Source organism: Macrotis lagotis, chromosome 5 (genome assembly GCF_037893015.1).
Source record: "Macrotis lagotis isolate mMagLag1 chromosome 5, bilby.v1.9.chrom.fasta, whole genome shotgun sequence".
Taxonomy (NCBI): domain Eukaryota; kingdom Metazoa; phylum Chordata; class Mammalia; order Peramelemorphia; family Peramelidae; genus Macrotis; species Macrotis lagotis.
In genome coordinates this window covers 37,509,932-37,787,253 of record NC_133662.1, presented here as the reverse complement: position 1 = coordinate 37,787,253, position 277,322 = coordinate 37,509,932, and the positions used below count along the sequence as shown (strand labels likewise).

The following is a 277,322-nucleotide window of genomic DNA, read 5'->3' as shown; positions in this document are numbered from 1 at the left end:
AAATTGTTTTCCATTTTACAATATTTCTTTTTTATCTTGGTTACAGTGGTTTTGTATGTGAAAAAGATTTTTAATTTAATGTAATCAAAATCATCTAAGTTGCTTTTAGTGATGTTCTCCATCTCTTATTTAGTCATAAACTGCTTTCCTTTCCAAAGATCTGACAGGTAAACTACTCCTTAATCTTCTAGTTTGCTTATAATATTGTTTTTTAAGTCTAAATCCTGCATCCATTTTGATCTTATCTTGGTATATGGTGTGAGATGTTGGTCTAATATAAGTTTCTACCATACTAACTTCCAAATTTCCCAGCAGTTTTAATCAAAGAGACAGTTTTATCCCAATAGCTGGACTCTTTGGGTTTATCAAACAGCAGATTACTATAATCATTTCCTGCTATTACCCCTAGGCTATTCCACTAGTCCATCACTCTATTTCTTAGCCAACACCAGATAGTTTTGATGACTGATGCTTAATAATGTAATTTTAGATCTAGTAGGGCTAAGCCACCTTCTTTTACAATTTTTATCACTCAATCCCTGGAAATTCATGACATTTTCTCTCTCTATATGAATTTACTTACAACTCTTTCCAACTCATTAAAGTAATTTTTTGGAATTTTGATTGGTAGGGTACTAAATAGATAGTTTAGTTTTGGTAGAATTGCCATTTTTATTATATTAGCTCAGCCTATCCACGATCAGTTGATGTTTTCCAAGGTATTTAAATCTAATTTTATTTATGTGAGAAGTGTTTTGTAATTGTTTCCAAAAAGTTTCTGAGTCTGCCTTGACAAATAGACTCCCAGATATTTTATATTGTCTGAAGTTACTTTGAGTGGGATTTATCTTTCTACCTCTTCCTGCTGTATCTTGCTAGTCATATATAGAAAAGTTGAGGATTTATGATGATTTATTATTTATTTTATAACCTGCAACTCTGCTAAAGTTGCTAATTGTTTCCAGTAGTTTTTTGTATGATTTCTTGGGATTCTCTAGTTATACCATCATGTCATCTGCAGAGAGTGAGAGTTTTGTCTTTTCCTTGCCAATTCTAATTCCTTCAATTTCTTTTTCTTCTTGTATTGCTGAAGCTAACATTTCTGATATAATATTGAATAGTAGTGGTGGTAACAGGCATCCTTGTTTCACCCCTGATTTTATTGGGAATGTCTTGAGTCTCTCCCTATTGCATATAATGCTTGTTGATGTTTTCAGATAGATACTGCTTATTATTCTAAGGAACAGTCCATTAATTCTTGTACTCTCTATGGGTGCTGTATTTTGTCAAAATCTTTTTCAGCATCTATTAACACAATCAAATCATTTCTGATAGCATTGTTGTTGCTATAATTGATTAGGCTAACACTTTTCCTAATATTGAACCAACCCTGCATTCCTGGGATAAACCCTCCTTGGTCATAATATATTATCCTTAGTGATAACTTGTTGTAATCGTTTTTATAAGATGTTATTTAAGATTTTTGCATCTGTATTCATCAGGGAGATAGGTCTATAATTTTCTTTCTCTGTTTTAAATCTTCCTGGTTTAGGTATCAACACCATATTGGTGTCATAGAAAGAGTTAGGCAGAGTTCTATCTTCACCTATTTTTCCAAAGAATTTATATAGAATTGGAACCAATTGATCCTTAAATATTTGGATTCTTGTGAATCCATCAGGCCCTCGAGATTTTTTCTTAGGGAGTTCAAAGATGGCTTGTTGAATTTCTTTTTCTGAGATAGGGTTGTTTAGGTATTTAAATCTCCTCTTCATTTAACCTAGACACCTTATATTTTTGTAAATATTCATCCATTTCACTTAGAATGTCAAATTTATTGTCATATAGTTGGGCAAAATAATTCCAAATTATTACTTTAATTTCTTCCTCATTGATAGTGAATTCACGTTTTTCATTTATAATAATAACAATTTGGTTTACTTCTTTATTTTTTTAAATTAAATTGACCAGAGTTTTATCAATTTTTTGTTTTTGTTTCATAAAACCAGCTCTTGGTTTTATTTGATAATTTAATAGGTTTTTTTGCTTTTGCTTTTATTAATCTCTCCTTTAATTTTTAGAATTTCTAATTTGGTATTTAATTGGGGGGTTTTAATTTATTCTCTCTAATTTTTAGTTGCATATTTAGTTCATTGATTTCCTCTTCCTCTAATTTATTCATGAAAGTATTTAAAGATAATACATCAACTGACAGCTGCCTTGAGCAAATCCCATAGGTTTTGGTATGTTGTTTCATTGTTGTCATTATCTAGGATAAAATAATTAATACTGTATAATTTGCTGATTGATTCACTCATTCTTTAAAATGAAGTTAATTCAGTTTCCAATTAGTTTTGGTTCTATATCTCCATGGACAAATATTTCATATGATTTTATTGCATTTTGCCCTGAGAAAATATATTCACTATTTCTGCCTTTCTGCAATTGATTATTAGGTTTTTATGCCATAATACATGGTTAGTTTTGGTGTAAGTGCCATATATTGTAGAAAAAAAAAATTTCCTTTCTATACTCATTCAATTTCCTCCATAAGTCTATCATATCTAGGTTTTCTAACAATTTACTTTCTTAACACCTTTCTTGTTTATTTTATGATTAGATTTAACTAAATCTGAAAGAGGGTTGCTGTCCATGTCTTCCTCTAGTTCTTTCAGCTTCTCTAAAAATTTGGATGCTAATACATTGGATGTATACATATTCAGTATTGAAATCACTTTATTGACTATGGTATCTTTTAGGAGGATATAGTTTCCTTCCTTATCTCTTTTAACACTATCTATTTTTGCAGTTACTTTGTCTGAGATAAGTATTGCTACCCCTGCTTTTTTCACTTCAGCTGAAGCAAAATATATTTTGCTCCAACCTTTTACCTTTACTCTATATGTATCTCTCTGCTTCAAATTAGTTTCTTGTAAGCATATTGTAGGATTCTGGTTTTTAATCCAGTATACTATTCACTTATGTTTTAAGGGAGAGTTCATCCCATTCACATACAAAGTTATAATTACTAACTTTTTATTGCACTCCTTGCTGTCTTCCCTTTCTGTGTATTATTCCCTCCCCCCATCCATATTCTCCAGCATTTTGTTTCTGAAATACCACCATTTTCAGTGTGTTTTCCCTCCTATATCTACCCCTCCCCTTTCTTTCCCCTTTTCCTCCCCTCCTTGTCTCCATTCCCCCTCCCCCTTTCCCCTTTTAATATTTTAAAGGTTAGATATTTTTAAGGTAAATGAGTGTGTATGTAAGTTAACTTTAAACCAAGTGAGTCTTTCTCCCAAGTAGGGTTCTATACAGTTTCATCCCACTGGATAGCAGTCTCATGGATAATTCATGAGTGTCCACCACTTCTGGCTAGGTATAGTCTCTCTGTTAGAGCTGCAATTCTCAAGAGTTATGACAGTCTTATTCCCATGCTGGGATATAGCCAGTTTCATATTATTGGATAGCAGTTTTTGTTTTCTTTAACTCCCCCCCTTTTTTGCCTTTTCATGTATCTCTTGAACCTCCTGTTTGATGTCAAAATTTTCTATTTAGCTCTGGTATTTTCATCAGGAATTATTGGAATTCTTCCATTTTGTTAAATGTTCATCGTTTCCCCTGAAAGACAAGGCTCAGCTTTGCCAGATAGTGGATTCTTGGCTGCATTCCAAGCTCCCCTGCTCTTTGGCATACCTTGTTCCAGGTCCTTTGATCTCTTAATATTGATGCAGCCAGGTCCTGTGTAATCCTTCCTGTGACTCCTTGGTTTTTAAAGTGTTTCTTTCTGCCTGCTTTCAAGATTTTCTCTTTTATCTGGAATTTGGCCACAAAATTCCTTGGTGTTTTCATTTTAGGATCTTTTTCTAGGGAGGATCTATGTATTCTTTCAGTAACTATTTTGCCCTCTGTTTCCATGATATCAGGACAATTTTCCCTCACTAAATCCTGTAATATTAAGCCCAGGCTTTTTTTTCTCTTCGATGTTTTTAGGAGTACCAATAACTCTCAGGTTGTCCCTCCTCTCAAGGTCAGTGGTTTTGTTGATGAAATATTTTACATTTTTTCCTATTTTTTTCTATTTTTTGGTTTAGTTTAACAGGTTCTTGCTATCTCATGAACTCATTAGTTTCCACAGACTCCATTCTTTTTTTTTAGAAAAGAATTTTCTTCATTTACCTTTCGCTACTCCTTTTACAATTAGTCAATTCTGTTTTTGTAAGAGTTTTCCATTTGGTCTGTTGAGGTTTTGAGAGAATTGTTTTCTTGTGCAAGGTGTTAATTTTCTCTCCCAAGTTTTCCAATTGATTTTTAAACTCTTTTCTTATTTCTTCAAGGAAGTCTTTCTGTGTTGGGGAGCAGGTCATATTCTCTTCAGAAGTTCTAGATCTCTCTGAGTTAGTGTCTTTTTCTTCCAAGAATTGTTCTATGGACCTTGCTTTGCACTAGCTTTTCTTCATTCTCCTAAGGCCTTATGATGGGGAGGGGCTGGTTCACAGAATTTTGATGTTGGGATCCCTAGAGACTTTACTCACTGAGTGTATAATATCCCCATCTGGCCAGTAGGTGTTGCTCATTGCTTTCTCTGGAGTATCTGTGACCTTGATTGAGGCCCCCTCCCTTGGCTTGTAGGGAGTGATTGAAGTTGTTAAATACTTTTGTCTTTGATCAATGGTGTGCTATATCCTGGGGTTAGGTGATCACTCTCCCTATTGTCAGCTGAAGTGGTTCTGCTGCTCACACACCTGCATCTGGGTCAGAAGTAGTCTGTAATTGTGTTTGTTCTGGGAAGAGGCTTCAAATGAAATGGAAGTGTGTACTCTGAGTTCCTCCTGACCAGAGGAGCCAAGAGATTGATATCTGCAGCTTTCTCACACCGGAACTCTCCATCCAGCCCTTTTGGTAAGCTCCAGATTATCAGTGCCACCACCAATGCCTCTGCTCCCTAGTTGACCCAAGACCCCGTGGACCACTAGGCTCTAGCCCCTCTGCTGATCAAGCCAGTTCTGTTCTCAGGTCCTCAGTCTCCCAGGCTCATTCCCCATGCTAATCAGGCTAATCTGAGGCTAATACAGGCTCCCAAACTCTCACTGATCCTGTGCTCCTGGTAGAGTCTGCCCTCTGCCCTGGACTCACCCATGATTTCAGAAAACAAATCTTGAGGTAGATGTTCTTCTGCTGGATTTTCTTTCTGCGTTTTGTTGAACAGATTTCTGATAAAAGGTTTGTTTCATATTATTTATGAGGGAAGTTCAGGAGATTTTACAACTGTAACTGTCTTCCCTCTGCCATCTTGGCCAGAAGTTTCTGTCCTTTTTTAATTGAATGTACACATTTTCTCATTCATCTTTCCACATTATCTCAAACCCAAAATACATTTTCTATAACACCGGGGTAACGGTTGTTCCCATAATAGTTAATTTGACATTAATATCTTACATGGATGCAATATGAGAGTACAGATAATGGTTGGATCTCCTAATAGAACCTGAAAATAAATTTTACATTTTCTGAATGGTCAGGAAATGAGCTCAGTTCTAAACTCTGTTGAGTATTTTGATATTTTCTTGTGTAAAAAGATCAATTTTCAATAATTCAAATACCAAAAATTATACATAACATTAAATTGGCCAGACCCTAATTCAATTACCCTTTGATATATAGAACTTACTCAGATTATCTCAGGTTTATCATTATAAGCATCAATGAGCATTGTATAGTACTAGGAGGAAAATTCAGGTAATACAAGTTCAAAAAGTGAGACAACATCGTAAAAATCCAATTAATTATTCTTGCTTGAGTTGCAATTCCCCAGGTGATTTTTCTTCTTAATCTAATTTAAAAGAAAGAAACCATTGGATATTTTGACATTTTCAAAATAAATGCAAGCTAATTATGATAAATAGTTGCATAAGGAATAAATGTTCTAAATATTGATTGCCTGGACTTCTAGCCAAGATGGTGAAGAGAAGCCAGGCACTGTTTTAAGATCTCATGGTTTTCCCTCAGAACTGAAATGAATCAAGCCTTTTTAATATATTTTGGATTGACAGAACCCATAGAAGAACAGAAAGGAGATCTTCTAGCAAGCTCTATCATGGGGAAGCATTGGTGTGCCCTGGTTATTTAGCAGAGATCCAGGGCAGGGCCAGTAGGATGAGGCCAGGGGACTGACCAGAGATTCACAGTAGAAGTTTTTGTTGTAGGCACAACCTCTGGATGAGGAGGGCTCCAGTGCAACTGCCCAGACAACTAGTTTATCGGCTCAGTTTATCTGAAAGATCTGGGCCTCAAGTCCCTGTATTTCCAGTCAGAGCTCTCATGTTTCCATTGGAGTCTCCATTATCCTGTAGAAGTGTCTGACTTTCTCCAGCAAAGACACAGAAAGAGTGTCAGGTGTTCACATCTAGCCCCAATATACAAGTATGGGCAACAGATCTTCCCTTGATTATAGGGAAAGTCTCTGAAATTTCTAGCCCAGATTGCATAAGGAGAGAACAGATTCAGACCCAGGTCTAGGGCAGGACACACTGACATCTCCAAGACAGATAATCCAGAGGAAGTGAAGGCCCACTGAGAAACCCCCAAGAGTTCCTAATTCTAGTAGGTAAGGCCACAAGAGATCTCAACCCTTGTAAAACTGTGAATCGGGCCCTCCCCCAACTCAGGGTCCTAGGGAAATCTAATATCCCCAAATGAAAAAGGTAATAGGAAAGCAGAGTCTATATTGTTTTGGAGACAAGGATACTAGCTCAGAATAGGAGAGAAAGGCTGAAGTTTCAGAGAAGAATATGAATTGTTCTACAGCCCAGAAAGATTTCTTAAAACAGAGTAGAGAGGATTTTAAAAATCAAATGGAAAAAATGCTAGAAGAAATGCAAGATAAAATTAACACAATGCAAGAGAAAATTAACATCAAACAACAAAAATGACAGGAGAAAATAAATCCTTTAAAAATACAATAAGACAAATGCAAAAAGAAAATGATTCCCTTAAAAGCATAACTGGGCAAATAGACAGGCATAAAAACTCCTTCAAAAGTAGAATTGACCATGATTATCTCAACAGAAGCTGAAAAAAACTTTGAAGAAAATACAGCACCCAATCCTACTAAAAACACTAGAGAGCATAGGAATAAATGGATTGTTCCTTAGAATGATAAGCAGTAGCTATCTGAAACCATCAACAATCATTATATGCAATGGGGATAAGCTAGAGGCATTCCCAATGAGATCGGGGTGAAACAAGGATGCCTGTTATCACCACTACTATTCAATATTGTATTAGAAATGTTAGCTTCAGCAATAAGAGAAGAAAAAGAAATTGAAGGAATTAGACTTGGAAAGGAAGAAGCAAAACTCTCACTCTTTGCAGATGACATGATGGTCTACCTAGAGAATCCAAAAAAATCATCTAAAAACTACTAGAAATAATTAGTAACTTTAGCAAAGTCAAAGGATATAAAATAAAACTACATAAATTCTCAGCATTTCTATATGTTACTAGCAAGGTACAGCAGCAAGAACTAGAAAGAAAAATTCCATTTAAAGATACTTCAGACAATATAAAATACTTGAGTCTACCTGCCTTGGCAGATTCAGAAACTCTATGAAAACTACTACAAAATACTTCTCTCTCTCTCTCTCTCTCTCTCTCTCTCTCTCTCTCTCTCTCTCTCTCTCACACACACACACACACACACACACACACACACACACAAACAGACAAACAAATCAGATTTAAGTAATTGGGGAAATATCAACTGCTCTTGGAAAAATTGAGGTAGTATAATAAAAATGACATTTCTACCTAAATTAAATTACTTATTTAGTCTCTTACCAATGAAGTTACCAAAAAATTCCTTTAATGAGGAAAAAAATTGCAACTAAATTCATATGGAGAAACAAAAAGTCAAGAATATCCAGGGATTTCATGAAAAAATGAAGGTGATTTAGCCTTACCAGATCTGAAATTATATTAATAAGGATCACTTGTGAAAACTGTCTTGTATTGGCTAAGAAATAAAGTGGTGGAGCAGTGGAATACATTAGATACAAAAAAGACAGCAGGAAAGGATTAAAGTTATCTGCTATTTGATAAACCCAAAGAGTCCAGCTTCTGAGATAAGAACTCTCTTGTTGATAAAAACAAAATTTTGGGGGGCAACTAGGTTGCACAGTGGATAGAGTACTGGCCTTGGAGTCAGGAGTACCTGAGTTCAAATGCAGCCGCAGACACTAATTACCTAGCTGTGTGGCCTTTGGCAAGCCACTTAACCCCATTTGCCTTGTAAAAAAACTAAAAAAAAATTGTTGGGAAAATTGGAAGTTACTATTGCAGAAACTTGGATTAAACCAACATCTCACACCCTATACCAAGATAAGATCAAAATGGGTGTGGGATTTAGACATAAAAGACAATATTATAAGCAAATTAAGAAATCAAGGAGTAGTTTACCTGTCAGATTTTTGGAAAGAGAAGCAGTTTATGATCCAGGAAGAGTTGGCGAACATCATTAAAAACAAATTAGATAATTTTGATTACATTAAATTAGAAAGCTTTTGAAAAAACAAAACCAGTGTAACTAAGATCAAAAGAACTGTATTAAATTAGAAAGCAATTTTTACAACTAGTATTTCTGACAAAGTACTCATTTCTAAAATATATAGAGAACTGAATCAAATTTGACAAATGATCAAAAGATTTGCAAAGGCAATTTACAGATGATGTAATCAAAGCTATCCATAGTCATATGAAAAATTGCTCTAAATGCAAATTAAAGCATTTATAAGTACCATCTCACACCTATCAGATTGGTCAATATGACCAGAAAGGACAATGTTCAATATTGGAAGGGATATGGGAAATCTGGGACATTAATACATTGTTAGTGGAGCTGTGAACTCATTCAACCTTTCTGGAGAGCAATCTGGAATTATGCCCAATGGTCAATAAAAGCGTGATACCCTTTGATTGAGCAATACCACTCCTGGGTCTATACCCTGAAGAGATCATGATAAGGGGTAAAAATATCACTTGTTAAAAAATATTCATTGCCACCCTGTTTGTGGTAGCCAAGAATTGGAAATCAAGTGAATGTCTATCAATTGGGGGATGACTGAACAAATTGTGGTATATGTATGTTATGGAACACTATTGTTCTATTAGAAGCCAGGAGGGATGGGATTTCAGGGAAGCCTGGAAAGACTTTCATGAACTGATGATGAGCATTATAAACTGAACCAGAAGAACATTGTTCACTGTAACAGCAACATGGGGTTGATGATCAACCTTAATAAACTTGCTCATTCCTTCAATGCAATAATCAGGAACAATTTTAGAGAACCTGGTTAGGATTTATACTAGAAATGTTAGGTTGGTTCAATATTAGGAAAACTATCAGCATAATTTACTATATTAATAATAAACCTAGCAAAAATCATATGACTTTCTTAATAGATGCTGAAAAAGTTTTTGACAAAATACAACACCCATTCCTACTAAAAACAATAGAAAACATGGGAATATATGGATTGTTCCTTAAAATGATAAGCAGTATCTATCTGAAACCACTAATAAGTATTATATATTATTGTGAGAAGGTAGCATTCCCAATAAAATCAGGGGTGGGTGGGAAGGATGCCCATTATCACCACTATTTTTCAATATTGTGTAAGAAATGTTAGCCTTAGTCATAAAAGGAACAAAAGTAATTGAAAAAAAATAGAACTGGTAATGAAGAAACAAAGCTCCAACTTTTTCTGATGATATAATGGTATACACTTTTTCTGATGATATGATGGTATACTTAAAGAATCCTAGAAAATCATCTAAAAAACTACTGAAAACATTTAGCAACTTTGGCAAAGTTGTAAGGATATAAAACAATTCACATAAATCCTCAGTATTTCTACATATTATTAACAAGTTAGAGCAGCAAGAGATAGAAAAAGAATACCATTTTAAATAACTTCAGACAACATAAAAGACTTGTGAGTCTACCTGCCAAGACAGACTCAGAAATTCTATTAAAACATCTATAAAACACTTTTCACACAAATAAAATGAGATCTAAATAAACTGGAAAATATCAATTGCTCATGACAATTCTACCTTATTTAAATTACTTATTTAAAGCCATACCAATCATAGTTACAAAAAAGTTCTTTAGTGAGTTAGAAAAAATAATAAATAAATTTATAGAGAGGGACAAAAGGTCAAGAATATCAAGGGAACTAATGGAAAAATTCAAAGGAAGGTGGCATAGCCATATAAGATCTAAAAATATATGGTAAAGCATCAGTTATCAAAACTATCTGGTACTGGCTAAGAAACAGAGTGGTAGATGAATGAAATAGATTATGTGAAAAAAAAACACAGCAGTAAATAACAATTGAATCTACTGTTTGATAAATCCAAAGATTTCTGCTTCTGGTATAAGAGCTCACTCTTCAAATAAATACAGTTGGGAAAACTGGAAGATATATTGCAGAACTAGGAATAGACCACCACACACCATAAACCAAAATAAGGGGGAAAGGTGTCCAGGAGTTAGACATAAAAGATAATGTCATAATCCAATTAGGAGAACAAGGAATAGTTTCAGATTAATAGAAAGGGGAGCAATTGATGAACAAAGTAGAGGCATAAATGATATAATTAAAATTCCTGAGAGAACTCTAATTCTGTCAGGTAAAACAAAAATAAATGGATAAGGAAAAGGGAACAAAATAAATTATAAGTTCTTTATTGATAGGAGCTGTTACAAATAGCATCTAAAATGCCTTTATGTGAAATACATCAGTTAAACTGAGCTTTGAAGAAAAATATGAATGCATTCATTTTATGAATATTTTTGTGTTTTTCCAACTACATACAATGATAGTTTTAATGAATTTTTAGCAAGGTTTTGAGTTTTAGAATTCAAATCCCTCCCTTCCTTCCCCCCACACCTCCACAGGAAAAAAATCTATATTTGTAACCATGTACTAAACATAGATGGAAATAGAACATGTTGTAAGAGAAGAATCAGATCCAAAAAGAAGAAAGAAAACATTAGAGATAACAATTTTGTCTTATATATTAGACAACTTTTAAAAACTGAAGATAATAAGCTTTGGTCTTCATTCAAACTCCACAGTTCCTTCCCTGGATATAGATGATGTTTTTCATCACAAGTCCCATAAAATTAACTTTAATTATTGTACTGCTGAAATGAACAAGTTCATCATGGTTGATCATTGTGCCATGTTGTTGTTAATGTATATAATGTTCTTCTAGTTCTGGTCATTTCACTCAATATCAATTCATGCAATTTTCTCAGGGCTGTTCTGAAATCCCATCCCTCATGATTTCTTATAGAATAGTAACGTTTGATTATATGCATATTCCACAATATATTTACTCATTTCCAGTTGATGGGCATCCCCTCAATTTCTAATTCTTTTTCAAAAGTCTTTTACCAAAGAGGACTTCTATGAATATTTCTGTACAGGTGTGATTTTTACCATTTTTCATGATCTCTTCAGTATATAGATTCAATAGTGTTATTTCAGGATCAAAGGATTTGCAAATTTTTATTTCTCTTTGGACATAATTCCAAATTGCTCTCTAGGAAAATTGGATAAGTTCACAATTCCACCAATTCATTAGTGTCCCAAATTTCCCACATGCCCACCAAGTTTGATCATTTTGTCAAACCTGAGAAGCCTGAGGTGGTACCTCAGAGGTGCTATAATATGCATTTCCCTAATCAATGTGATTTAGAGCAATTTTTCATATGACTATAGATAGTTTTGATTCATTTGTTCAAGAATTACCTTAACACATCCTTTTGTTTTTGCAAAACAAAAAGTGAAATACTTTGTATTTTAATTTAGTCAAAATTATCCAATTTATTTTTTTTGTGGTCTCCATCTCATTTTTGATCATAAACTGTTCTCCTTTCCATAGATCCAACAGGAAAATTATTCCAAGTTATCCTAATTGGCTTATAATATCATCTTTTATTTCTAAACCCAAGTGGGAATATATCTTTTTCCACTCTTTGGGTCAAATCTATTGAATAAGAATTTACTCAGAGTTCATACCCTCCTTTTTTTTCCTTCTAATATAGTAGAGCTTTGTGCTTCTTCACCTAATGTTTTTTATCTGAAGATGTACTATCATTCATGTACTATCAATCAAGTACCTTCAATCAATGTACCATCAATCAAACCTTGATTAATTGATTGCTTACTTGCTTGTAAAGCTCAAAGTACTGTCAAAATCCAATCATATATTGATTGATTGATTGATTGATTGTCTGATTGTTTGAAAAGCAGCATGGCTTCATAGTCACTAAGTGCCTTCCCCCTCTTCTTTCTCTTTAGAAATGCACTTCTGGAGAGGCATGAATCACACCAAATTATAACTATTTTGTACCTTATTCCCTTTTCAAATACCTTCCAAGGACATATAATCTTCATGAGTCTAAGTTTTCAAAGATAAATCATTTCATGAAACATTTTTGCACCCCAAACATACACTCTCCTTTATTACACCATCCTTTAGTTCCCCAACCAATGAGCTTAAATACTTGTTAACTGAAATATGAATTAAGTCCAATCCATCTAAGTAGGTTCTTGCCCTCTACCCCTAAAGTTACTTTGTTTTTAGGTTTTTGCAAGGCAAACAAGGTGAAGTGGCTTGCCCAAGGCCACACAGCTAGGTAATTATTAAGTGGCTGAGGCTGCATTTGAATTCAGGTACTCCTGATTTCAGGGCTGGTGCTCTATCCATTGTGCCACCTAGCCACCCCTTTAAAGTCAATTCTGATTTATAGAGTCATAAAGTGTTCTAAATACTGGGAAACTCAGAGGGTCTCTCTTTTAAGAAATTTATAATTGATTGTAAGGTATAGGAGACACTAACTAGTTCAGTATTGCAGGGCAAAGGATGTCCTCATTAGAGAAACTGCCAAGCTTAGTGAACAAAGCAGAATTAAAGTATATCAGAGGAAACTGAGACACATAAGTTTGGAGTAAACAGTTCTGCTTTTCATCTGGCTTTTTATCTCAAAAATAGTGATGTCTTCCTGGTCTTCTTCAACGGAAAGTCAAGAACCAACCATGTCCATACATATCCAAATCCTATCTCTTCAATTATATTCAACCCTTTATTTATCCTAAGAGAAATAGAGTTCTCAAGAGTTACAATTGTTACGGCTGCTAAGTGGCGCAGTGGAAAGAGCACCGGCCCTAGAGTCAGGAATACCTGACCAGCCTCAGCCACTTAATAATTACCTAACTGTGTGACCTTGGGCAAGTCACTTAACCCCATTTGCCTTGCAAAAACATAAAAATAAATAAATAAATGAAATTTTTTAAAAAAGAGTTACAAGTGTTATATTTTCCCTTGTAGGGTTAAGTACAATTTTATGGTCTTGACTAACATTTGCTTTATTTTGCTTTTTTTCTTCTCTTTTTTTCATTTATCTGTTTATACATCTCTTGAGTCTTGTATTTAGACTTTGAATTCTCTATTCAATTCTGATCTTTCTATTAGGGAATTTGGAAGCCCTCTATTTTGCTGAACATCCATATTTTCTCCTAACAGAATATGCTGAATTTTGCAGGGTAGTAAATTCTTGATTGTCATCCAAGATCCTCTGTTGCAACCCCTGGACCATCAGGGGATCCATTCAGCTCAAGAGGGAAAAGAAAACACTATACACCTGGTGAGGAATACCAGCAGGACAATTAGCAGAGCCATTTATTGAAAGCATCGAACAGTTGTTATAGAAGAAAACTACAAAATTGGGACACAGGATAAAAACAATGATGTAACTTTGTTATGGGAAGGAATTAACCCAGCAGGATGTGCCCCAGGTCAAGAAGTCAGAAGCAGGGTTTATTGAATAGTGAGGCCAAGAATGATGCAGTTGTGTTATCAAATCAGAGTTCTGTGGAAGCTTTCAGCTCAAGGGTCAACAGAGCTCAGGTGTTTTTTGGCCTGTAACTGGCCTCTTGACCTCGAACTCACTTGAGTGGCCTCTACACTTCCCTCTTTTCTGTTTACACAACAAGCTCTCAATTGCCCAACCTGATGCTCAACCTGGGTAACACAATCCTGAACTCTATTAATAGCATATATAGTGGCTTTGGTTACAGGAAAAAAAATACTTTGAAAAAACTTGGTAAACAGCAAAAGAGAAGCATAAAGAAAATTAATATAAGACATAATTGTATAATACTCTGCATCCAATGGCCAGAAATGCTGGGATGATGAAACCACTCAATTATCTTATTTGCTGTCTTTTCAGTAATCAAGTCTCACTGGAAGACTTCTTGGATGTTGTTAGCCAACTTATACAAATCATCAATACCAAAAGATAGTTTTTAAAATGAGAGATAAGCAACAAATGACAATATCATAATTAAAGCTTAAAACAGAGTTAATACCATGTAACCATGTACCAATTACACATGAGGAATACAACCAATCACAAAATTTGTTGTTCAAATAATGTAATTGTAATTTCCCTCTTTTTCTCAGTAATGATGATAAATTCCTCTATATGGGGTGTGATAATATTTAAGTCAGAAAAATTATACCTAACTTCTCAGCATCTCTTCTTTGATATTTCCAATAGTAACTTTGTTATGTACCAAATAAACTTTCAGCTTCCCCTATCAAAATAACTTCAGCCATACTTTTCTTTACATGGTATAGTTGTTACTCATGGAGGATTTTGCACATAAGTCCAATATTCAGTTCCTTTAGCAGTTCCCAAATTGGCTTTCCTTTTGCATGGTCTGTTCTTACTTTTCCTTTTTTGTTTTCCTTTTTGATTTCTTAAATGTAAATAGTTCATTTTCTGTATTACTTGATTCATCTGTTCTTCACAGTCTGATGTTTCCTTCTAACATCCAGACAGTTTCTCCATCTGTGGACAAATCAAAAGCAAACCCTCAAGCCCAGGTTAGTAATTGATCAAGTCCTTTCCAATGTCCATCTTTTGTATCTTTTCACATTACTCTATGAGTACTCTTAGGGATGTTTATTATGTTATCTACAATAATTCATAACTGAAAAGTTTTTCAGCCAAGGTTTTATTCTTATCATCCAAAGTCAAATAATTAATGAATACAAAGCTTTATTTAGGCATAGTCTGGTATCTGCTTCTCCACATTCCCTCTTTTCAGTTTATGTGGGAACATATTTAATGACCTATTTTTCTTCTCAACTATAGGCTTGATTTGTGGGATTATAAGGAATGCCTGTAATATATTTTATATTGTATAGATAGAGTTGTTTAAATTCCATAGAAGTATATCTAGGGCCATTATCTGTTTTTATAGGTTTTGGTATCTCTGCAAAACAGTGTAACAGATGATCAATCACACCTAGAGTAGCCTCTGAATTTTGTGCTTTTGCCATTGTATATGAACTAAATGTATCTTCAGTAACAAATAGATTTCATTTTAATAAAAGGTGCATAATGAGTTACATCCATCTGCCATAATTCATTAGGAGTCTGGCCTCTAGGATACTTAAAATAATTTACAGGGGTAGGTAAATATCCCTTTGTGGACAGGATTTTACTATATTCCTAGCTTATCATTTCTGCCTTCAGAACATATGCCAATCTTTAACTTCTTTTTAATCTTGTAACTACCAGTTCAGTTCAGTCCCTTATGATCTCTCCCTTGGAAAGAGTCTTGGAAATGATCTCTCTTCTCCAATAAATACTTCAGATAGCTATCAATGATCTGAGTATGTCCCTTCTCTACACAACGAGTTGAATAATCTATCATCTTTAAGATCAAATGCAAGACCAATTTGGCATTTTGGGTCATCCACAGCCTCACCCTATCCTACCTCTCCAGAATTATTATATTATATTCATTGTCACAAGTTTTTGATCCAGTCAGATTGAGTTTCTTAGAATTCATAATGCAACATTTCATATCTTCTCTTTAGATCTTTGAATAATGTTTTCTCACTTAAATATTGATAGACCTCTGAAGAAAATTGCATGAGGATAGGTACATAGCACCTACACAAAAATTGACCATATAATAGAGTATAAAAACCTCATAATGAAATGCAGAAAGACAGAAATGTTGAATGCATCCCTTTTAGACTTTTATGCAACAAAAATTACATGTAGTAAAGGGTCAAGGAAAGATAAACCAATAATTAATTGGAAGGTAAAAAACTTAGTTTTTAAAGAATTAGTGGATCAACTATCAAATAATAGAAGCAAAGTCATGTATAATAACATGGAATATTATTCTATATGAAAACAAAATGGTCAGAGACTAGAGATGTGTGGAATTAAGTATAGAATCTGATGATTTGTGAAGGAAGAACAATGGAAACATTATATACATATACAACAACATTGTTCATTGATCAACCTTGATGGATGCTCCTCTCAGCAGTTCAGAGATCTAAGATAAACTTATTAGACTGGCTATGAATAATGCTATCCCCTTCCAGAGGAAGAAAAACAAAACAAAACAAAAAAAGACCTTCAGAATCTGAATGAACATGCACTCACTTTTTACAAATTTCTCATGTGTATTTCTTTCCTATCTCATTGTTTTCTTTCTTTTCCCTTAATCCTAATTCCTCAGACCAAAAATGACTAATCTGTAAACATGTTTGCCAAAAATGTATTAAACTTTATGTAACTTAAATTACATTATGACATTATGGAACTTAAAAATATGCATTTGTGTGTGAATATATGTTGAAAAACTTTCATATCATGTAATTGGGAAAATAAAATGTCAATAGAAAAAAGACATGGCATCAAAATAAAAATAATTCTAATATGACTCATTTATTTTGGATCCAGCTTTTATCAAGCATCTATGATATGCAAGACCTTATGATGTCTGAGAACAAAAATTTTATAATTTAATTGGGTTCCAGAGGATGCTGAAGATTTTGGAAAAGCATGCCAAAAATTTGATTGATTCATAAAAAAGTAAGGCCACTCAGTGTTCCCAAATTGGAATTAAATAAAAATATTGAAATAGCTTCCCCAAGTGTTATTTCTCTTTGCTTTTATTTTTAATTGATTAGCTAATAGTTTTATAACAAATAAAATATTCAAATCCAAGTTAAATTGGTATTAAAGCAATTGTTAAAATTAAACACTATTTCTTATATAACTGAGTATAGCAATCCTGTTATAGATGAATAAAATGCTTTCACTTGCAATTTGATATGATTAATAGAAACTCTACACTTTCAACATAAATTGTTTCTTTGTGCAGGCTATAATGATCATAGCATTTTGTTATGAGGATATTTTATTGCTGAAGTATAAAAACGAATCTTCAAGACATTTTTTGCATTATTTGCATTAAAAGTATCCATAAATCCCAACTGATAAATGGTCAAAGGATATGTTCAGACAGTTTTCAAATGAAGAAATTAAGGCTATATATATATATAATCATATGAAAAAATGATCCATAACATTATTGATAAGAACTTCAAATTAAAACAACAATGAGTTATCATCTCTCACCTATCAGATTGGCCAAGATAAGAAAAAAGGGAAAATGATCAGTGTTGAAGAAGTTGTGGGAGGATTGGGACATTGATGCATTACTGTTGGAGTTGTGAATGGACCCAAACTTTCTGGAGAGTAATATGAAGCTATGCCCTGTTCAAACCCTTTGACCCAGCAATGCCAATTCTAGGTCTATATCTAGAAGACATCATAAAAAACGGATAAGTCCTACATGTTCCAAAATATTCATAACAGCTCTCTTTGTAGACAAAGAATTGGAAATTGAGTGGATGCCCATCAATTGGGGAATGCTTAAATAAGTTAGGGTGCATGAACACTATGGAATGCTATTGTTCTATAAGAAACCATAAATGGTTGGACTCCAGAGAAGCATGGAATGAGTTAACAGGATCTGATGCTAAGGAAAGGAAGTATAACCAAGAGAACAATGTCCACATCAACAACAACATTGTGAGATGATCAACCTTGATGGAAACAGCACCTCTCAGCAATTCAGAGAGCTAAGACAACTGTATTAGTCTGGCTATGGACTATGTTATCTCCATCCAGTGGAAGAAAAAACAAAACAAAGCAGAACACACACACAAAATACCCAAATCTGAACACCTTATAAAAAATTATATCTTTATATATCTTTCCTTTAGTCCTAATTCTTCATACCCAAAATAATCTGTAAACATGTTCATCAAAAATATATATGTACAATACTAGCTTGATTATTCACCACTGAGGGGAGGAGGGTGGGAAGGGAGGGTAGAAGGAAATTTTGTAACAAAAATATACACAGATGAAAATAAATTTTGAAAATTTCCATAATCATAATATTCTTATGTTGTTAAAAAAGCAACCAGTTCTTTATCCTTATTGTACAGAGAAGGAAACTAAAGTTTAAAGGATAGAGAGTAGAAAGAAAACTTCCAGTTTATCAAGTCCTCCAGGCTCATTATCTTTCAATTAAGAAGAAAATGAGTGAGAGAGGTTACAAGACTCATCCAATATCATACAGTTAGTAAGCTGAATTAAAATTGAAAGTCAAGTCCCTTGATCACACATCCAACATGTGATGCAACAAGCCTAGCCAAGGCTAAAAGGCTAAGTGAGTGGCATGAAGTCCATTCAAAGATAACAAAATGTAGAAAGTGTTTTATTCTATCCCCTCTGTGCTAACTATCCAATCCTTCCCTCTCTCATAGCTCTTAAAGAACAAATTATTTCTAAATACATTGATTCTATATTGTTACTTCTGGTAGATAGATATTAACTAATGATTGACACGAATGATGCTTTAAATTATCTTGTGATGAAGTGATAGAGAACGTCAGGGCATTTTTTTTGTCTTCATGAAAAAATGGTTTTCCATAGATATTTATAATCCAATCTCCTATGATATTTCACTCTAACCAATATATATTCTGAAGCAAATTAATTTAATTAAACACCATCTGATGATATTGATAGGCCCCCAGCTACATTCATGTATCTGCCCTTATCAGAAGCCAAACATGTTTTCAGGACATGATTTGAAGTATTTATTTCTTATTTTTTGAATTGTCATCAGACAGAGAACAATGTCATTTCCTAGAGAGATATGTGGGAGAGAGAAGGGGGATAGGTGGTCAGAACTAGGCAGAGGAAGATGTGAATTTTGACATTTTTACCAGGTAAATATCATGACTCATAATCCTTTCTTTGCATGAGCTTTCAATCTCTTAGAGTCTAAAACCAAGTCTTTTCATCTCTTAGTTTTATCCCTAATTTTGCTAAGAATAAATAAATAAATGAATGAACAGATGAATGAATGAATGAAGAGTATTCATTTGTCATTAGTTCTTTAAGTATAGAGCTATTTTCAATTCTGATATAATTTTGAAAAATTAACATATAGAAAGTAAGAAAATTCATAAGAGACACTGTTGTAGAAGTAAATGTTTTCCTTTCGGTTCTTGAGATTGATATGGTACTTGGATATGATACTTTGTGAAAGAAGAAACTGTTTCAGAACACATATGCTTTTCATATGATCATTGATATGACAGTGGAAAAGAGAATTAAAGGTTGTGTGGTTACATTAAAATTTCATTTTATGCATGGGGAACCTGAGGCATAGAATTGAACTGAGTTGCACACATTCAAATAAATAATGATGGGAGAGACAGGATTCAAATCAAAGTTATTCTATTCAAAGTCCAATACTCTTTCTCTTGAATGATTAAGTATATTCCAGATAACCTCTCATCTCTGAAAGAAAATTGTATTTCCCCTTAGATACAGATTAGCAACTTTTTTTTTGCAATTTTCTAATTCATCTATTATATACCATTGTATAGTGTAGTAATGTAAGTTTGTCTCACAGCTCCCTTCTAGACCATAAAATCCAAAGCAGTAGCAAATCTTGTCACACAAACTTTATATCACTCCCATTATCTATTCACAAGAGGCAAATAGTAAATATTAATTTTCATAAAATAAATTTATGCAGGTCCGTTCATAACACTTACCTAGTTCATGTTGAATAGGGAGTATATTGCCCTGATGAATCACCTTGATAAAAAATCCTTGAGTGATAAAGAGTACTTTCTTTCCCTCTTTTCAAAATAGTGTTAATATTAGGTTCTAAATTCTATTCTTCCCTCCCACCCCTCCACCCTTTCTGAGAAGATGAGCTATCTGACATAGTTTATGCATATGTAATCCTATAATAGCTTTCCATGTTAATAATTTTATACAAGAGGATTAGAATAAAAAATGAAAGTGAAAAATAGCATGCTTTAGACTGCATTCAGATCACATTAGTTCTTTTTCTGTAGGCAAATATTATGCTTCATTATTAGTCCTTTGGAATTTTTTGAATCATTGTATTGCTGGGAATAGCTAAGTAAATTCCAGTTGCCATTATGCAATATTGCTGTTACTGCATGCAATGTCCTACTTCTTTCACTTTCCATCAGTTCATGTAATTCTTTCTTATTTTTTATGAACTAATCCTTGCCTGCCACTTCTTATAGCACAATAATATTTCACCACAATCATATTCCACAGGTCATTTAGTCATTCCTCAATTGATGGCTATTCTCTCAGTTTCAATTTTTTCTCTACAAAAGGAACTACTAAAATATTTTGTACAAATAAGTACTCCTACCTTTTTCTGATGTCTTTGGGGTAAAGAACTTGCAATGGTATTAATGAATCAAAGATGTGCACAGTTTTATAGCCCTTTGGGAAGAGTTTCAAATTGCTCTCCAAAACATTTGGATCAGTTCAGAACTCCACCAAGAGTACATTTTTGTCCCAATTTCCCACATCACCTTCAACATTGTCTTCTTTTTTTGTCATTTTAGACTCTAATACATGTGAGGTAGCACCTCAGAGCTCTTTAATTAGCATTTTTCTAATCAATTGATTTTTAGATCATTTTTCCATATGACTATAGATAGTTTTTATTTCTTTATCTGAAAACTGTCTACTCATATAGTTTGGTCATTTATCAATTGTGGAATGAATTTCATTTCCATTAATTTGACTCAGTTTCCTATATATTTGAGAAATGAGGCCTTTATCAGAGATACTTGTTACAAAAATTTTCCCCTTCTGCTTTCTTTTCACTTTTGGTTGCATTGGTTTGTTTGTGTGAAAAAAAATATAATCAAAGAATCTATTTTCATTTTGTATTGATCTCCATAATTTTCTTTGGTTCTAAATATTTTTTTTATTCACTGATTTGGCAAATAACCTATTCTATGCTTTCCTAATTTGTTTATGCTATCATTCCTTATAAGTTATGCATTCATTTTAAACTTATATTGGTATACATTGCAGGATGTTGGTCTGTGCCCAGTTTCTGCCATATTTATATCCTATTATAAGCATAATATCATAATCTGACACCTACAATAACCCTTTTGCTTTTTTGTGGGGGAGGCATGAGACCAGACTTGTGATTTTATTGGTGTAGGTACCTCCCAGAGAGGAACTCTCCTCTACAGATGCTGATAATAGATGCTCTGTAATTTGTAGTCTTGGGGAGATACCTGAATCACTTAGAAATTAAATTACTTTCTTAGCAGTTCATAGACAATAATGTGAAAGGTAGAACTTTGAATCCAGGGATTTTTTATTCTTAGGTCAATAAAAATCAACTATTCTATTTTTTTCTTATAAAGGCTTAAATTAATCAATATCAGCAGTGTATTTTGCATGAAGGAAGTAACAATCATTAGCATCGATAATTATGATGTGACTAATTTTTGCTTCTTCAAATCATTTTATTTCTAAGAATGAAAGCTTACTGATTAATTCAAGATGCTCAGGAGAAAAAACATTGAGTAGCAATAAAATATTTCATAGCATTGAAGATTTGAAAAATTTCATTGTTTTTTAAATGGTAAAATTTCTACAATCCTTTCAGTGCTGAATTTCTGAGCTTTGTAATTTGCACCTGAAGGAACTTACAGAAGCTAATATCTGAATGATTAATCATTTAAAGATCTTCAAAGCTTAAGTATTGTTGCCTAAAATGTAATGAAGTTTCATTTAATACCATAGTGACAGATTTTGGTCTTTCCCTTGTATGGAACTGAACATGGTGCTCTCTATGAATATCTCTGCAAGCAGGCATTAACCTTTTCTAAATCAAATAATGTTATCTGATTTATATAGAGAGGTTTGTGTGGATATTATATATGCATATTTCTATATGAGATATACTTATGATATATACATAAGAAATTATATATGTGTGTGTATGTATATAAAATATAAAACCAAGCTAAATGATGAAAAATAGAGATTACAACAAATGATTGCATCAACGATAAGAATGACATCTGCACCTTAAATATATCAAATAATTGCCATTTCTTCTTGGCAACTTCACTGGCACTTGAGATGTGAAATGAAAAATCACCAAGATCAATGAGAAATAAGATCTCTTTATGTATTCAGCTGCCAAAGAAATAATTTCCTCAGGAAAAAGACTAATAATATTGAATAATTACAGTGAGATCAAGAAACTAGTGAATACAATTAGAGTGAGTAAAACCAGGGAATATCTGTGGTATATCTGATTATTTCTTGTAATTTCAAGATTGTTATGACCTTGATGATTCTAATCACATCCCTGTAATACATTCCAAAGAGCAGAATATCTCTTGAAAAAGTACATTTCCCATAAAGTTTTAAAAAATGTATCTGTCTCATAAGGAAGAAAAAGTGATGATGTCCTAATTGGTTTTCATGTTAATGAGAAGGGGGTGGGGCTCACTGAAGCTCTTATTATATGCTGTTGTTAATTTTTACCAAGCTCTTTTTTTTTGTCATACTGTAGAGGAAGAACTGAATGATAAAGGACATTAGGTCTAGATATTTGCCTCAGGTGAGGAAAAGTGAATTGTAGAGAAATAATATTATTTGCCAAAGCTTACAGATGAAGATAATGAAACAACCAAGATTTGAACCTGGATCCTCTGACTTCAAATTCCAGTGCTATTTGTATCATGCCAGATGTTATAGGAGAGCTAAAACTTTATGCTTTGAAATTTGCATAAAATTTGAACATCTCAAAAGTAATCAATGGTTCATGCAAATTATGACAGGTATGTCAGTCAGGAAATTAAACATTTATTAAGCTCAGATGCTATGTTAAAAGTAGAGGATAAAGGCAAAAATAAAGCCACTTTCCTCAATATATTACTATTAATCTATTTCATTTATCCATATAGTACTACTATATTACTTTTGCTTTTAAAATAAGTGCTGAGGAAAACAGAAAAGTCCCTGAATTCCCTTGGTTTTTAGACTGTTTATTTAAAAAAAGCTCCCCCCCCCTGAAAATTTGTAAATAAGGATATCATAGCACCTGACATGATTATTCATTATTAGTATAATTGATCTTTCTCTAAACAAAAACACATGGGCTTTTCTGACACAGATTTTTAACTAGAATGGACCTTTGAATTTGGCTAGTCTAATAGTCATTATACAGATGAAGAAACAGAATCAGATTAAGTGACTTGATAGAAAGTGACAGAAATGGATCTGGATTGACTTCTTCTAACTGCAAATGCAGCAGTTTTCACTGCATTTGTTCTCCATGGACTTATAATATAAAAAAAATCAACCTGAGATATATCAATACTTATATAGTCCAGTACTTGATTCTAATGGTGATTCTAGAGAAGGATTTTGGCAAGTTCATGGTAGTTACATTCCATGAAATCAATCTTAAATACATTTGAGTGTGTTCTAACCATCCCTCATTCCTCTTGAAATCCTATTGTAGAAAGTCCATTATCTGAAACAAGATAGTCAGCTCATTAAAGATAAAAAAACTGGGTTGATGCAGCCAACTCTCAGTTTTGTCTAAGCAAAGTAAACATTTTTCAATTTCTTATGATCTTTTTGTTAAGTCAAATTTGGTTCAGGTCTCTAGACCTCTTAGTTTCTTTTATCCTAAACTAAATCCTTGCATGTCTCCTTATTTCATAACTCTGCTCTTGGCTCTCTGGACTTCACCATTCCTCATTATCCTTTTCAATATGGAAGATCTTTCTTCCCCTGTGGTTTTCTCCTCCTATTAGAGTTTATTCTAGAACCTACATTTTAAGGAAGTACCTTGCTAACCATGTTCACTTCACTTCTTCCTCAGCTCTTCCCCTGTTACTCCAGACTTCTCCAACATATCTCCATTTATCTTTTCTCCTCTACTTGCTGACTCCCTTTTATTTGTCATCTCCCCATTCAAAGAAAGCTCCTCCAAGTTAAGGACTTTCTTCTTTTTGCTATTTGTTTTATATTATCATTGCTTAACATAGTGTCTGACACATATTACGTATTCAATAAACGATTTTTGGCTAGAATTAATGTAAAAAAATTTTCAGTGATGTACTCACTTTATTGATTTTCTGCCACAAATACTTACCTAAAACCCAAGAACTTATTATAGGTCACCCAACTTTCACTCCTGATCGTATTCTGAGGATATGACTAAGATTAAATTGTCCATTGACCCATCTAAATCTCCCTTTAGTTTATTTATATTTTCTGTAGCTAAAACTAGACTTATATATCATTGCTACCTTTTCTGAAAAGTAATTTATACAGTTACTTCTTCTCATTTATCTTAATTGAACTTAAAAGTAGAACATCATATTCTCATTAATTAAAACAGAAGTCTCAGAACTGAAAGGAACCAGAGAAGCAACATATAGTGAGAAGAATGAAGAATTTGACTTTAGAAGCCTGGTCTAAATCCCACATCTACAACTCTCTGTCTGTATAACCTTGAACGAATGACTTAACATCTCTAGCCTTTTGTTTCCACAGTTATAAAAGGAAGGATTTGGAACAGATGACCCCACAACACACAGTTCTAAATCTATAGTGTTGGACACTTTTGCTTTGCATATAAAGAAGCTCAGAAATGCCCTGTCTAAGGCTAATATTTAGTGAAGTTGGAAATGTATTCCAGATCTCATTCTATCTGGTCCACCATGCTCATTTAGAAGCATTTGTAATAAGCAACTTTCATAATGTGGATATATGATGATTACAATTAGAAATATTATTTGCATAATTTTTTGAGTTTTTATAATTTAATTTTCATATTTTAAGATAAGAAATCAGAATTTCAGTGTTTTAGTTGAATACTAAATTGATATTTCATAGCTTATTGGTGACTTAGTATTTAACTTCTCCTCAATAGTTGCTTTTTAGGTAAGAAAGACTTTTTATATCTGAGTTCTGTCCAGAAATCAGAAACCACCCTGAAACATGTGAAAGAAAGTTGATTTTTTAACTGAGTAAAAGTAATTAGTAAGAGAATATATTTCTAACTATTTGAGAAATGATGAAGTTCTTAATTGAGCTCTCTGAACTCTTGCAGAGCAATAAGGAATTAATGACACTTTCACCATTACCTTTTTTGTTGATATTTTATTTTATTTTTCCAGTTACAGCTTGTGAAAGTTTTATCCACTTGAATTTATCCACTTGAATATTTATAAGTTGCACAATTTTCTTCTACCTCACTTTCTGCCCTACTACCCAAGGGCTAGTGAACATTGCACATGCACATTTGTGTTTAACATGAATACATATTAGGCATAGAGTATATGAGGAATTAGGACTAATGGAAAAGAAGAAATCATGGAAGAAGGAAAAACATAAAAGAACTATTTTAAAAAGTGAACATAGTGTTCACTCAGATTCTGTGGGGTTTTTGATGCTGTTTTTTTTTTATTTGGATACGATGGCACTGTCCATAACAGGTCTCCCAAGGTTGTTCTATATCTCTGAACTGCTGAGAGGTGTTTCATTAATAATAATTGATCAACTCTTAAAGTTGTTAATGTATGCAATGATCTCTTGTTTCAACTCCCTTCACTCAGTATCAGTTCATATAATTCTTACCATATTTCTATAAACTCAGACCTTTCATGGTTTCTTTTAGAACAATATTGCCCATAAAATTAAAATATCATAACTTGTTTGGTCATTCCCTAATAGATGGGTATTTCCTTAATTTCCAATTCTTTTCCACTACAAAAAGAGCTGCCATAAATATATTTGAACATTGGGACTTTTCACATTTTTTATGATTAGTATAGATATTGCTGGATCAACAGGTATGATCAGTTTTATTGCTGGTTGAGTGCAGATCCACATTGCTCTCCAGAATGGTTGGATCAGTTCACAACTCTACCAACAGTGCATTAATGTTCCAGTTCTCCCACAACCTCTTCAACATTGATCATTTTGCTTTTTTGTCATTTTAACCAATCCTATAACTGTGAGGTGGTACCCCATGGTTGTTTTAATTTGCATTTCTCTAATCAGTAATGAATTGGAGCATTTTTTTCATATAATTATAAATAGCTTTAATTCCATCATTTGAAAATATTCATGTCCTTTGACCATTTATCAATTGGGCAATGTCATGTTATCTTATAAATTTGATTCCATTCTCTATATAGTTTATAAAAATGACATTTATCAGAATCCTTACTGTGAAAATCAATTTCCAACAGTCCATTTTCCTTCTAATTTTGATACCAATGGTTTTGTTCATGCAAATCTAATTTGTTTAGGGATAAATTTACCCAAGTATTTTATGGTGTTTACAGTTATTCTATCTCCTGGCCTAGGGCTCTGTTGCTCCTAAATAGAAATGCTGATGGTTTATGTAGGTTTGCTTTATATCCAGCTACTTTACTGAAGTTCTTAATAGTTTCAAGTGGTTTTTTAGGTGATTTTCTAGTATACCGCCATATCATCTACAAATTTTGCAAGTTATGCTTCCTCATTTCCAATTCTAATTCCTTCAATCTATTTTTCTTATCTTATCGTTAAAGCTAATTTCTAATGTTATAATCAATAGTAATGGTGATAAAGGGCATCCTTGTTTCACCTCTGATCTTATTGTAAATGTTCATAGTTTATTCCCATTACATTTAATATTTATTGATGTTTTAGATAGATGTCACCTATTATTTTAAGGAAAACTACATTTACTCCAGTACTCTCTAGTGTTTTTAATAGGAATGGATGTTACATTGAGATAATCATATGGTTTCTGTTGCTTTGTTATTGATATGCCCAGTTATGTTGTGGTTTCCTAATACTGAACCATCCTTGCCTACCTGATCATAGTTATTATCCTAGTAATAACTTTCATTCCCTTGGCTAAAATTTTATTCAAGATTTTTACATCAATGTTTACCACAGAGATTGGTCAAAAATTTTATTTGCTTTGACTTGTCCTCATTTAAGATCAGCACCTTATTAATGTCATTAAAAGAATTTGGCAGAATTCTTTTTTCTCCAATTTTTAAAAATAGTTTATATGGAATTGGAATTAATTATTTGGTTGAATTCATTTGTAAATCCATTTGAACCTGGAGACTTTTTCTTAGGATGTTTATAAATGATTTCTTCAATTACTTTTTCTAAAATGGAGTTAAGTATTTTATTTACTCTTTTTTGGTAATGTGGGTAGTTAGCACTTTTGTAAATATTCATCCATTTCACTCAAGTTGTCAAATTTACTAGTAAACAATTTGGGAAAAATCACTCTGAATAATCCCTTTAAATATCCTCCGCATTGGTGGTAAGTTCCCTCTCTTCATTTTTGCTTCTGGTAATTTGATTTTCTTATTTCTTTTTTTTTATCAGACTAACCAAAGGTTTTTCTAACTTTTTGGCTTTTTCATAACAACTTTTAATTTTATTTATGAGATCAATGGTTTTCTTACTTTTATTTTATTCATTTCTCCTTTGATTTTTCAGAATTTCTAATTTGGTATTTAATTGGAGATCTTTAATTTGTTCTTTTTTGAGTTTTTTTTTAAATTATCTACCCTATTCTTTCTCTATTTTCTTCATATAAGCTTTTAGAGTTATAAAATTTCCCCTAAAAATTGCTTTGGCAGTATCCTATAAATTTTGGTATAATGTCTCATTATCATTTCTTGGAAGTAATGGCTGATTATTTCTAGGATTTGTTGTTTGAACCACTTACATTATTTAAAATTAAGTTATTTAGTTTTCAAATCATTTTGGTTTTTCTTTATATGACCCTTTTTTACATATAATTTTATTGCATCATGATTTGCAAAGCATGCATATATTATTTTTGCCTTTATGTATTTTTTTGTTTTACTCTTTATTTTTTTTATCCATATGCACATGTATATTTTTAAACTCCAAAATTTTCTTCCATTTTCACTTCCCACCCAACTCCCTGCAGTGATGAACAGGCAGATTAACATTGTACACACATATTTTGATAAACATGTTTACAGATTATTCATTTTTGGTATAAGGAATTAGGATTAAGGGAAAGAGATACATAAGAGATAATTTTTATAAAGTGTTGATCAAATTTTGAATGGTTGATTTTTTTTTTGTTTTGCTTGGTTTTGTTTTTCTTCCTTTGAATGGGAATAACATTGTCCATAGCCAATCTAATATAGTTGTCCTAGCTCTCTGAATTGAGAGGAGCTGCTTCCAACAGGGTTGACCATCCCACAATGTAGTTACTATGTATATTGTTCTCTTGATTCTACTCCCTTCACTTGGTACCAGAACCTTAATGTCCTTCCATGCATCTCTAGAATCTGACACTTTTTGGTTTCTTATAGAACAATGATATTCCTTAGTATTCCTGTTTAGCCATTCTTCATTTGATGGGCATCCCCTCAATTTCCAATTCTTTGCCATTACAAAAAAAGAGCTGTTAAGAATATTTTGGAACATGTGGAATTTTTCCCATTTTTTAAATAATTTCTTTTGGATATATGCCTGACATTAGAATTGCTGGATCAAAGGGAATAAATATTTTTATTGCCTTTTAGGCAAAATTCCATATTGCTCCCCAGGAGGGTTGGATCCATTCACAATTCCACCAACAATACATCAATGCTGCAATCCTCCCACATGCTCTCCAATATTGATCATTTTCCCTTTTTATCATCTTGCCCAATCTGACAGATATAAGGTGATATCTCCTTGCTTTAATCTGCATTTTTCTAACAAATAATAATTTGGAAAATGTTTCATTTGATTAAATATAGCTTGAATTTCTTCATTTGAAACTCATCTGTTCATATCCTTTGACCATCTATCAATTGGGAAATGACTTGAAACCTTATAAAATTTGATGCAATTTTCTATATATTTTGATCTGAAATCCTAGCTATGAAAATTGTTTCTCAACTTTCTGCTTTCCTTACAATTTTGGCAGCATTAATTTTATTAGTGCAAAACCTTTTTAATTTCATTTAGCCAAAATCATTCATTTTGCACTTTATAATGTGTTCTAATTCTTGTGTGGTCATAAATTTATCCCCCTTTCAATAGATATGATACTTTTGTGGTCTATTAATTTATCTTATGGTATTGCCCTTTATGTATACATCCTGTGCCCATTTTGACTTTATTTTGGTATAGGGTATAAGATGTGAGTCTATGCCTAGTTTGTGCTATACTATTTTCCAATAATTTTTGACAAATAGTGAGTTCTTATCCCCAAAACTGATGTCTTTGGATTTGTCAACAGTAGATTGTTGTAGTCATTTTCTGTGGGTTTCTTTTAAACCTATACGAATCCATTGCTCCATTTCTCTATTTTTTAACCAGTACCAGGAAGTTTTGATGATTGTCACTTTATAGTATAGTTTTAGATCTGGGAGAGCTAGGCCACATTCCTTTACATTTTTTAATCAATTCCCTTGCTATTCTTGACTTTTTGGGGCTCAGGTGAATTTTGTTACTATTTTTTTTCTACCTCAGGAGAGTAGTTACTTGGTAGTTTGATTTGTATGGCACTGAATAAGTAATTTAATTTGGGTAGAATTGTCTCTGTATATTTTTGCAAGAGCTGTTTTGACTTCTTGGTCTAGTATATTAGGGTAGTTTTCCATCATAATTTCCTGAAAGATACTGTCTACATTCTTTTTTCTTGATCTAGGCTCTCTGGTAGCCAATTTATTTGTAATTATCAGTTCTGAATCTATTTTTCCAGGTTGTTTGTTTTTCTCAAAAGGTAATTTATGTTTTCTTCAATTTTTTTTGAGCCTTTTACTTGATGGAATCTTGATGTCTCTTAGATTCATTAGTTTCTATTTGTACAATTCTAATTTTTAAGGTCTTATTTTCTTCAGTTATCATTTGTTCTTTCTTTGATGTTTGGCTAATTTTTCTTTTCAATGAGTTGTTTTCCTTTTCCAATTGGCTAATTCTACTTTTTGCTAAGTTACATACTCTTTCCAGTGAGTTACATTCTTTTTCCAATTGGTTATTTTTATTTTAAAGGTGTTGATTTCTTTAGTCATTTTTTATAATTTTCCTACATAGCTCTCATTTCTTTTTTTCCCATTTTTCTTCTTCCTCTCTTCTTTGTTTTTAAAAATATTTTTTAAGCTTTTCTATGAGGTTTCAGACCTGAGTCCAATTCATAAACTTCTTTGAGACTTCTCATGTGGATGATTTGTCACTGTTTCCTTTTTCTAAGATGACATTTTTACCATCTCTACCTGAATAGTAGCTTTCTATGCTTAGCATTCTTTTTTTTTTTTTTTTGCTCATTTTGATTGTTAAGCTCTTCTCCCAGGGTATAGGGAATATAGTCCCTAGCTTTTTGTCCTAAGGCTGTGGTATGATCCCTGACTTATCACTTGCCAAGATGTTACCTATGCAGCCCAGGCATTGCCAATGCAGAGGTTTGTTTCCTTCTTTAAATCCAGGCTTTACCTATGCAGTGGTTTGTTCACAACTTAATCTTGTCTGTTGCCCCATTATTTCCAGGATTCAGACTTTGTCTGGGGATGGGATCTTCCTTGTGTCCTGCTATCTAGCTGCCAGTTCCTGAGTTCCTGTCTATCTTTTGGCATCTGGGTTGTCCTGTGGTTAGAAGTCTCCCTCTGGTTTTCCCACTCTCCCATCCATCTGTACTTTGCTACCCCTTTTCTCCTGAGACAGACCTTCACTGAAGATCCTCCATGATGATTACAGTTGAAAACATTTTATGGTGCAATCTGTACCTTTAATATGTGTGTAGAGACTGCTTTTAACATTGTGTAAGAAAAAGCCCTGGGACCATCCTAACTTCATTCCATCTTCCTCTTTTAACATTATCTTTAGAACTAGTATCAAGGGGCGGCTAGGTGGCATAGTGGATAAAGCACCAGCCTTGGAGTAAGGAGTACCTGGGTTCAAATCTGGTCTCAGACATTTAATAGTTACCTAGCTGTGTGGCCTTGGGCAAGCCACTTAACCCCATTTGCCTTGCAAAAAACTAAAAAGAAAGAACTAGTATCAAAGTGATGAATGGTACCCTTTAGAATTTGAGAGAGAAATGAAGATTTCTCTCTTACCCCATTCAATTTTCTTTTGCTTGACACTAACAAATAATTCTTTCCTCTGTTTTGGTCAGTTTTTATGAGAAACAGGGCAGCTAGCTGGCACAGTGGGTAGAGCACCAGCTCTGGAGTCAGGAGGACCTGATACTTGATATTTGCCTAACTGTGTGACCTTGGACAAGTCACTTAACCCTATTGCCTTCAATAAATAAAATTAAAAAAAAAACTTTTATGAGAAACACTCTTAGGTGAGTAGCATTTGGGGCCTTTTCCTCTGATATGCTTAGATGTAATTAATGAAGGCTTATTTTCATACATATATGTGGATAGATACACATCTATATGTATATATATATATATATATATATATATATATATATATATATATAATTTTAAAGGTTGAATCTTCCCTCAAAAAATAAAATAAAAGAAATTCCCTGAGCTCCAATATTCACTCACCTTTATTAACACTACCATTAAACTGAGTCAATGTCCAACCAAAGTGAAGAAAAGGGTGAGGAAACAAAGCACATTATAATCTTTCCCTAAAGACTTGTAGTAGTCTGTTCCCTAAAGGATATACAGAATAAATGAATAAATTGTATTAGAAAATAGCATATTCTTTGGGATGATACATTCATGTATTTTACTCTGAGATTTGACTCAAGTGCTGAATCTACCAATCATTCAATGTGTCTTAAGCTAAGGTATAAAAAGATTCTCCCTCTTCAAATGAAATGAAACAAATTATTTGCCATTTTATTCAACATTATACACATTCCAAGGAATTGATGAGAATTAGACAAATGATGGAGGTGTTGATAATAACTCAACAGTTATTTATAATAATCCATCTGCTGCAAAATACTCAAATAGTTACATTAATTTTTTCTTCCAAAATAAATGTTATAAAATAAGTGTCTAGTTTAAGTATTATTAAACCCATTTTAAAATAAGACAATGGAGATTGTAAATGCCCACAATAGTCAATTAGCATTAAGCTCCTTTTCTGTATTAGGCAGTGTGCTAAGTAGGGCTACAAAAAAAAAAAGCAAAAGAAAATATTTGATCTCAAAAGAAAGGCCTGGTTTTGAAAAACAAAAACCAAAACAACCAAACAAACAAACAAACAAAAATCTCCTCCCCAGATTAGTTTCAGAAACTACTTGGAAGAACTGGATTAGAAGGAAACCCTCTGGGAAAGAATCATGATGTGAACTGGGTGAGGAAAGTAACTTGGCAGGCTGTTCACTTCAGAGGTGGACCCAAAACTATCAGGGAATTAATGAGGAAAGTCACTGAATATCTCCACTCCCTCCTCCATCCCTCTTTACACAAACTAAATCTTAGATGCTTCACTGATTCTTTGAACATCTTTGGCTGCCACTACCTAGTGTTTTATGCCTATTACTTATTCTCCCCACCACCACCACCACCACCACAATTCTATCAGAACAGACTTTCTTTTTTGCTCTAAATGACCTAGGAACCCATGCCTCAAAGTAGTTGAAGAATCAATAAACCACAGTAAGTAACACAGAGATAGAGACTGTTTCTCACAGCCTCTTCACAGCATATAACCCACATAGGACTTGAGAAATATTGACCAGTGATTATGATAGCAAGAAGTATGTTTCCTGTCAAATAATCCACCATACTCCCACCCTGCTATAACCAACAGAGGGAAACTATCAAAATTGACAGAGGTATTTTCAGACTATCTTAATTAGAACCTGGAATCAGATTTAGCTTGTCTCTACTCCCATGCATCCTACTGTTCCACACCCTGTGATTCAGAATTACCCTTAGCCTAGGCAGAAATTCTCTTCCGACAGTTTTCTTCCCTACCAAACTCAACCACAGGATTCACCTCTGCTTTCTCTCTTCAAAGAGCCTTTTAGACCTAGTGTTAACTAGCTTCCCTACATCCCAGATATCATCTTCTCACATTTCTTATATCTCCTAGTGTTTCTCCTGAAATTTCTTGACACTCACTTAAAGACTGGCAGCAACTTTCCTTGATGTCTTCAAGCCAGCAGGATATAATACTTTATACCCTCTCTCTGCCATTACCACCCAACAACCAGCTCTTGACCTTTAAAGTTTGCTATATCTGCTCATATCTTTTGTACTATTATTTAAGGTTGTATTAGTGACTCTCTTTCCTGTCAATTTACTCACTGCCTCACATTCTTCTGAAACCAATCATACTCCCACTGAAACATTAACTTTAAACTTATTTAAACTTTTAAGCTCAATCTGTGTCTTCAAACCATCTCCCCACACACAGGAGTTGTCAAACCTTACAGTCACCCAAACCTCAAAAAGTGAATTTTCAGGTTCTAGCAAAGTACCATTTTAGGTCAAATGACTTCATATAAACTGAAAATAAGATAATTAGGATTGAATCAGAATTCTTTAGTATTTAAATCTTAATATGGCATAAGAAAATGGGTTAGTTCTTTAGAATCATTTTTATGAAGGACTTCTAGAGAGTCAACATGGCAAAGCAGACAAAATTAGTCTCAGAGTCAGGAACACCTAGGTTTAAGGTTTGTCACTAGTATGTACTGACTTTAGAATTATTGACAAGCTAATCTCTCAGTGAACCAGTAAATTCTAAGATTACAAGTTGCAGAATAAGTTTTGATCTGCATTGATGGAAGGAGTTTTCAATATCAATGAAGTTTTAAGTCTGGTCTGAAAAAAAAACACAGGAGAGAGAGATCTATTAGCATCACAATGTTGAATTTTGTATTTATTTTCCAGCAAATAATCAGACTTAAAATTAGAAGAATAGGTTTTACAGAATGTGGCCCTGTGAAACAAATATTGTTTTTGAGGCCAGAAAGAAGAAGTAACATTGCTACTTTTTCCTTTTATGATCTTGGATACAATATTCTGTCTTTTTGGACCTCAGTTTCCTCAGCTATAAAATTAGACTCCTTAATTATCAGATTACATTCCAATTCAGTGATCTCTACAATGTACTCAAGAACAGTTCCAGTTCTTCAGGAAAATCATGTAAAATCAGTTTATAAAACATTTACTAGTTTTGTTAGTATCTTTTTATACTATCACCCAATATAAAATTATTTTTGAAATCTTAACTATTATCCATCTGAATGTAGGGAAAATTTACCCAAATCTGTCTTGAATATTTTTATGGAACAATGCTGCTTTATGGTGACAGTGTAGATTATATCTTACATCACCAAGAAAAAGTTAAAAATTTAATAGCAAGTTTTTAATTCTCTGGATATTATATAGCTAATTTTACATACTCTTTGTATGGCAACTAGATGGCAGAGTGGGCAAAACTCTAGCCCTGAAATCAGAAGGACCTGAGTTCAAAACTGGCCTCACACACTTAATAATTTTGTGACCTTAGGCAAGTCTCTTAACCTTAGATACTATACATCTAGTGCTATCTCAAATCAGCCTTATTCATATCTGGCCACTGGACCCAGATAAGTAAGTCTGGAGGCAAAAATGAATCTAGTGACATAGTATAACAGTTAACTTACTCAAATCCAATTCACATGGAACTTATGGTATTACCTCTCTGTTGTCATGGTCTTTTTTAAAAAGAAAGGACAAATCTCATCATTATACTCTTTGTGAGGTAGAGACAAATAAATGGTGAAGTAAATAACAGTTTGAGAAGATGTGAGAACAAATACAATTTCTGAAAATGTGGCTTAACATAAAGGAAAGAAGAGTTCTTGATCAGAGATGGAGTGTAACCAATAAAGGTTAGTGAAAAAATATTTTCTTGGTCATGAAAATATCATTAAAAAGCTTTAAAACCAAAGAAGAAGGGATGTGACAGAAAACTAATGTATACATTCCCACTGAGCCAGATTGTTATAAGAATATCTGCAAAAACTCAGAGTAGACAAAAAATGAACAAATGGACTAATTTAAAAAATACTTGATCTCAGATTTCTATATGGAAATGTACAGATCATGGGTAACAAATTAGAAAAACTTATGTGAGATGTGAGGTAACAAAGTTAACCTCAGACTTGTTATTGAGACTTCTGTATATAACTATATACATATAAAACTATAATTTGGATAGCATATAAATAATTCACAAAGAACATAAAGGATAAAAGACTGTGGATCAGCTATGTATGATAAGAAAATATATTCATGAAGAAGAATCTATTTGCCAGAGATAGATGAAGTAAATTTTGGTAAAGATCTATATGTTAGAACTTGTGAACAAGTCTAATAAAATGCAATTAATAGAAATAAATATAAATTCTTACACAAATTAAGTAACTCAAATTTACAAAAATGAGATAGAGGAGGGAGGAAAAGTGAGCAGTTGGTATAAACAGATTTGGAGGATGTGGACATAAATGCAACATTAGTCAACAGAATTATAGAAGAGCTGTGTTACTCAACACTTCATGATATTAGTTAATATATAGTTAATAGATACTTAATATCTGATATATTACCATTCTTTGAATAGAATCTCTTCATTATGGAACTATTAATGTGCTCTCAAAAACAGTGGTTCTCCCAGGAGGGATGGAAATTCAGGGAAGCCTGAAGGGATTTGCATGAACTGATGCTGAGTGAGATGAGTAGATCCAGAAAAACACTGTACACCCCAACAGCAACATGGGGGTGATGATCAACCTTGATGGACTCACTCATTCCATCAGTATAACAATCAGGGACAATTTGGGGCTGTCTGCAATGGAGAATACCATCTGTATCCAGAGAAAGAACTGTGGGATTTGAACAAAGACCAAGGACTATTAACTTTAGAAAAAAAAAAAAGCTGATATCTTATTGTCTGATCTTGTTATCTCTTATAATTTGTTTCTTCCTTAAGGATATGATTCTCTCTCATCACATTCAATTTGAATCAATGTATACCATGGAAACAATGTAAAGACTGGCAAATTGCCTTCTGTGGGTGGGGGGGGAGGGAAGTTAAGATTAGGGGAAAAATTGTAAAACTCAAAATAAAATCTTTAAGTGCACAAAAAAGAACAGTGGTTCTCAAAGGTTTTTTGGAGAGGTTGCTTTTGTCTATGATCATGGTAACTTATTATTTTTTTTCTGTGAGTAACCACAGTTCAATATTTTAGAGTTGAGTCTCATATTTTTGAGTCTCACATGTCATTATAAAAGCAAGTTTCATATCATCTGCCAAACACCAAGCAGAATCTAGCATCAAACTCTTTGAGATCCATTATCTTAGAATAAGTAGAGGTGGAAAAAGACTTAGGGATAAATTGACCTATATTTTCTGAATAAAGAAATTGGTGACCCTGTATGTTATTAATAAAGTAAAGATTGGTCAAAGTAATAAAGCAAGTCAGTGACAGAGTCTGGGCTAAAATTCAATTCTCCTACCCTAATCTAATGCTCTTTCCCCTATGCCATGTCTCTTGCACAACACCTTTCTCAATCTCATATCCTTTAATCCTCTAGTTTAAAATATGCCTTCACAAATCTAATTGAGGAATTTCAGCCCTATTCAAAAATTAAACTGAAAAATGTTAAATGATAAGAATCAAGGACCCAGGTATCAAAGAAATGGACATCTCAATGCTTAACTCCCCTCTCCACTTCAATCTATGTAAGTAGACATTATTATTTGATTACTGATCAGGTTTGTGTCTTCATTTATTGGTTTTTCATTTCAAGATGTCAGTAAATTTATTGCCCAGTGATTATGATGAGTTTATTTTTTTTGTCTACAACTGTTGAAAACTGAAATCACGATCAGAAACAAATTAACACCTATTGAACTTACTTTCAGAAATTCAAGCAGTGAACTGTGAAATGATTGTGATAAAGGAATATTTATTCTTTCTGACTCAAGGCATCATGTTGCTGTTTTCAGGAGAAAAAAATATAATCTTTCCAATTACAGTGGTGCATTTAATTTTAAGTCTTCAAATAAGTTTTAGAGACATTGAAAGAAGAGCAAAGTAGATTTTCTTTTCTAACCCCTCTATCTTTTGACATCACATGACAACTATTTCCTATTATATTTTTATATACAAAATTGTAGTAGTTATTGTTTCCTATGTAGTGATTTTACTACTGATTATGTCACATAATTCTGGGACAGACTAGAAAAGAATATCACCTGTTTCCAAAGGAAATGAATGAAAACTGTCAACTCATAAGAAGAAACAAAATAAAAAGTCTAATTTCACTATTTTCACTGGCACACAGGTTACATGTGTATTGAGAAAAGTATGACCATGGGGAAAAAATGACATAAATATAGGTTAGGATCAGCCCTCCATTTTTTCTAATCCTAAGACTTCCACCACTGAAAAGATGAACTACCATTTCTGAAAATGGATATTCTCATCATTTGAAGCAAATGATGTCAAGAAATATATATCTGTCAGATGGTGAACCATTAAAGTCACCAAAAATAAAGAAGAGGAGACACTTTAAAAGAGTTTTATCTAGCTTATACTACTGCTGTGCTATATTAGTATATTTTATATCACCCAAAGAAATAAACAGCATTGTAGTGCTGAGTTAAAACAGAACAAAACAAAAACAGGTTTGAGTTAATCACAGGTTAGAACACATACATTCCATTGTTAGAGGGAACCTCAAGGTGTGAAATCTAATTTTAATGGATTTACTTAAATACAGGGCTTCATGCAAATTTAATGATATGTTATGGTTCATCTGAACTTGTCAAATGACCCCAAGCAGCGATAATCAACTTTTCAATGTCAGACTCATTCACACCACGAAGAATCCTGAAATAACCATTCTCTCCCCATGACTTTCCCCAGGAATTGGCAGCAATCTGCAGGAAAAAAAAACAGAAAGGGTAGAACAGGTAGATTATTTATGAACTGCTATAATCCTGCATAGATAAACAACAGAGCACTTAAATCTAATTGATTGGCTAGAAAACTTGGCTCTTACAAAACTAAACATTTCTATAGTATGATTTCTATTGTAATTTTCTTCCTTCATAATTTTACTCATTTAGATACAATTATACAAGCAAACTCTGTCTTGTAGTCTCCATTTTAAATAGTGTGAGTCATCTAATAGCAGGTATTTTCTTTTACTCCCCAACATTTAATCAAATTCTTATTTTGCTCAATTTTCATGAGAATTTATGCTTATCACTTGGCCAAGGTCATGTGTACAGTGAATGCACATTTACACACCACTTAGAGAATCCTAAATTAGCCATAATCTTCCCTGGATTTTCCTTAAGTGTTGGGTTCAATAGGGAAAAACCAAAACTTGCTAAATACTAATCCTTTAATCGAACCACCAGATTATTCTGTACTGAATAGAAGAACTTTTGGGAAACTATATTTTCAAAATCTCTAATAAAACTGACACGTTTTTCTCTCAAAGTAAGGTCTAATTCAGATGTTAAAGAGTGTGATATTAGTATGATGTTTCAAGTATGAAATAAACATGCAATTACCTAGAAATCACAGAGTAGCAAAGTTTGTGACAACAATGTAAATTGTGTGATACTTTAAACTTCTAATGAGCCAATAATGTCAGGAAATCCAGATAAATTAAATATCAAAAGTAAACTACCACAGAGCAGAAGACATAAGAAAGTAGAAAGAATTTCACTAGACTAATAACTTCTTAATTTCACATGTATGAAGACTCCTTCAACTAATCTACTAGGAGTATCTCCATTAAAACCTGTCCTTAAACACAAGAAAAGTGAAGATGTTAGTGAAAAAGCAATATTCAGAAAAAAAAATGTTTTGTGGACTGGTTAAAAGGGAAAACATCTTTAATTAAATTACAATTCTGCTATTTTGCAATGGTAAATTATATGAAAATTATCCCATTTGAATTTTTAAAATATTTTTGCAATTATACATAAAATCAATTTTGAACATGTTTGTTCCAAATTATCTTCTTTAATCATAACTTAGTCCCTCATTGAGTAAATAAGCAATTTAATGTAGATTATACATGCAAAACATATTTCCATACTAGACACATTGTGAAAGAAAACATAAATATACCATTAAAAAGTAAGAAAAAAGAATAAAAGGTTTAAAAATAGGTTTCAATATGTGGCAGATTTACCTTGTGAATTCATCTTATTCTGAGAATTTTCTCTTAGTTTATTTATGGTTTGTTCAGTCTCTTTTTCTAAAATAGTGTTATTTAGGTATCCTAATTTATCTTTTTTTAATATTGAAAATTTATTCTATCATAAATTATCAACCATTTCACTTAGATTGTTGGATTTGTTGACATATAATTGGCAAAATAGCTCTAATAACTGCTGAAATTTCAACTTAATGGTGTTTTATTATACTTTTAGTTTTTGATACTGTAATTTTGGTTTATTTAATTCATATTTTTTCATAAAAACCACCTCATAATTTTATTTATTAGTTCAATGGTCTTCTCACTTTTTATTTCATTAATTTCTTCTTGACTTTTTAGGATTTCCAACTTATTGTTTAATTGGGAATATTTAATTTGTTTTCATCTAATATTCTTCATTGCCTACAAATTCACTAATGCACTTTCTCTATTTTTAAATTAGTATTTTTCCTTATTTTAAAAAAAATTACTGAAATTATTTTTCCTTAAAGATTGCTTTGGCTGCATCCCATAAAAATCTCATATATTTTCTTATGGTTGTCATTTTCTTTAGTGAAACTGTAGATTGATTTTATGATTTGTCCCTTGACTCATTAATTTTTTTGGATTAGATTATTTAGCTCTCAATTAGTTTTTAATCCATGTTTTAAGGCCCTTTATTTGAATGTAATTTTTATTGAAATATAATCTGGAAAGAGTAGATTTGCAATTTGTGCCATTACATATTTGTTTGTGAGATTTTGATACAATTAATACACACTCAATGCCGACTAAGAGAAAACACATATTCCTTTCTATTATCATTCATTTTTCCAAATATCTAATTCTTATATTCTATACATTATTATATTTTTAGCTTATTTTTTGATTTAATAATATATACTTCTGAGACCAGGAAAGTTGAAGTCCCTCACTAGCATAATCTACTAATTTTACTTGTTTAATATTTTCTTTAAAGATTCAGATATAATATGCCATTTTATGCATTTATTTTTAATATTGATATGACTTCATTGTCTGTAATCTTTTAGCAAAATGTAGTTTCCCTATGTACCTCTTTTAATTTTAATTTTATTTTGTGACATCATTATTAATACTTCAATCTTCTTTACACTTTAGCTGAATTTAATCAACTCTGTTCCAGCTGGTTACCCCCCCATATATTCTTATACATATGCATATATATATATATATATGTATGTATGTGTGTATGTATACATATAAACATATGCTCCATTGCTTCAATTATTTTTGCTTGTTTTTTAGATTTTTTTAGTAAACAACATTGTTGAATTCTTAGTTTCTAGTCAACTGTTTTTCACTTCTGTTTTGTGAATTTACATTCATATTCATGTCTATAATTATTTTTTGTTTGTTTCTGCAAGGCAATGGGGCTAAGTGACTTGCCCAAATTCACGCAGCTAAGTTAGTATTAAGTGTTCGAGACAAATTTGAACTCAAGTCCTCTTGACTCCAGGGTCAGTGCTCTATCCACTATCCAACCTAGCTGCACCCATTATGATTATTAACTTTGTATTTCCCTTCATCCTACTTTTCCTTACTTTTAATATTTTTCTCCCTCTCTTTTTCAACCATCCCCTCCTCAAAGATGTTATACTTCTAAACATTTCTGCAATCTGTTTTCCCTTCTACTAGGTTCTTCCATTTCTCTTATGTCCTCACCTCTCCTACTTTCCTGCAGGGCAATGAGGATTTCTATTCCCAACAAATGTGTTTGCCATTTCCTTTATGAGCCAATTCCAATGAGAATAAGATTGAAGCATTTGCCAGCACTCCCACATTTCCCCTTAGACTGTAAAAGCTCTTTTAAAGTTTCTTTAGTTGATAAATTTTATGCTATTCTGTCTCTTTCATTTGCCTTCTCTAAGTGCATTTTTCTTTCTCACTCCTAAATTTTATTTATTTTATATAATTATATCATCATATTCAACTTACAACTGTGCTCTCTTTCTATGTATACTCCTTCTAACTGACACAGTAAATGAGAAGAAAATTAAGAATAATGTGTATCATTTTCCCATGCAGAAGTGTAAACATTTTAAACTAATTGAATCCCTTTTGGTTTCTCTTTCCTACTATCTTTTCATGCTTTTCTTAAATGTTATTTATCAAAGTCAAATTTTCTATTCACCTCTGGAAAGAAATGCTTGAAATTCCTCTATTTCATTAAATATATATATATATATATATACATATATATATATATATATATGTATATATATATATATACTTTTTCACCCTTGAATGATTATACTCCATTTTGCTGGATAAGTAATTCTAGGTTATAATTCTTACCCTTCTGCCTTCTACAATATCATATTATGAGTCCCTTAATCTTTTTTTTAATGAAGGTGCTATCTTTTGTTATCTTGCCTGTAATTTTACCAAATTTGACTTGTCTTTTTGTAACTGTCTATACTGTTTTTCATTGCCTTGATCTCTCTGGAATTTGACCACAGTATTTCTGGGAGTTTTCATTTTGGGATCTCTTTCAGGAGGTGATTGGTGAATTCATTTCATGTCTATTTTACATTCTATATCAGTGCAGTTTTCTTGAACAATTTCTTGAAATATAATGCTAAGTTCTTTTCTTTTTTTTATCACAAATCCACTTTTCCACCCTGGAATTGTCATCAGGATTCCCAATTCTACTAATGTTCCTCCTTATCCCAGATTGGGACTTTGAATTGCCTAAGAACAAAGCAATAGAGTCCTGCTCCAAGTGCTTGGAAAAGGTCCCATATAATCTCCTTCTGACTAGTTTTCTTATCCTTTTAACCTCTATGGACTGAGAGTTCTGGAAGCTTCTTGGGGTGTTGCCTATATTAGTCCAAACCACACTTTCACTATAGTGAAACATATCTTTCATGCTCACTTTCTAAATTGGGTTGTGCTAGAAATTTTTTTTCATCTCATCCTTTAATTTTTTGGTTGTATTTCCCCAGAATTCATCTTGAAGCATTAGTTTAATGCTTGGGAGAGGAATTTGTGACAGCTTAGCTAAGTACATGCCATTACTACATCAACTTAGCTCTACCTTCTCCCCTGTTAATTTTTAAAGCACAGTTAGATCATATATATATATATATATATATATATATATATATATATATATATATATATATATATATATATTTTGATAGCTAAAACTACTGGATTTCTTAAATTGGACCTGGGTTTTAGTACCAAGCCCTCTGTTTACAATTGTTATGATCTTGATCAACACATTTATCCTCCCCAGATGTCAATCTTTTTAGCTTACTTGATAGAGGTAGAACTGGATGACCTTTAAAGTCTTTCTCAGCTTTTACATTTTATCATCCTATTCTTATCCTTAAGGAAATAAAGAACCAAAAATTTTGACTAGCAATAAGTGAGATCTAATTGCAATTCATAGGCTTTGTATTAATATGTAATTTGCTCTCTTCTTTACTGAAATCACTTATTTTCAGCATTTCATAATGAATATTTCAGATTTTAAACATATTTTAAAAATTCTTCATCATGAAACTATTATTATTATATATAAGTGCATGTTTGACAAATATATTTTCCTAAATCTAGCCTTAATTATAATACATATATTTTATTTATTTTTAATTAAAATGCATTTCTTTTACTACTTGACCATTCCTCTTTTGGGAAAGGAAGGAAGGAATGAAGGAACAAAAGAACCAAGGAAGAAAACAACTCATGATAAATATGAATAGCCAAAGAAAACAAATTCCCACGCTGACCTTGTTTTTGTATTCAGAAAAAAAATGTCTCATTTGGAGCACTGGTTCCACCACCTCTCTGAAGGGTTCAGTATGAATTCTCTAGAATTTTTGTTGGTTAATTTAGTTAGTTAATTTAGTTAGTTTTCTTTTAAAACTGTCTTTGCTATTTTATTATTGTATAAATTGTGTTCCAAGTTCTGCTCATTTCATTTTTAGCTTTTTTTTTTAGTTTAGTGTATTTTTTTTACTTTTTTGGTGTTTGCAAGGCAGTGGGTTTAAATTACTTGTCCAAGGTCACACAGCTAGGTAATTATTAAGTGTCTGAGAACAGATTCGAACTCAGATCATCTTGACTCCAGGGCCCAGTGCTCTAACCACTGTGCAGCCTAGCTGCTCCTGTTCATTTCATTTTGTATCAATTCATACAAATTTTCTTAGGTTTCCTTGAAAGCATACCTTTTGTCCTTTCAATATTATCCCATTAAATTAATATGGCATGATTTGTTTAACCATTCCAAAAATTATATTCATCCCCTCAAGTTTCATTTCATTTTTCATCATATAAGAGCTATTGCAATATTTTTATACATATATATATTTTTTTCTTATACTTAGTAGAGGTATAAACAGAATAAAGCTCTAATTGGTCTTGCCCTAAGAGGGCAAGATTCCAGATTGTCTAGAAGACAAACTTTGCTTTAATGTGCATTTCTTCAATTTTTAGAGTTTTGGAGAATTTTTCCATGTAATTAATGATAGCTTGGATTTCTTTCTTAGAAAATAATTTATTCAAGTGTCAGAAACTTACTTCCTACACATCAGTCTGATATGCTAAGTGGTTAATGAAGAAAATTTGATGCATCCATTTTTGTCTGTCATGTATCCATTTATATATGGTTTAAAATGTTAGTGCATACCTGATTTCTGTCAGACTCCAATTCAGTACACCCAGAATTTTGTTAAATTGTGGGTTCTTCCCCAAGAAGTAACATTTTCTGTTTTATAAAACATGAAGTTATTGTGTTTATGTATTTCTTCATATTGTTTAAACTGATCAGTCAATTTCTTAATCAATTGCAAATCATTTGCTGGTTAGAAATTTGGAGTACAGTTTGAGATCTGGTAATACTAAATGCTTAACTTGCCTTTTTACCCATTATATCTCTTGAGATAGTTATGATCTAATAATTCCATGAGAATTGTTATTTCATCAAGAACTTTAATTCCAGAACTTTGATAATTTGTCATTGCATAAAATAAGTAAATTAATGTAGGTAATATTATCAACTCATTATATTGTCTTAGATTGCCCCAGAGCAATTAAATTTTCCATTTGGACTTATATGCCTTATTTTTATAAGTATTTTTATAAAAATGTTTTATAAGTTACATTACTCTAGGTGACATTGGGTTTAGAGTGATGGGCCTGACATCAGAAAGATTCATCTTCCTGAGTTCATATCTGGACTCAGACAGTTACTATCTATGTGACCCAGGGCAAGTTACTTAACTGTACTTGGCTTAGTTTCTCATCTGTAAAATGAGCTAGAGAAGGAAATAGAAAACCACTCTAGGGTCTCTGCTAAGAAAACTGCAAAAGAAGTCACAAAGAGTCAGATATGACTGAAATGATTCTAGAAGAACAATAAAGTATGACTTGGTTGCTCAAAAGTTTTAAACAATCTGAAGGTATTTTAAAAAGATTATCTTATTCTAGTATTGCCTACTGGTGTTGATTTTATGCAGAAATGCTGATGATTTATTGAGAATTACTTAATTTTCTGCAGTTTTGCTAAAGTAACTGATAGTTCAGCTCTCTAGACATTTCTAAGCAAAATTTCTGCAGTGATGATTTAGCTTCCTCTGTGTCTTCTCTTAACCAATTAATTTCTTTTTCTTGTCATTGTATAATCAAAATCTGAAAAATTGTATTAAATAATAGTAATAATGGATGTTCTTGTTTTATTCTAGAACTGGGAAATCATGTGGTTTATCCCCATCACATTTAATGCCAGATTTTCATTTTACATTTTATATACATATTTACATACATATATATACTATTTGTAAGTAAAATATCTTAAAGTTACGGATAGTTATCCTTTCAAATGCATTTCTCTGCTTCTGCTGACATCATCATATATTTTGGTTGTTCTCTTTAAGATGAACAGTTGTGTTGATAGCTTTCCTAATCTTGATGTAATATTTCATTCTTCTCTAAATGCAACCTGCTCATACTTTCTGCTATATGTGTGTGATATATTGTCATGATCTCTGCTAAAATTTTTTCAAAGGATTTTTGTGAATATTCATTAGGGATTCTGATCTATGGTTTTTTCTATTTCAGTTCTTTCTAGTATTAAATATATTGTCCCATAGAATATGATAGTACCCCTTTCAACTTCGAATTTTTCAGTCTATGTAATGTTGTATTAATTTTTTTTCAGAAAATTGATAGAATTTATTCATGAATACAAGGATCCAAGGTTTGTGATTGTTGTTGCTGTTGTTTGTACATGTTTATTAGTGGTATAAAATTCCTTCTCAAAATCTTAAAGTCTTATGTTCATGTTCTGTTAACTTGGCCATTTTGAACTTTTGCAAACATTTAATCCATATCATTTAGCTTTCCATTTTTATTGGAATATAATTGGATCAAATAGTTTTTCTTAAATAATTCCTTCTTTTCTGAATTTATGTTTTTCAGTTCTTTTACTGATAATTTGACTTTTATATAAACCGTATTCAACAGATTTCTAAAATCTTTTTTCATTATTATCCTTAAAACAGTTCCTAACTTTTCAATAATTCATTATTTTATAATTATGTTCACCTCTGTTCATTTTTAAGTATTTCTGCATCATTCAGGTTTTTTAATTGTGGTTTTCAAGGTTTTATTTTGCATTGATTACAGTTTGTTGATCTGTACTATCTCAATATTTCCCAAATTTTGAAACACTATCACAATGTTGTCTTTGTCTATAAACCATCAAATGGTTCATTGATCCACAAATTCTACAGCAATAAATTATTTTTTCACTTAATTTGTAATAATTCTTCTATTGATCTTTATTAAAAATAATTGAATTTCATTTTAGTAAATAAAAAATTCTTAATAACTATGCTTCTCTGTATTTCTTTGAGAGATTGCCATGCTCTGACATATTTACAGTTTTTATAAAGATACTATGAAAGGCTGAGAATTTCTATGCCTTTTTAATAATAATCACTTGAGGTCTGTAGAATCAAAGTTTTCTAAAAAACTTATTCAAATCTTCAAAATATTTATTTTTTTCTTATTATCTAGTTGGACCTGAAATGTGACACAAGGAGGAGCATAATATTTATAGTTTTATTGCTTGTCCCTGCAACTCATTTAATCTTTCCTTCTATTATTTAGATAAGTAATCAAAGAAAAAATGTTTAATACTTAAGTGTTCATTATATGTTTCAGGAAAATACAGTTTCCTTTTTAAATCTCTTTTAATCAAAATATATTTTGCTTTTAGATTATTTGAAATAGTGATGGATATCCCTACTTTTTTAAATTTTCAGATGAAGTATAATATATTTTGCCATAGCCTCTTATTCTAATTCTATGTGGGTCTCTAAATTTCTTATAAACAAGATATTGCTGAATTCTATGTTTGAATGTATTTGTTAACCTCTTCCATTTTGTGAGGGACATAATATCATAAATATTAATAATTATTATCCTTAATATGTATTTCCCTCTATTTTATTGTTATATTCTTTTCTTTCTCTGTTTCCCATCTGTTCACTTTATAGAAGAAGTGGTGAATCTGGAATGTATTTAGCACTAGTAACTTAGATTTGATGTAATGTGTTGCTCTCTTTCTTCTTCTTGTTCCTTGACTCAGAATTCAATTTCAGGTTATTAAACTTGTTTCTTTTTTCTTTAACCTTTCTTCACACTCTGATAGAATTTGTTTTCACTATCATAAATTTTACCTTTGATTCACTTTCCCCTTCATTGCCACCTTTTTCTTTTTCTACCTATTTCCTTTTTTAATTTTTTTTTATTTATTTAAGGTAATGGGGCTAAGTGACTTGCCCAAGGTCACACAGGTAGGTAATTATAAAGTGTCTGAGACTGATTTGAACTCAGATCCTACTGAATCCAGGGCCAGTGCTCTATCTACTGTGCCACCAAGTTGCCCCCTATTTCCTTTCAACAAAATATACCCTGAACATTGCTTTCAGAAAGGTATTTATTTTTGAGAAATAGATAAGGTTTTGAAATTTTTTATAGTTTTATTTTAAAAAAAATTAATGAACAGAAATTCAATTGTTTTCTGTTTTACCTCCCATCCAATTGGAAAAAAATAAAAGGAAAGCAAATTCCTTGCTATTAACTATGCATAATCAAGCAAAAATATCCCTTATTAAGCAATGCCAAAGAACTATATGCCTCATTCTATACCCTGATTCCATTACATCTCTTCCAGTAGTAAGATAGCATGCTTTCATAAATTTTCCTCCAGATTCATGGCTGATCTTTTAATTTATCAGAAGTTCTTACAGCTTTCACAGTTGTTTTTCTTAATGGTGCTTCTGTTATCTTATAAATTATTATCCTGATTCTATTCAATTCTCTCCATTTTTTTTATAGAAGTGTTCAAAAGTATCCATTCTATATTCATTTATAGCATAAAATGTTCTTTTAGTTTTTCACTATGCATCAATTTCATGACTTTCTGGAGTCAACTGTGGGGTTCTTTTTAATTTCCCTGAAAAGAATGAATAAGAATGATTACTTACAGTCTCTTTCACTGTTTCATAACTATGATTTTTTATAGAATACAAGAGTGGAGAGCATTGGAAAAGAGAAGTGGAGAAGGAAAACATATATCTATTAAATGTCTGGGAAGGTGCTAAGCACATTATAAATATCTCAATTAAAAATTTCATTTTGACACTTGTAAACTAAAATTGCATTTGGATTCATTTGGATCATTTATTCCATAAAGTTTCTTCTTTAAAAGTCATAGATCAAATAATTATAAGTCAAAATAGAACAGTTTTGACTTTTCAAAAAAAATAGAAGATGATGTTGGATTTGGGGCTAGAATTCTAGTTGGATAGATGTGTTGCATCATAGGAGCAGTTCATTATGACCTAAACCAGTTCAGTTGATACAAAGTGGAGGAAGGGAATATATGTGAATAGGGCACAAAACAAGTGGAAGTTTGTTATAATGTATAGGAAAGCAGAAGGATAAAGCTTCAAACCAGAGATTATGCAGGAAAAAAGTTTTTGAATCAGAGACCTATTAGTCATAGTTCTGTAGTTTATGCAGTAAATTGAATGAAGAACAGAATGATACCCTGCAGATTTTTTTCTCCATTAACAACATCATACTCCTACATACTTGTAACTGGGAGAACATTTCTTGTAAGGTAATTTTCTTTGTATTATACCTCCCAGTAACTTGTATCTTGGCTCAGTAGTGTGGAGGCATCACCATTAATTAAATGAATGTGTTTTTCACATGCACCACTTAAAAACATAGATTTCATGTTGTTGCTACAGGGAATAATCAATGGAGGCATTGTGTGTTGAAAAATTACTGCTATGTGAACACAAAAAGCAGAAATAAAACTTTTTAAGGCTAGTAGACTCTCTATATGAAAAATTGATGAGATGAGAGGAAATAGCAAGAGAAAGATGAAAAAATTATAGCCATATCTATTCAAATGCCAGAATTGCCTTGATCTGCAGGCACTTCTAAGAAACCTGAGTAGGCTATAGCCTATAGTACCAAGTACTCTGGACTGCAGGTTCTGTGCCATTAAAAAAATCAGCAAATTGTACAATGCTCTCTTATCCTTCCAGAAAGTCAGCATTCCCCAAAGTGCTACTGAAAAAAAAATACATAGGATCTTTCAGTGGGTGAATGCATGATACCCTCCTCAGCTCTATTACAGACTCAGAGGTTAATTAGGAAATGTGACTCTATTTCCTTGGGAACATACAGAGGGTGGCATTCATTTGGGAATGAACCCCATGGGCATTTTAAATTTTGATTCATTCTTTTGTATTGACTTTCTATTTCATTTCATTATATACCTTTTGCCTTGTAAAAAAAAATGTGAAAATTACATTAATTGCTATTCATGCTTTTTTTTACAAAAGAATGTTGCTTCTTCCTTAATAGTTAAAATGAGTTCAATTGAGGAAAGCCATCATTATGAGCTACTGGGCATGAGAGATTCTGTGCCAGAGAAAACAACAAATCTATGATCCAGCCTCAGTTGTCTTACAATAAGAACTAGATAGTAAAAGCAAAGCAGTAAATAAATAGAAGCATTTAAATTTCTTTTGTTCTAATAGGAAATTAATTAGAAAGGTTTACATACCCAAAACTTTTCTTTTCTTCCTTGTGCTCCTCTGAGTACCCCCCATCTAGATATAGAATTTTTCAAAATAAAAAAAGAAAAGAAATAATTTATAGACTTTAAAACTTCAATAACAGTTTGTTGTATCCTCTAATAACAATAGTGTTTTCAATTCTTTATTTACATCTTGTGTATTCACCTGACTCTCCTATTCTCTTACAAAGATCTCTTGGCACTGAATCTCAAAAATTATACTTTTTTATTAGAATAAAGTATATGTAAATTCAGATCAGCTCATCAAAGATTCATTTACTAGCTAGATTCCTCAGTAGATAAAGACCCAGAAGTCAGGAAGACCTAATTTCAAATCTAACTCAGATTTAAGTAGCTTTGTGATTCTGGGCAAATCACAACTAATAGTTGCCTAATCCACAAGAATATGTAATGGCAAGTCACTCCAATATCTTGTTTGAGAAGATCCCCATATAAATTTATTTACTATAGTTCCTCATTAAGGAGTTTTATTTTTCTCTTGAAGGATCTGGCTCAGAAATAAGTTTATTTTAAAAATTGAGAATTTGGGGATAACTGAGATAACTTTCCCTTTCTACCATTTTAGATATAGGTACAGAAATGAGCCCCCACAGGAAAGGAATATTCAAGAGCTCTAGGACATCTAAGTATATTTAGTGATTAAAGAACCTTAGAAATGATAACAACCAATTTAGATAGCTAATAGTGTAGATGAGTACAGGTAACATGATGGTATAGAGGGATTTGTCAGTTTCCATATTATTTGGAAATACATATTACCATAGAATCATATATATATGTACATATGTATGTATATGCCTTTATATATGTATTTATGTATATATGTATGTATGTATATGCCTTGGAGTCTATCTGGTTTAGCTGTTTTATTTTATAAATATGTGGAAACTGAGGTTAAGAACTTAAGTGAGTTGTTCATCACTGTCACTGAATCTGTGTACAGTTAGTTCAATTCCAGAACTCCTCATTGTAATACATATAAAGGACAAGTCCATAAAAATGTTGTTTGTATTATTTTCAAAATTAAGAGTGGGATGAGATGTAGAATAAAAATTACTGATAAGAAAGTTAGCCTGAGTTGGAATCATTTCTTTGCCACTTTGGTCACCTGTGTGATCTTGGAGAAGATGAGCACCAAGAAAAGGACTAGACTCAGTGGATTTGTTTCTTCATTTATGAAATGAGTGTATTCAAATATATAGTTTTCAATTTCCTGTCTACCTTTTAATATGTGATCCTAAAAAGTTATATTTTATGTATAAATCCTTTTTCATTAGCACTGTATAAATTTCTAATGATAAACTTTATATTCATGGTACTCCTTACAAAATAGCAGAATATATATGATTCCAAGGTATTGTTTGAGGGTCCACAGCTTTCTTCCTGCCGTTCTGTTTCTAAGATTTGAAATTTTGTTTTTAGACATAATTATATTGGACTAAAGCATTGATTATCACCTGATAAAGATACAATATACCTAGAAATAATATACCACCACATTTTAATTTAATAGGAATTAATTTATTATATCCTTTTTATAAGACAGTTGAGAACAGTATCTGATAAGTCTATGATATAAAATCTTTGCTTAATAGGTCAGGGCCAAGTTGTTTCCTGGATCAGACATGCTTTCCAGAATGACCTTGATCATCAAGTAGCCATTAAGCAAGGATGTTTGAAGTAACTTTTATTTTTGAAAGAGTAAAAGTGACAGATACTTAAAAAAGGATGTAGGAGGCCACTAAGAGCTAAATTATATTTTATACCATATCATATACCACAAATTCAACTAAATGAACTGGCAACCATTTCCTCTTAATATTTATTTTACTGAAAAGATCATTAAACATAAATCTTGGAAGGGCAGCTAGGTGGCACAGTGTATAGAGCACTAGCCTGGAGTCAGGAGTACCTGAATTCAAATCTTGCCTCAAACACTTAAAAATTATCTAGCTGTGTGGGCTTGGGCAAGCAACTTAACCCCATTGCCTTGACAAAAAAAACCCAAACTAACCCCCCCCCATAAATCTTGGGTAAGATGTATATGGGTTTAAAAACAACTTTAGAAGTTGGACAGATAAAGAGCTTTCAATCCCACGGAATCAGATCTGACCAATAGTCTTGAGAAAACCAGGTAAATATTCCAAGACTCTTTGGGAAGATGAGCACTAAAAGAGGACCAGACCAAACCTGTTTAGGATTTATCTGTACAGTGTAGTCATGATGTAATGCCAAATGACTAATCAGTAATTCAATAAAATACTAAATAGGCATTTAAAAATATTAACCTCCTATAATAGTGGTCAACACTATCACCTTTTAATTTTTCTTACTGTTTCTATACACTTGAAAATTCTTTTTTTTGTATTTTTTGCATATGAAATTTACAAATATCCCATATTGATTTATGTCATACACTTTACCATTTCTTTTACTTCCTCATTTGGGGAAGTTCTGGGTGTATGTATGAGTCTAAATTTTAAATAATATGATGGTGGGATACCAATGTCAGTGTTCAAAGACACAAGAGAGGTAAGAAAAAGGAACCTAGATTCAATATCCTTAATGATCAGATTCCCCCAGAACTAAAAAGTCTGGATGATTTGTAAAGACATAAATGAGACAGGTGTCTTAATGGAAATGAAGCAGGCACAGTACACCAACCTCTATGTGCATGTATGTTTGCATAACTATAAAATAAAAAAATATGAAAATACCACATTTGTTATCTTTTAATATACATGTTTATGTTCTAGAAATTGACAGTTAATGTTACTATTATTATTGTCCTTATTGCTCTTCAAATTTAGTGTACATATTTCTAAAGAACATTACTACATTCAAAGTCAAAAATATATTTATTAAACGTGTACTATTGGAAGAAAATTATGCTAAGTTCTGGGCAGGGGGGGTTACTTAGAAAAAATATAAATGGTGGTGAGATGTGGGTTAATTTTTTTTAATGAAGTAGAAAACCAAATTTCCAATACCAGAAATGAAATGCACGAATTCACCATTAATGAAGAGAAAATTAAAACAATTATTAATAGCTATTTTTCAAAATTATAAGCCAATAAATGTAATTATCTAAATGACTTAATTTAGTATTTGCCAAAATATAATTGTCGAGATGAATAGAAGAGGAAATTGGATACTTAAATGAACAACTTAAAACAAGAAATTTAATAAATCATCAATTAAGAAAAGATATCCAGAACTAATTCAAAAATTAGTTCTACCAAATATTTAAAGAACATCTACTTCCAGCACTATAAAAATAATTTGGAAAAATAAGTAAAGGAAAATTCTCACCAAATTCATTTTATTTTTACAATATGGTACTCATATCTAAATCAGAAAGAGTGATAACAGAGAAAGAACACTATATATCAATTTTCCTAATGAATTTTATTTCAAAAATTTAATAAAATATTAGCAAGGAGATTACAGCATTAAAGCACAAAGATCATTTTTGGTGACCTAATGGGATTTACACCAGCAAATGCAGGACTCATATCATACTAGGAAAACTAATATCAATACCAAAATCATAATATAATCTCAACAAATGTAAAAAAAAAGCTATTGACAAAATATAATATATTTCTATTAAAATATTAGAAAGCATAGGAATAAATTAAAAGTTCTTTAAAAAAGTACTATCTTTTTATAACCATTAGCAAGAATTTAACTGTAATGAAGATGTTAGAATTTTTCTCCCTAAGACCAGAGGTAAAGCAAGGAGCTGGAGAAGGAAATGCAAACCAGTCTAGTGTCTTTGCCAAGAAAACACCAAATGTAAGAATGAAGAATTGGAAAGAATTGAAAAATAAATGACAATAATTTCTGGGGAAATTGGAAAACAATTTGGAAGAAATTAAATATAGACAAACATTTATAGACCAAGATGAGGACAAAATGATTGTAGGTACAATCACACAGAAATGACTACTATAGCAATAAGAGAAGGATGAGAATAAGTAATTAGAAATTTAATTAGGGATCAAAACTATGACCCTTTGCAGATGATATGATGGCATATTCAAAGAACCCTAGAACAAAAATGAAACAAATAACAACTTCAGTAATGAACCTACATAAATCATCAATATTTCTATGCATGACCAACAAAGTCTTGTAGGAGGAAATAGAAATAGAAATTACAGTTTGAATAATTCATAGAGTAGAAAATAGAAGGTTTTTCTGCTAAGACAAATAGGAACTATTGAACAAAATTACAAAAAAAAAATTTCACGCAAATAAAATGAATTCAATTGGAAAAATATCAGTTTCTCATGGATAAGCCAAGTTCAGGTAATTAAGATGGCAGTATTACCAAACTTAATATACATATTCAGTGCCATACCTAACAAGCTCCCAAAAAAGATAATCTCTAGAGCTAAGGAACTTTTTAAAAAATCATCTGTAAGAACAAAAGAATAAGAATATCAAGGGAATCAAGTAAAAATATTTTAAAATGCTCTAGCTGTACCAGATCTCAAACTATATTACAAAGCAGTAATCATCAAAACAATCTGTTAAATAACCGGTAGAGAATAAAATGAATCAATCAATTAAGTAGATTAGGTACATAATACAAAATAGTAAATCACCATGATAATCTAATGTTTTATAAACACAAAGATCCAAGCTTCTAGGGTTCTCTATTTGAAGAAAAGAGAAAATAGGTGGTATGGTGGCGAGCCTGGAGTCATCGAAATTCAGCTTCCTACTAACTGAATTTTCCCTGTTTGCCTCACTTTCCTCATCTGAAAAAAAATGTGTTAGAGAAGGAAGTAAAAAATACTCCAAAACCTTTGACAAGAAAACATTAAATGTGGCAATAAAGATTTGGAAATAATCTTTAAAATGACAATAATTGTTAGGAAAATTGGAAAATAATTTGATAGAAAGTGGATATAAGCAAACATCTCACATTATTTATGAAGATGGGGACAAAATGGATGATGATGTAGTCATAATGAGAGATGATATGAGCTAACTGAGGGACATTGGAAGCTTTTGTCTTTCAGATCTATGGATTGGGCAATTATTTATGATATTACAAGATATAAAAAAGATCACAGAAAATAAGACAGATAATTTTGCTTATATTATATTAAAAAACAAACAAAAACAATGCAGTCAGTAATAGAAGGAAAATGGTAAACTGGTGGGGGGAATTTTTAACAAATATTTCTGATAAAGGCAATTTTTTAAATTGAGAATCAAATTTATAAAAATGAGTCATTTACCCATTGACAAATGGTCAAAAGATTTGAATAGGTGGTTTTCAAAAGAAGAAATCCAATCTATCTCTAGTCACATAAAAATGCTCTAAATGGTTATTGATTAGATTAATACAAATTAAAACAAATCTGAGGTGAAACTACGTGAAACTATGTGAAACCTATCAGATTGGCTAATATGACAGAGAATGAAAATGGCAAATGTAGGTGAGATGTAGAAAAATAAGGATATTAATGGAATCTTGGTAGAGCTAATAACTGATCCAACCATTCTGATGAGCATTTTGGAACTGTGCACAAAGGGCTATAAAACTTAGCATTTCTTTTGACAAAGCAACATTTCTACCAGGTCTGTGCCACAAAGAGAAAAGAATAAGGAAGAGAAGCAATATGTACAAAAATATTATATCATGAAAAAGAATTGAAATTTAGGGTATTCCTTCAACTGGGGAATTGCTGAACAAGGTTGTAGCTTATATATATATTTTTTTTAATAATGCCATTGTGCTATAAGAAATGAAGAGTTCAGAGAATGCTGGGAAAATTTATCTGAACTAGTAAATGCAATAAGTTTAACCAGAATAATACTGTCTATGGTGAAAACAATATTTTAAGGATGATCATTTGCAAGTAATAGATATTCTCAGCAGTAGAATTATCCAAGACAATTCCTGTTTTTTGTTGTTTTTTTTTTTTTTTAGGCTTTGCTAGGCAATGGGGATAAGTGGCTTGCCCAAGGCCACACAACACAGCTAGGTCATTACTAAGTGTCTGAGACTGGATTTGAATCCAGGTACTCCTGACTCCAGAGCTGGTACTTTATCCACTGTGCCACCTAGCTGCTCCTATCCAAGATAATTCCAAAGAACTTTTGATGAAAAATTCTATCTATCTCAGAAAAAGAAGTGATGAAATCTGGAAGCCTATTGGAGCATATATTTTTAAAGCATTCTTTATGCTTTTTTTGCATTTTCTTTAGCAATGGATTAATATGGAAATATTTTTCATGACTACGCATATAAAACCTATATCAATTTACATGTCTTCTAAAGGTGGCAGGTGGAGGTGTGGAGGAAGGGAAGGATCCAACAAGGAAATTAAAATTTTTAAATTGTTTAAATGTTGTCTTTCTTTGTTAATTTGAATTCTGGTTCTTTGGTAAACATGATTTTGGGACTTCCTCTGTATCTTGAGTGCTCACTTTAATGCTTAACATATAATAAATATAGACTAAATGTTTTCCAATAATAACTTCATTATTCTCTAAAATCTATCATTTTAATAAGAAGACATTTTGAACTTTTATTTAAAAGCATGGAATGGGGGACCAGGACCAATATGATATAGAAAAGTCAGGGACTAGATTGAACTCTCCTTGTAACTCCTACAAACTTCTGTAAACAATGTCTCATAACAAATTCTGGACTAGCAGAACTCAAAAAAAGAATATTATGAGACAATTCTTAGTCAAAGACAACTTAGAAAGTCATCAAGAAAGGAATGTTGCACAGGGGTAAGATTAAAACACAGTCTTTAAAATTTTTTTTTAAAAAGTCCTTAAAATACACTTTCTAGGGGCGGCTAGGTGGCACAGTGAATAGAACATTGGCCTTGGATTCAGGAGTACCTGGGTTCAAATCCGACCTCAGACACTTAATAATTACCTAGCCGTGTAGCCTTGGGCAAGCCACTTAACCCCATTGCCTTGAAAACAAATCTAAAAAAAAACACTTTCTAGCAAATCCACAATAAGACTTGTATTAAATTGCATCATTGGCAGCACTGATAACTTCTAGACCTCTCAGCTCAGAGGCTAAGAGGATCAGAAAACCAGTCAAAATAACATTGTAGAACTTCTGTTGCATTTCTCTTACATAGATTTAAGTCACAGGCATGGGTCTCAGTCCCAGGACAAATAGAGGCACTAGCATGCCAGAGTTTGCAGCCACAGGAGAACTGGAAACCTGGTCACACTTACAGGACAGAAAAGAGTGGTCAATCACAGACCAGAATAAATTCCAGGAGACTAGTTAATAAAACAATTTTAAATTTGTACCACCTTGGAATAACTGAATACTTACTAGTCTGCAGAATTACCTCTGAAAATAGCTGTACAAAAAAATGAAGTTTGGGAGTGGTCCCTCTACTACTGAAGCAGATTCTCATTTTAGCATAGAGTTAAAAGCCAAGAAACATACTGGAAAACTGAACTATCACGAAAGGAATTATGCTGACTATAGAAAGTTATTAAGGGACAGCCAACTGGTGCAATGGACAGAGCACCAGACCTGAAGTTCCCATCCATTCTCAGACTGTTTGAGTGTAGGCAAGGCATTTTAGCCTGATTGCCTCAAAAACAAAATTTAAAAAAAGGAAAAAATATTATGGTGACAGGAAAGATCAAAACACAAACTTAGAAGCCAAGAGAATCAAAACTGTTATATCCAAATCCTGAAAGAAAAATGTAAGTTGATCTTAGGTCATAGAAGAATTTTAAAACAATTTTAAAAATCAAGTAAGAGATAGAGAAAAAATTGAGAGAAGAAACGAGAGTAATTCAAGGCAATAGTTTGGTAAAGGAGGTAAAAATATACTGAGGAAATAATACTTTAAAAAATAGAAAAGGCCGAGGGGGCAGAGCCAAGATGTCAACAGGAGAGGACCTTCTCTTAGGCAGTATGGATGAAAATTTATAAGTTAAGGACTCTAACAAAATTTTCCAGAGACAGAACCCACAGAGGGATCCAATGAGGCAGTTCTACATCCCAAGATAACCTGGAAAAGAGCAGAAAGGCTAGGCTCCATGGGGTCAGAGGGGTGGCCCACCAGAGTAGAGGAACTTCAGCATCCTGGAGGCAGCCCCAGGGTGCTGGGAGGCATGGCTCACAGCAGGGAGGGCAGTTTCCTGACCTACACCCCGGGGGGAGCACCAAGCACAATTTGGGGAATCAGCAGGGGAACCTCTGCCAGAGGGAGCATGTTAAGCCCAGCCCTCAGGGCACACAGTTAGCAGCTTGGCTGTGGCAGCCCAGATCCATAAACATGAAGCAGGCAGAGCGCATAAGCAGGAGCCCCCAGAGCATGAGTGCTGAGCCTAAGGAGGGGAGTGGAGAGAGACTGCCAAGCTCTGTCCTCTGTCCCTGGAACAGGACTCTGGGTTTCTGACCACATTCAGATCCTGATCCCAGTCCAAGATCCCCGATAGAACAGCAGCCCGCCCCCACCTCAGTCCCATGGCAGAGAGGTGTGCTTGTGGTCATTCATAGACCAGAAGGAAAGACACAGCCTCACACACTCAAAAGCTCAGGAAGCACCCCCAAACAAGAAAAAGTCTGGAGAAATGAATAAGCAGAGAAAAAAGAGGAACACCATTGAGAAATACTTTGCCTATGATCCCAAGAAGAATCAAAACACTCAATCAGAAGATGAGGTAGTACAAGCTCCTGCATCTAAAATCTCCAAGAAAAAAATGGAAATTGGGCTCGGGCTATGACAGAGCTCAAAAAAAGACTTTGAAAATCAAGTGAGGGAGATAGAGGAAAAATTGAAAAAAGAAATGAGAGAGATGCAGGAAAAAACATGAAAAAGAAGTCAGCAGCTTAGTCAAGGACATCTAAAAAAATGCTGAAGAAAAGAACATGCTAAAAACCAGCATAGGTCAAATGGATAAAACAGTTCAAAAACTTATTGAGGAGAAGAGTGCTTTAAAAAACAGAATTGGCCAGATGGAAAAAGAGATAAGAAAGCTCTCTGAGGAAAACAAATTCTTCAGACAAAGAATGGAACTGAGGGAGGTTGCTGATCTTCCAAGAAATCAGGACACAGTACTTCAAAAGCAAAAGAATGAAAAATTAGAAGAAAATGTGAAACATCTCATTGAAAAAACAACTGATATAGAAAACAGACTTAGAAAAAATTATTGGAAAACCTGAAAGTCATGAGCAGGAAAAATAGCCTTGACATCATTTTCAAAGAATTACTACAGGAAAATTGCCCTGATATCCTAGAAGCAGAAGATAAAATAGAAATTGAGAGAATCCACCATTCACCCCAAGAAAGAGATCCCAAAAAATGCAACGCCCAGGAATATTATAGCCAAGTTCTAGAACTCCCAAGTCAAATAGAAAATATTACAAGCAGCCAGAAGGACACAATTCAAATATCAAGGAGCTGCAGGGAGTATCACATAGGACTTAGCAGCAACTACATTAAGGACTTTTAGGACTTGGAATATAATATTCCAGAAGGCAAAAGAGCTTAGAATGCAACCAAGAGTCCACTACCCAGCAAAACTGAATGTCCTCTTCCAGGGAAAAAGATGGACTTTCAATGAACCAGGGGAATTTCAAATGTTCCTGTTAGAATGGCCAGAGCTGAACAGAAGGTTTGATCTTCAAATACAGGACTCAGGTGAAGCATAGAGAGTGGAGGAGAAGGGGAAAATATGAGGGACTTAATGATGAACTACATGTGTTCCTGTATAGAAAAATGATACTGATAATACTCATATGAACCTTTTCATTTAATAGAGCAGCTAGAAGGAGCTTTTATAGATGAAGTACAGGAGAAAGCTAAATTTGAAGATATATTGTCGTATAAAAATGGGCTCAGTAGATAAAAGGGAAATGTAATGGGAGAAAGAAAAAGAAGAGGAGGAATAGGATATTTCATACAATAAGATTTTTCTTTATTATGATGAGATATTGCATTGATATGGAAGGGGGGAAGGCAAGGGGGAATGAGGGAATCTTTGCTCTTATCAGAGGTGACTAGGAGAAGAAACAGCATATGTACTCAATGGGGTATAGACATCTGGAGTAAGAAGGAGAGGAATGGGGATGGGGGAAGGGGGGGATGTGACTGATGGAGGAGAGTATGGACCATGGGGAGAGAGTAGTTAGATATAACACATTTTCTTTTATACTACTTGCAAGGAGCTGGTATTGGATGGCCTGTCTGGGACCATAGGACCAGGTGGATACTGGGCCTAAGGGTTGGTATGTGGGCTTGGAGCTTCTTGGCCTCAGGGCCAGGGATCTGTCTGGGGTGCCACTCAGCTACCCTAGAGCAGAGTCAGAGTGAAAGGAGAGAGAAAATATAGTACATACTAGTAGAGATGTATGAATGGAGGGAGTTGTGATCAGCAATGGCAATGGTGGAAAAATATGGAATTAACTTTTGTGATGGACTTATCATAAAGAATGTGATCCACCTGTGACAGACCTGGTGGTGTTGGAACACAGACTGAAGCACAATTTTATTATGATTATTTTTGAGGGGTTGCAGGGCGAATGGGGCTGGGTGGTCTGCCTGGGGCCACACAGCTGTGTGATTGATGGGTGTCTGAGTTCGGATTTAGACCCAGGTGCTCCTGGCCCAAGGACCAGTTCTCTGTCTGCCCCCCAGCCTCCCCTACTATTATTATTATTGCTATTTTATTTTATGTCTTTTTTTTCTTTGTTTTTTGCAGGGCAATGGGATTGGGGTGGCTTGCATGGAGTCACACAGCTGGGTGATTTTGGGGTGTTTAGGGCCGGATATGGGGTCGGGTGCTCTTGGCTTCAGGGTCAGTGCTCTGTCCACTGCTCCACCTGGCTATACCTACAATTATTATTATTATTTTTCTTTTGTTTTAATTTTAATTTTTTCTCTCCCCTTTACTTTATCACCCATGTAATTCTATATTTTTTGGGGGAGAGGGAGTTTTATGTTTGCTCTTGAACAAGAATATTTTAGTTATGTATTTAAAAAAGCATTTGTACAAAATAAGAACAAACAAATAAACAAACAAACAAACAAATAAATAAATAAGTAAATGGGAAAAAATAGAAAAAGCCAAATGGAAAATCAGCACAAAAAATCCCATGAAGAGAAGAATGCCTTTAAAAGTAGAATTGGATAAATGGGAAAAATAGATATGGGAAATTCTTTGAAAAAAACTTAAAAAGGAAAAAGTAGCAAGATTTTCAAAAAAAGGATAAAGGCTCTCTCAAGAATATGATCCTTAAAAAGTAGAATTCATAAAATGGTAACAAATGACTTTATGAAATATTAAGAAACAATAAAATAAATTCAAAATAATAAAAATATGAAAATTTTGAAATATTTCATGAGAAAAACTAATTGAACTGGAAAATAGATCTAGGCAAGATAACTTAACAATTATTGGACTATTATGATACCAAGATAGTAGAGTGAGACAGGAACTAACTACAATCTTCCCAATTTACCCTCCAGACAAATTGATAAACCACTTTAGAACTGATTTAGGTGGAAGAAAACAACCTTTTAGCTTGGCAGGAAAAGATTTATTTCTTTAGGGTAGGAGGAAGAAATTTCCAAGAGGCAACAATTGACCTACATTAGGGAATGTACATCAAGGTTCAAAATACCAGGGCAATCAACAGGCTAATTCTCACCTTGCTACAAGCAAGCAGTTCTAGAAGGGAGACAATAATGTTTGATGCAGAGAAAGATCCCTCCCATGATACTGCAACAGTGAGGCCTCACCAAATTGTTGCCTCATAATGAATCCTCACCTCTGGGACAGGTCAGCAGTGAAATAGAACCAAAAGAATTAGGCAAGAGCAATATCCCTTCAATAGGATTGGTTAATAGAGAGACCCTTTGTACTTAGCCACTGCTTGTGGAGCAGAACAGCAAGGAAATTCCCCACCAAGGAGAGACACATTTCCACATTCCAGTTCTAGTCAGCAGAGACCAGTGAAATCAAGTAGCAATTCCCTTAGCGTCAGCATAAGAAACTTGAAAAGTATAGGACTAGAGTCCTTCTCTCACAAAAAAATACAAATTCACAAAATGACTGTAGAAAGTTACTATGGTGACAAGTAGAATCAGAGCTTATAAAAAAGGGAATGCAGCATCAAAATGGCCACATATGAAGTCTAAAAAAATGTAATTTGGACTTAGCCTGAAAAGGAATTCCTGAAATGGCTTAAAATGATTTTTAAAATCAAATTAGAGGCACTTTCTCTTCCTTCTTCTGGTGGCGAACCTGACAAGAAATTAAAAATGATTCAGCTCCTGACATATCGGCGTAGGTTGTCCTACAATACAGCTTCTGACAAAACTCGACTGTCACGAACTCCAGGTAACAAGATTGTATACCTTTACACCAAAATTTGGAAAAGCACCAAAATCAGCCTGTGGTGTGTGCCCAGGAAGACTTCGAGGTGTTCGGGCAGTAAGACCTAAAGTTCTTATGAGGCTATCAAAGACAAAAAAGCATGTCAGCAGGGCTTATGGTGGCTCCATGTGTGCTAAATGTGTCTGTGACAGGATCAAGCGTGCTTTCCTGATTGAGGAGCAGAAAATTGTTGTGAAGGTGTTGAAGGCACAAGCACAGAGTCAAAAGAGTAAATAAAAAGGATGGTTTTTGAATAATAAAGAAAATTAAAATGTAAAAAAAATCAAATTAGAGTAATAAAAGAAAAAAGTGGAAAAGAAATGAGAGCAATTCAAGATAATAATGAAAAAAGTTAATAGCATGGAAAAAGATATATAAAAAATTCAACAAAGAAAATAACTCTAAAAATAGAATTAATCAAGTAGAAAGGAAAGTACAAAAGCACACTGAAGAAAAGTGGAATTAAAATGCAACAAAAATTTTTACAAAATAAAAAAAGAAGAAATTGTGAAATTTGTCATAAGAATATCTGCTGATCTGGAAAACAGATCCAGAAGAGATAATTTAAGAATTATTGAAGTACTTGAAAACATGATTAAAAGAAAAATAAGTTTTCACACCAATGTTTAGAAATTATCAGGGGAAATTGTCCTGATATTTTAGAAGCAAGAGGCAAAATAGAAATTAAAAAATTTACCTCAGGTAGACAGAGTCAAAAATAGTGGAGAGAAGCCAGAAGTGGCCTGAGTTGTCCCCAATTTCCCTCAGAAACAATGTTAAATCATACCTCTAAATGGATTCTGGAGTGACAGAATGCACAAAAAAATAGAGTAAAATAATTTTCCAGTTTAAGACAACTTAAACTTTAGGAAAAAAATAACTTTAGGAAAGTTCTGTCCACTTGGATAAAAGGGTAATATAACCAAGCACAGTAGACAAGCAAGTTAACAGGAGGTTCTCAACCATGGTACAGAGCAGCAACCCAGACCCCCTTAAACTTAGTTCAGCAGGCTGGTGCCATAGAAGTTCAGTTGTGAGGCTTCCATCTCCAATGCAGAACACAAATTTTAAGCTCAAGAATGCAGGCACAGAAGGCACTATTAAGTCAGGGACCGTCAACACATAGACAGTACTCCAGAGCCTAAGGCCCCAGAGCCAAAAGTTAATCACCAAACCTTCATGCCTCTGGTGTGGAGCTTAATTTTTTTAAAGTGTATTAAAAAAAGATCTCTGATCATAGAAAGCTACTATAATAGCAAAGAAGATTAAAAACAAAATGAACAGGACACAGTGGCAAAACACCTACATGTGAAGGCTCAAAGGGGAATATGTATTGGTCTCCAGTCCAAAAAGTCCTCCTGGAAGAGCTCAAAAAGGATTTTAAAAATCAAATCAAAGAAATGAATGAAAATTAGGACAAAAGAAATGAGAATTAAGCACCAGAATTGTGGAAGAGTCAATAGTTTGAAAAGGGAAGCATAGAAATTGACTGAAGAAAACAACCTTTTAAAATATAGAATTGATGAAAGTGTGTGTGTGTGTGTGTGTGTGTGTGTGTGTGTGTGTGTGTGTGTGTATGGGGGGGGAGGAATCCTCCGAATCAAACACCTCCTTTAAAAGTAGAATTGACCAAATGGAAAAGGAAGTATAAAAGCAAATTAAAAATAAAAATCCCTTGGACTTCCAGCCAAGATGGTGGAGAGAAGATGGGCACTGTGCTAAGGTCTCTTTATAATATGAGACAAACCTCTTAACAGAAATTCAATCGACAATACCCAGAAAAAAAGAAGCTAGGAGAAGAACATATACCAACAAGGTCTGTCTCCAGGGATGGTGGGTAAGCCAGGGGCAGAGAGCAGAGAGTCAGCAGGGGTGGGGTGAGAGCCACACTAACCTAAAATCAGCCAGTCAGCTGTGGAGTCTTTGAATATGGAACCTAGGGTCCAAGGCCTAGGAGTCTTTGGACGTGGAAGCAGAAGTCCGGGGGTAGTCCCATCAGGACAGGTGGGCAAGTTCCAGCATAGAGAGAGAGAGAGTTGCAGAGTGCATCTAGACATGGACCTGATGAGCTTGGCTGGACTGGAAGACCCTGAACTAAATATTTTCACTGCAATTGGGTCCTCTTCCCAGCACAAACACAGTAACAGGCCCAACCCCCAATGCCCCACCTTCCAGTCTCAGGTGTGGACAGCAGAGCTCCTTCAGTTGAACAGGAAGGTTAATATTCTCACCCAAGGTCTTTCCCACATTGTTCAAGGATAAAAATATTCAGGAGTGCCACCCACCCCCTCCAGACCTAGGGAGAGAGCCTCAAATCAATTTCACAGACACTCCAGAGAAAGCAACTAGTACTCAATACTGGACAGCCCACTTGGAGTTACTAAACCCAAAGAGTAAAACCTCTAAGGATGTCAACACCAAACCTCTGTGAACTAGCCCAACCCCCCAATACAACATCTTTGGAAAATGAAGAAAGTCCAATGGAAATGGAGGTCCATAAAAAGCTACCTAGAAGACAAAGAACCTAACTCAGAGAGATCTAGAACAACCTAGGAGAATGTGATTTGGTCTCCAGTCCCAAAAGACTTCCTTCAAGAAATCAGGAAGGAGTTTAAAAATCAATTGGAAAATTTGGGAAAAGAGACCAAAGAGGAAATTAACACCTTGCAACAAGAAAACAAATCCTTGGAAAATAATATTGGACAAAAGCAAAAAGAAAATAATTCTCTTAAAACCTCCTTTGGACAAATGGAAAACTCCTTTCAAAATAAAACTGACCAGTTAGAAAAGGAGTTGCAAAAGGTAAAGGAAGAAAATTCTTCTCTAAAAAAAGAATGAAGTCAATGGAAACTAATGCCTTTATGAGACAACAAGAATTTGTTAAACAAAACCAAAAAAATAAGAAAATAGAAGAAAATGTAAAATACCTCATCAGCAAAACCACTGACCTCATGAATAGAACCAGGAGAGACAAATTAAGTATCATTGGACTCCCTAAAAATATTGAAGAGAGAAAAAAAGGCTGGAATCAATATTACAGGATTTAGTCATGGAATCAAAGGACAAAATGGTTATTAGAAGAATTCATTGATCTCCACTGAAAAGAGATACCCAAAAAACCAATAAAATTGATAAAGCTCTAAATTCAACAAGCCATTATTGAACTCCCTAAGAAAAAAATCTCTAGGGCCAAATTGATTCACAAGTGAATTGTATCAAACATTTAAGGAACAATTGATTCCAATTGTTATATAAATTCTTTGAAAAAAATAGGTGAAGACCGAACTCTGTCTAATCATTTCTATAACACCAATATGGTGCTGATACCTAATCCAGGAAGAGTTAAAACAGAAAGAAAATTATAGACCTATCTGTCTGATGAATATGGTTGCAAAAATCTTAAGTAAAATCTTAGTAAAATGATTAGAAGTTATCACTATGATAATACACTATGACCAAGTATGATTTATTCCAGGAATGCAGGGTTGGTTCAATATTAGGAAAATTGTTAGTATAAATAATTATATCAATAACAAACCTATCAGAAATCATATCATTATATCAATAGATGCTGAAAAAGCTTTTGAAAAAACACAGCACTCAGTCTGACTAAAAACACTAGATGGTGTAGGAATAAATGGACTGTTCCTTAAAATAATAAACAGTATCTATCTGAGACCATCAACAAGCTTTATATGCAATAGGGGTAGGCTAGAGGCATTCCCAATAAGATTAGAGGTGAAACAAGGATGCCCATTATCACCACTACTATTGAATATAATATTAGTAATATTAGCTTCAGCAGTGAAAGAAGAAAAAGAAATTGAACGAATTAGAACTGGGAAGGAAGAGACAAAACTCTTATTCTTTGCAGATGACATAATGGTATACCTAGAGAATCCCTAAAAGTCATCTAAATAACTATTAGAAATAATTAGCAACTCTAGCAAAGTCGCAGGATATAAAATCAACCATCACAAATCTTCAAGATTTCTGCATATGGGGCGGCTAGGTGGCATAGTGGATAAAGCACCGGCCCTGGAGTCAGGAGTACCTGGGTTCAAATCCAGTCTCAGACACTTAATAATTACCTAGCTGTGTGGCCTTCGGCAAGCCACTTAACCCCATTGCCTTGCAAAAACCTAAAAACAAAACAAAAAAAAAAAAGATTTCTACATATGATTAACAAGATACAGCAGAAAGAGCTAGAAAGAGAAATCCCATTCAAAGTAAATTCAGACAATATAAAATACCTGGGAGTCTACCAGCAAAAGCAGATTCAAAAACTTTATGAAAAAAAATACAAAACACTTCTCACATGAATAAAATCAAATTTAAATAACTGAGCAAATATCAACTGCTCATGGATAGCTAATATAATATAATAAAAATGACCATTCTACCAAAATTAGACTACTTGTTTAGTGCCCTACCAATTAAAATTCCAAAAAAAATACTTTAATGAGTCAGAAAAAAATGTAAGCAAATTTATATGGAGGAATAAGAAGTCAATAATTTCCAGGATTTAATGAAAAAAATGCAAAAAGAAGTTGGCTTAGTCCTACCAGATCTAAAATTATATTATAAACAATCAGTCATCAAAACTGTCTGGTATTGGCTAAGATATAGAGTGGTATATCAGTGGAATAGACTAGATGCAATAGCAGGAAATGATTATAGTAATCTGCTGTTTGATAAACCCAAAGAGTCAGCTATTGGGATAAAAATTTTCTCTTCAATAAAAACTGCTGGGAAAATTGGAAGTTAGTATGGAAGAAATCTGAATTAGACCAACACCTCCCACCCTATGCCAAGGTCAGATCAAAATGGACACAGGATTCAGACATTAAAAAATACCATAATCAAACTAGGAGATCAAGAACTAGTTTACCTATCAGATATATGGAAAGGGAAGCAGTTTCTGTCCAAGGAAGAGATGGAGAGCATCATTAAAAACAAACTAGACAATTTTGGTTACATTAAATTAAAAAGGTTTCGCACAGACAAAGTCACTGTAAACAAGATCAAAAGAAATGTAGCAAATTAGGAAACAATTTTTACAACTAGTATTTGTGACAAAGGACTCATTTTTAATATATATATATATATATATATATATATATATATATATGTAATCCATACCTATCTATCTATCTATCTATCTATCTATCTATATATGAAGAAATGGGTCAATTTTTTTAAAAAAACAAGTCATACTTTGGTGTTGGCCCTGACCATCTGGAGCTTGCCCACAGGGCTGGGGGGAGAGTTCTAGTGCAGGAGCATGGCACCCATCATCCCTAGACTCCTCTGGTACAGAGGAACTCTGAGTCCACACCTTCATTACAGCTGAAGCCTTTACTCAGAACAAATAAAAATAGTATTACTTCTGCCCCAGGCACAGGTATATGAGCAGAAGAACCAACTCAGCTGCCAATAAGGGGAGGGATGACCTCACCTCATGGTAAAGCCCACCACTGATTGAAGACAAAAGTATTTAACTGCTTCAGTCACTCCTTCCAGGCCAAGGGAGAAGGCCTCAACCGAGGTCAGAGTTACTCCAGAGAAAGCAACTGGCCAGCTAGAGAAAATACACTCAGTGAGCTAATCCTCTAACACCCCTTACTGGTGATAGTGAACTCAGTGAGTAAAGCCCCTAGAGATCCCTGCACCAAACATCTATGAACCAGCCCTTCCCCAAGTCAAGGTCTTTGCAAAATGAAGAAAATTCAGTGGAAAGGTGGATCCATAGAAAAATTCTTGGAAGGAAAAGGCCCTAATAGAGACCTAGAACCTCTGAGGAGAATATGATCTGGTCTCCAGCACAGAAAGACTTCCTTGAAGAAATGAGGAAGGAGTTTAAAAATGAATTGGAAAATTTGAGAAAAGGAACCCAAGAGAAGATTAACACCTTGCAGCAAGAAAACAAATCATTGGAAAATACAATTAGACAAATAGAAAATGAGAATAATTGTCTCAGATCTTCAATTGGGCAGATGCAAAACGTAAACAATTCTCTCAAAACCTCAGTTGGTCAAATGGAAAGCTCTTTCAAAAGTATAATTGACCAATTGGAGAAAAAGTTGCAAGATGGAAATGAAGAAAACTCCTTTCTAAAAAAAAAGAATGGAGTCTGTGGAAACTAATGATTTCATGAGACAGCAAGAACCTGTTAAACAAAACCAAAAAAATTGAAAACAAATAGAATAAAATGTAAAATACCTCATCAACAAAAACCACTGACCTCAAGAATAGATCCAGGAAGGGCAACCTGAGAATTATAAGACTTCCTGAAAACATTGAAGAAACAAAAAAGTCTGGATTTAATGTTACAGAATCTAGTGATGGAAAATTCCCTGATATCATGCCAGAGGGCAAAGTATTTATTGAAAGAATACATCGATCCCCTCTGAAATGAAATCCTAAGATGAAAGCACGAAGGAATGTTGTGGCCAAATCAGATAAAAAAAGAAAATCCTGCAAGCAGCCAGAAAGAAACGATTTAAATACAAAGGATCCACAGTAAGGATTAGCAGCACCTGGCTGCATCAACATTAAGTGATCTAAGGACCTGGAACAAGATATTCTGAAGAGCAAGGGAGTTTGGAATGCAGCCAAGAATCCATTATCCTGCAAAGCTGAGCTTTCTTTTTCAGGGGGAAAAATGGACATTAAACAAAATGGAAGAATTCCAAAAATACCTGATGAAAAGACCAGAGCTAAATAGAAAATTTGAACATCAAACAGGAGGTTCAAGAGACACATGAAAAAGTTAAAAAAAAAGAGAGAGAGTAAAGAAGAAAAACTGCTATCCAATAAGATGAAACTGGCTATATCCCAGCATGGGAAAAAGATTCTCATAACTCTTGAGAATTGTAACTCTAACATAGAGAATATACCTAGCCAGAAGTGATGTTCACTCATTACTTATTCATGAGACTGCTATGCAAAGGGATGAAACTGGCTATATGCCTACTTGGGAAAAAGACTTTAATGACACTCAAGAATTGCAACTCTATTAGACAGAATATAATTAATTAGATGTGATGGATACTCAGAATTTTCTATAACTCAGATAGAATGATTTAAAAACACTTCCTCCTTTCAAAGGGGGACAGGAAGGAGAAGGGAGGAGGGAGGGGATTGAATGGGGTAACTTTCATTACATTAAGAAGTACAAAAGACCTGTGGTAATAGAGGGGAAGAAGGGAGGAGATGAGAAAGACCTGAATCTTCCTTTCATCAGACTTGGCTTAAAGTCAACTTAGTCACATACTCAGTTAACTTAAAAAATATCTTACTGTTTAAGTATTAAAAGGGGAAAAGGGGAGGGGGAATGGAGACAGAGAGGGGGAGAAAAAAGGGGAGCTAAAAGAAGGAAAGGAAAGGAAAAGGGAAAAGGGGAAGGGGAAAGAAAGGGGAGGGGCTGGATATAGGAGGGCAAACACATTGAAGGGGTGGTATTCAGAAACAAAATACTGGGGAATACAGATAAAGGGGAGGTAAAAAGGGAAAAATACAAAGAGAGGCAACATAGCAGAGGGCAATAAAGAGTTAGTAATTATAACTTCAAATGTGAATGGGATGAACTCTACCTTAAAACATAAGCAAATAGCAGAGTGGATTAAAAACCATAAGCCTAGAATATGCTGCTTACAGGAAACTCATTTGAAGCAGAGAGATACATATAGATTATAAATAAAAGGTTGGAGCAAAATATATTTTGCTTCAACTGAAGCGAAAAAAGCTGGGGTAGCAATCCTTACCTCAGACAAAGCAACTGCAAAAATAGATAACGTTAAAAGAGGTAAAGAAGGACATGGAGGAAATTGAACAGGGATAGAAAGGAATATACCTTTTTCTCTGTAGTGCATAGCATTTTTACAAAAATTGACCATGTACTAGGGCATAAAAACCTAATGATCAACTGCAGAAAGGGAGAAATATTGAATACATCTTTCTCAGATCACAATGCAATAAAAATCATATGCAATATTGGGCCAGAGAGATATAGACCCAGAACTAATTGGAAACTGAATAACCTCATTTCAAAGAATGAGTGGATCAAACAACAAATGATAGAAAGAATCAATTATTTCATCCTACATAATGAAAATAATGAAACAACACATCAAAACCTATGGGATACACTCAAAGTGGCTTGTTAGGGTATATATTTTATAGTTATATGCTTTCATGAATAAATTAGAGAAATATGAAGTCAATGAATTAAAGAAGGTAGAGAAAGAACAAATTAAAAATCCCCAATTAAATAGTAACTTAGAAATTCCAAAAATTAAAGGAGAATTTAAGAAAATCAAGAAAATTACAAAATTGCAAAAAAAACCTATTGAATTAATCAGTAAAACCAAGAGTTGGTTTTATGAAAAAAAGCCAATAATATTGACAAACCACTGGTCAATTTGATTAAAAAAAAAGAAAGAAGGAAACCAAATTGCTACAATCATAAATGAAAAAAGGTAAACTCACCACCAATGAGGAGGTAATTAAAGTAATAATCTGGAATTATTTTGCCCAACCCTATCCCAATACATTTGACAATCTAAGTGAAACAGATGAATATCTACAAAAATATAAGTTGCCCAGGTTAATTGAAGAGGAAATTAAATATCTAAACAACCCTATCTCAGAAAAAGAAATTCAACAAGCCACCATTGAATTTCCTGAGAAAAAAAAAAACTCCAGGGCCTGAAGGATTCACAAGTGAATTCTACCAAACATTTAAGGAGCATTTGTTTCCAATTCTTTACAAATTCTATGGAAAAATAGGGGAAGGGGGAACTCTGCCTGTTTCTAAGAAACAAATATGGTGCTGATAGCTAAATCAGAAAGAGTTAAAACAGAAAGAAACTTATAGACCTATCTCCCTGATGAATATATTTGTAAAAATCTTTAATAAAAAGTTAGCAAAATGATTACAAGTAATCACTAGGATAATATATTTTGACCAAGTAGGATTAATCCCAGAAATGCAGGGTTGGTTCAATATTAGGAAAACTGTTAGCATAATTAATTATATCAACAACAAACCTATCAGAAATTATATGATCATATCAATAGATGCTGAAAAAGTTTTTTGACAAAACACAGCACCAATCCCTACTAAAAACACTAGAGAGTGTAGGAATAAATGGACTGTTCCTTAGAATAATAAGCAGTATCTATCTTAAGCCATCACTAAGCATTATATTCAATGGGGAGAGGTTAGAGGCATTCCCAATAAGATTGGGGTGAAACAAGGATGCCCATTATCACCACTACTCTTCAATATCATATTAGAAATGTTAGCTTCAACATTTAAAGAAAAAGAAACTGAAGAAATTAGAATTTGAAAAGAAGAGAGAAAACTCTCACTCTTTGCAGATAACATGAGGGTATACTTAGAGAATTCCAAGAAATCATTCAAAAAACTACTGGGAACAATTAGATATTTTACCAAGGTTGCAGGATATAAAACAAACTCTCATAAATCCTCAACTTTTCTACATATGCCTAACAAGATACAACGGGAAGAGCTGAAAAAAGAAATTCCATTCAAAGTAACCTCAGAAAATATAAAATACCTGGGAGTCTATTTGCCAAGCCAGACTTTGAAACTTTTTGAAAACAATTATAAAACACTTCTCACACAAATTAAGTCAGATTTATATAACTGGGAAAACATCAAGTGCTCATGGATAGGCTGAGCTAATATAATAAAAATGAAGATTCTACCAAAACCAAACTTCCCATTTAGTGCCCTACCGATCAAAATTGCAAAACTCACTTTAATAGGTTAGAAAAAAATTGTAAGTAAATTAATATTGAGAAATAAAAGGTCAAGAATTTCTAAGGATTTAATGAAAAAAAAGTACAAAAGAAGGTGACTTAGCCCTACCTAATCTAAAAATTATATTATAAAGCATAAGTCATCAAAACTGTCTGGTACTGGCTAAGAAACAGAGTGGTGGTTCAGTGGAATAGACTGGGTGCAATAGCAGGAAACAATTTTAGTAATCTGCTTTTTGATAAACCCAAAGAGTCCAGCCATTGAGATAAAAACTCACTCTTTGATAAAAAACTTCTGGGAAAATTGAAAGTTAGGATGGAAGAAACTTAGATTAGACCAAAACCTCATACCCTATACCAACATATGATTCAGATTGATACAGGATTTACACATAAAAATCAATACAATAAGCAAACTAGAAGATCAAGGACTAGTTTACCCGTCAGATTTATGGAAAGGGAAGCAGTTTCTGACTAAGGAAGAGATGGAGAACAACCCTAAAAGAAATTAGATGATTTCAATTACAGTAAATTAAAAAATCTTTTGCACAGACAAAACCACTGGAAACAAGATTAAAAGAAATTCAGTAAACTGGGAAATAATTTTTACACCTAGTATTTCTGATAAAGGACTCATTGCTAAAATATACAAAGAACTGAGTCAAATTTTTTAAAAAGCCATTCCCCAATTGACAACTGTCCAAAGGATATGCAAAGGCAATTTTCAGATGAGGAGATCAAAGAAATCCATAGTCATATGAAAATTTCTGTAAATCATTACTTATTAGAGAAATGCAAATTAAAGCTTCTCTGAGGTAAAACCTCACACATCTCAGACTGGCCAATATGACCAAAAAAGGATAATGATCATTGTTGGAAGGATTGTGGGAAATCTATTTCATTGTTGATGGAGCTGTGAACTCATCCAACATTTCTGGAGAGAAATTTGGAACTATGCCCAAATGGCAACAAAAATGTCCATGCCCTTTGATCCAGTAATACCACTACTGGGTCTATACCCTGAAGAGATGATGAAAAAGGGTAAAACCATCACTTGTTCAAAAATATTAATAGCAGCCCTGTTTGTGTTGGCACAGGATTGGAAATCAGGTAAATGACCTTCAATTGGGAAATGACTTAGCAAAATGTGGTATGTGTATGTCATGGAACACTATTGTTCTATTAGAAACCAGAAGGGCTTGGAATTCAGGGAAGCCTGGAGGGATTTGCATGATCTGATGCTGAGTGAGATTAGCAGAACCAGAAAAGCACATCTGCAACATGCAGATGATGATCATTCCATCAGTGCAACAATCAGGTACAATTTGGAGCTCTCTGCAATGGAGAATATCATCTGTATCCAGAGAAAAACCTGTGGAGTTTGAACTGTGCCTTTAATTTAGAAATAAAAAAACTGATATCTTATTGTCTGATCTTACTATCTCTAATACTTTATGTTTCTTCTCTCTCATCACATTCATTTTGGATCAATGTATACCATGGAATCAATGTAAAGACTGACAAATTGCCTTCTGTGGGGGGGGGGTAGGGAAGTAAGATCATAGAAAAAATTGTAAAACTCAAAATAAAAAACATCCTTATAAAAAAAGCCATACTCCAATTGACAAATGGTCAAGGGATATGCTAAGGCAATTTACAGATGAGGAAATCAAAACAATCCATGTCATATGAAAAATTGCTCTAAATCACTACTTATTAGAGAAATTCAAATTAAAGCATCTCTCAGGTACCACCTCACACCTCTTAGACTGGCCAATATGACCAGAATGGACAATGATCAATGTCAGAATGGATGTGGGAAATATGGGACACTAATGCATTGTTGGTGGAGCTGTGAACTCATCCAACCTTTCTGGAAAGGAATTTGGAATTATGCCCAAAGAGTAACAAAAATGTGCATACCCTTTGATCTAGCAATACCACTACTAGTTCTATACCCTGAAAAGATTATGAAAAGGGATAAAAACATCATTTGTACAAGAATGTTTATAAACTGCTCTGTTTGTGGTGGCAAAGAATTGGACATTTAGTGAATGTCCTCCATTTGAGGAATGGCTTAATAAACTGTGGTATAAGTATGTCATGAAACATGACTGTTCTATTAGGAACCAGGAGGGATGGAAATTCAGGGAAGCCTGGAAGTATTTGCATGAACTGAGTGAAATTAGCAGTACCAGAAAAACATTGTATTCCCTAACAACCACATGGGGATGATGATCAACCTTAATGGACTTGCTTATTCCAACAGTGCACCAACCAGGGACAATTTTGGGCTATCTGCAATGGAGAATACCATCTGTATCCAGAGAAAGAGTTGTGGAGTTTGAACAAAGACCAAAGACTATAACCTTCAATTTAGAGGGAAAAAAAGTTATCTTATTATGTAATTTTGCTATCTCTTAAACTTTATTTTTTTTCCTTCAGGATATGATTTCTCTCTCATCACATTCAACTTAGATCAATGTATACCATGTAAACAATTTAAAGATTAACAGACTGCCTTCTGTGGGGGGTGGGGGGAGGTCAGCAAGATTAGGTTGGGAAATTGTAAATCTCAAAATAAATAAAACCTTTCTTAAACAAAAAGAAGGAAAGAAATAAAATAATAGCTAGATTCTTATTTTTTTTTTGTTCATTATTTTCAGATAGTCCAATTTTTTTTTTAAATTATCTCTCCTGGACCTGTTTTCCAGGTCAATTGTTTTTCAATGAAATTTTTCACATTTTCTTCTAGCTTTTTCATTCTTCTGCTTTTTTTAATCAATTCTTGATTTCTCTCAATCATCAGTTTTCCTTTGCTCTAGTCTTTATTTTGAGGAATCAATTTCTTCAATGAGCTTTTGTATCTCCTTTTCCATTAGGCTAATTCTTTTTAGGGCAATTTTCTCCTCATTGGCCTTTTGGGTTGCTTTTTCAGTTTGGCCCGGTTGGGTTTTTAAGATACTGTTTTCTTCAGTATTTTTTAGTATCACCTTTGCCAAACTGCTGACTCAGTTTTCATGATTCTCCTTCATTACTTATTTCTCTTCCCAATTTTTTTCCTCTACTACTTAATTTTAAAAATCTTTTTGAACTCCTCCAGGAACTGAAACCAATAGATTTTTCTTTTTCTCTTTTTCCTTTATTATCTTCTTCTGAATGTCTATTTTGATCTTCCCTATTACCATAGCAACTTTCCATGGTTGAATATTTTTCTTCTATTGCTTGCTCATTTCCCCAGCCTATGGCTTGATTTTAACTCATTGTTAAGGTGGGACTCTGTTTCAAGTGTGGAGGATGCACTGTTCCAAGTTTTTTGAGGGTTTTTGCAACTGTTTCCATAGATATTCCCCAGGAAACTTCAAGTTTTCAGTTCTTCCAAGCTTTTATGAAAGTTTAGGACTAACCACAGACACTCATTTCTACTCTAGAACTGTGAGAAGAGTCCCCACTCTATGCTATGGTAGTAAGCTCTGTTGTCTTGCTTTCTTGCTGGTCCTGGGGCCCCAGACTGCAACCCATATTTGAGGATTGACAAAACCAATAGAGTTCTGCCTCAATGATAGCCAAGAGACTCCTGTAATCTCCTTCTGATGCCTTTACTATCCATGAACTGAGATCTCCAGAAATAGCGGCTGTTGCTGATTCAGTAGTTTCTTAGGTCTGATTCTGGCCTGCTGGAGTCTGGCCTATGCACCAGAAAGCCTGCACTGGTTTGTGCTCAGCCAAAGGCAGATATTTCCTGTTGACCTTTCTAGTTATCTTGGGCTGAGAGGTCTGTAAACTACCACCACTGCCACTCCCTGCAGTCTGCTCCTTGATGGCTGGGTGCACTTCTCTCTGATGTAGCTCCTGCTTCTCTGCATGTCCTTTCTAACTCCAATGTAACAAACCCTTTCCACTAATTTTCCAAGTTGACTTGGACTGGAAACCTATTTCACTCAGTCTTTTGGTTGGTTCTTCCACAAAGGGCACAGCTGGATGGTTTAGTGGATAAAGCAAGAGTACCTGAGTTCCAACTCAGCCTCAGACACTTAATAATTGCCTAGTTGTGTGATCTTGGGCAAGTCATTTAATCCCACTGCCATAAATTTAAAAAAAAAATCAGGGAAAAAAGAAAGTAAAGTATTTGGAGTGATGGGGGGGGGGGGGAGAACATGGAAGATTACCTGCCTTTATAACACCAACTTGGCTCTGCCCCCTAATGAGAACTGTTTCTTAAGCAGGATCAAACTATATTTGCTTTTTTGAGGAGAAAACCAAATGAAAAGTTGACACTGCAAGTGTGAGAGGGAATCTGTAGGACCTTATAGGCAATCTAGAGATCTTCCTGAATGTCCTAAGATGACCTTGATGACAGGCTCAATTTTTATTGCCTCCTCAGGGAATATGATGTACTGTTAAATTGTCATTTTACCTATTGATAAGATTCTATTAATTCATGATATCTACATTTTCTTTGAGTGAAATAAAGGCTCACTTATCTAAATGGATTTCTATCTTCAGTGCCCTATCAGTGCTTAGACCTTCTTTCCCATATTGGAGAAAACTAAATAAGCCACTTGAAGAATTTCAAGGAACCAGTACAGGAAAGGATAAAAAAAAGAAAGAAATTGATTTTCTTGGCATAACCTCTCTAGGATCAGAAATTATTAATAGTAAGTCCCTGAGGATATTTTCTTCATAATAACCATGTGAGGGAAGTTATATAATTTTTCTTAGTCCTATGAGGAGATTGAGTCCAAAATAGTGGAAGAGCTGGGCTGGAATTCACCACTACAAATCCCCAATTCCTCTATTGAATAACTGGCTCCTTTAGAAATTTAGAGGGTTCCTTGTAAACAAAACAGAAAATTCAGGCAGGCACATTTTTTTTTGCTTTGTGGCAATATACACTGAGGCAATTTGGGTGCTAGCTTTGTAATATAAGAAATTTTAATCTCCATCTTCCAATTTTCTGCTTTTTATATAATTGCTGATGTTTATCAGTGTTTCCCTAGGTGTTTCTTTATGATCAACTAAGTTAATGTTTTTAGTGATGTGTGGGGAGAGATATAATTCTTTGTAAATGTGCCATCCCCTTGGGTTTGGTTGTAGAACTTTTCTTTGCAAGAAAAATATTCTATTTAGTACTATTCTAAGCTTCATTGTTTAATAAGATCAGGTATGTTTTAGGCAATATTAGAATATTAGCATTCAGATGGTTACAAACTTCCATTAAATGACACCAAAACAAATTAATCTAGACAGTCTTCTTTTTTGTGAGAGAGGGAGATGGAACTATAGTAATTTAATTCAGACCCAGATCACCTCTTGACTGAACTCTTACAACAACCTCATAGCTGGTCTCCCTGTCTTCATTTCTTCCTTTCTAATCCATCCCTCACAATCTGTCAGAATAACCTTCATAAATATGTTATTTCCTTACTCAGATTCCATCACTGACACCTTATTGTCCATTAGTTAGGGAAGGTCTAAAGTTAGAAATTAATACAAATTCTTCACTTCATAAATTCCTTGGTCTGTTTCCTCAATCTTCATGCCACCTTGCTTTAAAGCTTTATTTTATATTGTTCATCTTCATATTCTCATTGTTGTAGGTACATTTCATAATTTTAGATATTCTCTGTTTTCCTTGTGAACTCTTCCGCATCTGTGCATGCATGCAGGCAAGGACATGCTACAATCAGTTCAAACTCCTCAATAGACCAATTATTCAATTAGTGAGTTTTTATACCATGGAACTGGGAAATACTATAAACAAAGAATTTATTGTTTTGTTAATTATCTATATGTATGAAAGTATTATATATGATATTAAATTAACTTAAAACTGTCTTGGACAGTTACTTGTTAAAAAATTGATTAACATATTCCTGCATCTATGTATATATTTCCATCCACTTTGATAGGAGCACACTTTTTTCTCATATCTATGTTATATTGTATTTCTCTTTATTCAAGATACAACTTTATTAAACTCAAATTCCCTTGCCTTGTATATGTGCTTATTAAAAAAATCAGCATATTTAAAAGACCAAGAGGTTTCTGAAAATGAATTAGAGGATGGAGCCAATATGGCAGCAGGAGAGCAGTTCCTTTCTTAGGAGCTCTCTCCAAAATATTTCAAAAACCTTAAAATTGTGACTCTAAATTTTTGAGAGACAGAACCCCAGAAAGATCCGGTGAAGCAACTCTCCAGGCCAAGGCAACCTGGAAAATAGTGGGAAGGTCTGTACTGCATGGAGTTGAAGGGGGCAGGTGCCAGAACCAAGGAGCTTCGGTATTCCAGGAAAAGCCCCAAGACACCTGGGTCCCTGGGAGCCCTGGCTCATGGCAGCAGAAGCAAACCTGTCATCCCAAGGAGCACCAAACACAACTTGGAAGGTCAGCAGAGAGACCTCTTACAGGGTGAGCACAAAGCCCAGGTTAGCACGGCCCTATTCAGTGAGGATGCAGCCCTGAGCACAACCTAGATACCAGGGAAGAGAAACATGTGGATCTGCCCAGCAAGGAAACACACAGCAGCTGCTCATTGAACACTCAGCCCATAGAAGGTAAAGGAGTACAGGGAGACTGCCAAGGTCTATCCTCTGTCTCTGGGACAGGTGTCTGGGGTTTTGACCATATTCAGATTGATTATAGTCTGGGGCCCCCATAGAGCAGTAACCCTCCTCACAGCCCCGTGGCACAGGGGTGAGCTTGTGGTTATCCACAAATCAAAGCACATGCCAGGAGAGAAGTCAGAGTCACTGATAATACTTTGAAGGAACTGAGGCCCTTGTGGGCATGTCCTAATAATACTCAGAAGCTCAGGAAATACCCCAAAACCAGAGCACAGACTGGGAAAATGAGTAAACAGAAAAAAAGGAACTTGATCATAGATAATTACTTTGGCCCCAACAGGAACAAAACACACACTCTGAAGATGAGAAAGTCGAAATTTCTGCATCTAAAGACTCCAAGAATTATAAGAAATGGGCTCAGTGTATGACAGAGCTCAAAAAAGATTTTGAGAATCAACTGAGGGAGGTAGATAAAAAATGGAAAGAGAAATGAGAGAGATGCAGGGGAAAACATGAAAAATGAAGTCAGCAGCTTAGTCGAGGAGATCCAAAAAATGCTGAAGAAAATAATGTATTAAAAACTAGTTTAGGTCAAATGGATAAAAATGTTCAAAAACTTAATGAGGAGAAGAATGCTTTAAAAAGTTGAATTGGCCAGCTGGAGAAGGAGATAAGAAAGTTCTCCGAGGAAAACAAATCCTTCAAATGCAGAATGGAACTAAAGGAAGCTGATGAATTTGCAAGAAATCAAGACACAGCAAAAGAATGAAAAACTAGAAGAAAATGTGAAATAGAACATTGCAAAGACAACTGATCTGGAAAATTGCCCTGATATCCTAGAAACCAGGGGTAAAATAGAAATTGATAGAATCCACCAATCTCCTACTGAAAGAGAACCAAAAAAACCAACACCCATGAATATTATAGTCAAGTTTGAGAACTCCCAAGTCAAAGAGAAAATATTAAAGCAGTCAGAGTCAGAAGGACACAATTAAAATTTCATGGAGCTATAGTGAGGATCACACAAGACTTAGCAGCATCCACATTAAGGAATTGTAGGACTTGGAATATAATATTCTGGAAAACAAAAGAGCTTGGAATGCAACCAAGAATCAATTACCCAGCAAAATTGAATATCTTCCAAGGGAAAAGATGGACCTTCAGTGAAACAGGGGAATTTCAAATGTTCCTTTGAAACAGCCAGAGCTGAACAGAAAGTTTGATCTTCAAGTATAGGACACAGGTCAAGCATAGAGAGTGGAAGCGAAGGGTAAATTATGAGGGATTTAATGATGATGACCTGTGTGCATTCCTGCATGGGAAGATGATACTGATAATACTCATATGAACCTTCTCATTTATTAGAAGAAGTAGGAAGAACTTCTATAGATGAGGCACAGGAGAGAGTCAAATTTAAAGGTATAATATATTTTAAAAATGAAATCAATGGGTGCAAAGGAAATGTACTGAGAGTAAGAGGTAGAATAGGCTAAAATATTTCATATAAAAGATTCAGGAAATAGCTTTTGCAATGGTGTGGAAAGTGGGGGGGGGAGGTGAGGGTGCATGAGAGAGCCTTCATTCACATTGGAAATGGCTCAGAGAGAAAACAGCCTACACACTCAATAGGGTATAGAAATCTAGAAGAAAAAGGAGAAAAGGGGGACAGGGAGAGGTGAGGGAGGATGTGGGTGATAGAGGAGAGAGTAGATCATAGGAGTGTATAGTCAGGTATAAAACATTTTGTTTTTTTACTTTTGGCAAGGTGGTGGGATTGGGTGACCTGTCTGGGACCAAGGGACTGGGTGGTTGCTGGGTCTCTGGGTTGGCATATGGACTTGGGACCTCTTGGCTCCAGGGTTGGTGCTCTATCTGCTACACCAATTGGCTGTCCTATAGCATATTTTTGAAGAGGAATACAGTGAAAGGAGAAAGAAAATACAATAGATGGTAGTGAGGAAGAATGGATGGAGGGAATAACAATCTGCAATAGCAACTGTGGAAAAATATGGAAGTAACATCTATGATGGACTTATGATAAAGAATGTGATCCACCCAAGACAGAGCTGATGATATCAGAACACAGCCTGAAGCACATTTTCCCTTCTTTCTCTCACTTTATTTCTTATGAATTGTTATATTTTTGTGGGGGGAGAGGGCATTATGTTTAATCTTACAACAAGAATGTTTTAGTAATGTGTAAATAAATTAAAGAAAAAAACTTAGAGGGAAAAGTTATAACCTACACTAACCCAAATGAGGGCAGAAATGTCATACTTCATCATAGATACCATTGTGCAATTCTGAGGTTATGAATTCTTGTACAACTTGTATTCTACTGTGTGAAACATTCAGCAATTCCAATTTATCAAGATAATCTATAGGTTGTCCTACAATTCTCAGTTATTTCCCTTGACCTTCATTTTTCCTCTTTCTTGATTCTGAGTTTGTATCCAAATTAAAAAAAAAAAACACTATAGCTTATATGGTATATAGGTAACAGATTCATTTCCTATTTCCAAAATTAGATGCCCTGAGATATAGAAGAAATTACTTGATCTTATGGAGCTGATATTTTCCCTATTAGTAGCATGTAGAATTCATGAATTCTTGTTGCTGAGACTCTGGTTGAAAGCAATAAAAATGTCATGATTTAAATGGAAGCAATAAGAACAATATTTTATTTATTCCTAAAATGGGAATACTTTGTGTCTAGCTTAATTGGCTATGGTATTTTTCTTAATTCATCTCATTCCTGAATTCTTCTCTTCCCAAGATTAGATAGATGATAGATAGATAGATAGATAGATAGGTAGATAGATAGAGAGAGATATGAATGCATGGATGATAGATATGCATACATAATTTAATTTATGCAAATATGTATGTTATACACATGTTATATGAAAGTGCAAACTACAAAGGTGTACTCTTTCCTAGTATCATTTATAATGTATATTTAAGTATATATGTTTGTACAGTCCAATATGTACATATATATTATATATATATATATATATATATATATATGATATATCTATGTAGAGATAGAGAGATATCAGAAAGAGAACGCATTTAAGAATCAAAGGATATGGTCAAATTTTTGTTGTGCCACTCACTAACAGTGTGATCCTGGGAAAGTCACTTAATCTTTTATTGATTCATTTTCCTGAACAGTAAAATAAAGAAGTTGGCCTAGACAGCTCTGTACTATGACTTTGTGATACTAATTTATGTGTAAAAAGTTTCATAATCATATAACTGGTTATCATACTGTCCAAGGTATTGTCTCCATATAAGTAGATAACTATTGCAGGGAATATGAAAATCTATCTTGTACATTTATTATTAGCATTATCCTTTCTGCACTATTCCAAGATTATTCACAGAGATTATATAGGATGGAATGGATGGAATGGATGGAATCTTCTCTATTAATATTATTCTTGCCATTTTGGCTAATTGAAAACAAATTATAAGAAAATAATGTGAATTTAGGAGGCCTTTAGAATTTTCTCTTTTCTCTTAAGAAATTGAATCTAATAAGAAATGCAAACCTTTTCCCTTTCCCATTATTTTAAATGATCAATATTTTTTACTTTGCTTATGATAAGAACTCTAAACACAGGATTTTCTTTTATTTAATCTTCAAGTTTTTGTTATATATCAGAAATAAATTCATGTAATGAAAATTCTACAAACATTTAAAATTTAGCCCAAAACTACTTTTTTATCTTAAGGCAATTATTTCATTTTCAGAAACCCACTATTTCAGCTATTTCCTTCAGATTTATGAGTTATCTCTCAATGACTTGTTTATTTAACAGTTCTGATTAGATTTCAAATGTGCTTCATGTTTTTCATGTTTTAAAGATAATTTCCTTGTTATTTGAGTCCATTTTAATGTTGACATTTAAAATCATTCATTCAATTTATTCAAACTATTTATTTATTATATGTTCATTCTTTCATTTAGGACAGAATCTTTCATATGGATACAAAATATTTGGATTAAATTGACAATTTCTGTAACTGAAAAAGATTTTGGACTTCCCTGAAAACCTCTATAATCCTATCTCATCTCTTTAGGGTACTCACAGTGAGGAGATTCCCTCCTGTAAGGCACATAAAGGTCTCTACTGCTACTTCAGCTACCAAGAGCTACAAAAGGTTAAATGAACTTTTGCACACTTTGTATCTCAATATTAGTCCTTGGACCCATGTTTTCCTGACTCCAAATCAAAATTTCTGACTTTTACTCTATAGTCACCTTTCTCTACCTGTGCAATTCATTATTGTGAAAGTAAAATTTCTTCACAGAATTTTTCCTTTATGTAGGAAACACTAAGAAGATCTGAATTTGAAATATCAGCCAAAGTTCAGTTTCTAGTAAAAATATTAAGTGTCTCAAAATTTCTCATGTAAGTCATGAATACAAAACATAAGTCATGAGTACAAAGTATGAACACCGCAAAAGACTGTTCAGTATAGAAAATTATTGCTTTAATACCTCTCCTGTCCATGTTTGATCATGTTGAATTCAAATTTGCATTGATGGTAAGACCATAGTGAAATGGAAAAATTGATGATAACCCTTTCTATCTTAAACTTGATGGAATTCCCTAAAACATATATTTCTTTCTGTGTGGGATTTCATTGTATAAGTGTTGTGTTTACTGTATCATGTGTTGCAATTGGGGGGGGGGGCGGGGAATGGAACTGAAGTCAAAAAAACAGTTTCAAATCATCCCCTTTGTAGTTTACTATCTATTTAACCTTGGACAAATTGCTTAGGCTCTTTTCTCTCTATTTCCTTGCCCATAAAATAAGGAAGTTGAATACAACCTCTTCCAACTCTAAATTCACGATTTTTTGTTTGTAAAGAAGTATCCTACTTTATTCAAGATATGGTTCTTTAATATCAAAATATATTTTGTTCAATGAGTTACCCTATGAGTACAAAGAAGTTTTGTTTTCTGTTTTAATTCTTCAGTGCTACTTTCTCCTAATATCACGATATTTATTTTGATTGGTACAAGAAAAAGGACACTGAGTAAGTGTCACAAAATCTTAGTTCAAACTGTACTCCTGAAATCTACTACCAGTACAATTCACTTACTTTCCTATTTGCTCTATTTTCCCTTCAGTAAAATGAGGGAATCAGAATAAATGGTTCCTGAGTTCACTTCTAATTCAAAAATATTATCTCCAAATACTTTTGGAGGTAGACTTCAAATTAACTAAATTATTATTTTTCAGTTCTTAACATATGCAAAGCAGATAAAATTCACCATTTAAAATAATGAAAAGTAAGAAATGGGGAAAGTGTTAAAATGTCCATTAGATTAAGCAATTTTGGCAAGTGAAGAATTCTTCTTTGATGCAATCATTCATTAACTTATTGTTTGAATTTTTATATTTCAAGCTTTTGTAACATTGAACTTAAAATCAGATAGAACTTGATTTAAAACATGTCTAAGCTACTAGCCAATTAAATAACCTGGGACAAGTAACTTAATTCTCTGACTTTGTTTCCTCATCTATAAAATGACAGTTTGATATCCTCTAAGGTTTTTCTCAACTAGAAATTTATGTCCCTATGAACTGTATACTATTATAAACTACTTTAATGTGTGAAATTGAATTATAAAAGGGAAAAAGCACTTGGATTTGCTTTTCATATTGAATGTAAGTCTACTTGCACTTGGACCAAGAGACCCTGTTTGAATGAATTGATGAGCCTAAATATGATGAGTTTCCTAAAAACTAATGGTCTTTGATTCTTCAAAATTTTTACTTATATTAAAGACCCTCTTGACTCTCTAAAGGAAGTCTCAAACTCTAATAACTTTTAGTCAGAACATGTCTGTCACAGGTTAAGTAAGTAGATTTAATTCAATATATATAAAGTAAAATTTTTAACAAATGAAAAACCTGGAAAGTTTTCTTCTATCTACATGGACAGGAAATTCTGAGGAATAAGAGGGAACAGATAGATACAAGGGAGATTGATATGGAACTCCAGCTATTATTATTAAGGAAATGAAAGCATGATAGGGAAAGAAACAGAAATCACCAAGATGTGACTTATGTCAATAACAAAGAAAAAACTACAAGGATTTTAGAGTTTTGCTTTTAGAGGTGAGATTGAAGATCAAATCTTAGTTCTCCATGCACCTATATTTAACAGATGAATGAAGCAAGGATAAGATAAAGATTATTATGCTTTTGTTGTCTTATGAATGTTTTTCTGGTATGGAAGATTATTATCTTCATTCCAAAAATTTTTTATCATTTTCTATTGAATAGGACAGAATTGCAAATGAAGGAGAGTTCAAAAATTATATTATTATTAATTATAAGATAATTTATTTTATATTTATATTAATTATAAGAGAATTTATATCAAAGGTGAGTAGAAATAGATTCTAAGATAGGGAAAAAGAAGTTAAAGTGTCTTTTTAAAAAACAATTTCAAGTGATCAGGGCTCAAATCAACTAAGTTCTCATAGACTATAAGGTCAGGTATTTGTAGGGGTTTGGTGTCATTATGCCTCAGATCAGAGGGGTGGAAAAAGACATTTAGAAACTTTTTTGTTTATTTGTTTTAGAATGTGAAATGCTATCTTTTGTTTTTAAATGACCTAATTTCTCAATATATTCCTGACTTATCTATATTCAGAGATCCATACTTTGTAGTAGAGGGAAGAAAAATAAGAATAAAAAAGATAGTTCAACAAAACTAACCTATATACCAATTATATTTGACAGAATTGGAAGTTCTATATATCCATGCTTCTGCATCTCTGCAACATGAAGTAGATATAGTATTATATTTCACATTACTTCCTCTGTATTGAAATGTGAAAAAAAATCATTTTTAAAAACTCTGATGATGACAATTACTGTGACTTAGAATGTTCAAGATATGACTGGCTCTCAGTTTATAGGATTTTACAATCAACAAGAAGAGATGACACACATATAAATTTCTACAAAGTAGCATAACTTCTGCCACTATCTTATTCATTCCTGTCTCATATGAAAATATGCCCTTTATTTTAGTGAAATCAAATAAATCATCTACTCACACAAGTATCTTAACTTCTCTTAAAGACTGTTCCTTCTGTTATTCCCACTTTCTCATTATTCTTCATTCTTTCTTTGTGTATTAGCAATTTCTCTATACTTGTATTATACACACCTAAATCTTCACCATCATTAAAAACAAACATTAATTCCTTAATTCCTGATAGCTATCATATAATATTATAAATCTCTTTCCATAATTAAACTTCTTAAGAAGTCTATCTACAATTTGTATATCCATGTCCTTTTCATTCACTCCTTTCTTAACTGTTCTACTATCATGCAACTAAAGCTGCTCTCTGCAAAGTTACCAATGATCTTTTTAATGCTTCATTTAATGATTCTCTCAATTTTCATTTTTCCTAACCTCACTAAAGCCTTAAAAACTTCTTCTTGAAACTATCTGCTCTAGGTTATTGCAAGTTCTCTTAATGTTCTTCTCCTTGCCTGACTACTCCTCAGATTTCTTTGTTAAATCTTTAATTATAGTCCATTCACCCTGGTTGTTCCTTTTGGTTCTGTCTTCAGTCTTTTTCTCTTCTTCCTTTATATTCTTTTACTTGGTTATCTCATCACCTCCTATGGATTCAGTTATCTTTTTTTTTCCTTCAAATCTCTTCTGACCTCCAGTACCATAAATCAAATTGTCTATTTAGCCTACCAAGCTGAATTTTCCATAAATTCTATATATACAAAATTTCCAAATTAGAATCTAATCTTTTTCTTATATCTTTATTTTTCTGTTGAAGACTCTGCCATGTTCCCAGTCAATGAGGTATGCAACCTAGATATTATTCTTAACTCCTTAACTCTTTCACTTCACATTGTTTGTTAAGTGATGCCACAATACCTTTATAACATCTTTCCTACATGCCTCCTCTCCTCTGAAATGACACCACTTTAGTGTTAATACATATCACCTCATGGATGGACTACAGCAGTTACCTTCTGATTTACATGCCCAAAATCTTTCCTCATTTCACTCAGTTGTCAAATTGATCTTCCTAAAGTAGAGGTCTGACACAATAGTCTCCCCATTGAATAAAGTCAAGTGACTCTAATCCCTTTTGAAGCAAATATAAGATCTTCACTTTATCTTTTAATTCCTTTCATGATCTGGCTCTTTCCTACTTTTCTAGAATTTTTGCAATGAAAAACCATTCTTATACTCTGAGCTCCAGTAGCACTTGTCTCCTTGGATTTCCCTAAATACAACACACCCTATCCTGATTCAAGGAATTTTAACTGGCTTTCTCAAATGCATGGAACTCACTCCCTCCTCATCTTCACCTTCTGACTTTCATGATATTACTTTCATGATATCCCACCTTCTACCAAAAAAAAAAAATAATTTCCCAGATCTCTTCTATTTTAATGCCTTTTTTCTGGGATTATCATCTGTAAATAGATTGTTTTTAACATAGTTGTTTTCATGTTACCTCAATTGGACTGTGAGTTCTTTGAAATCTAGGACTGCTTTTTGCCTTCTTTTGTACCCTCAATGCTTATCATAGTGACTGACTCTAAATAGAGTCTTAATCAATTCTTTACTGACTTGTCTGAAATTGATAACATTTATAAATAATATAAATAATATATTTATATCTATTTATTCAATACATCCATTTACTTATTTAATTTATTTATTAATAACATAATAAATATTAATAATAAATAATATAAATTTATAAATCATATAAATAATAATAATACAAATTCTATGAATAATAGAATAATATGTAAATAGAAACTAAGACACATTATAAATCCCTCAGATGGTGGGAGAAGAAAGAAAAAAATTCTTCTATTTGTAATAATCACTGAAAAAAATCTGATCTGACATTTTAACTGAACCTTAAAAATGAATGGAATTTGGAATAAAGATGAGGATTCTTCATCAGATAAAACACTATGAAGAAAGAATGTATATGGCATTCATTCTGAAAATGGAATAGTCTAAGACGACTGGGGTATTGATGTCCATGTTGGCAAATGGGTACTGGTGTTCAAAAGTTTGGTTGAAAGGAAATTTAAAAGTACCTTGAAGACATTTAAATAAATGTATAGATTGACCTAAGAAACAGGAAATCACTGAAGCTTCTTGAGCAGAAAACTAGCATATTCAAAACATTTACTGAAAGGATCTATTTAATTTCCATTCAATTGTGGCTTGGAAGGATAACTGTCCTAAACCAGAGATTTAGTTTGAATTCTATTGGGGACAGGGCTTGTGCCATAGCAACTCTGACAATTTGTAAAATCAAGCAATTATTAGATTATATTTCATTAAAAGCTGGTGATGGTAAAGTTTAAAAGCAGTTTTTTTGAAAAACAGACTAGAAGTTGCTGTTTGATAAAGGAAACCACCCTGTGATCATCTCCAAAATTAGATTTTATGCAACATTTTCCATCTGTTATAGAGAAAATCTGACCTGACCTTTTCTTTACTTTCATTGAGTTGTCAGGTAATTTCTTACATTTTATTATTGCAACAAAGAAAACTGTGCAAATTGCCTTAGCAACATACACCTTGAAACAACTGTAGGTTCATTTAGTCATCAGATCTATCACATATACCACACACAACGGGGAAATAGTCTTTGATCCTGAATTTTTAACTTGAAACCCTATACCATAATTTTTTTCCTTGGTTAAAAAATTATGGAGTTTGAATTGCCTGGACTTGCCATATTTCTTTGAGGCAGGCATCAATATTCAAACTGCATGTGCAAAGTAGAATTTTAGAAGACAGAAGTTTGTTAAGTACTAAGGCAATTTAAATTCTAATATTGCAAATATTAATAATTATAACACATATAATCAAGAACTCTGGAGAGGTAGTTCTTAGTAATTTTAAAGAGTGTAAAAGGGATCCTGAAAGGAAAAACATGCTTTATAATCATATATGTATAATACATAATCCATTATATAGCAATTAATATATAGAAGGAGAATGCAAGAATGGAGTAATACAATAATAATGGTGTCAGAAAAACTGAAGTAGCCATAAAGACGAGCATACATCCTTTCCAAAGAAAGGAAAAACTATGGAGCTTTTCTCAGAAATATGAAATCAGTGAATACAAAAGTTAAAAAAAATCCCTTAGTCTTCTTGTAATCCTCACAGCTCTGAGTACTATATAGTACTAAATAAAAGATTATTATCACATTCTGGGCCACCAGGGCCATTGCTCCAAGTGCTTAATCTTTTCATGGAAATCTTCCAATTAAAGAATGAGTGCTTACTTTAATTTGAATTTACACAATCCCAAAAGGATACAGTCAAGTGGTTTGGCCATTATGGATCAAATAACTAGCTTCATGAAACTAAAATCATGTGATTTGATCCTATGGGAAAAAAAATCATTTTCACATTTGTTAAGGTATTTGCTCATTTTCTCCCATAATTATATTTCTCCTTACAAGGTCATATGGCCCTATCTCCTTTTCTAGGGGCCATGATGCTCATTGTTAATTTAATATAGCTCAATATGATCATTTTAATGAATAACATAATTGGGACACCTTTTTTTAAATAATCAGTATCCAATATAGGAAGAATGATTAAAAATAAAAAGTTACCTGTTCAAAGATTATTGCAGCAGTATCACATTGTAGATCTACTGTCACATGATAGGGGAATATTAGAGGCCTAAGAGAAGAAACAGAGATTTGCTCTCTGGGCCAGGTTTGAGATTTGTACTGGGTTTGGAAAAAGGTAAGGAAATTCTTTCCCTATGGAAAATGGAGAATGGAAGAACACGGTGCCAAAATAGCATTTTGGCAGGTTTCTAGTATCAAAGTCTTCTAGCAGAGTTTGAACTCCATGCCAAGCAGTTCACAATTCATCTTGATATGTATACTAAAAAGGACACTAAGAACCACGAATATTATAATTCAAAAGAACTACAAAGTAGCTTCATGAATATGCTATGCAGTTGTCCATAATGGAGACAGACTAGGAGATTTCCATCTTTGCTCCCCTTGGAATGGAAGTTTTTCTCTTCTGCCCTCATTAATCCCCTTTCTTTCCAATATTGAAGAGGGTAAAAGTAACAATAACCATGTTTTTGTAATTCTTCCTTTATTAATATTGTTTTTAGAGAAATAGTTGGTCTCTTTAGAATTGGTATCTCTTTAATAAATATTGTTTTAGATTTTCACAATATACAGATGATATTTCTATTTACTTGGTTGAATACAGGTGATGAGGAAAGAAAAACAGAAACTTTAGTTGGGATTGAAAATTACTACTCATTTGCAAATAGAAGTTGAACTTGCCACAGAAAGCTGGCTGGAGTTTCAGGATACACATGTTTAATTGAAACAAGAAGCCACTATAGCAAGAGAGAGAATAATCTTCCAGATAGAATTCACCTGAGAAGCAAACTAATAAAACAAATTCATAAGTATATGATAGATAGATAGATGGATAGATAAATAGATAGATAAATATGATAATTGTGTAGTTGGTTGTGAGTATAGCAGGGAATTTCATTTTGGCATTCTGAGTTTGAAATGAAAACCAAGAAAGTCCTTTCTCTGTAAAGGGAAGAGGGATTGAGGTTCTGGGAAGAGGGGGGAAAGAGGGGGAGGAGGAAGTCATAAACATGAAGGAACAGGAGAAAATTCTTCTTCAGTTTAAGCTCAAGGCAATTGATAGTTTAGTAGCCTCATTTTATAGCAAGACCTGATGCAGGGGTATAGAAAGTTTGAAATGTCTTTTTATAAAATAAGACAAATAACAAGTTACAGAGAAAATATTATTAAAAGAATGGAAAATATACTACCTATTAAAAATGAAAGGGGAAAGATGATGATTGATGAGCAGAAAAACTTAACAGAGATGTGAGAATGCTGAAAATGTTACTAGGGTTGTTGATGCATTGAAATGGATCTATTTAAATGTAACTAGCTACAAAATATGTTTAACTAGTTATGGTATAATAGGTAGGAAACCTGATTCAGAGATAGAATAATTTCGATTCAAACATATCCTCATAAAGACATTGACTGTTACCTACCCACTTAGTTTCTCAGTCTCTAACAACCCTGCTACAAGACTCTGATCTGTATTATTAGTGGGAGTTCAATTATCTTAGAATTTTCTCTGCTGATAAAAGTCACCATTCTAGACTATAAATAAAATATGATATTAAATATTGAAAGTTTATGAAATAATAATAATTTAATGTACCACCAAAGCTGATCATGTAACAGTTATAAGATAGAATATGAATATTCTATAACTACAGAAATTATTATAATAAAAATAAGTATTATACTATGCTTAAAAATCTATAGGGAGAAAATAGCATGTCTATCTCTTTATATAATTTTTAATGAGAATTGAAAAAAAATATTTAGTATTCTTAAGAAGTCAAAATCATATTTTACACTAAATCAGATATATTCAAAATAGTTCCAGAAAAATTCAATGTATATGCAGGAACTAGTCAAGGTTGAAGATAAATGAAAAGCTAGTTTCCTGCCAGCGATGGCAAATGTTACAAAAGCATTTATATCAGTCTGATTTGGTACCAAGGGACCAGATGACAAGATTCAATCAGCACTGAAAACAGGAGTAAATGAAATGCAATCTGTCAAATTTCAAGTTGCTGAAATGAGGTCAGCACCCAGGGCATGTTGCAAGGTATTGCTTCAGATGCCATGAAGAGACACATTTGGACCCAAAAGCAGATTTATTGACTATGTGAGCGAATTCCTTGTCCACTGACAGATGACCTTATTTTACTTTAATTTATTTTTAGGTTGTAAAGCTGGAGAAGCAACTGTGTTATGGTTACAAGAACACTGAATTTGTAATCAGACTAGACTGATCAACTGCTTGCTGACTGTGTGACTTTGGGCAAGTCCCTTAAACTCTCTTTGCCTCATCTCTAAAATGTTTAGGCCTAATATTTGCTTTTCCCTTCAGTAAACACTATTAATCTTTTATGGCTTATAAACTCATCTGAATTAATTCAATGTTTAAAAATGGGGACAGAGAGGTGTTGATTCAGACAACCTTTAAGAGGCAGCTAGCTGGCAGAGAAGAGAGAAGGCCAAATCTGGAGTGGAAGCAGATTTGCAGGTGACATAAAGTTGAAAAAAGAACTAAAATGGCATCAGACAATTACTAGCTGTGTGACGTTAGATACATCACATAACCCTGTTTCTCTCAATTTCCTCATCTGTAAAGTGACTTGAAGAAGAAAATGGAAAACACTACAATATCTTTGCCAATAAAAGTCAAAATGGAGTCACAAATAGATAAAACCTAAATAACTGAATATATGCATGATTCCAAATAATCAAATTATTTTTCATTTTTTTAAAATTTTCCATTTTGGAATAAACAACCAGTGGACCAACCATTTGATGATTAATTCTTTGACTATGATACAAAGGGGAAAAAACTTATTTTCAGTCCTTTATAATTTTTTTTCACTGTTGTACTGACAATGGCAAAAAAAAGGAATAGAATCACAAACTGAAGTAAGAATTAATTTTAATGTAACATTATATAAAAAGGTTCTAAATCATTATTGATAAGATAAATGAGAATTAAAATAAATCAGAGGCACCAATCCTCACTTTTCAAATTGGTTAATAAGACAGAAAAGGAGAATGACAAATATCAGAGAGAATATAGAGAAATCAAGGCACTAATGCACTGTTGGTGGAGTTGTGAACTGATTCATCCATATTGGAGAACAATTTGGCAGTATGCTTAAAGGGCAATCAAACCCCCAAAGGGAAGTCAAACTGTGTATACCCTTTGAGCCAGTCACTTGTAGGTCTTTATGCCAAAGAATAAAAGGAAAAAGAAAAAAAATTTCTTTGTATTAAAATATCTATATCTGCTCTTTTAATGGTAACAAATATTTAGAAATTGAAGGGATGCAAATCAATTGGTGAATGACTGCTCAAGTAGTGATATATAATTCTGATGGAATAACATTTTGCTGTAAGAAATGATAAAAGGGCAGTTAAGTGGTGCAGTGGATAGAGCACCAGCCCTGAAGTCAGGAGGACCTGAGTTCAAGTCTGGTCTCCAACACTTAATAATTACCCAGCTGTGTGACCTTGGGCAAGTCACTTAACCCCATTGCCTGACCAAAAAAATGATAAACTGGATGTTTTCCAAAAAAATTAAATAAAACCTAGAAATACTTACTGATGCAAAATTAGTTATGAACTGACACAAAATGAAGTGAGTAGAAGCAGGAGAACAGTGTACACAGTAATAGCAATATTTTATAATGATCACCTGTGAATAAACTAACCATTCTCAGCAATACAATAATGCAAAGCAATTTCTAAGGATTTATAATAAAAAATATTATTCCTCTCCAGAGAAAGAACTGATGGATTCTAAATGAACACTGAAGGTCCCTTTTTTAAATTGTATTTATTCCTATCAGGGATTTTTGGTTTTCTTTCACAACATAACTAATAAGGAAATTTTTTTTTCATGACTGCACATGTATAGTATTTCTCAAATTGCTTGCATTCTCAGTTATAGAATAGCGGAAAGAAGGAAGAGATTTGGAACTCAAAGGTTGTTTTTATGTATTTAATTATTTAGCATTATTTTTTCCCAGTTACATGTTAAGAAACAAATGTTGATATCTGTTTTACATGTTATTGGGCAAAAAATTAGCTAAATAATTAAAAATATTAACTTAGTCATTTATAAATAAATATGAGATCCTTGTTCATGCAGCCCACAAGCTAAGTTAGAGAAACTCTAGCAACCTTGAAATTCATTCAATAAATTAAAAGATATAATAATTGAAAATATAGTTAAATGAAAAGATATTTAGTAGGTTCTTCATAGAGAAAAAATGAAATCTGTGTACAAAAGCAAAAGACATGCTTTCAATAGGTGTTGGACTATATTGTATTATGGTTCTCGTGGTAGACATTTACAAAATATACCTTGCTGTAGAAAATTTAAAATTATGCATTGATTATGGGAGGAGGATAATGTTCATGAATAAGAAAAAAAGACCAATGTGTTACTGATGTTACAGAAGGCTCACAAAAATATACCAAGACTGCTTTATGTGATGAGAGTGTGTAAAGACCTCCTTTAACTGTTTACTACCAGTGAAGACTGAATGATATCACAAAAATGAAATTATATTTTAAGACAAAACTAACTGCTTATTAATGTTTAAATAATTTCTAAATCAATTATTCCTTGGGCTAAATCAGCTACTCATTAGAGAGAAAATCAAAGTTCTTTATAGGAAGGCAAAACAAAAATGAGAATATTTAGTACCTAAACATAAAAAAATAGAAGCAAAAAAACCAGATATCTTGGCAAATTATCTCTATTTTCTAGAAAAAAACTGATTTTATATATATATATATATATATATATATGAAACTACTATAAGGAGACAGAATTTAGGAAGCATCTTGAATCAGTAAATATTGTCTTTTTTTTGGCAATAAGTTGGGTAAGGATATAACATGTCATTATGTTTGCAGATGACATAAAGCTGAAAAAAGAACTTAAATGGCAGCCCTCTCATCCAAATCATCATCTCTGACATTCCAAAATTTATATGTTGATTGTGATCCAGATAACCAGTGCTTAAATAGCCTTGCTTGAAAATCTCCAAAGAGGGAAAACCTAATGCCTCCAGTCTATTCCAGTTTTAGGTGTCTGGAAAATAGATTGATGGAAGGGGAAAAAAAACCTTTGAGTATTAATGGAAATCAGGCTTAATATGAGTCAATGATGTGATGTAGTATCCAAAAAAAGTAAACAAATAAACACTAATTCAATCTTAGACTACCTTAACAAAAGTATATCAGAGACTTTCAGGAGTCCAGATAGCAAAGTAAGTAGGAAATTACCATGGTTCTCTTATTTTCACCTCAAAAAAATCATAAAATAGCACACCCAAAAATATCAAAACAGTTAGAACCAACAAAAAGAAAGGATGAAACAACTCATTTAGCCTAAAAATTCTTAGAAATTCAGTAGGGAAGGTCTGTCTCACTCAGATAAAAGAAGAAAATAATCCAGGACAGGAAGCATACTAGGAAGCCAGAAGCAAACCCCACCTCTGCAAACCAGTGGGAGATCCTGAATCTCAATTCAGTGTTGCAGGCAAATACCAACCGTTCCATGGGCCTCAGCACAGGCAGGGAAATGGATCAATGCCACCTCTGAGAACCTTCACATGCTTCAGCAAATCCACAGGCAAACAGGCAGATGCCAAAGGGACCTCACAAGTGCCTAAGTAAATCAACAGATACCAGTGCCAGACCACTACACATAAACCAACATAACTTGCTAAACAGGCACCCATTAATTTAGAGACCTACCATGTGCTTTTAGTGTAGCCCCAAGAAAATAGGCAGGCACCAACAGAGGAACATTCCACTGGCCTCTACATCCCAGATACCACCCCTGAGATCCCAGCTCTGCACAAGTTAAACTGTCAGATACTACCACCTCTAGTAGCACCACTCATAACCAAACTTTCAACACAGCACCAGGCAGAAATGTTTCCTTTGGGCCTCAGGGCAATATCCATTAATCAGCCACTATCTGCAGCCTGTATCTGTTCCAGGAACAAGTCCCTGAGAAAGTGCTACTCCATCCAGGTAGCAGAATTCAAATTTAAAAGTAAGGAAAAAAAACTGAAAAAGATGAACAAAAAATGACAGAAAAAGGACATGACCATAGAAGGATTTTATGATGACAGAAATGATCAAAACACAAATTCAGAAGAGAGCAACAATGTCAAAGTACTTCTGAGTAAAGCCTCAAAGAAAAATGAGAAGGTCAAAAAGAACTCATGAAAGAGTTAAAAAAGAGAGTTAGAAGAAAAACTGGGGAAAAAATGGGAAATGATGCATGAGAATTAAGAAAAAGAAGAGTCAATAGCTTGGAAAAAAACTACTTAAAAAGTAGAACTGACCAAATGGAAAAGGACATACAAAAATTCAATGAAGAAAATAACTCCTAAAAAAGCACAAATGACCAAATGGAAGATGAACTACAAAAACTAATTGAGCAATAGAACTCAAAAGTTAGAACTGGGCAAGTAGAAGTCAATGATATATGGGACATTAAATAAAACTAAATTTTTAAAAATGAAGAATAAAAAAGAAAATGTAAAACGCCTCTTTGAAAAAGCAACTGACCTTAAAATGATTCAGAATCACTGAACTACCTGAAAGTCATAATCAAAAGTAGGACCTGGTCAGCATTTTTCAAAAAATTATCAAGGAAAGCTTCAATAAGTATAAAATAGGCATTGGAAGAATCCACTGATCACCTAAGAAAAGATGTCCCAAAATAGTCTAAGAAACATTATAGCCAAATTTCAAAACTATCAGGTCAATGAAAAATTTTGTGAGCTGACAAACAGAAACAATTTAAATATCAGGTAGTCATAATCAGGACCTGGCAGCTGCAAAAATGAAAAGTCAGAGATCATGTAACATGATATTCTGGAAGGCAAAAGAGCTAATACTACACCAAGAAAAACATACCTGTTGAAATTAAGCAAAATCCCTCAGAGGAAAAAAAAATGGTCATTTAATAAAATAGAAGGATTTTAAACTTTGATAAAGAGAAGACAAGAATTGAATAAAAAAATATTTCTAATATGATGATCCAGTAGTAGCATAAACAGGGGAAAAGTGAAAAGATAAAGGACTCAGTAGAAAAACTGTTTGAATCCCTTAATAGTAAGAAGATACTTATAATTCTTAAAAATTATATCACTAATAATGTAGTTAAAAGGAATATACATAGAAAGAGGGAAATTAGGTGGCACAGTGGATAGAGCACCAGACCTGAGTTCAAATCCAGCCTCAGACACTTAATAATTTGCCTAGCTGAGTGACCTTGTGCAAGTCACTTAAACCCATTGCCTTGCAAACCTCCACCACCCCCAAAAAAGAAAGTAAAATGTATTTGTGGTAATGATTAAAAAAATCAATTAAGGCATAAGAAAGAGTAGAATACTCTTTATACTCATTATAGCATACAATATACATTATACTGGTTATAGAAGGAAGAGAAAGAGAATGAAATAAGCCATTTCACAGGAAAAGGCACAAAAAACCTATTATATTGGAGGGAAACATGTATGGGAGGGTAGATGATGGGCATTGCATGAATCTTACCCTATTCAGAATTGGTTTAAAGATAGAATAATTCATACAATTAGTTGAATACAAGAATCTATCTAACTTGACAGGAAATTAGGATGGGATGAGATTAAGTTAAAAATGAAGCAACTAACAAGAAGGGGAGGTAAACTGGGGGAGACAGTAGATAAAATACTGGTGAGGAGGGAAAGGGGAGAGAAAGTACAAATAGGAGGAAAAATAGTTAGGAAGAAAATATAATAATAATTGCAACTGTGAATGTAAATGGATAAACTCTTCCATAAAATGGAAGTTTATAGCAGAGTGGATCAAAAAACAGAATTCTACTTCTTGAAGTTTCCTGTTTCTGCCTTCTAGAGCCAAATAGAGAAAGCCAGATTCCTCTTCCACATGACAACTCTTCAACGTCTCAGAGATCTGATACTCTCCTTCCTTCATCTCTCCCAATCTTTAGCACACCAAACATATCCATTTTTCATCAACCAGTCCTCTTATGTCAAGTACTCAATGAATTTCTATAATGTCACACAACCTGGACTTGCAAAACTGATTTTTTGAAATAATGTATTTATCTACATTTAATCCTCTGAATTTCATCCTAGTCATTTTATCCTTTCTTCTATTATTTTATCATCTGCCAATTTAAATAAACCCAAATTTTTGATTTGAGAAAAAAATGGTGCAAAATGATCTGGGACCAAAATTGGCAAGCTGAGCAAGATTTTGTGGCTATCTTCAGATACAAGAGTGACAAGAGTAACAAGAGTAACAAAAGTGTAGACTAAGACACAATGTATCAACCAACTATAAAAGGCAAAATTCAAATTGATGTGATGGAAAACTAGAGATAAAAAAAGAAAATGGATCTAAATCCAGAAGTAGAGCAAAAAGTTGAATAAAATCTTGTTGAATATAACAATAATAATTATTGAGAACAGATTGCATATATATGTATATATATATATATATATATATATATAAATATATAATTTTACTGCATTTTTTATCTATTATTCCATTTGGTGTTTATAAGAACCTGAGCGAGAAGGATTATATGATTCCAATTTTACAGGTAAGGAAATTGGGACTTAATAAATCGTATCCCTTTCCCAGCATCTAAAAGATAGTGTCTGAATTAGAAATTAATGTAAGTTGGAATACTTAGCCACTATGATCCTTTTTAGGCAGCTAGATGGTACAATGGATAGAGCACTGGATGAGAATCAAAAAATCTCATCCTCCTGATGTAACTTCTGATTCGTTTCTTGGGTTCAGTTCTGTTCCACAATTAGTACTCAGACTCGGGAATGCAGGTTTGGAAAATAAATAGAAATTTATTAAAGGAAGTTACAGCATATTAAGAAAGGGACAGAAAAGTTAGAAAGAGTTTTAAGACAACACCGCGTGGACTGCTGATTGAATTGGCCAGGCCAGCTGGCTATATGGTTCGGTAGGAGCCTGGAAGGTCAAATGGGGCTCTGATCTGCTTAAATTCTCTCCCAGAGTTCATGAGAGGGGCTGGTGACCTGGGAATGACCCAAGTCCCTCATTGGAGATTTTGCCTCTTGGGGAGGGGTCTTTTTTGGGTGATCTTCCAGGATTTGTGCTACCTGACTCTCCCATCAAAAAACAATGTAATCCAAATCAGATTGAAGGTCAGGCCCTCAAGTGTAGAAGGACAAGAAAGATTTCCTTTACAATGCAAACAAAAGATTTACAAAGTTTGTCTCCACCTGATCTCATCAATCCCATGCCCAGTATTCTCAGCATCACTGAGTTCAAACACTTATCTTTGTGTCATGGGCAAGTGGATTTACTTTATTTGACTCAGTTCCTCATCTATAAAATGATCTGGGGAAGAAAATAGCAAACCCCTTCAGAATCTTTGCCAAAAGAAGGCCAAAATGGAACCATGAAGAGTCAGAAATGACTGACAATGACTGAAGAATAACAACATGACTCTTTCAAACTTTTACTGGAAAAGATCACGGATATCTCATGAACCAATTATAGATATATTTTCCAGTTTTTCAAGAAAGAAAAACCACAACTATGTTTAAAGTGATTTTGTAATAATTAGTAGTAGTTATTTGAATTTAGCAAGCTCATGAAATGAAATCATGTGTGAAAACCAGTACAAAGTATAACTTTTAAATCTCAACAAGTATTAGTGATTAAACTTTTTGGTCAAGTATTAACTAATCTGTTGTTATCCATTTGTTATTTGCATTTTTTATATTTTCCTTTGTCACAGAATGAGACCAAGTTCATAAGAGATCAGGGAGAAAGTAAATTCATAATTATGTTTTAAGCACATTATTTAAAATTATTAACATGAATTTAACTCATAGGTTTTGAATGTTTCAAAGATAGTAAGATGCAATTTTTAACATTTTTTTGATGTTAATTACTAATTTCTATAAAAATATAGCAGTCTAATCATTAGTAATGACTTAACCTCTAGTGAAGAGAGGGTCCCCTTCCCTTACCAAAGTCAAACTGCTGAATGCACCCTGTTCTCATCTCCCTCAGTTTCCTTGATAAATTATCCCTACTAATCTCTGCCACCTTTAAAACAAAACAAAAGCCTTGCTAGGGTTTTTTTTTTTATGTATTTATTTTCATCAATATGCACATGATAGTTTTAAGTTACAAAATTTCCTTCCACCCTCCCTTCCCACACCCTTCCCCTTAGCAGTGAATAGTCAGGTTAGCCTTGCACATACATATTTTGATAAACATGTTTACAAACAAATTAGCTACTTTTGGTAGGAGGAATTAGGATTAAGGGAAAGAGATACATAAGAGATAAATTTTATAAAGTGTTCAGATTCTGAAGGGTTTTTGGAAAGAAAACCCTTTGTGTTTGTGTGTGTGTGTGTGTGTGTGTGTGTGTGTGTGTGTGTGTGTGTTTTGTTTTGTTTTCCTACCTCTGGATGGAGATAACATAATCCATAGCCTTATTCCATGCTTCTCTAGAGTCAGATAATTTATGGTTTCTTATAGAACAATAGTATTCCATAGTATTCATGTACCATAACTTGTTTAGCCATTCCCCAGTTGATGGGCATCCCCTCAATTTCTGATTCTTTGCTGCTACAAAAAGGGCCTCTATGAATATTTTGGAACATGTAGAATTTTCCTCTTCTTTTATAATTCCTTCTGGCTTTAGGCAGAATTGGAATTTCTAGGTCAATTTTATTTTTCTTGCTCTCCAGAAATGGTGGATCCATTTACAACTCCACCAGCAATGCATCAATGTCCCAATCCTCCCGACCTCTCCAACATTGACCATTTTCCTTTTTTCTCATCTTGGCCATTCTGATAGGTGTGAGATGATGCCTCAGTGTTGTTTTAATTTGCATTTCTCATATCAATAATGATTAGGAATGTTTTTTTCATATGTTTTATAGATACATACATATATATATTAATATATATACTAATTTCTTCATTTGAAAACTGTTCAAATCCTTTGACCATTTATGATTTGGGGAATGACTTTTGATCTTATACTTTTCATGTTCTGTTATTCCTGCCATCTATCAAGAATATCTAATTTCTTATCTTTCTTTCTCAAATTCCTTCAAAAATCTGTCTACATCTATTGCCTTTACTTCTCCTCACTTGCCTCAAAATCCTTTGAAATCTAGATTTCAATCATTCCATTCAGCTGAAACAACTCTCTCTAAGTTAACAATGATATGTCTAATAGTGCTTTCTCAATCTTTATCTTCAATTGTCTCTTTCTAGTATTAAAACTAGAAACTTAAAAGGTGTCTGTTTATCACCCTTTTTCTTGGATACTGAAAACAATTGTGTGTTTTCAGGAATCTTTGGGCTTTTGCCTCTATATATGGCATTCCTCTCAACCTCCCATGATGAACCATTAACCATGACACAATCTCTCACTATACATATACCTCAGGGCTCTTTTTTGTGTTCTTTTCTCTCTGTATTCTCTCACTTGGTGACCTTGTCACCTCCCTTCTATTTAATTGTCCTCTCTTTGCAAAAAAACTCCTTGTTCTATATATCTCCAATCTTCTGAGCTCTATTCTTACATTCCCAATTGCCTTTTAGACATTTTGAACAAAATGTCACCCAAAATAGAATTAATTATCTTTCTCATCCTTCCTCTCCAAAATGCCAAATGTCTTCCAAACTTCCTTATTTCTTTATGACCAAGCAAGAAATAGAGATCATTATAAATTGAAAAATGGAGGATTTTGACTATGATAAATTAAAAAGTTTTGGACCAGTAAAACCAATGAAGTCAATATTAGAAGGAAAACAGAAAGTTGGTTAACAATTTTTCTGATAAAGGTCTCATTTCTAAAATAAGTAGAGAATTAAATCAAATTGATAAGATTATAAATCATTACCTAAATGATAAATGGTCAAAGGATATGAACAGGTGATTTTCAGATGCAGAAAATAAAACTATATATAGTTATATGGAAAATGTTTCAAATAATTATTGATTAGAATAATGAAAATCAAAACAACAATGAGGTACTACCTCACAATTAGATTGGTTAATATGACAAAAAAAGATGACAAAACAGTGTATTAATGACCCAATATTGGAGAGAATATAGAAAAATTGAGATATTAATACACAGTTGGTAGAGTTGTGAACTGATCCAAACATTCTGGAGAGCAATCTGGAACCATACCCTAAAAGCAATAAAACAGATCACACTCTTTGACCCAGCAATACCAATACTAGGCCTATATACAAAAGAAATCATAAAAAGTGAGAAAAGTCCCAAATATTCAAATATATTTATGGAAACTCTTTTTGTAGTGTTAAATAATTGGAAGTTGAGGAAGTCCATTAATTGAGGACTGAACAAGTTATGGTATATGAAAGTTACGGAGTTGTATTGTGCTATAAAAAATCAAGAGTGCTTGAAGTTTAGAGAAGCATGAAAAGGATGGCATGAACTGAAGCTGAGCAAAGGAAGAAACATGAGAATATTGTACATATTAACAACATTATGAGATAATCAACTATGAAGGGTGCAACTCCTCTCAGGACATCAAGGACAACCCTGAGAGACCTGCTGTGGACAATTCCATCCACATCCAGGGGGTGAGAACATAGAATCTGAATGTATACTATGTTCACTTTAAAAAAAAATCTCTTATGATTATCTTTCCTATCTCATGGTTTTCTTTCTTTTCCCTTAATCCTAATTCTCTTGCACAAAATGACTAATATGGAAATATGTTAAATACAAATGTGCATGTACAACTTTTACTAGACAGTTCACTGCCAAAAGGAGTGGGGAGGGAGGGAGAGTGGTAGGAAAATGTATAACTTATAAATTTGAAAATGGAAGAAATTAAAAAAAACTTCCTTATTTCTACAAAATGTATTATGACCTTTCTAACTATTCATCTTTGTAACTTTGATATCATCCTCTACTCTTCATATCCAATTAATTACCTCACATATCCAATCAATTTCTATTCTCTTATCTGCTGTATACACAGTATATATTTCTTGCATACATTTTCTTCTCTCTTTATTTTCATAACTACAATTCTTGTTTGAGCCTTCACAAATTTTCACCTGTACCACCTCAAAAATCCCAAATATCCTCTCTCACTCACATGTTTCTCTGATCCATGTCTTATACAGATGTCAAAATTATTTTCCTAAAGCACAGATATGCCCTTGTCATTTTCCTTCTGTATTCATCTCTATAATCAAGCAAAATCTCTGCAGTTTGCCAATTTGATGCGTTCACAATCTAGCCCCATACAACTTTTGCTGCCTTATTGCACATTGTCCTCTCCCACAAACACCAATCAACAGGCTCTCTTGTACTTCAAGTATGACACTCTATCTCTCATTTCAGTATCTTTACAAAGGATGTCATAGTTGCTCAGAAGACATGCTAATATTGTCTTTTCAGGCATTTCATGATTTAGACATTCTGTGTGTCCATCTTACTAGTCTTCATTTGTGATATTTTTCTCCCATATTTATGCCTTCCCACAGGTTCAGACTTTCTTCTCTATTGAATTCCAAATAAATCAACCAATGGAAAAACATTTTATTTAACACATGTTGTGTGGTAGGCTCTAAACATGATGCTTAGTATATAAAAACAAAAATGAAATATCTTTGGACTAAAATGAACTTTTTCTTCACTTCTATTTCTTATAATCTCTATTTGCTATTTTCTATATGAAACCTTTCCTAAATTTGCCAACTGCTAGTGCTCTCTAAGCCCCACAAGATCTGTATTATGTTTATACATATGTTGGCAAATCTTATTTATCCTGATCGAATGTGATCACCTATCACACATAACTGAGGCTACTTAATTTTTGCCTTTAAAGCTCTAGCACTGAGTACAAGGGCAAGCACATATTAAATACTAAATGAATTTGTTTCAGAAATTGATTTATTGGAACAAAGCAAGAGTTCACTACTTTAGATTTTAGGCATTTGTGAAACTGAATGGGGAAAAAGTTCATCTTTATTCTCTCTATATTTATAGAAAATTTAAAATTCCTTGAGGTTTCCTTGTATTTAAAAATATTATTTTGAAAAGGAATGCTTAGTCTTCTTGCTTTTTTGAATCATTTAAGTCAAGTCTGACATTTCATGACTCCTTTGGGGGTTTTCCTGACAAAGATTGGAATTTTTGCCATTTTCTTCTCCAGATAATTTTATAGATTAGGAAAATAAACTAGACAAAATTAAGAAAGGAAAATAGGAAAGTAAAGAAACAATGATTGAGCTCTTGTTTAGGGAAAGAGAAAAAGTGACAGAAGCTCAAGATGAATTATAGAAAATAAAAAAAAACAATGCAACTAAAATTACAGGAGAAGCAAGTAAATGGGAAAATATTTAGAAACAAGAATTTATTCATTATTATGTGCCAGTCACCCTTTTAAGCACTTTATGGATGTTATAATAGCCTTAAAACAACCCTGGAAGACAGATGCTATTATTTTTCTCATTTTACTGACACAGAGGTTAAATGACATTCTTATGATTACAGAATAGTCAGTGTCTGAAGACAAATTTGAACTTATTTCTTCCTGAATCCTAACCCAAGGCTCTATTTACATCTAGATGTTTTCCTTGCAGAAACTTTCTTCAAAGAATGTTTTATTGACTTCTGGCCAATATGATGGAGAGAAGACACGTACTGTGGTAATGTCTCTTGGTTTCCCCTAAAAAATAACATGAAAGAAACCTCTTAACAAAAATTCAATCAACAAAACCTAAAAAGAGAAGCTAGGAGAAGAACACCTACCAAAAGGTCTATCTCAAGGTACCGTGGGTGAACCAGGACGAGAGAGAGCAGAAAGCCAGCAGGAGGCCAGGTGACGCCAGAGGACCATTCTTAGCCATGGAGGCTTTGGTGAGTGATGGGCTCGAAGACCAATATTTGCTATGGAATCTCTGGTGGAGGTCTAGTAAGACCCAGCCAGATTGGAGGGTGAGTTCCAGCACAGAGTTGCAGAGTTTGGCTAGATATTGACCCCGCAGGGTCACTCATACTTTTATCAGAGCCCTCTTGACAGAAAAAACAGTAACAGGCTCCCCCCATCCATCCCTCAGGCTCAGGTATGGGCAGGAGAGCACCCTCAGATGAAAGGGAGATTAACAACCTCCCTCAGGATTTAGACCATATTGTTCACAGATAATTCAGGCCCTTGCTGCTGCCCCCACCCCATCCAGGGCTGGGGAGAAGGCCTCAAACACTCCAGAGAAAACAATCAGCATCCTCTACTGGCTGGCCCACTTGGAGTTTCTAAACCAAGTGAACAAAGTCTCTAGGGTTTTCAAAAGCAAACCTCTGAGAACCAGTCCCTCCTGCAACACAAGATCCTAGGAAAATGAAGAAAGGCCAGTGAAGGGGGGGGCACTGAGAATTGCTTTCAATGCACAAATCCTAACCCATAGAAATCTATATTATAGAAAATATACTTAGCCAGAAGTGATAGACACTCATAACTTTTTTGTGACTCAGAGTGATTTAAAAACAATACCTACTTGAAAAGGGGGACAGTAAGGAGATGGAAGGATGTATAGCCTGAATGGGGTAAATCTCATTCCATCAAGGGGTACAAAAGATCCATTGTAATAGACAGGAAGAAGGGAGGAAATGAGAACCACCTGAATATTCATCTTATCAGACTTGGCTTAAAGTTAACTTAGACACATTTAATCAAATTAAGAAACTTATCTGAGCTTTTAAGCATTAAAATGGGAAAAGGGGAGGGGGAGGGGAGGGGAGGGGGAGAAAAAGGGGACCTAACAGAAGGAAGGAAAGAAGGGGCAAAGGGAAAGGGGAAAGAAAGGGGAAGGGAGTTGATAAAGGAGGGCAAACACACTGAAGGTTGTGGTATTCAGAAACAAAACACTGGGGTATTCCAGAAAAAAGGAAAAAGGGGGAAAAAACAAGCAGAGGGAAGATAGCATGGAAGGCAATAAAGACTTAGTAATTATGATTTTGAATGTGAATGGGATGAATGCTCTCTTAAAACATAAGCCAATAACAGAGTGGATTAAAAAACAGAATCCTACAATATGCTGCTTACAAGAAACTTATTTGAAGCAGAGTGATACATAAAGAGTAAAGGTAAAAGGTTGGAGCAAAATATATTTGCTTCAGTTGAAGTGAAAAAAAAGCAGGGATAGCAATCCTTATCTCAGACAAAGCAGCTGCAAAAATAGATAGCATTAAAAGAGATAAGAAATGAAACTCTATCTTTCTATAGACAATAAAGTAATTGCAATACTAAATATGTATGCATGCAATGGTATAGCATACAGATTCTTAGAGGAGCAGTTGAAAGAGCTACAGGAAGACAAAGACAGTAAAACTCTACTAGTGGGAGACCTCAACCTCTCTCTCTCATATTTATATAAATTTAACCTTAACATAAACAAGAAGGAAGTTAAGGAGGTAAATAGACTGTTAGAAAAACTAGGTATGATAGACCTATGAAGTAAATTGAATGGGGATAGAAAGGAATACATTTTTTTTTCCTGAAGTACATTGAACTTATGCAAAAATTGACCATTTACAAGCACATAAAAACCTAACGATCAATTGAAGAAAGGCAGAAATAGTGAATATATTTTTCTCAGATAACAATGCAATGAAAAACATATGCAATATTGGGCCAGGGAGATATAGACCCAGAACTAATTGGAAACTAACTACCCTCATTGTAAAGAATGGGTGAATCAAGGAAACAAATAAAAGAAAGAATTAATTATTTCATCATAGATAATGACAATAATGAAACAGCAGCAAACCTATGGGATACACTCAAGGTGCCTGCCAGAGGATATATTATATCTTTAAATGCTTACATGAATAACTAAGAGAAAGAGGAAATTAGTGAACTAAATATGCAACTAAAAAAATTAGAGAAAGAACAAATTAAAAACACCCAACTGAATACCAAATTAGAAATTCTAAATATTAAAGGAGAAATTAATAAAATTGAAAGCAAGAAAACTATTGAACAAATAAAAATAAAACCAAGAGCTGGCTTTATGAAAAAATCAATAACATTGATAAACCTATAGTAAATTTTATTTAAAAAAAGAAAGAAGCCAAGTTGCTAGTATCATAAGTGAAAAAGGTGAACTCACCACCAATGAGGAGGAAATAAAGTAATAATTTGTAATTATTTTGCCCAACTCTATACCAATATATTGGAAAATCTAAGTGAAAAGGATGAATATTTATAAAAATATATGTTGCCCAGGTTAAATGAAGAAGAAATTAAATACATAAACAACCGTATCTCAAAAAAAAAAAAAAAAAAAAGAAATTCAACAAACCATTATTGAACTACCTAAAAAAAAATCTCCAGGGCCATAAGGATTCACAAGAGAATTCTATCAAACATTTAAGGAACAATTGGTTCCAATTCTATATAAAATCTTTGGAAAAATGGATGAAGACGGAAGTCAGGGTAACTCTTTCTATGACACCAATATGGTGCTGATACCTAAAGCAAACAGAGTTAAAACAGAGAAAGAAAATTATAGACGTATCTCCCTTATGAATATAGATGCAAAAATCTTAAATAAAATCTTAGCAAAATGATTACAAGTTATCACTAAGATAATACATTTTGACCAAGTAGGATTTATTCTAGGAATGTAAAGTTGGTTCAATATTAGGAAAAATGTTATTATAATTAACTATATCAATAATAAACCAATTAGAAATCATATGATTCTATTAATAGATGCTGAAAAAGCTTTTGACAAAATACAGCACCCATTCCTACAAAATACCACTAAAGAGTGTATGAATAAATGAATTGCTCCTAAGAATAACAAGCAATAACTTTCTGAAACCATCAACAAAAATTATATGCAAAAAGGATAGGTTTGAGGCATTCCTGAAAAGATAAATGGTGAAAAAAGGATGTCCATTATTGCCACTACTATGCAATATTGTATGCAAAATATTAGCTTTGGTAAGAGAAGAAAAAGAAATTGAAGGAATTAGAATTGGGAAGGAAGAGAGAAAACTCTTACTCTTTGCAGATGACATGATGGTATACATAGAGAATCCCAAAAAATCATCTAAAAAACTACTAGAAATAATACCAACTTTAGCAAATTTGTGGGATATAAAATCATAAATCCTTAAAATTTATATATGATTATCAATATACAGCAGAAAGAGCTAGAAAGAGAAATCCCATTTAAAGTAACCTCAGACAATCTAAAATACCTTGGGAATCTATCTGCCAAGGCAGACTCAAAAACTTTTTGAAAACAATTACAAAACACTTCTCACACAAATAAAATCAGATTTAAATAACTGGGCAAGCATCTAATATAATAAAAATGACAATTCTAATAAAACTAAATTACTTGTTTAATGCCCTACCAATAAAAGTTCCCAAAATTAATTTAATGTGTTAGAAAAAGTTGTAAGTAAATTTATATGGAGAAATAAAAAGTCAGGAATTTCCAGGGATTCAATGAAAAAAGTAAAAAAGAAGTTGACTTAGCCTAACCACATCTAAAATTATATTATAAAGCATCAGTCATCAAAACTGTATGGTATTGACTAAGAAATAGAGAGGTAGAGCAGTGGAATAGACTAGGTGCAATAGCAGGAAATGATTTTAGTAATCTACTGTTTGTTAAACCCAAAGAGTTCAGCTATTAGGATAAAAACTCTCTTCAATAAAATGTTAGGAAAATTGGAAGGTAGTATGGAAGAAACTTAGATTAGACCAACACCTCACACCCTATTCCAAGATAAGATCAAAATGGATGCAGGATTTAGATATAAAAAAGAAATATTATAAACAAAATTGAAGATCAAGAAGTAGTTTGCCTGTCAGATCTATAGAAAGGGAAACAGTTTATGATGAAAGAAGAAATGGAGAACATCATTAAATACAAACTAGATAATTTTGATTACATTAAATTAAAAAGCTTTTGCTCAGAGAAAACCACTGTAACCAAAAACAAAAGAAATGTAATAAATTGGGAAACAATTTTTTACACCTAGTATTTCTGACAAAGGACTCATTTCTAAAATATACAGAGAAATTTTCAATAAAACAAGCCATTCCCCTATTGACAAATGGGCAAAAGATATGCAAATGAGATGAAAATACAGATGAGGAAATCAAAGTGATCCACAGTTATATGAAAAATTGCTCCAAATCATTACTTATTAGAGAAATTCAAATTAAAGCATCTCTGAGATACCACCTCACATCTCTCAGACTGGCCAATATGACCAGAAAGGACAATAATCAGTGTTGGAAAGGATGTGGGAAATCTGGGACACTATTACATTGTTGGTGGAGCTGTGAACTCATCCAACCTTTCTGGACAGCAATTTGGAATTATGCCCTAAGGGCAAGAAAAATGTGCATACCCTTTGATCTAGCAGTACCACTACTGGGTCTATACCCTGAAGAGATTATGAAAAAGTGGGAAAACATCACTTGTTCAAAAATATTCACAGCAGCCCTGTTTGTGGTGGCAAAGCATTGGAAATCAAGTAAATGTCCTTTAATTGGGGAATGGTTTAACAAACTGGGGTATATGTATGTCATGGAACACTATTGTTCCCTTAGAAACAAGTAGGGATAGGAATTCAGGGAATCCTGGAAGGATTTGCATGAACTGATGCTGAGTAAGATGAGCATAAGCAGAAAAACATTGTACACCCTTACAGCAACATAGGGGTGGTGATCAAACTTGATGGACTTTCTCGTTCCATCAGTACAATAACCAGGGATAATTTGGTGCTATTTGCAATGGAAAATACCATCTGTATCCAGAGAAAGAACTGTGGAGTTTGAACAAAGACCAAAGTCTTTCAATTTAGGAAATAAAAATGCTATCTTATTATACAGTTTTGCTATCTCTTGTACTTTATTTTTTTTCCTTAAGGATATGATTTCTCTCTCATCACATTCAACTGAGATCAATGCATACCATGGAAACAATGTAAAGACTAACAGAATGCCTTCTGTGAGGGGTGGGGGGATGGAAACAAGAATGGGGGAAAATTGTAAAACTCAAAATAAAAAAAAAATTTCTTAAAAAGAAAATGAATGTTGAAAAATTATAACTAAAAACCTTGAGTACAAGCAAGTGATATAAGTAGTGACATTACCCAGTTCCCTTAAAGAGTAAAAAGGACCCAAAGGCATACAAACCTTTACTAAAAAGTAAGAATTTTTCAAGGTATTAGCCAGCTTTCTGAATTTTTTCTTTTTCTTCCACTTTTTTCTTTTTCTTTTAACAAAAACATTTTGAAGTATACTTCTCTAAGAAGGGGTAGGAGAATAGCATAGTGAGAAATCTAAGTATTTAAAAAGAAAAAGATATTAATAAACCTCAAATTTTTAAATGATGAGACAAGGAGAAAAGTATGAAATTTATCTTATTAACTAAAGAGAAGTATTAATAGTTTATCAATCCTTAAGAATATAAGAGTACAGGGAGCAGGACCATCCAGTTCTCATTTGCTATACAGCAACAGGAAGTAATTATCCAAAGCTCAATCTGGCATCTTCTCTTCTCTATCCATTCTTTCTCTTGTTTATCTCATTGCAAACATTTTCCAAAGACATGAAAAACTTGTCTAAAAAGTAAGGAGTTTTAATTTCTTTTCTAAACAACAGTTCCAATTGGCTTCTGATCACAGCTACTAGAGTATTTTGCACCTATCTGATCAGATATGATAAAATAGTCATGCAAAAACCTATCACTACAGTGACTCCCTATTGCTTCTAGGATAAAATTCAGACTTCTGTTTCCCCTTAAATGGACTCTCACCTCTTCACTCTTATTTAATATTGCTCCCTTTCATTTACTCTCAACTTCAGTTAAACTGGCCTATTAGCTGTCCTTCAAACATTATATTTCATTGCTTTCTTCTATCCCTCTACACAATTATTCCTGTATGTCTAGAATGCACTTTCTACTCAATCTTACCTCTCAGAATTTTAACTTCCTTCTATAAAAGGCCTTTTATGATCACCCCCTCCCACCTAAATTTTGATGCTATCTCTATCACTATATCAGTTTTTAATCTACTTTCATAGGTACTTGCTAAATCCATTTGATAAAATGGAAATTACTTGAGTGCAGGAGTTGTTTGATTTTAGATCTCTCTTACAAGTACCTATCACAGTGATTTATAGAGTAGGTGCTTAATCATTACATGTTGTATTAAATTGGATTTAATAAAAATTGAAATTCCCATAGCAGGAGCTTAGATTAGAATTAAGAGAAATAATGTTGCTATTAAGACTACAAGACACTGAAAAGTGAACTAATAAAACACTACCCTAGAGATGCATAAAGATTAAGAATCAACAAATTCTTTCCTATAAAAGCCTAAACAGATTTGCATTTTTAAAATAAAATTGCATTAATTTTTATCCCTATATCATCTAAATTTTCTTCCTTGTCTTCTCTCCCTGAACAGAATTGCATTTTTAATGGTGATTTGCATCCTTCCTGGGACATTAATTGCTTATCTACCATTGAGCTTCCATTTCCTCAACTGTAAGTGTAGATAATACTTGTATATCTTCCTCACAATATTCTTGTGAGAATAAAATGAAATAATCAATGTAAAAGTGTTCAGTAAATCACAGAGTGCTATGAGAATGTTAGTTATTGTTACTCTCATTTACCCAAGAGATTTACAAATGGTGGAATAAACCAATTAATTATTTAAATTCAATGATTTCGCAACTCTATAAAAATAATAAAATAGAATCAATGAATACAAGGTGAAAATAATTTCACAGATCAAAAACTACATCTAAGTAGATTAATTCAGACAAAGACCCATTTTTTTCATTTGAACTGGAGCTGTTATTAACTTCCAGATATCCATATAGAACAGAAAGACTGAAAAAGAATTCAGAGATCATTGAGTCCATCTTTCCATTCTATAGTAGAGGAAAATGTGGCTCAAATTTTGTTTTTTAATTTCCCCATGGACACAACTAATAAGGGTCGAGTTGGGAACTGATTTCTAATTCACTGCAATCCAGAAGCATGCAGTAAGTATTTATTATATGTTGAGATCTGTGCAAGCTACAGAATATATATATATACATAAATGTGACAGTTCTTGCTTATATAATTCAGCAAACATCTATTACATAACTTAAATGTACAAAGAGTTTTGCTAGATCCTGGAGATAACGAAATAAAAATGAAAGTTATCCTAACTTCAAGGGGTCAAAATTTCATTTTGCTGTATATCAAACCTCTGTTTGATTGTACCTTTATTTTTTTTGATGAATAATTATCTAAAAATCCTACTGGACATTCATAGCCATTAACAATTTTAATGCCTATTTTATATCCTACTCTCTCCATTCTTTGATCTACTAGCTGTACACCTTGTTATTCCTCTGACAAGGCATTGCATTTCTAGACTGACAACTTTCACTAACTATTCCCCATGCATTGAATTTTCTCACTTTGTATCTTTTCTTGTGGCTTCCCTGGATTTCTTTACACCCACTGGAAATTCTATGTTCTTTGAGAAAACTATTTTGATACTCTTATTACTAATAATTTCTTTCCACTGATTATTTGCAATTTATTATGTGTGTGTGTCTTATTTACACATTGCTGTTTTCATTTTTTACTCCCCAATAGACTGTGAGTTTCTTGAGATCAGAGACAGTCTTTTGTCTTTTTATCTTTTGCATTTAACATAACTGACATAAATTAGGTGCTAAATAATTACTGGTTTACTGATGAACTAGTATATAGTTGACAATTGAACCAGGCCTCTCCAGCTAAAACATGGGGGTCCTGAAGAGAAAACCAAGGTCTTACATCTCTTTTGTGCATCCCATTATACTTCAAACCCTCAAACTCAACTGAGCAACAGCTGGGTCCTTAATACATACATGATGACTAAATAGTGCTTATTTTGCATAATAGGTGATAGCTATCATTAAACAGAGACAGAAGACTTTATCACACTGTTGACACTGGTGTTGTTTTTGTTCTGTCTGACCTCTTCATCTAACATTCTGGCTGAGGATGTATTTAAAAGACTCTCTTCAACACAGATTATTGTATGCTGCCTAATTGAACTACTAAAATGATTTCCCAGAAGTTCTGACTCTACCAAAACATATCAAGTTCCTCTAGAAGCTATCTTCTTTTATCCTAGACCTCTTCCATCTATGCCACTAACCCTGTCTCTAGTGAAATTACATTTTTTTTTCCTTGGGACAATTCCTCCCATCAAACTTTCCTTCTTCCTATAAGAATGAACCAAATTAATATTGAGTAATTATAAGGACTAAACCTGGTGAAGAGATGAAAAAATTCAACTCATTCTTTACAGAGGTGAGAGACTACAGATATAAAACATTACATATGTTATCAGCTTAAATTAAATTGTTAATTGGTTTTGCTGAACCCCCATTTTATTCTTTATTAATAATCATGGCTTTAAAAAGTGATGAGTTGTTGAAGGCAGGGAGTAGGACATATTCTGAAATGAAGATGATATAAGAAAATTATAATAATATACCTAGGAAATTCATTTTAATTCAATCTGTTCCAAATGATGTTATTATGTGCTTACAATGTGCAAGGCATGAAGTTAGGTACTAAGAATATAAATATCAAAAAATAGCATGATTACAAACTTCTGGGATAGAGACAATGAAAGAGTAAAGGAAATATACAACCAAGCACTCCCCACCTTGTTCTCCCAGTATTGTAAAGTAACTCCTCAAATTGAATTCAGGAGTTAGAGAGTCAACTTAGCATGTCAGAGGAGAGATCTGTGTCCATGGGGTAAGGAACAAATCAGAGTTAACATAGCTGAAAAATCAGTGTTGGAATTTGGTTATGGTCACAGAATCAGCAATAATTTCAGTAGCTCTCAAGCCATAAATGGCAAAGATTTCAGGAAGATGGTCAAAATGAGAAAACAGGATGGTGGTGGAGTAGAGGCAGGAATTACTGGAAGCTCTCCCCTACACCACTTCAATTGCTTTGAAATTATAACTCTAACCACATTCTAGAGTGGTGGAACCCACAGAAAGACAAATTTCCAAGACAACTTGGGAGATCCATGGATCTACTGGTTTTGGAAAGAGCTGCAGTGCAGTCTGAGCCATACAGCACCAGAATGAACCAGCTCTAACCATCCAGGAACAACTGCAGGGCACCTGGGTTCCTGGGGGCACTTGGATCATGGAATCAGGGGAAGTTTCCAGATCTCTCAGCCCAGGGATTGCCAAGTACAACCTGGAAGGTCAGTGCAAACATTCTGTTACACTCGAGTGAATACTGAGCCTAGGCCATTGTAGGTCTCAGTGCAGCTCCACCCCAGGGACCTGCAGAGCTACCCAACAGCTGCTTTCAGACAATTCAGCTCATGGCAAGTGGGTTGGAGGGAGAATGTAGAGGTCTCTCCATTATCCCTGGGGCAGGATTCTGTTGCTTTGGCCATAGTCACATCTAGGTCATAGTCTGGGGTCCCATATGACCATAGCAGAACAGGAACTCTCCTCACAGCTCCAGGGCAATGGGGAGTGCTTGTGGTCATCAACAGACCAGAACACAGACCAGGAGAGCAGTCAGAGCCTCTCATAAGATGTTGGAGGAATTAAGGCCCCAGACTCAGGCGGGGGGTCCACAAAACCCTTTAAAAGCTTGGGGAAATGTGTTAAAATAAGATTATAGGCTATAAAAAAGGGTAAACAGCAGAAGCAAATGACTCTGACCATAGACAGTTTCTTTGGCCCCATGGAGGATCAGCATACATACTCAGTAGATGACAAAGTCAAAGCTTCTGTATCCAAAGCCTCCAAGAAAAATAGGAAATGGACTCAGGCTATGGAAGACATCCAAAAAAAGATTTTGAAAATCAATTAAGGGGGATTGAAGAAAAATTTAGAAGAAAAATGAGAGCTATGCAGGAAAATCATTAGAACCAAGTCAGCAGTTTGATGAATGATGTACCAAAAAATACCAGAAAGAATAACATTAAAAACCAGTTCAAGCCAAATGGGAAAAGCAGTCCAAAAGGTCAATGAGAAGAAGAATACCTAAAAAGAGGAACCGGTCAGATGGAAAAGGAGATCCAAAAGCTCTCTGAAGAAAATAACTCTTTCAAATGTAGAATGGAGTTAAGGAAGGCTGAGGACTTTGTGACAAATCAAGAAACAAATAAAACAAACCAAAAGAATTAAAAACTAAAAAAAATGGAATATCTAATTGGAAAAGCAACTGACCTAGAAAATTGATTCAGGAGAGATAATTTTAAAAGTATTGGACTAACTGGAAGTTATAACCCCGAAAAGAGCCTAGGATTCATTTTTTTTTCAAGAAATAACACAGCAAAATTGACCTGATATCATAGAATCAGAAGATAAAATAGAAATTGAGGGAATACTCACAAATGGGGATCACCTTCTAAAATAGACCCCAAAATAAAAACTCCCAAGAATATTATAGTCAAATTCCAGAATTCCCAAGTCAAGGAGAAAATATTACAAGCTGTCTGAAAGAAACAATACAAATATCGTGGAGCTACAGTCAAAATTATTCAGAATTTAGCAGCATTTACTTTAAGGGCTCATATGGCTTGGAATATGATTTTCTGTAAGGTAAAAGAGCTTGGATTACCACCAATAATCAACTACCCAGCAAAACTGAACATTTTCTTTCAGGGGACTTTCAAACTTTCCTATTGAAACAATTAGAGCTGAACAGAAATTTTGATCTTCAAAGTACAGGACTCAGGTGAAGAATAGAGAGAATGGATAGGAAGGGCAGATTATGAAGGACTTAGTGATGTTGAAGTACTTGTATTCCTGCATGGGAAGATGATGCTGATAACTTCCATGAGCCTTCTCATTTATTAGAATAGTTTGAAGGGGCATATATAGAAAAGGCACAGGAAGGAGTTGAATTTGAAGGTATACTATATTGTAAACTCAATAGTAAGAATGAAATTTACTGGGAGAAAGGGAAAGAAGAGGTAGAATAGCTAAGATATTTCACATAAACTAGGCAAAACAAAGTTTTTGTAATAGAGTGGAAGGGAAGAAATTGAGGGGGAATGAGTGAGCCTTCATTCTTATCACCAGTGGCTAATAGAAGAAATGATGTACATACAATAGATTATAGAAATCTACCTTAGCATAGAGGAAAAGGGAGAGGAAATGGATAAGAGAAAGGGGATAGTGGGAGGGGAGAGGAGTTGTATGTGATAGAAGAGAAGGAAGATCATGGGAAAGGGTAGTCAGATACAAGGACTGAAAAGGACCAGGTTAAAAAGAGAATATAATAAATTGGGATGAAGAAGAATAGAATGGAGAGAAAAACAGTTGGCAATAGTAATTGTGGGGAAAATATTGATGCAACTTCTCAGATATACTTATTATGATAAAGAATGTGATCCATCTTAGAGACAGGGCTGGTGGTATCTGAACACAGACTGAAGTACACTTTTGTCTCTCATTTCATTTTCCTTGAGGTTTCTCTATCTTTGTGTGGGAAAGAGGTTATAGTTACTTTTACAACAAAACTATTATAATATTTTTATATTTAAAAATAATTAATTAAAATAAAAAAGAATGAAATAACAGGAGACCCTTGTACAAGGACTGTGCACATTACTGAATTTTGGCAATTCCATTGCCTATATCTATTTCTAGGTTCAAGGATACATAGAATGTTTTGGGGAACTAGAGAACAGGAACTTTCTAAGTAGAAGTATCACATCCAATCCCAAGGTAAAAGATGCCCAAAGAGGCAATATATTTTCTGGTCCCAAGGGAGCAGAGGTCCTGAGAAGGCATAAGACATACAATCCCAAAGAAGAAAGTGCCTAAGGAGCACTGTACCTTGAGAGTTCCAAAGGAAAAGGGTCCTGAGAAGCATGAGTTTGCAATCCCAAGGGAGTGGGACCTGGTTAGCACTATGCATTACAGTTCTTAGAGATCAATGGTCTTTCCTGGGTAAAGAACCCCAGATTGCATCATTTGGTAAGAACCAAAAACATCCAATACCCCACAATTAACTATGAAAAAAGTACCACAAAAAGTCTGAAGCTTGGGAAAATACACTACCTAAATTCCATCCTAGGTCCCAACTTTAACATAAACTTCAAAATCAGTTTTTAAAAAGACTGGAAAATGAACAAAAAGCAACAATATAATACCCAACCATAAAAATCTACTGTGGTGACAGGGAAGATCAATACAATCAAAACCCAAAGTGGAGAAAATATATGAAATGGACAACACAAATACTTAGAAGACTTAAAAGTTATCTAAAAAATTTTAAAAAGAGTAAAAGATATGAAAATGTTAAAGAAATGAGGTGAGGGAAGAAATTTGTGAAAGGATAATTAAAAGTTTGATTCAAAAAAGGTACAAAAATACCGCCCAAAATAATATCTTAAAATTAATTCATCAAATGTTAACAAAATTTCACTTATGAAAATAACTTCTTGAAAAGCTGAAATGACTCATTAGAAAAATGAAGTACAAAATTCTGGAGAGAAAATATTTCTTTAAAATTATAATTGAGCAAACAGAAGTTAAAACTCCATAAGACATCAAAAAAAATAGAACAAAGTTAAAAGATTGAAAATAATATAAAATAAAATATAAAATATCTCATAAAAATAGGACATGGAAAATATAGAGGAGAAATAATTCTGAGATAATTGAACTCATTAGAAGCCATGATCAAAGAAAGAGTATCTTTAATGTAGTACGTAAAGAAATTATAAAAAGAAAGCTGCTTTGGTATTCTAGAATTAGAGGATTAAGAAGGAATTAAAAGAATACATTGATCATCTCTTGAAAAAAGCGTCAAACATGGAGATGATTACATAGTCTCATTTCAGAACTGGGTGGTCAAAAAGAAAATATTTCAAATATCAGAAGTAAAAAAATATAAATAATATTGAACTATAGTCAAGATCATGCAAAATTTAGCATATACTGTCTTAAAGGAATAGAAGACTAGGAATATGATGTTCTGGAAGTCAGGGGAGCTGAGATCACAACCAAGAACAAACTACCAAGAAAAACTTGACATGATATTCAGGTAGTAGGGGAATGAACATTTAGTGAAATAAAAGAATTTCAAAGCATTCCTGATAAAAAGACTAGAGGAGAATAGAAAATTTTGAATATAAGACTAAAAGAAGCACAAAAAGACAAACATGAAAGACAAAAAATAAGGAATTCAAAAAGGTTATTTTTTTTAACATGCCTTGATGGTAAGAACATAACTTCTCAGTTTGAACTAACATTATAATGAGGGTAGTTAGAAAATTACCATATGAGGGGCAGCTAGGTGATTCAGTAGATAGAGCACTGGCTTTGGAACTGGGAGGATCTGAGTTCAAACTTGACCTCAGACGCTTAAATTTGCCTAACTCTGTGACCTTCCACAAGTCACTTAACTCCATTGCCTTGCAAAAAGCCAAAGAAAGAAACAAAGAAAGAAAGTGAAATAAGATGAATTTGATGGGATGGTACCCCCTCAGAAAATAAAGAAGCAAGAAAAAAAAAAAAAGATTGAAGCCAGGAATTTCCTTAAGCTCTCTAGGATTTCCTTAGAAAAACATTAATCGAGGCTCTTAACAGATTCTGGAGCAACAGAACCCACAAAAGAACAGGGTGGAGCATTTTGCAGCAAGGTCTATCTCAGGTGGAATGAAAGTGTGCCCAGAGCAAGAAAATGAAATGCAGTGCATGAGCAGTACGTGCAAAAGACAAGTAAGAGGTTCTCAGTTATAGGAAAGATCTGTTAAAGAGGTCCTGGGAGAACCAGCTCATCAATCTAATGGCACAGCAGGGTAGTATAGAAGGCTCCAAATAGGTGCCCCAGTCCCCCTGTTTCAGCTGGTATGACTGGTCAACCCAGTCCTGTAAGCAAACCACTGTTGTTCTCAATCTGAATGATTCAGTCCAGTGAGCAAGCCTCTAGAGTTCTCAATGTAGAAAGTCTGTGAGCAGGCCCTGTCTCCAGCATGCAAATTTTGGGATGGCACCGAGTAACAAAACTCAGAATGAATAAGAAAAAACAGGAGTATAGAAAGCTACCTCTCAGATAAGGATGGGGAAAACACCATCTCAGAAGAGAAAAGGAGAAAAAGTATTGTATATGAAGCTGCAGAAGAGAATATGAATTGGTCTCCAGTCCCAAAATTCTTCTTGAAAGGGTTCAAAAAGGATTTTTAAAATCAAGTAGAAAAAAAGAAAAAATATTGGAAAAATTTAACATTTTGCCAAAAGTAGCATAGAAATGAATTGAAGAAAATAAACCCTTTAAAAATACAATTGGGAAAATGTAAAAAAGAACATAATTCTATTAAAAATGCAATTAGGCATGAGATGCAAAAGCTAAGTAAAGAAAAATACTTCCTTAAAGTATAGGCTTAATAAGTTGGAGTTCATGACTCTATGAGCCATCAAAAATCAGTGAAGCAAAATTTAAAAAAAAAATAAAAAAGAAGAAAATTTAAATTTCTCACTGGAAAAACTGACTTGGGAAATAGATCCAGTAAAAATAATTTAAGAGTTCTTGGACTACCTTGAAAGCCATAATCAAAAAAAGAGTCTAGACAATATTTTTCAAGGAATCATCAAAGAAAACTGTGCTGATATCCTAGAACCAGAGAGCAAAATAGTCATTAGAAGAATCCACTGATAACTTCCTGAAAGACATCACAAAATTAAAATACCCAGGAATATTGTAGTAAAATTCCAGAATTATCAGGTCAAGGGGAATATTCTACAGAATTCCAGAGGAAAATCACTTCAAATACCAAAGAACCAGATTTAGGCTTACACTGGACTTCAGTAGCATCAACATTAAAGGATCAAAGGACCTGGAATGGAATATTCCAGAAGGCAAAGGAACTTAGATTACAACCAAGAATCAAGTGAGCAGGAAAACTGAATATACTTGATCAGGAGAAAAGTTGAACATTGAACAAAGTAGGTGACTTTCTAATTGTTCTGATGGACAAAACCAGAGTTTAACAGAAAATTTGATCTTTGAACAGGAGACTAGGGGCAGCTAGGTGGGACAGTGGATAGAACACTAGCCCTGGAGTCAGGAGGACCTGAGTTCAATTGCGGCCTCAGACACTTAATAATTACCTATCTGTGTAACCTTGGGCAATTAACCCAATTGTCTTGCAAAAACCAAAATAAAACAAACAGGAGACACAAGAGATATAGTAAAAAGACATTCAGGGAAAACCAAAAAAAATTCAATAAGATTATACTAGTTGTATTTCTACATAGGATGATAATACTCATAATTCTTGACAACTATATCTCTATTAAAGGAAGTATACATTAAAGTATAGACATAATTTGATTTTGATAGGTGATTTTAAAAATTAAGACATTTAAATAATGGATTGTATTGGAACAGGAGGAAGGGAGAGGCAGAATGGAGTAAATTACATCACATAAAGAGGGAAAAAAGGATCTATTATAGTAGAGGGAAACTAGGGAGGGGGTGAAAATTGTTTGAATCTCACTTTCACCAGATTTGCATCAAAGACCAAATAATACAAATACTCAGTTGGGTTTAGAAAAATATCTTACCTTTCAGACATTAGGAGAAAAGTGGGGGAAGGGCAAGAGGGACAGAATAGAGGGGAAAACGGAGAGGAAAAGTAAAATTGGAATGGAGAAGGAAAAGGACATGATCTGATAGAAAGAGGGTAGAATGAGTAAGGCAATATTCAGAAGCAAAACATTGGTGAGGAGGCATAGGAGAAAGGAAAAAAAGTGTACAAATGGAGGGGAAATAGGATGAAGGGTAATAAAGAGTTAGTAATTATAACTGTGAATGTGAATTGGAAGAACTCTCATAAAATGGAAGCAGATAACTAAGTAGATTAAAAAACAGAATCCTGCAATATGTTGTTTACAAGAAACACATTTGAAGAACATAGATACATGCAGAGTAAAGATAAAAGGATGGAGCAGAATATATTATGCTTCTGTTGAAGTGAAAAAAAGCAGGTATATCTCATTAAAAATAATATGGAAATAAACTATATTTCTCTAAAATGTAATAGAGACAATGAAGTAATTGCAATACTAAATGTATATACACCAAGTAGTATAGCATCCAAATTCTTACAGGAAGAGCTAAATGAGTTACAGGGAGATACAGATAGCAAATCTGTGGTGGACTTCAAATTCTCTCTCTTAGAATTAGGATAAATATAACCACAAAATAAACAAAAAGGAAGTTAAGGAAAATAATACAATTTTAGAAAAGTAAGCTATGATAGACCTCTGGAGAAAACTTAAAGGAATACATGGCACCTACAAAAAATTGTCCATATATTAGGTATAAAAACTTCACAATCAAATTCATAAAGGCAGGAATATTTTGCATTCTCTTCAGATCATGATGCAATAAAACATGTAATAAAGGGTCATTGAAAGATAGATTAAAATTAATTGGAAATTAAATAATCTAACTTTTAAAAAATTAGATCAAGCAACAAATCATAGAATTAATTAAAAATGTCATTACAAGCAATGACAGTAATGAGAGGAACATAGCAAAACTTATGATATGAAGTCAAAGTAGTTATTAGGGGAAATTTTATTTCTCTAAATGCTTACAGCAATAAAATAGAGAAAGAAGAAATAAAAGAATTTGTTGGGCAACTAAAAAAGCTAGAAAAAAAGAAGAAATTAAAAATCCCCAATTAATTATCAAAATGGAAACTGAAAAAGCAGTAAAACAAAAATGAAAGAAAATTATTGAAATAATAAAGAAAATTTAGAGTTCATTTTATTAAAAAAGCAATAAAACTGATATACCTTTGGTTAATTTGATTTGAAAAAAAGAAGAAAAATCACATTGCCTCTATCAAAAATGAAAAGGATGAATTCATCACCAATGAGGATAAAATTAAAGGAAGAATTCAAATCTATTTTTCCCAACTATTTGTCAATAAATTTGACAATCTAAATGATATGGATGAATATCTGCAAAAACATAAATTGTCAGGTGAAGGAGCTTCAGCCTTCCAGGAAGAGCACTGGGGCAGCCAACTCCTGGTGGCAGAACAGTTTCCTAACCTGCCACCCCAGGGAGCACCAAGCACAACTTGGAAGATCAGCAGGGAGACTTCTGCCAGAGTTAGGGCAAAGCCCAGGACAGTGTGGCCCTCCTCAGTGTGGTCATGACCCTTAGCTCAGCCCAGATCTCAGGAAATAGAAGCAGGCCTCTGGAGCTGCCCAGCAGGAAACCGCACAGCACCTGCTCCCTGAGTGCTCAGATCACAGAAAGTAAGGGAGTGGAGGGAGACTGTCAAGGTCTATCTTCTGTCCCTGGGACAGGACTCTGTGGCTTTGACCAAATTCAGAACCTGATTGCAGTCTGGGGCCTTCATAGAGCAGGGATCTTCCTCATAGTCCTGGGGCAGACAGGTGAGCTTGGGGTTAATCAACAGATCAGGAGAGCAGTCAGTGCCTCTCATAAGACCTTGAAGGAACTGAGGTCATTGTGGGGGTGTCCCAATAAAACTCAAAAGCTCAGGAAGCACCTCAAAACCAGGCACAGACTGGAGAAATGAGTAAACAGAAAAAAAAGGAACCTGACTATAGACAATTACTTTGGTCCCAGGGAGGATGAAAACACACATTCAGAAGATGAGGAAAGTCCAAGCATTTGCATCAAAAGACTCCAAGAAATATAGAAGTTGAGCTCAGGCTATTTCGGATCTCAAAAAAGATTTTGAAAATCAAGTAACGGAGGTAGAAGAAAACTTGGGAAGAGAAATGAGAGAGATGCAGGAAAAAACATGAAAATGAAGTCAGCAACTTAGTCAAGGAGATTCAAAAAAATGCTGAACAAAATAATATATTAAAAACCAGTTTAGGTTCAAAAAGTTATTGAGGAGAAGAATGCTTTAAAAAGCAGAATTGGCAAGATGGAAAAGGAGATAAAAAAAGCTCTTAGGAAAACAAATCTTTCAAATTTTGTGAGAAATCAAGATTCAATAATTCAACATCAAAAGAATGAAAAATTTGGGGCGGCTAGGTGGTGCAATGGATAGAGCACCAGCCCTGGAGTCAGGAGTACCTGAGTTCAAATCCAGCCTCAGACACTAGATAATTACCTAGTTGTGTGGCCTTGGGCAAGCAACTTAACCCCGTTTGACTTGCAAAAAAAGAATGAAAAATTAGAAGAAAATGAGAAATATTTCATTGAAAAAAAAAACAACAGATCTGGGAAACAAATTCAGGAGAGATGATTTTAAAATTATTGGGCTACCTGAAAGTCATGATCAGGAAAAGACCCTTGACCTTATTTTGAAAAAATTTCTACAGGAAAATAACCCAGATGTCCCAGAAACAGAGGGTAAAATAGAAACTGAGAGAATCCACCAATCTTCTACTAAAAGAGATCCAAAAAATGACCCCCAGGAATAGTACAGCCAAGTTCCAGAACTTCCAATTCAAAGAGAAAATATCACAAGCAACCAGAAAGAAACAATTCAAATATTATGGAACATAAGTCAGGATCACACAGGATTTATCAGCATCCACATTAAGGGCTTGTAAAGCTGGAAATATAATATTCCAGAAGGCAAAAGAGCTTGGAATGCAACCAAGAATCAACTAGCCAGCAAAACTGAACACCCTCTTTCAGGGGAAAAGACGGACTTTCAATTATATGGGGGAATTTCAAATGTTCCTGTCGAAATGACAGACCTGAAAAGAAAGTTTGATCTTTAAGTACAGGACTTAGGTGAAGCATAGAGAGGGTAGACAAGAAGGGTAAATAATGAGGGACTTAATGATGATGAACTGTATATAATCCTGCATGGAAAGATGATACTTATAATACTCATATAAACCTTCTCATTTAATACAACAGCTAGAAGGAGCTTATATAGACAAGGCACAGTAGGGAACTGAATTTGAAGGTATGATATGTTGTAAAAATGGAGTCAATGGGTGAAAAGGAAATGTACTGGGAAAAATAAAAAGAGATGTAGAATAGACTAAGATATTTCATGTAAAGGAGTCAAGAAATAACTTTTGTAATGGTATGGAAGGGGGGAAGGTGAAGGGGAATGAGGGAACCTTCATGCTCTTTGGAAATGACTCAAAGAGGAAATAGTATATACACACTGAATAGGGTATAGAAATCTAGAAGACAAAAGAGAGAAGGGGACAGGGAAGGGGAGGGGGGATGTAGGTAATAGAGGAGAGAGTAGATCATAAGAGAGAATAATCAGATATAAAACATTTTCTTTTTTACTTTTTGCAAAGTGGTGGAATTGGGTGGACTGCTCCAGACCAAGGGGCTGGGTAGTTGCTGGGTCTCTGAGGTGGAACATAGGCTTGAGGACTCTTGCCCCAGAGCTGGAGCTCTGTCTGCTGGGCCACTAGGCTTCCCCATAGCACATTTTTGAAGAGGTACAGAGTGAAAGGAGAGAGGAAAGATAATATATTGTAGTGGAGATGAAGGGATGGAGGGAATTACAATCAGCAATAGCAACTGTGGAAAAATATGGAAGTAACTTCTATGAGGGACTTATGATAAAGAATGTGATCCACTGAGACAGAGCTGATGGTATAAGAACATAGACTGAAACGCAATGTCTTTCTCTTTCTTTCACTTATTTTCTGATGAGATTTTATATTTTCGTGGGGGGAAGGGAATATTATGCTTACTCTGACACCAAGAATATTTTAGTAATGTGTAAATAAATTAAAGAATATATACATATATATATATATATGTATTGTCCAGATTAATAGTAATTAAGTATTTAAATAAGCACAGTTCAGAAAAAGACCTTGAACAAGCCATCAGAGAAATCCTTAAATAAAATCTCTAGTCTGATGGATTTCCAAATGAATTCTACGAAACATTTGAAGAACAATAAATTCCAATTCTATATGAATTATTTGAAAAAATAGGTGGAATTCTATCAAATCAATCTATGACTGCAATATGGTGCTGATTCTTAAATGAGGTAGAGACAAACAGAGAAAGAAAATTGTGGACTATTTTTCCTAATAAATATTGATGCAAAAATTTGAAATATTATCAAATAATTACAGCCAGTGATCACTAGCAAAGTATACTAGGATCAGTTAGGATTTTTAATAAGAATGCTGCTTTGGTTGGTTCAATATTAAGAAAGTATCAGCATAATGACCTTATCAATAATAAAACTACCCAGATGTCTTATGGTTTAATCTGGTTACCTCTGAGAATTTTATTCTCTTTAAGGATATGATTTCTCTTTCATCACACCCAATTTGGATCGAGGTACAGCCTGGAAACAAAGTAAAGGCTGATGGAGTGCTATCTGTGGGGTGGGGGTGGGGGGAGGGAAGCAAGATTGGGGGAAAACTGTAAAACTCAAATAATATCTTTAATAAAATTTTTAAAAAAAGAAAAAAAGAAACTGAGACCTAGAGGGGTGACCCTTGCTCTGGGTCATATTGGGAATAAACGACAGAATTGTACTTTGTCATCTAAATTTTCCTTTCTTAATGACTGCTGCCAAACAAATGCAGCCCCATCTCAAGAGTTTTTACCTCTCCGAACCCCAAGAACCTACCTCCTATCTTGACAGTAAAGTCTTCGGCAACCATAAAAAAAATAATAAAACTAAAAGAAATCTTATGAAAATTTAAATAGATACTGAAAAAGCTTTTGATAAACTGTAAAAGTATTTTCTATTAAAAACACCAGAGAACATAGGAATAAATGGAATTTTCCTTAAAATGATAAGCAGTATTCACCTAAAATGTTAAGCAGTATTCACCTAAAAATGAAAAATATTCATCAGCAAGCATATGTAATGGATATGAGGTAGGAACATTCCTAATAGATTAGGGGTAAAACAAGGATATCACTCATTCAATACTGAATTAGAAATGTTAACTTTAGCAATAAAAGAAGACAAAGAAATTAAAGGAATAGAATTAGGAACAAACATCTCATCCCTTGCAGATGATACACTGGTATATTTAAAGAATACTAGAAAACTGATTTTAAAAACTACTTGGGGGCCACTAGGTGGCACAGTGAATAGAGTACCAGCCCTGGAGACAGGAGTACCTGAGTTCAAATCCGGCCTCAGACACTTAATGATTACCTAGCTGTATGGCCTTGGGCAAGCCACTTAACCCTATTGCCTTGCAAAAACCTAAAAGTAATAATTAAAAACAAACTACTTGAAATGATTAGCAAGTTTAGCAAATTTGTAGAATATAAAATAAGCACACATAAATCACCAGCATTGCTATATATTATCAATAAGGTACAGCAGCAAGAGCTAGAATGATAAATAACATTTCAAGGAGCTGTAGACAATATCAAATATTTGGGAATCACTTTGCCAAGATAAACTCAGAAATTATATGAAAACAATTACCAAATACTTTTCACACAGATAAAATAAGATCTAAATAATTGGCCAAATGTCAATTACTCATGGATAAGTTATAAAATATAATAAAAAATGACAATTGTGCCTAAATTTAATTACTAATTCAATCAATCAAAAATGATTTTATTGACCTAGAATAAAATGTAATAAAATTCAATAGTGGTACAAAAGTTCAAAAATATCAAGGCTTTAATGGAAAAATCACAAAGGAAGGTGGTCTGGTCATACCAGATCTAAAATTATATTATAGGGCAGCAATCATCAAAACTTTCTGATACTGGCTAAGAAATAAAGTGGAACATATTAGATGCAAAAGAAACATCAGTAAATGACTATTTGATAAACCCAAAGACCCCAGTTCTGGGGTAAGAACTCATTCTTTATCAAAAACTGCTAGGAATACTGGAAAATAGTATGGTAGATGTTAGGCACAGGCAACTATCTCACATACTATATAAAGATAAAGTCAAAATGTGTGCAGGATTGGGTCATAAAGGGTAACATAATAAGTCATTTAGAAGTAAAGGAATAGCTTATCTGTCACATCTTTGCAAATGAGATGAATTTATCAAAGAAGAGATACAGAACAATATAAAGTACAAAATGCATAATTTTGATTGCATTAAATTAAAAAGGTTTTTCATAAATAAAATGAATGCAACAAGACTAAAAAGAATGCAATACATTGAGAAACAATTTTACAATTGTTTCTGATAAAGCATTCATTTCTAAATAGAGCACTGAGTCAAATTTATAAGAATGAAAATCATGCCTGAATTGTTGAATGATCTAAGAAATGAACAGGCAATTCTCATATGAAGAAATTAAAGCTATCTATAGTCATATGAAAAAAAATTTCTAAATCATTAATATTAGAGAAATGCGAATAAAAACAACTCTGAGGTAACACCTGACACCTATCAGATTGACCAGTATGACAAAAAAGGGAAAATGATTAATAATGAAGAGGATGTGAAAAAACTTGGACACTAATGAATTTTTGGTGCAATTATGAAGTGATCCAAACCTCTGGAGAGCAATTGGAAACAAATTCCAAAGGAAGATAACACTGTGTACACCTTTTGATCCAGTAATACCACTATTAGTTCTGTATCCCAAAGAAGTGATAAAAAAGACAAAAAATCCATATGTACAAAATATTTATGGCAATTCTATTTTGTAGAGGTAAAGAATTGATAATTGAGGAGACGTCCATCCATTGAGAAATAACTGAACAAATTGTTTTATATATGAATGTGATGGATATTATTCTGTAAGTAATCATGAGTGGTAGGGAAAACTTGCATGAAGTAAGTAACCCCAAAAGAACAATGTACACATTAACAACATTATTGCATGATGATCAATTATCATGGACTTGCTCATCTCAACACTACAATAATCAAAGACAATTCTAAAGGATCTTGATAGAAAATACCATCTATATCCAGAAAAAGAGTGAGTCTGAATGAAGACCAAAGCTTACTATTTTCAATTTTTAATTTGTTTTCCATTTCATTTTTATCCCTCTTTTTCCTTTTTGTTATGATTCTTCTTTGACAATTTTATTAATATAGAAATATGTTTAGCATAAATATGTGTAACCTATATTAAATTGATCTATGTCAGGAGGGAGAAAGGAAAGGAAGGAGAAAAAAATGTGTAACTTACGAGAAAGACTGTTGAAAGTCATCTTTGCATACAGTTGAAACAATTTTTTTTTAAAAAAGAAAGAAGATTGCATAAGAAAAAGCAAATGGAAGAGAAAGAATTGGACAAATTATAAAATATAAAAGAGGCATTAAACAGCTTTTTAATGAATATGGGGGATAGTGGCAAAGTTTAAACATTGCCTTCATGAGAAATGGCTCAAAGATGGAATAATATATAAGCTCAGTTGGATACAGAAATCTGTTTTACTCTATAAGGATATAAAAAGTGAACAGAAAAAAAAGATGGGAATTCATAGAAAGAAGAGTGGACTGAAGGATGAAGCTATTAAAAATTTAACTCTTATGAGTATGAACAGGATGGGGATGAAACAGGGTTAAACAAGAGGAAAAAATAGCATGAAGGGAAATACACAATCAATTTTCATAACTATTAATGTGAATGGGATAAATTCACCCATGAAATAGAAGTGAATAGCAGAGTGTGTTAAAAACCAGGATTCTATAATATGTTGCTTACAAGTAACACATCTGAAGCACAGAAATATACACAGAGTAAAGATAAGGGACTGATAAAAGAATATATTATATTTCAGTTAAAGAAATGGAGAAAATAAAGCAGTGCTAAAAGTCCAGATCTCAGACAAAGGGAAAGCAAAACTAAAATCTAATTAAATGAGTATAAGGAAGAAGCATATCTTCCTGAAAGGTACAATAGACAGCGAAGACATTTTAATACTAAAGATATGTGTACCAAGTGGTATGGCATGTAAATTTTCAAAGGAGAAGTTGAATGGGTTATAGGAAGAAATATACAATGAACTATACCAGTGGAGGAACTTAAATTTTCCTTCTAAGAACTAAATAAATCTAGGGAAAATAAACAAAAATATTAAGATGATTAAAATTCTGGAAAAGTTAGATATTATAAATCTCTGGAGAAAACTGAAGAGTAATAAAAAGGATTCTACTTTTTTCTCCATAGTACATGACATAAACACAAAAATTGCCCATTTATTAACACATAAAAACCCTCAAAACCAAATGGAAAAAACCATAAATATTAATAAGCCAATTAAAAATACCCAACTAATACAAAATTGAAAATCCTGAACAATGAAAGGTGAGATTAATAAAATTAAAAGAAAGAAAACCATTCAACTGAAGAATAAAATTAAAACTTATTTTATTAAAATTGATTAATTATTGATTAAATTGATTTTTAAAAGGATAGGAAACAAAAATATCTGTATCAAAAAAATGAACAGATTGGATTCACCACTAATGAAGAGGATATAAGACCAATAATTACAAATTAATTTGCCCAATAACATGCCAATAAATCTGACATTCTGAATGAAATGAATGTCAATGAAAATATAAATTACCCACAGTTAACAGAAGAAACAGAGTACTTGACTCTGTCTTAGAAAATAAAGAGACTCAGGGTCAGGTGGATTTACAAGAAGAATTCTACAAACAATTTAATTGAAAAAGCAATTAATGTCAATAATCTATAAACTGTTTGGGAAAATAGGTAAAGAAGAAGACCTACTAAATTCCTTTTATGACAGAAATATGGTACTTATACCTAAGAAAGGAAGAGTCAAAACAAAGAAGGAAAATTATAGAACAATTTATCTAATATCTAATTATCTAATATCTAATTATCTAATAAATATTCCAAAATTACTACCAAGAAGATTACAGAAATATATCACAAAAAATCATACACTATGAACAGGTTGGATTTATATATAAATGCAAAACTAGTTCTGACCATATCAATCATAATACCAACAGAATTTTTTGTAATCTCAACAGATCTAGAGAAAGTCTTTGACAAATAAAATGGTAAATTTTGATTAAAAAACACTAACATAGGAGTCAATGTAACTTTCTGAAAATAAAAATAGTATCTATCTAAAATTATCAGTAAATATTATCTGCAACAATTATAAGCACCCCAGTGATCAAGGATGAAGTAAGGGATGCCCTTTTTCATCACTATTATTCAATTTAGTATTATAGGCATTATGTATAATGTTAAGAAGTGAAACTAAATTGCAATAGAAAATGAGAAAACAAAACTATAGCTCTTTGTAAATAATATGATGGCATGCTTACAGAATCCTAGAAAATCAACCAAAAAACCTACTTGAAATATTTAACAACTTTAGCAAAGTTGCAGAATATGAAATAAACCCATATATTATCAGCATTTTTTTAAATGACAAACATAGCCCAGCAGTAAGAAATAGAAAAGTAAATTCCATTTCAAATAACAGTAGAACTATAACAGCAAGATGGGGGTGATGATCAACTTTGATGGATTTGCTCATTCCTTCAAGTGCAACAACCAGGGATAATTTTGGACTATCTGCAATGGAGAATACCATCTGTGTCCAGAGAAAGAATTGTGGAGTTTGAACAAAGACCAAAGACTATTACCTTCAATTTAGGGAAAAAATCTATTATCTTATTATGTAATTTTGCTATCTCTTATACTTATTTGTCTTCCTTAAGGATATGATTTCTCTCATCACATTCAACTGAGATCCATGTATACCATAGAAACAATGTAAAGACGAAAAGAATTCCTTCTGGGGGGTGGTGCAGGGAAGCAAGAATGGGGGAAAATTGTAATACTGAAAATAAATAAAATCTTTCTTACAAAATAACAGTAGAAAATATAAAATACTTGAAAGTCTACCTGCCAAATAAAATTCAGGAACTTTAGGAAAACAATTACAAAACACTTCGCACTATTAATATCAAATTTAAACAAATGGTAAAATAACAATGGCTCATGTCTTGGTGAGTCAATATGATAAAAATAACAATTCTATTTAAATTGATTTGCTCATTCATTGCATACAACTAAAAAATTCTATTTGGTAAAGCTAGAAAAACAAATGGTCACGAATATCTATGGAGTTAATGAAAAAAAAAGGAAAGGTGACCTCACCATACCAGATCTCAAAATATATTATAAAACAGTAATTATCAATATTATCTGGTACTAGCTAAGAAACAAGAGTGCTGGATCAGGGGAAAAAATAAGTGCACAAGAAAACAGTAGGAAATGATTACAGTAATCCAGTTTTTGAAAAACCCAAAGATTTCAACTTCAGTGACAAGAACCCACTTTTTGACATCTGCTAAACACTGGACAACAGTATGGCATAAATTAGGTAGCTCAACATCCTGCATTACATACCAAAAGAACATCAAGGGGCGGCTAGGTGGCACAGTGGATAGAGCACAGGCCCTGGAGTCAGGAGTACCTGAGTTCAAATCTGGCCTCAGGCACATAATAATTACCTAACTTTGTGGCCTTGGGCAGGCCACTTAACCCTATTGTCTTGCAAAAACTAAAAAAACTAACCAAACTAAAAAAACCCCATCAAAATAGGTCAGAGATTTAGACATGAAGCCTCAAGCAAATTAGGAGATCAAGAATTAATGTGCCTGTCAGATCTTTGGAGAAGTGAAAAATTTTTCACTCAATAAAAAATAAAGAACATTACTACATGTAAAATGAATTATTTTGATTAAATAAACTAAACATTTTTTGTAAGATAAATCCAATGAAAACAAGACTAGAAAGAATGCAGAAAGATGGGAAACAATGTTTACAGCAGGTGTATCTTATAAATGTCTCATTTCTCAAACAGATACAAAGCTATATCTAATGTATAAGAAAAGGAATCATTCCTCAATTGATAAATGCTCCAAGGGTATGAACAGGCATTTTTCATATAAAGATATTAAAACTTCCTATAGTTATATGAAAGAAAATTCTATATCATTATTGATTAGAGAAATTAATATAAATTAAAATAACTCAGAGTTACCACCTTTCAAGTATCAGATTGGCTATGTTAGAAAAAAGAAAATAATAAATGTTAAAAAGGATGTAGGAAAATTGGGCACTAATGCACTATTAGTGGAGTTGTTAAATGATCCCCAACCATTTTGGAAAACAATATGGAACTTTGCTCAAAGTTCAGTCAAATTTCCAACTCTTTGAACCAGCAATGCAACTAAATCTGTATTCTAAAAAAAAATCATAAAAAGGGAGAAGGAATTAACATGAAAAGAATATTTATAACACCTACTATTGTGGTGGTAATGAATTGGAAACTGAGGGAATTCTTGTCATTTGGGAAACGGCTGTACAAGATATGGTAAAAGACTGTAAGTGAATATTATTATGCTATAAGAAATTCTATAGTCAGATTTCAGAAGTACTGGGAAAGACTTAGAAGACATGAAATGATGCAAAGTGAAGTGAGTGGAACCAGAAAAACACTGTACACAGTGACAACATTATACAAAGATCAGTTAAGAATTGCCTAGTTCTTGTCAGCAATGGTGGTTGGTTAATTGGCTGGTTGTCCATTCTCAAAGAGGACAAAAATGATATCACTATGTTAGAGTCAAATTCCAGTGGGTCCAACTGTGCCTGATCAAATGAAGATGAGCTCTACCATAGATCAGCCACAAATAGTCCATGTGAACATTGGGTATGGATTCTCTTAAATTTGTGTGTCTAGTGTTGCTGTTGAGCTATTTCAATTCCACTTTGTTCATAGAGCACACTTTTTTTCTGAGGAGGGCACATCATGCTTAGAAGTCCTATGCTAGTGTCTCCACGTCACACAGGCTATTCTAAAGTTCTTAAGAGAGACTTTGAGAATGCCTTGAATTGTTTTTTTCTAACCATCATTTGAGTGTTTGTCTTTTGTGAGATCTCCATAAAATAGCATTTTTAGCAAATGTACATTTAAGCAATATGGTCAGTCCATTGAGGTTTCACTCTCTGCAATAAAGTATGAATGCCTAACAATTTACTTCAAGAAAGGACCCCAGGGTCTATTATCTAATCCAGCAATACAGTGATCCAACTGAATTTCAAAGGATTCATCAAAGAGTCTAAATCTCAATGCCAAGACTACTCCTCTATTTTTATTTCTCTCTTTTTACTAGTGGGAGACACTCCACTCTGTTTTTCAGAGCTAAGATCCAGCAAGCAAACTGTCTAAAAACAATCCTCTGTACCCATCGTCTTGATGAACTATGTTACAGCAGAATTGCTTCAAGTCAGCTTGTTTTTAGACACTATCTGCAGGAACCACATTCTGGTCATAAAGCCCTATTATGAATAGAATTCTTTCACTAGGCAAACTTGCCTCATTGATGCTGTTACCTCTCACTACTATGGCTACACATCACTGCTCAGTTCTTTGTCTAACTACGACTATTAAAAACAGATTTAATCTTGCTTCCTTGGATCTTTTAGGTCTTAGGGGAGATCCCAGCAGACATGCCTCATTTCTCTTGCCCAATGGATTAAAAAAAGACTCTTTGCCTATAACCTCTGTGAACTTTTTTTGTTTTATTTTATTTTATTTTCAAAGTTGACCTTTGGTATAAAGCTTTCCTATAACCTCTGTGGCTTTTTGTCAGAGTTGACAGTTAGTTTTATAATCTCTGTGCCTCTTTGGTTTATTTAATTTTGTTTTACAGAGTTAACAGTAAGTGTACAACCTCTGTGAGCTCTTTGGTATTTTCAGAGTTCAACAGGTGGTGCCTAATCTCTGTGGTATTTTAGTAATTTAGTTTCAGAGTTTGCAAATGGAAAAATAATATCTACATCCAGAGGAAAGACTGATGGGATCTGAATGTAGATTGAAGCATAATAATTTCACTATCTATTTTTTCCTTTTGGTATCTTTCTTTTTTCACAATATGACAAAGAAGAAAAATTTGCTTTACATGATTTCATATATATATATATATATATATATATATATATATATATATATATATATATATATAAAACCTATATCAAACTACTTATCATTTTAGGGAGGGGCAAGGTAAGGGAAATAGGGAGCAAATTTAAAACTTGATTTTCTTAAAGTGAATGTTAAGATTGTTTTTACATGTAATTGGAAAAAATAAAATACTATTAAAAATACTCCCTTCTCTGAGATTACCAGCATTCTGGTGAAGACCCTCAACTCATGATTGAATTACTGTAACTGTCTGCTGATAGATCTGCCTTCTCATGTCCTTCCCAACTCCAATTAAAATTCCATTCAGTCATTAGTGATTTTCCTAAACCATCATTCTGACTATGTCATATCCTTACTCAATTCAGTAACTCCCTATTGTCTCCAAATAGAAAATCCTCTGTTTGACATGGAAAACACTTGATAACCCAGCACTTCTTTCCCAGTTCTACATTTACAGTTTTCTTTTACCTTATCCATGTTCATCTTTGGAACATTCCATGTTCACACTTGCCTCTTTGATGTTCCTTGAACAAGTTATGCTAACTCTTAATTCTGGTAAGTTATTTTGTCTGTAATCTAGCGTAGAATATTTTACATTTTTATTTGTGCTTGTTTTTTCCCTAGCTTCCTTCATGTCTCAACTAGACTCTCATTTTAACTCCTCTTAATTATAATCCTTTTCCTCTGTTAATTATTTCCCTTTCTGTATGTAGCTTATTTATACATTTTTCTTTGCTTTTTGGCTCCTCCATTGATTATGATCTTTTTTAAAGACAGAAACTATCTTTTGCCTCTTTTTTCATCTTTAGAACTTAGCATTGTTTCCAGTACATAATTGGTGCTATGTTATGTTGTTAAGAAAAATGATTTTTGACTGACTGACATTACCTACTGTATGCTAGACATTGTGTTTAGTGCTGAGAATACAAAGAAAAAGCAAAACCTGACCCTGCTCTCAATGGGCAAACTTTTTAAACATGTTGAAGAATCTATATAAATAATTATAATAGTATGATAGATGGAAAAAAATCTTTACAAGAAAAGGAATATAGGAGATATAGGAATCAAACAAAGCTTCCTTGAGAAGTTGCAGTTTACATGACACTAGGAAAACTTTAGGACGTGTGTTGGAGGTTGGAAGGAAGAAAATTTTAGGCATGAGAAAAAGTCATGCAAGCAAATTTTAATGGGAGGAAGAGGGATATATTTAAGAAGAAGCAAGATGGTCAGAATTTTGGATTGGAGCAGGTGTAGAAGAGAGTCATATTTTTAAAGATTGGAAAGAAAGGAATGGGTCAAATTTTTTAAAGTATTAAAGGTAAAGCATAGGAATGATGCCATGTAATCTGAGAGATATATTTTTTATTTTCAATAAGTTTTCTTCAGTGATCTAACATATGTAAATTTTCTAAAATTTTATTTATTTTCTTAATTACTTTCTTATTTATTTTATGGTTAGATTTATCTATCTCTGAGAAGGAAAATTTGAAATCCACCCACTAGCAAAGTTCTAGTATTTCCTGCTATAATCCACTTAATTTTTTCCTTTAAGAATTTGGATACTATGTAATTTGGTGTATATATGTTTAGTATTGATATTACTTTATTGTCTATGGTTCTGTTTAGCAAAACATAGTTTCTTTAATTATCTCTTTTAAATGAGTCTATTTTTTCTTTTATTTTTATGAAATTTTATTGATACCCTTGATTTTTCTTATTATTTGAGGCATAATAGATTCTGCCTAGCCTTTTATATTAACTATATATATGAGTCTCTCTATATCAATTGTGGGGGCAGCTAGGTGACACAGTGGATAGAGTACCGACTCTGGAGTCAGGAGTACCTGAGTTTAAATCCAGCCTCAGACACTTAAAAATTACCTAGTTGTGGGGCCTTGGGTAAGCCACTTAATCCCATTGTCTTGCAAAAAAACAAACAAAAAAAGATCATATTTATGAATTCTGATTTCTAATTCATTGTAATCACCTTTGACTTTCGGGTAAGCCCTTTCCATATGTAATTATATTAGAAGTGTACACTTACTTCGATGCAATTTTTATTTTATTACTTTCTTTTTCTTTATGTCTTTTCACAATTCAAAAGTCTGTTTTGCTCCTGAGCAGTGTCTCCCTTAATCTGCTCTCCCTTTCATAAACTACTTTCTCTTATCCCTTCCCCTCCTATTTCTGTATTGGCAAATTAGATTTATATTTCCAAGTATGTGTGTGTATATACAGTCAGTCCCTAATTCATGCATTTACCTTTTTTTATTTCAAGCATTCATGTGATTTAATTAGTAATTTCATTTTCACTTTCATGATGGCAATTGCAGACATTTTACAACTATGCACAGTAGGGAAAAAAGTGAGATGCATGATATATACAAGTTTTTATGCATCCTTCATAATTTCCAAAATGACACAACAGTTATGAAGGATAGGGGTTAGAGGTGATGTCAAGATCTCACCAGTTTTGGTGTCTTCCAATAGCAGGGAATAAAGTCCCATTAGCCTCTTCCTTGGCTTTTAGAGTGTAACCAAAGTAAAGAGATATACAGAAGTATAATTTACAGTACAATGCTCTCACATTGACATCTGAAACAGTGGAAGTAATATTTGGGTTTTTTAAAAATTTAACTTAAGGCAAATATGTAAATGTTTTGCATAACTAAACATGCTTAATCTGTAACAAACTGGTTGCCTCCTCAAGGAGAGGGAGGGGAGACAGGGAGGTAAAGAATATAAAAAAAAAAGATATTATCTGAAACCAATTATTAAAACTGAAATATTAACACAAAAACTCACAGAATTCTAGGGAAACACTAAAGAGGAACACATTGTGCATATAACTAATTTTATTTTTTGTATTGTATTTTATGGGTTTTTTCAAGGTCACTGTATAAGGCAAAATGAACATTTTCAAAAATGATTTGTTATAAAGAATTTTATATACAAGTATATTTTTAGTAATGTCTAGTGAGATATTATAGTTTTAGTGGATATCAGAACCTAACTCCCTCTTTTTCTTAGGTTCAGTGTATCAAAATTTGCTTTTATGACCCTTAAGTCATTTTGTAAGAATGTTACTACCACCAAGGTTGAGGATTGACTTCACATTTTTGCCTCTCTGAATCAATTTAGATGATAATAGACTCAATTGTTGCTCACCTTCCCATTCCATATACAAAAGTTCATTCTATGTACATTTTTAAAATGGATAATTTTCTCCATCCTTCATCTCCATTTACTCTTCTCCCAATGCATCCTTTTATCCTCATCCTTTCATTTTTAAAAGTACTTCCAACATAATTGACTCATTTTTGTAGTTTTTTTAAAAGTCCTAATAATGATCTTAGAAATTATATGTATCATCTTTCCATATCAGAATGAGGAGTTTAATATTACTGAATACCTTTTGAGTCATACTTTATGAATATCATTTGAATTCTTCTCTTCAATCTTATGTGTGAAAGTCAAATTTTCTATTTTGTCTCTTATCTTTTTATAAGGAATGTTTGAGAGCCCTCTGATTAAATAACAATTTATTTTTCACTGCAGGATTATACTCAAATTCATTGGGTAGGTCAATTTTGGTTGTAACCCTAGTTTCTTTACCATTTGCAATATCATATTTCAAGTCTTCCCCCCCTCTTTTCATTGAATATCTGCTAAATCTTGTGTTATCCTAATTGTGACACCATAGCATTTGTAGAACCTCTTTCTGGTTGCTTGAAGAGTTTTGTCTTCGATCTGGGATTTCTGGAATTTGGCTATAATATTCCTTGGAGCTTTTATTTGGGTATCTTTTTCAGGTTGTGAAAGCTATATTTTTTTCAATTTGTTTTACCCTTTCTTCTAAGATAATGGAAAAGTTTCCATTTATAATTTCTTAAATTTGATATTTATTATCTTTCTTTGATCATGGCTTTCAGTTCAATCATTCTAGAAATAAATTATTTCTCTTTGATCTATTTTTTACAATATTTTTTTCTAATGAGCTATTTTATATTCTCTTCCATTTTCTTTTTTTCTTTTTTTTTTTTGTTTTGGTGAAATAATGGAGTTAACCCAAGTTCACACAGCTAGTACATATCAAGTCTTTGTGGGTTGTTTGGAAAATTTTTCAATCTTTTGACTTGTTTTTATTGTTACTTATTGTTTCATGAACTCATTAGCTTTTATATACCAAATTCTGCTTTTTTGCTAGTATTATTTTTTTCAGTATTTTTATAATTTCCTTTCATGATTTCATTTCCTTTCCTAATTTTTCCTCTGCCATTCTAATTGTGAAAATCATTTTTAGGTATTTCAGGAATTTGGGGATGACTAGATGGTAACAGTGAATCTAGCACCAAATCTGGGTTTGGAAACATGAGATGGAATCTGGTCTCAAAAGTTTACTAGATATTGTACCTAGGCAACTCACCTAACCCTCTTTACCTCAGTCCCCTCATTTGTAAAAATAGTCTGGAGAAGGAAATGACCAACCATTTATATCTCTTTGCCAAAAAAAATCTGAAAGGGGATCACAAATTAGGCCTGACTGAAAAAATTGAATGAAAGGTGAAACAATGACAAGGAATTCTGATGGACTTGTGTCAAATTCAACTTGATTTTTCTTTGTTGTTTTACTTCAAACTGTTTTGACATGATTGTCTTCTTCTGAATTTGTATCTTGTTCTTCATAATTACCATAATAGCTTTTTGTGGGTAATTTTCCTGTAGTATGGTTAAATTTATAGACTATTTCTTGATGTTGAATTGATATCAAAGTTGAACTCTTTTTCTAAAATGGGAGAGTTTGCTGTTTTTGTGAGTTTTTTCATTTTATTTTTTTTTGTAGGGGGAAGGAGCAGAAATCTTCAGTCTTTTTTGCATTTATTTTTTTCAAAGTAAATTCTGGGGATTTGAAAGTTTTCAGTGCTTCCAACATTGTGTGATGTGGGAAGTGGTGAGGTAATTGCTCCCTTGGGATCAGAAGCAATACTGCTTTTCAAGGATGCTACTTAATTGGACAACAAGTAATTCTGATCATCAGAGCTCCTCTCTTCCTGAAACATAAAAAAAATTTGCTCCTTAAGCTCTATGACCTCTCTGACCAAGAACTTTGTTATGGGAATTAATATAGCCAGTGGATTTGCCAAATAGTATCCTGTCCTTTACTCATTGCTAGAACAGGAAAACCCTGGAGTTACTTTCTCATCACTTTTCAGATCCCCTTACTGGTCTCTGATTTAAAAACTTCTAAATCTACTTCTATTGCTCTTGCCACACCATGGAACTGTTAGGTCAATCCCCATCCCAGTTTTCTGCTTCTAATCTATGTTATTTTGGGATGGATAAATGGCTCACTCTTACCTTTTGTTGGTTCTGACACTTCATTATTTGATGTGAGATGTTATTTCAAATTTGTTTGAAGAGGAATGTTGGAATAACTCAGTTGCTTCTTCTCTTCTCCTAATCTTGACTCTATGCCTTATTTACTCTTGGAATCACAGGTCTTTTGTTTCCTCCCCTTTTCCACTTAGACACAATGTACTGAATTCATGAGAGATCTAATTTAGTTATGGAGCAGAAGCACCAAGAATGATCCTATTGCATTATGTTTGTTTATTTTGTTTGTTTTTCTGAGTATTCATTTTACTGTTCCATTCCAATTAAGTGCTTTGATTTATGACCTGATGTATTGGTTAAGAATGGACTGGATTAGAGCTCAAATGATTTCTCCCACACAGTAAATCTAAGTAACATATGATTCACATTGACTCAGATACTCATTATATCTTCAAAAATACAGGAAAGAACAAAACCTCCTTAACTTTAGTCACAACTGAAATACCAAGTGAATATATTCGTAATCACCTTCATTCATGTCCAGTCCTGATGTTTCATTATGACTGGAAAGTAACAATGAGTTCTTTTAATGCTTTGCTTAAGCTTTGATAGGATCTGAGAAACCAGAAAGGGGTAAAATACAAATCCCACAATAGACTTTTACTTAAGGATCTGGCCATTCAATCAATAAACTTTTATCAAGTACTTAATTTATATGATAATTTTTAGTTTATAAAATAGCCTTTCAATTCAAGGAGCTTACTTTCAACTTGATAAATAAAGGATTCAACACAAAAGTTTATTAAATTAAATTATAACATATTTTCAGCATATCTATACCATGGAAATCAACAATAGACATAAATTAGAACTTGGCTTACCTTTTTTTTTATTTCTAGATTTAAGAAAGTGAAAACTTGAAAAAAGTGGGTTAAACTTAACAGATTGTCTTGTGTATATTTCTTTTCAGAAAGGTTGTTGTGCAACATTTATCAGCAATCCCCATCATGCAAATAATGCAAGTTAATTTGAAACAAAGAGTGCACCAAGAGAAGGCTCTGGCTAGAATGTACAGAAATGGTGGGATCTGATCTAAATTTTAATAAAGGGCTCTGAGGAAGATGGATTTTTAAAATATGGATGAAGGTTATGCCAATATAGAAAGGTAAAAGATGCTATGTTGAGTTCATTTGGTTAAACCACAGAGTTTGTGAATGAGAAAAATATAAGACTAGAAAATTTATTGAAGACAGTAGTAAAGGGCCTTTCTTAGCCAAGAAAAAAGTATTTAAAAGCTGTGCTAGTTATAATAGGGAATCACTAAAGATACAGAGGTTAAGTAGGATGAAAACAAGGTGGAGGGGATAAACTAAATTGAAAGAGGCTCATCCCCAGTAGGTTGATCAAAAGTGATTTTTTCCCCCAACTATAGCAAATCATTAAACTAGTAAGTTTTTGAAAAAAAGAGGTTTGAGTCAATGAAAGGAAGCAACCACACCAATGAAATCACATGTCTTTAAATATTGGAGTGTTCTATAAGTCATTCATTTACAGCATGACCTTGTTTATTTTTTTTATATGGTAGATTTGTCCAGACAGTTGTCTTAAGCTTCTTTGTGTATTAAAAGAAAATTGCAAAAGTCTCTAAATTAAAGTGCCTATTTGAGTTGTGTCAGTTTACTATTGGTTTAACATCACTTAAGCTGTCTAGTCAACATTTATTTGTTAGAAAATTAGCAGGAGAAAATTATCTAGTAGCTACTAAAAGTTTAGAAAAAATTTACAAAGCCATTTGAGCCTGTGGGAGACTCATGTCTGCAATCATTACAATTCACTAATATGTTTAGGAGTTTATTTTTTCAATCATTCAAAAAGTATTTCCTTTTTCACAGGACCCCACAGGAGATACTGCCTTAAATAAAGGAACAAATATAATCATAGAAATTATAGTCTGCAAGGCAGAGTAGAAAATGAAAGGATGGGACCAGAAATGAAATCATATTAAACACATTTAGTACTGCTTACTTTTTGGGTGACAGTCTTCCAAACATAAATTCTACAGGCATAAATACATAGAAATAATAAATTAATATATAAATAATAAAAATTATTTTGAGACAATGTGAAACTGGATTCCACGTGCAATGTTATGTAATACCTCAGAAATATATCATCATTAATCATTCAACAAAAGAGAATCATTATTAACTATTCAAGAGTAGAAGAACTTAATCCAACAAGGGATTCTTATATACACACATGCATATCTGCTTTTTTTTGAAGTGTGAAGTGCAATTAAATCATTCAATTGACACATTCCACTTTAACTAGCAAGTTGATACATCCAGTTAAAATACATTTATTAAATCAATCAATTAAAGAAAAACTAATCAATTTAGGAAGAATGAAGACCTTTGGAGGAAATGAAATGATCCTACACAGAAATTTTATTGTGATTGACTGAGAAGATTTGGGTATGCCTTGTAGGGTTTGGATAAAGAGATTAATACAGTTTAAACCCAGAATACTAGTGTTCAGCCAGTCCAGTTATGGAAAGAGTCTCAGTCAGACCTGCAAAAGAAAATCCCTTTTGTAGGGAGGAGTGGAAGACAAAGAGAGAACTTCTGTCTCCTCCTCTGTTAAAGGAACAGAGGATAACTTTGTGATATTTAAAAAGCTGGAAAATGTTGGACTTTCCAAGAAACTCTAAGCAGAAGACTCAATCAAAGGGACAAAAGAACATTGATAACAGGATCTTTGAATTATCCATTTGATGCATATACTGTAAATTTGAGTCCACTTTCTCTTAGATTGTCTACATACTTAGAGAAGAATGAACCAGACCATGGGATATGTAGGGGATACTTACATCAGTTATTTCTACTATAAATTAAGTGCTAATAAAGCTATTTTTTAAAAAGCTTACTAAAATCTATTTAAGTCTGGCTGACTGTATTATATTGATTGAAAATCAATGGAATATACCAATAGGGGTTTCTGAGTGATAATATCAGAAAACTTATTTTCAGCTATTCAGGGATGAATCCTGAGAGGTGAAATATTTGATCACTCTAAGGGTCCTGATTTGCCAGTGCAATTGTGAGTCAGGGAGAGAGAGAGAGAGAGAGAGAGAGAGAGAGAGAGAGAGAGAGAGAGAGAGAGAGAGAGAGAATCCAGAACCTGTGTGACATATGTGTCTGCATCTATGCAAATATAATATATTCATATATATCTGCTTGTGTATAGGAAATTATATATAATTCTTCATTCATATTTTAATTACTTACAAATCACTTTTATTTTTTCAATGCATACTCATCAGGCTGAAAAATCCAGAGAGTGGATTTTGTTTTTTTACAGAATCATACACAAAAAAAGCCAAACTGTGGGAAACTATTAGAAGTGGGACTACTGTCCCTTTGCTCCCTAGGATTTAAATAATAGTGCATGCAATCTTTGGATTCAAAGATCTGAGATAATTTTTAGTAGATAGTTGGAGACAAATATCTTCTTACAGGATTTGGTCTACTTCCCAATTCTCACTTCATTCTTTGAATTAAGAATACACCAAATCTCTGAAAATATAAATGCAATGAGTAGTAAGGTGACAGAGAGCAATAACACAATCAGAGGAGCCTGAGCTATATAGACAAAAGATTGAGTATTTTAATAGTTTAATAGTATTTCAGTACGTACTCAATATTAATTGCTCACCTATTCAGTGAAAGATTAAGTTAAAGCTAAATAGGGCTACTGCACTGACCTTTTTCATAAATGAATATTCTAGGTAGGAGAAATGTTCTCTATTAACCAGAAGGTTACTGTAGTCTCTTAATAAAGGACTATTTTCTATAATATCGGCAGAAAATAACTTATATGAGTTTGGTATGTCCACAAGGATTGTCTCAATGTATGCTCAATAGTGGCATGGATAGATATATCTGAGATCAGGCCAGCCTCTGGGGAGGAAGAGAGCCCATACCCATATTGCCACCAAGATAGGCTGCTATGTTGGGTAAGGCAGACAACTAGGGTCTTTTTTCTCCAATTTCAAGAAGGATATTTAGCTAAAATTAAAATGATCTGTCTTCTTCAAATACTTCTGATCTAAGGGTATGTTTTGAAAAAAAGTTATTTACCTCATACTCTTAAAGGGGAAGGTACTTTTTAGCTTATACCCTACATCTGTAATACCTAACACCAAATGCTGATTATGAAAAAAATAACAAATTGCAAAATTGTGAATGAGTGCATTTGCCCAAACAAAATAAGAAACAGAGAGTGAAATTCTATGAAGCAGAATATACTGGAAAATACATATTTGAGAAGGAAAGAGATTTTCAGTTAGGAGGAGATATCTCAATTGAAAGAAATATGACCTGATTTCTCCAAGGAGATCAATTCTAGCAATCCATCAGGAGACAAGATGAAAAGCAGGATGCAGGATATCTTTATATCTTGAGAAGTCAGTTTCCCCAATATGTTGACTAATCTTGTATTTATGCATCTCTACCCAAGAATCCCTGGAAAGAATTTCTCTCACAAAACTCTGGTGCCAAGCTAATGGATCATTCACTAAGGAATAGTGTCATGCTCTTCATCAACCAGAGGTCAATTCTTCCTTAAAACAAATTATCTCTGGTTTATTGGAAACTTAGATATGCTTATACTAGGGAACTAGCTCAAGAAGAGTGAACACCTAGTGGTGAATCAGATATTTTCTCCCTCAATCATAAATAGCTTTTCTATGATTTTCAGTCAAATCATATTTCAAACTCATATACAGGGACATATGAAGGTGTCAATGCAATATTACTATTCCACTACCCATTTCACTAACAATAAGACTTAGCACTGGTAAATATTAAGCAAATTCACATTTATTTTATGTGCATGCATTTTACATATATTTACATATAAATATATGCAGAAACACATTTGTATACACATATAGGGATATACATGCACGCATAAGTGAATATATTTTAGGTGGGAGCAGGAAAAAATAGTCATATCTTCCCAAGTTAAATATGGTCTTAATTTTCTAGGAACATGCACAACAGTATAGTATATATTAAAGTATAATCCCATTATGAATTGAAAAGCACATTAAATTAATTAAAATAAGATTGAACAGAATCATATTTCTAGAAATAAAAGAAAAAAACATTTAAAGAGATCTGTGAGAAAAAAAAGACATTCAAGTTTTTAATACTTTTTTTATTTTAAAAGAGATAAAAGAAAAGATTGATTAAGAATTTGTTCAAAATTGATATGAAGTGAATGCAATACTAACTGAATGTAGAATGTGCAGAATTTTGAGCAAATATGTCCCATACTTCTCAGAGTCAATAAATAATCATGAACTTTTGAATAAACTGGTTTTGACCTGCTCATATCAATGTAACTAGTAATTTCAATTCTTGGGTGCTTTTTTAATTTGTTTTTTTCTTTTCAGATGGTGTTTTCTTGGGTTACTGAGTCATTATGAATGATAGGACAAAAATGTATACTTGAAAAAGGGGGAAAGAAGAGAACTCTCACCTTAAAAATACAATAACACATAACTGTTTTATTTCATAATTGATGTTACAAATGGCTTTTTTCAATCATAATATGATTGACTTTTTGTAAACTTTAAAAAATTATTATTTTTTAAAAACTTAGATGGACTTGAAAAGGAGACTTCATATTTCATATCTAGGTAGTAAAGTGCGTAAAGCAGCAGACTTGGAGTTAGGAGACTCCGAATTAAAATCCAATCTCACTAACCATGTGACTGGGCAAATCGTTTAACTCTGTTTACTTTAGTTCTTCAGCTGTAAAAAATGAGCTGGAGAAGAAAATGGCAGGCTACTGTAGCATATTTGCCAAGAAATCTCCAAATGGAGTCACAAGGAATTGGACATGACTGCAACAACTCAACAACAAAATATTTCACAGTATTTCATATAGACAAAATTAGCAATTTTTAAGGTATTCTACAAGTCCTAATACTGCCAAAAATTTATATTGGACCTTGGACACAACCTCTCGGATCCTCAATTGTCTAATCTACTGTTTGAAAGGTTTTGACTAGATGAGAGGTAGGACCCAAAAAGTCTGGATTTGAACGAAAGTTTTGATAATTACTAATTGTGTGGCCTTTGATAGTTGACAACCCCTGTGGATTTCAATTTCTTCACTTGTAAAATTGTGGTCTTTATTAATTAACATGGAAAAGTAAGAAAAAAATGCTAAAGAATAGAATTCAAAATTGATACAAAAGAAACATACTTCTACAACTGACACTGAGGAAATTATAGTGAGATTATCAAAGCTGGATCAGCATCAGAAAATTCTAAATTACATAATGTTGATTCCATATGTGACAATGCCTTTCAGCATCTGTATAATTTTTTTCTGATAATTATTGGGAAGGGTAAATGTCAACCATGGAAAGGAAGGATGACCACTCTTCACCTTTGTTTATTCGTGTAAAAAATGATGAAGTAATTTAAAAAACTGCAAAATACTGTTAGAAGATTATGAAGTCTTGGTCAAGAAATTGAAAAACATAGAGTAACAGGTGGTATATGCAGCATTGTTGTGATTAAAAAGCATGGGATACAGCTCTATTTGCCTCAGTTTCCTCAACTGGAAAATAAGAATAATAATAAGGCCTACCTTTCAGTGTAAGTAAAGTATCAAATGAAATAATATTTATAAAGTGTTTAACACATTGCCTGGAACATAGAAGTCACTTTATAAATGCTAGTCCTTTCATATGAATGCAACTATAAGACTCTTAATTACAGAAATAAAATAAGTTCTAAATAATTGCAAAGTTATAATTGTTAGTGATTGATTATGCTGATATAATCAAAATAAAAATACTAAGCTAATTCAGGTATTCAGTACCATATCAAACTATCAAGGAGTTACATTATAACAACAAATTTTGCACAAAATTTACAGGAAAGGTCATACATTCATATAAGGAAAATAGTCTTTTGTTTTGCTTTTTTAAAGTAAGAATAAAAGGGACTTTTGTTAATAAGTCTTAAAGTAAACTGAAAAATCAATCATTATAATTATTGAGAAATGCTTTAAAATATAAAAAGTAACTCATCGAACATATTGGACAAAGATTTCAAAGCAATTAAACATAATAGATTCATAAGTGAATAAGGATACAAGTTACTTGGATGAAAATAGACACTGCTTGGGGAACTGCGAAGTGAAAGACAAAAGGATTAGAACTAGAATGATCTTCAAAAGCCCATTCCACCCTCTTCATTTTGCAGTTGAAGAAACTGAGTGTCCCACAGTGGCAAAATGAATTGTCCAAAGTCACACCAGTAGTAAGCATCATAAGAAAGATTTGAACTCAATTTCCTTAACTCCAGATCCAAAACTTTTTTTTTTGCACTGTGGCACACTTCCTAAAAGGACAGAAATTAGGTTTAAATCAACATCTTATTCCATAAGATGCCATATGTTTGAAATGAATAAGTAAACTAAACTTAAAAGGTTACATTTTGAAAACATTCATAGAGAGTGAAAAAAGGCATCATTCACAATATTGACTAGTGGAAGGTTTTTTTTTTTTTAACTAGAGTAACCAAGAAAATAAAATGAGCATTTCATAAAATTTAAAAAAAAATCATGGACAAAAACATATTTAGAATTATGAGAATTGAGGAAATGATCTCAGCAGCAACAACAAAAATCTGATAGAGATCGGTTTTCCAAGACAGATTAGGAAGTGATACAAATATTAGAGGAATGGGAGTAATTATCAAAGGATAAGTGGCCTAAGGCTATAAATAGGTAATTCTCCAAAGAAGAAACACAAGTTATCAGCTGCCACATGAAAGAATACTCCAAATTGTTAAGAAAAGAAAAATGCATTAAGCCACGACTGTAGCTCTATCTCACTATTTCTGCAAAACATGCCAAAAGCAGAAAATGACAATTGATGGAAGGACGATGGGAGTACAAACCTAGTAATAAACTTTTTTTAAAAAATAGCAATGAACCAAACATTTTGGAAAGAAATTTGGTGCAATACTCAAAAACTCAGCAAAACCAAACTCTTTAACCCAGCATTTTTGCCACGAGGAAACTATACTCAGAAGATGAAAGCCAAGGGAAAAATACTTTCAAATTTATTGTTTTATGATATTTAGAGTCACATTTTCTGAAGTAGTAAAGTATTGTAAAAAATGTGGGTGCCTATAAATTGAGAGATGACTTAGAACTTAGTGAGTGAAAGTAAATTATCAAAAAATTCAGAGAAACGTGGACTAAAATACTATAGGGAATGTCAGTCACAGAGGGAAAGGAAGTTTTCACAAATGAAATTCCAAAGACTCAAAAATAAAATGTTTTGTTGAGGAAGAGAAGGAATAATTAGACCAATACATTGATAAAAATAGAATAGATTGAAAATCACAGAATTCTCTAATCCTATAAGAATCAAATCAAGGATGCTAAAGTTCAGCATATGCATAGATTGTTGAAGAAATCTAAAGTTAATAAAAGGGGGGGTATTTGATAATAGTAAGAATAAGAGGAGGATCATAAAAGACCTCAAACTAGTACTTGAAACTAATGATAACTGATGATAACTGATGATAAAGAGGTCAATCTGTTCAATTCTTATTTTGCTCTAATTTTCTCTGCAAGGAATGATGAGCTTAAAATTCAAAACAGCCTTGGAAGAAGAAGATAAGGCTTTATAGATAAAGAAGTAGAAAGAATCTCATGTATCATGTAATTCAAAGTCCTTATTTCATACATGAGGAAATTGAAACTGAAAAATTCAATTGACTTGGCTAAGATCATATGCATAAATAAAGAATTTAAAAATAGAGTCTCTGATTTTAAATCTAGCACTTTCCCACTGAATCATCCTGAAATGGAAAGTTATCTAAGTAGTAGTCAGAAAGAGGCAACATGTTTTTATTAAGAACAGTTCAACCTAGAATAAGAACATGTGGTTTATTTTCTAGAGTTAATAAACAGGTAGATCAGGGGAATGTGTAGCTAAAATATCCCTAAATTTTAGCAAAATATCTAAAAAGTCTCTAAACATTTAGTATAATGACTAGTCCATTAAGTAAGCATGGAATAAATTCTTGTTGACTTGAGGGAAATATGGAGAGTTGGGCTAGATGGTAATTCAATTAAAGAGATTCAGTGTCTAAGTAGAGTCTAACATCTGACATGTCCAATGCATAATGGGCATTTAAAAAATGTCTGCTGAATTAATCTGAGTTGTATTTAAAATTGGTAGAATATTTGGTCCCAAAACGTGGTCATTAATGATTTGTATCAACTCGGAAGGAGTTCTCCAGTAAAACACTACTAAACAATCTGTGCTTGGTCCTGTGATCTGTAAAAATATGTCAATAATTGGAACTTAGATGGTATTCTTAACACAAATGCAGAAGATGTAATGCTAGATGCTAGTAATGAAGTTTGAAACCCTGGGAAATAGCAAGAGCTTCCAAAAAGAACTTGATAGTCTGGCTCATCAGGCTGAATCTTGTAACTTTTTCATAAGGAAAAAGACAAAGTTTTATTTGGACTGAAAAAACATCAAGCCCATAGTATGAGGTAGAGAAGAAATAGTCAAAAGACAGGTTATCTGAAAAATAAACTAAAATTTGCAATTTTAGCAGACTGCAAACTTATGATGAGTCAGCCTTGTGATATGAAAGATAAAAGTTAATGCAAAATTAGCCTTCATTGAGAGCCAGAGTATTCAGGACTAAGGAAACAATAAGTGACAATCCCACTATGTCCTAATAAGACCGTGTCTGTAGTACAATGCTATCTATATACTACCTTTGACAAGTAATTTCTCTGGATTTCATGCTTCCTTATATATCTAAGATGAAGGTGTTGGACCAGATGATCTATATTATATGATCCTTTGCACCTCTGAATACCATAATCCCATGATCTTAAAGGTTCCTTGCAAGTCTATAACTATAATTCTAAGTAAGAATGCCACATTGAGAAGGCTTCATATGATGAGTATTTTCTTCATGAGCTAATAGGATTTGTTATGACATAATTAAAAGCTACTCCATGTGAGAAATTTAAGCACTTTGACAAGGTACATTGACTTACTTGAGCCCTTGGAATACTTTTTAATTCAACGAAGCATCATCTTTGCAAAATTAGCAGCTACTAAAGAAAAAATAAATTAAACTCCACCACTGAGCTCTAATGCTTCAGTGAACTAAACAGCACTCAAGTGGTCCAATGTAATTCTAAAATAACTCAATTCACTCCAAGGGAGTAGTTTGCCCACTGGAAGAACTGGCCTCATTAAATGCCACTTGGATATACCATGTTAATAAAATTCCACTTTTCTAGGAGTTTACAAATTGTGGGGGGGGAAACAAAAAACAAAAACAACAAACAAAAAAACAACCTGGGTCTGAAAACAGAGCAAAGCATACTATATTCACTTTTTTCATATCTTTTGTTTTTTTTCTTTCTTTCTCATGCTTTTTCCCCTTTAGTTCTAATTCGTCTTTCACATCATGACTAATATGGAAATATGCTAAACCTAATGATACATTTACAACTTTTACCAAATTGTGTATTGTCATAGGCTGCAGGGAGGGGAAAAAGTGTGGTAGAAAAGTGTGACACTCACAAACTTGCAAATGGATGATTGTTGAAACATACCTTATCATGTAATTGAAAAAAAAATAACTATCTCTTGCTATATGTGCAAAAATACAAATTAAACAAAGTTGGTTAAGTTAATTAAATATCAAAATATTGGTATTTCATCATGTCATTTATTTGAACTTAAAAAAATACAGAATAATAGTGGATAGGGAGCCAGCTCAGAGAAGAGCTGTGCTACCTCTGATATATAATTGCCATGTGATCTTGGGACAAATCACTTAAACACTCTGTGTTCCCGGGCAATTATATAAGCTGAAAATAAGTAAAGGAAATTTCCAACTTAATAGTTAAATATAAATGAAATCACATCTGGAAAAAGTTCTATCATTTTCTCCTGATGAAGAAACTTGGTGTCCAGGAGGGCTTAAGACAAATACGGGAACCCCTGAAAGGTTTTTAGGGGACACACGATTTAAGCTGTAGAAGAAAAAGTGGTAGAATAAGAAGTGCCATCTCTGTTCAACTCCACTTAGACCATCTCTTTCACTTCCCTGTTACCACTGAAAAAGTGGACTGACTCCACACACACACACACACACACACACACACACACACACACACACACACACAAAACCACCCTAGGTTTTGATAGTATAGCTTTCTCTTTACCTTGTTCAGTTCTAGTTAATTAAAATATGATCTCCTTAAGTACAGAAACTGTTTTGCTTATTTTTAATTTGGATGACTAGGGTTTTGCATAGTGCCTTTCATATATAATTATATGCTTCATACATTTATCTACATATATATGCATATATACACATAAATAATATAAGCATATACACATACATACATACATACACACACATATATATGATACATCTGTCTATCTAGCATTTATCCCCACATTGAGAATAGAATAATAAGGTAAAAGTAGCAAAGTCAATCCTCTACTAGATTAATGTTATAGTGGTAGGATCAGGAAAGATTACTGTACATTGATTCCATGAAGAAAGAAATAAAATGTCATTTTGTGAGTATGATAATATTGATGTAAAAAATAAAGATCAATGAGGATAAATTCAAAATGCCCATCTCTCCCAGATTACATGTTCACTCTAAAGTGAAAGCTGAATGAAAGGAAGAGACATAATAAATGTGGCTTTGCAGAATCCAGTCTGATTTGCTACAAGAAGCCTTGCCAAATGCCTTGTAAAAAACACTTTAATGATTGAACATAGGGTGGGGTGGGGAGTGATCACAGAATTCTAGGCTAGATAATACTACTGTTTTAAATAGTAACTATCAGAAGAAATATGACTGAATTGTAATAACAAAAAAAAAGATTATTTGCCCCTCTCCTGTGAGGAACCGTTTTTCTTGTTACCGCATTGTTGAAAGTCTACAATTAGTATAATGATGTGATACAATCTGAGGCTGCTGACAGCATTAACAAGGAAAATCTTACTCTCAGTTTTAGTATGTTATTAGTCCTTTCCAATCATTCCCTTGAGTCCTGCCCTTAGAAGGAGTGCATTTCTTTTCAAGCTAGTTATGGGAAAATAATGGGAAGGGGAAAAAGCCAAGGTCCTATATCCCAAATATCACTAAGCTCAACATAATCACTCCCAAACAAAACTGCTCTCTCATTTGCCTTGTAATTTTAATGTCTAAGTTTCACTCTTTCTCTGTTCTTGGGAGTAAGAAAAATATGCCCCAGGAAAAAAAATTCTGTTGAAATATATCAATTGACAAATTTTTCTCTTCTATCTCTCTCCTTCCCCACTATTTCTGTCACATTTGTGCAAGGACTTACCTAGGCTTTAATCACTAAGGCCAATCATTTATCAGAATTAAGATTTTGCAAACAGAAAAGCAAATAAACTCAAGAAATGGAGAGTCTTGGAATGGGTATATATCTTATAAGAAGAGGAGAGAGAAAAAAGTGGAGGAGGGAAGTGAAACTTTACCAGTTTTCATCGCTTCTATCCAAATCATTCTAGTAAACTCAGTCTCTGTCTATTATATGAATCTTATACATAACTTGATCACATAACTCCAGTTATGTGACATTTTCTCTCCACAATCTCCTGAAATATTTTTATCAGACTCCTGGTATAATTAATGTTTGGTTACAGTAGTGAATCTTTTCTGTGCCTATGAATCAGCTTCAGCCTGACACAGTAATACCCATGGATAGCAAACCCATCCTTGGTGATTTTTGAATTTAACTTCTTAGTATGGGAAATGTTAGGTTATCATTTTATCATTCAAAGTCTATCCCAGCATTCCAGAGTTAGGACAAACTACCTGAGAGTTAAGCAAGGGAAATCTGATGGATTTACCCCTTGATCAACAAACTGTCATCTCCAGTGTCTATCTCCTTGGCATTCCCAAGAGGTGGTATAAATGTTTTGCTATTTCCTTTGCTTTTACTTGAACATACATTTCTTCATATTGAATCAATGAATATTAATACATTTTAGGATATGTTTGGTCCTCAGTTTCTCCACATTCCCCAATCTTCTTTGTACTTTGTCCTTAAGAGTAGCACTGAAAAAAGCACCTGTTTTCCAACATCACTCTCCATGCCTATTTCTTATTCTAACCTCACTCATATAAGCCTAATGTTAAACATTACATGTAACAAATTCTCTATATGATCTCTATATGATTTTAAAATAAAGGGAAACTGAAGGATGGATAATGAAATGAAAAACAGCAACAAAATCACCAGATTTAAGTATATTCAGAATGGTTGCATACACAAATGAAAAACAGCATTTGACCTGAATCTTGAAGAAAATAAAGGATTCCATGAGGAAGAGATGAGGGATTTCATAACTGACCTAGAAAATAGTCAGTGCAAAGGCAAAGCCACTGTAAAGGAATTCTCTGTGAGCCTCAGCAAAAAAAAAAGGCTAGTTTGGCTAAAACCCACAATGTGGGAAGAGGAATGATATATAACGAAACTAGATGGGAAAAGTGGATAAAAAATATATTTTTACTTGTATAATTGCACAGTACCTAACACATAGTAGTTGCTTAATAATTACTTATTGAATTTATTTTGAAAATAATAACTCGTCTATAGAATTAACTAGCACTTTGAACTTAAGATGTCTCAAATATTCTACTGGATCTTCATAATAACTCGGTGAAGCAAATGGAATGTGGTTTCTTCAAAGCAGAGCAATTCTCAAACAATTTGTGTTTACCACAAATCAATATTGAAGAAATGTTTCTGGTCATAAATTGAAATTCCATTTTATGGATAAAGAATGTATGGCTGAAAAAAAGCAAAGGATTTACACATGTTTGTACAGGGAAAAGTCAAAGTTAAATACTTTTCTACTCATTCCATGATCACTTTCTAAACACCAAGCTGTTAGATGTTCTTATTCATTTAAATATAAAAGAATTAAGAATTCATTTGGAACATTGTTACCCTATTATTCAAAGGTATATTTTGTGATTTAGTCAAACAGACCACTGATTATGGAAGCAAAAACCTAGAGTTAAAATTATGCCTCCAGTGCTTCACTATCTCTGTGACCTTGAGCAAAACACAACTTCAGTTTCTATTATAAGGGATTGGACTAAATGACCTCTGACATCCCTTCCAAGATCTGTGACTTATTGTTGTCATTTTCCAGGTTCAGTTCCCCATTGTATACAATAAAACCTCAAATTACTTTTTTCAGAAGCTTTGATATTTGACTTACCCAGTGAGTTTGACTGCATGTGTGCGTAGATTTTGGTATTTTTCTGATTCATCTTTTATGTTATTGACATGTCTATAAATCCCTCCTTTGTAATGGAAGAAATCCTCGTGAACTTGCATTATTGCTAAAAGAAAAGTCAACACAAAAATGGCAGAAATATTGTGGTATTTTCCCAGGCAAATCTTTGAATTTTTTCCCCTCAGATTTCAACTTTTAAAGGACTTCATGATTGAACATAGTTTTCTCTTTTTAATTTAAATGGTAGTGCTTTTTCTTATTCTCCTATAACAATTTCATTGGAAAATTTGTAATATTACTTAAGTATATATTATGCTTTTTAAAATCCATCTAATCTAGATTAAAGAAAATGCAATATTACTAGAAATTGAACTACCAGCAATCGAATCCTTCCACATTGGGCAAGCAGTTGCTTTTTTTTCTGTTCTCTTCCACAAGCCTATAAAAGCTCCAATTATGCCTGCAGCAAAAGGTGAACCTCACAAAAGAGGTTAAAGTTATTGTTCTTAATCCTCCAATAAATACAAACCTTTCCTTGGCAAGCCTGAATGAAAAGCAGTAACTTGGAGTAGGGACATGATGCCAAAATTTTATTCTTCAAACATTGGGAAAGAAGCCAATAATAGGAATTTTTTTTTAGAAAAATGCATTTATAATGTATAAAAAAATTGACACTATTTCTTTCTGATATTATAGACTGTTCCAATTGAGGGGTTATAGCACTACAAGAGGAAGGGCCTCCAAATTCCCTATAGAAATCAACATCATTTTAAAATTTCATAAGAATATAGGCAAAGAAAATAGAACAATATAAATTGTTGAATCATAAGTTTGAAATGCATTTCATTCATTCACTTAATAAATATTTATTGAGTTCTTCCTATGAGAAAACCACTGATAATAAAAGCTCACATGTAAATAATGCTTGGAAATTTTCAAAGTACTTATTTAATAAAAACTCAATGAAGTAGGTACTATAAGCACTGTTATCCCCCAGGAGGAAAATTGGCCCCAATGATATGAATTTACTTGCCTAAGTGTGGTACATAAAAACAACAGATAACATTTATGTAGAATTATAAGATTTTCAGAGTGATTTTAAATAGATACACATATACATATACATGTATAATCTCTGAATCCTTACAATAACCTTTAAAGATATGTACATATTAACACACAAAATTGTAAGAATTTACAATATTGTGCCTATAGAATTTTGCTTTTGTCTCTTTGCTATTGCTTTTACCTCTTTTATATTCTTTAGAATGTGAAAGTGACATTGAAAATATTAAAGAGATAAGTGTCAGGAGAAGGTATTCAGTCAAAGTCTGCTGAATGCAAGCATTGCATCTCAGCCGAGTGGATAAATTGTTGAATTTTTGATTCCGAGGGACTTGAGTCTGAATCATGTCATAAACATTTTCTAGCTGTGTGATCTGATCACAGACAAATCGTAACCTACCTCAATTTCCTCATCTGAGAAATGGAGATAATAATAGCAGCTATCATCCAGATTTGTTATAAGAATCCAGCAAGACAAGTTGTGCATAATAGATTTGCAGGTTCATGTATAATCATCTTTTTTTTGTTGCACCATATTATTTAAATGCTTGTTTCATTGCATAAATTAAAAATATAATTTTTAAAATGGAGAGAACGATGGGTTTGCAAAAGAAATAACAAAAAATGGGAAAAGTTCAATATGTTCAAAAATATTTATAGTAGTTCTTTTTGAAGGGGCAAAGAATTCAAAATTGAGGGGTTGTCCATCATTTGGGGAATGGCTGAACAAGTTGTGGTATATGAATGTTATAGAGTGCTATTATTATAAAAGAATACTTCAACAATCAGACTTTAGAGGAGCATGGAAAGAATTACATGAATTGATGCTGAGTGGAGGGAGCAAAACCAAAAGAACATTGTACACATTAACAACATTGTGAGTTGATCGACTGTGATAGATGCAGCATTATCTTAGCAGTTCAGAGATCTAGGACAACCCTAGGAGACCTATTATGGACAACACCATCCACTTCCAAAGGCAAAAAAAAAATCTCTCAGAATCCAAAAGGATACTATGTTCACTCCCTTCCACCACCCCAATCTTTACAAGGCAATGGGTAGTAAGTGACTTGCCCAAGGTCACAGAGATAGATAATTATTAAGTGTCTGAGGTCAAATTTGAACTCAAGTCTTCCTGATTCCAGGGCCAGTGGAAATTTAAAAACATCTCATGCTTTTCCTTCCTATCCCATTTTTTTCCTTAGTTCTAATTTCTCATAAACAAAATGACTAATGTTAAAGACAAAATATTCACCATATAATGGAGGGAGGTGGGAAATGAGGGTGGTAGAAAAATATATAATATCTATGCAAGTGGATGAATGTTGAAAACTTTCCTTACATGTAACTGGAAAAATAAAATAAAAAAATTCACAAAACAAAACAAAACAAAGCAACAACCACAATAAAACCAAAACACTGGATATGAAGTAAGAAAGCCTAAGTTAAAATCCTAACTCTGGTATTTACTACCTGTGTAAACTTAGCCAAGACATTCCAACATTTGGATCTCAGTTTTCTTCTCTATATAATTAGGGCACTGACGATCTCTAAGTCTGTTTTTCTAACTCTAAAACTATTACCCTATGATCATATTGAGACCACAGAATCTGAGATGTGAAAAGGGCCTTGCAGCTCATATATTGAAATCTATACTTGAAGCTGTACTTTAGAGTAGAAGTGTTCCTTCTATACCATGCCAACAAGGGATTATCTAACCTCTCTTTGAGGATCACAAAAACAAGGAAGTCGTTACCTCCCTAGGCAGAACCTTCCACTTTCAGAGAGTTATTTATTAGGAAACTTTTCCTTATATTCAGCCAAGAGCTACCTTTCTATAACGTCCACACATTGCTCCTAATTCTGCTCTCTGAGGCCAAGCACAAAATAATCCTTTTTATATATGACAGCCTAGATCAATCTAGATTTGAAAGAAAGAGCAGAGGGGAAAATAGTACTGGTTATATAATCATCCCTGAAATTGTGTTACTTCAGCAATGTCAGAAACATTCCATTTTAGATATCCCTCTCTTCCACATCTTTTTTCCCCCTTGATAATGTGCATCTAGTGTCAAAGGAAGACAATTCTCCTTTATCTTCTTTAACCACATACACATAAGATTGTAAGAATTTGCAGTACTTTAATGCCTATAGAATTTTGTTTTTGTCTCCTTTATATTATTCCTACTTCTTTTAAATTCTATAGATGTGAAAAAAGGTGATGCTTGGAAATACTGAAAAATGTAGAAGAATGCATGTCATATTATTTATTCAGAATTATCTTGCTTTTCATATCCTCTGCTTCCACTAAAGGGGGAAAATTGACTGTACATTGGCCCAAGCAATAACAAACAGACAATCAGATTGCATCTCCAGCAGACTGAGTCAACCAGCACTTGAACCATTTATAAAAATGTGCAGATATTTCCAAAAGCTTTTCCGTTCTATAGAAATAGTCGATCCTTCAGCACTTATGACTCATCTCCTTTTGTAAACATCATGAATGGTACATGTGCTCCTATTTGTCTAAAGAACTATCATCTAGAGGAGGGGTTTTTAACTAGGGGTCCTTGAATTTATCATTGCTTTAATTTTTATAACTATTTTTGATATAATTGATTTCCTTTGCAATTCTAAAATTTAAAGCAAAAAAATTATTTTGGAAGATCCATAAGGCTACTCTCACAGACAAAAAGTCATGCCTCCAAGAACAAACAAATAAAAAACCTGGTTAAAAACTCTGTCCTAAAGAAAGATGACAGGCATCCCAATACAATTAATTTAAAGGAGTTTACCATCTCCAATTTTCTATACCACATAGAAGACAGCCTTTTGCAAAAACATTGAGTCATAGACAAAGATTTCTACAAATAAAGTTTGCTTATGGACATGAATTTAATTCAAAAGACTATAAAGTTTTTTGAACTGGTTCAAGTTACCAAGTAAAGATTAGAACAGGACACTTTGGTTAATGTCCAAATTTTATTGCTATATGACTATAGGCAAGTCAATTAACATGTATGAGATAGTTTTCCCTGTTATAAAATGAATCTATTATTTTAAACTTTTTTTAAAAAAAATTCATTACTTAGTGGCAGCTGGGTGATGCAGTAGATAGAGCACCAGCCCTGGAGTCAGTAGGACCTGAGTTCAAATCCAGCCTCAGACACTTAATGATTACCTAGCTGTGTGACCTTGGGCAAGTCACTTAACCTTATTGCCTTGCAAAAAAAACAACTCCCCCCTCAAATTTATTACTTGTAGAACTTCATCTTGCCTTTTTCCAACTTTTTTAAAATATATGTGTAATTCCAATAGATTTTGTGAAATATTCTGACAATCTAGGACACTCAGGGATTACAATTTGCATGAAATTGTCCATTTAAAACATGTAATGCTTAGAAAGAAACAACATAAAATAATGGAGAGAGCCTCAGCCTTGAAGACAGGGGTACTTATCATCAAAACTTGTTTCTGACATATACTGCTTACATAACCTTGGGAAAGCTGCTTACTGTTCCAAGCAACTCTATGAGATGAGATGTTGTAGAAATGTAATTGTGCATTGATAGGTTGAGTTACCACTAGAAACTTCCCTGTACCAGGAAACCCACAGGAAAAAAACAGTTAATAATGAGAAAATGTGAGGTTCTGCCACCTCCTTAAAAAAAAAAAAACTTAACCATAGCCTATCCTTTAGTATTTTTCAAGCTCTCTCCCTATATTTTGCCTCCTTTTCACAATAGTATTCTAGAAAACTAATATTTAATGTACTTGATTTCTCTAACTCTTCAGTCCTTTGCAGTCTGACTTTGGACCTCACTGAGACACTGAAATTTCTTTCTCCCAAATTACAAACTACTTCTTTTTTAATATTCCATTTATTTAATTTTAATTTATGGAATAAAACAAGCATTTCTACAACATGTTATAATTTTAAAACAGAGTATACTTGAAACTATGTATGTTCAACTTGCTATTCTTTTTAAATATGTAATAGTTATCATTTCCTTTCTTCTTCCATTCCCTCCTTCCATAGAGATGACTATAATTAGACACAAATGCTTTTAATTATCAACTCTATGCAGATGACTCTCAGATCCAGGCTCCGTGGCTTCTCTTTGCACTCTAGATATCTCTATCTTCTAGGCATTTCAAGCATAATGTCATCCATGCCTAGAATGTCCTTCTTCTTTATCTCTGCCTTCCATCAATGGTTTATTTATTCTCTGTGATATCAAATGTTATGGAAAGAATAATTTGATATCATTTATTTTATCATTAAAATACTTTTTCTAATGATGAACATGGGTCCTCTAGTAAATCATTCTTCTAGAGAATTGGAGTGAGACTCAGAAATTTGAGAATAGATGTTAAAATAATTATTAACCAATCAAACAACAAGCATTCATTTTCTTATACATTCCAGGTAATACCCTATCCCTGGAAACACAAATACAGAGAACAAAAATATTCTTACTGCCTATGAGTTATATTTGCTATGAGTATACTTTGTTCAATACCTTTGGTGAATTTCTGTTATGTCAAAATTTACCTAGAAATGGAAATTGAGAGAAAGTTCAAAAAAGGAATTATCTATCAAAGAGCTCAGAACTTAAAATGGAAAACAAAAAAACTATCAAAGACTTCTTTTTTGGAAGTTAAATAAAAACATTAGAAAAAAAGCAGGTGGGGGGGGGAATAAAGAAGTTCAAATGCTGGAGGAACTCCAGAAAAGAAAATTGAGGAGCCAGTCTATGGCAATAGTCAGAGGAGGCAACCTTAAAAGCATAATAATTGCTGATAAACTTTTTCAAATAGACACAACCTTTGTTATTGCACTGTATACAATTCATACAAATATTACTTCTATATCTTGTAGAACCCCACCGCACATTTAAAAATGGAGATTTTTTTACTGCATAAAAATCTTAACTTGACAAACATGCTTTTACAAATAAGGAATAATAAGTCATTTTATTCTTTGTTTTCATTACTAACCTTGTACTGGCCCATTCTGCATGATTTCTTTCATTATTTCTGTTTCCTGGAAGGAAACAAGAATTTAAAAATCAACATCATTACCACTGAGAACTATTTGCTACAGAAATTCTGTTAGGTCTTGTTTCACACAGTAAATCAGATAGAGGTTGATTTTGTTTGCTAGCAGTTTATAATTGAACATGCTGTGAAAATTAGATTGGCGGAATCTTAGAGTTGGAAAGGTAGGAGTCCAATTCTTAGATAAGTTAAAATCTTCTAATGAAATACCATGTAAAGCATTTTACAAATTTTAAAAGTATTATGTAACATCAATCATTGCTACTAATATCATACCTAGACATGACCATTTATTTTTGTTTGAAGATTTTCAGAAAGGCAATATTCATAATCTCCCAAAGCAATCTACTTTTCTCTAGGATAGCACTAATTGTTAAGTTTTGCCTTACATCAAGATTTTATTTGTGTCTGGAGATTCATTAAATCCAAGGAGTTGAGCTTTAAAACTTAGAGGAATATTAGAAATAATTTAGTCCTAGTAACTCCCCATTTTCCAGGTGAAGAAACAGAGATGCAAGTGGACTTATCTAAAGAATTATAGAGGGGAAGCTAGGTGGTGCAGCAGATAGAACACGGACCCTGGAGTCAGAATGACCTGTGTTCAAAGCCAGCATCAGACACTTTAACTAGCTGTGAGACCTTGGACAAGTCCCTTAACCCCAATGCCTTGTAAAAAAGCAAAACAAAAAAAAAGATTTATAGAGATAGAGACAGGATCTGAGCTCAAATGAATTCAAATCCAGGTCTTTGTCCATAATACTAGTCAACTTTATTCATTATCCCTTGCTTTGTCACCTTGAACCAAGTTGAATATATACAAACAATTTCTCTATCATAGTAGATCCCTTCTAGATATTCAAAGACATCATGTGTCATTTGAAGATATATTCCCTAAGTCTTCTTTTCTCCAACTCTAAAATCCATATTGCAACAATAGGTTCATATTTGGCATAACTCAAGACTTCTCACATCTTGGTTGCCATTTGTTGAACTTTCTCTAATCTTTCAATATACTTCCTAAATGTGAAGATCAAAGATCTACATAATACTTTAAATGGAATCAGAACAAAGCACAGCAAAACAAGACTCAACTATCACTATTCTGTGCCTTAGTATATTATTCCTCTCTCAATTTAGTCAAATGGAACCTTAACTTCATTTATTCATTCAATTCATTCAACAATCACATTTTTTTAAGATTTGAGGTTCCAGTATACCAGATATTTCAGATGTTTTCCTCATAAGAACAATCAAACCATATCTTCTCATTTATTAATAACTTGTGAATCTTATTTTATAAAGATGTCAAATATAAAATTACCATTTAGAATTTTATTACATAATTTTATTCATTAATTCATTTCACTTTTAACATTGCTATTCTATTTTTATTTCCAAATTTTCTCTGTTCCTCCCATTCACTGAGAAGCAACCAATATAATACCAATTACACATGTGAAATCAAGAAAATCATATTTCTATATTAGCCATGCTCAAAAAACCCAAGAAAAATAGAATTAAAAAAAATGCTTCAGTCTGCACACAGAATTCATCAGTTCGTTCTGTGGAGACAGATAGCATTTTTCTTCATTGGTCCTTTGGAATTGTCTTAAATTCTTGTTTTAATCATAGCTAAGTCTTTCCCAGTTGGTGATCTTTACAATATTGCTGATACTGTCCACTTACTTCCCTTGAAATCAGTTCAATATAAATCTTTCCCAAGTATTTATGAAACCATCATTCTTGTCATTTCTTATCAATATTTCCCCTTGTAATCTATATGCCAAAATTTATTCAGTCATTCCTTATTTGATATACTTCACCTCAAAATCCAATAACTGCTATAAAATTTTTTTGTACAATTGACTTCCTTTTGCCTTTGATCTCTTTAGAATACAGACAGTAAAGGTATTTATGGGTAAAAGGATATGCAGAGTTTTATAACCCTTTGGGTATAGTTGCAAATTGTTTCCCAAAATGATTGAAGCCATTCACAAGTTCATCAGTAGCATATCAGTGTACTTATTTATCCACATCTCTCAATTTTTTAAAATTTTCTTTTTCTGTCATATTAACCAATTAGGTATGACATAGTACCTTTGTTTTCATATGCAATTCTCTAATCAATAATAATTTAAAGCATGTTTTTCATGTGGCAATTCATAGCTGTGATTTCTTCCCCTGAAAAGTGCCCATTCATATTTTTGACTATTCATCCCCTGAGGAATGGCTTTACTTTTATGAATTTGGCACACTTCCCTAATATTTAAGCAATGGAGACTTAATGAAGGAAAAAAAGTTATTCCCCCCCCCCCCATTTTCTTGCTTTCCTTCTAGTTTTGGCTTGTGAAAAATCTTTGTTTTAATTTCATGTAATTAATATTCATTTTACTCCAGTTGATTCTCTCTGTCTCTTCTTTGTACATGGACTACAATTTATAGATTTGGCAGATAAATTTTCCTGTACTTCCCTAATTTACTTATAATACCTACCTTTATGTCTAAATTATTTACCCATCTTCATCTTATTTTGAGATGTGCTGTAATATATTGTGTTTTGCATAGTTTCTGCTAAAAATAAGACTGTTTTCTAATTTTCCCAAGTATTTTCAAATGGTGAATTCTTGTCTAAAATTCTTAAATCTTTTCTTTCACAAACACTAAATTTCAATTGTCATTGACTACTCTGTATCATGTACCTAGACTTATCTGCAGATCCATCACTCTTGCCCACAACCATGACTGAATTGCCTTTTGTCACAATTTTTTAATTGATTTCTTAAATATGCCTGATCTTTTATTCTTTAGATGAATTTTATTTTCATCCTAGTTAAATAAAATAATTTTTTGGTAATTTGGTATGGGACTGAAAAATTAAATTAGCTTAATTAGCATTGTCATTTTATTAATCTACTCAGCCCACCCATGAGCAATTACTTTTTCCCCAATTGTTTAGATCTCGGATTTTTTGTGAAAAGTGTTTTGTAATTGTGTTCCTATGGTTCCGGATTTTTCTTGACATGTAGATTCCTAAGTATTTTATATTATCTACAGTTAATTAAGTGGAACTCTTCTTTCTAGTTCTTGATACTGGAATTTGTTGGAAATATATAAAATACAGATGGTTTATTTAGTTTTATATTATATCCTGCAACTTTAATAAATTGTTAGTTTATTCATACAGGTTATTGATTGATTCCTAAGGTTCTCTAAGCATACTATCATATTGACTTCAAGGAATTATAGCTTTGTTACCTCACTGCTTATTTGTACTCCTTTAATTTCTTTTTCTTGTCTTATTACTATAGTTAGCATTTCTACTACAATATCAAATAATAGTGGTAATGATGGACATCCTTGCTTCAATTCTCATATTATGGAGAAGGTTTTTGATTTATTCCCATTACAGATAATGTTTGCTCTTGGGTTTAGACAGATAATACTTATCAGTTTAAGAAAGGTCATATTTATTTCCATGTTTTCTAAAAGTGTTTTTTTATTGGAATGAGTATTATATTTTGTCAAAAACTATTTTTTGCAGTTATTGATACAATCATATAATTTTGTCATATCATGTATAGACAAAATTAAAATATACAAAATAACTCCTAATAATTGCTTTCATTTCATCTTCATTGGTGGGCATTGGTTCATTTAATATTTGATACTGATAATTTGGTTTTCTTTCTTTTTCAAATCTAATTAATTAATTAATTAATTAGAAATTAAAAACAGCTCCTAGTCTTATTTATTAATTCAAAGTTAATTTCCTTACAATTTTTTAGGTTTTTTAATAAGACAATGGGGTTAAGTGGCTTGCCCAAGGCTACACAGCTAGGTAATTATTAAGTGTCTGAGGCTGGATTTGAACTCAGGTACTCCTGATTCCAGGTCCAGTGCTCTATCCACTGCACCACCTGGCTGCCTCTCCTTTCAATTTTTTAAAATCTTTCTTTAGATTGCAAAATTCTCTTTTGATATTTAATTAATGATTATTAATATACTCTTTCTCTAGCACTTTTAGTATCATGCTCAATTCATTGATCTACTTTTTCTCTCTATTGATTTATTTATACAAGAATAAAATATTTTTGCTATGTGTTACATTAGCTTTCAATCATTACATTATTTATTACATTAGCTATATATATTTTAGTATGTCATCTCATTGTAAATATCTTCATTGAAATAGTTGTTTCTATAAATTATTCTTTAACTCACTCATTCTTTAGAATAAGATTATAGTTTCCCATTAATTTTCAAATCAGTTCCTCATGATCTTTCATCAAATGCAATTTTTTTTGTATTGTCATCCGAAGATGGTAAATTTGATATTTCTGCTTTTGTGATTTTGTTTGTGAGGTTTTTATGCCCTAATAAAGGGCATAGATTTTGGGGCAGAATTTGGAAAGATATCACATATAACTCAGACAAAGATATATTCCTTTCTATTACCATTCAGTTTTCTACAGAATTTTATTGTATGTAACTTTTCTAAAATTCTATTCACCTCCTTAATTTCTTTCTTATTTATTTTATGGTTAGTAGTTCTAGGCAGGAAAATGAAGACTTCTCACTACTGTAGTTTTATTATTTCTTCCTGTAATTCCTTTAAGAAGTTAGATGCTATAACATATGTTGCATTTATTAATTAACTACTATACTAATATCAATATTACTTCATTAAATTATTTAAAAGAATAATTACATCATGATGCTTGCTCTTCATTTTCAAAGAAGACCATGACATCGGGAGGTGATGCCATGAGAATCACATGAATTCAGTTTGAATGTTGGGGGGCATTGTGCTGTCACCAGTCTCACTTTCTCCTCCAGGGCCATCTGGGTCCAGTGACCAGATAGGAATCAGGACAATTGGAGATGGCCCAGGATATGAGGTAATCAGGGTTAAGTGATTTGCCCATGGTCATATTGCTAATAGGAGTTGAGTGTCTGAGGCTAGATTAGAATTCTTGTCCTCTTTCCACTGCATCACCTGGCTGCTCCTATAAGTAATGATCATAAACTGAGATTAGTAGTCCAGTTTTTGATAAAACCAAAAATCAGAATATCTGAGAAAAAAAGAACAAAAAAATGGATTTAAATTTAGCTCATCAACTGAAACAATATATAATATATTGCATATATTAGGCACATAATAATGTGTTACATGATTTATTATTGACATTACCTCATTGTTTAATGATGTTTTTTAGCAAGATGAAATTTTCTTGCTTCTCTCTTGCTTCTTTCCTTAGATCTGTTTTTGTTTTTTGTCTGAGATCATGATTGGTACCTTTCCTTATATACTTCAGTTGAAGCATGATTGAATCTCATCTAGACACATTGTGTGTGTGTTTGTGTGTGTGTGTGTGTGTGTGTATTTTCCAATCTTTGAATCAATTATAATGAGACTGAGGTTCAAGCATTCTCCACTGACCCCTAAGTTTTACTCTATCCTGCAAACTCTTCCTTTCCTGTACATTTTATGTAAAATAATTTTGCCCATTTTTCTTACCCTTCACTCTTGTCCCAGTGCATGCCTATTTTTAATTAATCAATGTTTTTTAGATTCTTTCAGCAGAAGGGATTCATTCTCATGCCTTCTGTATGTGTAGGAACCTTCTTACAGTCCTAATATTAATAAAATTCTTAGGAATAAGTCATTTTCTCAATTAGGAATAAAAATAGTTTAACCTTCTTGAAGTTATTGTGTTTTATCTTTCATTTTTACCTTTTTATTACTTCTCTTGTCTTGTATTTGAACTTCTAATTTTCTATTCCTCTCTAATCTTTTAGTCATGAATATTTGAAATTCCTCTAAATGTTCATTTCTTCTATAAGGATCATACTTAGTTTTTCTTCATAGGTTATCCTTGCTTGTAATCTGAGCTCCTTTGACTTCTGGAATATCATTCCAATTTCCTTTGCTCCTTTAATATAGTAACTATTAAGTCTTGAGTGGTCCTTATTATAGTTCAACAATATTTGCATGTTTCCCTGTCACTGAAGCATTTTTTCTTTGACTTGGAATGCTGGAATTTGACTATAATATTCCTCAGAGTTTTTATTTTGGTATCTCTTTCAGGTTGTGATCAGTGAATTCTTTTGATTTCTATTTTCTGCTATGGTTCTAGATATCAAACCAGTTTTCCTTTGTAATTTTTGAAAAATGTTGCCTATGTTCTTTCTTTGATTCTGGATTTTTAAACAGTTGAATAATTTTTGAATTTTCTCTCCTTGATCTATTTTTTTCTAAGTCAGCTTTTTTTTAACAAATGATGAGCTATTTAAGCTTCTTCATTTTTTTATTTTAAACTGCTTTATTTCTTCTTATTATTATATTTCCCCCATACATAAGATGCACCCTTTTTCAAAAAATTTGGGGTCTAAAAACTGGGGTCATCTTTCCTTGCATTTTCCACTTTTTTGTGCTTATTTTTGCACTCACCATTATGGCATATGTTGATTTTTATGGCATGATTTTTAAATAATTATGAGATTTAAAAAATGGATTGTACTTGAATGGGAGGAAGGGGGAAGCAGAATGGGATAAATTATATCACATTAAGAGGTACAAAGCACCTATTAAAGTACAGAGAAAGAAGGGAGAGTGTGAGGATTATTTGAATTTTATTTTCATTTGATTTGGCTCAAAGAAGGGAAAGGGGGGTAGGGAAGGAAGGACTGATAGGAAGAAGGAAATGAGGAGAAGGAAAATTTAAAATGGGAAAAGGGAAATAGAAAAGAAAGGGGAGAATGAAGGGGGCAGCTTGAGGAAAGCAATGTGCAGAAGCAAAATACTGGTGAGCCAGGATAAGGTGAAAAGAGAAAGAATAGTAGAATTGGAGTAGATATAGGATGGAGGTTAATAAAGAGATAGAAATTATTACTTTGCATCTGAATGAGATGAACATTCCCACAAAAAGAAAGCAAGCAGCAGAGCAGGTTAAAAACAAGAATCCTGAAATATGTTGTTCAAAAGAAACACATGAAGCAGAAAAATAAACAGAGTAAGGGTAAAAGACTGAAGCCGAATAAAATCATGTTTCACCTCAAGTGAAAAAAACAGGGGCAGCAATACTTCTCTCAGACAAAGCAAAAACAAAAACAGATCTTATTTAAAGGAATCATAGATCTCCTTAAAGGTATCATAAATATCGAATATTAAATACATATGCAAGTGTTATTAGTATCCAAAACCTTACAAGAGAACTCAAATGAGTTACAAGAAGACATAGATAACAAAACTATACTGATTGGGAAACTCAAACCCCTTCTCTAGAATTAGATAAATCTAAACACAAAATAAACAAGAAGTTAGTTAAGAAGGTGAAAATAATTGTAGAAAAGTTAGATATGATAGAACTCTGGAGAAAATTGAATGGGGATAGAAAGGAACATATCTTTCTTTTTCCAACAGTACATGACACCTATGCAAAAACCTACCATGCATTAGGGCATGAAAATTTCACATTTAAATGCAGAAAGGCAGAAATATTAAATGTATCATTTTCAGGTCATAATGCAAAACGTGTCACTTGAAGTAAAGGACCACAGAATGATAGTCTAAAAATTAATTGAAAATGAAATAACCTGATTTTAAGGAATGAACAGATCAAACAACAAATCATAGAAATAATTAATAATTACATCCAAAACAATGACTATAATAAGACAATATACCAAAACTTGTGGAATGTACTCAAAGCAGTTATTAAAGGAAATTTTATTACTCTCAATTTTCCATGAATAAAAAGAGGAGATTGATAAACTGACATGCATCTAAAAAGGATCGAAGAAAAAATTATTTTATTAATAAGTTAAGAGGTAAAAATAATTAAATAACAAATCAGAAATTGTGAAAATCAATGAAAAGGTTAGTAAAATCAAAAGTAAAGAAATTATTGAACTAATAAATGAAGCAGCTTTAGTTTTATGAAAAACATAATTAAATAGATAAGCCTTTGATTAATTTGATTTTTTTTAAATTTAAAAGATAAAAGGAAAATGAATTACAAGTATCAACACTGAAAAGGGTGAATTCACCACCAATGATGAGGAATTAAAGTAATAATTCAGAGTTATTTTGTCCAACTGTATGCCAATAAATCTGACAACCTAAGTTAAATGGATGAATATTCATAAAAGTATTAAACTACACAGATAAACAGAAGAGGAAATCAGACTTAAAAACTCCATTTCAGAAAAAGAAATTGAACAAATCATCAAGGAACTCCTTCAGAAAAAATCTCCAGGGTCAGGTGGATTCACAAGCGAATTGCACCAAATATTAAAGTACAATTAATTTCAATTCTACATAAACTATTTGCAAAAAAAAAAAGGTGGAGTTATATCAAATTCTTTCTATGCTATAAATATGTAGCTGATAGTTAAATCAGAATGAGTCAAAACAGAGAAAGAAAATTATAACTCAATTTTCCCTAATGAATAATAATGGGAAAAAATGCTTTTTTTAAATTTAGCAAAACAGTTACTAGAAGTTTTCACCAGGATAATAATTATGATCAGGTAGGATTTATACCAGGAAAACTATAAGCATAATTGACCATATCAATAACAAAACTAACAGAAATCATGTGATTATTTAAATACTGAAAAAGCTTTTGACAAAATACAGCACCCATTCCTACTAAAAACTGTAGAGAGTACAGGGGAAAAATGGAGTTTTCCTTAAAATGTTAAGCAGTACCTCTCTAAAACTATCAGCATGCATTAAATGTAATTAGGCTAAGCTAGAAGAATTCTCAATAAGATCAAGGGTGAAATAAGGATGTCCATTATCACCACTATTATTCAATATTGTATTAGAAGTGTTAGTTTTAGCTATAAGAGTAGAAAAAGAAATTGAAATAATTAGAATAGACAATGAGAAATCAAAACTCTCACTCTTTGCATATGATATGATGGTATACTTATAAAATCCTAGAAAATCAACTAAAATACTACTTGAAACAATTAGCAACTTTAGCAAAGTTGCAGGATATAAAATAAACCCACATATATCTTCAGGATTTTTCTATAATACTAACAAAGAACGACAGTGAGAGATAGAGAAATTCCTGTTAAGGTAACTGCAGGCAACGTAAAATACAGAACGTCTACCTGACAATACAAACCAGAAACTAGGAAAACAATTACACAATACTTAGCAAAAAAATTAAACTCAGATCTAAATAATATGATAAATATCAATTGTTCATGGTTAGGTTGAGCTAATATAATAAAAATGACAATTATGACTAAATTAAATTACTTATTCAATCCCATAGCAATCAACCCCCCAACATTATTTTATTGAGCAAAAAATTTTTGAAATAGTAAGAAAATTCATATGGAATAATGAAAGATAAAGGATAGCAAAGGAATTAATGAAAAAACTTTAAAGAAAGGTGGTCTAACTGAACCAGATATAAAATTATACTTTAAAGCAGCAGTCATCAAAACAATTTGTAACTGGCTAATAAATGGATTAGTGGATCTGTCGAATAGATAAAACACAAAAGAAATAGTAGCAAATAACTACAATAATCTACTGTTTATTTGATAACTCAAAGACTCCAGTTTCTGAGATAAAGAACTCTTTAACAAAAACTGTTGGGAAAGCTGAAATGTAGTATGATAGAAACTATGCATAGATCAGCATCTCACACCCTATGCCAAGATAATGCTTATCCTTCATTTTTGAAGATCACACCATCAAGGTGGAGATGTCATGACAAGCAAATTAATTAGATTTGAGTGAAGGGATGCTGTGATAAGTCACTAGCTTCACTTTCTCCTTCAGAGCCATATGGGTCTAGTGATCAGATATGAATCAAGATGACTGGAGATAGCTCTAGATGTGAGGAAATCAGGATTAAGTGACTTACCCAAAGTCACACAGCTAGTAAGTGCCAAGTATCTGAGGCTGGATTTGACCCCCTGAACTCCTTACTCCAAGGCCAGTGCTCTTTCTGCCTTGCTACCTAGCTGCCCTCTATACCAAGATAAGGCTGAAATGGCTTCAGGGTTTAGAAATTGAAAGTGATATCATAAACCAGTTAAAGAATTAGGAATAGTTTATCTTTAAGATCTATGAAAAGGGGAAGAAGTTTGTGACCAGAAAAAATATAAAGAACTTTATAAATTGCATAATGAATAAATTAAATTAAAATTAATAAACCAATACAACCAAGATTACAATGAATACAGTAAACTGGGAAACATTTACAGCTAAAGTTTATGATGATTCATTTCTAAAATATATATAGAGGACTGAGTCAAACTTATAACAATACAAGTCATTATTCAATTGATCAAAGGATATGAAAAGGCATTGCTCAGATGAAGAATTTATAGTTTTCTATAGTCATATGAAAAAAGCCTCTTAAATCATTATTTTTTTAGAGAAATGAAAATTAAAACAACTGTGAGGTACCACCTCACACCTATCAGATTGACTCATATGCCAGAATGAGAAAATGATCAATATTGGAGGGGATATGGGAAAACTGGAACACTAATGCATTGCTATTGGAGTTGTGAACTGATACAAACTTTCTGGAGAGTAATTTGGAACTTCACCCAAAGGGCAATAAAACTATGTATACCTTTAATCTAGCAATATTGCTACTAAGTCTGTATCTCAAAAAGACCATAAGAAAGGGTGAAAAATTCACAAAAACAAAACTATTTATAGCATTTCTTTTTTCAGTGGCAAAGAATTGGAAATTGAAGGAATGCCCATCTATCGGGAAATGCTTAACAAATTTTGGTATATAAAAAGATAGAAAACTATTCTTCTATAAGAAATTAAGAAAAATCTAGAAAGACTTCTTCAAACTAATGTTGAGTGAAGTGAGAAGAGCCAGAACATTGTAACATTAAGAACAATATTGTACATATCATGGAAACAAATGTAAAGATAAAAAGACCTGTTCTGTTGGGGGGAGGAGGAAGGGAAAAGAAGGAAGGGGGAATAATTGGAAAATTCAAATCTTTTCAAAAAATGATTGATAGGAACAAGTATTGTTTATAATTGGAAAACAAATAAAATAATTATATTAAGAAAGAACAATATTGCATAGTGATCAAATACAATGGATGCATTCTTCTCAGCAGTACAATAATCAAAGATAATTCTAAAGGACTTGTGCTGGAAAATACCATCTACAATCAGAGAATGAACTATGGAATCTGAATGCTCACTAAAACATACTATTTTCTTTTTTTTTTTGTAAGGCAAATGGGGTTAAGTGGCTTGCCCAAGGCCACACAGCTAGGTAATTATTAAGTGTCTGAGACCGGATTTGAACCCAGGTACTGCTGACTCCAGGACCGGTGCCACCTAGCCGCCCTAAAACATACTATTTTCAATTTTTAAATTTCATTTTATGCTTTATCTTTTGTTCCATTCATGATTTTTCCCGTTTTATTCTGATTCTTCTTTCATGATTGATTAATATGGAAATATATTTAACAGCTTTACATGTATAACTAATATTGGATTTCTCTCTCTGTCTAGGGGAGGTTTGATCAAAGGGAGGGAGAGAGAAAATGTGGACCTCAAAACCATACAAAAAATAATAATTATTGAATGCTATCTTTACATGCAGATGGAAAAATAATTAAATAAACCTATTGTTTATAAATCTTGCAGCATCGAAGTTGCTATCCATTCTCTTTATTTTTTTTAAATTTTATTTATTTAAGGCAGTGGGGTTAAGTGACTTGCCCAAGATCACACAAATAGGCACTTATTAAGTGTCTGAGGCCGGATTTGAACTCAGATACTCCTGACTCCAGGGCTAGCTGCCCCAATCCATTCTCTTTTAAATACTACTAACAGTAGTTGGTTCATTGAGAACATTTGTCCATTCTATAATTTCTTAAGATATAGTTCAATTAGGCCCAATTATCTTAACTCATGATGGATTGGTTGGTATTTCTTATCTCATCATAACATTCTTTTAATTCCCAATTAATCACTTAATTTTTCATCTTTTCTAGGTTAAAATTTATGCCCCAGGCAAAGAAAATATGAAAAAATAATAATTTACTCCTTTTAATTTTTTCTGTAATTCATCATCAACCCATAATCCCCTAAAATAAAAAGGATATAATAATCCTATTACTTCATTCTTAACCTCAATATACATATATATATATATATATACATATATATATGTACATATATATGTATATAATGTATGTGTGTATCCATGCCACTATGTGCCAGGTACTAAATTATTCATTGGGGATACAAACAAGAAAAAAAGATAACTATCCCTTGCCACCAAGATGTTTGCAATCTCATGGGGAAAGACAACAAAAATGAAACTAAGCTGGAATTCAAATCATTTTGATTCCTAATTCTGCTCTAAGTCAGGCTTTTTTATTTTCTGTCTAATTGATATTTTGTTTTATTTTTCCAATTACATATTATGGAAGTTTTTTAACATTCATCCACTTGCATATTTATAAGTTACACATTTTGCTATTTCCCTCCCTTCCCATCCCCCTCCACTTGGTGTAAGCCATGATCTAGGCTTTTTGTCTTCTTCCTAAATTCAACATCTATTTCTTCTTTCTTTCTAGGTGATCCATTGGTTCCTTTTCTGCCTTTCCCAGTTTTCATTCAAATTCTGAACACTTTGATTTGTTCTTTTGGTTTCTGAATTTCCGCACAAAAGCATATCTCCTTAATATGAACTTATTACTGCAACTACCACCTTTTCACTTTTTAACTGTTTCCATTTGAATAAGATATCTTTCCAGAAATGGTCTATTTATGAGTTTCATTCCCTCATGCCTCAGTGATACCTATGACATCAAATTCGCTTGTTTGGAAAAAGACCCTTAGTAAATACCTTTCAAACACCTTTTTATTCTTTTCTAGGAGGGAGAAATAAAATGTCCATGTAGACAAAATCATGCACACCCATCTATTTTAACATTCATCTTTACACACATTTTCAATGATTTCATTATCTCACGGGTGAGAGTATTCTAATAAGGACCTAGGTGACCTAGAGACTAGAAGACTGGACTTCAAATCAAGAAAATTTGAATTTCAATCCTGCCTTTGATATTTTTTAACCAATTCATATTACCATCCTCATTCTTGCTAGTCATCTGTAAAATGAGAATAATAATTATACCTAGAACACAAGATTCTTCATAGTTAAAATACTTTGCAAACCTGAAAAGGAATTTGCAAATGTGAATTAAAATTACTGTTCTTTAAGTACAAATCATTGTCAAGAACTCTACAATGTAATTTTCTCATAGATGAAACAGTAGACCAGTGAAACAGTAGAACAATTCAACTGTTCTTCTTTCTCATTGCATGACCAATTCAATTATATGTATATATTTTACCCTTTATATTATATATATATATATATATATATTTATACATATAATTTTACCCTTTACACTCTTTCATTCCTTCTGAAGTCTAATTCATTGTTTGTAGACTATGTATGCTTGCCATATATCTTTTCCTTGATCTTGAAGTCACTTGTAATACTCCTTTTTTGTGTGATTTCATTGTGTTCCATGATTCATTGTCACACAGCATCACTCAAGGTTATATCTCTGGAGGGGAATGTTTTATAATCATAACAAATGTGTGGGAAATATCTTATTTGATGAAAGTCTTGAAAGTTTCAATCAATTCTAAAGGGCCAAATGTTCTCTTTTATTTTTTAAATTAACAATATTATAGTGGGCTCTTTCAGTCAGCACCTTTATGGCTCACTCAATTGTATGTTTGTGAAACTGTGCTCTGCTATCTCAAATATTCATCAATGGCAACCTTAATGCATGCAAAGATTAATCCTTTAAAATTTTTAAAGACTAGATATTCAGAGGTACAGCATGGATAAGAGAATAAATGTTTCTTGCTCAGAAGCTGCTTATAAAATTCATGAGAAGAATTTTCTGATTAAAAAGATCTAGTAAATAGATAAAAAATACTAAATGGGCCACAGTACTTCAGTGATAGTAGCATTATGTGCTCAGAGTAGCATTATATGCTCAGAGTACTAAGAATCATAATTTTTACACTGTCTACAAACATCAGTCTTACAGTTAAGACTTTAAGGTTTCATCCTTTATTCAATGATGAACAAGTAAATCTGACCCTGAAGGAACAAAACCACATTAATATTGAGTTTCATGATAAGTTGTCTTTTAAAGGAAAGATAGCATAATAAATAATTTTGGTTAAGAAAGGAGAAAACAATACAAATTAAGTTGCAATTTGTTTTGCCCAAGTGGACATCCTCTAATTTCCCTTTTTTCCTCCTTTCTTTATAATGATAAAGTCAAGCAAAATTTAGTAAACTGCCCCTCTAGTTTTACAATAATAGTAATTGAAATCTATATAGCACTTTAAATTTATCAAGGAATTTTTCTTATTTGAGTTTCACCATAGCACCAAAAGACAATCACTGCTGGTATCAGTATGGCCTTTTTTTCTAGATGAGAAAACTGAAGTTTAGAGAATTTAAATGTTTTAACTGAATTTCATGGCTAATACTTCTAATTAGAAGGATTTGAACCCAGTTTCTCCTTACTTCTTGTAGACTAGGTACTCTCTACAGTATCCAAAACTGCCTCTCATATCCTATTTTGTAATTTACATTTATATAGCATAGTTAAAACTTCATAATTTATAAGTTCTTTCACATATTTTATTCATTTTCAACTTTACAGAGGAGAAAATTGAGGTTTTGATTAAGTGATTTCTCCAAGTTCATCTAATAGATGTCAAATCTGAATTCAGTATTCTTTCCATTATTTCATTTCCACTATTTTAAAGATTTTATTTAAGTATGGTGTAATATGGTATTGAAAAAAAGAAGATAGTTATTATGGAAACCTTAAGGATTAGGTGCAACTTGCATGAAAGTTCATGTGAAAAGAGTCAAGATTAGATGTGTAGACAATATTATTAGCTATGTTGAATATATAGGGTGGCTACATGGCACAGTGGATAGAGCACAGGCCCTGGAGTCAGAAGTACCTGAGTTCAAATCTGGCCTCAGACACTTAATAATTACCTAGTTGTGTGACTTTGGGCAAACCACTTAACCCCATTGCCTTGGGGAAAAAAAAGATATGTTGAATATAAGTGAATGAGATAACCAAAAACAGAGCCTAGGATAAGAAGAAATGACCTCTAGAAATGAAAAAGAGTAAAATGCACCATAAATCACCAAGAGCTAGGCCAACCAATATGGTGCAATATCACTAACACAAAGAGAGTACTACTGATAAAGTGGTCAACACAATATATAATATTTCAGAAAAATTAAGAGAGGATACCAAATGATAATGTAACAAGTTCAACAAATAAATTTCCTAAGCACCTATGATGTGCAAGATTTTAGGAATACCAATCCTTGCCTCAAGGGGCTTACGTTACTTTAGATATATAGATATATAATAGATTTAGCATACATACATAGACACACACATATTTACATTTATAATTGTAAAGTACTTTCAAGGAGAGAGCTAATGGAGAAATCGGGATCATATAAAAGATAAGAGTTGAACTGTAACTTGAAGGAAAGAAAAAGTTTCATTCAGATGAGGTTACTATATATTTCAGATAAGGGATCATTTTTTACAGAATCATTGTTGACAGGAGGTAAAAATGTCTCACCTAGAAATGCAATTTTAGGCTGAGTAACAGGAGAATTTGATCAGAAGATCATATATGAATGGGAGATTTTGGACTTGTACTACTATTATCATATGATTTAATTTTAACTAGAAACTTACCATTTATTTTGTTCTAAATGTTCATGATACCAGGATACACTGAGTTTTATTGGAAAAATAAAATTGTTGTGGTACTTTTACTTTTTACTTACATTGGAAGAGACTCTATATGGAGGAGAGCACTGATATATTCGATTAGATTTCTCTATGTTGTTTGGACATGGTTTTGTAGCATGCCTTTTCCCCCGTCCATCAGATCGACTTGCCATGTCACAGCCATTATTATTGAAGATTTGGTCCTTAAAAAGTGGGTAGCATGCATGAGATACCAACCTAAGCAGAAATAAAACAATTGGTTGTTAAGATTTCTATGCATGTAATAGAAAAATGCATTGAAAAATTCTACATACAGAGAAACTTTACATGCTAAGTTACTTAAAAAGCTATATTCAGAACCACTAATGTGTGTTATCTAGATTCATTATTCCCTTGTATCATTATGAAATCATTTATCATATATGTATATACATATATATATATACATACACATGTGTGTGTGCATGATGATGATTGTCTAATATGGAATTTCTTATTGATCAATTTAGAAGAAAAGGTAGTAGTCAATAGGCTTACAAATGTTACCATGAGGACAGGTCCCACTGCCTTCTTACATAATTGTAATCCTCATATCTACCTTCATAACATCTATCATATAATAATCAATAATATTACATTTATATAGCCCTTACTGTGTGCCAAGTACTATGCAAAGTACTTTAAAATTATTATCTCACTCGATCCTTACATCAACCCTAAAAGATAGGTGCCGCAAATGAGGAAGCTGAGATAAATGGAGGTGAAGTGATGACTGCTTTACTCTTTCTACATATGTTTACATTTATAGTTACATATGTGTATATGAGTATACATATACAAATATGAATATTTGTATGTGTGTCTGTGAATATATGTTTATATAACTCTCTTTTTCTCTTTTGACATTGACACCTGGTGTAAGCTTCATCACCTCATGCCTGGTTTATTGCAGTAATCTCATTGTCTTAAGTCACTCCCTACTCCAATTCATACATCAAATCATCATTCTATTCAATCAATTCCCTATCCCCTCCAGAGTGAAATATAAAAAATTCTCTGTTGATAATCAAATTTTATCTTAATTTTGCATTTTCCTACATTTATTCCATTTTACTTCTCCCCATATTATGTGACCAGTGATATTTTTGAACATTATCCTCCATCTCCCAACTATGGGCATTTTCACTAATAGTCTTCCTTACCTGGAATCCTCTCCCTCCTCATCTTCACCCTCTAACTTCCCTGACTTCCTTCAAATTTCTTTTAAAGTCACATCTGCAAAAAGTCTTTTTAGTATTCCAGTAATCCTAATCTCCTTCCTCTGAGATTATACCCAGTTTATTCTATATTTTATTTGTCCAAATAGTTTTGATGCTGTCTCCTATGAACTTTTGAAAGCAAGGACTGTTTTTTATTTCATTTGATTGCTTTTTTGCCTTTCTTTGCAACCCTCCTGCTTTGCTTTAGTAGACACTAAATAGATGTTCATCTCAACTGTCTGATTTCCAAATATGTAACTATGTAGAAGAAACAAATTTGATATGGAGTAGATGGTAAACTGGATTATTCTCAAGGGAATATTCTGATAAAATATATAATATCTAAAATTAAGTTGTTTTACCATTTTATCATTCTACTGAGATCTCAGAAGAATTAATTTGTTAGAGATCTTCAATGTATAATTCTATATGAAGAATCTCACAACACTAATATCAGTATTAAATGGGGAATTGAACTAAATTATGCAAAGTAGATATTTAAGGAATTCAAAAAAGTGACCTTGATTTCCCTATGATATAAAGTCTGGAGACTGATGAGAAAGTGAACAAAATGAATTTGGAGTGTCTAGTTACAAATAATCTAAATGAATAAATAATTATGATAAAATGATGTTAAACTTCAATAGTAACAAGCATTTGTATAATTTTTTAAGATTTGCAAAGCATTTTATAATTATTTTTTTTAAGTTTTTTTTTTGCAAGGCAATGGGGATAAGTGGCTTGCCCAAGGCCACACAGCTAGGTAATTATTAAGTGTCTGAGGCCAGATTTGAACTCAGGTACTCCTGACTCCAGGGCCAGTGCTCCATCCACTGCACCAGCTAGCTGCCCCTCATTTTATGATTATTACCTCTTTTGATGCTCACAATAACTCTGGCAGGTAGAATCTACTATATCTCCATTTTAAAGATGAGAGAAAACTGAAGAAAACAGTAATAAGTGACTTGTGAAGGCACAAACTTTTAGAAAGCATCAGAAGCTAGCTTTTAACTTAGTACTTCCTAACTCCCAAATCACACATTCTATCAATTCTATGATCCAACTCTTTGCTATGAATTGTCTAAATCAGGAGCTCTTAGAAACAAAATAATCAAACAAATAGGGGATAATTTGAACCCAAAAGATATCCAGGAGTTCCAAAAAAGTTTGCTTTAATTATATTTTATGAAATTTGAGAGCTAACAATTGGTAGCAACTCAGATAAGTACTTTCACTTTTACCATTGGACATAGGCAATTAGGTGGCACACTGAACAGAGCATAAGACCTGGAGTCAAGATGGAAATAGCAAACCACTTCAGTATCCAAGAAAACCCCAAATGAGGTCATAAAAAGTCAGACGCTACTCAAATGACTGAACAAAAACAACAAAATAGCAACATCATCATTTTAATTCTGCTAATGGAGAAAATCATATACAAACTCATATGCACTGATACTCTCAATAGCAATAAGAAGTAGATGATGTGATAGTTAAAAATAAAATTAAAAAGGCACAGACATTTACTGCCATCTCTGAAAATGCCTCCCCACACACCTATCCCTCCACCTAGAACATACAGTCCAGGTTAGTCATTAGCTGACTCATGATTTTCAGGGAAAGATGAAAAGGCTTACGATAATGCCACCTAGGAGCTTTGCCTAGTCATTTAAAAGCAAGTCTTTACTCCTTCCTAACTTAAGAATGTAGTTCATTAGTAGATTATCCATGAAATTAGAAATAGAAAACACTCAACCATATCTGAAGTACAGGGTAGTCAACTTTTGTCACCTTAGTATTATCAAAAACAAAAATGGATCCACAGGCATCTGATTGTGTTGATGAAGCAAATATCTGTTTGTTTTAATCAGAAAATATATTAACCAGATTTTTATTAATCAAGTTATACATAATAATCATGCTATGGAGTTATCATAGATTTAGAACTGGAAGGGACTTTAGAGATTTAATATAAAAACCCCCTCATCTTTAAGTTGAAATAATTGAGTCTTAGAAGTTTGTGACTTTTTTCAAGAAAATGGATATGGTTACCATTAGAAACAGGATTTGAACCCAATTCTTCTAAATACAGTGGCAAGGCTCTTTCCACTGTACACTCTGAGTGATAAAATAGCTAAGGAATTTGAAAGGTGACAACAGAAAGAAGTCTACAACTTCTTATGCTATAAATTTCTCCACAGAAAGAACTCAGTGTTCCCCTATGTTATGCTTCAGGAAACCCAAGGCAAAAATCATGTAGGAGGCACATAGAGTACTGGGTCTAGACCAGTGAAGACTGGTCTTGGATCTTTACTAACTGTGTGATCCTGAGCAAGTCATTTAGCCTATGTCTGTCTTAGTTTCTATAAATATAAAAAGTGAGATAGGAACACTTCTCTCTGACAGATGCCAGTTGTTGTGGGTTCCAAATGAGATAAAGGCCCCTAGAGTACTTGGCAGATAATAAGCACTTGATAAAAATTTGCTTCCCTCTTCCTAAAAAGATTACATGAATGAAGAGGGATAAAAATAAAATGAGTGGAAAGAAGGAAAAAATATAAAGAAGATAGGAGGGAAGAGAGGGTCTGGAAGGGAAGAGAAGGACTCAAAGAAAGGAATTCTGGAGTCCTGACAATGAGACACTCAAGTGCCATCTCCGTATCATATTCCTTGTAGAACAAGGTATTAAAAAGGAGAGGATCAATCAATTGATAAGCATTTATTAAGTGCCTACTCTCTGGAAGTCTCTTTGCTAGGAGAGATTCAAAGAACAAAAGAGAAAACAGGGATGAAAGGATGTTATTAGGAAAATAATCACAGAATTTTAGAATTGGAAGGGAACTTAGTGGCTCTTGTCTCCAAATATAACCAAGAGAAGATATTCAGCAAGTGGTCATCCATAGCCTGCTTGACAATCTTAATGAGGAGAAGTGACAAACTGTCTAGAGGCAGCTCATTTCTTTTTATACAGCTCATGTTATGAAGTTTTTGTTTGTTTTTTCTTGACATCAATTTTAAATCTGTCATTTTGTGGCTTTCAACCATTGCTCCTTTGGTCTGCCTGCTGAGGTTGAACAAAATAAATGTAATCATTCCAATACTTTAAAATAGCTATCAAGTTACTTCTGTATCATCTCTTTTTTTTATACTTACTCAAATTCTTCAACTAATCCTCAAATATCACAGATTCATGAGGTCTTTTGTCACCCTAGTTGATGAACTATAACTCCTCTCCATCTTTTTAATATCATTCCGAAAAGTTGGCATGAAAACTGGAATACAATACTCTAGATGGATTCTGACCAGAACAGAGTACATGAGGATAGTCATCTCCTTATTCCTCTTAATGCAACCTAATATAACATTACCTTTTTTGTTTGTCATATCATATTGCTGATTCACATGAACTTGTAGTCCATTATCTATAACCTCCAGATTTTTAAACTGCTATCTAACTATGGTTTCATATCTTTGTACTTCTACTGAAGTGACTTTCCTGAAACCAACTGTATGACTATAATTGCCCCAAATAAAATTATTTTAATTAGACAGTGTCAAACATCTATAGAGCCTTCTTTTGGCATTGTACTTAAGCATCTGTGTCAGCCATTCTTCCCAGCTTTGAATCAAATGCAAATTTGGCCAGAATGCCATTTAAGCTTTTCTCTGTCAATAACAAAAAATGTTAAATCGTAAAGACTATTAATGATAATGGAGACTTTTCTCCAAGATAACATGGAACCATTAAGTGATTCCTCCTTGAGGATAGTCGTTAAACCATATATAACTATAACTGGCCTATATTTCTCCATCTTTTCCATAAAAATAGCAATGATTTACTAAGTAATTTGATGATGCAGGAGATATAATAATAGGCCTAGAGTCAGAAAGATCTAAGTTTAAATAAGACTTCAAACACTTGCAGTGTGATTCTGGACAAACCACTTAATCTACATTTGTCTTAGTTTCCTTGAGTGAAAAAGAGGAATAATAGCAACACCTATCTCCCAAAGTTTTTGAGAAGAATGAAATAATATTTGTTAAGTACTTAGTACAGTGCTTGGCACAAATTAGGACTTATTAAATGCTTTCCTTATGTAATCTAGGTAAAACTGTATTTATAGTATTCTCCTATTCTAAAAATTGAGTAACCTAGTCAAAAAAAAGAATAAAATTTAATCAGACATAAAATGTTCTTGATGAAGCCATGCTTACTTATAATGATCAAAATTTCTTTTTCTAAATGATTTCTAATCATCTCTATAATTGTCTTTTCTTTTCTAAAATGTAGTAGAAATTGAAATTAAACTGATTTGTACCTACTTTTTAGATTATAATTTCATACCTTTTCATATATATAGGTGAAAAAAAAATCTTTGTTCATATATGACTAGCTGTGGATCAGAAGTTACATCAGCCTTTACCTGAATCTGTAGTCCACACCTGAACTAAGTAATTTAAATTTTACAAAAGAAGCTAAATATTCTTTTATTATTTCTTTATTTGAATAATGTATGGATCCCATTCTAGTCTTTTTCCCACTACTCTTCCCTTAGTCTCTGAGCAGCTAGATAGAATAGTAGATAGAGTACACAGTCTAGGGTCAAGAAGACTTATCTTCTTCAATTCAAATCTGCCAGATAATTGATAACAAAGTAACCCAGCACAAGTCACTTATCTCTATTTGCCTCAGTTTCCTCATCTATAAAATGAAATGGAGAAGGAAATGGCAAAGTACCCTAAGATCTTTGCCCCCCCCCTAAAAAAACTACTGATGGTATCATGAGTAAAAAAAATGACAAAACAATTACCCATTAGTTTCAGTTTTATTCCTAGCAAAGAGAACTGAAATAAGAGTAAATAGCTCTGCTTTCCTTCTGTTGTCAACTGTCTTTGTTCCATTTATTCTAAGAAGGATTCTTTTGCTCCTTGAATCATACATTTTTCTCCATCTATAATTAAATCATCAACACAAACAAAGCAATAAAAATATCTTTTTAAGATTTTTGCATAATTGAAACCAAGATAAAGAGGAAGGCAGTCGTTGGGAAATAGTTTTTACAGCTACTGTTTCTGATAAAGGACTCATTTCTAAAATATACCAGAGAACTGAATCAAATTTATAAGAATACATATATTTGTTTTCTTTCTGTCAGAGGAAGGAGGGAGGGAAAGGAGAGAGTGAGAAAAATGTGAAACTCAAAACCTTAAAAAATGATTGTTAAAAACTATCTTGGCATGTAGTTTGAAAAATAAATATATTTTTTAATTTAAAAAAATACAATCAAAGTAAAACTTTTTTTTATCCTTAACTTTCCTTGGCAACCTCTATTTATTCTGAGCTTTGACCCTCCTGATGTTATTTTTACAAACCACAGTCATATTTTCTATTCATCCTCTATTTCCTTCCCTTGCTTCATCTACTACTACTACTACTACTACTACTACTACTACTACTACTACTACTACTATTACTACTATTCACAGCTATTTTTTTTCATCTAAGTTGTCTAAATTGTCTATCTGAACATCTACATTGGTATCTTTGGGCAATTTCCATTTATTTTCCTTATTAGATTGTTTCCTTTAGTCTCTTCAGAATTTCATTCTTGACAATTTTCCATTTCTCCTGGATTGTTTCCTCCTTATAAAATATTGGTCTTTGAGATCCTATATCTCCTTCTCTTAGACTTCTTTAGAATCTACTTAACCAAAGTTAGGAACTCATGGAAAATTTATCTAGTATTTCTCTCCTTTATGTGATAAATATTTCTATCTCTACACTCAAGGACCAGTTTGCTGTCATAGAGAATAAGACTCAGAAGAAAATAATCTCACTTTTTTCCTCCACTTATTGACAGGTGAAATTATCATTAAACAATGCCAATCTTCTCTGCTTTTACTGGAGAGGATTCCAATAGCTGTCTGGATAGTTGAAGTCTGTGCTAACCTTTCTATCTGTTTTCTGAATTCCTCATCTATTTTTTTTTTCTTTCTATAAAGGTAATAGACTTCAGTGGCAAACCATTCCTACTTCTCCTTCCATTGATCATGACCCAAATGAATGCTAACCGCTCAACTCTTTACCTAATTATTTTTTTAAATAATGGATACCCTTACAAAGTCATATTCTGGTCAGGGACGCATTCCACCAAGGCTCCACAGTGCCTAGAGTGGTCAGTATTGATAATGTTCTTTAGAAAGCTAATTCCTCCTGTTTGCTGCCTAAACTTTGAACATATACATACATATATGCATATATATATATATATATATATATATATATACATATATATATATACATATATATATATATATATATATATGTATTTCAGGTCATGAAATTTGCCTCTGGTATCTTGACTTTTGCATCTATTAAACTTGTGAATATGTCAAAAACCATTGTTCTTATTCATTGCAGCTACTCTTTTGAACATTTACTGTAGCAGATTCTCATAGATTTTTCCTGCCTTCAAACGTTTTATTTGGTTTTGGATTTAACTTGTATAACACCAGGCAAATATATGCTTGCTGGTCTTTATTAGGTGTATCCTAGCTCTAGTTGAGAGCCTATGATTCCTATTTTTAAGCTCTGACCAAGAAATCCAAATCACATTCTCAAACATTATCTATCAGTTTTTCTCTTTTGAATCCCCTGCCTTAAATGGGTAGCCTTGAAGAAAACACCAGCTGTATCCTCATCACCCTCAATTTCTCACACAAGATGTCATAATCTTTGGTAACACTTTCAAGATTCCATCTGAAAGGAAATTTCACAAGATGTCATGCAGCTTAACTTATTCCTTGCTCCTCTCGCCTACATAGGTTAACTATTTTTTACCTCAATCCCTTGCATCTCACAACAATATATATAATTCCCCCTTTCCTGACTGATTATTCTCTTCCTCCTTTGTTCTAAGAGAGAAAGTTTTTTTAATTAAGTAGAAATCAGAACTGGCAATAACCAAGTGAATTTTGTAGGAAAATAGTGTATCTAGCATAGTTCTCAATTCTTTAACTTATATTTAATGGACCCTTGTGGTGAATATATGGGAGGCCATACACAAGAATCACATGAACAGACAGATTTTGTGTGGGGTTTTTTTTTTTTAGGTTTTTTCAAGGCAAATTGGGTTAAGTGGCTTGCCCAAGGCCACACAGCTAGGTAATTATTAAATGTCTGAGACCGGATTTGAACCCAGGTACTCCTGACTCCAGGGCCAGTGCTTTACCTACTGCACCACCTAGCTGCCTCTGAACAGTTTTTTAATCTGCATTTTTAAAGGAAACACCTACATTAATAAGATCACAGATCCTTTTAATAATAGCTGGCATTCATATACTTCTAAAAGGCTTTCAAAATAATTTACATATGCTACTTCTCCTTTAATCCTTTCAACATCATTAAGAAGTAGTTTTTACAATTTATAGAGAAGACAATTGAATCAGAGAAATTAAATTACTTATTCACAATCACAAAGTTAGTAATTGTAGATTTGCTCCCAGGTTTTTTGCCACTAGGACACTAATGAACTGGTGGGGGAATTGGAACTTCAACCATCCTGGAGAAGAATATGGAATTATGCCCAAAGGGCATACTAAACTAGGCCTGTATGAAATACAGATGAAAGAAAAAGGAAGAAAACATATTTGTAAAAAGATAGCAATTTTTGGAGTATCACAAAGAATTAGAAATTGAGGAAATGGCCATCAATTGAGGAATGACTGAACAAATTATGTTATAAGTTGTAATGGAATACTATTTATGCATATAAAATGATGAGAGGAGGTGTTTTCAGAAAAATCTAGAAAGACTTCCATGAACTAATGCAAGAAGTGAGCAAATAAAGAACATTGTACACACACACACACATACACACACACACACACACACACACACACACACACACAATAATATAATGAAGTTCATGATCTGTGAAGAACTTAGCCACTCTGATCAAGACAACAATCCAAGATAATTCCAAAAAACCCATGATGAAAAATACTATCTCCAGAAAGAAAATTGGTAAATTCTGAATGTAGGCCGAAGCATCTTTTTACAAAAACCATATCATTTTATTTTTTTATGCTCTCTATTGTAACATGACTAAAATGGAAATATGTTTTGCATGACCTCATATGTATTATTGAAATCAAATTTCTTGTCTTCTCAAAGAGATAGGAGGGCCAGCAAAGACAGAGAAAATGTGCAAGTCAAACTTTAAAAAAATTGTCAAAAATTTTATAATTGGAAAATATTTAACAAAAATTGAAAATAATCTTGAAAAAATATGAATATCTGAATAGAAGACAATGACAGATATATTAGGTGATATAAAAACATATGAAATGGAAAATTCATACTGTTTTATAAAGCTAAGAGCAGTCACAAATTCTCTCAATTTAAAATATTGAAATTAAGTACACAGATGGAAGAAACCAAGGTATCTGGATCAATGTCACAACAAACATGCAAACTCTATGCCTTTGTACAGAATTTGCCCCATCCCTTGATTGCTCTCATACTTCATCTAGATCTCTTAGAATCCCGGAATTCCTTTTGATTCAGTTCAAAGGCCATTTTCTATTGAATGCTTTTTCCATGGTGTACTGGGGGAGGGGGGTTAATGGGGCAAAAGGGAGGTGTGTGTATGTATGCAAATATATATATATATATATATATATATATGCATACATATATGTGTGTGTTTGTGTTTGTGTGTGTTTGTGTATAAGTACATATCATGTCTCTATGGCTGTTTTATCCCTCATTAGAATGTAAACTTCTTGGGAAGGGGACCACTTTTGCTTTTTTTATTTTTTCTTAGATTGATCCTTATTAGCAATTAATAAATACTTGCATACTTGATTCTTTGACCTGTTCATATGTATAGCTATTGTGTTATCTTAGGTAAGTAACATAAATTTCTTCACAAATTGGTTACAAAAAATTTCTACAAAATAACATTTGCAAAATGAGGGAGTTGAGTTAGATGCCCAACTAGATGTTCACTCTGCAGAATTCTCCTTCTCAAACCAAATGTGGCAGTGAAGAGCAACAAACCTCTCTCTCAGGTTATAGATAGTGGTTTGAAACCACTAACCCTATATAAGAATTCAATTCTCTTAGGAGCTGCTAAGCATGCTCCAACCTGCAGCCAGTTTCCCAGCAGAGGATGCCTTCATGTTAGCTCCCACTGACTTCTTTAGGGAGTTATATAACCAGTTGTGTTTTCTACTATTCTCAGTAGCTCAGTGCTAAATCAGAGCCTCCCAGTAAAGTTTCCCCATTTTGGCAGTTATGAACAATAACAGTACTAATTTCACCTTCCCATAGTATCCACAAAATTATTTGATTTACTACTTTTGTCAATATTTACTTTCAATTTTACCAGTTAAATGAAAATGATCCAAGGGCTTGCAATGCCTTGAAGTCTCAGTTATTTCTCTTATCTTTAACTAGTCCTCCAAGTTCATTTGTATGAGGGACAGTTCTCTATCTGGTCCTCCTAACAGACTGCATCTTCACGTAAGTTGCTGAAAAAATGTATTTGTTCTCATGGGAATTTTTTCTGGATTTTTTGTATATAGACATTTTTTTCTCTGTATTCCAGCAACCAAAGTGCTCTGTTACAAAAAGGTGTAGTCTCACAAACCAAGTATAAAAATAGTAAATGCAAAGTAATTTGAGGGAACTAGGGAGAGCAAAACAAGTGAGAGAACAAAAAAAGACATGCAAGGTAGCATTTGAGTGAAGTTTATATTAGCATTTCAATGACAATCTTCCAGTCAAGGAATCTTCCATACTTTTTAACCTCTTACATCTTCTCACAATGTCTGTCTATCAAGTCATCTTCTTACATTTCACTCTATTTTCTTTTGCCCTCTGTGCACTTGCCTTGTCCTCTGTTATTATTCTAACCTCATAGAACTCTTCTGTTCCTTTAAAGACTTAGCTGAAATACCACTCTCTAAACAAAGACCTTCCTGATGTTCACAAATTCTATGACCCCCTCTCCTCAAATTTAATTTGTCTATTTTCTGTGGATACTCATATATGTACATGTCATGTTTCCTGAAAGAATTTAAACTCAATTTTCATTTTTGTCTTAACAGATTTCCTTTCATATAGTAGGTAAATAATGTTTTTTGATTGATTAATAGATGGTTTTCTTTTTTATGGGTCTACAGAAGCTTATTGGTGTGATGAGATGTAGTCAATCAAGAAGCTTATATTAGCATCAAAAATGAGTATTCTGGGTGGTACAGTAGATAGAACACTAGCCCTGGAGTCAGGAGGACCTGAGTTCAAATCTAACCTCAGACACTAAATAATTAACTAGCTATATGACCTTGGGCAAGTCACTTAATCCCATTGCCTTGAAAAAAAAATAAAAAGGATTCTTAAGGTATGTTCAAATGGAATTTTGCTTGTCTAATAATTTTTCAAATACCTAAATAAAGTTGGCCAGAATTTTTGTTATTTTCTTATTAAAGAAAAGTAACTCTTACATTCCTCATAAGTCCTCAAGCCACTTAAAAACTTTTAAGTGTTTAAAAAAATATAAAAAGAATTGCCATGTCTTGAATTAGGAATGCATGCAATCCTTCAAATGGTGTGATTACACTACAGCAAAATGTTGATAGATATCAAAGGATAGTAAACAATTTCATGTAATAAGTCAATCATCATGTTAATTCAATTCAGTTCAATTTAACAAGCACTGCCATACACTGTCTTTCTGCCACTAAGACAATATACTACAGTTGAAAATATCCTAGGCTTGGAATTAGGAGAGTTGACAGTATCTAAATATTGTTCCAAGTTGGTATGGCAATGGGTAAGTCAAATCAGCCTTTCCTCTTCAGTTTTGAGTTTCTTTTTATCAGTAAAGCAGAGAGATGCATATAGTACTGACCTCTTGGAGCTATTATAAGGATCAGATGTGACAATATATTCAATATTGCAAATTGCAAATACTGAAGGTGCTGTATAAAAGCTAGCTATTATGTTTCAATGCCTATGACAACAAGACCTTGACAAGATATAGAGTTTGAAGAAAGTACCTGCCTCTGTTTAACATTAAAATACATTTTACAATATTTGATTTTAACATTCAAATACATTTTACAATGTTTGATTTTTAATTCTAACTGAATAGTTGCTATAATATGTCTGAAAATACATTTTGGGCTGCTATTTACCCACGTTTTCTCAGGTACCACCAAGCTTTGTCAATGCTCCCTCCTTTGCATCCATGTTGATTCTTGACACAACAAGAGATCAAATTCTGAGGGGATAGATTGTCTGTATAGCGACCATTGGACTGAATTGCTATTCGATCAGCTGCCACACCTGGTAGGAGAATAAGTATTGATTCATGTTAAAATTTAGCATTTTGATTCATGTTTATGGTACATAATACTTTCCAACCTATTAAAAAGTAATTAAATGTATATCAATCCCCTTCAACTAGAAATAACTATATCCAAATTACCACAGACTAATGTGTATTGACTCGAGAAGGCATTTGCAGACTCCACAGCAGACTTCAATGACCTTGAGCAGTATTTAATGTCTCTTACTAGCACATCAGAGCTGGAACCCATCACTGAACTGATGAAGAAATTGTGCTTCCAGAGCAAGTGACTGATCTGAGTCACACAGTGTTAGAGACAGGATTTGAAATCAGGTCTTCCTAGCTTCAAGTACAACTCTCTATGTAGCATGCCATAGTTTCTCCACCCCTACTCTGTCCTCCACTTCCCTATCCCCAGAATTTATCCTCTAACAAAGAAAAACAGTTTAGGAGAATTAATCAAGCTACCAGTGGTGCTTTTCATTATACATAACATTCTGTGACTGTAGTTTCCAACTCTCTTTAGATGAGAATAGCCTGATCCTAAGAATATATAAAGAAGAACTGTGGTATTTTAAAATGTAGAAAAAAGATATAAATGAAATGACCCCATCACAAAAAAATGAAAAGTTTGAGTCACTCTCAATTGATTTTCCTTATGTATGGCAAGTACTCACATATAGGATCATAGGTCTAGAGCTATTGTCTCAGAAGTAATGCTCTAGAGCATTTGGTCTAACTCCTTCATCTTACAGTTGAAGAACCTTGAAGAGGCTGTGACTTTCCTATGTTCACAAAAGTAAAAAGTAGCAAAGGTGAGGTTTGAACCAAGGTCCTAGTTCCATATAAATGTGAGTATGTTTTTATTTTTTAACTAGACCATTCCTCTTCCCCTTAACTGCCCCTTGCTTTAATTTGAGGGTTGCCTTTTGTAACTTTCTCTTTTATTCTTCCAATGGCCATAAATTTCTATTGCCCAAAATTGCCTTTGCGTGCCAGTCTCCTCAAAATGCTTATGTTTGAAGAATTTCCATTTTTTTAAAAAATGTATACCTAGGCATGGTTTTCATATTTCCTATCCTCAAAAGCTCCTCAATTCTTTTCATTGGAATTTGTCTGAGGTCATATAGGGCAAAAAAAAAAAAAAAAACAGCATACAAAGTACCCCTGTTCTTATATTCCAGTAACTCCCCATTCAATTTAAAATTCAGTTTTAAAGTGCCTCTTTTAAAGTACCTCATTGCCTTGAAAGAATGTTCAGAGTCAACTGGATTTTTTTAAGGTTATCCTTTATTTGGTTCAGATCAACAAGGATCTTTTTTTATAACTTAAGGTTACCTTTTATTTAGTCTAAAATTCAATACTTTTTAAATTGAAGTTTTCAATTGGTTTCCTATTGTTCTTAAGGGTTTTTTCCCCTTCAAAAAAGCCCATTTTTCTCTGGAATATACTCCATTACTAACCCATTTCTGATTCTTGAAGTACTTAAGCTCAAATTTGTATGTAAAATTTAGAAAAAGATCAGAGAGTAGAAGAATGACTCAATTCATTTGAAGCTGCTTTCATCTCCCTATTTTAAAAGCTTTATCAAGTATTACCCATGGGGCACATTTACTTGTTATCTCTATTTATTAGTGATTATGAAAAAGTTTGCCCTATGTTGCTTTTTCATTCTTGTGAATGTCTTCACTGCTCAAACTTCTGCCAATCATTACTGAACTTGGTTTGTCTTTTTAACAAGCCACCAATTTTTTGCTTTTTTCCTGAAACTCCCCTATTTTTCTTCACCTCTCCATTTTTCTTATTTTTTCTAATTTACTTTCTCTGTTGTTTCATCACTAAACTATCTAAATATCTATGAAAATTATTGCATTTTTTATTATAGTCTGATAACCTGCCTTGGATACTTAGCTCAATTAACCTGGTCAAATCACTTAATCATGCTGTGACTCAATTTCCTCATCTAAAAATGAAGATAATAATGGGATCTACCTTATAGAGTTGCTGTGAGAATCAAATGAGTTAAACTGTGTAGAATGGAAATAATAGGAGCTATTTCATAGAGGTATTTTTTTTAGGTTTTTGCAAGACAAATGGGGTTCGGAGGCTTGACCAAGGTCACATAGCTAGGTAATTATTGAGTGTCTGAAGCCAGATTTGAACTCAGCTACTCCTGACTCGAGAGCCAATGCTCTATCCACTGTGCCACATAGCCACCCCTTCATAGAATTTTGAGAATTAAATGAGCCCAAATATGTACAGTGCTTTGCAAACCTTGAAGTAGCACATAAAAGCAAGATATACTAAATGCTAACTATAAATATATTTATAACTTACAATATATTATTATAAAACATAATACAGTGCAAAAAATGGTGTGGTATAGAGTGGATAGATAGCTGTTCTTAAAATTGGAAATCCCACCTCTCTAACTTATGTCACTCTGGTAAGCTTATCTAATCTCTCAGTATTCAAACCATCTCTCTACAATTGTTATGTTACAGAGACAATGTCAGTTTGCTTTGAAAGAGGGCATTTCCACATTTGAGAGTAATTTATATCAATAAAATATCAAATCTAGTATTGATCTTCAGTGCAATGCAGTGCAATATAAAGTAGTATAAAGATAATATATTAGGCACCTGACATATTCATTACAATAAATTCAATAAGTAAAAAATGTTCATCTATAATCAAAAAGAATAAAGGAGAATAGAACTCCAGAGAAATAAATGAAATAAGAGAGAGAAGATAAGGAAGGTAGGAAAATGGTGCATGACCTATTAGCCCTATGGAGCCAAATGCAAAGAGGTGATGGTATAAACCTGACATTCCCAAAGAGGATCCTAGAAAGGGCTCACAAAGATGCCAGAACAAATGATTTGAGAGGTATCAGAGACAAATATTGTTATTTTTTAAAATTTTCATGAGCATAGAATTCTTTTAGGGCTAAGGTTTTTTTAACAATAAAAAAGGTAACTAAAAAGTACCATTACTTTAAAAGCAATCTCCTGAGAGTGACTAATAGCAGTAATGTTGTCAATGCTCAAACTCTTTGGTAGATTAGATTTGGCCTCTAAGGTCCTTTCCAGCTCTAAATTTGTGATCCTAAGATTGACTTTAGAATTTTGGGGTCTATTCTTTGATTATACTTAATTAAGGACAGATTGGTGGCACAGTGTATAAAGCACTGGCCTTGAAGTTAGGAGGAAGGAAGTTTGAATCCAGTCTCAGACACTTGATACTAACTGTGGGACCTTGGGCAAGCCACTTAACCCTGATTGCCTGACAACCAGGGCCATCTTCAGTCATTCAGATTCATATCTGACCACTGGAACTAGTTGACTCTGAAGGAAAAAGTGAGACTGGTAGTGACTTAGCACAAAATCCCCCTCACTCAAATACAATTCATGTGCTTGTTGTGACATCATCTCTGTGATATCATGGTCTTCTTAGAGAAGGACAAAAACATCATCATACTCAATTATAACAAAGTTCATTCTTTGAAGCTGAATTTAATATTTATAAACAACTAATAAGCATATGGAAAAAAGGCTGGCAAATCAGGTAATCCAGTTGAATAATGTGAGAATGAAAGAAGAAAAGGGAGGAAGGAAGGAAAGAAATAAAGAAGGAAGGAAGGAAGGAAGGAAAGAAGGAAGGAAGGAAGGAAAAGAAAGGGAGGAAAGAAAGGAAATTAAAGAACTATTTAACTATAAAGAAATAAATGTTTTTATTTGTAATTTGTCAACTAACTATAAAAAGGACAGCCAAGAAAACTCTGGAAACACTTAGAACAATGGAAACACTCTGGTAAATATTGCAAGACTGCAAACTCCTTGATAGTGAAGATCTTTTTTTGTTAATTTGGGTTTTTTGTCTTTCTTTTTAATCTCCAGAACTTAGCATAGCGTTTGGTAAAGTCTAGGGAATTAATAAGTGTTTGATAAGCGACTCATTGACAAGTCCAGTTTCTCAAGGAGACATCTTGGAAAAAGACAAAACTCAATAAATGATTTCTGTTCATTTCTTTTAAAATTTTTGTTACCCTAGTCACACAATATAATTTCAAAAACATTGATTTCTTTCCAATTGAAAGAGAAAAAACATATTTCCACAAGTACATACTCATCTAGTTATTTATTTTTCCTATACTTCAAAATAAGTTGTTAATCATTTCTTCAGTAAACAAGAACTTCCAGAACTTTAGAAAAGGAAGGCCTGAGTTCAAATCTAAAGTCAGGCCCTTACTAGCTATTTGACTCTAGGAAAGTCACTTAATTTCTCCATGCTTCGGTTTCCACAAGTAAAATTATAATGATAATAATACTTACCTTCCAATAAAACTGTGAGGATCAAAAAAGATATTTTTAAAATACTTAGCAAGGTGCCTAGAACATATTTAAGCAAAGCATGTTTCTTTACTTTGTTTCCTTCCCCTATGCTCTGTACCACTGAGTAAGAAATACAAAGATTAAGATGAGATACCCTTTCACCAAAATAACTTAGATTTTAGTGGGGGAAAATGATGCATGAAATTCACAGATAAATAAAGGGTATATGCCAGATAAATCAGAAAAAACTAAATAAATTCAGAGTGGGTATAGCAAGTGATTTGGATGAAAGGAGAGGAATTTAAGAATTCAGAAAGGAATGGGACACCAAAGTCAAATCTTAAACAGAATTAGAGTTCTAAGAGGTAAATGGGAATGAGATCAATCCATATTTGAGGTACCTCTGCAAAGAGAATAGAGAATAGCAACAGGTAGGTCATTTTGGCTTAAGTGTAGAGTGCACATCTAAGTATAAAAATTAGCATTAAAATTTGGATAAAGATAAAATCTACCAGGTACTCTATTATTTTATGTGGTTATCATCTCAGTCTGAATATTTGGTGAATTAATTAATCATCAGTATATTTATTATCTTTTACCTCTCAAAAAAGAAAAAGAGAGTTAGGATAGGGTAGGAAAAACTCTTGTGGTTGATTAATTTTTCTTTTAAAATTAAACTCAAAATATGACTATATCAATCTTTAGCATTGAAATCCGAAAGCTTACCTTGGATATGATGTTGAATTTTAAAGATATAGTCATTATTTAATTTTAAATATTAAAATTTAAAAATTTAAAAATCTAGACCAGGAGTCAGGGGACTTGAGTTTGTGTTCAACGTTTGCTACTAGCTAACCATATTACTTCCCTATGTCTCCATTTCACTATTTATAAAATTATATTGTACCAGAAAATCTTAAAGATCCTCTATAAACCTCATACCCCAAGGAATCTTGGGCATTATAGAGAAGAGAATTAAAATAGCAATATTACTTGCAGTGGAAAACGCCCAGGAAGCAGCACAGTTTTTTTGATCCAATGGATCATGAGTCCATCCAGGCCATTTGTAGGAGGAGATAAAAAACTCTGGAAGATCAATCTCTGAAGGCAAAGTAACCTAAACAAAAGTGAGAGAGAGAGTACCAGTTCATCACAAGACCCCATGATCATCGATTTAAAGTTAGAAGGGACCTTCAAGTTCATCTGATCAGAGTGGTGACTGTAAAAAGCCATACATATATTAAGTTGCAGAATCAGAAGTTTAAATCTGATTCTCTACAATCCTTGTGAGGAAACTTTTTCCTATCAACAGCCAAAATTTCAAAATTGGTCTGCTATATTTGGTCAAACATTTAATTAATTCACCCCTAAAAAGTTCCTAGATTTATTGAATTTTGAGTCTCGCCTGTGATTGCCTTGGCAACACCAGGCAGACCAAATAATTTTGATGAACCTCATACAGCACCCAGGTCAGATGTACGCTCTGCTTCTGCTCTACTATTATACTAAACTCTGTACTATTCTTCTTTTATATTCTAAGAGGGGTATAATCAAAGAAGGACAGTTAAGTGGCACGGTGGTTACAGCATCCAACTTGCAGTCAGAAATACCTGAGCTCAAATCCAGTCTAAGGCACTTATTAGCTTGTGTGACCCTTAAACCTGTTTGCCTCAGTCATCATTTATAAAATGAACTAGAGAAGGAAATGACAAACCACTTCAGGGTCTTTGCCAAGGAAACCAAAAGAGCAATTACAAAGATGTGAACAAGACTGAACAATAACAAAATAAATATAAAATAAAAGAGAAATGACTGAACAGAAGTTTCTATGGTGGGTGGTGACTCAATCCACTGCCAAACAAAAATGATAAAGGGTTTTATTTTCATTTTGTTTTGTATTGTTTTGATTGCTTAATTTTTTTCTCCCTTCCTTAGAAATCTGTTCCTTTGCTAAAATGTTCAGCAATACTGTGTTGGAAAAAAATGTATTAAACAAAGACTGGAAATGGTAAGAAAGTGATAATGAATGATGATGGTGGTGTGGTGGTGATGATGGAAATTTATAATTACAGATTACAATATAATGATTCTTTATGCTTCACAATAATAACACAAATTTCTACTGAATGCTTATGGATTTTTCTTGCAATTCAAGATTTTTGAAAGGCATAACTAAGAATGTGAATTTTTCGGTCCAGATTTTTAAGAGGGAATGGAAGGGAAAGGAAGGAAGGAAGGATGGATGGATGTATGGATAGATGGATAAATACAGGTCTTAACAGAAAAAGGAGTGAATAGTGATGACTTTTTTACATTATTCTTAAGAAAACTGACAGGTAAAGTAATAATTGTGAGTTATTCTACCAAAAAGATGCTTTTGTCCCTCCTAATGTTTCTGTCATACTGAGTCAGAGCTCTGCTCATTAGAGAAGATGACAGTTTTAGTTAAATTCATCCTCCACAGAAGCAAGTGTTTTCAAGATCTATGACTTTTTTCTTTTCCTGCCTCTAATCTGAATCAGGAATGGGTTTTTTACTTGGTAGTCCAAGGACTGACGGTCTTAGAGCCCTAGGCAATACACCAATTTGATACCTTGAGGGTTGGCAAGTCTAGTACTTTGATCATTTGATTTTTTCCCTTCAATTCCTAGCCAATCCTATAGCAATAGATCCCCTTGAGGATGATATTAAGATGCGCTAACTCCCATTGGTTAAGTCTTTGAAGAAGAAAATAATTTCTTGAGATCTGCAGTATCAATGGTATACTAAAAAAAACATGATGTCCTGGGACACTATGTTCAAATTTATCACATCAGAGATCTAGAGCTGAAAGAGAAGTCAGAAATAACAGTTCTAATCCCACATTTTTACAGATGAGGAAACTGATGTCCAGAAAATTTAAAATTTAACTAATTTGTCCAGTATAATGTCAAAGGCAGGTCTTCTGACTCTAGAGCAAGTTTTCTTTCTATTGTGTTTTAAAGACCCTTCTTCCTCTCTTAATTTAAATAGTAATCATTTATGCATTCACCTTTCTGTGATGGAAAAATGAAGCAATTTGGACTTAAATGAATGAGGTTAATTAAATGAAACCTCAAAGCTCTTTTTTCTAATCAAAATTTTTCTCAGAGGTCCATTTTATATATACTTCCAGAATCCAATAGGAAATATAAGGCAGATAAGGGCTTGTTTGGATTTTATTTTTTTTTAAGCAGGAGGGTAGTAAGGAGAATAGTAAGTGTAAGCAGCTGTTGTTATTTCTAAATTTTTGAAAATATTTGTATATATTTCAACATTATATATGTATGGATATATATTCTTTCTTACTGCATATATGTGTGTGAATACACACATATGTAAACATGTATGTATATATTTATTCATTTGCATGTAGTGGTCTGACATTTTATATAAAAATAGAAAAATTTACTATCAGGCTACTGCTCAAATATCTTACAAAAATTGCCTATGGTATGTACACAACATCTCTTATAACTGAGAATAAGAAGATTTAGAATGAATCTGGCTATTTGAAACTGTTTATCTGCATAATAACTCCTAAACTTGAAAGGATAAAAAAAGAGAGAAGAAATTTGTTTAAGGGAAAATCTCCCTTGAAATGAAAAACATTAGACATTGGATCTGCATTCTTAAAACTATGCTAACATGAATGGTAGTTTAAAAGGAATAAATGATGTTTAGACTTTAGTCAAACTGTTATCATAAGATGTTATAACAATATGAAGCATTTACTAGTTGCTTTGCTAGTGACCATAGGAAAATTCACTTAACCTCTTTCTGTCTCAGTTTCCTCATCTGTGAAATGGGAATGATAATAATATCTATTTGTCACTTGTTATGAGGATCAACCAAGATAATATGAATTGTTTTCAAAACTTAAATTGGTAATTATATGAGTGTTTTATGTAGTGGAGAAAAGGATTTATTGACCAATTAACCAAGTTTACCATCTAGGAAGGTCATGCTCAATTAATCAAAACTCTGGAGTTGCAGTCATAGAGAAATTACCACTTTTATTTATAAGTATCTAAAAAGAAAAATATTTTGAGATAATTCATATAAAGCACTTTACAAATATTAAAATGCTCTGTAAATATGTTATTATTCTTAATAATGATCATTTATTTAGGTCTTTAAAGTTTTTTTTAGAGATATTAGCTCATATTTAATTCTCACAATATCTCTAGAAGGTAGAGGCTATTATTGTGTCCATTTAACTATGAAGAAACCAAAACTCAAAGAAGTCTAAGGTTAGATTGTTAGACAGATACACAGATAAATAGATAGATAATAGATGAGATAAGTAGATGAAATAGAAAACAGATGATACACAGATAAATGGATTGATAGGAAACTTATTAAGTACCTTCTGCATATCAGGCAGGCAGTTAGATGACACAATGGATAGAGTGTCAGGTCTCTAGTCAGGATAATTCATCTTCCTGAGTTAAAATCTGATCACAGAAATTTCCTTGCTGTGTGACCATAGATAAGTGATTTAACCTTATTTGCTTCAGTTTACTCATCTGTAAAAATGAGTTGGAGAAAGAAATGGCAAACTACTCAAGTATCTTTATGAAGAAAACCCCAAATGTGATCATAAAGAGTCAGACATGAGAAAACAAATGAACAACAGCAAATGTAACAGACATAATGCCAATTGCCAAGGATACTCATCCAAACAAGAAAATAGTACCTATTTTCATGGAGTTTCTATTTTACTTATGGAAGATACACATATAGGAAAACTGAGGAGATGAAGGAGCAGAATGGTCTGAAGTGTTGGATTTTAAGTGAGGTGAACATGACTGGGACCCCTCCTTAAAAAGTGATCTGGAAGACAGTTACCAGTCAGTGGATTAGGAATTTAGAGTGAAAATAACAATAGCATGATAAAACTGAATACAAGAAAGAAAAGATGAAGTTCAAAGAGTTTACATTTAAGCCAAGTAAATCATGGTTGGATCCTTTCCTTAAAGAGTTGCTAGTACAGTGAGTTATCAAGTAGAAAAAGAGGATCTTCTCCAAGGTACAATATATAGGGAGGGGTTGGTTCTCAAGGCCCTGTGAGAAGTTAAACGACTTGCTAAGAGTAATAATGCCAGTAAGTAACTAGGATTGAATTTAAGTTCTAGTCTTCCAAAGACCTCAGGAACAAGTACTCTATCCTATATGTCCATTTTATTTCAAGTAACTAGCCTTCTTCTTTCTTGTTCTTTCTTGTTTTTGTTGTTCTCCTCCTCTTCTTCTTCCTCCTTCTTCCTTCTAGCATCTTCATCTTCATCATACTCACAATTATTGTTACTAATACTACTACCATTAGTATTACCACTGCTATTGTTAAACTACATGGAACAAATGTTAAAGTTGAGAATCATTTTGCTATTGTGAATGTTAATCATAATCTTTGTAAGGTGGTAAAACCTCGTTCTTTAATACATGTTTAAAGTGCAATTACAGGAACAGAGATTTAGATTTTAAATAGAGTTTCATATTTATTCTTTATTTATACTTTATTCATTTATTTATACTTTATACTGTGTAATCATATACACATATATATGCATATGCAAACAAATATTTTATGCAAAATTCTTAAGGACAGGATATTTTCTTCTGGGGGGAAGGGTAAGAGTGGGGTTCTATCCCTTCTACCTTGCATATTAACTGGCACACAGTAAAAACATAATAAATTCCTATTGATAGCCAAATTGATTGTCTGATTGATTAATATTATATAGCCTCTTCATTTTCCAGGAAAAGGATGTAAAGCTGTACAATAAATAGCAGAACACAAATTAAACCCAGAACTCTGATTCCAAATCCAGGCTTCTTTCTCTTCATTAGGTTCATACTTTTAGAAAATAAATTTGTATTTATGCATTTTTGTTTTATTTCACTTAACTTTCCATTTGTATCTTCTGGGGGGATGGAGCCAAGATGGCAACAGGAGAAGAGATTCTCTTGGGTTCTCTCTCTCAAAATTTATCAAATAAAGACTCTAACTAAATTTTCAAGAGACAGGACCCACAGAGGGATCCAGTGAGGCAGTTCTACAGGCCAAGGTAACCTGGAAAACAGCAGAAAGGCTCAGCTCCATGGGGTTAGAGGGGTAGCCTGCCACAGCAAAGGAACTTCAGCCTCCTGGAGGCAGCCCCAGGGCACTGGGAGCCAGGGCTCAAGGCAGTGGGGGCAGTTTCCTGACATACACTTGGGGGGCAACGGGCACAACTTGGAAGATCAGTGGAGGGCCCCTGCCAGAGTGAGTATGTGAAGCCCGGACCTCAGGACACTCAGTGAGCAACAGGCAGCCCAGATCCAGGAACCAGAAGCAGGTAGAGTGGGTAAGCAGGAGCCCCCAGACTTGAGTGATAAGCCTAGGTAGGGGAGTAGAGAGAGAGACTTCCAAGGTCTGTCCTCTGTCCCTGCAACAGGACACTGAGGCTCTGATCACATTCATATCCTGATCACAGTTCAGGTCCCCCATAGAACAGCAGCTCCCCCACCTCAGCCCTTTGGCAGAGGGGTGCGCTTGTTGTCATTCACAGACCAGGAGGGAGGACAGAGCTTCAAACACTGAGATCCTCATGGCGGGGGGGGGGGGTCCCAATAATACTCAAAAGTTCAGGAAGCACCCCCAAGACCAGGCACAGGCTGGGGAAATGAGTAAACAGAGAAAAAAGAGGAGCACCATTGAGAAATACTTTGTCTGTGATTGTGAGAAGTATCAAAATACTCAGTCAGAAAATGAGGAAGCCCAAGCTCCTACATCTAAAGACTCCAAGAAAAAATGGAAATTGGGCTCAGGCTATGACAAAGCTCAAAAATGATTTTGAAAATCAAGTGAGGGAGATAGAAGAAAAACTGGGAAAAGAAATGAGAGAAAAGCAGGAAAAACATGAAAAAGAAGTCAGCAGCTTAATTAAGAAGATCCAAAAAAATGCTGAAGAAAACAGCGTGTTAAAAACCAACATAGGTCAAATGGATAAAACAGTTCAAAAAGTTATTGAGGAGAAGAATGCTTTAAAAAGCAGAATTGCTCAGATGGAAATGGAGATAAGAAAGCTCTCTAAGGAAAATAAATCCTTCAGATCTAGAATGGAGTTGAAGGAAGCTATTGACTTTATGAGAAGTCAGGACACAATACTTCAAAACCAAAAGAATGAAAAATTAGAAGAAAATGTGAAACATCTCATTGAAAAAAAAACAACTGATCTGGAAAACAGATTCATGAAAGATAGTTTAAAAATTATTGGGATACCTGAAAGTCATGATCAGGAAAAGAGCCTTGAACATCATTTTTAAAAAATTCCTACAGGAAAATTGCCCAGATATCTAGAAGCAGAGGGCAAAATAGAAATTGAAGAATCCACCAATCTCGCCTGGAAAGAGATAGAAAAAAAAAACCCAAAAACCAAGAGTATTATAGCCAAGTTCCAGGACTCCAAAGTCAAAGAGAAAATATTACAAACAGCCAGAAGGACACAATTCAAATATTGTGGAGCTGTAGTCAGGATCACACAGGACTTAGCAGTAACTACATTAAAGGCTCATAGGGCTTGGAATATAATATTCCAGAAGACAAAAGAGCTCAGAATGCAACTAAGAATCAACTACCCAGCAAAACTGAATGTCCTCTTCCAGGGGAAAAGATGAACTTTCAATGAACCAGGGGAATTTCAAATGTTATTGTTGGAATGGCCAGAGCTGAACAGAGAGTTTGATCTTCAGGTACAGGACTCAGGTGAAGCATAGAGAGCGGAGAAGGGTAAAATATGAGGTACTTAATGATGATGAACTACATGTTTTCCAGCATAGAAAAATGATACTGATAATACTCATAGGAAACTTCTCATTTAATAGAACAGGTAGAAGGAGCTTTTAGGGCTAAAGGACAGGAGAGGGCTGAGTTGAAGATATAATATATTGTAAAAATGGAGTCAATGGCTAAAAGGGAAATGTAATGAGAGTAAGAGAAAGGAGAGGTGGAATAAGATATTTCATATAATAAGTTTTTTTGTTACAATGAGCTATTGCAATTATATGAAAGGGGGAAGGCAAGAGGGAATGAGGGAATCTTTGCTCTCATCAGAGGTGGCTCAGAGAGGAAACAGCAAATATACTCAATAGGGTATAGACATCTAGAATACGAAGGAGAGAAGATGGACTTGGGGATGGGGGGGAGTGTGAGTGATGGAGAAGATGATCGACATGGGGGAGAGTGGTCATAAATAACACATTTTCTTTTTTACTTCTGGCAAGGGGCTGGGATTGGATGGCCTGTCTGGGACCACAGGGTCAGGTGGTTGGGCCTTAAGGGTAGTAGGTGGGCTCTGGGTCTCTTGTCCCCAGGGCTGGTGATTACTCTGCCATGCTACTCAGCTTACCTTACAGAACATTTAAGAAGAGGGATAGAGTGAAAGGAGAGAGAATATGTTATTTATGATAGTGGGGAAGTATAAATGGAAGGAGTTGCAATCAGCAATGGCAACAGTAGAAAATTATGGAAGTAGCTTTTGTGATGGACTTATCCTAAAGAATGTGATCCACCCAGGACAGAGCTGGTGGTGTTGGAACACAGACTGAAGCACAATTATCATTATTAGCATTATTATCGTTATTGTTGTTGTTGTTGTTATTGGCAGGGCAAGGGGGGGAGTTGCAGAGCAGATGGGGTCAGGTGGCTTGCCCAGGATCACACAGCTGGGGGATTGTTGGGTATCTGAGGCTGGATTTGGACCTGGATGCTCCACTGAACCACCTGGCCACCCCTATTATTATTATTGTTGTTGTTAGTACTATTATTATTATCATTATTATTATTTTCATTTTATTTTATTTTGGGTTTTTTTTTTGTTTTTGCTGGGCAGTGGGGGTTGTGGTGGCTTGCCCAGAGTTGCACAGCTGGGTAATTGTTGGGTGTCTGGGGCTGGATTTGTACTTGGGTGCTGGTGCTCCGTCCAATGTGTCACTTAGCTGCCATTATTATTATTATTATTATTATTATTATTATTATTATTTCAATTTTTTCCTCTTTCTTTTACTGTATTGCTAACGAGGGTCTATATTTTTGGGGGGCGGGGGCATTAGGTTTGCTCTTAAACAAGAATGTTTTAATAATGTATAAAAAACATCATTTGTAAAAAATAAAATAAATATAAATTTTAAAAATCAGCTGATATCTTAGTTGTTTTAATTTTGTTACTTAAAGATTTCAAACAAAAGCTTCTCAATTTCATGCAAAGTTGTCTGTTTTATGTTTTATAATTACACATATCCTTTGTTAAGAAATTGCCACTTGGGGCAGCTAGGTGGAGCAGTGAATAGAGCACGGGTCTTGGAGCCAGGAATACCTGGGTTCAAATATGACCTCAGACACTTAATAATTACCTAACCATGTGGCCTTGGGCAAGCCACTTAACCCCATTGCCTTGAAAAATCTAAAGAAAAAAATTGCTACTTGGACAGTTAGGTGGTACAGTGGATAGAACACCATGCCTGGAGTCAGGAATAACTGAGTTCAAATCTAGCCTGAGACACTTAATAATTACCTAGTTGTGTGGCCTTGGGCAGGCCACTTAACCCCATTGCCTTGCAAAAAAACTTAGAATTTACACTTTTCTGTGAAAGGTATAGGATTCTCTTTATCTTCTATTCTTTTTTGTAGCATGATCTTTAATATTCAGGTTGTATATACATTTTTAATTTATTTTGGAATAAGGTAAAAGTTGTTGATCTAAGAACCATTCTCCAGGTTCAGATTTTGAAAATGATGTGTACCAAAGTTAGCAGCAAGAATGCATAACCAAGGGGAATTCATCACATAAGAACAATGTAATGATTAATAAAGCCTCAAACAACATGGACCTTTTTTTTAAAAAAAATGCTAAGGAAAATAAAGAAGACTCTATAAGGGAAACAGAGCAAAATATGAGGGTAATAAAAGCATATCCTTTCCTTAATTTGCTTCTATGCAACAGCCCATCCCAATGGAAATTAAAATCTCATAATTGATTCTGCCTGGTATGGTATATATATATATATATATATATATATATATATATATATATATATATATATATATATATATGTAAATGTTTAACAAACAGTTCTGAGGGGGAAAATATAGACACACTTTTAAGTTTAATCTGCATTATTAACATTTTCTCTCTTCAGACTAGAAAATCAGCAAATCAATAAATCAGTCCTGATTTCTAGTGTTTGACCATTTCTGAGAAGTAAATATTTTCACTAAAAGTTTAACAACTGGCATATTCAAATTAGTTTAAGCATACTCTTGCCAAAACTTTCTCTGACATCATTAATATTCCCCTCTAAAATGGGGTGATGGTGAGGGAAAAGAGGGTGCTCTCCTTTTATAATTATCTTACCTCACTAGAATGTAAGCTCTTTGAGGTGAGGACATTTTGTTTGCATGTACTAATCTCCTCAGTGCTTAATACATTACCTGGTACCAAATACAGAGTACTTTAATAAATGCATTATCTATCTATCTATATAGACTTATAAATGATGCTGATTTCTAATAAAATGCTACAAGAGAATGTAAAAAGGGATATTAGTGAGCACTTGGATAGTAAGGAGGTGGCAGTTTTTAATGTCATGCCATACTGATGGCATTTCCTTTTTTTGACTTCACTACTCAACTCATAGACCAGAAGAATGTAGTGGAACTAAGTATAGTTACATTACACCAATGTATTCAAAAACAATAGTGCATTAAAGTTATTTTGAGTCAGTGGAATAATTGACCCAGAGAACTGGGGAAAGAGAAAAGGGAGAAGAGACAGGTGCAAAAGATCAATCAATCAATAAACATTTGTTAAGGACATACTATATGCCAGTCATTCAAGTTCCAGGGGATACAAAAAGAGGCAAAGAAAGTACCTATACAAATAGGAGAAGACATGCAAATATCAACAAAGCAAGATTTTTGCAAGATAAATAAGAAATAGGTAGCAGAGGGAAGGCACCACAATTAAGAAAAATTCATGAGAATGTTTATAGCTAGAAGGAATTGGAAAAGTTATCAAGTTCAAGTCATTTATTTTACTGAGGCCTAGAAATCTCTCTAGGGTTTATCCAATTAAGTTTCTGAGGAACAATTCAAAATCATTTCTTTCCAACTCCAATGATATGATGTTTCCACTGTAGCACACTATGCCAAGAGTTCACATTTAACTATTACTTAACCATGTACAAAGTACTGTTTGTCATCTATAGGAAAGGTATAATGTGCATTTTTATACCATTTTACAAATGATGAAACTAAAAATCAGAGATATGAAGAGGAGTACTTTGATACAAGAAAAGAGGAAGCTGGTGATTTCAAAAAATCATGAAAAGACTTATATTATGTGATCAATAGTAAAGTGAACAGAACCAAAAGAAAAACATATACTATCACAACAATATTATAAAAATGAATAATTTTGAGAATTATAACAAGTTGATGAACAATGAAATGAGCAACACAAAAAGGAAAATGTACACATTATTCTAAAAACAACTCTGAAAGCAATAAGAATTATGATCAATACAAAGATCAATGATTCAAAAAACCAATGATAAAGTATACTTTCTATTATAAGGATGCAATAGATTTAAGCTAAAGAAAACACACATATATTTTGCATGCAACTATTAAAGTTTTAAGTTTTTTAAAGTTTTTCTTAATTCTCCATATTTTTTACAATAAATTTGTCTTTTTTTCCTCTCTTCACAATAAGGGGGGAAAATATAGATTCCTAAAATTATTTTTAATTGAGAGGAGGAAATACAGACATAAAATGTCATATGTACCTTCAAATGAGGTCACTCTATTGTTAGTTTTGGTTAGGTGCCTTTCTTGCTCTAAGAGACTAAATCATCTGTAAATATTTTTAATGTATAATAAAAGAATAATGATTTTGAAAACAAATTGATTTATAGTATTAAAATGATCCTACATAATTTTCAAAAATAGTTTAAAAGCAAGAAAAGATTTGGAATTGGGGTGAGAAGTCAAGAACTAAGAGGATAGCTATCTTTGAAGGGCTCCTCTAGAGAAACCTTATTCTCAGTAATTCCAAAGAATATAACTGGGATGAATGTTTAGGAGTTCTAGAGCAGTAAATTTCATAAATAAATTTAAACATGTATACAAATAAAAAATATAAACACATGCATACCCATATTTGCATGCACATATATTTCTATTTATGAATATGCAAATTATACAAATACATGATTATATATGAGTATGCATATATATATATACATATGTGTATATATATATATATATATATATATATATATATATATTATATACATATCCCTAAAACTGGAGCAACCCAAAATTGGAATGGGCAGAATGGCTAACTCTGAGAACCAGCTAGGACATCAGTTTCTTAAGGATGCATCCAAATTTAATAATTTATATTTTTATAATTTAAAAACATCAAAACCAGGAATGGCTATTGCCCCTCCAGTTGTTGATATTCTGGCAACAGAGACATTGCCTAGAAATAACTTTCATATGTTAAACAAAACTTTTTTCTTGTAAGTTGAACACCAATCACGTTATGCCATGAATTCTGTTTTGAAAGATCACTTTTAGTATTTTTCAAGGTTTTGCAACTTGTTAAACAACCAAAAATTATTGCCTCATTGTCCGACAAAACTGGTCCAATATGTCATAGCAATTGAGTAAGAATAGACACCCACATTGCCTTGTAATTATCTTTGCCTCTTGACTCAGATAATCTGCCATAATCAGCAAAATGCAAATTATGCATCCCTTCATTTCATGATAATTGCATTTTACTGTAAATTACAAGTGCTTTTCAGAGGTTTGTGAGTAAAAGTGGGAATTAGTCTATGACTGCACCTCCAGTGCTTTGCTAATGAAATGAGCATGACTTCTCTGGATGCTAAACTTGTTTAATAGAACCAAAGGTGCTTTCATTTTCATTTCTATACAGGTTTTTTAAGGTTTTAAAAGAACTACATATATTTAATTTTATTTCATCTTCAGCACTTAAATAGAAGTGCCATTATTAAACCCATTTCATAGATGAAGGACCTGAGGCAGACTGAGGTTAAAAAACCTGCCCAGGATCATATATGATCATTAAGAGTCTGAACTCAGGTCTTCCTGACACCAAGTTCAGTGCTATGTACTACCTAAGGGAAGAATTGGCAATAGAAATAGTTAGGACTGTACCATTAATCATAGTTGTCCTGTGATCCTTACCCTACTCTTTTAAGACATAAATTGGAAGTTAATAATATAGTTTCTTTTACATTTTTTTTGCTTTTGTACCACCTTTAAATATATATTCCTCCCCCCATGTCATCCATTGTAACATATGAAAGTAAGAAGAAACAATTATTTAGAAGAATTAGTTTAACTTCAACCAATTCTAACAGCATATAGAATGTTCCATTAAGATCATCCCTGCTTCTTCAAAGGTGGGAAGAAAGTACATTTTGTTAATCCTTCTTCAGGACCAAACTTAGTTGTTATAGTACAGACTTAGATTTGTTTTTGTTGCTGTAGTTTTTCCTTTTTACTTACATTGTTTTAATTATGTATATGGTTTTCCAGGTTCTACTTCATCGTGAGTCAGTTCCTTTATGTCTTACCAAACTTCTTGCATTTTTCATTTTTCTCAAGTATTGGTGTTTGATAAACCACCCTTTGTTTAGTTATCTCTCAATAAATGAAGATGTATTTTGATTATGATTCATTGTGACCATAAATAAAGGATTTTGGTATATTTTATATTTGATATAAAAGGATATTCCTTTTTTTAACCAGTGTTTTCAGGATATGTACCTACTACAGGAATCCTTTAGAAAAGTAATACAGGCAGCAAACATATTTTTGCAGCATAACCAAATTCTTTTCCAAAATGGAGAGACAAACTCACAGCACCAGCAGTCCTACGAGCACTCCAAAATTAACTCTTTCCATCTTTTGTCAACTTTGTCAATTTTCTGGATCTGAGGTGAGACCTCAGTATTGGTCTGATTTGCATTTCTCTTATGGAGAAGTTTTTCTCTTGTCAATAGCCTGTAATTCTTTTGGTGAACTCTTCATGTCCTTTGATAACTTACTGAAGTGCTCTTGGTCTTAGATAATTGTTATAGTAATATCTCTTCTCTCTCTCTGTCTCTGCTTCTCACTGTCTCTGTTTCTGTCTCTGTCTCTCTCTGTCACTGTCTCTGTCTCTCTGTCTCTCTGTCTCTCTCTCTGTCTCTCTCTCTCTCTCTCTCTCTCTCTCTCTCTCTTTGCTTCTCTGTTCATGGGTCTCCCTGTCTTTCTTTGTATTTATATTTAATGCTCTTCAACCTGTTACATATTTTTAGCTTCTGTTAAGATTTGAACTCAAACAAAAGAAAAGAAAAGAAAAAATTATAACTCAAGATTGGAACTTGGGAAGAATTCTAATTCATCAAATGGAAGGAAAAGGCTTGGCAGCCCTGAGGGAGAGCTGGCATTGCTAGATCAAAGGATAGGCATGGTATTTTTAGTCCTTTGGTCATAGTTCCAAATTGCTCTACAGGATGACTGAATAATATTTAACATGTATTAAGGTCTTATTTTCCCTACATTCCCTCCAACATTTGTCATTTTCTCTTTCCGTCCTATTAGTTGATCCAGTGGGTATAGCACTGATAACTTTATCTAAAAACTGTTCATACCTTCTTGTGATTTATCAGTTGGGGAATGGCTCTTATTTTTCATAAATTTGACTCAATTCTCTATGCTTGAGAAATGAGATCTTTATGAGAAACTTGTTCCAATAATTTTCCTCACAGCTACTATTGCTAACTGTATTTCCCTCCATCCTACTCTCCCCCACATTTATTCTAATTTTTATTTTTACCCTTTTCCTCCTCAAAAGTATTTTGCTCCTTACTATCCAATCCTACAATGAGTCATTCTTGCTATCACACCCCCTTTCTTCCATCTCCTCGTCCTCCCACTTTTCTGGAGGGAAAAATAAATTTCTATTCCCCAAATGAGTGTATATTATGTCCTCTCTGAAGAATAAGGACCATTCACTCCCTGTAATCTCTTCCCTCTTCCACTCCAGAGCAAAGCTTTTTTTATTGACTTTTAAAAGGAATTTTCTTTAATTTATTTAATTTACACATTACTAAAATATTCTTAAGAGTAAACATAATACCCCTTCTCCCCACAAAAATATAAAACCTCATGAGAAATAAAGTAAAAGAAAGAGAAACAAATGTATTTCAGTCTCTGTTCTGATACCATGAACTCTGTCTCAGGTGGAACACTTTTTTTTTATCATAAGTCCATCATAGAAGTTACTTCCATATTTTTCTACAGTAGTTGTTGCTGATTGTAATTCCCTCCATTCATTCCTCCCTACTACCATCTATTATATTTTCTCTATCCTTTCACTCTGTCCCACTTCAAAAGTGTGCTATGGGGCAGCAGAATGGCAGAATGGACAAAGCACGGACCCTGGGGACAGGAGGCCCCAAACCCATATCCTGCCCTAAAGACCCAGCAAGTACCCAGCCCCATTGTCTTGGACAGGTCACCCAGTCCCACTATTTGAAAAAAGAAAAAAAATGTGTCATATCTGACTATCCTATCCTATAATCTACCCTCTCCTCTATCACCCACACCACCTGTCCCCTTTCTCTCCTTTTCCTCTAGATGTCCATACCCTATTGAATGTGTATGCTGTTTCCTCTCTGAGTCATTTCTGATGAAAATGAAGGTTCCCTCATCCCCCCATCCCCCTTTCCATAACATTGCAAAAGCTATGAAATATCTTAGCCTATTCTACCTCTGCTTTCCCTTACTCTCTTTCACCCATTAACTCCATTTGTATAATATATTGCATCTTCAAATTCAGCTCTCCTGTGCCTTGCCTACATGTTCTCCTTCTACCTGCTCTATTAAATGAGAAGGTTCACTTGAGTATTATCAATATCAACTTTCCATGCAGAAATGCATGCAATTTATTTTTCAATGCTGTTATTGAGATTTTTCACATTGTCATATAGTTTTTCCATGCTTTTGTTTTATTTTATTGTCTCTTGATTTCTCACCAAGTCATCAGCTTCCCTTTTCTCTATTATCAATTTTAAGGAATGATTCTCTTCAGTGAGTACTTCAGTGAGTACCTCCTCTTCCATTTGCCCAATTCTGATTTTAAAAACCTTCTTCTCTTCATCGACTTTTTGTATCTCTTCTTCTATTTGGCACAGTTTTGCTTTTTTAAGATGCTATTTTCTTCGATTTATTTTTATCTCCTTCAGCAAGCTGCAAACTCGTTTTTCATTATTTTTCCATATCATTTTCATTCTCTTTCCATTTTCCCCCTCTATCTCCCTTACTTTATTTTTAAAATTCTTTGTACCCTCCCATGACCTGAGACCAATTTTTATTTTTCTTGGAGACTTTGAATGTAGGAACTTTGACTTCTATCTTCTTCTGAATGTGCATTGTTGTTCTTCCTTATCACCATAGTAACTGTCTATAGTCAGATTTTTTTTTTCCTTTTGTTTGCTCATTTCCCCAGTCTATGACTTGATTTAAACTCTGTTAAGATTCTGTTTCCAGGGTGGAGAGAGCAAACTGTCTCAAACTTCTGGGGGTAGGGGAGGGGTTGCATAAATACTTCTAAGGACCTACAAATTTTCAGCTCTTCCAATCTAAGAAGTGATTTTTACTACTTTCCTGACCAGTGGTGCTCTTGTCTGTGGATCACCACAAGCACTGCTTTCTGTCTTGCAATTGTGAGGAGGGTTCCTGATCCCTGAGGCAGCAAACTTTGTTGAGTTTCTGCTCCTCATCTTTCTGGAACTGAGACCCAAGACTCTGACCCAAATCCAAATATGGGCAAAACAACAGAGACTTGACTCAGTGAGAGCAAAGAGACCCCTGTAATCTCCTTTGACCCCCTTACTATCTGTAGTCTGAGAAGCAGGTGATGCTACTACTGATTAAGAGGTTTCCAATGTCTGCTCCTGGTCAGTTGGAGCTGGGTCTGCATGGCGGTGACCTGAGCTGGATGATGCTCCACTCTCACCCTGGTGTAACAGACTTTTGCTGCTGAGCTTCCAACACTTGTAGTCTCTGGGATGGAAGATCTGGAAACCACCACTGCTCTCACTGACCCAGGTGCCCAATTTGTCTGTTCCTGTATTATTGGGCAGGTCCACACGGGCATTAACTTCACTGCACTGTACTCCTCTCTCACCTCTGTGCAACAGACCTTTCCCACAGATGTCCCAAGTTGTCTTGGGCTAAAAAATTGCTTTGTTTCATATTTTTATGGGATCAGTCATTGTAGAATTTCTTTAGAATCATTATTTAAAGGTATTTGGAGAGGGTTGGTGGTGATATACTTTGAGTCCTTGATTTTACTCTGTCATCTTGGCTCCTAAAGAGTCATAATTAATCTCCTTAAAGAGGTTTTTAAATTTTATTAATATGAGTAATGAATGTGTACCTCTAGTATGTCTCAGATATTTTATTCAATTTTTAGCTATTTCTTCTCTTATCCCCACAAGATTTTGTATTGTTATCTAGAAATCTGTTGCTTTATTTTGTATCCTGCTATTTTATTGAAGCTATTATTTGTGCTAATTAGCTTCTTGACTAAATCCTTGCTCTGGGAATGCCTAAATAATATATCAGTTAAGCTGATAGAACTTATTCTTTTGCTATGTTTATGTCCTTAATACAGTTCTATTTTTATCTTTATATTAATATTCCTACATTCATTAGGAAAGATTCTAATGTTTCTACATTGCAATTAAGGCCATATTAGATAATTAGAAATATTTGATCCTTTTTGAACTTGGTTAAAATTTTATTATTTTTATAATATATATTTTGTTAATAATTATCTTTAAATTATATTATTGCTTATGGTAAATATATTTATTTATTCCTATAGCTTTTTTAATTTTTGAAAAGGTTTACATTAAATTTTAATGTTATTTCTTGCATAATTTGGAAAATATTATTTTAGAATTGTTGGGATTTTAAAGGTAAACCTACCTACTACACAGGAATTTTTTTCAATGTTTATAGTAACAGTATAAAAATTATGACAATGTCAGTGCAGTGACTTATATTTTGACTTTAACAATTAACAATTAAAAATATCAATTTGACATTTATAGTACTTTGAATAGCAGTACTGTAAATTGCATTAAAATTTAATATACATTACATTAAAAATCACATGCAAAACCATTTTGAAATCATAATAAACTTTCAGAAATGCTTGCTTTTTCTAATTACCTAGTTATTATACAATATATATGTGAGCAACCATTTAGCAATAATTTGAAATGTTCACAAAAAATACTTTACTATGTTTTAAAAGCCAAAAACTGGGGTGGGGGGGGCTTCAAAACAGTTCACTCTAAACCAATGAGAGAAACTCCTGATTTCAATGACCAGAACAAGTTGCATTAGTTTAAGAATCACATTCTTAAAGAATGTGAAGTTAATGCCCATGTGGACTAGCCCAGTAATACAGGAATAGACAATTTGGAAGCTCAACAGTTGCAATACAATTTAATGTATGTACAGTGATTCAGGGAAATTAGGAGACACATGGATCACCAAGCCTCAAGTCAGGAAGACTCATCTTCCTGAATGCAAATCTGACCTCAGAAATCTAGTAATTTTGTGACCCTGGTCAAGTCACTTAACCCTGCTTGCCTCAGTTTCCTCCTTTGTAAAATGAACTGGAGCAAGAAATGTCAAACCTCTCTGGAACATTTACCAAGAAAACCCCAAATAAGTTTATTCCATGAATAAACAACAACAAATTCTTATAATTTCTTCTATATTATTTGCAATAGTAGGAGATGTGTGTACAACTTCATTCATGGTAAATTTTTTTTTTAGGTTTTTGCGAGGCAAATGCAGTTAAGTGGCTTGCCCAAGGCCACACAGTTAGGTAATTATTAAGTGTCTGAGACCGGATTTGAACCCAGGTACTCCTGACTCCAGGGCCGGTGTTTTATCCACTATGCTACCTAGCCGCCTTTTTTTTTTTTTTAGGTTTTCATTCATGGTAAATTAATAAAGAATGGTGATTTATACAGACTAGCAATGATAGTTTTGCATTTTTAATAATTAAACAGTCTCTAATTCTGGTGAAGAGAATTTCCATTCTCAAAGCAGCAGTCTCTGCCACCTTCACACAAACTACCCTCCCTTCTTCATCTCAGTGCTTGAGGGCCATAGGGAAGGAGAAAGAAAAGGAGGAAGACTAGCAAGAATCTCCAGGGTCTGGGCAGCTATGACTCTTGCCACCAACCTGCTGTAATGGAGTTGGAGGAAGATGAAAGTCCAGGATGGTGTGGTGCTTATGTGGACCCACCAGCACTATGGAATATATTTCATTTGTATATTTTTTAATTTAATAAAATTATAATTTCATCTCTATGCTTAGTAGGGCTTCTCTCTCCCTCTGCAAGTAAGAACAAATTAATTTTATAATTCATACTTTTCTGAATCTACTGATAAGATTTATAAAGTTTTAAATATGATTTATTGTATTTTTCTTAATTTTTACCATCTTTAGGGTAAGTTTAACCCTAATTAAAAATTGTTTGATATACTGTCATAGGGTTTTGAGGTGGGCTAGGATATTGTTTAAAATTTCACAGTAATTAGGCAGCTAGGTGGCACAGTGGATAGAGCACCGGCCCTGAAGTCAGGAGTACCTGAGTTCAAATGTGGCCTCAGACACTTAATAATTACCTACCTGTGTGGCCTTGGGCAAACCACTTAACGTCATTTGCCTTGCAAAAACCTAAAAAACAATTCTCAATTATATAATTATATAATATAATTACTTTTTTTTGCTTCATCCTTCCCTGACTTTATTGTGATGATTACACTTATATAATAAAAATAAAATTAGAATAGTGTTTTATTTGAATTTTTGTAACTAAACTGTGTAGCATAGATCTTGGATATTAAAAGACTTGATAAAATTCACATATAATCCTTTCAAAACAGAGTTGTTGCTGTTGTTGTTTTCCTTTGATAGTTCCTTTATAACTAGTCCAATTTCATTTTTATGCTTAAGCATTATATATATTTTTAAAATTTTGTATTTAATATTTTACTGAAATGCTTCAACTTTTTAAAGTTTAGTTTTATTGATATATGTATATTATATATATAATTTTTGCAGTTCTTCAAAGTATTTATGGTTTTTATGGATGGTTTTCTTATTTCATCTCGTGATGACATTCATTTTTACTCTGATAATTTGATTTGTTTCCTTCTTTTTTGATTTTGTTCTCTAAAAACAAAATTTTTATTTCTTCTTTCTCAAACCACATTATACTTTTGTTTAGCCATTCTATACGTTTTCCATTTCCCACTTAGTCTGCTAATGTCCTGCTATAAATTGCTTTCTCTTTTTTGGTTATATTATATTTGTTTACTTGTTTCACTTCTCATTTCCTTAAATTTAATATTTAGCTTATTATTCATCTTTTCTATATTGAAATGGTATATTGTAAGGCTTATAATTCGTCCTCCCAAACTGTTTTGACTGCATTTGAGAAATTGTGACATGTTATTTAATCATTGCTGTTCTTTTTCATATATTCATTAATTGTTTCCATGATTTATTCTTTAACACACTCATTATTTAAAATGTTATTATAAAGTGACATCTTAGGTCTGTATAGTTTCCTTGTATTCACTATAATAATTATTATACAAACTATATTATGATTTTTAAGGAAAAATTCTGCTCTTTCAGAGTTTAAACATTTATTTAGAATACTTTCTGGTTGTGCACAGGGTCTATTTTTTATAAAGGTAACAAACATGATTTGTAAACTAACATGTAAGTATTTGCATCTATATAAATACATATACATTACACAGAGCAGCTAGGTGGCAGAATGGATAGAATGAGGAGTCTGGTCTCAGGAAGACTCATCTTTCTAAGTTCAAATTTGGCCTCAGACAAATCCCTCCTGTATCTTAGTCAAGAAAATTCTGAAAAGAGGTCAAGAGTCAGACACACCTGAAAACAACTAAACAGCATCATACATCCTATATGTATACACATCTACATTATATATGCAATATGAGTACGTGTATATATATAGAGAGATATTATTTAATGTTTTTCATTCTAAAGATACCTTGACAACTTAAGACTTTAAGTTCCATACTCTGCAACAGTTTGATCAATTCTTTATTCTTCTTTTGGTTTATCAATGTATTTAATTTGCCTTGTTAATAGCTAAAGAAAATAATTTTTAAAAAAAAATGTGATCCTGGGCAACTAGGTGGCGTAGTGGATAAAGCACAGGCCCTGGAGTCAGGAGTACCTGGGTTCAAATCCAGTCTCAGACACTTAATAATAATTACCTAGCTGTGTGGCCTTGGGCAAGCCACTTAACCCCATTTGCCTTGCAAAAACAAAAACAAAAAAAAGTGATCCTATGCCATTTGCCATGTGCTTATGTATATAAATAAACAAATAGTCAACAAATGAAGGAATACAAGTGCATATATTTACATCTGTTGGTTTCTTTTGAGTGATGTGTCATAAAGGAGATATAGTGAAGATAAAGCTTGTCTAAAGAAAATTTAGAAATATATCTAACTAAACAAAATAATTTCAAACATACATGATGGTGAAAATGGGGGAAATACTACAGAGAGAAGAAAAGTAAAAAAATAATTCTCCCAAATTAATCACAACAACCTTTTTTCTCCATTAAGCATGGTAGACTATCACTTTTATTACAGTCTCTAGGGTTTTCATAGAACTAAAAATGATGCTACAGAAAACAAACACTGGAATAGTACCCAGAGTATTTGAGAGACAGAAAGAGTGAGAGAGAGGTGTCTATAGCTAGATGATACATGTGCATATTTGAATTCCATATTAATATACATATGTAAATTTTCTAGAAAAAAAGATCAAGAATTAACTGCCATAGACCTAAATATATATATTCTACCATTTATGTAAAATTTTTATGAAGATGATCTACTGAGGAAATCCTCTATGTAAATATTAGTAAGGAACAAATGAGCCTTTGTAAGTGATATTGTATAATGGAACTCATCTCAAACATCCCACAAATGATTGGAAGATATAGAGAACACAAGGTTTATTTGTGATGTTCCATTGTGTCTGATACTTTGTGATTCCATCTGGAATTTCCTTGGTAAAGACAATAGAGTGGGATATTTCCTTTTCTAGCTCAGTTTACATGTGAAAAAACTGAGACCAAAAAAGAAAGGTTAAGTGATTTGCCCGGGGGCACACAACTGCTAAGTGTCTGAGACCAAATTTGAACTCAGATATTCCTGACTTCAGATCTGGTGCTCTATCCAATATATTACCTAGTTGTCCTTAAAAGGTCACATTGAAAATATTGTCTTTCTATTGTGAAAAATCATTGTACTTAGAAGAAAATTCTCTTTACAGATGCTTTCATAGCAAAATAGCTCCCAGCTACAAATTAAGATCATTCAGGATTCCTTGGAAGATATAACCACAGAAATTATCTTGTTCAATCATCATTTGATTGATATATATATATATATATAAATATATATATAATATATATATAATATATTATATATATATATATATATATATATATATATATATATATATATATATATATATATATATATCAAGTGAGGAATAAAACAGAGATTTGTACACTCAGAAGTATTTCTCACTGAAACAGAGGAGGTCCAGTGTGGAGTGCTGGTTGAAAAAGAGTTCCCTATGTAGAAAGATGCATGATGATCCTCCACATATTCCAGGGTATGGATGGCACATTTTTCCTTTGCTCTAACATTATTTCTCTTCCTTTTCAGGCTATTATTAGCTTTTCCTATTCATTTTTTATGTTGTTCTTGTACTGCTCAGAAGCATAAAGTTCCTAAAATATTACATTTGAGTTCCCTCTTCTACCCAATTTACCTATTTTTATTTTTTTGTAAGTCTGACACTATACTCCCTCTTTTCTGTTTTACCTCACACTCGATGATATAATTCTTTTCTATTCCTTTTCTAATTGTTTAACTTTCCTTTATAATTTTCTTGAATTACTTTTAATTTTCTTATAATTTTTCCTCTTCTGATCTTATTTGATTTTTGAATTCCTTTTTAAGTTATTTCAAGATTTCTTTTGGGGCTTGTGACCATTTAACATTGCACTTCAGTGTAGGAGTGACTTTTTAAAAATCATTATCTTCTTCTCAATATGAATCCAAATCTTCTTTTACACCAAAGTAACTATCAGCAGTTGGGTTCGTTTTCCCTTTGCTTGCTCATTTTTATCTTTAATTAATTAATTATTCATTTATTCATTTAATATTAGTATTATAAGTCTGAATCCCAAATTGTGGATAATGTTGCCTAGGTCTCAGGTCCTTCTTACAATTGTTTCTGAATTCTGTCTGGAGATTCAAGCTCAAGGATTCATCTCTTGCTCTTCTAAGTCAAAGTATCCCGAAAATGCTCTAGCTCCCTGGGTACTACATACACTGGCACATGTTGGCTCTTCCTCACCCATAACAAGAATTCAGGATCATGTGTGATCAGCACCTGGATACAGTCCAGGGTCCTTCAATCTTCCCTCACTCAAAATATGCTGTTCTTTAGATGAAAGTTTTGAGGTAGAAGTCTGTGAGATGAAAGTTCCCAAGGTGAAATTTCTCACTGTTGAGAATGAAGTGACAGTTGAGGTGAAATTCCTTGAGCCCACTCTTCTTCCTGCTCCTTATTGATTCAGTGGAGTGGAATGCAAGGTATTTACACTCCACTCAGATCAAATCTTCTCTGAGTTTTCTCTGAGATCCTCTCAAGATGTCCCAAGAGGACAACTGCTTTATCCTTTTGTTTTTGCCTTCATTTCATGGCAATTCTCTGTTTGTAGAAGAAATCTGGAGAGGTGGGAAATGTCTGACTTACTCTGCCATCTTGGCAGAATGTATCCCAAATATTTATTTTGAAGAGCAATCTGGAAATTATGCTTTGACTCAGCAATACTATTACTTGGTCTAATGATTAAAGAAAAAGGAAAAGAACTTATATGTTCTAAAATGTTTACAGCAACTCTCTTTGTGGTGACTAAGACCTGGAAATGGCAGAGATGGCCATCAATTGGGAAATGGCCAAACAACTAGAGGTAAGTGATTGTATATTACTATGATATAAAAAATGATGAGCTCAAAAAGACTTTAGAAAAACATGGGAGCATCTAGCTGGCGCAGTGGATAGAGCACTGGCCTGGAGTCAGGAGGATCTGAATTCAAATTCAGCCTCAGAACTTAATAATTACTTAGCTGTGTGACCTTGGACAACTCACTTAACCTCATTGTCTTAAATTTTTAAATTAAATTAAAAAAAGAAAAACATGGAAAGACTTACATGGAATATTGATGAATTAAATGAACAGAATCAAGAAAACATTGAAAACTATGGCAACAATATTGTTTTATGAATGCCTTGAGTGATCATAGTCATATGAAAAATTGTTCTACATCATTACTTATTAGAGAAATGCATGTTAAAACATCTCTGAGGTACCACCTCACACCTCTTAGATTGACCAATATGACCAGAAAGGACAATGATCAATGTTGAAGAGATGTGGGAAATCTGGGACACTAATATAATGTTGGTGAAGCTGTGAACTCATCCAACCTTTCTGGAAAGAAATATGGAATTATGCCCAAAGGGCAATAAAAATGTGCATACCCTTTGATCCAGCAATACCACTACTGGGTCTATACCCTGAAGAGATCATGAAAAAAGGGAAAAACATCACTTGTACAAAACTATTCATAGCTCTGTTTGTGGTGGCAAAGAATTGAAAATTGAATGAATGTCCGTCAATTGGGGGATGGCTGAACAAATTGTGGTATATGTACATTATAAAACACTATTATTCTATTAGAAACCAGGAGGGATGGGATTTCAGAAAAGCCTGGAAGGATTTGTGTGACATGATGCTGAGCAAGATGAACAGAACCATAAGAACATTGTACACCCTAACAGCAACATAGGGTTGATTAGGGACAATTTGGGGTAATCTGTGATGGAAAATACCATCTGAATCCAGAAAGAAAGTATTGTGGAGTTAGAACAAAGACCAAAGACTAACTGTTATTATGTAATTTTGCTATCTCATATTTATTTTCCTTAAGGATATGATTTCTCTCTTAACACATTCAATTTAGATCAATGAATAACATGGAAACAATGTAAAGATTAACAGACTGCCTTCTGTGGGGGCTGGAGGGTAGGAAGCAAGATTAGAGGGAAAATTGTAAAATTCAAAAATAAATTAATTTAAAAAAAATAATGACTTTGAGTAAGTAAATTATTTTTTCTGTATAAGTACTCAAATTACTTATAAAGTACATAAGAAGAAAGATACCAACTGCATCCAGAGAAAGAATTGATAGATTTATTTATATACAGATACCTACATATATATATATATATATATATATATATATATGTGTGTGTGTATATATATATATGTATATATATATATATATATATATATATATATATATATATATATATATATATATACATGTCAAGTTTCAAAACCAGATTTGAACTCAGACCTCCTCATTCCAGGGCAGTTGCTTTATCTACCATGTGACCTAACTGCTGAACAAGTCATGTAAACCTTGCTTCTTCGCATCCAGGGCCAACTCAAGTTGTTCTGATTTATATCTGACAACTGGACTCAGAACGTTCCACAAAGAGGAGAAGGTGAAGATGGTGACTTTGCACAGTCCTCCTTCACTTAAATCCAGTTCACATATATGGCTTGGTGTCATCTCCCTAATGTCATGTATGTGTTTTGTATGTGTTTTGAGAATGAAGAATAAACAACAACAACATAACAGAATGGATACAAGCATATATATATATATATATATATATATATATATATATATTCACTAACATAGACATATTTGTGACTAATGGCAGCACACTCCAGGGCAGAGGTAGGAGGGGACAGAAAAAAGGAAAAAAAAGAAATTTACATGATAACTTTGTTGTATATTTGAAAGGAATAGCAAATTGTGCATAATAGATTTGCAGTTTGCAGTTTGCAGTTTCTTGTGCAATATCTATTTATTGTACTTTATTATGGAAATGTTTGCTTTAATCCATAAATTAAAAATAAATATAAATATAAAAAACATGAAAATAAATATATAAATATAGATATAAATGTTAAAATTAAATTAAATTAATCAAAATTGATAAAATAAACAATGGAAAATGGAAGATGTTGAACAGTATAAATCCCTTATAGTGAGGGCTGATCTTATCAATTTATACTTACTAATGGTCAATGTTCAACCTAAGGGTACATTATCCTAATTAATTATTTTTCTAGGTCACCTTATGACTCTTGAGAACTGGATTTCTCTGAGCACTCAATGGGATCCTATCCAAGATGATGTAAATCCTTCCTCAAAGATGATAGCTTCCTATTCCTCCCAGTCAAACCTGCTTCTTCCTGAAGACACACCTCATCATGAGAATGATCTGTTGATCTCCTTTCTTTTTTTTTCCTGGAGAGAGAAAAACCCTTCTAATCTGCTCCTTTGCATTTATCTTATTATACAATTGTCACCCCCAACCCTTGTTCAAAGAGTAGATGGAGAAAGAATGAGAGAGAGAGAGAGAGAGAGAGAGAGAGAGAGAGAGAATGATGATGATGATGATGATGATAATGATGTTCATTTATGTATGTAGTAAAGATTACATTGCCTTTGTGTTGACTGGATCCCATACTTGGAAAGCTTTTCCTATTGATTTTGGCCTCTTAACAATCCTTGGATTCCTTAAAGACTGACCTCAAGAATCACTTTTTTAATATGAAAATTTTCATGATCACTCACTCATCTGTTAATAACCCTACATACACTCACAAAAAAAGTCTTTTCTTTTTTTTTATCATATGCATTCTGTAGCTACATGAGTTTACATTGCTTTCCACATTGGAATTTAAGTTCTTAAGGTTAGGGACTATTTCTCATTTTTTTTTAATTTTATTTAACACAATGGGTTAAGTGACTTGCCCAAGGTCACACAGAAAGCCCATTATTAAATGTCTGAGGCAGAATTTGAACTCAGGTCCTCCTGACTCTAGGGCTGATGCTCTATCTACTGTGCCACCCAGCTGCTCCTATTACCACCTAACTGCTGCCCCACACATTGTTTTATCTCTAATATTTAGTGTAATGCTTAAGGCATAGTAAGTACTTAATACCTTAGGTGCTTGTTGACCCTTTGTCTCTTACCTCACATTTATAAAACTTCCACTTTTTTATTTCCTTCCCCAAATATATTGACTTTCTCATATGTGGGCAGGTAATTTGGTTCTACCTTCCTTTCTCCTGATTTTTTTTAAAGTTTCCCTTAAATCTTTAGTGCCTCTGGTTCATTTCATTCTTTGTGGACTCTTTTGTGCACTTTCTTTCACCATACAGGTAAATGTTCCTATACTTAAAAACATTAAAGAAACAAAGAATGAATTTCATCATTAGATCTTCTTTGACAATTATATTTATTTGATTTTTCTGTGTTTCTAATATTTGGAAGTCAAATAATCTGCCAAGTCTAATTTTGGAGTTCAAGAATGTTAAAAAATGATCATTTTTCATAGATGATTAAGTTCAGTTTAGAAGGTTGGGGCTTTTTGCTTATAAAAACATGATTCCATTCTCTCTGGTGATTTCCCATTAATGCAGAAAAATCTTTTAATACTGAATTTCCTTTTCTTCATTGGTGAAGATCTTTCAACAACAGACTGCCTACAAAATGTTGTCATTTAAATTGTTAAATTGAATTGCAAAATATCTTGAAGTTTGAAGCATACTTTTTTTATTCAGTCTTATTCCCTGCCATAAATCTATAGTTTTCCATCAAGAGTACTCACAATGTGTGTATATCACTTATTATATTGTAAGGCTCATTTTGATTTTTGTTTTTAATGACGTTATGAAATAATTGCTCCCCTTGAAATTTTCATGTATTTTTTTGAACTGCTTTGAGTTTCCTATTTTTCTGTCATGATCCTTGGGAAGATCAAAGAGTTTTCTCTTTTATCAGATAATGATAATTAATATCCCTTAATATTATCGTATTTATTTTAAATCCTTCAGTATTTTTGTTGGAATTTTTCATATTTCTTTTGTTGTTATAATTCTATCCATTTGGTGCATCTGCTTATGGGAAGGGTTTTTAATTTAGGTTTCTCACTCAGTCTTTTGGTCTTTCAGTGTTTTTCTTTTATTTCCTCACTTATGATTCACTTTTAGGAATCTTCCTTAAACTTTGGTAGCTCTCCTTTCCTCTAATGTATAGATTTCCACAACTAGTTTGCTGGAAGATCTCTACCTTATAAAGTAGGAAATACAGGAATAATTCACTGCCCTAAGTAATCTTTTTTTTTTTTTTTAGGTTTTTGTAGGCAAATGGGGTTAAGTGGCTTGCACAAGACCTCACAGCTAGGTAATTATTAAGTATCTGAGGCCAGATTTGAATCCAGGTACTCCTGACTCCAGGGCAGGTGCTCTATCCACTGCACCACCTAGCCACTCCATAATCTCTTTTTTTCAAGAGAACTTTCCCTCAGTTGACTATTTAGTTCTTCTTACTATCATGTCCAATCATCTGTCCCTGTGACCTATAGCTCTGAGCATTTCATGCAAGATAGGTCAATCTTGTCACTTCTTGTTTTGTCTCTCATACTTTCTTTCAAGTGACTGGACAAAATAGATGTCTACTATTTCATGTGACATTACAGCACTCCAGGATGAGTTAGATGGACTCAAAGAATTAGAGCCTTAGTCACAAGATCATAAACTTTCTTTTATGTACTGAAGTATGCAAGTGGAGCTGGATTAGGGAATAAGACCTTGAAGGAGAGTTCAAAAACTGTCCAGGTTGGGGCAGTTAGGTGACACAATGGATAGAGAACAAGCCCTGGAGTCTGGAGGACCTGAGTTCAAATATGACCTCAGACACTTAATAATTGCCTACCTGTGTGACCTTGGGCAAGTCATTTAACCCCATTGCTCCTTAAATAAAAATTCTTAAAAAAATGTCCAGGTCAATTAATAAACACACTTCATCTTTAAGATGAGGTCAGTTTCTTGTTTTTCAAAAACAGTTGTAATAGCTCTAAATTTGGTAAATAATTCCTGAATTTTGAGATTTGGGGGGAGAGACTCATCAAGAGCAACTAAACATACATCTTGCTGGTGATATGATCTTATGCTGAGTGTATTTCAAAAAATCATTGCAAACAAAGTCAAAAGTACAAGAATCTCTTAGCTCAAATTTTTCCAAGAAAACAGACATGAAATTTGTGAGCAATCCAAGAATTAAATCTTATGCGGAGTACTTTGGAGATTTTGTTTTCAATAACTGTTGTAGATAATAAAAGAATATTCTCCAAAGGCTTCATGAAAACTTAATAATAGGAGACCATTAAAACATACCAATCAAATTTCTCAAAAACTTTCATACTAAGTACTGTTCCTTCATACTCAAATTTCCGAGAAACCATTCCTAGGAAAAAACATAGTATTGTGAGATATCCAGATTTTTTAACTCCATATGTTTTATAACATAGAGCTAAGGGGAGGTCAACTTAAGGTAAGAAACCTTTTTTCTACCTATAAACTGAATACATGTTTTTAGATGGTCTCTAAGGTCCTTCCCTAACCTTTTAAGATTCTATAGATTCTACCTTATATAGGAATTTGCAAAACAAAGAACTGTTAGTACTGTCATTTAAAATCTAATGAGGGTTAGATTACTTCTACAAAATTATGTGTTATTAGAGAGAAATCATCTCACTTGGTGGAACTTATGGTACATTTTCATCCCCAGTTACAATGGTTATTATATTCTTGCTTCAAAGCTATGATACTTTGAAATTTCCCTACCTTTTATTCATGGAACAACTATTTGAATGGATATGATAGACTGCTGAACTGAAACAAGAAACAACCTGAGTTCAAATCTGATTTCAGAGGTTCACTAGCTGTGTGACCCTGGAAAAATTAATTTCTGTCTGCTTCAATTACCTCATATGTAAAATTGATATAATAATGGATGTAACTGATAGGCTTGTTAAGAGAAAGAGAAGTAAAGTAATTTGCTTTACTTTTTCTTTACATTTGTAAAACAATTTGCAAACTTTATATAAATGTTGAGTAGGTAGTAATAGTAGTAGTAGTAGTAAGTAGTAGTAGTGGTGCTAGTGCTAGTAATAGTGTAGTGGTAGTGTGGTAGTGCTAGTGTAGCACTGGTGCTAGTTAGTGCTAGTGCTAGTGTAGTGCTAGTGTAGTGCTAGAGCTGGTGCTAGAGCTGGTACTAGAGCTGGTGCTAGAGCTGGTGCTAGTGCTAGGACTGGTATAGTGCTAGTATTGCTAGTGTTAGTGCAGTGCTAGTGCTAGTGCTAGAGTTGTGCTAGTGTAGTGCTAGTGCTACTGGTAGTGCTAGTGGTAGTGGTAGTGAAAACAGTGACTAAGTTTAGGAAGACTGAGATAAAAAAAGAGAAGAATGAATCAGAAGTTATGATGAAAGGGAAGAATTGCAGAATTCTGCATCTGGGATCTAGTATTGTAGCAATGGACAGTGGTAACATTGAAAATATGAATCCTATTGGATGACTGAGTCTGAGTAGCCATAGGATTTGAAGAAGCTGTTTTACTATTCTATTTGAGTCAAAATGGATGAATACCAATTGAATACCAAGTATCTAAATGATTTTTTCCAACTTGTACTATTTGGATTAAAGTAACAATTCTGTTGCTGACTAACTATGTGGGTTTGTGTAATATCATTTAATTTCAGTTTTCTCATCATAAAAAATGACAATGGTTTAGATGATCTCTAAGGTCCCTTTCAGTGTTAAATCCTTTGGTTCTATATTATTTGTGTTTGGTCATTTTAGTCATTTCAGTCTCTTCATGATGCCATTTTCTGTTTTCTTGACAAAGACATTGGAGCAGTTTGCCATTTCCTTCTCCAACTCGTTTTGCAGATGAGGAAACTGAGGCAAACTAGATTAAGTGACTTGCCCAGGATCATACAGTTAATAAGTATCTGAGGTCAGATTAAATTCAGGAAAATGAATCTTCCTGAATCCAGGTCAGGCATTTTATCCACTGTTCCACCTAGCTGCTTCATGATCCTATGGCTTGATCACAAAATAGAACATTTCTTGCAGAGAGGAGTGATCACACTGAGGAAAGTGATCATTTTCCCATACCAATCCATTGGTTTCCATATGGGCTTTATTTATACAAGGTGATATGGTATAAATCAAATCCATTTTGTTCAGCCTCCAATATAGACCGAGAAATTTTAAACCATAGCTTAGCTTTCAATGACCAATAAAACAATACAAAACTTAGAAACTACCACTTTATAAAAGTTTTTTTTCATTGCATCGAACTTTACAATTTGGGACTGTGTTCTCTCTGACATGCCACCTTTAAATCTGCTTCCTTTCCAGTAATTGCTATAAACCAACTGCAGCAGCTGCCATCAAATAATGTGTGCACAGGGAAAGTAAATTAAATTTCATATTATTTTAAGCCTGGATAAAAAGTAAAAAATACCTTCAACCAACTAGGTTGTTTTATCTATGCAATATAAAATATGAACCTAATCAATGGAAATTTTTCCATTTTAACCTCAATATCTGCATGTCTTATGTTGACAAGCTTTACACATATGTATTTTTAATATCTAAATCATTTTATGTTTTCCCCAGTCCCTTGTTATAATATTTTAAACTTGAATTTATAATTTTCAATTTTGTTGAAGAACTAGCACACAATAACTCTATTCATAATGACTGCTCAATAAATATTACCTTCCTGACTTAGAAATTGACTTGTTGATATAAATGCTGTACTTTTGTAGATGTTAACTACCATAAGCATAATTTCTGAAATGTAGGTAGTGCTTTCTAGTTTATAATATTCTATACATATTTTCTCTCCTTATAAGATAGGGGGTCTTCATTTTTTTGGTCCCTATTTCCTTAGTGCATACTTCATGCCTGGATCAGGGGAAGCACTTAATAAAATTGATTCAGACCTTAAAACGATTCTGCTAAGTAAGTGTTAATATTATTGTCTTCATTTTGCAAATGAGGAAACTGAAACTGTAAGGTTAAATATCTTTCAAAGGTCACTTATTTAAAAGTGTTGAGACACAGGATTTAAACCTAAATCTTTCTAAGGACAACACTACTATACCACAGTTGCTCTAGTATAGGATATCATATGGTTCAGAGTGTCAGTCAAACAACTTCATTTAATATTATAATGTCTTTCCAACAGTTTCACTCTAGGCTTAATACCTATATCATATTTTTCATAATTTATGCAACTCTGTTGTCAGAATTATAAAAAAACACACTTTTGAAGACACATTTTGACAGTGCAAATACAGAAATGACTTTTGAATTTTTCCCTGCTTCCATTCAATAACAGTAATTGCATTTGTCATTTACTTCAGATTATAACCTAGTGACACTTCTTAGAAATACTTATATGAATGTTGTTTACAAGACCTAGCAAATATTCAAGTGGATGGATGCTGTTGAATTGATGTAGAAATGTTAATGAAAATATCTTCAGAGTTCAGGAGAGAGAGAGGTGACTTTCTTCAGAATTTATAATTGGTCTGGAAAGACATCTTTCTTAATGAAATAAAGGTTTCTTAGTAATCATAGTCTGAATAATAGAGCTAGTCAGATTGTGATCTGACCTTTCCCAGTTCCCATGAACTGAATTCTCTTCAATCCTCCTCTCAAAACTATTCTTTTTAAAAAGTGAGATGGTTTCTTGGCCAAATAAAAATATGTATTCACGTTGGTAGAACTACAAAGGTTCACTATCCTGACTATAATTATGACATTGTTGCTTGTAATATCCCATCTGAATGTCCCACTATTATCTCTAATTCAACACAGCAGTAAAGACATAAGATTTGGAGTCTGGGTATCCGTATTCAAATCTCCTAATTACTGTCCTCTCTGGGCTTCAGTTGCCACAACTATAATAAAATGAGATGGTTTGATTTAACCTCTACATGAACATGTTCTATATCAAATTCAATATTTTCTGCCTTAAACTATTGTTCTTGTTCAATCACTTTTCAGTTGTTTCTGATTCTTAATGACCCCATTCTGAGATTTCTTGGCAAAGATACTGGAGTACTTTGTCATTTCATTTCCTAGGTCATATTACAGGTGAGAAAACTGAGGCAAACAGGATTAAATGATTTACCCAGGGTTACACAGTTAGTAAGTGTCTGAAGCTAGATTTCAGCTCAGGAAGATGAGTTTTACTGCCTCCAAGCCCAGCATTCTATTCATTGAACCACCTATCTACTCCCCTTAAATTAAACCCTCAGCTGTGAATTATATACCTCATCAAAAAATAAAATTATTAACTCAAATACTTAATTGTTTCTCTTATCTCATAAACTCACATGTTTCCTTCAAATATTTGAACATAATCAGTCATGCCTGCCCATTCTGTGGAAAATTTATCCATAATCTCTTCAAATTTCATGAGAATTGGTTTACTAAATATGCTGGAGTCCATCTTCCCTTTCCCCCACAATTTCCAAAGTCATATTAGAGTGCTTTGCCACATTACCAGTTCATCTTTTCTAATTATGATACAATTCCTTGATGATTTTCATTATTTATATTTATTTATTATATTTATTTCATTATTTATTTTGAAGTTCCTCAACAGGTATATGTTATAGTCTGCTCACACCAAAGTTATACCTTTCCATAATTCTCAATGGTATGCTCATCTTTAGCTTTTTGACATAAAGCAAAATCAATAAAGTGTTCATAATGAAAAGATAGGCCTTTGTTTTCCTGGGAAGTTTGGAATCGCTTAAGTGTTTTATAATATCCCAAAAGTAATCCAGTTCAGTCTCCTTTTCTGCAACCCTGGACCCAGGTCACTGTCTACCTGTAAAATGTTCCAGATACAATTTGTTCCAGATATACATAGTATTGAACAAACTCCATCCATGTGAATATTAAAACATTTAGAGTCAATATGGCAGGAGAAAGCTGGGTAATAAACTTTCTTCATTTATTAGGTCTTGCCTAGACCAAAGTCTATTGAGGGGTTGCTCATTTCTTCCTGGACAGCGTCTTTGGGCTTGATTTAATGACCCTAAAGTCATCTCAAGCAGGACAATCTGAAGGAGCTCATCATTTACAGGAAATTTCTGTACAGGATCTCCTCCATCACAGTAAATATCTTTGGCAAATACATCTCTCTGTTTTATACCTCAAAAGAAGTTTATTATCAGAACACTATTGAAAAGGTTCATTTATGTTATTATGTCTTCCATGAAGTCCTAAATGTTCTTATATATGGATGACAGATATCTTTCTGTGTAAGAGTTTGTAATGGAATAGAAAAGTTAAATCAACACCAACAGTAATAATTTCATTCAAAAGTTTAACCAGAGTAAATAGAGACCAAATGAGCCTAGAAAGCAAGCATCTGACTTACTTGTCAATGGGGGAAAGGCAGCTGCCAAAGAAAACATTGGATTAGAGTATACCAGACTTGCAAAATCTTATATAAAATGATGAATCATAATTATTGGCAGTATCATTTCACAGAAAAGAGAGGGAAAGTGAAAGGGATAAATATAGTTCAAAGTACAATTGTCAGTATAACCAATTGAGCAAAGTTATCCTACAGGCAATCAAGGCAAAAAAATGGATAGATGACTATAAGAAGAAATAACTAAAACAGATTTGGAAAAAAGTTACCAAACTGTTTTCTCCTTCAACGACAATTAAATCATCTCTTTGGAATCCTACAAGACCCTCTCCTGAAGATAAAATGGAATCAAAGAAAACAAAAATGAGAAAATCAATTGAATTATAATATGCATATGTAAAGGAGATGTCTGATGGTGGTCATAAAATCGTTTTGTAGGTTTTTGCAAGGCAATGGGGTTAAATGGCTTTTCCAGGACCACACAGCTAAGTAATTAAATGTCTAAGGACAGATTTGAACTCAGGTAATCCTAACTGGGCTGGTGCTTTATCCACTGCGCCAACTAGCCGCCCCAGAAGTCATAAAATCATGAGGTAAGTGCTTAAGTCTTCTTAATACTTATAAAATGTGGCCATGAGAATAATACTAACTGCAGATTTTATACTAAGGGCCTCCTTGATGAAGGTTTACTTTGTACTAGTGATATTTATCACTGGATTACATCTTTATAACAGCTAACTGAAAGATAGAATAAAAAAATCCCATTGACATTTATTGTTTGTTGATAGTGACAAAAATTTAACAGAACAAGTATAACATTACTATAGTAGTAAATGTTTGTTGACTTAGATAAAAAGATGAATGCCATATTTGACCCCTCAACCTAAATATACATATCTAATCAATAATCATTGTAACAATTGTCATATTTATGACACATGAAAAAGAAGAGCCTTATGCCTAAAGCCAAGACTAAGTGGTAAAAAGTGACTCAGTCACTCAGTCACCATCTGCCAGAAGATAAAGATTTGGTAAGATCCTAATGGTTATTTGATATGTGTTTTATTGATTTCATTCACAATTACTAGTTGCATATAATCTTAGTGTTATTGTCATGTTTCAGATACCTGAATGAGAAGGTATCTAAGGGCATCTAGGTAACACAGTGGATGGAGCATTGGTCCTGTAGTCAAGAGAATCTGAATTCAAATCTGATCTCAGACACTTACTAACTGTGTGACCTTGGACAATTCACTTAATCCTGATTACCTTGCATCCAGAGCCATCTCAAATTGTCCTGATCTATATCTAGCCATTGGATCTTAGATGTCTCTGTAGAAGAAAGTAAGACTGGAGATTTAGCACAGCATGCCCTTACTCAAATTCAATTCACTTGCATGTCATAGCAACACCTCCCTGATGTCATGATCTTCAAGAATGAAGGACAAGGGGTGGCTAGGTGGCATAGTGGATAAAGTACTAGCCCTGGAGTCAGGAGTACATGAGTTCAAATCCAACCTCAGACACTTAATAATTGCCTAACTGTGTGGCCTTGGACAAGCCACTTAACCCCATTTGCCTTGCAAAAACCTTTAAAAAAAGAATGAAAAACAAATATCAATATCTGAATGAACACTGTGCCATAGATAATTGTACTTTGAATGGACTGCAAATATTTCATAAAGGGGGAAACTGTATTAAAGTTAAATATAACTCCTGCTTGACAAGTATCAGCTCTATCCATAAAAATAAGATGAAATAGAAAGGACAGAGAAGTCAAATTGGAACTAGAGGCACAGGATTGCACATATGATGAGATATATCAGACCAGAGGGATGAATATCATAGGTCTTTAAAGAATAGAATAAAGGGAGAGACAAAAATGGAACTGGTAGTCAAAAGAGTTTCTATTTCGACCCAGCTTTCACTTTATGCCAATCTCCTACCCTATAAACAATGAGTTAATGTGGAATGAAGTAATAAAAGGTCACTGATAATGATAGGACAGCAAACCAAATTACTCTGCTGAGATGAAAAGAGACAAAGAGAGCCCAGAATGGAACCACAGAAGAATCATTGACTAAATCAAGATCTACTGGTTGCATTAGGGACGTTTAATGATATTTAACTTAGGAATGTTGGAAACTCATAAGAAAAATGAAGAAGTTGATTTTTCACATCTTGAAATGGGTTCTGTAATTCCCAGATTTTGAAATATTTTTGTACTGGTTAAAGATTGCTTCACATTAGGAGAATTTACAAGGATGAATTATTATACCGTAGTTAAGTGTGCTTCCAACTTTATTCCTTTGTTGGTTCTATATCTCTGAATAAGAACTCTGCACACTTAAGTACAGCTGGTTTTTGATTATATAGCCTATTTCTGTATCTTCTGGTCACCTAAGATTCAGGGAAATAAAGTAGGTGCCACATTGGAGGCAGGTTTTCTTATAAGTTGGGACTCAAGAGCTATTCTGAGAAGGCATATTCATGCTTGCCACACCCATTATAGAATAGGGGCACAGCCAATCAGGCACACTTTGAGGTTCTTTCTGCTTCTATTTGTATTTCCAATTCATAGCAAAGTGCCTAGCAAATAGTAAATGCTTAATAAATGATTATTGATTGCACTCCAATTTAAAATTAAGAGGGAGTCTACACACAATTTGATGAACTATTGTTATTGCCAAGAATATTGAGACACAAAATGAAAAATTCAGTCCTCAAGATGTTTTATCCACAAACCATTAGGTTCTTTTCACTTTCTTTCCAAATGGCTTTGCATGTGTGAAATCATTCAGAAGAACCTATCAATTTTTTTCAACTATTCATGCAGATACCAGTTCAATGAAGTAATACTCTTCCTAGAAGTGTATTTTTTTCCATTCCTGATTCATTTCCACACTACTAGAGATTAGGAAAATTCCAACACTTCAAAACTTCTTCAAAAAAAGCACTCAGTCTTCACTACCATGCATCAAAATGAGAAGCAACTTTCTTGCATTACTCTGAATATGGATAATAGAATACTCTCAAGTAAGCTTAATTTTCCTTATTCTCTCTTATGGACTAGAAATAAACTGTCTTATATGAATACATGCTACTCGATAATTTAAATTCCTATAAAGCAGTTGTCATTAAGTTTCGCATTTAAATAGCATGGTTGTGAATTTCCTACAGGCAAATTCTGGAGCCAATAATGGAGCCAATGATATAGAGTGATTTAACATCTCCTCTGAACCATGATCACAGAAATTTTGGAAATGAATTGCTAGATTCACTGATAGACCAAACTCTAAATGGTGTTATGAATTTCTGAGAAGGAACACTCTGGTTGCTAAAATCTCAACATAAAAAGAAAAGTCCATTAAACCTGAAAACTATTCTTATACATATGAAAAGGAAGATATGTAGATAAAGTAATATTCAACTTATCTATTCTAAAGAGAATATTTTTTGTTTTTTTTATTTACTTTTGTTGGCTTTTTCCTTGGTTATTTTTTATAATGCATACAATGGATTTTTATTTATTTTTATTTATTTAAAGCTATGAGGTTAAGTGACTTGCCCAAGGTCAGGATTTTTTTTAAACTAAGAAATAATTCTTTTTTTTGTATAGCAAAAATTAGAACAAATAATTTATACTGTAAAGAAAATATAAATGGAACTTCATTTTTAGAAGCCAGAAACAATTACTCTAAATTATTCATGATTGCAAAGCAGAGGAACACTGGGCAGACAGAGATATTGTAATCTTTTTTCCTTTCTGTATTAAATACAAATATTGTAACCCAGACAAATATTATATTCTATTTCTTTCTGTATTGGTATAGTACTTTCACTTCTGTATTAACTCTGTACTGGCAAGTTTCCTCTAATTAACAAGGCACCAAGCTATATATCTGATATATGTCACATATATCTTGCTAAAAATGGTATGCACCCCTTTATCTTATACTGACTCCCATCTCCTATCCTATTATCTAAACAGAAATCAACTCAATAGTTTTAAAGTCTAACATTGGCACCTTCAATTTATTGCCCCAAGAAAGGATATGAAGACACATAAAGTCACCAGGATACTTGGACACTAATTAAAATTATGATCCTGAATTACAAAAGTTAACAAAATTTGACCCCTCCAGACTTAAACATTTCTTACTTCATGTGTTAGCCATTCCTTAGACCCTCCCTACTACCTTAATCTCTGTCTTCCCTTCCAGCACAGATGCCTTGCTAGGATCCCTTTAAAGGTTATCTCCCCTTTCTCTTTGCTGGTGATTCAGCCTGGTTGCTACCATGGCAACTGTCCTTCCTTCCTTCCTTTCCTACTTTCTTAAAAAAAAAAAAAAACTCTTTAACCTCCATAAGAAATTCAGATGTTACAGGCAAATTCTTTACTTTATTACTTGTTGCTTTAATCACCTGCAGTAATATGTAAATAAAATTTTATTACCCTACACTTCTGGGTCAAAGAGCTGTGTGAATTCTTTCCATGCCTTTGAAAGCCCTCTGGTCTTTTATAAGCCTTACCATCATCTCCCCCTTCCACAGGCATCAATTGCACATAGTAGATACCTAATAAATGCTTGTCAAACAGATTATAAAGGAATGAAAGTTCAGCAAACACTTCTTAAGAACCTACTATGTGCAGGGTGAGGGACAGAAGGAGAGCCTCCAAAACTGGAAGACGTGAATTCTACCTTTTCCCCTGAACAGGTGTTAGCCTTTCAGGGAAATAAAGTAATACTTTACGACTATAAATTACATATACTGCATGGAGGGAATTTCTTCAGTGGAGTTTCCCTTTAGCAATCTATGACAACAAAACTTCAGTACTTGTTCCATTCCCACACCCAAAAAAATTTTTTTAAATACTGTGCTAAATGCTTAAGGATACAAAGATGGAAAATTACATATTTCCCATTCTTACATAATTTACAATCTAATGGAATTTACAACATGATAGATAATATAAATTTAATTTGGAGTTCTAAAACCCTGCTATCTTCCAAATGAGTGAAAGATCATTATAATGTCATGGCTGCAAAGTGTAAGGGGCTGACCTTGAAGTTAGGAAAATCTGTATTTAAACTCTATTTCTAACAAATACTACCTCTGTGAGCAGGGACAAATAAATTAACTGTTCAGTATTTCCAGGCAATTCTCTAAGATTCTAAATCACGAATGAATCACCAGTTCCCATTGGTAGAAGACATTTCCTCATTGGAGTTTCTGAACATTAATGAGATCATCTGCCCAAATCATAAATACTAATTCCAATAAAAGCAATCCCATCAAAGGAAATTTAAAGCAAACAAATGAATAAATTAGTCATCTTAACAGTTTAGATATGAGGGAAAAGGGAATATAATTAGACTTATAACTACTGGAGCTATAGTTAGTATAGTGATTAGATATATGATTTATCTCATGTAGGAAAATGTCAGAAGAGGAAACTTATCAGTGTTTCCTAGAGTACTGAAGGTGACTTACCTAGAATCATACAACCATTACATGTCAAGGGAAAGACTTAAATCTAGGTCTTCCTATTTCTAAGGCCAGTTATTTATCTGTTATACTACACTGCTTTGCTCTAATAACCCTTAAAACTTGTCTTTGAATTGAACCAAGCTCTTAGGTTTCTGTGTCTTTAGAGAATCAAGTCAATAGATAATGAAAATTCAGAACTGAGCTTATGTTTCAGTCTCCTAGATAAACTCTCCATGGGCATTTGCTGGTCATAGCCACATGCACAGAACTTTACACAGAGCCACAAAGCACTTCATTCTCTTTCCTGGTGGTACCTAAAAGGTCTTGATTTTAAGTTGTGACTAGGTCTGCACCTTGATGGTCTTAAGATAACAACTGACATCTCAGTTGGAAGACTAGGTCAATTAAAAGACATAAATGAAAGGCAATATCGTGGTTATGTAAGTTCAGTGAGTTCTATCTACCTGAACAGAAGGTTAGTTATGCATCCATCTTTAAATCCTAACACTTATGAAAATAATACAAAAAAAAACCTCTTTAAAATTTGCAGAGAAGTTGAGAAAAAGGGATCTGCCAGTTTCTTGGAAGTTGATAAACAAGCTTTAACTAGATTTTCATTTTACTGTTCAAATTTTTTTTAATCCTGACACAGTGCATCTAAAGTTGAGGTTTTCGAAGTGTTATCACTGAAGAGATGTACAGCAATCATAGTTTTTCTTTGATAAGCTATGAACCAATTAGTACAGTTGTTTTGCTTATTTGTTTTCTTTTTAGAGAGAACATTATACTTTGGAATAAAACTCTTTGAAAGTTTCTTTATCGGGGCGGCTAGGTGGCCCAGTGGATAAAGCATCCGCCTTGGCGTCAGGAGTACCTGGGTTCAAACCCAGCCTCAGACACTTAATAATTACCTAGCTGTGTGACCTTGGGCAAGCCACTTAACCCCATTTGCCTTGCAAAAACCTAAAAAAAAAAAGTTTCTTTATCTCTCTGATCCTCATATGTAAAGTCAATGTAATAATATTTGTAATCCTTCATAAGAGATCTTTTAAAAAGCTCTTGATAATCTATAAATCACTGTATGAACTATTAATATTATAACCAACAAATATTTATTAGATATCAACATGCCAAGCAAACTTCTAGGCTTTGGAGATAGAATTAAAAAATTGAAATAGCAATATCTCAGGGCATCTAGGTGGTACAACACCCACCCTGGAGTCAGGAAGACCTGAGATGAGGAGGAACTGAGTTCAAATCTGGCCTCAGCCACTTAATAATTGCCTAGCTGTGTGACCTTGAGCAAGTCACTTAAATCCCACTTCCTTAAATAAAAATCTTAAAAAAGAAATAACATTTGCTCTCAGAAATATATATTCAATTCATTTTCAAAGCAGAAATCCATTTATTATCAAAACTACAGCTAAGGTGGGACAATTGGAAATTCTATTCAAGGTATTGAAATTTAGAGGATGCTAACAATTCTGGCATTGTTTCACAAACAGATAAACAGGAAGTTTAGGACTTAATTAACAAGACTGATTCCTTAAACCATGAAGCAACCAGATGAAAATTTTCTCCCTGATAATCACAACATATTTACCCTTGTTTCCTAGTCTTGGTCTCCTAGTGGTAATGAGCTTCCCAGTAATGGCCTCTCCATTTTTTAAAAGCTCCATTCCCCTAACATGGGATAGTATTATAATTGCTCATTCCCTACCTCAAGCGAATTAATTCTCAAAAGTTGATTTTATTTTCATAGACATAAGTGTTAGTTATATTCCTGATCATGATCATAAATTTTAAGAATAAATTTATTTATATAAAAACTTAATAAGTGTAAGAATGTGATGGAGTACTATTGTTCTGTAAGAAATCATGAGCATGTGAACTTCTGAAAAGACCGGAAAGATTTTCATGAACTGATGCTGAGTGAAGTGAGCAGAACAAGGAGAACATTAGATACAATTAATAGTAACATTGTGAGAGGATAAACTATGATGGATTTAGCACCTTTCTGCAGTTCAATGATCAAAGATAATTCTAAAAGACATGTGATGGAAAATGCCATCCATATCCAGAGGAAAAAACTATGGAGTCTGAATGCAGACCAAATCAAACTCTGTTCATTTTTAAAAATGTATTCATGTTTTATTCTTTCTTTTTGTGGTTTTATTTCCTCTTTAGTTTTGACTCCCCTTTTTTACAAAATGACTAATTTGGAAATATGTTAAACAGAATTTTATAAACTACATCAGATTACTTGCTGTCATGGGAAAGGTGAAGAACAGGGAGGTTCATAGAAAATGTGAAACTCAAAAGTTTACAAAAAGATGAATGTTGGAAACTATCTTTGCATGTAATTGGAAAAAATAAAATAACAAAAATCAAAGACAATATTTTTCTAATTAGGTATTACTGTATTAATCTTTCTTTTCAGACACAAGACTTTACTTGATTGGTTTGGTCATGATTGGTGTCACTGAATTCTCATGTTCCAAGTCAAACAACCTAAGTAACATCATAAATAATTTACTGGAAGAACATTTAAAAAAATAGATTTCTTAGACATTACTAAAACACAAAGACACAATCATCACCCTCCAGACCTTCAAAAGCAAACAGATATAACACCTACTTTTATTTCATTCATGCTCAGAAGTGTAGGAGAAGGAGGCAAGGTGCCAAGGCGAAATTTGTAGCCATCTTCCAAAGTCATTCCCCAGAATTGACTGTAATTATGAGCTGTCCATCTGCCTCATAAATAGAAGAGGAAAAAAATATGTAAACATTATACAATACAGTTTTCATAATTGTATTTTTATTGATAACTCATAATATTTCACAATTAAAAATTCAGGAAAGTTCAAGAGAATTGTTGGTATTACTTTAATCTTCATTTCAGAAACAATCAATTACTATATTTCTTTCCAATAACAAGTACATGACTTAATTGTTATATTAAATCAATTATAAAAATTATAAATACCCTTCTGTAAAAGCTAAAGATCATGATCAATATACAAGAAAATTCAATTAAAATAAAAAATAAATATGTTAAAAATAAGTTTTTCAAGAAGGAAAATCAAGCAAAGAAAATATACATCATTATAATCATTTTTAAAGTTTTTAATACACTGACTTACTAAAATGCCTGGAAAATTATGATGATGAAAAACTTCAGTAATTAATGTTGAGGAATCAGTTAATTATATCCTTAACTCTCCATTGCATGAATCAGCGTGTAACTTGTTTTCATACAGCAAAAATATACTTATCCAGGGGAGCTGATTCTGTTCACTTTTGAAAAGCTGCTTCCATGATCCAAGCATATGCCTTACAGCAAAATCTTGTGAAAATTAAAGTCCTTTTGGGGTTTTGAAATCCCAAAAAATCATGAAAAAAATTAGACAGTGTACATGTGACTCTGCTTCAACTTGAGAACAGAAGGCAAATCTCAAAGCTATCACTTGTCTTTTCACTAAAATTTTCTATAATGCATGTGCCTCTAGTCAGTACTTAAAATTAAAGTACAATTTCTGATAAATATGTCTGGTAAGTCCCTTTTTTAATAACATCTGAGAGCTCAAAGAATCATAAGCAGTATTCAAAGATTGTTTTGAGATTGTTTTCCAAAGGAAAGTACAAGAAAGAAGTCAGAGAATTTACTGGACAAAGAGTATTGGAAAAGGGCTAAGATTTAGAGTAAACTGGGTGACTATTATGATATTACTGTTATTCTTCACCCCCTTGATATATCTTGCTCTGCGACTGTTTTACGTTGTTTTTTCTGTACCACTCACTTGGCAGACATGTTCAACTACCTCATTTTTATGCGTTTATATTTTTATGAACTCGGAAAAATGAACATTCACAGCTATTGATGGTGGCCCAGTAAGAGTGAGAGCAAGAATATTCTACTACTGATGAATATCCACATCTTTTCATTTTTTAAAATATAAAAATATATAATTTTCCCAATCCATATAGTCAAAGAAATTCCATTTACTTCTTCTACTCTATAAGGTATGGAGGGTAAATGAGTTTTGTAAGAAATGACTTTTGGATGCTTTGGATAATTTATTTCATCTAGTAATGTGAAGCAAGGGATAGATCTAACTGGAACCATGAGGGGTTCTTGAAAGAATGTTCTTTTTACAATTAAGGGAGTTCTCTACCTTGCTATTCAACTGTCAGACTATCTTCATTAAATGTGACTTCATTTAAACTCTGCTCTAATAAATTAAAGTACACTGTCGACAGACTCCTGGAAAAGGTAGGAAAAATGATAACAGCTAACAACCTAAAAGAGGCAATAGTAAGCTGAGACATAGACAGATAGACAGAGAGACAAATAGAAGAAAGACAGAAATATAGGGAAACAGAGAGATAGAAAGAAAGAAAGAAAGAAAGAAAGAAAGAAAGAAAGAAAGAAAGAAAGAAAGAAAGAAAGAAAGAAAGAAAGAAAGAAAGAATAGATAAATGATAGCTAAAAAAAGGTTCAAGAATAGAAGGTGCTTATTGTGCTCCATAGTACTATGGGGTGCAAACCTGAAATAAGGGAAATATTAGACAGAAAAAATAAGTTTTATAATCAATCTATTTCCTCTGCACTGACCATGTACCTTATCTTAACATTCAAAATTTCACCCTCCCCAACCCATTGTTCAACCTAAGACATGAGATCAATAAACTTTTAGTAAAGTATCTTGACCCTCCCTAGCAAAACTCAATAATTCCCTGTCTCCAAGCACAAAACAAGCTTCTGTCAACAAAACAGTGGATCCATGCCTTAGCCTGAAAGGATTACATACACCCCTCATCTGTATATCCCTAATTACCTTATCTCTGCTCTCTCAGTTAATGCTTCCATTAACATATACCAATTTACCTTGTCTTCCTGCCCCTTTAAAAACTTACTCATTCCTCCTTGAGTTGTTCTACTTCCTTTGGAAGGGCAGCCCACTTTGAAAGAGATCTTCTAATAATCTCTCAATCTCTATATCCTTTCCTCCTACTTTATACCCTGATGCCCCCTCTTCCCTTGGGACAGCAAACTGCTCTGGGAGATCATGATTCCTCATGTAACCTCCCTTACTCCTATACCTTTTCTTTTAGCCCATTCTCTCATGGCAGTTTAGGTTGTTTAGGAATCATTGGTTTTCTGCTATTTTCTACTAAATTTAGTCTGTTTTTCCCCTTAGCTCCTGCTAATCACAGAAATATTTAAGTAAATCTTTGGTTTCTGGGGTCAGTTTTTAACACGAATACTTTCATGTTCTGCCCAAACCTTTAGTTGGCTACATTTTTTTTTTCTTCTGCAACAAAACTACATCAGGATAGAAGTTGCTTGAAAGCCTGGTGTCTTCCGTGTCCATCACAGATTAAATATCAGTATTTATTGTTTATGTTACTGTTTGTCTTTGTTGAGCTGGAGAAGGTGCTAATAGGAAGATTTTGATCCAGAAAATTTAATCTTAACCAGTTGGAAGAAGCACATTAAGAAAAAAAGAAGTGTAGCATTGTTGTAGAAAGAAGGAAAGAACATCAGTTGGAACATGTTATGACTTGCATGCGAATTGAATTTAAATGTGGGAGGGCTGTGCAAAGTTACTGATCCCTTGGAGCCATCTAGGTCCAGTGACCAAATACAAATAAGACTGGTGATGGCCCTGGATGCAGTGGGAAACCTTGACCTTAAAATTTTAAGTTAAGATATCCATTTAACTGAGACAATTCTCATTCCTGATTTAGACAAGTATTAAAAAAAATGAAACCAAGAAAGACCACTTTTGCATAGTCAAAAAAATCAATCTGGGAAGAGAAAATCCTCAGGGTTTCTGGTCAAAATAGAAACAATTGCTATTTTTAATCATTTTGAGGCCTTTCTGGGAACAAATAAAGACCAAGTTGGATTATCCTGAAAGCTATAGTTGGCGCCAGTGAGAGTCAGAGTAATTTGGAGCCAGTAAACCAAAGAAGCAAAAACACACTTGTGGATAGTAAAGTTTTGGGTTGTGCTTTAAACTCAAGACTTCTATCCTCTATCAATAACTCACTTCACTTTTCCTTTTTTCACTTCTCTTTTCATTTCCAAGTTTGGTACCTTTAGGTATCTCTCTTTATCTTACCTTTCTGTACTTTTCCCATTTTCCTTCAGGCTATTTTCTTCTAATTTTTCATATCTTCCTAAAAAATGTATAACTTTAAGATAACCAAATTACCAGTATCAAAAATGAAAAGAGTAAGCTAACTACCAATGTGGAGGGAATTAAAGAGCTAATTTGAAGCTATTTTGCCAAACTGTAGGCCAATAAAATTGATAACCTGAGTAAAATACATGAATATTTACAAAAATACAAACTGCCCAGATAACAGAAGAGGAAATAAAATATTTAATGTGGGGAATGAAGGGCATTTGGCTTCCACAGAATGTAAGAGAAGGCCGTTAGTGTATATATATATATATATATATGCATTACGAAAACTAGGATCTGTCTGTGGTTGTGCCTTCTTGCAGGTATGTGAGTGTTAAGCAAAAGAAATGACCCAGACCAAGGATTGAGCAGAACAAGCCTCCCCCCCCACCCAACACTAAGTCTCCTTACGCAGAGGAAGGGCAAAAACTGTCTTGAGCTAGTCAGGGCGACCTAGGGTCCTTGCCCCTTAAAAGTGCCTGCTCAGGGAAGTTCACACATATTACTCTTCACTCCCCTGTACTCATTAGTATAATGACCAGAGCTGGGAAAGCATATTATTAGAGAATGGTATTGATTATATTGTAATCCCAATCAATAATTAGTATAAAGAGGAAGAAAAATTCTTTCAAACTGCATAATGGACTGAACATGGTCATAATTCTGGACCTTTCTTACTAGGAGAGACGGCCCTCCTGTATAGAGAAGTTTATTAATAAAAGTTATTTTGATCACTTTGTATTTATTCACTCTTATTTATTTAAACACTGTATTTAACCACTAAGTGTTTATAATTATGAGTCATTTATCACATTTAAATAATACCATTTCTGAAAAAAATTGAAGAAATCATCAATAAACTTTCCCCTCTCCACAAAAAAGGCTCCAGGTCCAGATGGATTTATAATCGAAATCTACTAAACATTTAAAGAACAATTAAATCCTATTCTACATAAATTATTTTCAAACATCAGAGAAGTTCTGTCAAATTCCTTTTATGACACTAATATGGTGCTGATCCCTAAACCAGGAAGAACCAAAACAAAGAAAATTATAGACCAATTTCCTTAATGAACGTTGATGCAAAAACTTTAAATAAAATTTTAACAAAGAGATTACAGCAAGTTATTACTAGGTTGTTATACTATGATCAGGTAGGATGCACACCAGGTAGGCAAGGATGGTTCACTATTAAGAAAACACTCAACATGATTGAACATATCAATAATGAAACCAACAGAGATCACATGCTTATCTCAATAAATGCTGAAAAGTCTTTGATAAAATACATTAAAAACATTAGAAAGTATAAGAATAAATGGAGTTTTCCTAAAAATAATAAGTATTATCTATCTAAAACCATTTACAAATATTATATGTAATGGAGATAAACTAAGAGCATTTCCAATAAGAACAGGGGTGAAACAAGGATGCCTATTATCACTATCACTATTCAACATAGAAATATTAGCTTTAGAAATAAGAGAAGAAAAGAGAAGAAAAAGAAATTGAAGGAATCAGAATTGGCAGTGAGGAAGCAAAGCTTTCACTCTTTGCAGATGTTATGATGGTGATGGTTTACTTAGAGAACCCAAAAAAGTCATCCAAAAACTACTTGAAATGACTAAAAAATTCAGCAAAGTAGCAGGATATAAAATAAACCCACATAAATCATCAACATTTCTATATATGAACAACAAAATCCAAAAGCAAAAGATCAAAAGAGAAATTCCAAATAGTTTCTGCAAACAACATTAAATACTTGGGAATCCACCTCCCAAGACAAACCCAGAAACTCTATGAACACAATTACAAACCTCTTCTCACACAAATTAAGCCAGATCTAAACAACTGGAAAAATGTCAGTTGCTCATGATTTGTTCAAGTTAATATAATAAAAATGGCAATTTTACCCTAAATAAATTACTTATTCAGTGCCGTACCAATCAAACTACCAAATAATTGTACTAAATGAACTAAAAAAAATAGTAGCAAAATTCATCTGGAGCAACAAAAGGTCAAGAATATCAAGTGAACTAATGAAAAATAAATGAAAAAGAAGGTGACCTAGCTCTACCTGATCTAAAACTATACTATAAAGCAGCAGTCAACAAAACTTGTCAGGGGATTAGGATAGGTACAAAAGAAACCACAATAAATGACTACAGAAATCTACTATTTGACAAACCCAAACACATTAGTTTCTGGGATATTTGACTAAAAATTGTTGGGAAAACTGGAAAATAGCATGGCAAAAACTAGGCATAGATTCACATCTCACATCCTATATCAAAATAAAGTCAAAATGGGTACAGGATTTAGACATATAGTGCGACACCACAGATAAATTAAAGATCAAGAAATACTCTATTAGATCTATGGAAAGGGGACAAATTATGACCAAGCAAGAAATAGAGTACATTATAAATTGTAAAATGAATGATATTGACTATGTTAAATCAAAAAAATTTGCACTGATAAAACCAATGCTGCCAAAATTAGAAAGAAAACAAGTTTCACAGCTAAGGGTTCTGATAAAGTTTTAATTTCTAAAATATATAGATAATTGCATCAAATTTACAAAGTTACAAGTCATTCCACATTTGATGAGTAGTCAGAGGATATGAAGTTTTCAGATGAAGAAATTAAAACTATAAATAAATAGTTGGACTCTAGGGCAGCATGGAATGAGTTACAGGATCCGATGCTGAGTGAAGGGAGCAGAACCCAGAGAACAGTGTACACATTAACAATAATACTATGAGATGATCAACTTTGATGGAAGCAACTCCTCTCAGCAGTTCAGAGAGCTAGGAAACTGTATTAGACCAGCTATGGACAATGCTATCTCCATCCAGAGGAAGAAAAACAAAACAGAATTTTAAAATAAAACAATCAGAATCTGAATGAACCCCACATTCACTTTTAGAAAATTCCCTTTTATATTTCTTTTCTATCTCATGGTTTTCATTGTTTTCCCTTAATCCTAATTCCTCATATTGAAAATGACTAATCTGTAAATGTGTTAAACACAAATATGAATGTACAATATTCACTTGACTGTTCACCACTGAGGGGAGGAGTATGGGAAGGGAGAGTGGAAGGAAATTATGTAACTTAAAAATATGCATATGCATATGAATGAATGTTGAAAAACTTTCAAAACATGTAATTGGAAAAATAAAATGAATATCAGTTGAGGAAAAAAATGTATAACTCTAATACCAGGGTGGGGAGTTTTTTAAAATATATTGGATAATTTTGCTGAACTGTCTCCCTTTACCTTCCCATTCCTCTTTCTTATCCTTTGTTCTAAAGTTTAGCTCTCTAAGAAAGGGAGGAAGAGGAAGAGGAGAGACATTTGGAAAATGTAGATAAGATTAAGAACAAAAGATATCAATAAAAGTACACTTTTTAAAATGTACAACTTGAAGAATAAAACATGTTTTTGGATTTTGACAATATGGAAATTTTATATATTTTTTTAATCATGAAACATTTTTTTCCTTTTTCTTAACTTCCCTCAAATAATTAAAAAAGAAAGAAAGAAAGAAAGAAAGAAAGAAAGAAAGAAAGAAAGAAAGAAAGAAAGAAAGAAAGAAAAAGAAAAAGAAAGGGGAAAATATGCTTTCACTAAATGACTTGGACTTATATATATTTATTACAAGAGGTTTTTTCTTTTTTTGTTTAAATTGTTTAAATTAAATTACGACAAAGAAATATACAGCTTTAAATCTTTCAAAGCTATATCAATATGGGGGCAACTAGGTGGCTCAGTAGCTAGAGCACCGGCCCTGGAGTCAGGAGTACCCGAATTCAAATCCGACCTCAGACACTTAATAATTACCTAGCTGTGGGGCCTTGGGCAAGCCACTTAACCCCACTGCTTTGCAAAAACCTAAAAAAAAAAAAAAAAAAAAAGCTATATCCATACCGAAAAAATGTTAAACCAAGAGGTGAAGGACCAGACCTTTTGTTCAAGACTTTACAAAAGCACTCTCATTAGAGAATAATTGATGGGAGATCTCTCTTCCCCAAGAAGGCATTGGTTTCCTTTCCTTTAGAACTATTTGGTGCCCTTCATTTTCTTTTGAGTCTTTCAGAGTTGGAACAGTGCCTCTTGATGTGTTCAACTAATAGTAATGGAAAGTAATGATAAAGTGATTTCTTGGAGGAAACTGCTTCTAAAAACAGGGCACAGAATCTTTCAGGATTCCAAGTTATACTTTCATATCATGGCACAAAGAATTTCCCCTAAATAGACAACTATTTTAACAAACTTTCTCAAAGACTGCCAACTCACCCTAGAGAGTTTATGGGTTTCACCCTATCTCATAAAAAAAATCATTAATAGTGGTCTTTAGTTGGGGGAAAATAAAAACATTAAACTTATCTATTTTCCTTATCTGAAAATGGGAATAAGAATATTAATAATATGAGGCAATATGGCATAACATAAGAGTAACTTGGTGTTAATAGCAGCTAAATGGCACTTGATAAAAAAAATTAAATTTAAAGAATTTTAAAAAGCCACTTGTCCTAGAGGCCTGTTTCAATCTCTTTCTAGCTGTGTGACCCAAATCACTTAATCTCTTTCGACCTGAAGTTCTTCCTTATGTAAAAATGAGAATAATAACAGAACCTACTCCACTGGGGTGTTATGAGGGTCAAATGAGATAATATACATTGAACACTTAACAAACTCAGAAGAGTTACATAAATATTAGCTGTTTTCATCATCATTATTAATGCTAGCCTTAGAAGCTGAAAGTGCTAGGTTGAAGTCTTTCCTAGGATATTTAGGTGCCTCAGGGAACTTTATGACTATAAGTTATAAATAATATCTTTACCATTGGAGAATGTCAACTTTTACACAGAGTTCCTAACACTGATGAAATTCGCTGCCCTCAACCTTCCCAGAGGTCTCTAACACCTACTTCATCAGTTATTGAAAAGATTAAATGAGAGAGAAGATGTAGAGCCAAGATGGTGGAGTATTGAGAAAAATGATTTTTTTCACAAGTATTAATAGCACAATTATTAAATTAGGATTAAAGTTTTCCCTTCCTATTTTCTTATTCAGAAACCAACCCCTGTAGGTTATTCAGCCAGTCACTGAAGGAAATTGTTGACAAATGACATTGTCCAAATCCTCTGGGTATATGCTTCTCAGGTTTATATGGGACTCCCCCCAAGTAGAAGATTTTGTAACACAAGCTAGTTTAGACTAGTTAATGCCCTTAGAAAAGAAATCTGTCTTTGGAACCTTCCTTAGAATTTAGGGTGACCCAACTTAGGAGGAAGTAGAAAACCAAGCAAAGTATTCTGGATAGAGATGGATATTTTTTCCTTGTTGTTGGAGGTGACTGAGTATCACAATCAGGTTACATTCTCTCATAGAGCACTGGCCCTGGAATCAGGAGTACCTGAGTTCAAATCCAGCCTCAGACACCTGGCACAGACTAGCTGTGTGATATTAGGCAAATCATTTAGCCCCATTGCCCTGCAAAAAAAAAAAAAAAAAAGCAAAACACAAAACAACAACAACAAAAATGAGTACTGGCCACTAACTCTTGTAGCTGCAGGGAAACTCATCACAGTTCCAGGACCAAGATGAATGCTACGACACCTGCAACTGATGGTAAGCAAAATCTTTTTCTGAGTGACGTTTTATCTTCCATTCTCAAAGAAGATCATGACAGCAAAGAGGTGATGCCATAATAAGCATATGAATTAAATTTGAATTAGGGGACACTGTGCTAAGTCATCAGTCTCACTTTTCCTTCTGTAGTCATTCAGGTCCAGTGGTCATATAGGAATCAGGATGACTGAAGATGGCCCCAGATGCAAGATAATCAAGGTTAAGTGACTTGCCCAAGGTCTCACAGATAGTAAGTATTGAATATACTCTAAAGTCAGATTTGAATTAATAGTCTTCTGATGCCAGGACTGGTGTTCTATCCACTGCTCCACCTAGCTGCCCAGATCTCTTTCTGTATAAAGACTGGAATACAGACCAGGAGAATATGACTTTATCTCCTCAGATCATATCACTTTGGAAACACTGGAAATTTACAGCCCATAAATAAATTCTAAAAACAGTAACAGAAAACCTGAAGTTTAAAAAAATATTCCCTTCAGTTGAGTCCAAAATTAACATAAAGTTTAAAGTCAAGAAGAACATTGGAAAAAATGAACAGACAACAATATCAAAAAGAAACTAATCATAAAAATCTACTATAATGTCAGCAAAAATCAAGGCACACAAACTCAGAAGACATAAATGTGAAAACAGTTATTCACAAAGCCTCAAAGAAAAAAAAACTGGGAACAAAAGTTCAAGAAAAATTCTTAGAAGAGTTCAAAAATTATTTTCAAAATAGAGGGAGAAGAAAAGTAGGCAAAGAAATGATAGTGATGGGGGGAGCCAGGTAGCACAGTGGATAAGGTACTATCCTTGGAGTCAGGAGGATCTGAGTTAAAATACAGCTTCGGACACTTAATAATTGCCTAGCCATGTGACCTTGGGCAAGTCACTTAACCCCCATTGCCTTAAATTAAAAAAAAAATGATAGTGATGAAAGAAAATTAGGCAAATTAAGAAAAATTAGACTTGGAAAAAAGAGACTCCCCCCCAAAAAAAGTAAAAGAATAACACTTTAATACCAGAAATGGCCAAATGGTAAATGCTTCCCATGAGGCATTAAAAACAATAAAATAAAATCAAAAGAATAAAGAATGGAATATTTCATTGGAAAAACAACTGACCTTAAAAATAGTTTAAAAAGGCAAAAGAAAACAGGAGAGAGGGCAGGTTGAGGGAACAATAGTGAGAAGCAAAACACTGGTGAAGAAGGACAAGGTGAAAGGAGAAACAGAGAAAACTATAAACAAGGGACAAATAGGATGGAGAGAAACACATAGTAATCATAACTGAATGTGAATAAGATAAATTCTTGCATAAAACAGTAGATAACTGAGTGGATTAAAAATCAGAATTCTATAATATACTGTTTATTAGAAACATTTGAAGTAGAAATACAAAATGTATAGCTGCAAAAGACTGGAGCAGAACATATATATATATATATATATATATATATATATATATATATATATATATATATATATATATATAATGTGCTTCAGCAGCTGAAGGGGAAAAATAAAGCAACAGTAGTAAATCTGATATGAAAAAGCAAAAACAAAAGTAGATCTAATTTAAAAAGCCAAAAAAATCTTACTTAAAAGTACCAAAAGCAATGAAATAACATGAATATTAAACATTTATGCACCCAATGGTATAGCATCTAAATTCTTAGAGAATCTAATTGAGCCACAGAAAGAAATAGACAATAAAACTATACTAATAGGGGAACCTCAATAATCCCCCCCAAGCTGTATAAATCTAATACAAAATAAAGAAGAAAGAATTTATAGAATTTTAGAAAAGTTAGAGCTGATAGTCTCTGGTGAAAATTGAATAAGGATAGAATAGAATATAAATTTTCAAACCACTGCACAGTACCAACACAAAAATTGACTATGTATTATGGCATATAAATCTCATAAGAAAGGCCAAAATAGTCAATACATCCTTTTCAGGTCATGATACTATAAAAATTCCATGTAACAAAGGGTCAGTGGAAAGATAGACTAAAACCTGTTGGAAATAAAATTGTCTGATCCTAAGAAAGAGAGGATTAAGCAACAAAGCATCAAAAAAAATTTAATCAAAGATAATGAAAATAATGAGTAAGTATACCAAAATTTATGGGTTGCAACTGGAAAAAATTTTATATCTCTAAATGCTTACATCAATAAAATAAAAGACAATCAGATCAATGAATTAGGCAGACAGTTTAAAAAGTTAGAAAAGGAACAAATTAAGAATTCTCAATTAAATACCAAATTAGAAATTCTGAAAATCAAAGATGAAATTAATATTGAACTTATAAAAGTAAAAGTTGGTTTTATGAAAAAACATATAAACTTTTGGTTAATTTGATTTAAAACTATTACCAAGGAAGATGGTGGCATGAAGGCAGGAATTCCTAGAAACTCATTCCCCAAAATACTCCCAAAGTCTTCAAGTTGACTCTAGCCAAAATTTAGAGGGGCAGAAAGCACAGAAAGACTGAATGATACAATTTCCCAGTCCAAGACAACTTAGAAAATTTGCAGGAAAGGTCTATTCCACCAGTACCATAGGTTGGAAAAAGCTGTTGGCACACAGCCAGACCAAGAACCTAGGTCCTTGGTGGGGGGGTTAGTTTCCAGAGCTTTTAGCCCAGGAATCATGGGGGACAGCTGGAAGGGATGGTAAGAGAACTCACCAGATTGAGTGCAGAGCAGAGCTCTGACCTCAGAACAGCTCTGCTGTGAGAATCTGCAACAGTAGTGGACAGAGACACCCAGCATGTCCAGAGCTTTTAGTCCATAGATGGTAAGGGGGTCAGGGGAGACTGCAGAAGTCTCTCTACTCTCCCTGGGACAAGACTCAGATATTTGCCCACACTTAGATCCAGGTTGTGTTCAGGCCCCCAAAACACCACCATAGTAGAGCTGGGACCATACTCACAGCTCCAGAGCAGAGGAGAGGGCCTGAACACAGGCAAGAGAGCAGTCAGAGCTTCTCATAAGACACTGGAGGAATTAAGATTTCTGTGGGTTGTCCCCCAAAATCCTTGGAAGTGCAATAAATCAGTCATAGGTTGTAGAAATGAGCAAACAGAAAAAGGAGAATCTGACCAAAGAAAATTACTTTGGTCCCATGGAGGATCAAAGTACATAGTCAGATGATGATAAAATTGAAGCTTCTGTATTCAAGACCTCCAAGAGAAATAGAAAACGGGTTCAGGCTATGAATGAGCTAAAAAAAAAGTTTGAAAAGCAATTAAGGGAGTTAGAGGAAAATTGGGAGAAGAAAAGAGAGTGATGCAGATGAATGATGAAAGAAATACAAAAAACACCGGATAAAATAATGTGTTAAAAGCTAGTTTAGGGGGCAGCTAGGTGGCATAGTGGATAAAGCACAGGCCTTGGAGTCAGGAGTACCTGGATTCAAATCTGGTCTCAGACACTTAATAATTACCTAGCTGTGTGGCCTTGGGCTAGCCACTTAACCCCTTTTGCCTTGCAAAAACCTAAAAACAAAACAACAGCAACAACAAAAAAAGCTAGTTTAGGCCAAATGGAAAAAGCAACACAAAAGGCAAATGAGAAAAATGCCTTAAAAAAGCAGAAATGGCCAGCTGGAAAAGGAGATAAAAAAACTCTCTCAAGAAAATAATTCCTTCAAATTCAGAATAGAGCTAAAAGAAGCTGATGACTTTGTGAGAACTCAGGAAGAAATAAAACTATCCTCCCCCCCCCAAAATTAGAAGAAAATGTGAAATATCTCTTTGGAAAAACAACTGACCTTGAAAACAGATCCAGAAGAGATAATTTAAAAATTATTGGGCCATGGTTGGCTAGATATCACAGTGCATAGAGCACTGTCCCTGGAGTCAGGAGTCCCTGACACTTAATAATTACCTAGCTGTGTGGCCATGGGAAAGTCACTTAACCTCATTGCCTTGCAAAACCCTAAAAAATATTATTGTGTAACCTGAAAGTCATGACCAAAGTAAAAGCCTAGACTTCATTTTTCAAGAAATAATACAGTAAAATTGCCTTGAGATCCTAGAAGCAGTGGGTAAAATAGAAATTGATGGAATTCCCTCATCACCTCCTGAAAGAAATATCAAAAAGAAAAACTTCCAGAAATATTATAGCCAAACTCCAAAGCTCCCAAGTCAAAGGGAAAATGTTAAAAGATGTCAGAAACAAGCAATTCAACTACTGTGGTTCTATAGTCAGGATTACACAGGATATGGCAGTATCTACATAAAGTGCTCATAGGGCTTGGAATATGACATTCCAGAAGGCAAAAGGTCTTGGTTTACAACCAAGAATCAACTACCCAGCAAAATTGAACATCTTCTTTCAGGGGAAAAGATGGACTTTCAATGAAACAGGGGACTTTCAAACTTTGCTATTGAAACAACCAGAGCTGAACAGAAAGTTTGATCTCCAAGTACAGGACTCAGGTGGACATAGAGGGGGTGGATGAGAAGGACTAATTATAAGGAACTTAATGACAACCTGCTTGCATTCCTGCATGGGAAGAAGATACTGATAACTCATAAGGACTTTCTCATTTATAAGAGCAGTTAGAAGGAGCATATATAGACCAGACTAGGCATAGGAAGGAGCTGATTATAATGGTATAATATAGTAAAATATTGAAATCAACATGTGACAAAGGAAAGTATTGCGAGGAAGAGAAAGAAGAGGCAGAAAGGGCTAAAATATTTCACATAAGAGTCAAGAAAAAACTTTTACAATGGAGTGGAACAAGGGAAGGTGAGGGGAAATGAGTGAGCTTTCATTCTCATCAGAAATGGCTCAAAGAGGAAATAACACTCAGGGTATAGAAATCTATCTCATCCTAGAAAAAATGAGATGAAAGGGATGGGATAAGAAGAAATGGAGAGGAGGGAGTGGAGAAGTAGGTAGTAAAGTAGAGGGAAGATCATGGGAGAGGGTATTCAGATCTAACACACTTCTGGACAGGGACAGGATGAAAGGAGGGGAAGAGAGTAGAATAAATGAGAGTGGAGAGGAATAGAGTGGAAGGAATACAGCTAGTGATAGCAACTGTGGGAAAAATATTGAAGTACCTTCTCTGGTGGCTATGATGGGGAAGGCAACTCATCCCAGAGACAGAGCCATTGAAATCTGAACACAGATGGAAGTATTATTTTTCTCTCTCACTATTCTTGAGTTTTCTCATCTTCTTAGGGAGGGGGGGGGATTATGCTTACTCTGATAACAAGATTATTGCAATAATAAAATAAATAAACAAAAAATATTATCAAGATCTAAAATGAAAATGATTAATTCACTACCAATGAAGAAGCTAAAACAATAATTAGGTTCTATTTTGCCCAACTCTCTGCCAATAAATCTAGCAATCTAAATGAAATGGATGAATATTTAAAAGGATATAAATTACCCAATTTAAAAGAATAGGTTCTTGATTGGGGGGTGGGGGGCAGATGCCCATAGGAGAAGAACCTCTCTTAGGTGCTCTCTCCTAAATATTTCAAAAACTTTAAAAATTATGACTCTAACTAAAGTTTTGAGAGACAGAGCCCACAGAAAGATCCAGTGAGGCAATTCTCCAGCCCAAGGTAACCTGGAAAATAGTTGGAAGACTCTGTTCCATGGGGTTTGGAGGGGCAAGTCCTTGCCAGAGCAAAGGAACTTCAGCCTCCTGGGAACAGCCCCAGGGAGTGCTGGCTCCCAGCAACAGAAGCAATTTCCTGACCTGCACCCAGGGAACACCAAGCACAACTTGGAAGATCAGCAGGGTGACTACTGCCACAGTGAGCTCAAAGCCCAGGTCCTCAGTGTGGCTGGCACTCAGCACAACCCAGGTCCTAGGAAAAAAAGCAGGCCTGTGGAGCCACCCAGGAGGACCCTCCAGGCAGTTGCACCCTGAGTGCTCAACCCAGGGAAGGTAAGGGAGTGGAGGGACTGCCAAGGTCTGTCCTCTGTCCCTGGAGCAGGACTCTGGGGCAATGACCACATTCAGAACCTGGTCTTAGCCGCCGATAGAGCAGGGAACCCCACACACAGCCTCAGGGGAAGAGGAGTGTACTTGTGGTCATTCACAGACCAGGAGAGCAGTCAGAACACTGAATTCATTGTGTGTGGGGGTGTCCCAATAATACTCAAAAGCTCAGGAAACACCCCAAAACCAGGCACAGGCTGGGGAAATGAGTAAACAGAAAAAAAAAGGAAGCTGACCATAGACAATTACTTTGGTCCCAATGGAAGACCAAACCATACAATCAGATGAGAAAGTCCAAGTTTCTGCCACTAAAGACTCCAAGAAATATAGAAATTGGGCTCAGGCTATGACAGAGCTCAAAAAAGATTTTGAAAATCAAATAAGGGAGATAGAAGGAAAACTGGGAAAAGAAATGAGAAAGATGTAGGAAAAACATGAAAATGAAGTCAGCAAAATGCTGACCCCAAAAAATGCTGAATAAAATACCATGTTAAAAACCAGCTTAGGTCAAATGGATTAAAACAATTCAAAAAGTTATTGGGAAGAAGAATGCCTTAAAAAGCAGAATGGCCAGATGGAATTGGAGATAAGAAAACTCTCTGAGAAAAACAAATCCTTCACATGTAGAATTGAGCTAAAGGAAGCTGATGACTTTGTGAGAAATCAAGATACAACACTTCAAAACCCAAAACAGGAAACATTAGAAGGGAGAATGGGAGAATAATTTGGAACTCAAAATCTTTTTGAAAGCTATTTTATTTTATTTTTCCCAATTACAAGCAAAGATAGTTTTCAACATACATCTTTTTGTAAGATTTTGAATTCCATATTTTTTCTTCCCTCCCCTGCCTTAACCGTCCCCATGACAATGAGTAATCTGATATAGGTTATATATGTACAATCATGCTGAGCATATTTCCATATTAGTCATATTGTGAAACAAGTATCAGAACTAAAGGAAAAAAAAACATGAGAAAGAAAAAGAACATAAAACAAATTTTTAAAAAGTAAAAAATAGTATATTTTGGTTTCTATTGATTCCAGTTTTTTCTCTGGTTGTGGATGGCATTTTCTATAACGAGACTCTCTCAGTATTGTCCTTCATGACTGAACTACTGAAAGGAAATAAGTCTGTCATAGTTGATCACACAGCATTGCTGTTGACATGTATTATGTCCTATATTGGTTCTGCTCACTTCTCTCAGCATCAGTTCAGGCAAGTCTTTCCCAACTTTTCTGAAGTCCTCCCAAGCATGGTTTCTTACAGAATAAAAATACTCTATCACATTTATATACCACAATTTGTTTAGCCATACCCAATTACTAGGCATCCTCTCAATTTCCAATTCTTTGCCACCTCATAAAGAGCTGTAAATATTTTTGCACATTTGAGTCATTTCCCCTTTTTTATGTCCTTTCTGGGATTCAGAGCTAGGAATGATATTGCAGGATCAAAGGGTATGTATAATTATATTGCCTTTTGGATGCAGTGGAACTCAAAATCTTATTAAAAATGAATGTTGAAAACCATCTTTATATGTAATCAGAAAAAAATAAAATATAATTTACAAAAAAAGAACATATCTTGAAATATTTATTTGACTACCTGAAGACTATGAACAAAGGAAAAACCTAGACACAAGATTTTAAGAAATTATAAAAGAAAAATGTTTTGATATCTTAGATCCAGAAGGTAAAATGAAACTTGAAAACATTCCACAATCATTCCTGAAAAATATGTCAAAAATTCTCAATAATAATATAGGCAAATTCCAGAACCCCAGATCAAGAAGAAAATATTGTAAAGAATTCAAATATTGTGGCATCACAGTAATTATCACATTAGATTTAAAGGCTTCTGTATTAAAGAACTGAAGAGCTTGGAATATGCTATTAGAGAAGGCAAAGGAATTGGGATTACAAAAAAAAAAATCTACCCATAATAATGCTTGGTGGGGGGAATGGATATTCAATGAAGTAGGGGACTTTTAAGCATTACAGATGCAAAACCATAGTGAAATAGAAAATATTCAAATAGAAGACTCAAGACAACCATTTTTAAAATTTTTATTTATTTAAGGCAATGGGATTTGAGTGACTTGCCCAAGGTCACACAGATAGGCAATTATTAAGTGTTAGAAGCTATATGTGAACTCAGGTCCTCTTGACTCCAGGGCCAGTGCTCCATCCACTGTGCCACCTAGCTGACCCTCAAGACAACTATTAAAAGGTAAACATGAAAGAGAAATCACAAGGGACTCATTAAGTTTAAATTATTTATATTCATATTTAAGAAAATCATTCTTGTAACTCCTAAGAACTTCAGAATTATTATGGGAGCCAGAAGGAGTTTACATAGACAGATGACATGATTTTGAGTTAACTATGATGAGATGATCTCAAAAAAATGAAGGGGTGAGAAACTTGGAAGCACTGGAACAGAAAGGAAGGTAGAGTCATAAAGGGATAAAATATCTCTCAGAAAAGAAAGGCTTTTTCAATGGAAAAGAAAATGAGATTGTAGGTCAAAGTTTGAATCTCACTTTCATCATAATTGGTTTAAAAAAGGAATAACACATATACTCAGATGGGTATGAAAATCTTACCCAATAGGAAAGTAGGAAGGCAAGGGGAAATAAAAGAAAAGGATGATTGATAGAAGAGAGAAATGAATAAGGGCAAAACCAATGCAGAAAAGAAGAAATGTTAATTGCATTTTTTCTGTACCATAATGCAAAAAAAAAAAAACTAGACTAAATAAAATGCCAAAGAAACAGATTAAAAATTAATTCAAAATCAAAAACTGAGTGGTTCAAATAACAAATTATAGAAACAGTTACTTCATTAAAGTTACTTCATTAAAGAGAATTTACACGACAGCATACCAAAAATTTCTGAGATAACTAAAGCAATATTTAGGAGAATATTTCTATCACTAAGTGCTTATATTAAATAACAGAAAAAGAGAAAATTAATAAATCAAGCAAGCAATTAAAAACAAGAAAAAAATTTTAAAAATTCCAAATTAAACAAAAAATTGGAAATCCTGAAAAATCCCAGGAAATGTTAATAAAATTGAAGCAAAAAACAGTTTATAAAACTAAGAGCTGTTGTTTTATTCTTAAAAGATAACAACAAAATAGAAAAAAATAGCCTTAGTTATAATCTGATTTTTAAAAAAAGATGACCAAATTATTCACATAATAATTAAAAGGGTATATATACCACCAATGAAAATGAAATTTTAACAATTATTAGGAGTTACTTTGACTATTTATATCCCAATCAATCTGACAATCTATGTAAAAATGATTGCATATTTTCAAAAATCATAAATGTTAAATCAACTAATGAAGAAATATACTTAAATAACACTATGAAAAAATATGAACATGTCATAAATGAGCTCATCAGTAAAAAATTCTTGGGCCAAGACCTATTTTATAAGTAACTTTTATAAATATTTAAGGAACAATTAATCCCAATACTATATTTTTGAAAAGAGACAAAAAAGTCCTTCCAAATTCCTTTTATAATATAAATATGCTAACCATATGAAATGGAGAAGAACAAAAATAGTGAAAGAAAAATGTAGTAAAATAATAGCAAGGAGATTACATAAATATATAACAAAGAACACACACTATGATGAGATAAGAATTATACAAGGAAAGAGAACTCATTTAATATTAGGACATTTATCAGCATAACTGATCATATTAATAATAAAATTAACAAAAGTCATATAAGTATCTCAATGCAAAAAAACTTTTGATAAAATATTCATTCCTATTAAAAATACTAGAAGGCATGGTGGTAAATGGAGCTTTCTTTAAAAGGATAAATAATATACCATTTAAAATGTTAAATAGTATAAATACCATTAGCAAGTATCATGTGTAAAGGAGATAAACTAGAAGCTTTCTCAGTAAGATTAGGTGTAAAGCAAGTGTGACCATTATCACCAATATTGTTCAATATTTTACTAGAAATACTAGTATCAGTGATAAGACAAGAAAAAACAATTAATAGAATTAAAATAGGATATAAAGAAATAAAATGATCATTCTTTTCAAGTGATATGATGGCATTCATAAAGAAAGCTTACGAATGAAATTAAAAAAAAACTAGTTAAAACAACAACTTCAGCAAACTTGAAGGATATAAAACAAAACTAATAATTCATCAGCAATTCCATATACTATCAACAAAATCCAATAGGAATAAATGCAAAGAGAAATCCATTTAAAATAACTATAGATAATATAAAGTATTTTTATTATGTCAGCCAAATCAAAAATAGGAACTTCTTGGAAAAGATAGTGGAGTGGTTTGTCATTTCCTTCTCTAGCACATTTTACAGATGAGATAAATTGGATTGAAGTAATGCCAGAATCATACAGTTAGTTAGTATATTAGGTGATATTTGAATTCAGGAAGATGAGCCTTCCTGACTCTAGATGTCATAGCTGTCACAGAAACTATATGAATATATATATATATATATATATATATATATATTTAATATATCAATATATCAAAACATTTTTCACACAAATGAAGATAGATCTAAACAACTGGAAGAATATCAATTGATCATGAGCAGGCCAAGTCAATATAATAAAAATGACATTTTACCTAAATTAATCTATTCATTCTGTGACATCCTAATAAAACCAAAAATATTTATTTTATAAAGTTAGAATAAACAATAACAAAATTTATCTAGAAGATCAAAAACTCAAAAATAAAAATAATCATTGGGGGATGGGGGAGAATGTAGTCTAGCAATATCTGATCTCAAATTAGATTACAAAGTAGTAATAAAACATCTGGCACTGGGTAAGAAATAGAGTAGTGAATTAATCAGTAGATTAGGTATGCAGTGTATACTTCTAAATAATCATGGTTATCTAGTATTACATAAATCCAAAGATCCAAGTTTTTGGAGTAAGATAACTTTGTACAGAGTAGCAGAAATATTGTAAATATGATTAACTGTGAATGACCTAGTTATTCTGATCAACACAATGATTCAAGACAATTTCAAGAGATTTATGATGAAAAATATTATCTCCCTTAAGAGAAAGAAATAATAATCTGAGCACAGATTTAAGCACATTTTTCCCTTTATTTTTCTTATTATTTTTATTTTGCTGTTGTTGCAACATGGCTAACATGGAAATATGTTTTACATGATTTCACACACATAATTCATATCACATGTCTTGCTTTCCCAATGGGTGAGACATGGAAAAAAGGAGAAAATTCAAACTTCAAAATTCAAAATGTTTAAAAACAAATGCTAAAAACAGATAAATAATAATTTAGAGACTACCAATAGAGCCATGAATTAATATAATCATTATGGAAAACAATTTAAAATTCTAGAAATATTTTTTTCATTTTTAGCATCTTTTAAAATGTCTTTTAAGAAATTAAATGCAATAATAAAATCAAAACTGACCAATAAGTTGCACTTCTTTTCCACAGGGCAACTAGATGGTGCCGGGGATATAACACCCACCGGCCTTAGAATCAGGAGGACAAGAGTTCATATCCAGTCTTAGACACTGTACTCTTACTAACTTTGTGACTTTAGGCAAGTTGCTTAATCCTTATTGCATTGCATGCAGGACCATCTTGCCTCATCCTGATTCATATCTGTTCACTGGACCAAGAAAGTTGACAGCATCCCCCCCCCACTCAAATCCAATTCCAGAGCTTGTCATAGTATTATCTCCTTGATGTCATGGTCTTCTTCAAAAATGAAGGACAGGGGCATCTAGGTGGTGCAATGGATAGAGCAATGACCCTGGAGTCTGGAGGACTTGAGTTCAAATCTGGTCTCATACACTTAATAATTACCTAGCTATGTGACCTTGGGCAAGTCACACAACCACAATGCCTTGCAACCCCCCCAAAAAAGAATGAAGGACAAACAAAAGCAAAAGCACTTCTCTTCCAAGTGATTAGACCATTAGAACTATTGCTGGTTCATAACAGTTCACTTTCTCCTTTAAAAAGAACTGTGTAAATCTTAAAATGCTATATAAATATCATAATATAAGCATATTATTAATAAGAAACCTAAAGGAAAGTATAAAACATTGAAAAAGAAATGTTGATTAGAAGACCTTATGAACCAGCATCTTCCTTTTTTCAGATCCCTGCCTTTACATTTCCTGTTCCTCTACTCACATGCCTAGAGCATGCTATACCTCATCTCTGACTCTTAGTGTCTTTTACTGATGTTATTATTATCTGCAAGGAACTTAGTATAGTATAGCATCTGACACAAATGCTTTTTCCTTCCTCTTTTTAAACTTTAAACTTTCTTCAAAGTTCAGCTCAAACCCCACCTACTCTTGGAGATCTTTCTTGGTTCCCATATATATCTACTTAGTTTTTAACAAACTATTATCCTCATTATAAGGTAAGCTCCTTGAGAGCAGGTACTGTTTTTGCCCTCATTTATATCACCAGCACAAAACCTGGTAAACAATAAGTGTTTGTTGACTTGGGAGACAGGAAAACCTATTCCCTTTAGATGGATATAGTAGATCTTCCCTGTGATATCTCTAGGTTTTCTACTTTTTGAAAATGAATCTAGTTCATCTCTATGTAAGATGTAGTTTTGACCTTGTGATAATGTCAGATTTTCCTTCCCTCTTCTCTCACTCTCTCTTTCTCACACATACGTGCATGCACACACATGTAAAAAAGTGAATGCAATCTTGAATCCAAAACTACTTCACAAAAATAAATCAAATATTCATTGCCATATTTTACAATATCTTTGTCTTTTTTTCAGCAAGTCAGCTTAAATGATGTCTAGACCATATCATAGCAAGAAGTTTTAAAGTAAATGAATAAATCATAGAATTTTAGAAGTTGGAAGGCACATTAAGAGATCTTTTTTTCCCCAAGTAAGCTCCTTGGAGGGCAGATATTTTGTCTTTTGTCTTTGTTCCCAGAACCCAGAACCTTGCCTGGAACATAGCAAGGGTCTAATAAATGCTTGTCGAAGTGAATTGGCCCCATAATTTTACAGCTTATAAATGGATCCAAAACAGTGGTCAAACACTGCATTCATGGCCAATCAAGGGTTATAAGTTTAATTTTCATTATGACATAAAATCAGTTAACCACAGCACTAATCAGTTTAACAGACCTAACTGATTTTAGAGTCACCTCAGAGGACATAAATGGATGAAATGACTATTTTCATGTCACCTAGATAAGGTGGCTGCTTGTGAAGTGTGGATTGAGGAATTCTGGGTGGAGATGGGTATGTAGGTTGTACATATGCATGTATATATGTGACAGAGCATGTGGGTGGGTGGGTGTAAGAGGGGCTTAAAATAACACAAATTTGAACCTCTTCACAAATTTTTAGACTAATATCTATATCTATATGTATATAGCATATCTATATCTAAAGATATAGCTATATTATATACATAGATAATATTTGTGTATAATCAAATGATTTCCCCTAAATCAGTTATTTTGAAACAGAATGATGACCAGAATTTTAATGAACTCCCACCTCAGTTCAGTCCTCTTTATTTATATGCTGAATTTAGTGTTTCCTTTTATGTTTTACTTAAATAATTTTTAATCATTCACTTCAGTATTTTGCATGGCATATATTTTATGTCCTCTTATCACCTTTCCTATTTCCCTCCTTGTTTTCTTTTTGCTGTTTCAAAAATGATCATTTTGAAAGCAAGACTCTGGCATCGTTTAGAAAACAGGAAATAATCATGGATTGCTGGAATTCAATTGTGTCATGGAAAGCATATAAAAGAAAGACTTTTTTTCTCACCCATAATCTCTATTATTGACATTTTCAATTAATTCTGGACGAACAAGGCACACATGCTGGGAGCATCGCCACTGCTGGTCTGAGCATGTACTGAAAAGACAGAAGAAATAAGAATGAAAGCTATCCAAAACAAGTAACACATTTCAAAGTAAGTGGAAAAAAATGATGCATTGTTATTACAAAAATGCATTTCCTAGATTAATTTTTAGAGTTTTGACAGTTGGCTTCTTACCGAATATAAATAAACTTAAGTGACTCTAATGGAATATACTAGTCAATATGGTGGTATTACTATTTTATTTTTTTTACTCTAATACACTACCTCATCTGACTTTAGGGAATAGTTTACTAAGTGAGAGAAAAAAATACATCCAATGTTCCTTGTATTTGTCATCTCTCCCCTTGGCACCAGCTCTTTCAAATTTATCTATAAGTTCCCTCAAGTCACTCATTCTTATGGTACAACCTCCATTTTCTTGAACCACCATGAAATTTCTTTTCCTTTATTCCACAGTAAGACTTTTAGAAAGTGCAGAGTATATAGATAGATAGATAGATAGATAGATAGATAGACAGACAGACAAACAGACAGACAGATACTGCTTCAAAATCCTCAGTACATACAGAAATTCTATCTAGCATAGCTTCCATTCATCTCCCACCTCTTTGCAAAAACTGCACACACAAAAAACCATCTCTCTCTCCTTCTCTCTCTCTCTCTCTCTCTCTCTCTCTCTCTCTCTCTCTCTCTCACACACACACACACACACACACACACACACACACACACACACACACACGATATTCTAAGTCCACTAAGAATAATAATAGCATTTCTCTTACAGGGTTATTTTTAGTATCAAATGATATGTTTAGTTTTGTTTGTTTGGGGAGGTTGTTATTTTTAAAGGTGCTTAGGCATATTAGATTACTTTGTCTAGGGGAGGAGGGAAGAAGGAGAAAAAATATAGAATTCAAATCCTTATCCTGCCCCCTCCCCCCCAAAAAAAATGATGTTTGAAAGCTATCTTTACATGAAGCTGGAAAAATAATAAATAAATTTATTTTAAAAAATAAATAAAGGTGCTTAGTAATGTGCCTGACAGATATTAGACACCTAAATTCTTGTTTCATTGTTCTACAGAAGATTTTATAAAAAACCTCTGCCTCCAGTCCTTAATTTATATCCAGTGGTATGCTGGATGAAAATCATACTGCCTTCAGAGAGCCAATTGTTAAATTTTTATTGTGAGTATTGACACCTTGGAAATGAGATAATACTGCAAATGAAGGCTTGATCTATTGCTTGGCTTAACTTAATAAAGTCTAGATGGAGAAACAGAAAATAATTCATGTTAAACTTAAAAGTCTTTGTTGCATATAATTTTAGAAACTGATTGGAAAACATTTACCAGCATATCAGTATTTTTTTTCCATTCTCTGTGCCTCATAGGTTCTTTCCAACAGTTCTACATAGAAATTCTATCAATACATCAAAGCCCAACTCAAAGACTACATGCTTCCTGAAATTACCCATGATCTTTCCAGTCAGAAGTGATTTTCAAATTCTAATAGCACTTAATGTGTGCCTTCTTTATAGATTTTTAACACTATGTGTCTTATTAGTAATTTTTTTTATCTTATTCCCCTTAGTAGACTGTAAACTTCTGGAAGAGCAGTACATTGGCCAATCCATCTTCTTCTTGCTCATAATTCCTTATTACACTATGCATGCACATAGAGATGAACTGGTAAATATTTAACAACTAAATTTCTCTCTCGGGCAGGGAGAAAGGGAGATAACTATATGCATGAGACATGTTTAAGGTTAATCTGCTTTGTTAATATTTCCTACAAAATGTTGCTATGTCTATATAATCAACAAATTCATAAATCAAAACCTGATTTGTAGAATCTGTCAATTTCCAAGATCAAATGCTCACAATGGAATTTGAATAATTAGAATTGGCTCCAATATATCACTGTATATACATTTTAAATGCTTAGGGAAAAAAATTTGAGTTAATATAGAATATATATATATATATATATATATATATATATATATATATATATATATATATATATATATATATATATATATATATACCACTGCAAGTCAAATTTATGGTGGGATTTTTTTAAAGCCTATTATTAAATTTAAGGACCAAGAACTGACCCATATATGTCCTAATGTAAATTAGAAGTGTTAAATGTGATTCTGCTGTATTTTGAACACTTTTGTCTTTCTTAGTAGAAAAAATTAAGTGATATCATTTATCCTTTAAGGAATAGAAACATTAAATAGTTGTTTTAATATCTGCATTATGATGGCAATATTTGTGGCTATCAAAGTAGCTCAAAAAAGAAATATATGAAGTCACTTTTTAAAAAAATTTAAATAAATTCTAGAAATTCCCCTCTCCTATGTTTAAATCAAGAATAACTCAAAAATAATTATAGTACTGACAGGGGGGAAATCACACAAAAAATTACTTTTAGGCTTTTAGGGTAATTACCATTTATTGCAGTTTTCTTTAATTACAGATCCTTCCACATAATGCTGACCATCTCTGAGGCAACCTGCCAACATAATATACAAATGAGTGAAAAAAATGTTAAATTCAGTTTAAGTACATTGACACAAGTATACTAGAATTTTAATTGGATTTATAAATTATACAAAAATTACTTGATTGCAATTTGATGAAAGGGATTTCTAGTTTGACATGGTCAAATACTGAATTCCATGGAAATTCTTTATAATATTCTCTTAAGAAATGTATATTACATCTCTACGAAGATAATTCTATCTTTCAGAAAAAGAACAGATTATCATGAGTCAATCATGAATCTCTTCAAAAAAGAAAACTGAATACATTTAAAGAGATAAACAAAAAATAGTCTGTCAAATTTTGATGTTTCTCACTTAAGGAAAAATAAAAAACTAAGGCAATGCTCATAAATAGGCAGAGTTAATTGTTCCAGGCAAAAGTCAGACTTCAGTTATGGAAAAAATATAAAATTATGTCATCCAGTTCATTTAAAGATGAAAAAAATCTCTCTCTCATAGTTCTCTCATTAGAAAATTTTATGAAGTAGAAAAATTGCATACTCTCATCCACATTTCTTTTTAAAAATCTGATTACAACTTATTACTACTGAAAATGTTCTCAAATTGTCAACTGAAATTGGCTGAAAAACTTGCTCAAGAATATGAGCCAGAGGGTAAGGGCATATCAATACTTTATCTAGAAAATGTCATTGTACAACCAATCAACCATCCATGTCATACCATTCATGGTGAGCTTTCCAGTGCCAATGCCCACAAAATCAACTTACTCTTCCTTTTAAATAGATACAACAATTATAAAGAAGCAGGATTTATTTTTTTTAAATAACAACTCATTAAACATAGCCATTTTATTGAATTAACACTGGAGAATAGACCTATCTACCATAGTATTGCAAGATTATAAATCCTAGGTAATTTATATAATAAAGATTCTTGGTAATGTAAACTTTTCCTATTCATTGATTCAACCAATGATCACAGTGGACAAAAACATTCAGATCTTTTCTAAATCTTTGTGGGACTCCCAAATAGATGTTTTAATTTTTTTCAAGAAGAATATTCTATAATTAACGTATTTCATTAGCTATTACCTTCTGTTTAGGCCACCTATTATTAAAGAATATTGATATTTCTATAACTCCATATGCCTAAAAATATTAAGCATCTATTTTGTACCCAGCATTGTATTAGTCACTGAAGATATAAGACAAAACTGAAACAGTTCCTGCTGAGAGAGTTTATACAGTAAAAGTAAAAATAGTGTATTCAAGCAAAATTACATATACCTATATTAAATTGTGTTTTGAATGCAGATGATGTAGGTACGTAGAAAAACATATAAGTTTACTTTACAATTATGTTGTGCAGGCAGAATCAAGATGGAGGCAGGAACTCCCACAAGCTCCCCCCCCATCCCCAGACCACTCCAAATACTTTTAAATAATAACTAACCAAATTGTAGAGTGGTTAGAAAAGACTGAGTAAAAAAATTTTCCAGTCCAAGATAACTTTAAAGATCCATGGTAAAGGTCAGTTACATAATGGTTAGGAAGGACCTGCAGTGGACCCCAGACAGCACTGTAGCAAACTGACTCCAGACATCCAGGAACAACCCATAGCACCTAGGTCCTGGGAGCAACTGGGTCCTCAGAAGCAGTGGCAGTATCCAGACCTCTCAGCCAAGGGAATGTGAAGGACAATTGGGAAGCTCCACTGGAAAGCTCTGCCACACCAGATTGAGAGCAGAGCCTAGTCCAGTGCAGGTCTCAGCAAAGCCCTGGTCCCCGGGGACCAAGAACAATCCTGGGGAGTCACCTGACAGGACAGCATGGGGCAGTTGCTTCTTGACTGCTTAGCCCAAGGATAGTAATGGGGTTAGGGGAGACTGCAGAGGTCTCTTTGCCATCCCTGGAGCAGGACTATGTTGCTTTGATTATATTCAGATTCAGGTCGCAGTCCGGGGGCCCATACTACCATAGCAGAGCAGGAACACTCCTCACAGCTCCAGAGCAGAAGGGTGTGCTTATGGTCATGCACAGAAAATAATACAGGCTAGGAAGTCAGAGCCTCTTGTAAGACATTGAAGAAAGTGAAGTCCTAAGGTGTCCTTGCAAACAGCTGCAAAAAACCCTCAAGAGCTTAGGAAATGTATGCTCCTCCCTGGAAGCAGAGCCCATCTTAACAAAGAGTTAAAATCAGATCAAAATCTATAGAAATGAGCAAACAGAAGAAGAAAAAGTATCTGACCATAGAAAATTGCTTTGGTTCCATAGAGGATCAAAACACATACTCAGAAGATGACAAAGTCAAAGCTTCTGAATCCAAAGCCTCCAAGAAAAACAGGAATTGGTCTTAAGCTATCGAAGCACTCAGAACAGATTTAGAAAATCAAGTAAGAAAGGAATGGAAAAAATTGGGAAGAGAAATGAGAGCAAAGTAGACAAATCATGAAAACCAATTCAACGACTTGATGAAGAAGACAGAAAAAAATGCTGAAGAAAATAATATCTTAAAAACCAGTTCGTGTCAAATGGAAAAAGCAATACAAAAGCTCAATGAGGAAAAGCATAATTGGCCAGATGGAAAGGGGGCTAAAAAAGCTATCTGAAGAAAATAATTCCTTCAAATATAAAATGGAGCTAAGGGAAGCTGTTGACTTTGTGAGAAAGCAAGAGACAATAAAACACAACCAAAAGAATGAAAACCTAAAAGAAAATATGAAATATCTCATTGAGAAAACAAGTGACGTGGAAAACAGATCTAGAAGTGGTAATTTAATAATTATTGGGCTACCTGAAAGTCATACCCAGGAAAAGAACTAGACTTCATTTTAAAAGAAATTCTTCAGTAAAATTGCCCTGATGTCCTAGAAGTAGAGGCTAAAATAGAAATTGAGGGAACCCACCAATTACCTCCTGAGATTCCAAAATAAAAACTCCCAGGAATATTATAGCCAAATTCTATAACTCCCAAGTCATGGAAACAATTGTATAAACAGCCAGAAAGAAACTATTCAAATATCACAGAGTTGTAGATTACAAGATTACACAGGATGTATTACCATCTACCTTAAGGACTCTGATAAAGGTCTTATTTCTAAAATATAGAGAGAATTGTATCAAATTCCAAAGGGCTTGGAATATGACATTCCAGAAGACAGAAGAACTTGGATTACAACTGAAAATCAGCTACCCAACAAAACTGAACAGACTCTTTCAAGCAAAAAGATGGAGACTCAATGAAACAGAAGACTTTCACACTTTCCTATTGAAACAATCAGAGTTGAACAGAAACTATGATCTTCAAGTACAGGACTCAGGTGAAGCACAGAGAGAGTGCATAGAAAGGGGAAATTAATGATTCTGAATTGTATGTGTGTGTGTGTGTGTGTGTGTGTGTGTGTGTGTGTGTGTGTGTATGTAGTATATATGTATTCTTGCAAAGGAAGATGATACTGATAACTCATATGATCTTTCTCATTTATTAGGACGGTGAGAAAGAGTGTATATATGTGTGTGTGTGTGTGTGTGTGTGTGTGTGTGTGTGTGTGTGTGTATAAATACAAGGCACAGGATGGAGCTGAATTTAAAGGTATAATATATTATAGAGATGAAATTAATGGGGGGGGAATGAATGTACTGGGAGATAGGGAAAGGAGAGATAGAATGGGCTAATGTATTTCACATAAAAGAGTCAAGAAAACTCACATAAATCATCAGCATTTCTATATATGAACAACAAAGTCCAAGAACAAGAGATTAAGAGAAAAATTCCATTTAAAGTCACTGTATACAACATTAAATACTTGGGAATCTAACTCCCAAGTTAAACCCAGAAACTATATGAACACAAATGCAAAGCCCTTCTTATCTAAATAAAGTCAGAGCCAAACAATTGAAAAAATGATGACTGCTCATAATTATATCAAGCTAATATAATAAAAATAACAATTCTATCCAAATAAAATTACTTATTTAGTGTCACATGATGAAACTATTAACTAATTATTTATTGAGCTAGAAAAAAATAGTAATGAAATTCATCTGGAGCAACAAAAGGGCAAGAATATCAAGGAGACTAATTAAAATAATAAAAGTAAAGGAAAATGGCATAAATCAACCAGATATAAAATTATACTATAAAGCAACAGTCATCAAAACTGCCAGTACTGGTTAAGAAACAGAGGAATGGATCAGTGAATTAGGATAGGTTCAAAAGAAACAGTAGTAAATGACTACAGTAACCTACTATTTAACAAACACAGAGAAAATTTCTGGGATAAAAGCTCACTATTTGATAAAAATTGTTTGGAAAACTGGAAAATAGTATGGCAAAAAAAATTAGGCATAGAGTCATATCTCACACTCTACACCAAAATAAGGTCAAAATGCATACAAAACTTAGACATATACTGTGACACCATAGATAAGTTCATAAAGCAAGAAATTAGCTATCAGATCTATGGAAAGGGGAGACATTTATGACCAAACAAGAAATAGAATACATTTTAAATAGCAAAATGAATGATTTTGACCATATTAAATTAAAAAATTTTTGCACTAATAAAATCAATGCTGCCAAAATCAGAAGGAGAGCAGAAAGCTGGGAAACAATTTTCACAGTTAAGGGTTCTGATAAAGGTCTTATTTCTAAAATATAGAGAGAATTGTATCAAATTTATAAGATCACAAGTCATTCCCCAATTGATAAATGGTCAAAGGATATGAACAGAGAAGGTTTTTGGGGGGGTGTTTTATTTTTAGGTTTTTGCAGGGCAAATGGGGTTAAGTGGCTTTCCCGAGGCCACACAGCTAGGTAATTATTAAGTGTCTGAGGCCGGATTTGAACTCAGGTACTCCTGACTCCAGGGCCGGTGCTCTATCCACTGTGCAACCTGGCCACCCCAACAGACAGTTTTCTAAGGAAGAAATTAAAGTTATGTGTAATCATATGAAAAAAATGTTCCAAATCATTACTGATTAGAGAAATACAAATTAAAACAACTATGAAGTATCACTTGATACCTATCATATTGACTAAGTTGACAAAAAAGAGGAAATGATCAAAGTTGGAGAGGTTATGGGAGTATTGGGACATTAATGCATGGCTAGTGGAAATGTGAACTGATCCAACCATTCTGGAGAGCAATATGGAACTATGCCCAAAGGACAATAAAACTGATCATTCACTTTGATGCAGAAATTCCAATTCTAGGTCTCTATCGAGAAGAAATCATTAAAAGTGGGAAAAGTCCCATGTTCCATAGCAAATCTTTTTGTAGTGGCAAAGAAGTGGAAATTAAGGGAATGTTCATCAATTGAGAAATGGTTAAACAAGTTATGGTACGTGAATATTATGGAATATTATTATTCTATAAGAAGCCATAAATGGTCAGACAGACTCTCAAAAAACCTGCAATGACTCACAGTATTTGATGCTGAACCAAAAGAACATTCTATAATTAACAATAACATTGTGAGTTGATCAACTTTGATGGATGCAGCTCCTCTCAACAGTTCAGAGAGCTAAGAACACTATTAGATCAGCTATGGACAATGTTGTCCCCATCCAGGGAAGAAATACAAAACAAAACATAACAAAAAAGACCCTTCAGAATCTGATGAACACTACATTCACTTTTTTAAAAAAAATCTCATGTACTTTGTTCACTTAATCCTAATTACTCATTTTGAAAAATGTACTCATTTTGAAAAATGAGTAATCTGTAAAGATATTTAACACAGTTGCATCTGTTCAAAATTAACCTGACTGTTCACCACTGAGGGAAGTGGGTTTGGAAAAGAGGTTGGAAGGAAATTTTGTAAATTAAAAATGCATATATATATATATATATATATATATATATATATATATGTGTGTGTGTGTGTGTGTGTGTGTGTGTGTGTGTGTGTGTGTGTGTCAAAAAACTTTCACAACATGTACTTGCAAAAATAAAATATCAAATAAAAGAGTCATGAAAAAATTTTTCAGTGGAGTGGAAAGGGGGAAGGTGAGGGGAAATGAATGAGACTTCATTCACATACAGACACACATTGGGGTATAGAAATCTAGTTTACCCTAGAAGAAAGGGATGGGAGGAAGGGTAGTGATAGAATAAAGGGAAGATCATGAAAAAATAATCGAATACAACACACTTTTGATGAGGGACATGGTGGGAGAGAGAGAAAAAATAAATGGGGATGGGGAGGAATAGAATGGTGAGAAATACAGCTAGAAATAGCAACCTTGAGAAAAAAATATTGAAGCAACTTTTCTGATGGATTTACAACAAAGACTGTGATCCATCCCAAAGACAGCTGATGGTATCTGAATACATATCCTTTCTCCCCCCCACTATGTTTTTCTTGAAGTCTCTCTTTCTTTGTGAGGGGGGAGGGGGAGTGAGAGGGCAGAAGGGAGGATGGGGGAATTATATTTACTTTTTTAACATGACCATTGTAGTGATTCATGGCTATAAATCAGCTAACTGACTTGCTCAATGAGGGGAGTGGGGTGGGAGGATGGGAGAGAATTTGGAATTCAAGATTTGGGAAGTAAATTTTGAGACTTGTTTTTGTTTGGAGTTGGGGTAAAAAATATATATAAATGAAAAAATAAAAAAATATAGTTATGCTGTATACATTTTAAAATGTTATTTATTTTATTCTGAATTTAAGAAATAAAAATAATTTTCCATAATATGATAAAATAGAAGAGAAAAATGATTGTATATAAAAATGTAGATCTATTTTGCACAACTTGATATGCTTTTAAATTCATAATAATCATCTAACATTCTTTTTATCTTTTTCTTCTCCCATCCTAGAGATGGCTAACATTAAACATAAATATATATATATATATATATATATATTATATATAGTTATCAGCCCTTTCTCTGGATTCAGATAACATCTTCCTTCATATGTTTTTTGCAGCTTATTTGGGTCATTATAATAGTCAAAATGATCTAGTCACTCAAAGTTGTTCTTTAAACAATATTGTTGTTACTACATGCAATGATCTCTTTTATCTTTGCATTTCACTCTTGATTATTTTGTAGGACTCTATCCTTGTATACATTTTAATGAGGCAGTTAGATGGATCAGTAAATAAAATAGGCCTGGAGCCAGAAGAACTCCAAATTCAGCCTCACATATTTACAGTCTGTGTTACTCTGGGCAAGTAACTTATTTTCTATTTCCTGGAAAAGGAAATGAAAAACCACCACAATAGTTTTGCCAAGAAAACCCTATGAACTGTATTGTCATCCTAGTCCACTAGGTCATAAAGAATCAGACATAAGTGAACAACAAGCATTTATTTTAATATATAATTGTTGTCTCCCTTGTTAGAATGCAAGTACAGTTATTTATTTCTTCATACAGGTATCACCAATGCCTAGTACAATCTCAGGCAACTAGTATTCGTTTTCTGACTGATTAATGTAAAACATATTTAAGTAGATGCAACCTAAGAGAAAATGGGATGATTAGGAAAGATGTCACACAAAAGGAAATGAGAAACCAGTTAACATCCAAATCCATATATTCTTAACCTGTCATGTACCTCTTAGGACGGGAAAGGAATGCAGTAGAGAAAAACCTAAGAGAAGGGAAGGGAAAGGAAAGGAAGATAAATTTGAAGCCACAACAGGAAGGATTTTGCCTCAAATATCATAGTTTCTTTGGAGGAATAAGGGTCTATAGTTTTATTCTTTTCTCCTTCTACCAATTGCATTTCATTAATATCAGTTGAATATCAGAGTATTGTTGTAATTGGATTTAGAAACCTTTCCCACTCCAGAGGGGGGAAAATGGCTTTCTAGATCTCTTTCTACATTGCTTTTTGGTGTTTAATGAATTTTTTGAGTTATATCCACTTGCATTACAAATTCAGCAGTTATGAACTGGTCATATTTCTGCATGTAGAAAAACCCATCAATTCTTGTAAAAGGATTTTAAAGCTGGTTGTAGAAAACTAAAGACAATTTCTACTTATGCACCTTTAAAAATAGCACAGTAAGCCAATCAGATATTTGAAAGGAAGAGACTGGTAGGTGGTATGGGTAAAGATAAGACAGTAGATGTCCTCCTAAAGATCTGATAGTGAGAATGAGTCTTCCTTTGCTCCCAGCTTTTGCCTCTTTTCATATGGTTTAAATTGCAATTCTATTTTTGACATTCGAAGTCATCTAAATACCACTCAGTCTATCATAAAGAATAGGGAAAAAGATTAACATTTACTAGTCTTCAGACAGAAATAATGGCTCCCCACAATTCTGTTCTTAAGACTACATTCATAATATGTGGATAAGAAAAACAAAAAAGGGGTGGTGTATAGGGAAAAGTGAGGAAAACTGATCAATACCACATACCTAGAATTTAGAAATATCTATAAATAAAATCTTAGTGCCATAAAACCACTTACAGCAACTTGGGGAAAAGTGTCTTTATATATAAAGTACTAATACAATGACATACTGTTGTCTCTTTTGATGAAAATCAATCCTATGAATTTTGTTAAACATGAAAGTGTTGTTATTTTCTACAGCAGATTATAACTCTAAGCACAAAACTTGATCTTCATTAACATCATCATCATCATTATTCAATATAAAATTTTTGATATGAAATAAAATGATTAAATTGATACTTCCAGGACAGAAAAAAAATAATTGTATGAGATCCAGACTATACAGTCCAGGTGGAAATAGAGTAAAAATTCTTACTACCTTCTAGATTCCTGGCAGGATCACCAGGAATCAAACTCTTGGACAGACCTTGTTGGAGAGCTTCTATGTAAAGAGAGTCTCTTGTTCCACATCTTGATATATCACAGAAAACTAGAAAGTTTTCCATTCCACACCACAACTTTATCAAGGAGTTAAATTAGTTGTGGTTTTGGAAGAATATATGATGCCAAATGTTCTCCCCAAGGTCATATCTAATGGAACACTAAGATTGATGGTGACATTCACTGAACTGTGATTCTCTAGTTTCACATCTCAAGACTCACAGAGGAATCATCCACCCCCATTAATTTCAGAGGGAATAATGCAAATACAATAGACCATCTTGTTTCCATGTTGCTTATTTTCCTATGATAGGTCAAGACATGAGAAAAGTGACAGAAATGAATGTTTGATTCTGTGATTTTACTGGCATGGAGTATGGAGTTTTCTACCTACTAATGTAACTGACCCTACTCTGAAGTTTCTATTCCTAAAGAGTTTCTTAGAGCATGCAGAGGTTAAAGATGTCTATTCTCGGGTTCACAGATATGATAAGCTATGAGACAGAGTCAGGGCTGGAATCTAGATTTTTCTGACTTAGAAATCTGTTCTCTACCAACTACACCATTCTATTTCTCAATAAAATATTTTTAAAAATTGAAGTGAAATATGAAATGATGCAGTGAATTAAAAAGATTCATGAAAATGCTATTCATAATGACAAAAATAAAAATAACAAAACCAAAACTGAGCAATGTAATTGTAAAGGCTAAACTTGGTCTCAAAGAAGAGGAAAAAAATAATTACCTCTGGAAGCATAAGATCCTAGATTTAGAAGTTGTTGGGACCATAGAAACCATTTAAGGCAAGCCTGTTTTATATAAGTGGAAATTGAGACCCAGATGTGTGAAGTGACTTGCTTAAGTTCACAAAGTTGGTAAGCTTCTAAGTTGGGTGTTGAACTCATATTACTCTACCATCAAAATCAGCATGCTAGCCACTATACCACAAAGACTACCAGTATGTAAAATTACATATTTTGTTAAATTTAGTTAAGCATTGGTTATTTTTAATGAATTGTTTCTTTTTAATTTTTTTCTATAAGGGATAACTCTTTTGGAAAAGAAGGGTGAAGGATATATATTTCAAAATGAAGATGATATAAAAACAAAAGATAACAAGCATTTTTAAAATAATGTAAAATCACTACCAATAGGTGTCACCATTCTGCTCTGAGTTCCAAGGAAAGTAGCTAGTCTTTTAAAGTGTTCAGATGCTGCATCTATAGAAATCTTGGTGTAAGAAAATCTATGTATGGAATCAAAATTGTTCTTGGTTCCATTCATTAAACAAATAGAACAAATTGTCTAGTTAGTCTTTAGTTTTAGGATTTGTATTTTCAGTCAGGAAAGACATAGTTCCTCTACTTCAAACTACTCCTTCTACACATGGGGTTACTGAAATCCAAAAATGCAAAGCAATTTGTCTAAGTTCATGTAACTATTTCAGGAGCATACTGGGCTTTGAACTAAGATCCTTAACAATGGATCTATTTCAACTAATCAGACTCTAACCAGAAAATGTTACCATCTAGAACAAGATATTGTATGTAACACTATACACTACTGAGAGATGCTGGTCCTAATGGATAGAAAGAGCAACATCACGGAAGCATAAAATTTGAGTTTGTAGGAAACTTAGAATCCATTTGGTACCATTCCCTCATTTTACAAATGATAAGAAACTGAAGTCCCAAGAAATTAAATAACTTGTTTAAGGACATTTAACCCACTAGAAGACTAAAGAAATTTGTTTCAGCAATAAACTACATTTTTACTGCCAATATGTGCATGTCATTCTTATTTGTGTCAAGAATCTTATCCACATAATATCAAAATGATCAGTTAAATGATTTTTTAAAATTAATCACTTTAAACTTTTTTTATAGTCCCTTGAGTTGCAATTGCACAATGGAAAAGCAAATGGTTCTTTGGGGAAAAACATTGGCTTGAGTTAGAGGACCAGGATTCAAATATTACCTATGATATTTAATACTTGTGAAACCTTGAGTAAATCCACTTAACTTTCTTGTACCCCCAAACTTATCAAGAAAGTTGAACTTGAACAAGATCCCTCAGAAAACAAACCTGTGATCCTATGCATAAATATAATAAATTGGAAAAGGAGACATTGCCAGAATACATTCATCAGCTGAAGATCATTTAAAATCATTCAGATTCTGACCTGGAAATGTCATTAGACAAGAAAAATCTTGAATATACCTACATGGTAATACACTTTAAACTAACTTGTTTAAAGATTAAATTTCAATAATAATAATATAATAAAATGGATTTATATTTTCCTTGACTTATCTTTACTTATTTAGTTTACATTTATTTTGCTTCTTGTATTTTCTTTCTTTTGATTTATTTGTTTAATCAGTTATATGATTTCTTATAGAAAAATACCTTTGTGGAAAGTTTCTTTGCAGATGTTGATAATTAATACATCTCTAAGTATATTCTTCAAGAGACACTTGGATCACTAAGAGGTTAAATGATTTGCCTACGGCTGCATAACTATGTTTCAGAGGCAAGATTTGTATCCAAACCTTTCTGATTCCAAGGTTGAACCCTCTTTCTTCTACCCTCTCCAATCTCTTCAGAAAACCACATATCCTCTAAGGAGCCCTGGTATTTGTCCATTATCCCTGTACCTGAAATCTCAGGTCTTCTGACCCTTTTCATCTGTCCTAAAGTTAAACCCTCCTTCATACATTGTTTTTCCCGATGCCTACCTTTTTGAAACATATTGCCTCCTTGGCAAAAGGACTTGTAATCAGGACAGCAATCAGAATTTTCCCTTTCACAGAATTTATCACAGTAACATATGGCATTGACCTCATAGAAATGAGTTACACAGTCGTCATTTCTGTCTTCACAACAACCACGAGTCCTACAGTAATGTCCCTTGTAAAGAGTTCTTTTAAGTCTTGTTCTTGTCAAATCGGTGAAGTTCCAAGTTGAATGAGCTTGTAGGTTCATACCTCTTTGGGAGACAAATTGCTTTTCCATCCAAATTTCTGTTGTGAGGTAGGAGAAAACTAATATTTTGTACCAGGTCCACATCCTCTGGTCATCAGATCCCTTCTCCCACTGTCTGTTATAAGATAATCTAATTGGTGTCACTGCAATGATCCTACTGACGTCTGGTTAGGTACCTTTGAATATACTGGTCGTAGCTGGCACTATGTCTCACTGGGAACTTACAGGCTGGACTCTTACTTGAACTGAATAAACTTCATGTGGTTAAACATTAATCACAAATCTCAGTGTTTAGCCAAGATAAAAGCAAGTATATAAAACAGGCCATTGTCATTCCTCATGTTAAAAATCAATTATATTTTATAGTATAGTAAAATTCTTCTTTGACACTAGGAGAAAAATACACAAATTTTATGAATGGCTACATCAGGTATAGGTTGGTTCCAAATCTTGGATCTTAAACCAGAAACTTTCTCAAAATACACATGGCCCAGATTATTACTAAGGTGGCTGTTCAAAATGCTAGAGTCAACTTATTCACTCCTACTTGTCTGGCAACTAAAATCCAGACTCTCTTGAGATTGTCTGCAAAGATCTGTCATATCAATAAACAGTTGTTCTAAATCATTCCTGGTCACACACTGAATTCATTTCCCATCTGTACCAAATTTACCTATTAAAGTCATTTTTGAGAGGCTTACTAGAACCTAATGTAGCTGGAAATCTCATGAGAGGGATCTTAGTTCTCCCAAATTATAGTTTAGCTTCACACTGATTGGAGAATCTGCAGTATACTCAGCTTGCCATATGGTAAAGGAAAGATCATTTTCCCATCCTATCTCGAAAAATAGAAGGTGCCAAAACATTTAGTAAGGAAATTTTAAAGGTCAAAAATGCTTCTCAAGTACTTGATATTTACTCTGTAGTTGTTGTTCCATAACAGAATAATAAATTGGGAGTCAGTTTAGTGTAGAGGATGGTTTATTTCTGCTTCAGGCAAATTTCTGTGACTTGAAGTTTCAAATGAGTTGTCTATCTATACTGATAATGATAATAATAACTGCGCCAACAATTATTTTGATGCAATGTCTTAAGGCAACTAGGTGACACTGCACATTAAGTGTTGGAACTATAATAAAGACTAATGTTTCTGAATTCAAATCTAGCTTCATACTAGCTGTGTGACCTTGGACAAGTCATTTAGCTCTGTTTGCTTCAGTTTTCTCATCTGTTAAATGAAGAAAAGATAAACTAGTCCAGGTTCGTTGTCAAGATAACCCCAAATTGGGTCACAGAGTAGGACACAACTGAAGCAACTGAACAGCAGCAATAAGAAGTGCTTTAAGGTTTGAAAAGAACTTTACAAATAATACCTCATGTTATTCTTGCAATAATTCTTGGAAGTAGGTGCTATTATTTTTCCTGTTTTATAGATTAAGAAATTTAGGTAGATTGAGATTAAATGGTTTCCCCAGGGTCACACAGCTGATAAGCTTGAGGTTGGATTTGAATTCCTCTTTTCTTAACTCCAGATTCAACACTCTAGTTGCTGTTTCATCTAAGGACTTTTCTCCCTGGGAGTTCTTTAAACAGATTAAATAATAGGTTCAGTTTCATAGTTTAATGAATAGATTATTGGACTTGGAGCCAGGGCAAGATAGATCCAAATTCCAAACATTTCATGAAGAAGTATGACTCCAGGTAAGTCACTATGTTTCTTTAGACCTCAGTTTCCTCATCCATAAAATAAGAGTAGTGAGCTCAATAACTTCTAAGGTTTCTTCCAACTTGAAATTCATAATCATTTAATATCAGTAAATGAACATTTATCAACTGGTTATGTACAAGACCATCACCAGTAGTCCTGTTTCTTATATTAACAGGCCAGAGGGTATAGACAATTCTTTTTTTTTAGGTTTTTGCAAGGCAATGGGGCTTAAGTAGCTTGCTCAAGGTCACATAGCTAGGTAATTATAAAGTGTCTGAGACAGATTTGAACTCAGGTCCTCCTGACTCCAGGACCAGTGCTGTATCCACTACTCCACCTAGCTACCCCAATGTAGACAACTCTAGAAGAGGCAGTGAGAATGATGTCTTCACACAACATTCCTCTAACTTTAATGTCCATGTCATGCCATCATTCAATTGATATCATAGTTTTCTTTGATTATGAAAGACAACAATCAATATATGCATATAAATTGACTGTAGTAATTGGTTTATGACTAAGTAATGAACATAAAACTACCCCAGCATATTATAAAAATTTTTAAATTGGAAAGACAAGACACTGATAGCCTGACTAAAAATCCCTATGTATAAATTATGGGTAGCCATTGAAATCCTTTATGTTTAATGAAGAATCGGTGAACTCTTTATTTTTGTTTTAATTCTGATTCTGAGATTTCTATTTTCCTTTTTTAGAAAAACAAACAAACAAAAAAATTTGTCAATTTGGGGCAATGGTAGGAATCTAATTTCATGAATATATGGAAGCCCCTAGGGAATATATTTCCTAAGTCAATGAAGGTCAGTCCCTGCTCTCCAATTTGCAATCTTAGAGAATTTCCTGAGGCACTGAGATTAAGTGATTTTTCTCCCAGGTAACCTAGCAAATAGATGCTGTGTCAGAGATAGGATTCAAAGTCAGACTTTTTTTTTTTTTTGCAAGGCAATGGGATCAAGTTGCTTGCCCAAGATCACACAGCATTAATTAGTGTCTGAGGCCAAAATTGAACTCCAGACCTCCTGACTCCAGGGTCCCTGCTCTATTCACTGCACCACCTAGCTGCCCCTCAAAGTCAGACTTTCTTAACTCTGGCTATTTCCCTGACCATTATGCTATACCACTCTCATTATTAGAATATATTACATTTTACCAAGTGCTAAAAAGACAGTACCTAAATGGAGAGTATCTCTAAACTCTATGATCCTAAGAAATACTAAATAAGGTCCTGTGCTTACTCCCTAACCCCCAATGGCAAGTAATGGTGCCAGAAATCCCACCTTTAGAAAGTATTCTTTTGGGGGGAGTGGGGAGGTGGAGGAGGGTCCTCCAAGGCTTTTTAGTTACTTATTTCATCCTTTAAAAGATCTCTGATATAAGGGACTCCCTTGAACACTTTCAAATTATTTAACAACTCACTGAGAGGTCAGACTGATCAGGAACAAACAAGAGGAGTCAGCCAAAACAAACTTCAACCCTTTTCAATTTTTCCTCAATTAAGTAAATGGTAACTGCTTCTCCTCTGAGTTATCAAAGATTAAGTGAAGAAAAAAGTATAAATGATTATAGACAAAAACAAATCTTTCTGACACTCAGGATCAATAAAAATAGAAAGCGTCATTAAGAAAAAATGAAAAATCTTTAAAACCTTGGAAGACTTTTAAAGATAGGTTATGTTCTTATATACCTTTAGTGGCCTAAGTATGACATTGCCTTAGCATACAGGAAAAACTTATGATCTTCTAATGTCCCTTCCAACTAGATGACTCTGTGGTAGTTGTGAGTGAGGGCCAGGTTTTAGTACTCTTCACTCATCTATTTTTTTATAGTGTCAAAGGCTAAGCTGAAATTCCACCTGTCTCTCAAAGGTTAATTGTTAACGTGAATTTGGTCTATAATTATTAAATGCTTAAATTAAATTAAAACTTTAACAGATCTTTGAAGTGGAACAACTGATCCTATTGCAGTTCCTCTTCAAGAGTAATTTGGTCCCAGTCCTAATTTTTATTTTCCTAAGCAATGTTGTTGAGATTAGCCTTATATTCAAATTAAACTGATGATTCCAGTTCTAACCTTCCTTAGCTATTGAGTTTCTAGAGTCATTGTTTTGATACTTTTCAATTCTTGGATTAATTATACACAATATAGTGAGCTGTATAGTGCACACCTGTAAATTAATGCAAGATACAAAAATGGATTAGAAGTCAATTTTGGGAAAAACTGGTGATGATAGAACAGCAGAGCACACAGATGATGTTCAAAACAGTCCACTTATCTGGAGGTAAAGAAGGGGGAAAATTCTGATACACAACTTGATGCTTACTCATTCCCCTTAATTCTCCATTCTTAAGAGCATGAGGAAGATCCTGTTTTGGATTGTTTGTCATCTTCTGACTTTATACATTACCATAAATGATATAGAAGAATGGGAGAAAATTGTTGAATAATACATCACACTAAAAGGAATGAAATATTAAAAGAGTATATGGGGAAAAAAAAGAAAAAAGGAGAAAGAAAAAGAAAATAATGTGTTATTCTGTTATATATATATATATATATGCATATATGCACAAAATTGATGGATATTGGAGAGGAGGGATAGAAAGAAAATCAAAGATTAAAAACAAATATTTCTGAAAGGAAGAAAGTGAAAAGGATTACAAAAGGAGAGTAATGAAGAGCATGGAAAAGAATATGGCACAAGAAATAAATGAGAAATATGAAGAATTTGAGGATAAAGAAAGAAAATAACAAGAATCCCCAGTCTCTATATCAACTTTTTCATATAATTGTTTTTTAATTCTTCAGTCAAGTCTGAAACCCATTTGTGATTTTCTTGGCAAAGATTCTGGGGTGTTTTGCCATTTCTTTTTCAAGTTCAATTTATAGCTGAGGAACCTGAGGAAGGCAAGGTTAAGTGACTAGCCCAAGGTCACACAGCCACTGACTAAGGCCAAATTTGAACTCAGGTCTTCCTGATTCAAAGCCTGGTATTCTATCCACCATAACACCTAGTAGCTCCTTTTAAATACTAGGATTTATTAAATGTGTACTGCATTGAATATGCTTCATTGAACATAAAACAAGAGATAATAAGAACTATAAAAAGCTCATCTCAAGCTATTATTTGCACTACCCAAATCTAGAGGGCATTTTTTTTGATATAGGTTCAGCTTTCTGACTCTGGCTCTATCACCTTACTTACTTGTAGAAAGTATATTTTGTCTCATTTGTCTTAGATTTGATATTCACCAATCTATTTAGATCTTGTTCCATACCCCTTCTACTGCAATGGAATAGTGAGAGGCTTTTGCATTTTTGTGGAGAAGGCACTAAGCATTTATGTAGTGCCTATTTTAAGTACTTTACAAATATTATCTCATTTATCTCTGCGTAAACCATCAATCAACTGTAGCATTATTAAGTTAGATATAACCTGCTGACATGAATTTAAGAAATAGTAGTTATCTAAATTTTACCCATTTCCACAAGGAGCAGAGCTTTACTTTCCATAAACCTCAGTTTCAAGATTCAAATGAACATAGTTTAGAAGCTTAACTCAAACTCCCCAATAGCCAGTTTCATGAAGAAGAAGAAGGAGGAGGAGGAGGAATAAACCACTCACAGAGCCCAAATTACAAAGGGCAGAAGTTTTTCAAGCTTCAAAACTTCCCACCAATCAATTTTTAACAGTACTGTCTGAAGCTTTGATGCTGAACATGGAAACTCAGATGGTTCCTTGTTGTATTGCT

At 33.2% G+C, this 277,322-nt stretch overlaps 1 protein-coding gene and 1 pseudogene across 7 annotated transcripts; one reads left to right on the top strand and one right to left on the bottom strand.

Moving 5' to 3' along the window:
* Nucleotides 1-36,494: 36,494 nt before the first annotated feature.
* Nucleotides 36,495-272,069, bottom strand: TINAG (tubulointerstitial nephritis antigen). 7 transcript variants are annotated; one of them, XM_074237230.1, is made up of 11 exons: nucleotides 271,598-272,068; nucleotides 260,008-260,071; nucleotides 257,489-257,578; nucleotides 234,479-234,593; nucleotides 192,693-192,816; nucleotides 187,211-187,361; nucleotides 174,803-174,983; nucleotides 158,853-158,898; nucleotides 152,769-152,892; nucleotides 49,616-49,661; nucleotides 36,495-38,197 (listed from the first exon to the last, which is right to left on the bottom strand). In XM_074237230.1, exons 1-11 carry the CDS (start codon nucleotides 271,926-271,928, stop codon nucleotides 38,063-38,065), a joined length of 1,407 nt encoding a protein of 468 aa, XP_074093331.1. In that variant the 5' UTR covers nucleotides 271,929-272,068; the 3' UTR covers nucleotides 36,495-38,062. The 7 variants fall into 7 exon arrangements, with proteins under 7 accessions (XP_074093331.1, XP_074093333.1, XP_074093336.1 ...); XM_074237233.1 differs by lacking the exon at nucleotides 36,495-38,197 and adding an exon at nucleotides 42,665-47,986; XM_074237232.1 differs by lacking the exon at nucleotides 49,616-49,661.
* On the top strand, nucleotides 61,930-62,332 carry LOC141523776 (large ribosomal subunit protein eL34-like; annotated as a pseudogene).
* Nucleotides 272,070-277,322: the final 5,253 nt, after the last annotated feature.

Excerpts from the sequence above, each read along its gene's own strand:
- TINAG (XM_074237230.1), bottom strand. The coding sequence starts at position 271,928 with ATGTGGACCTGGTACAAAATATTAGTTTTCTCCTACCTCACAACAGAA. Across the intron at positions 257,579-260,007 it reads AAAGAAAACTGCAATAAATG|TACATGCTCAGACCAGCAGT; the intron begins GTAATTACCCTA and ends CTGTCTTTTCAG. Across the intron at positions 234,594-257,488 it reads GTCAATAATAGAGATTATGG|ATGGACAGCTCATAATTACA; the intron begins GTGAGAAAAAAA and ends TTTATGAGGCAG.